The sequence below is a fragment of the Carettochelys insculpta genome, chromosome 21 (assembly GCF_033958435.1).
Source record: "Carettochelys insculpta isolate YL-2023 chromosome 21, ASM3395843v1, whole genome shotgun sequence".
NCBI lineage: Eukaryota > Metazoa > Chordata > Testudines > Carettochelyidae > Carettochelys > Carettochelys insculpta.
Genome location: NC_134157.1, coordinates 3959055 through 4239517, shown reverse-complemented (window position 1 = coordinate 4239517; position 280463 = coordinate 3959055). Strand labels below are relative to the sequence as shown.

Here is a 280463-nt window from a genome sequence, read left to right as displayed (position 1 = left end):
TTCGCTCAGCTTTATATGTTCCCCTGCAGCATTTGCAACCCAAAACATCTCAGCTTTGTGCTGCTGCACATATCAGAATGGGAAACTCACTAGGCGTCCATGTGAAATACAAGCAAAAGGCTTGACCCTGTTTTTGCTCTTGGAGGCTAGTGAAATGCAAAAAGTAAACAGCATTAGTGTTGAAGTGTTGTAACGCTCAGAAGTAATGTTAGCTGCATATTAGATAGATAATGTTTTAATTTACCATGGGTGTCCCCTAAATAAACTACCTATAGGTTCATTCTGAAACTATATCCCTTGCTTCTGCTAAGGGCCCTAGAGTGACAAGGGCTACATCTACACGCGAACCCTACATCAAAGTAGCCTATTTCGATGTGGCGACATCGAAATAGGCTATTTCAATGAATAACGTCTACACGTCCTCCAGGGCTGGCAACGTCGATGTTCAACATCGACGTTGCGCAGCACCACATCGAAATAGGCCCTGCAAGGGAATGTCTACACGCCAAAGTAGCACACATCGAAATAAGGGTGCCAGGAACAGCTGCAGACAGGGTCACAGGGCGGACTCTACAGCAAGTTGCTCCCTTAAAGGGCCCCTCCCAGACACACTTTCACTAAACAGCACAAGATACACAGAGCCGACAACTAGTTGCAGACCCTGTGCATGCAGCATGGATCCCCAGCTGCAGCAGCAGCAGCCAGAAGCCCTGGCCTACGGGCTGCTGCACACGGTGACCATAGAGCCCCGCGAGGGCTGGAGAGAGCGCGTCTCTCACCCCCCAGCTGATGGCCGCCATGGAGGACCCCGCTATTTCGATGTTGCGGGACGTGGATCGTCTACACGTTCCCTACTTCGACGATGAACGTCGAAGTAGGGCGCTATTCCCATCCCCTCATGGGGTTAGCGACTTTGACGTCTCGCCGCCTAACGTCGATTTCAACTTCGAAATAGCGCCCAACATGTGTAGCCGTGACGGGTGCTATTTTGAAGTTGGCGCTGCTACTTCGAAATAGTGTGCACGTGTAGACACGGCTAAGATGTCCCAATTTTATAGGGACAGTCCCAATGTTTAGGGACTTGTCTTACATATATGCCTATTACTCACTAGCCCCATCCCAATTTTTCACACTTGCTGTCTGGTCACTATAGCTATCCATGCTTGGCAAGAGTGGAACCCAGTAAACTAAAAATCCTGCTCAGATAGTACTCTCGGGTCTTGTCTACATTGTGGTTTGAGCAATTAGCTACACTACTATCACCACACTGCTGTAAAATGCCAGTGTTTACACTGCAGCCAGACTAAAAGACGTGCACCAGTGCAATCTAGAAGTTTTGAAATGAAGGAAGTCACTTTCTACATTAGCGCAGCATCTGCATGAGAAGTTTACACCAGTGCAGACACCTTGGTTTGGCTACACAGATGGCTAACCCCGCCCCCCCAAAATAAACAAGCCTGTAATGGATTCTCTCCCCTTGCAACCTGCCAAGGAGGAAAACTGCGCACAAAATGAATGCCTCCCCGCTTCACTAAGGCCTGATCTTGCAAAAGTTTCTGTTTCTTATTTGAGTTTACTCACATGAGTAGAATTGCTGCTGGGTGTAAGTGTTTGCAGGACCAGGTTTAATAAAGCCGAGACCATGCAGCACCCCTCTGCTGTGAGAACACTGCAGGGAGCTGAGCTGAGGCTTTTTAACACCAATATATTCATCCTCCTTTAGTAATTACCATGTCCCCTTAGCCCAGCCACACAGGGAATAAATACCATGTGGCATATTTCTTGCCAAAAAGCAGTGATTTTACTTTACAAGTCACCTGACTTGACTCATGGCAAATCATGCCACATCACGAGAGCTGTGAAAAATCCTTCCTCACTATAGAGCAGCCACTAATTTAGATGTGTGTCCATCAGGTCACTGCAAAGGCTTCAGAGAAGTGGGATTGTGCACAACCTGAGCTCTGTGTTCTGGGGATCACCATGGGGGAAGCTGGAGAAAAAAAAAACTTCCCTTTATGTGGCTGCAGAGCTGTTTGACAGCTTCAGAGCTGCAGTAGCATGTATGGTCTTGCCACTCTTGATTGCCCATTGGCAAAATAAAGTTAATCAGTTAATTAGCAAGACACCAGCATCTTTGCAGCTTTTCAGACAGCAGCACAAGTTCTGCCACTGGCCAGCTAAATACAGAGAGCAGAGCAGCAGCCAGCTATCCTCAGAATACTAACATAAACAAAAGCAGGAGGAAGGCCTGAGAGAGCGGCAAGTCCTTTGAAATATCTAAATAAACACGATCATCAGTTTGGTGTCCAGCAAAGCTCTCCCTGGAGCATTGTTTGCGTTTTGCTGCTGGAGTTGTGGGGGATGGCTTTTGAGGTCCCCATGTGCAGTGGTTTTCACTAGTGCAAAGTACCTAGTGACAATATTTGTGTGAAGCCACCCCTGCATGCAGACCCAGCTCAAACCTCCAGCTATTTGCTTGCTCAGGGATAAGCCAGTCACAAGTGCTTTCCTGAGCCCTCCCAGCTGCACAGATACGGCTGGCATTAGTGCTTGCCCTCCCTCCTATGTTCTTTCATGCACAGCTTGGGGTTGCATCCCAACAAGAGCAAACTATAGGAAAAGGCCCATATTTACCAAATCAATCAGAACATGGCTTAAGAAAGGGGCTGTCTTGGCCAAAATGGGACATATGGTCACTCTAAATCAGAATAGCAGCAATTTATACTCGCTTAGTACAGGTGTAAATGACAAGATGCAGCATAAAAGAGAGTCAGGCCAGGTGGATTTGCTAACTGAGAATGGCAGCATGTTCAAATCCTGACTGCTTGTGTAACCCACCCACCACCTTTCAGAAGAAGAATAACTGAATGCTATGCAGCTTGCTTAGGGGGAAATGGATGAATCCTGCGCTGCTCAGTGCCCATGTTAAAACTTCTCCTGACCCTTTCCACTCAAGCAGCGCATCAGCGAGAATTTCTCCTTCTTTGCTGCCTGCGTATCAGGAACTACTTTGTAACAAAGAGGTAGATTAATACTAGTTGTATTATATCCCGGGCATGCAGGCTCTGATCCTGCAAACATTTAAACAGGCATTTAAGCACATTGGGGTGAAAACTGACTGGAATTTCTTACACATTCTGTCATATTGTGACCCCCTCTGGGGGGCAGGACTCAGGGCAGAAGGTGTGCGGGTGAGGGGTGCCATACCATAGTAGCTGTAAGCTATTTATGTGTGGGGTGCAGTGCAGGGGGTTCTGGGCTGGCAGTTAGGATTGGGGGGAGCTGTAGGAAACAGGGCAGGAGGTTGGGGGCTCAGGAGTGGGAATGTACAGGGAATGCAGACATCAGGGCAGGGGGCTGGCAAGTTCATAGTAGGTGTCTGGGAGGTGTGAGAGGCTCTGCAGGAGGTACAGATGTGAGGAGATGTAGGAGTCAGGGCAGGGGGTTGGAAGGTGTGGAGGGGGCTCAGGGCAGGGAGTGAGGCCACCATGCTGCCCAGCTGCCAGATCCCTGGGACTGGCCTGGCCACTAGATCCCCAAGGCTGGCTGGGGTATGGCAACCACACTGCCTGACCACCCAAACACCAAGGCTGGATGGAGCATGGGTGCATTGTGGCCACTCCCAAGGGCTTGCTTGGGCCCTCCAGGGCTGCTGCCTCACCATCCTCCCCTGCCCATGTGGTGCTCAGGCAAGGGGCCACAGAGTGGGATGGTTTAGGCTCCTACCCCCTCCCAAACCATTACTCCCAAGCCCCTGATCTCTCTCTCTCTCTCTCTCTCTCTCTCTCACACACACACACACACACACGCACACACCCCTACCTCCCTCTCAGACTCCACACCCTCTCCTGTACCCCAGTCCCCTAGCCTGAGCTCCCTTCCACACCCAACCTCTGTTCCAGACTCTGCACCCCCTTCTACAAACCATTTGCCAAAACCTTGGCGTGTCCTCCTATCAAAATCCCTGCCCACCCGTGCTTTAGTCTCTCCATAAGTAGATTTGGTGCCACTGGATGGGACAGTACACCACACCCCGAAAGTGTGAGGATTACAAACTACTTTTGATATAAGAGATCTACTATACATGTAACGTACCGTAAAAAGGTGCATATCATTGCCCTCTCCTGGATAAGATCAAAACTGATCAGCTCTAGGTCACAGACGCTGTACCCCTAATCAGAGCGGAAGAGCAATTCCAGTTGCTGGCCTGCAGGATATAGTGAACATTTGCAATTTGATTTTGTTCTCAATAGAAATTCAAAGCCAATCTTTCAGAACTTTCCTGCAAAAGGAAAAATCTGAAAATGCTCAATTCACACCTGTTAAAAGGTTTCCTTTTGGTCTTGTTGACTTGCTCGGTTTCAATAAATGCAGAAACAAAATATAAGATAATATATATTTAGAGTAAAACCAGTAGGAACAGAAATAAGGTCAAAACTAACCATTTTTACCTTATCAAACCAAATGAGCAAGATTCATATAAACTTTTTCCTGCCTTAACTTCCACTGGAGTTGCCACATTCCTGCAAAACGTTTAGATATCAGTTAAATTGCACTTTCCATCAATGGTTCCATTGACAATTTTCCTGCCAGCTCTTCTGCTAACAGAGATACCGTTTAGCTGAGTTAGTTTTGCTGTCCCCATGGAGTTCAGAGTGGTTGCCATGAACCACATAGTGTTCCTTGGTGGCCTTCTCTTTGCTACAAGATCTATATAGTCCATGCTTTCCAGCTCTCCTGGTCTACTCGCTCTGTGGCTTCCTTCCAGTAAAGGATAACTTTGGAGGCTCCAGCGTTGCTGGTGGTGAAGCCAAACATTCTCCTGCAGAACAAGATTGACCAGCACTTCCTAGGCTCTCTTCCTAGGCTTCCCAAACTTCTCAAGGCATGGTGGGTGCTTTGGCTTCCAATCCTGCATGCTATGGTAACTACAGTAAATCTCAGTCCAGGGCTGCCCTCTTTCTGAGAAGTCAGATGTTAGTGATGTGCCAGCCATACCCACATCTCCCTTGTGAGGAGTGGGCACACTTCAGTGGCATCCCAATATCTTTCCGCACTGGTGTAGTCCAAGGATGCTGGAGAGGACATCTATGACCTCTCTGGTTCCTCACTTGTTCCCACCACCCTGGCTAGTCAACTGGACGGGTGCATGGAGAAGATCGTGTAGGTGATCAGCAATGGTTTCAGGGGTCAGCAACTTTCTGAGGTGGAGAGATGAAATTTGACCTTTTGACCTCTATGTATGGTCCGAGCTCTGGTGAAACTTTTCAAAGTCACTAATACTCCTTCTTACAACAGCTTCATTAATGAATAAACCAAGATGATGAGCTTTACGGTTTAGCTGTGGCTGGGGCAGGAGAGAGAGCCCTGACATGCAGAAGTGGCACTGGCATGTGTGGGGGGCAAGCGAGCTGAGGGGGAGGAACTGGGCAGCCCTGGGAAAGCAGGACCTCCAAACATCGTGCTGGAATTAACCACCTGCCCAAAGGAGATTGGCAGCAATTGGTGAGGTAGCCAGACAGGGCAGAAAAGGAAAGCAAGAGGGCTCAGCCCCCACCCCAGACTGTGGGCAGAGGCTGAGATGGACTAAAAGAAAATCCCTCCCCTGGGGCAGGTGGAAGGCATGAGCGGACAGGGGGACTCACTCCCTGTCCCAAGGGAGGTTCTTTAGATGGTACTAAGAGGACAGTGGGAGTCCTGGTTGAAGTCTGTTTCTACTACATGCCGTGCTTTGTCCTTTGGCTGCCCTTGGTTTGAAACGTACCCTGCTCAATCGCAGGAAACATTTCTGTCTGAAGAAGCGGCTGTGCAAAGGCAGGAAGAGTCCGGCAGACCTGGGGGACAGCTGATGGTGTATAGACTCCTCCACTGTTCCCACGAGGCTGGGTAATACCTTCCGCCTTTCCATGTTTTCTCTCCACTCTGACTTTCTCCTTCTAGGTGCCATCTCGCAGCTCAGCTTGGACTCTTTGAACATCTGTGGGGCTGTCAGAAAAGGATGTCACTCTTTGGAAGCCTCAGCTAAACCTGGGCCAGCATTGGATTTTTTTCAAGAGACACATTTGGCCCCAGATAGACAGAGGAGCTGGTTGAAGGAATGGGAAGAGGATGCTTTCTTGAGCACTGGGAAATAACTTGACTTTCCTGGGAATTGACACATTCCTGTGAAATGTTCATAACTCAGTTCAACTCCACTTCCCATCAACTCTTCCATTGACAATTTTGCAGCCAGCCTGCCTGCAAACAGAGATGGTATTTAATTCACCCAATGAAATTTATTTATAGGCAGTAGATTTAAAACAAATTTAATGCCAGCACTGGGGTAGCTGTTGTCTTTTCCCTGGCAGGTGGGGTCCAGCTTCTGTCTGCGGAGACTCTGCAGGCAAGGAAACCATTTAGGGTTAGCTGAAGAGGGATCAGTAACCCTCGCGAAGTCTGAAACCCTGGTTTATACTTGAGATCTGCTTAGAGTACATGCCCTAGTGCCAGAGAAAGCTTTTACCTGCAACAGAGTTTGTGCTGCTTCTAGCTTGGCCTTTGCAGCAGGGAGTTCGTTTATAAACAGAGGGAGGCAGGGTGATTAAGATGATAAAAGGTTTATCATGTAATTGAAGGATCATTAGATTAGAGTGGACTGCAAGGTAAACATGAGTCAACAGTGTGATGCTGTTGCAAAAACAGCAAACATGATTCTGGGATGCATTAACAGGAGTGTTGAGAACAAGGCATGAGAAGTCATTCCTCCATTCTACTCAAAACTGATTGGGCCTCGGAGTACTGTGTCCAGTTCTGGGCACCGAATTTCAAGAAAAATGGAGGAATTGGGAAAAAGTCCAAAAAAGAGCAACAAGAATGATTAAAGGTCTAGAGAACATGAGCTATGAGGGAAGACTGAAAGAACTGGGCTTGGTTAGTTTAGAAAAAAGACTTAGAGGGAACATGACAGTAGTTTTCAAGTACCTAAAAGAGTGCCACAAGGAGGAGGGAGAAAAATTGCTCTCCTTGGCCTCTGAGGATAAGACAAAGGAGCAATGAGCTTAAACTGCAGCAAGGGAGGTTTAGGTTGGGCATTAGGAAAAACTTCCTAACTGTCAGGGTGGTTAAACACCGGAATAAATTGCCTTGGGAGGTTGTAGAATCTCCATCACTGGAGATATTTAAGAGCAGGTTAGATAGACATGTATCCAGGATGGCCTAGACGGTGCTTGTTCACTTCCAGTTCTAGTGTTGTATGATTCTATCATCATGAAAACATTGCCTGGTACTCCACTTAGAAGAAAGGGAAAAAAGAGTAGGTATAAATATTCACAGAGAGGAAGCCGTGCTAGTCTGTATCTTCGCAAAACAGAAAGCAGTCCTGTAGCACTTTAACAAAATAATATATTAGGTGATGAGCTTTCTTCAGATCTGGAAAATTGTGATCAATGACATTATTTTATTAGTCTTTAAAGTGCTACTAGGCTGCTTTTTTGTTTTGTGTAGGTATAAATAGTATTGCACTGCAGGGATCTGCATTAGCTGTTAAACTTCTCATGAATGTTCTTGGCAAAGGGGTAAACAGGGAAGCAGCAAAAATTGCAAATGATACAAAATTACTCCAAGCAGTTGAGTCCAAAGCTGACTGCACAGAGTTATAAATGGATTTCACAAAACTGGGTGATTGGGCAACACAAAGACAGATGGAATTCAGTATTGATAAATGCAAAATATTGTGCATGGAAAAATATGATCCCAACTATACATACAAAAATGATGGAGTCTCAAATAGCTGTTACCACTCACGAAAGATCTTGGACTCATCATGGGTAGTTCGCCGAAAACATCTGCTCAATGTCCAGTGGCAGTCCAAAAAGCTAACCCAATAGTGGGAATCATTAGGAAGGGAACAGACAAGAGAAAATATAAAGTCATGGTATGCCTACACTTTGATTACTGCAAGAAGATATGGTCACCCCATCTATAAATGATATATTGGATTTGGAAAAGGTACAGAAGGGCAACAATGATTAGGGGTAAGGAACAGCTTCTATCTAAGGAGAGATTAGCAAGTCTGGGAGTTTTCTGGTTGGAAAAGGAAAGAAAGTGGAGAAATGGGGAGATATGTTAGAGGTCTAAAAAGACGAGTGGTATGGAAAGACAGAATAAGGAAAAGTTATTTATCCCTTCATTAACATAACACAAGAAACCCACCCAGTGACATTTACAGGCAGCAAATTTAAAAACAAACAAAAATTATTTCTTCACAATCAACCTGGAGGAACTCTTTGCCAGTGGAAGGTGGAAAGGCCCAAACTATAACAGGGTTCCCATAAGAACAAGATAAGTCCAGGAGGATAGGTCCATTAATGGCTGCTAGCCAGTATGGGAAGGGATAGTGTCACTAGCTTCTGTATGCCAGAAACTGGGAATGGGAGATAAGGGATCATCTGATGATTGCCTCTTCTGTTCTTACCTTTTGAATCATCTGCCACTGGTCACTGCTGAAAGACAGGACACTGGTCTGGATGGACCATTGGTCTGACCCAGTCTGATGTTCTTTCCTAGAGCCCAAATGTCTCAGCCCCCTGTTATAACCCACTAGACCCCGCTCCACTCCCAGAAATAGGATAAAGCCCAGGAGTCCTGACAGTTTCTCTCTCACTCTCTCTGCAGTTAGTAACAAAGTCAGAATATGTATTAAACTTGTGAGGCTAACCAGTGTCCCTCAAGTGACTCACCACAAGATGTCAGACAGTTAGTATTAGAGCTGAATGAGTTGAATATATAATTTTCTTTCCGTTATATAGGAATTAGACACAGTGCTCCTCTCAGCTATTTGCTAAAGTATCTACCCCAAACTCGAGTTGAAGTACCTTCGCAGTTCCTGGAAAGAGGTGGTGTGTGGGGGTTCTTCCCCCACCCCAATTTGTTGCTTGGCTTATACTGAGCATGCTCAGGAACACTGCCGAAGCCGCTACCCTCAGGCTACCCCCATGATCTCAGCCTTCCCCCTCATTACAGCCTGCACAGATCAAAACCTCCAATGCCACCTCTATCTGCAGGCCTGGCGCCTCAGGGTACAGACATACAATGGAGCTACTGTGTTTTCTACTGCTGCCACCACTATGTTGGGACAGAACCACATTGGCATTTTGCAGGCTCTTGCCCAAGTCCTGCTTTGGCCATGATCCCAACCGTACCATTAAAGATGTTTTGGACAGGATGTAGGAGGAGCAGAGACTGCTTCCTGCTGCCATGGAAAAGCCACGCTCAGAGGGCCAGGAGGCCACGGCGAGGCAGAGCGCAGCAGGCTGCCACTTGCGCCATCCATGTGGCGAGCGCAGGGGCCAGCCCAGGGGAGGTGACCTTCTGATGCTGCCCATCCCCTGCCAGCACGCCCTGCTCCAGAGAATCCTCCCCCCTCCCATCCATAGGATGGCTAGGGCAGCTGCTGCAGGGCCCCCCAAGGCTCAGGATGGGGGCAGCTGACCCACTTCATCCTATGGACGGGACACCTCCGTATGCAACTCTCCTGTGAATGGTACCCCCAGCGTACCACATGGGCCTTGCATCAGCCCTTTGGAACAGGGCATCTTGGACCTCCAGGGCAGCCCCCTTGTCTACAACTTTAACCTTTACCCCTTGTTCAATGGTATAGTCCAGGAAATATCATTGGGAACTTAGGGGGAGATTTGCAAAGGCAGAGAGGGGAAATCTGGACACCTGCCAGCCCACTTCACCCCAGAAACTCTCCTTCAGTTAACTTGTTCTGAACACCCCCCTAAATGTGCTGGGAAGGGCTCCTGTAACCTTCACTTGGGAGGACTGAATATTCTGGCAGCAATCTTGTTCAGCAGTTTCAGAATGTTGTTTTCCAGCAAGAAGCGTTCCTATGGCGCATGGCAACCTGCAGCATGGTTCCACTCTCTGGTCTCCCTGACACTTCCTGTAGACGACTGTGACCCTGGGTGAGGGTGTTCCTCTGGAGCAGTGGTTCTTCACCCTCCGGCAGATTGTGGCCCAATCAGCATGCAGCTGCGGCCCATGTAACAATCTGCATGGCCCGTAGGCTGCATGTGTAACTCGGGGTACTGAGACCACGGAGAAGGGAGCCTGAAGTCGACTTTACTGCCTTAGCTAAGAAGCTGGTGGCTTTTGACCCATGTGGTAGAGGCTCGAGGCCTGAACCCCTAAATCCTGGTGTCCAGTCCCACCTGCTGAGCCAGCTCCTTTGCTTTACATGGGCACATTCACGCCATACGTAAGCGGGGTGCATGTACAGCCTGCAACGGTGAACAGGTTGAGAACTACAGCCCTAGAGGATGCCATGCAAACTTTTCTCTCACAGTAACGTGCATGGGAGGGTGGGGGCTGCGTGGAGTGGTCCTGCACAGCATTTCTTTCCTACAGTTTAACATATGGATAATATTTCGCTTCTTTCCTCCCTTGCCTGGCTGAGTCCTGGCTATGATTTTTTTTTTTTTTTTTTTTTTGCAAGAGCCTTTCAGCAGCTAGGGACTGATTTTCTCCAGACCCTGCTTTATTCTAGTAGAAGACCCAGCACCCCCCAAGGCCTGTCTTTCGTCAGGCATCTCATACTGACAGGGTGATGGGGACAGAGGGGTTTGACATGCTGGTGCTGTTCCAGGGAAGATCACAGCCCTGCTGCAGATTGACTAGGTCTTTCATGAGTGATTTGTAATCTGAACACCTTGTGTTAACGGCCTCAGTGGACTTGAGGATGGTGATGTCTCACTGATCCAGGTGTAATGTGTGTGGGGGATGAGCGTGCCTTTATTTATTCCTTAGCAGGTCTATGGTGATGGCTAATAGTTAATAATTGTGCAGTGCTTTTCATTTGAAGACAGGTGGTTTATTATCACCTCTCACACAAAGATTCCCTCCCCCCCGAGCATTTGCACAAAGCGGCTCTTCGGTACACAGATTCGCTGTTTGTCAGACGCTCACTCACCCACAGACGTTTCTCTCATAACTCAGCCAGAGGCAAGCAGCCAGGTTTTCCTTCTAATTGTTCTTGGCTCCAGCCAAGAACTGAGCAGCCCCGGAACCTCACTTTGTTCGTTTCTATCTCCCAAACTGACAGACCCATCAGCTTCCCAAGTTCTGGGGGGCTTTCTTAAAGGGCCATCACACCCATGATGTTTCTGGCCCGAGCTCTCCCTTTTATATCCTAGCTCTTTGACATTTTTGTGCCCCTCCCTTCAGGCACTTTTCAGAAGCTGCACTGTCCCCTCTTAGCAATGAAGGATCCCCTTACAGTAACATTTCAAAACCCTGTGGGAAAAGGGCTCCCTTATTAGGCAGAAGCACCAAAACCAGCAGAGCCTCCTGGTTATTTGAAACTAAAACATGGAGGCAAGCTCTGGGAAGGAAGAAATCTTTGGGTTATTGGAGATCACAGCACTCCTAGGAGACATTATTCTCCCACCAAACCCCTTATGAATATATGCATGTTATTTTTTAACTTGGCCTTTGACAGGCATTTCTGTTGTAATGGGTTCCCCAGAGAGAATACAGCCCTACTGCCACCACACCAGCAGCAGCAGCAAGAATTCTCATTTAGCTCTTTGTCCCAAAGCACCATAGTTCTAATCCCTGCTCTGTGGGCATGGGAGAGAGAGATTAATTGTTCTCTTTGCACCCCAATACTTTGTTGCACTTTCACGTGTGAAAGAATTGCTAAATCAGAAGTAGATTCTGAGATCAAGATGATGTAAAATACAAATCCATTCAGATATGTTCAGATCCAGGGATATTCCATTATAAATATAGTCCAGCTAAATGCAGATATTGGATCCTCTTCTAGGGTCAAATTTCTAACACCCCAAAATGTTGGAGTCATGGATTGGGCCTATCAATGATTCCATGCAGCTTCCAAGGAAGTTGACAGTAAAAATTCCCATTAGTTAGCAGTAGCAGCTCTTAATATAGCATGATCCTGTTTCTGCCATCTCTCCTCTGCTGTGGTATGTATTGCTTTGATACTCTACCTAATATGAATTTTGTATAAACAGAAGATTTTTTGTGCATATTTTCTGATTACTCCCAGTGAAGAGAGAGGAAATGATTTTCAAGTTAAGAAAGGAGCGTGTTTTGTCTAAGTACAGCATCTCTTAGCTTCCTCCAGCATGACAGCCAACGAGATTTTGTAAAGAACTAGCATAAGTGCTTGGTTTGATTTTAAACAGGATCAGCACTGGGTCCTTGCAGTCCAGAACTGTTCTGTGTGAAGACTTTATATTGCATTTATAAAAAAAACTCCACACACTATCACTACAGTCAGGAAAAATAGACATGCTTGTGTGCACTAGCCAGCCAAAGAGGAATCTTTAGGGTGTGGAGGGGTCAGTCTCATTCCTAGGCCCCAGGTCCTCCTTTTAGTCCACTGGCCCCACCATATGAGCCCTGTTACCCTTGCTTGGGGCAGGGGGCAGTCTGAGGGGAACCCAGTTCCCACCCACTCATTCCAGGTTCCAGCCCAGGGACCCAGAATGGTTGCTACCAGCAAGGGCCACCTCCCTTCACCCTTGCCCCTGCAGCTCCTCTCCCTGGGCCACTTCCCCAGACAATTCCCCTAGTACCTCTTTCCACCAGTGGTAGCCATGGCAGCAAGACCCCTTAATTGTTTGGCTCCTTCAGCTGACCAGTTCCCTGCAGTCTCTGGCTGAGCTCCAGGCCCCTCTCCTTTTTTGTGGTTTCTCACATTCCCCCTTCACTCACCTTCCAAACTCTCCTTAATCACCCTCCCCTTACCCAGGGTGGAGAAGGGCTTATAAAGGGAGCCCTGAGTGGGATCAGCTGGCCCTGACTGAGTTAGGGCCCGCCTGCTCCTCAGCTGCTCCCACGTTGATTGTCAGCTCCATCTCTGCCCGTTTTCACTCCTGTCTTTTCCTCTCCTGGCCCCACCCTGCCACAGGTGGTATAATGAAAAGTAACTCGGAGATATTGGACACACTTAAGCATGTGTACCTTAAGACCAAATATTGGGGGAAAAAAGGCTATTGGCAAAAGCTATGAAACTATGGACCAGCCTTCCCAATGGTAGGAGCCACATTACGTGGGACATTTCAAACTCGCTTGGACAAAGCATGAATAATACCCTATAGGGCCCAGTCACGCAGTGACTAGGCAGAGCAGTCTGTTGCAAGCATCCCCACTGCAACATGCCAACCCTGATAACACAGGGCCATTTCCAGATCTCCCCTCCGGTTATACCTGCCAGCCCTGCCCGTCATTCCCCGAACCCTAAGAAGGAGCCGGCCTTTGCTTCCAGCGCTCAGGCCCGGCCGTTTCACGTGGGCGACCCAGCACAGCTGCTATAAAAAGCAGGCAGACGGCAAAGATCCATGTGGAGCTAGCTGCCCCCTGCAAAGGTGAGTCAGTGTGGGTTGGGGAGGAAAGGGGAGGGGGTGAAGGAGCCGGATGGGGTTAGTTGAGGGGCTGAGGGTGCTGGCTTGGGGGAAGGGATAGGGTGAGAGTGGGGGGCGGGTGGTGCCCAGCTTTGGGGAGGGAGGGAGGTTGGTTGGGTTTGCGGGTGGCTCGCGTGGCTCTGGCTGCTGGCTTGCGCAGCTCGTGGGGCTTGGGTGGCTGGCCCTGGTATCATGGGGCTTGGGAGGATCGGGCTGGCGGATGGGCGGCTGGCTCCAGCAGCGCAGGGCTTGCACGGCTGGTGGGCAGACAGCTGGCCCCGGCAGCGTGGGGCTCAGGCAGCTTGGGTGGGTGGGCGGCTGGCCCTGGCAGTGCAGGGGGCTCAGGCGAGCAGCTCAGGAAGCTGGCCCACAGCCAGGGTGGGTGTCTGGGATGGCTGGTGGGTGGGCAGCCGGCCCTGGCAGCGTGCGGCCCTGAAGCTGGCTGGCTAGTGGCTGGCCCCAGAAGCACGGGACCCAGATGGGCAGCTCTGGCAGCACAGGGTTCAGGCAGGTGGCTAGCGTGGGCAGCTCTGGCAGCTGGCATGGGGCCCAGGGAGCTGGCCAGCTGGGGCTACACCAGGCGCCTGCAAGGGGCCAAGAAAAATTATTTGTGCTTATTTTTAATTTGAAATAACATTTTTATATCACGTTTTTGTGTTTATTTTAAATTATGGCTTGAATTTTTTGTTAAAAGGGGGTTGGATGATGGTAAAGAAGAAGTGGTGGGGAGTGAGGGTTTCTTAAAAATCAAAAGCGGGGGGGCGTGACGCCAAAAAGTTTGGGAACCACTATACTAGATGGACTTCCATACCAGGCGGTATGGTCCTATGTCCTTCTAGGACCAACCACAGTTTGCGCTTACAGGAAAAATCAAGACCATTCCCAGGTCATTGGTCTGGTTCCTGAGCCATGAAGTTCTTAGTGTATCCTTCATAACCCTCATGAGCACATTTAGGCTAGGTCTAAACTGCAGGCTTCTGTTGGAGCCCAGAGGCCTGCCACTCTGGGCGCATTCTGCTGACAGCCTGGTCATCCTTGTTCCACGAGGAAGAAGGGATCTCTTAGCAGAGGGGCCTTCCTGACATTTGGCCCTGTGTGAATGGGCCAAACATTGTGACAGTCTCTCTTGACAGAACTGTCGGAAGGAGAGATGCAGATGCATTAAGTAATTTCCTCATCTTCTGCTGACAATTCTCGGCAATCTAGACATAGCCTTAGAATTAAAACCAGATTCGTACTTCATATGTGCAACTGTACCTACCAGAACAATACAGGCACAATAGGGTATACAAATGCAGCAGCTGTAACTTTAAAATCAATAAGTTCCGCAACCCACTTTGCATAACACATCTTTGAGTTACGCACATTCAGGCTGTGTCTACGTCACAGGGATTTCTCAGCAGGAGTTTGTGTTGGAAGACAGCTTGCAACAAAACTTCTGTCGATAGATCGTGGCCAGGCCACAGGGAGGACTGAAAGAGTGAGCTGCTCAGTTGACAGAGAGCAGCCAACTCGCACGGCCGCTCTGTTGGCAAGACAGCCAACTGGAAGCACAGCAGACAGGGCCATCCAGAGGCCTTTTTCAGTCAGCAGAAGGCTCCCTGCAACAGCCAGTCTGGCGTTTTGTCAACAGATCTCTGTCGACTGTGGCATTCTGCCTCGTGGCAAGCAGGATACGGCTCTGCACTGCATTCTGTTGGCTTGCTGCCAACAGAACGTGCTTCGCAATCTGGATGCTCTGTAGGTTTTGTCAGCAAAATGGCCCTTTTGTCGACAAACCCTTTAATCTTGACCTAGCCTAAGATCTCTCTCGAGTGGTAACAGCTGGTTTAGTTCCCATTATTTTATATGTGGTGTTGGGATAATGTTTTCCAGGGTGCATTACCTTGCATTTATAAACAGAGTGCCATCTGCCATTTTTTAGCACACTCTGACCCTTTCGAAGCGCTTCCCGCTCTGTTTCACATGAAACTATCTTGAGCTATTTTGTATTGTCTGCAAATTTTGCCACCTTCCTGTTTCTCCAGTTCATTTATGAATATGTTGAATAGGATTGGTCCCAGAATGTACCCTGCTGACGCAACTAGTCACCTCTCTCCACTCTGAAAAATGACCACTGCTTTCAAAACCCTTTGTGTCCTGTCTTTTAACCATGTATCAATCCAGGAGAGGCCCTTGCTGCTTATCCTGGGACAACTTACAAGCCTTTTGTGAGGGACCTTCTTACAGGCTTTCTGGAAATCTAAATACACTATATCCACTGGATCCCCCTTGTCCTCATGCTTATTGACTCCTCAAAGAATTCTAGTAGATTGGTGAGGCATGATTTCCCTTAACAGAAAACATGTTCACTCTCCCCCAATAAACTATGTTTACCTATGTATCTGCCAGTTCTGTGCTTTACCATAGTTTCAACCATTTTGTCAGGACTGAAGTTAGCCTGACCAGCCAGTAATTGTCAAGATTACCTGTGGATCTCCTTTTTTAAAATTAGTATCACATTAGCCATCTTTCCAACATTTGGTACGGAAATCAAGCACACCTACCACAGATATGGAGCTCTCACCTCACCCTGGCTATGTCTGCACTTAGAGGAAACTTTGAAATGGCCACGCTAATGGCCATTTCGAAGAATACTAATGAGGCACTGAAATGCATATTCAGCACCTCGTTAGCATGCCGTTGGCCACGGCACTGCAAAATTGCCACTTTTTGCTCCCATGCGGCTCGTCCAGATGGGGGCCCTTTTCAAAAGGGCCCTGACAACTTCAAAATCCCCTTATTCCTATCTGCTTGTGAGCAGGGAAGTAGCCCCGGTGTGCAAATTTCTCAGTTTGCGAAGTGCGGTGCTCAAGCTAGTTCTGTATTGGATTGCTGGGAAGGAATGGCTTGAACAGGGGTCAGCAACCCCTGCCACATGCGCCACCAGTGGCATACAAGCCACTTTTCAGGGGTATGGGCTCAGCCCCAGCTTTCCTCCTCCCATGAAGTGGGGAAGCAGAGATTGGGACAGGGAGCCCTGCCCATGAGCCATGAACCTGGGCAGTGCACCTGTGCCACCCCTGACTCCTGCCCTGCCCCTCCCTGTGGAGCTGTCTGGCTGTCCAGCCCAGGAAGGTGACCCACAGCCAGGTGGGCACAAAGGGACCCTGGGGGAGGGGCACATGCAGTTGCCACGGTTCTCTGGGCCCAGGACGATTAGTGACTTTAAAAAGTATCACTGGCATTTGGACCATAGACAGAGGTCAAAAAGTCAAATGCCAGCAATCTGCCTCGGAAAGGTTGCTGACCCCTGGTCTAGCTATGGAACCTGGCCCCAGCTGCTGCTGGCTCTGCCTGGCCGAAGGGTAACATGAGGAGGAGAGCGAGAGGCGACAGGGTGGTTTTATTTCTCCGGTTTACTTGAGAAGGGCTGTTCTACACAGAAGCACCAGGTGACAAAGCAAAAGCGGCTACATTGCTGCAGGGAGGTTCCGGGCTGGCGAATCAGTGTCTCACTTGCCAGCTGAACGAAACTTGCAACGGGGTCTTGCAGCCGCTGCCTGGGAGGGAAGAGGAAAGAAATGTTGCTTTAGACACTAGTGACTTCCCAGGGCTGTTGCCTCTCCCATCGGTGCTTTGCCCAGCCCAGGATAGGGGAGACCCAGGGAGGTGACACAGAAACAGAAAGACCCACAGGGTCTGTCAGTGGCCAGCAGCCCTGAGCCCCATTCTTTTCATTACATCCCAGCCTCATCTCTGCCACTAAGCACTCCACACCCCTTTCAACCAGGGGTCAGCTATAGATCTGGTGAGCCAGGGCAAGTGAAGGCCTCATAACACGCAATGAGATCCCTGATAAACATTCCCAGCTGTTCCATTTCACACTTCCTTCCCAGTCAGGGAGCAGGTTCTGCTCCTGCCGTGAAAGGAGTTAATTGGGTTCTCTGAACGCTGAGGTGGGTGATTTGTTACCTCACTGGGCACCAGCCCAGGCTGGGGAGCAGCTTGAGCTGAATGTGGTTTGTTTTGGTGTGAAGAGAGACAAACCCCGAGGGGGGGTGGAGCTGATGGGTCACGCCTTGAGCCAGCTGGACCTGGCATTTCCTCAGAGAACCACTCTTCAAATCACACTCTGTGTAAGCACTTCTGGTGCACACCCCACACTACAGCAGTGGAAGGGAAGTCACAACCCCCGGTCACGTAATACTCACCTACGCAGCCTCCGTCATGCATTTGTCTGTGGAGAGAAGTACATACAGGGATCAGCTGCCATGGACACCCACCTCTGGGGAGACCCACTGGTCAGAATCGGGGAGAGGGTGGACATGGCATGAGAGCCTCTGCTTGGTGCTTCCCAGGGCAGATCCGTAAGGTAGATGCAAAATAGCTCCCCCCTTCCTGCTTATTTGCTGATGGCTAATACAGATCCAGCCTTGCTGATTCACAGAACCATAATATCATAGAAAACTAGAACTGAAAGAGACCTTGAGAGGGCAGCGAGTCCAGTCTCCTGGATTCACAGAAAAACAAAGCACTGTCTAGACCATCGCTGAGAGATAACCTTCTCTTAAATATCTCCAGTGATGGAGATTCCACAATCTCCCAAGGCAATTTAGTCTGGTGTTTGACCACCCTGACAGTTAGGTACTTTTTCCCAATGTCCAACCTGAACATCCCTTGCTGCAGTTTAAGCCCATTGCCTCTTGTCCTATCCTCAGTGGCCAAGGAGAAAAAGTTTTCTGTCTCTTCCTTGTGACACTCTTTGACGTACTTGAAAACTGCTGTCACGTCTCCTCTAAGTCTTCTCTTTTGTAAACTAATCAAGCCCAGTTCTTTCTGCCTTCCCTCATAACTCATGTTCTCTAGACCTTTAATCATTCTTGTTGCTCTTCACAACTTTCTTGAAATGTGGTGCCCAGAACTGGATGCAATACTCCAGCTGAGGCCCAATCAGTACACACTAGAGCAGAAGAATGACTTCTCCTGTCTTGCTCACAACACCCCTGTTAATACATCCCAGAATCATGTTTGCTTTTTTGGCAACAGCATCACACTGTTGACTCATATTTAGCTCTTGTGATCCACTAAGACCCCTCGATCCCTTTCTGCAGTGCTCTTCTTAGAGAGTCGCTTCCCATTCTGTATGTGCAGAACAATCTTTGCATTTTTCTAGGATTCAGGAGTTGGGGTGGGGCCACCCAGCTTCCCACATACCTCAGGTGAGTCTATAGGGCAGAAAGCCTCCCTCTGTGCCTCCCTCACACAAGAAGGGCTGTGAAAGTGAACCCAACAGTGCTGGCTGATGCCAAGGACCAGCTGTCATTGACACCGGCACATGCAGCAAGCAGCTGGCACTTCATAGAATCATAGAACAATGGAGCTGGAAGAGACCTAAAAAAGCCATTGAGTCCAGCCCCCTGCTCTAAGCAGGACCAAACCCCTCAGATCAGCCCAGCCAGGGCTTTGTCGAGCCGAGACATAAACACCTCCAGGGACGGAGACTCCACTACTTCCCTGGGTAGACCATTCCAATGCTTCACCACCCGCCTAGTGAAAAAGTTTTTCCTAATGTTCAACCTGGACCTTTCCAACCGCAACTTGAGACCATTGCTCTGTGTTCTGCCATCCGCGACCACTGTGAACAGCCTCTCTCCAGCCTCTTTGCAACCTCCCTTCAGTAAGTTGAAGGCTGTTATCAAGTCCCCCCCTCAGTCTTCTCTTCTGCAGACTAAACAGTCCCAATTCCCTCAACCTTTCTTCATAAGTCATATGCTCCAGCCCCCTTATTATTTTGGTCGCCCTCAGCTGGACCCTCTCCAGTGTATCCACATCCTTCTTATAATTGGGGGCCCAGAACTGGACACAGTACTCCAGATGCGGCCTCACCAAAGCCGAATAAAGAGGAATAATCACTTCTTTGGATCTACTGGCGACGCTCCTCTTGATGCAACCTAATATGCCATTAGCCTTCTTGGCTACAACGGCACACTGTCGACTCACGTCCAGCTTCTCGTCCACTACAACTCCCAGATCCTTTTCTGCAAAACTACTACCGAGCCAGTCGGACCCCAGCCTGTAACAATGCTTGGGATTCTTCCGGCCCAAGTGCAGGACTCACATTTCTTGCAGCCCCGTCTTCCAATTTGTCTAAGTCAGTCTGGACCCTGTCCCTACCCTCCAGTGTATCTATCTCTCCCCCTCGCTTAGTGTCATCTGCAGACTTGCTGAGGGTGCAATCCAACCCCTCATCCAGGTCATTGATAAATATGTTGAACAGAACAGGACCCAGAACCGAACCTTGGGGCACTCCACTAGAAACCGACTGCCATCCCGACATCAAGCTGTTGATCACTACCCTCTGGGCCCGACCCTCTAGCCAGCTTTCTATCCATCTTACCGTCCATTTATCCAATCCACATTCCTTTAACTTGCCAACAAGAATATTGTTAGAGACCGTATCAAAAGCTTTGCTAAAGTCAAGATAAATCACATCCATTGATTTTCCCCTATCCACAGAGCCAGTTATCTCATCATAGAAACTAATCAGATTGGTCAGGCCTGACTTGCCCTTCATGAATCCATGCTGACTATTCCTGATCACTCTCCCCTCCTCCAAGTGCCTCAAAATGACTTCCTCGAGGAGCCCCTCCATGATCTTTCCAGGGACTGATGTAAGACTGACCGGCCTATCGTTCCCTGGATCATCCTTCTTCCCTTTTTTAAAGATAGGCCCTACATTTGCCTTTTTCCAATCACCCGGGATCTCTCCCGATCTCCACGACTTTTCAAATGTAACGGCCAAGGGCTCATCAACAACACACGCCAACTCCATCAGAACCCTCAGGTGAATTAGGTCCAGGCCCATCAATTTTATATACATTTAGCTTTTTTAGGTAGCTCCTAACCTGTTCTTTCCCCACCAAAGGCTGTCCACCTTCATCCCACAATGCATCACTTATCGCATTAGTCCGGGAGATGTCTTTGTCCGTGAAGACAGAGGCAAAGAAAGCATTAAGTACTTCAGGTTTCCGTACATCCTCTGTCACTGGGTTACCTCCCTCATCCCGTAGGGGCCCCCACGCCCTCTCTGATCACCTTCTTCTTGCTAACATGCCTGTAGAAACTTTTCTTGTTATCCTTCACATTCCTCGCAAGTCGAGACTCCACTTGCGCTTTTGCCTTCCTGATAACTGCCCTACATTCTCGAGCTGTACGTTTACACCCCTCCCTGGACATCTGTCCCAGTTCCTACTTTTTGTAAGCTCCCTTTTTGTGCCTAAGTTTTCCAAGGATTTCCCCATTAAGCCAGTCTGGTCTCCTACCATAGTCACTTCTCTTCCTGCGCATCAGGACAGCTTCTTTCTGCACCTTCAATAGGGCTTCCTTAAAATCCTGCCAGTTTTCCTGGACTCCTTTTCCCTTCATGGCAGCATCCCCAGGGGATTTGTTTTAAAGCGATGTTGTGGAGGAGCCTCTTCTGTTCCCATTAAAAAAGCACACGTGCGGTTTGAGGCACAATTAAATAATGGCCCTGCTCAGTGCAGGGTTGTCATAGCAGAGGGCTGCAGGTCATCAGTGAGGGGCATTGCCTGAGCTGTGCACGGGGGATGTCTCCACTCTTCTGATGCCCGTTCCTTTAGGAGATGCTGGGCTATGGCAGCTGGAGCCAGCAGTCCCCGCTTGGCAGAGTGGCTGATGAGCTTAGACCCGCACAGCGCCACAGAAAGGCCATGAGGAAAAGGCCTACGGAGCAGGTGTTGTGACTGGTCCACATGGGCTGTTTCCCAGGGCTGTGGGCTCTGGCCAGGGGCTGGCCCTGTGCTGAGCTCCAAGCCAGTGCAGCCAGGGGTCCCCCCTCTGTTTCCTCCCAGCCTCAGGCTCCTGACCTTTCCTCTCCCCAGGGCAGCTCTCGTGGCCCCTCTGTCCTTTGGGGCTCTGAGCCTGAATGGTGACAGGCTTTATTTCCATCCAGAGGCTTCCATTGGCTGGGCTCTTGCTTGCCATGGCTTTAACCCATAGCCCCAGCTTATGAGCTGCAGGTCTGAGACCCTGGAACAGAGGGTGGGCAGTGACCATCCACTCAGCTCAGGTTGTCAGGAGTGGGCCAGGAGCTAGCGTGCCAAGCCAAGCACTCACCCTGCAACACAGGAGCTAACTCGGTGGCCTCTCTCTGAGACCCTAGTGCTGGCCTCTGACTAGTTGCTCCCTGGAATCAAAGAACCACAGAATCCCAGGGCTGGAAGATCTCAGGAGGTCATCTAGTCCAGCCCCCCTGCTTCAAGCAGGATCAACCCCAACTAAGTCATCCCAGCCAGGACCTTGTCAAGCTGGGACTTAAAAACCTCTAGCGATGGAGAATCCACCACCTCTCTTCGTAACACATTCCAGTGCTTCACCACCCGCCTGGGGAAACAGTTTTTCCTCACATCCAGCCTAGACCTCCTGCACACTGTAACTTGAGACCATTGCTCCTTGTTTTGCCATCCACCACGACTGAAAACAGCCTCTCTCTCTCCTACTTAGAACCCCTCTTTGTGTAGTTGAAGGCTGCTGTCAAATCACCTTTCACTCTTCTCTTCTGCAAACTAAGTAAGCCCAGATCGCTGAGTCTCCCCTCACAACTCGTGTGCTCCTGCCCCCAATCACTTTTTTTGCTCTTTGCTGGACCCTTTCCCATGCATCCATATTGTTTCTATACGGGGTGGGGGGGGGTCCAGAACTGGACACAATACTCCAGATGCGGCCTCACCAGTGCCAAAGAAAGGGGAATAATAACTTGTCTAGAGCTGCTGGAAATGCTCCTCCAAATGCACCCCAATATGCCTTTAGCCTTCCTGGCTACAAGGGCACACTCTTGTCTCACAGCCAGCCCCTCATCCATTGCAATCCCCAGGTCCTTTTCTGCTGCACTGCTACCGAGCCAGTCGGCACCCAGCCTGTAACAATGCTTGGGATTCTTCCGTCCCAAGTGCAGGACTCTGCACTTCTCCTTGTAGAACCTCACCCTTGGCCCAATCCTCCAATTAATCTAGGCCACACTGGACCCTATCCCTACCCTCCAACGTACCTACCTGCCTCCATAGCTTAGTGTCTGGACTGCCCCAGAGCAATGGAAGTAAGCTGCTAGCAAGGCTTAGGAAGACTTTTTTGGCTGCTTTCATGAAGTGAGTGTAGGTGCCCACATGCTCTGGGCAAATCCTTTCCTCAGCCATCTCCTCTGCCTCCAACGCATGCAGTGAGCTGAGCTCCCATGGAACCAGCGCTCCGCCAGAGCTGCCAGCAGTGAGGAAACACCCTCACCGCTTTCAGCCCAGGTTCCCAGACATACAAGGGTTTGGAAAGAGCTGAACCCCACAGTCCCCTTGGATGCAAATCTATTTACTCTGCTGGATCGGCACCACTGTCACAATAGCAGCGGATGGTCCAAAGTGAGGTCCCCCCTGTGGTGGAGCTTTAGCAAGCACTGGGGGCTACATCACTTCACATTAAGTCCTAACCAGGCCCTAAATTTAGTCCTAGCACATAAACGAAGTGTTCCATTGCTCAGGCAAACTGGAGCATCTCCTGGCCTCTGGAGCCCCCTTTTGGCCTGAGTGTATGTGTCTGACTCACACTCCCAACTGTTAAGTATCAGAGAGGGAGCCGGGTTAGTCTGTATACTCGAGAACAACAAGGAGTCCTGTGGCACCTTATAGCCTAACAGATATTTTGGAGCATCAGCTTTCGTGTCGAAGCGGGTCTTTGCCCACAAAAGCTGATGCTCCAAAATATCTGTTAGTCTGTAAGGTGCCACAGGACTACTTCTTACTCCCAACTCATGGTGCATGGTGAGCAGGTTCCTCTCTGCTTGAGAACAATGGCGGCAGCACCCCCCAGGGCTAGAGAGAAGGGGTAATTAAGGGGCTGTGCACGGCACCAGTGAGTTCCAGGGGCACTGAGCACTCTCCGCTGCCAATCAAGTCAGTGGGGGCAATTTTAAGAGTCCCCCCCTTTGGACATGGCCAGATGGAGGCACCGAGGTAGGCTGAATGTGGGAACACAGTTGCGAGCTGTGTGCATTACAGGCAGGTTTGCTGATGCACCTAATTTCTCCCAGGCTTTGGCATGGTTTCCTGCGTGGTGCTCTTACCGGTTTTTGGCAGGAGGAGAACACTCTCCTCTGGGAGCCCCTGAGCGATGGAGAATCGGGAGAACTTCTCCAGCAGGTCAGAGCTCAGGTCCATGGTTCTGCCTGCAGCCAGTGAAGCAAAACACTCTGGGTGAGAGAGTGAGTCCCTGCTGCCCGCCCCAGGGCAGCCTGTGTGTCAACACGAGGCATGAGACCCAGGAGTCTGTGTCCGGCAGCCTCGCCAATGGCAAACCCCTTTCTGGACATCAGAAGCAACCTTGCCAGGCACGCACCAGCCCCTGGGGTGCCACTGCACTCGGGGCAGAGTCTTTTGTTATGCACAGGGATGAGCCCCTGACTTCCACAGGGCAGATCCTCCCGAAATTCAACCCAGGGCCGTGTGTAAGGCGAGTGTCTCTCGGAAGGGGAGACAGGGCTGCAGGGGAGCCCTGGGTGTCTACCAGCAGAGCTCCCCAGTGTGCAGGACAGCGGTGCCACCCCCAGGCCTCTGATCCAAGTGCCACGTACCGTACAGAGTCACCACGGTGAAGGTGTCGGTGCCCTTGAGCATCTTGGTATGCAGCAGGGCGTACTGGTCGTAGTCGGTCTCCACCACCCGCACCTCGTGCTGGCTCCCCGAGCCTGCAGGGGCGTGGGCAGAGGTGAGCGGGTGGAGATAGCTGCTCCCTCCGGGCCTGATCCCCACAGCTCCCCCACCCAAGCCTGCTGCCCCCCAGCTGATGCGAACGGGGGTGGACTCCAGCAGAGCAGAGCCGACGCACACCAGCTTACCAGCCAGGCCCCGATTCTGAGCCCGACAGGCCTCCCTCTGAGCAGCTTGGCCCCCACCTGGTACTGAGACAAAACTGCACGTGGCCTGTCCCACGCTGGCCCGGGGGCACCATTCGAGGCGCTGGGGGCACGGATGCAGCAGCGCAGTGGGCTCCCCGGAAGGTGCCCCCCACCCAAGCACTGGGGCTTTGCAGCAGCATTTGGCTCTAAAGACCCAATTTGGCCCTCTGAAGAGGGGAGTTTGGTGCCCTCTGCTCAGCCAGTCCAGTGCTCCTGTTCCTCGCCAGCTGCTCAGACCCAGGACAGGGGACTCCTCAGCGGTGACTTGTAGAGATCAGCCCAGTCATTTGGCAGGTCCAGGGCAGAAACTGCCAAGATCACAGAATCCCAGGGCTGGAAGGGACCCCAGGAGGTCATCTAGTCCAGCCCCCTGCTACAAGCAGGATCAACCCCCACTAAGTCGTCCCAGCCAGGACCTTGTCCAGCCAGGACTTAAAAACCTCGAGGGGTGGAGAACCCACCACCTCGCTGGAGCTCGGGGCTCTGATTAGCCCAGGTGCCCTGAACCCTGCATTGACTTCACAGTGCTCACCCAGCGAGTCAGAGTCTGGTACAGCAATCCAGCCTGGATTCACTCTGGAGACCTCCGCCCTGGCCCATTGCACACACGCTTTTCACAGTGACATTGACACACTTAGCACAAGAGCCCGACCAGGCTGAGATTTCAGCTGGCGGCTCCTCCATCTCTTTTTCTGCACAGTTAAGGGCTGGCAGCACTAAACCCTTGTCATTCCTCTCGGGCCTGAGTCTGGAGGGAGCCTCTAAGGAGAGAGCTGAGGGATTATTCATCTAGGACTCCCAGCAAAGAGGCAGGCTGTCCTGCTCGCAGCAGCCTGGCACTGCCCAGGAGGCTGCGTGCCAGGGCAGGGCTGGACCTTGCAATGGAGCCAGAGGTGCCTATGCCTGGACTCACGTGGGCTGGTGTAGCTGAATCGGCCTGGCTGGTCCGTCTTGGTGAAAAGGCTGGTCCTCTTCTCACAGCGATCAAACCTGGGGCAGCGCAGGGGACAGGCAGGTTACCAGGCTGCAGCAGGGCCCTGACACGCCCATCGCTCCCGCGTTTGGAGGAGTATCCAGCACCCAGCTGGTGGGTGATGCCTGATGCCGGGCGGCGCTTTCTTCCTCCTCCTTCCAGGCAGACCTGGTCTCATTTCACAGCCCTGGAGCACCTCTGGATTCCCCATGGGCACTGGGCCCATGGGCTTGGGGGAGACACACGTCTGCTGCCCTCTGGCACCTGAGCCTTCAGCTCCCACCAGCTTCAGTAGAAGGTCAGTGCCTCGGACAGACAAGTTTGGGTGGCCTGGCTGCTGGACCCCAGGACGCTGGTCACCGGCAGAGGGTGATCGGGAGCCACCCCCCAGACAGGCAGAGTCACATCAGCCCTTCCTGCCCCTGTTATCTGCTCCTACCGCACCATCAAGAGAGCAGGACAGCCCTGGTCTTCAGATTGCATGGCAGGGGCAGGAACTCAAGGAATCAGGACTCCTGGGCTCAGTTGCCAGCTCTGACACAGGCTCCCTGGGTGGCTTACGTGTCCCTGCTCCATTCTGTGCAAGGGGGTGACCCTGGCTGGCTTCATGGTCAGAGGAGCTAATTCTTGGCTTTGAGATCCTTGGGCAGGAGGGCAAAATGTTCTCTGGGCTCCTAATGTAGAGAGCTTCCCGGCTGACCCATCACACCCTACGTGGCAGCAGCCATTGAAACAACCTGCTGAGCGAAGCTGGGACCCATGACTAAGAGGAGCCCTTGTGGTGGGGACCCAGTGGGAATCCCAGAGCTGGGGCAAAACAGTATCTGAGGCAGGGGATTCCAGGGGAACCTACCTCCTGGCAGGGACAAGCACTTCCCACCCCAGGAAGGGGTGGCCACGCTCTGCAAGGGCTCCTGGCTGGGGCCTGGCAGGCTGGGGGTGACACCCCAAAGGTCTCGGGAGGGGCTGAGCCCCAGGCAGCCAGATCCCACCCAAGAGTCTGGGCAGCTCAGAGTGGCCTGGCTTCCCACGCATCAGGCTCTTTCGGAGCTGCTGCATATCCCAAGCTCAGGCCCAGGGCTGAGCTGCCAGTGCACCGGCAGGACACGGAGAAGGCAACTTGCACCCAGCTCCCTTGGCCCCCCACTGCAAACCAGCAGGTGAGAGGAATCAGACACCCACTGTTCATGTCGTCGTGAGGCCAGGAACTCAAGTCCACCTGGGGTCTCCCTGGGACTTGCACGGGCAGAGGCCAAGAGCACCCCCTGGATGAGGGGTCCCCCTGCAGCCAGCTGGGCCCTGGAACGGGCTGGGAGCTTGGGGTGGTGCTTCCCCCTCGGGGGGTACTGCGAGCAACAGGGGCTGCCTTACTTGGGGTAGGTGGAGGTCACCTCCAGGTCCCCATCTCCTGCAGGCGTGACGACCGTGGTGCACACCTTCAGGGCTTGCTTCTTCTCCTTGAACCACTTGGTGTTGGAGGCCAGGCCGATGCTGTACCACTTCCCTGTGAACTGCAGAGAGCCCCGGGTCAGCAGGGGCACTGCTAGAGCAGGACCAACCTGGGCCCTGAGATCCAGCTCCCCCCCCAGGGCAGACCTGGGCACACCGAGCCCTCGGCCCAGCCTGCTGCCAGACCTGGGAGCAGCGAGGCTTTGGGAACCAGGAACAGTGGCTTCAGAAGACGGCGTAAGACCCTTTCTACTGGCTGAGTATCTGGAATAGCCAGCCCCTGGCCAGGTCTCTGCCCTGTCAGCGGAAGGTTGGATTAGGCCTTGCAGTGAGAGGCGTCGGACCTCTGGCTAGAGCAGTGGTCCCCCAGCTGGCAGACACGTCTCCTTGTGGGATGCAGAGCAATATCTGTGGGGCAGAGCAGGCCCGAGCCACCCAGCCCTACTCTGCCCCAGTTCTAGCGCCAGCCACCAGCACACCGCAAGTCCCATTACCAGCAGGAACTGGCCTCTGCCACCAGAGGCAGGAAAAGCAGCTGCTGCTGCTGGAGCCTGGAAGCCCAGAGACCAGCCCCGCACGAGCTGTACAGGCCGCTCTATGGCTGCCCTGAGCTTGGCTCCCAGGCCCCCATCCTCCACCCGTCACCTCCCCAACGCACTGCAGTGCCCCATCCTGTCCCTGTCCCTGCCCCTCCCCCCACCCCAGCCCCATCACCTTTCCCAGCCCCACAGTTCAGCTCGGCATCCCCCCAGGGGCTGCACAGAGAGGTCAAAAAGTCGCCTTTGGGCGCTCTGCCTCGGAAGGGTTGCTGACCCCTGCTCCAGGGCAGGAGCCAAGAGCCACGAGGTCCTTAGCTAAAGCCGTAGCGCACTCACTGCTCTCCAGGCGCTCTCAAGGCCTCGGGCGGGGACGGAACACCGCGGCCAGGAGGCACCTGCGTTACGCAGACGCAAGGGAGGGGGTTCGGCAGCAAACATGCTGAGCCCGGTTGGTGGCACCGAGTTGGACACACAGCTCACTCAGGGCCTCCCGCTTCCCAGTGAGCCATCGTAGCAACCAGCCTTCTGGGAACCCTCCCGCCTGGGAGGACGGAGCTGGGTTGCTCCTGCTTTGGGCATAGGACTGGCCTTGCCCTGTGCAGCTGGGCCCAGAGGGCTGCACAGCGTGGGACACGGAGCCAGTCACAGCCGCCTTCCTGGGTACAGCTTTGACAGGGCTGGACTGGTGGCCGGCAGTGCCCCACTCACCTCCCGCCGCAGGACCCCACCGGGCTCTTGCGCTGTTCGCAAGGCTGCCCTGGCCCAGCCACTTTCCCTGGCCATGCAGTGTCCTGAGCAGGGAGATGAGGTTGGATCCCGCTCCAGCTGCCAGGCTCTGCCAGGAATAATGCCACTGGGGGGCCAGGTCCTGGGCCTGAGCCTGCACTGCCTCCCAGGGCCGTGCCCTAAAGAGAGAGGAGCTCACTCTTCCCAAGGCAGCCACTTCTATGGCCGGCAGCTGACTCTCGCCTGGCCCAGCTGCAGGGGGGAGATTTGCTTGAGTGCGCTGCGTCCCCTGCTGGGGACAAGAGGGGTCCTGGCTGTGCTGACACAGGATAAGCCCTGCAGCAATCTCCAGGCCAGGGGTTCCCGACCTCTCAGCCCGCCCCCTCCGGGCACACTTCAAAGAGAGACAATTCCACAGCACACCCGCTTTTCCCAGCGCAATCGATGGCTCAGAAATGTTGCCCCTCCCCGCCGGCATCTCAACCACCTCCCAGCGCCAGCAGGCTCCCACCCTCTCCCCTTGCCATAGCAGGGAGCAGGCATCCTTTACGCTTGAGCCCCAGCTGCTGCTGGGTTGTCAGTTTCCCCGGGGGTGGCTTGCGAAGAGCCCTGGGGAGGGGACACTGACGAAATTTCAGGGCACACTTGGAGAGTTCTCACCCGCACCGGCTGAAAGCCCCACACGTTGGAGGTTCAAAACCTGGGGTCTCCTATACTGAGCTGAACAGACCCTCAGACCGAACATGCTCTCCACTGGGGGAGGAGAGCTCGGCACCCACATCTAGCTGGATACCAGTGATCCCTGTATGCTGGGGGCTTGGGAGGCTGCCCAGGAGAGATTCAGCTGCCGCCCAGCTGATTAACAGAGCACCCCCAGCCGGCCGCCTGCGTTTCTATGGGTGGTGCACATACCTTGTACACAGAACAAAATTTATTCAGTTCATAGATGGAAAAAATTGGAGGGAACCTGTTTGGAACCACAGTTCTTGAGTGGGCCCCACCTGCCCCCATAAGGCCCTGGACCCCCACCCTGCTGCCCAGCTTTCTGCGCCAGTTGGAATCAGGATTAGGTTGCCAACTAAACCCTCTTGCTTAGCCCAGACCCTTCTCCAATGCTCCACCCAGCTACCAGCCCTTCCCCGTCCCCACCAGCTCGTTTACACTGGGCTTGGCAAGGTCCCTTTTCAGCGGGGCGTTCGGCTGAAACCCAGACCCCTGGCCGCCCTAATCACAATCCAGATGTGGTCCTCTCACTGGACATGGGCACACCCACTTACCTTCTCCAGCTGGAAATCAGGTTGCACCAGGACTTGCTCCTGCCCATGGAGAGCACCAAGCAGGGTCAGCCCCAAGAGGCTAAACAGACTGGCCTTCATGCTGCTGTCTCTCTCCTTCCTGGTGGCCTTTCAGCGCTGAGCTCCACAGAGCAGAGGGAGAGAGAGAAGCGGTGACTGAGTGAGCAGGCGCCCCAGCTGTGCCCCCTATTTATTGGCGGGAGGCTGATAACATAAGGCTAGCAAAGGCCAGCCCCCCTCTCACCCCTGCCGAGCTGGGTTATGCAAGAGGCTGTGAGCAGGCTCAGAATGCAAAGGGCAGGCTGGGGGCTGGGCACCCACAAACTGCTCCCTGCTGTTTCTCCCAGCACAAACTGTGGAGCTCAGCCAGTTTTGCAGCCATCCCACCCCTGCCCCCCGCCCCCAGGAGCAGCCGAGAGTTTGGCTTCAGCCGGCCAAGAACAAACAGATGTAACCAGCAATGGGCAAGGACATTCCCTATTCCAAAGGGAGGGAGGGAGAGGCAAGGACGCAGACCCAGGTTAAAGGTTTTGCCACACTTCCCCACATGCACAGAGCAACTTGTGCGGCTTTTGTCCTAGAGACAGAAAACCCCCAAAAGCAAGACAGCAGGAAAACCCGAGAGACAGAGCAGAGTCTGCACCTCTCCCCTGACATGCTGCGTGTCTCGGGAGCGCTTTAAAGCTGGCTTATTTGAGTCAATTTATGTCACAATCCGAGCCCCACAAAAGTCACCTTAATTCTGTGGGACAGTCTCCCGTCTCCGAGCCTCAGGGTTGTAACTAAATCTTCCTGGCTACCGCACCTCAAAGCTTTTGGAAAGCTGGTTCTGAGGCTGTTCAGCTGAGCCCTTCCCTTTGCCTTCTCTGACGCCCGGAAAAAACCATTCTTTCTGCAAAAATTCTCTTTTCTGTTTGCTTTCCACTGCCTCCCAGCAGGCAGCTGCTCTGGCAGGCTAACGAAGTCTGGCGCATTTCAATGTTCACTGCAGTCCCAGAGCAACACACTGCAAAAAGATCATGCAAGAAGCTAGTCTGGGTGTTCCCTCCCTGTGCTCCACAAGGGCTAGGCTGCCTGCTCGATCTGTGGCCGGGTGCATAGATGTGGTCTGTATTTGGCCCTAGTCGCAACTAACCTGGTAGGGCTTGCTGGCCCAGCAACGCAGGCTAGCACAAGCTTTTCTCTTGTGCCTTGACCCCGGGCACTGCCCTGCAGCACACAGTAAGGACAGAAGAAAATGTCTCCAGAACGCTTGGAGTAAAAACAGACACTTCAGAAGGTAACGCAAAGGGCTTGGGCCAAGAATGCATAGGGGGAAAGGGACAGAAAAGTGTGTGTAGGAACAGACAAGCTGAGTTGTAAGGGCACCTCCAGGATTCCTGGAAAGCAGAACACCCTGGGGCGCCACATCTGGAAGCACAAACAGCTTTTTTCTGTTGTAGGAGCTGTGATGACATGCAGGGGTGTGAGGATATTATCCACCTGGGGAGGCTTCATGCGTTTCCTGATGCCTGGATGTAGCAAGGGGTGGGTTCCTCCATCTCCCTGGGCACAGCCCCAGTGCATACTGCTGAGGGCAGTTTGGGTGTGATGATTTCTCACATGCAGACAGTGGGGCCTCCTGCTCTTTGTAACCCAGGCCACCAGGTGACCCCTTTCTTCCCTGGGACATGGGACACAGGAGGGCAGAGGGGCCTGGCTGGTTGGAATTGGAACTGGGCTGTTGGGTGGGACAGTCTCTTCTGGCTGGAGAGTGAGGAAGGAGGACCAGGGCCCCAGCTCAGGGACCCCTCTCCCCAAGATGGTTTGTACTGACGGCTTCTAGTTTCTGTGCTGACAGGTCTGTCCTACGCTGTGTCCCTGTTGCCTAATCCCCCTCCTGTTCTCCCTTCTGGCCGAGTCACATCAGCCTGCAGATGGGGTGCAGGGCCTGGGGACCCCCTCGCCCTGTGACAGTGCCACATGCTAATCCTGTCTGGGATTACGTTAGCTGGACGTCTGGAGACCTGAGACGAGACACCCAGGCCCAGACTCTCTTCCCACCCCTCCCGTTCTCAATGCATTCTGGCCACGGGGATACCAGCGGGGCTGGTTCAGTGGCCCTTTCCATGCCGGCAGCTGAGCTAGGAGGGGCACTGAAGGAAGACAGCCCTGACATGAGGTCTGAAAGGAAAGGGGCAGAAAGCCAGGATTGGGGGAGTGAGTGGAGGGCTCCCAAAGAGACACCCCCCGGGCCTCTCCCTGGAGGAGGGAGCCTGTCCAGTTGCTCTCTTCGTTGTGTAGCCCAGGTCCCGTGGGCATCAGGAGCCACCCTGGGAACTACAAGCTGTGGCACGTTGGGAGAACTTCCTGGTCCCTGGCTAGGAGCAGAGAGGGAGCTGCCGACCTGTCATCCCGAGTTCTTCACAGACTAGAGCCTGTTCCTGCTGGAACGTGGGAGCGGGTCTGCTCCGAGGGGCGCGCACAGACACACGACGCAGGGCGCACATGGGGGCCTGGGGCTGAGGTGGTGTACAACGCCCCAAGGCTTCCCCTCTGTGGACTAACCTCCTCCGGGGCCGGTGAGCAGCAGAGGTTACAGTGACAGAGCTCAAAAGGAAGGGGCCACCTGCTGCAGTGACCAGGGCTTCAGCCTGGCTCCTGCTCTGGGCATGGCTGGGTGATCCTAGGGTAGCCAAGCCACCATGCTGTGCCTGGCGTCCACAGGCATGTGCCTAACAGTGCTCCGGTCCTTTGGCCAGGGCACGAGGGGCCATGGAGCAGCCCTGCTCAGAGAGAGAGGCCTGAGGCTACCAGACCAGCTGGGGAGTTGGGGCTCCTGGAGTCTAAGCCTCGTTGCTGGCCTTCAGCCAGGCCTGTGCCTCAGTTTACCTGCCTGTAGCACACAGGTTCTGCCAGGGGAGGAGTGCAGGTGTAAGCTACAGCCCTAGTTGTGTTCACTGTCCCATCGCTTACACAGCGGCTTTGCTGCAGCCTGAGCTGAGGGGCGGCTGGGTTTTTCACTCAAACTAGCAACTCCAGCAGTAAGCTACAGCGGTCGCCAGGTCGAGTCCGCCTGTGGGCAGTTACACGTGCCCCCGGGTGTTAAGGCATTTGTATTTGAGAAGGGGGCTGGGAATGCACAATATTTGTTAACACTGAGACTCTACTCAGACCATCAGCGCCCCAGGAATGGGGATGCAAATGCAAAGGACAAAGAGCCTCTGCTAAAGTCCTGCCCTGGCTGGGGCTCCCCCACTGAGATGTTCCTTCAGGGCCAGGGGAGTTTTACATAAGGCTCCTGCTTTTGTAACAGTTCCTGGCTGCCCAAGGGCTCCCGGCTTACATTCCTCACATCCAGCCTCGGCCCGTTCTCATGCAGAAGGCGCTGCTGTGCAAGGGGGAGTTTTCCACTAGGAAAACACAGAAGGCAGGAAACTCCTGAAGCAGGGAGGCTGGGATCGCAGCCTCTCCCCATCCATTATCCCTCTGGACTGTAAACCACCCCAGGCCATAGCGACAGGGCCACAAGACAGCTGCACCTAATCCCAAGGGCTCCATCCTTGGGGTGTCTGGCAGCAGCCCTCCCCCCAACGCCATCCTCAAACCCCACGGGGGGAAAGGGTTATCCACATTGCACCCACTGCTGCTGTGCTGCCCAGAGGAAGAGGCGTAGGTTGGATATTAGGAAAAACTCTTTCCCCAGGCGGGTGGTGAAGCACTGGAATGCGTTACCGAGAGAGGTGGTGGAATCTCCAGCCCTAGAGGTTTTTAAGTCCCGGCTTGACAAAGTCCTGGCTGGGATGATTTAGTTGGGGTTGGTCCTGCGTCAGGCAGGGGGCTGGACTCGATGACCTGCTGAGGTCTCTTCCAGCCCTGGGATTCCGTGATTCTCACTGTAGCTCTTTTGGAAGTCAGATTTTTTTACATAGCGCCAAGTTACACCTCACTTTAAAGCTACTTCGTTACAACATGCAAAAATACCACAGAAGGTGAGCACTGAACCCTTGCTGACGCTCTACCATCTTATTATCAAAGAAATGAATTGGACTAGAAATATTGTACTCACCTTTCAGCAGAAGGCACAGGAAGCAGCAGAAGCAAGTCACCGTCTGCAGGAACTTTCAGACTGTAGCAGGCATTTTACGTAGCCTGTTGCAAAACTAGCAAATGTCTAGATGCGTTGATGGACCCCCTGGAAGATTTCCGTGTACCCCCCAGGGTACAGGTACCCCAGCTTGAGAAACACTAGACTAGAGGTGCAGAGAGGAGATGGGATTTGCCCCAGGTCAGCCCCAAGGTTTGGGGCAGACCCAGGACAGGCTCCCAGCCGTGCTGACCCTGAGGCTGGATCGTGTTTGGAAACTGACACACCTGCTCCATCCAGCCCTTGTGTGTCCGGTGGGATTTACCCCAGGAAGCCTCATTGAGTTCAGAGGGTGTGAAAACAGCAAGAGGTCTGAAACCTCTGTTCCACTGCAAGTGTAACCCACACACCTGGGTGTCCCCTAGACCACTGCCACACAGCAGGAACAAGTCTGATCCACAGCTTTAGCTGGGAAGGAGCTGGCTTCCAGCTCAGACTGTAGTGGTGTCTATGCTAAGCCCTCGAGGTGCCTGGCTTGAGTATGCCTGGGGGTGGTTACACGCGCATTGGTTTTGTGTGGAGGGATCATCCATGATGTTGTTTTTCACTGGCTGGGCTGACAGGACCTGAAACCGGTCCTGCTCATAAGAGGCTTCCCGTTAGCTTAAGCAGCAGGCTGCGTGGCAGAAAGGTAGCAATACTAAGGTTTTAGGCTGAGCTCCCCACATCACTGTCATTTACTACATGGGGATCCCACGTTGCATGGGCAGGGGTGAACCAAGGGCTGGGGGAAGCAGCCCCCAGCCGTACCCCTTCTGCCTGAGACCCTGCCTCTGCCACCCCAGCATCCCCCACCCCCAGGGGAACCAAGCCTTCCATTGTAGGGGCAGACCCACCCCAGAGCACAGGCGGCCTGCGACCCACGGCCTTGCCCCTCACTGCCCCTAGGACGGGCAGCCTGCAGCCCTCTCCTCTTGAGCACTTACAGCCCCTCAGCCCACACCTCCAGAACATGGCTGGCCCATGACCCTGACCCTTCCTGTGCATTGCCCTGCTCTGGGCGGCTGGGTGGGTGGGCAGACCCTGACCCAGCCTCCCTGGCCCCTGAGCAGTGCCTGGCTGAAGCTGTCCCAGGAATGGAGGGGAAGGGGGCTGGAGGTGGGGCCAGCCAGGCACTTGGGAAGACATTGCTCAGCGAACTCCTCAGAGCACTCAGCAGTTTTCAATCCACTTGTTGAAGACTCGTGGGTTTGGCATCCAGCGTGGACTATCCAGAATCTACGTGTGTGAACGAGGTCGTCACCTGGGAACTAGGGCCTGCTTTCATGTGGCTGGGGAAGGGGTTAAACAATAAGAGTAAAATTCATTTCTGTGGTATGTTTCATAACCAAGGAGCCCAGAGCACCTGCGTGAGGACTGCTGAATTGCAGCCACCTCTGGGGCGGAGCACGGCAGCTGTTTAAGAGGGCACAGAAACGTGATGCGCACTTTGGCAGAAAGCAAAGCAAGCCGCAGCTGGGACTGCAGAGAGTGGCACTCTTGGTCCAGGACATCCAGGCAAGCGCTTGGACTTTCCCTAGGGTGCCCCCAGAACTGGGGTGCTCTGTGCCCGGCAATGATCTGGACACTAGTCCCAGGCATTTCGCTCCACCAGGGCTGGAGCAGGGGGAGCTCAGGGTATGCTGCCAGCTGCCTGTGAGTGTATCACACGTGAGCAGCAGGAACAATGAGCAGAGAACGTGGTGGAAGGGTCACGTGGGGCTGCCTTACATAAGGTCTCTGGTAAACAACGTTAGGGATTTTGGCTGAGATTGCGAAAGCCCAGTGTTTGGGCAAAAGCACGCACCCTCCGGCTGCTCCCTTGCACTCTACAAAGCACAGGCCCATGCTCATGACAGGATCCTTTTGATCTCTGTGTCCACTCAGCAAAGCTGGGGCTCCTCTCTGTCCCTGCTAGTCCCCACTGTGCATGGCCTGGAAACAGCTCAGCCTGGGCATGGGGCAGGCTCCCCACGAGCACAGATCAAACATGGCAGATTTTAACCAAGCTGCTCACCCTCAAGCTCTCTGCCCTTGTCTGCCTTTCAGTCCCTCTTCTGAAGCCAGCTCCCCAGGGAATCACGGTAGGTGCTTCATCCCCTACCTCTGCAGACTGTCTGTAGATGGCAATCTCGTTGGAGTGGCCAGCCCTACACTGGTTGAGAAATCTCTTCTGCACAGGGCCACGCGTACAAACTAGTAAAGAACAATAGCCCAGGTAGAGAACATGGGTCCAACCTGCTTTGGTCCCATCTGCCTCCCAGGACTGGAACAGGTTTAAACATACTGTGGTGCAGCCACGGCATAGCTGGGACCTCTGATGTAGCCCCTGGGACCAACAGGTGGGATCAAGGGGTCAGAGCGGACCACGAGCTGAGTATGCGTCAACCGTGTGACGCTCTCACACAAAAAGCCAACGGGATTCTGGGCTGCAGGAACAGAGTGTTGAGAGCAAGATACGAGAAGTCATTCTTCCGTTCTACTCTGCGCTGGTTAGGCCTCGACCGGAGCATTGTGTCCAGTTCGGGGCACACCACAGCACGAGGCTCTGGAGAAAACCGGAGGAGGACCAGAGAAGAGCGACTAAAACAATGAAAGATCTAGAGAACGCGAGCTGTGAAAGAATTGGGTTTGCTTAGCTGGGGAACAGAGGGCCGAGAGGGGACATAACAGCAGCTTTCAAGGGCCTAGAAGGATGTTACAAGGAGGAGGGAAAAAACGATGCTCCTCGGCCTCTGAGGATAGAAGCAGCAGCAATGGGCTTAAAGTGCAGAAAGGGAGGTTTAGGTTGGACATTGGGAAAAATTTCCTGTCAGGGAGGTTAAGCACTGGAATAAGTTACCTAGGGGGGTTGTGGAATCTCCGTCACTGGGGATATTTAAGAGCAGGTTTGACAGACGCCTCTCAGGGATGGTCTAGACAGTACTTGGTCCTGCCATGAGGGCAGGGGACTGGACTCAATAACCTCTTGAGGTCCCTTCCCGTCCTAGCATTCTATGATTCTACATGGCCTTTGGTGGCAGAGCTAATGCATGCGTGGGGCCGTACCGCCAGCCCGACCCACCTCTCTGCATCGGCACCCAGCATTCCGGGCATGTGTCAGGGGGCGTTTCCCGGTGGCTAAGCCCTCTGCACTCTGGGCTTCGTCTTGTGGTGTATTGGAGGACACCTTTGCAAACCCACTGGAATTCTGGGTCTTGGGCCAAACCAGCCCAGTCGCATGATGCTGCTGCCTCTCGCTGACAGGGCTCCGCTCTCTGGGGAGGAGAAAAGGTTGAGCCAGCAGGGCACAGACGGCAGGTCTGTGGGCTGCCTATGTGGACTGGAATCCTGCCATGGGCGAGCTGTAACTCAGGGATGGCAACAAGGGATACAGGGCTGGTGCCTTATTGTGGGAGTAGGGCTGATGTCCCCACACGCAATGCTGGGTTCTTTCAGCTTGCCTTGCAGGTGGCTGGTGTCCCTTCGGAGGCCATGCTGCAGGGGGGCCCTGCCCCAGAGCAGCTGGTGCTGCATGTTTGCAGGAGATGCCCTATAGGACTGGCATTTCTGCGGTGCCGGTACCAGGGTAGAAGGGCTGCATAGGCTGGAGCTCTGGTGGGACGGTGGCCCTGGAGGGGGCTGCACCACAGTGGGACGTGCACATGGGGGAGGGGGCTGCATGTGGCCAGTGCCGTGGGGGATGGTCCTGCACATGGCTAGCACCCACGGGACCCGGGGCTGCATCCAGCTGTGGCTACAATGGAGGGAGCTGCCCACAGGGGTGAGCTGCCTGGGGCCAGCACTGCAGCTGAGGATACAGGCCACTGGTCACATGCCTGGAATCTCGGCAGCTGCTCTGGTGGAAGAGGCAGTGGGGGCCGGAGTTGTAGAGAGCTCTGAGCAGTGCACTGGATGGCTGGGCCGGGCCCTGATGTCATGGCGTTCCTCCTGGGGGACTGTGGCTCAGTGGATGTATGTCCCCAACTACCCACTGCTCCCCAGATCAGCTCGTCGAGGGGCTGCGGTGGAAACAGAGGAAGCCATGGGTCAGCCTGTCCAGGGACTGAGGGTGGGACCCACACAGCCAGTGGGACAAGGATCAGTGGAGGCATCCTCAGCAAACCAGGCTGTGGAAGGACTGCAGAATGGCTCCTGCCCCCAGCCCCACAGGCTGAACACCACTGAATGGCACCACGGGCCTGCTGGGGCAGCAGGAACCCCATTCATCGCTGTGGGGCCCAGGGGGGAATCCCTCCTGGCCCACTTCCCCTCTGCAAGGAGTACAGGAGCCTGCTCAGCCAGGCCAGTGTTTATTGCAGATCCCCGAGGAAGAGCGAGGGCATCTCCTCTGGGACAGGCTGCAATGAGCTCAGCCCAGTGGGCACAACCAGGCCCAGAGCCATGGAAAGGGGCCGTGCATGCAAGGTGAAAGCCAAAGGGTTGCACAGTCATTCTGCAGCAGGGCCAGGGGAGCCAGGCTTCGGCAGAGGAATGCACAGCCCCTATGGGCCGGGGCAGCAGGGGCAGAGCTGGGGGTGATTGGTCACTGGGCCAACAGGAAAAGGCATGTCTCTGGGGCTGCTCAGCTTGCCTGCCCGGAGGTGGGCGGAAGGTCCCATTCTCCAGCAGAAGCACAGCAGATGTGGAGAGATGGGACGGAAGGGGAAGGAGGTGCCCAAGGCCCCCCAAAACCCTAATCTGCTTCTGCCTGGGGGTGTCACAGGAAGGAGACACCAGCTGGGGAGCAAGGGAGGGTCAAGGCTGGGGTGAGCAAAGGTTACAGCTACAGAAGAGCCCCAGTTCCACTCCTTCGTCACTCCCTTGCCCCAGCCCTGGCTGATAGCTGGCTCCCAGAGATGACCGACGGCACCCACGGCCAGGCCCCTGTGCTCAGCCGGGCTCCAGAGGTGGCTGGTTGGCTCCTGGAAGCAGGCGTTTCCCGTGTCACTTAGATCTTTTCCTCTGAAAAGCAGATAGAGAGGGACTGCAGGGAGGTGCCCACCTGCCATGGGGCACAGGCCATGCACCCCACCCTTCAGACAGCTCCCCCCAGTGAACTCATGGCTGTCCTGCAGAGCCAATGGCTGGGAGCGGAGAGATGTTTTCTGATCCCAAAACACTGACAATAGGACGTGGGGCACCTGTCCTGCCTCAGCCTAGCACGGACCCCACTTCCCCCATCTGGCCTCATCCCCCACCCTGGAAAGCCCCTCCTATCTGGCTCCTCCCCCGAACCCAGGGGCTTCTCCCAGACACCACTGTGCAGTCCAGGGGAGAGTTACTGAGACTTTTCCAGTCCCTACTCCCCACCCCCACAGTCCCAGCTGCCCCAGGGGGCCTGGCAGGCTGCAAGGGGTATGAGACCTGTTGGCCAGGCAAGCAGAAGAGCAACATGCATTGGGGGCTGCAACTCACCATCGAGCACGTGAAATTGATCCACCGACTCGCAGAACCCTGCAACAAAGGCCATGCATCAGTGCGCACAAGCACAGCGCCGGCCCAGGACTCCCTCCCTCCACTGGTGTGAAGTGACAGGGACAGGCTGCGCCCATGTACCCCAGCCCGAGGGTGCAGAGGGCACTGGGCTTTCCTGCCAGGACACCTGGGCTCAGCTCCTGATAGACCACAGGGCAAAGCTGCCAGCGATTAGCCTCCGCCACGGCACCTGCCCCGTGCAACTAAGGCTCCTCTGACAGCTTCTCACCTGCTGCAGCTAACGAATCGCCAGGCCTCTCCCCGCAGCCTCAGCAAGTCCTAAAAGGGCCTGGTAGCTCTGGTCCAGGGGCTTCTGGGGGCTCTGCTTTGCCAGTGCTACAACCCGCATCCCAGCTCTCCTACCAGTGGCCGCGCCACCGCCTCCGTTTGCCTCGGTCTGGAAAGATGAGCCCTGGTCCCACCAGCAGCAACAGTCTCCCCGTCTGAGTGCCACACAGCACCCCCAAATCCTGCCCGGTTTTCGACTGGGAGCTCTGCCACACCTACACGTTAGCAACGCCTTTGGCCCAGTACCCCCCAGCACTCTTGCCAATAAGTTAAAGGACTCGGGCTTGGGCGAATGGACTGTGAGATAGCTAGAAAGCTGGCTAGTGTGTGGGGCTTAAAGAGCAGTGATCAACGGCTTGATGTCTAGCAGGCAACTGGCATCAAGTGAAGGGTCCCCAGGGGTCGGCCCGGAGGGTGGTTTTGTTGAACATCGTCATTAACGACCTGGATGAGGAGCTGGATTGCCGCCTCAGCAGGTTTGCAAGTGACAGTTGGCTGCAGGAAGAGGTAGATATTCTGGAGGGGAGGGATAGGGTCCAGCGTGACCAAGATAAATTGGAGGATTTATTGGAGGTAATTGGATAAATTGGAGGTCAAAAGAAATCCGAGGAGATTCAACAAGCACATGTGCAGAGTCCTACATTTAGGATATAAGAATCCCAAGCACTGCTACAGGCTGGGGACCGACTGGCTAAGCAGCAGTTCTGCAGAAAAGGACCTGGGGATTACAGTGGATGAGAAGCTGGATATGAGTCAACAGTGTGCTGCCAAGAAAGTTAATGGCATAGTAGTCTGCATTAATAGAAGCCTAGACCAAGGGAAGTGATTATTCCCCTCTACTCAGCACTGGCAAGGCCACATCTGGAGTATTGTGTCCAGTTTTGGGGCCCCCACTACAGAAAGGATGCGGCCACGTCGGAGAGAGTCCAGTGGGGAGCAACAGAAATAGTTAGGGAGCTGGGCCACATGGGTTATCAGGAGAGGCTGAGCAAACTGAGTGTATTTAGTCTGCAAAACAGAAAACTAATGGGGAATTTGATAGCAGCCTTCACGTACCTGAAGGGGGGTTCCAAAGAGGACAGAGCCAGGCTGTTCTCAGTGATGGCAGAACAAGAAGCAATGGTCTTATGTTTTAGTGGGGAGGTCTAGGTTAGACCCTAGGAAATCCCCTCTCACTAGGCAGGTGGTGAAGCGCTGGAAGGGGTTACCTAAGGAGGCAGTGGAACCTCCTTTCCTAGAGTTTTTTAAGGCCAGGCTTGACAAAGCCCTGGCTGGTAGGATTGACTTGGGGTTGTCCTGCTTGGAGAAGTAGATTGCACTAGATGACTCCCAGTGTCTCTCCTAACCCTAATCATCTATGATAATCCTCTGGCAACTTTCTATTTGCCCAGATCCCAACACTGTGGGCCTGGACCCTCACTGCATTTTTGGGGCACTACAGTGAATGATGATTTATTGGACGTTTCTGGGCTTTGAGGACTCCCAAGCTGGAGACAACCAATCTAAACTAAGCTGCTTTGGTAAGACAAGAGAAACGAGTGGTGGCTGAGCTGTGTCCCTAGCTAAGAGCACCCTGCAAGAGCATTGGTGCAAACACTGGACCCATGGCATTGTGAGAGCCATTCCCTGGTTGGGCACTATGCCAGGATGCAGCCATTCGAGCAGAATGTGGCACCAGGAGTTTCTGGGAAGGTGCCGAGTTCCTCAAGCCCAGTTTCACAGATTCCCCAACTGTAAAGCCAGAAGAGACCATCGTGATCTAGTCCAACTCACTGCTCATTCCAGGCCACAGAACCTCACCCCTCCCCTCACCCTATAAAAGGCCCAGAACTTCTGATTTCAACCAGCAAATGACCTGTGCCCCATGCTGCAGAAGACGACAAAAACACCATTCACCAAGCAGCTGGACAGCCAGCACTCACCATATGTTGGCAAGTAGTAAGTGAAGTCCTCACTCAGGTTCATCTCTGTGATGCGCTGCTCGAATTTCCCCACGATGACATCACTGACCCGGCTACTGCGTCCTGTGGGAGGAGCGAAATAAAGAGAATCCCATGGCAGGCCCTGTGGTTTGAGCCTAGGATAGTGGAGAACGGATCAGGAACTGTTCCTCGGAATGGTTCTTGTTCGAACATGCCAGTTTGGTGAAACCCAAATTTTCCCCAGGAAAGAGTCTGTTTTGACAAACATTTTCCCTTTGAGAAAAACATTCTGGAACTGCTGAAATGTTTCATTTTGATATTTTCCTCAACAGTTTTATTTTTTGTTGCAAAGTAACTTTGACTTGGCTTGACAAGGTCCTAGCTGGGACGACTGAGTTGGGGTTGATCCTGCTTTAGGCAGGGGGCTGGACTAGATGACCACCCGAGGTCCCTTCCAGTCGTAGGATTCTATGACTTTTGGGTGTGTCTACACAGCAAAGTTATTTCAGGACAACAACCTCCTGAGGTCTCTTCTAGCCCTAGGATTCTATGATTGACTGCGGGAGCTGTGCAATCGCTCCACCTTCAATCAAGGAGCTGCTACCGTTCAGTTGGCACGCCCTGCACATTCTAGACAAGTGAGTACAGTTAGCAAAACTGCCCACTCCCAGGAGACCATCTCAGTTACAACAATCTTGTGGCCCATCAAGATGGAGGCCCCTTGTGTGGCCCACTTGCTAGCCCAGGTTGCCCATCACTGTTTTAAAAGCAGGTTGAACATGTCTTGTCTGGCACCAGTCAGGTCCTGAAGGTGCTGGACTAGCAACTTGTCCCAACCACATGAGGTCAATATTGTCTAGAACATTACCAACGCTCCCGCTGCTCAGTGGGCTCTTAGAAGACACTTAGGGGTAAATTACAGCTAAATAACAGCCCAGAACACTGAGAGCCAGGACTGGTGGATGGAAACAAACTTAATGGGAACACGGGAAACTTGGCCACACCCATGATATGTGGTCGTCCAGCTAACTAAACTCATAGTGGATTACGGATGGAGACAGAGGAGATCGTTCCGGATTAGAGAGTTCCAACCTGTAGCCAAAACGTAAATGAAACATTTTGGTTGGCCAAGTCAATATTTTTTCTGACATTTAGTTGGTGAAAATGTTCGTGATTTTGACTTCTTTTCCTCGCTGTCCTGAGTGGGGCCATTTTTTAACACTTTAAATGTGTCTGAGTGTGGATAAGGAAAGCACGTCAAGCCCAGCTGCAGCCACTGTATGGCCATCTTCCGTCCAGTGGCTGGAGCCACCAGCTTCAATTCAACCCCCATGCGAGCAGCTGCGATTCCCAGCACGCGTCTGAGCCTGGCTTCACACCACGGCATCTGAAGCCTCCAGGAAGCGCTGGTGCCACATGAAATAGACTCAGCCAGACACAGCACTGGTGCTGAGCTGCCCAGCTGCAGAACTGAGCTGGGAGGAAGCAGCCTAGGATGATGAGCAATGGGATCAGCTCCGGCAAAGTCCCCCTCATCTAACCTTCAAGCAAACAAAACTTGCTGCAGATTGGCTGGGACCTGCTCCATCGGGATCCCTAGTGCCCCATGAAGCCACCCAAATACCTGGCAGCCTGCCCCTCTCTGCCCAAGTGCCGTGCCATGGGGAGGCAATTCTCCAGAGCAGCTAATGGCAAGGCCCCAAGCCTGCACCCACCGTAGAGCTTGATGGAGATTTTCCGGTGCTTCTGGAAGTACACGATGGCATAGCTGCTGTAGTCCGTCTCTCCCACCACCACATCCACACTGCTGCTACGGCCTAGGAGCCAGAGCCATGGGATAGACAATTAGGGAGCGCTCTCATTGTAGCATGTAGGACCCCAGGCAGGGGTCAGGGCCCCACTGGACTAGGCTCTGTATTAACTGCAGTGACACTATCTGGCCTGGGAGAAAAAGTGAGCTCAGTGGTTAGGACATGTGCATAGGAATCAAAGGATCTGGCACTAAACCCCTGTTCCACCCTGTGCTTTCTGGATGCCCTTGCACAATACAAGATGGGGTCTAAGAACTGAAAAACTCTGGCCCTTATCCTGTCCGTGCCTCAGTTCCCCACCTGCACAATGGGCTGATAGCCCTGCTCTCCCTCCCAGTGTGTGGGAGGAGACATACACGAAGGATTGTTGCAGAGTTGTAGCCACATTGGCTTCAGTAGGTAAGAGAGACAAGGGGGAGGTGGTGGAATCTCCATCCCTTGAGGTTTTTAAGTCCCAGCTTGACAAACGCTGTCTGGGAGGATTGAGCTGAGGTTGATCCTGTTTTAGGCAGGGGGCTGGACTTGAGGACCTCCTGAGCTTCCTTCCAACTCTAGAATTCTATGATTTATTGAACCAGCGTCTGGTGGTGGAAGGGGCAAACTACCTGAGCAGGGCTCTGTGGAGCTCGAAAGCTGATTTCAATCACCCGTCAGGTGGAGGATACAGCCACCGTGGTCAGGGATGCAATTCCATGCTCTGGCAGTCCCTAAGCCTCTGAGGGACAGAAGCTGGATGTGGACCACAGGGAGGGATTGCTCAATGACCTCTGATTCACCTGGCATCGTCCATGGTCAGCTGACAGGACACTGGGCTAACAGGACCTTTGCTCTGCCCTACCGAGGCCATTCTGACGTTCTAATCAAAACTATCACCTCCCTGTCTTGCCTTTTCCATGACAAATGGTGAGATAGTCACATCCTATGCTGATGGGGCCAGAGAGTTAACACAGGGAGGAGAATGACCTGGCTTCTGCCCACCAGCAGGAACAAACGTCACTAAAAGGACAAACAACAGCTGGCAAATCAGAACTGCCCCACGCTCACCAGTCTCCGTACTTCCTGCCATGCTAAAATGGGCAGATCTGGGAACTCGGTGCCTTGTCGCCAGGTTGCTTGTTTCAAGACCTGCTTAGGAACACACCAAAGACACCCAACTCCAACGGTTCCCAGCCCCAGCCCCTCACTCACCTTTCAAGAGGAATCGCCCCTTGGTCTTGGCGGAGTGGTACTGCTGCTTAATCTCCCAGCAGACCCCATCCCTGTGCAAGTGCAGGAAGAAAGACAAGAGGGGTGTTAAGATTTCACTGACCCACCACTTGGTGAGGACCCATCAGGAGCAGTGGTGCCAGGTGGGATGTATTTCACTTTCGCGGCTGAACCGTACTGCTGTCGTTACCCTGGTATACAGACTGCGTAGGTGCGGTGTTATTTCTGCACCCTTGGGAGGTGCTATGTGGGAGGTCTATTCAGGGCACAGGGCTGGGTTCTAATCTTGGCTGTGCTGCAAGAGCTTGGATAAATTATGCAGGGTCTGTGGCCCAGCCGACTGCTGAGTTCTTTGGAAAATGTGACTGTGAGCCATTCACACTGGTGACAGGGTGGCCTAGTGGCTAGGCCCCCTTGCTGGGGCCTGGGTCTTCAGCCCCACCCGAGAGTCTATGGGGTGGGTTTGGGCCATAGTCCGGAGAACCTAGTTCCCCCTCCAGCAGCAAAGGGTTCTCCCGCGCCCATGCCTGGGGGAAGCCCTGAGGCCATGCCCTCCGGCAGCCAACCGGGTGGCAGCTCTGGCTCAGGCCCTGATGCCTCAGAGCCAACTCCTGCCTCTTGGCTGGTCAGCGTCAAACTAGGCTGGTTTCTCTCCCTTTATACTCCCTCCAGGCCTGACACTGGCTGCAGGTGAACCAGAGTGGGGCTGATTGGGCCAACAGGCCCTGTTTAACCCCTGCCTTGCCTGGCCTTCCTCTCCCACTCTTACAGTGACTATGACACAGTGGGAGCAGCTGGGTGCTGAGCACTTGGACTCTCTGGCCCTGATCTGTGCTTAAAAGATGGTATCCTCCCTCCTTAGTGCCTCACGTTAGACGCTGGCATCGAATAACGTCAGACACCAAAGAGAGGATGTTCCTGCTCTTTAATCAGGGGCTGCTGAGCCTCCCCCACCTCAGGAGGAGGTGTTAATAGGAAGCAGTACGAAGTTCCGGCTTTCTAAGTGGGTAGAGAATTGAGCTGGGACTCAGGACGCCCAGGTTGCTGCTGACCTGTTACGTGACTGTGCAATTCACATCCCCGTGGGCCTCAGTTCTCCCACCTGTAGATGAGGATAATGGGATCGACCCTCTCTGAGGTCATGGATGACAAGTGCCAGAGAGCAGTGGGGTGATATTATCTACTGGTCAGTACTACCCACAACCTGTGGGCAGCCTTAGTTTAAACCATGGAATGGAAAGTTCCGAGAAATGTGTTTTTCCAGAGCAGCGGTCATCCTGACGCTCCTTCTGGGGTCAGGGAGGGCGACGGGCTCGGTGCTGGGTGACAGTTGAGAAAGGAAAAAATCTGTTTCAGGGCCTAGCAAGTTACACACTTGTTATTTTGTTCTAAACCACAGTTACACAGGATGAGTTCCAAGGTAAATTCCCACTGAGGTTATGGTCACCTGAGTGTGGTCTAGGGTGGGGGTCAGCAACCTTGCAGAGGCAGAGTGCCCAAATGTGACCTTTTGACCTCTAAGTGCGGTCCAAGTGCCAGGGATACTTTCTAAAGTGACTAATAGCCCCACTTACAACAGCTTCATTCATAATAAACTAAGATGTGGCCCTGGCTGGGGAGTCCCAGCAGCCAGGAGCACAGAGCTGCTCCGTGGAGCTGCACATGGGGAGGAAGGGTGGGGCTGTGCTCCTGCTGCTGTCTTCAGTTTGTTCCTCTTTTCCTCCAAAGAGAAGCTCCCTCCCAGAGAACTCTGAGGGCTGGCCAAACCCTTGACACTGGGCTGGGATATCTGCTGGGCAGAGCCAGACAAACTGTTTGCACGACAGCTGAGCGGCACCCACAGACTGGTGGTTTTCAACTGGTGTGCCGTGAGAACAGTCCAAATGGACCCTGAAATTTTGTCAATTTCCCCTCACAGTGACTCCAGCTGCCTGAGTCCCAGCTGATGTGGGGTTTGTCAGTTTCCCCTCACTGGTGGCTGGCACCAGGCTGGTCAGCAAACAGCCAGCACAGGAGGCCAGGGCTCTGACCCCGGCCCAAACCACGTGCCTCAACAGGCCACTCACAGTTTTCGGAAGGTGCTGACAGCCAGCGACGTCCCTTTGGAGGCGGAGACCACCATGGCTGTTGCTTCCAGCTGGTGATTGTGTTCCCTCAGGTAGTCACACTTGGAGGCCACACCAACCAGGAACCACTTCCCTGAAAACTACAAAGGTGTGGGATAGTGGGAGGGGCACAATGCAATCATTTCTCCCACAGCCAGGGCAAACCCCTGGGTTCCAAAGCAAGGACCCACGAGCCAAAGGCAGGAGCCACAGCGTTCCACTGGTGGACTCTTTCCCACAGCTGCTGGTGGCAGGACTCCCTGCTTTCCCCCTGCTGCTGCCCTGGCCTGGCCCTGAGCCAGACCCAGGCCCACGTATTTCCACTCCACAGGTCCCTGCTTCAGTTCTGAGATGTCAGCCAAGGTGGCAGCCATCATCCAAGCCCCTATCTAGGGCTGGGCAGCAGAACATCAGGGCAAACCCAGAGATCTGCTTGGCAAGTTTCTGAGAATGTCAGCAGCCTTGGGACCCCCTAGAGAGCTGTGACCAGCAGTCCCTTGGTCCCTCCCTCACCTGCCCGACGTCAAAGTTCTCCTGTGGCTTGATCTTCTCAAAGGGACTCTCTGGGACTGGCGGCTTCCTTTGTCTCTGCCCCTGAGCAAACCAAGCCAGGAGCACAAGCAGCAGGATGGGTGCAGTGGACGCCATGGTCTCTCTCCAGGACAGGCTAAGTTCTTTGCTGTGGTTGGTGGGGCCTGATGTAAGGAGAGGAGAGGGAGGGCTAAGCTGGTTGGTTATTAAGCCACCCTGCTGCTCTTACTGGAAATGACCAGAAGCAAATCTCTAGGCTGTTTACATAGTGAGGAGCGTGTCACCAAAGTGCCCCAAGCCCCAGGGAAACAGCTGCACAGTCCAGGGAGCCCATAATGCATCTCTCTGGGCACTGCAAAGGGAGAGCAGAAAGAAGAGCCTATGGTTGCACTGTGTGTGGAGTTGGGGGTTGTCCTACAAGCCACACACCCCTGCTGCACGCTGGGAAGCCAGGAACAACTGGCGTTGACCTTCTACAAATGACAAGTGAGCTGCAAAACACAGTCTGCTTGGGGAAAGGGGCTTACAACCAGCAAGCCATAAACTGGGCATAATTCCAGCAAAGCGTTTAAGCACGTGCTTAACTTCATGTTAACGGGACTCCTTTGCTGACTGGGATCCTTCCAGCCCTGACTTCAGCAAAACAAATCTCTCTCCACCTTCATAGATTTTCCCTGAATTACTCTACCTGGTATTTTCCTATTTTACTTCCAGGTGCCTTATCCCCTTTTTGCAAGGAAGCATGAGGACAGCTAACCCAGAGCCTTTTTATCCTAGTTGGCATCATGGTTATATTTTTTTCATATTATGATTCAAATCCTGCTGTTCAATACACCTGTGTAAATTTAGTAACAGAGAGGAAGCCGTGCTAGTCTATACACTATCAAAACAAAAAGCAGTCAAGTAGCACTTTAAAAAATAGCAAAATAGTTTATGAGGTGAGCTTTCGTGGGACAGACCCACTTCTTCAGACCATAGCCAGACCAGACCAGACCAGACTCAATATTTAAGACACAGAGAACCAAAAACAGCAAGCAAAGAGGACAAATCAGAAAAAGATAATCAAGGTGAGCAAATCAGAGAGTGGAGGGGTGGGGGGGAAGATCAAGAATTAGACTGAGCCAAGTATGCAGACGTCAAAGCACTCCAGATCCACAAACCAGTTAGTCAACATTTTAATGGAATGGGGCATTCTGTCAATGACCTCAAGGTATGTGTGTCACTGAAGAGACATTATCGCACCATTTTAGAGAAAGAATTGGACGAGCTGACTTTTATATTCAAATTCGGCTCATTAACACATGGTTTAAATCGTGATGGGAACTTTCTGACTCACTATAGGGGCTCGTCTGCATACTTGGCTCAATCTAATTCTTGATCTTCCCCCCCACCCCTCCACTCTCCGATTTGCTCACCTTGATTATCTTTTTCTGATTTGTCCTCCTTGCTTACTGTTTTTGGTTCTCTGTGTCTTAAATATTGAGTCTGTTCTGGTCTGGTCTGGCTATGGTCTGAAGAAGTGGGTCTGTCCCACGAAAGCTCACCTAATAAACTATTTTGCTAGTCTTTAAAGTGCTACTTGACTGCTTTTTGTTTTGACTGTGTAAATTTAGTGTAACTCCCTGGACTTCACTGCAGACACGAGAGGGAGTGAGCGTTTGTCCCTGTGCAGCTCAAACAGATCCTGCTGGAGTGAGTTCCACAAGTTAACAAAAAGGACGTAAAGGGGCTTGTGGACACAGGAAGTGAGAGACAGGGTAGGCTGAAGATTGACTCTATGTCAGTGGCTCCCAACCATTCCAGTAACACGGCACACTTCAGTGAGACAAACAATTCCACAATGCACCTGTTCTTTCAGCTGAACTGATTGTTCGAAAACGTCACTTACTTACATTTACTCCAGTTACTGTCTTACTAGAGAGGTTTAAAACACAGTAATATGCACAACAAGCGAAACAAAGATCAAATGCATTAATTTTTCAAATCCAGCACAAAATACACCATCTTGGACACATTTTCAAAACCTGCTCAAAGCCATGCTAGGGATGTTGAGTCAATGAGTAACCACTAAAAGCAGCTCCCCTCCCTACCAGCCTGTTAGAACCAGGATACGGCATTTAAACCAACAGGCTCCTGCCCTCCCTCCCTCTTGCCACACCCGGGAGTGAAGGAGGGCTCCCCATCAGCTCATTCGGGCCGGAAAGCACCATTCAGCTGCACCCCGGCACAAACAGGGTCCGGGGCGGGTTGGCATTTCCCCTCACGGTGGCTCTGCAAAGCACAAACCAGTTACAGTGACTTGCACGAGGTCACCCTGCAGCGCTGGCTACATAGGCAGAATCAGAGCCCAGCATGCCCGAGTCCCACCCGACTGCCCAGCGGACGAGAGCCCACTGCCTCGCTCAGGGAGGCCCTGGCACGGCTGGAAGGAGACACTCAACTGCTCATCTTCCCGCCCCGTTGGCCTAGTGTCAGCAAGGCCCCGGCCCCAGCAGTTCCAGCGCCCCTGGAGAACTGGCCCCCGCCCCAGCAGTGGTGTCAGGACGAAGAGAGCCCGGCAGCGCCTGTCCCACCGGAACCGGGGACCCTGGTGGGCAGGGCGGGGGGACCAGGGCGAAGGCAGCTTCGGCCCGCCCCGCGCAGCTCCGACAAGCAGCTGCCGGGTTCCCGGTCCCGGTCGGGCAGCAGGTGCGGAGCTTCGCCGGCCGCCCACGTGGCGGGGAGCCGCAGGGCGGGAAGGTCTTAGCGTGACCTGGGGCTCCAGCAGGCGCCGCGCGCTCGCGCCCCCGCCCCACGCCGGGCTGAGGGGAGCGAGTGGGGGCACAGGGCGGGCGGAACAGCGCGGCGGGGACACGGCGCACTCTCCCCCCCCCGCCCGCCGGGTCGCTCCGGGCTCGATTAGTCAGGCCTGGGCAGGCTCTGGGATGGACCAGCCCGGCCTGGGCGGGGGAGCATCGAGAGGCGGCTGGAGCTGCAGCCGGCGGGGCAGCGGAGCCGAAAGGTCGGGCTGCGGGGGCCCGCCGGGGGGCGGCGACGGCCAGGGCCAGGCCCGGGCCCCGACCCCTCGCGCTGCCCAGCGGGCAGGAGCGTCCCCCGCCCCCCGGAGCGGGCGGGGCCCGGCGGCGGGCGAGGGCGGCCCTGCTCGGTGGCGGGCGCAGTGCATGCTGGGAGCGGGTCGGCTGGGGAGCCCTCGAGCCGCTTGGCCACGTGCCGGGGGAGGGGGCCGCGCCGGGCTCCGGCCGCGGGGGGGGGGGCGTTTCCGGCCCTGGCTTCATGGGCGGGGCGGGGCCCAGGGGACAAACTCGCCCCGGCCTGAGGGCCCCACATCCGAGCGAGAGCCGCCCCCGCGGCCAGCGCCGAGCGGAGCGGCTCGCTCGGGGCCCCCGCAGCCGGGGGTGACGCCGCGCGGGGAGCCCGCCAGTGACGCGCCTCTGCAGCCTCCCGGGACTTCGCAAGCCCGAGGGAGACGGGAACCAGCCCCCCGCCGCTCCGCAGGGCGGGACACGGCTCCTGCCCGGGGCGGCAGTCGCGTTAACCCGAGACACCCGCGCGTGTCCGGCTCTGCACCGCCGAACAGAGACCGTCCCTGTATTGTTCTCGGGTGCTTGTGGCGCGGGGACCCCCCAGTGTTCCGCGGAACGTGGTTTGGGGGGAGGCTGATTTAGACAGTGGCAGAGAGAGTGTGCGGAGGACGCCAAACGGGGAGCGGCTGCAACTGCTTCGGAGGAGGGGGCCGTGTGAGCTGGGCCAACTGCAGAAATGGCCTCAAGAAAATAGGATGAAGTATAATGAGGGGAAATGCAAAGTCCTCCCCTGAGTGAGGAACAATCACTTTCCCAAATACACACTGGGAGGTGACTCCAGGAAGGAGAACTGCAGAAGGGGCTCTAGGCAGCATAATAGAGCACAAGCAGATATGAGTCAACAGTGTGACACTGCTGCAAAAAAGCAAACATGATTCTGGGATGTATTAACAGGAGTCCTGTGAGCAAGACATGAGAAATCGTTCTTCCTCTCTGCTCTGTACTGGTTAGGTCTCAGCCAGAGTATTGTGTCCGGTTGTGGGCACTGCATGTCAAGAAAAACGTGGAGAAATTGGAGAGGGTCCAGGGAGGAGAAACAAAAATAATTAAAGGTCTAGATAACATGATCTAGGAGGGAAGGCTGAAAGAATTGCATTTGTTTAGTTTGGAAAAGAGAAGACTGAGAAGGGACATAAAAGGGTGTTACAAGGAGGAGGAATCAAAAATGTCCCTGAGCTTTAATGACAGTACAAGAAGCAACGGGCCTCACTTGTAGTAAGGGAGGTTTAGGTTGGATATTAGGGAAAAACTTCCCAACTGTCAGGGTGGTTAAACACTGGAATAAATTGCCTAGGGAGGTTGTGGAATCTCCATCACTGGAGATAGTTAAGAGCATGTTTGATAGAGATCTCTCAGGGATGATCTAAACGGTGCCTGACCCTGCTGTGAGGTCAGGGGATTGTACTCAATGACTTCACAAGGCTCCTTCCAGTTCTAATATTCTGTGATTCTAACTAGCCCAGGACCAGTGTTGTCCAGTCTTCTCCTGGCTACGTGTACAGGGAAAGATGAGGTTTTGCTAAGAAATCCTCCAATTTCAAGCTGCTGAGAGTTTATTAAGTCTGAAACACAAATACATATCAGAGAGGTAGCCGAGTTAGTCTGTATCGTCAAAAACAACAAGAAGTCCTGTGGCACCTTGTAGACTAACAGATATTTAGGAGCATAAGCTTTCGTGGGCAAAGACCTGCTTCGATTGGTGTTGCTCCCAGTTACAAAGTTCTTAGCTGCTGTACATACCATTGTCCTTGAAATCCAACTCTGGTCTATCATGATGAAAGGGGAATAGTGTCAAGTGGCTATAACAAGAGAATAGTTTTGCTACTAATTTACTGTATTGCAGCCTAGTCTCTGTTGTGTACTTCAGTTTCCCCAGTTACAGTTTCCAGCTGTAAGATGAACATAATTCCTGTCTCTCAGTAGTGGGGTGAGAATGAATGAATGTTCACAAAGGTCTTTGAGCTCCCAAGAAAAAAGATGCTATAGGCTTGTACGTTGTTATTAAAGGGTAGTGTGGTGTTAATGCAGATAATTGAAAAACACTCTGGGCTGAGTCCTTTTCCCAGTCAATTCCATGAAAGCAGCATCAGACCCTAAATGTGAAGTAGTAGCAGCAAATTCTGGCTATGTGTGAATACCCCACTGAAGGCACTGGCCCCTCTGGACCATCAGCAGTGTTTCAACCTGGACCTTTCAACACCAAAGTTTAGACCTCCACCTCCAAAGCTAAAGGACTGGGTCAATTAATTGTCAGCAGTAGTAAGCTGTACCTCTTTTGTGGAACACTCCCAGAGCAAGACATACGCACCACTTTACAAATGTCTTATACCTTACCTCTCAGCAAGGTAAGCCTGTCAGAAGTGTCTGAGCTGTCCTAGAGCTTGGCTCTGTTTAGGTGCCAGATCTATAGTAGCCTCTGCCTTGGCTCAATAGCTAAGGTTGGAACCCAAAGTAAAGACCTTTCTCCTTCCTTGTGTAGGGAGGTGATGTAACAAGGTGGATCACTCTCATTTGACCGATACTCCCGGTGAGAGAGATGAGCTTTTGAGCCACATAGAACTGCTCTTCTGGTCTCTCTGCAACAGAAGTTGGTGAAGTAAAAGATCTTATCCACTTTCTCTTGCTAATAGCCTGGGACCAGCATGGCTATAACTACACAACTAGTTTGTAAAATATGCTGCATTACCACCCCTACTTGGGGAGGGCCCATGCACAGGTTAGCTGCCTCCAACTGCCCTCAGCTAATAGATGTTGTTCTTCAGTTGAAGTACTAGAAGTTGTGTTTTCTTGTTGAAAATTCCAGGATCAAATGCTGCTGACAGCCCGCATTTGGGGGTGGTCATGAATAAACCTGGGCCCATATGGGAACATTTGCAGGATTGGAGCCTGTTTGCACTGGCTGATCTCCCACATGAAAAATTTCATAGTAAATGTTAAGCGTCTGTTTTAGCAGGGGAAATGTAGCACTTTAAAGACTAACAAAATGATTTATTCGGTGATGAGCTTTCATGGGAGAGACCCACTTCATCAGATCAATTTAATTTCCAATACAGACTGACATATATAAGTACAGAGGACCAAAAAGAAAAAAAAATTGCAATAAAAACTGACAGATCAAATAGGATAGAAGGAGGGAGGTGAGAGGTGGACGGTTGGTTGTTAATTGTTCCGACTTTGGACACAGAGCACCCATAAAGAAACTCAGCGCACGTAAGCCTGTCAGTGAACACTTCAGCGGAGTGGGCCATTCTGTTAAAGACCTGAGAATTTGTGTCCTGCAACACAGAGAATTTAACAACAGATTAGAGCATGAGATTTCTGAGTTAGAGTACATATTCAAATTTGACACATTAACACATGGTATGAACAGAGAGATCAACTTCATCATGCATTACAAGGACTGCCTCTCTTTCTTTGATGCTTGTAATTACCTCAGTTCTGCTGCTTTGTTTTACTGGAGTACAGGATAACACAGCTACCTCTTACTGCTCAAGTGTCTGTCTTGGTACTCTGGAGCTTTAAAGAGTTGCTACGTTAAAAAAAATCTGAAAATTCTTTAAGAAGCAGATTCTGTTTGGGAACAAAAAGAAAATCAGTAAGGATCAAGTCAAAGGGAATTTTAAAAATAAAAACAGTGCACCACCAAATGTTGTCAGGGTACAAACGTTAGTGACTGACAATATGGATTTAAGAAATCTTTCATTTTCCTTATGTATGTGTTTACTGCTTCCTCTGTCTCTGAATAAGTTTGCTCAGACAGGATCACCTTGCTGGTCCGCATGCCTCCAAACTGGGATGTTTCTACCTTCTGTGATGAGCAGGTACCAACTTTCCCCGTGTTTGTTTTCAGAGCCCTTTGGTGACAGAATGACAGTATGGATGTTGGGGGTAGTTCCCTTCTCCCAGACAGCATCCTCTATGAGATTTTCCTGTACTTGGACCACGTAGATGTGGTCTCAGTGGGGCTGGTGTGTCGGCAATGGCAAGCTGTGGCCCGGGATGAGTTCCTGTGGAAGGAGCTGTTCTACAGATACTACAGGATCTCTCGGGAAGTGCCACGGCACCCAGGTTTGGCATTTAACTGAGTTTCATATGTTATTAATGTTGCATTATTGACAAGGGCTCGGTTAGCTGTTGATAGGGCACAGTCCACCCAGACCTGTAGGGGCTTTCTTCTCTGACTGGTGGTCTCTCTAAGGACCCATCCCTGAAGATCTAAATACAAACGTGTGAGGGACAGTCTCTTGGTCTCTAGGACAAGTCAGATGTGATGTGGGCACTGGTCCACATTCCACTGGAACTAGAGGGGAAAGAGTCTATTGCCCATAAGGCCCGGTTAAAGATTGTGGAATAGAATTTGCTGAAAATTCAGAGATTTTCTATCCCTCCTGCCCCTTCCTCCAGGTGTGTGAAAGATGTTTTTTAACTCTTCTGCAGACTGACAGTACCAAGATCAGTCTGCTGGGTGGTTATGGCCTTTAAGAAGGGCATAAGTAGGTAGAACAAATCTCCTGTTTATAGTGGTATTGTTACCCATTTTCAAACATGGGTCTGACTGGGCTTTGAACTGGAACCTCTTCAAACCCTGGTTGAGGACTGGGCCAAGGAGGACATAAGAACGTCCACACTGGGTCAGACCAAAGGTCCATCTAGGCCAGTGTCCCATCTCCTGACAGTGGCCAATGCCAGATGCCCCAGCTGGAATGAACAGAGCAAGCAATCCTTCTCTATCTTCCATTCCCAGTCCTTGTAGCATGCTGGGGACACCATCCCTGCCCATCATGGCTGATAGGCATTGATGTCCCCATGCCAGCGTGGACTCTTTGGAATGTCACCTGAGCTGAGATGCCACCAAGCAGCGACCCTTGTATGCGGAGTGTGGGGGTGGCCTCCCAGAAGAGATTCAAATGCTGCCTTCCCATTTAGCATAGCATCCACAGCTGGCAGCGTATTTCTGCTGGTGCTGTGCAGCTGCACAGGTGTCGGTGCACATAACAACATTTATTCCCCGCATGGATGGAAGAATTTGGAGGGAATGTTGCCACTGAGCCTGCCTTTTCTGCCATCCTGGTTGCCCTTAACCCTGTCGTGCTGAGCCAGGCTTTTAAGCCTCCTCCAGCATCCACGTAGGTAGGGCCGCACCCAACTGCAGAACGATACCTAGAATCATAGAACACTAGAACTGGAAGGAACCTCAAGCGGTCGTCATGTCGAGGCCCCTGCCATCATGGTGGGATCAAGCACTATCTATATCATCCCTGACACTGAAAGCTCACCTTAAGGACATGCCGGAACACTTAGTCGTACGTCCACATTCCTTGGAATGCAAGCCCAAAGTTGTATGGAAGTTGCCTCCTCCTTCAATGTGGAGGGAGGCATGCACAACTTCCTGGGCCCCCAGTTAGAAATTGCATAAACTGGGTTATAGTATAAACAAGAATTAAATTCATTAACAACAAAAAGTGTCAGCTGTTAGAGGCAGAAAACCAAACAGAGCAGATTACTAATCAAATACCAAGCATGCAATCTAAGCTACAAATAATAATTCCTTACCCTAGATACTGTTTTAGGTTCATTTCTTCACAGGCCGGAGAGATCTTTCTAGTCTGAGTCCAGTAGTTCTCCTCCCCTGTCTCATATGGGCTGTTCCAGTGCTTTACCGTCAAGGTGTTTTCAAGTATCTCTGGTTGGGGAGGCAGAGGAGAAGAAAACTGAAGACGTTGATCGTTTTCTTCCTCTGCCTCAAATAGGGTTTCCATAAGGTTAGAATCCTTTGTCTGATTCTTTCTCCTCGCAGTGGAACAGTTCAGCGGTGCAAGACGGAGGTTTTTTTTTTTCAGGTGACCAAGTCACCTGACTTTGTAGAATCAAAGTATCCATGCGTCAGCAACAGGATGGTGTCTTCTGGAAGGCCAAGCCTTTTCACAACCCTGCTGTCCTTGCTAATGGCCCATCAGCCCTGTCTGGTTTTTAACTTTTGGTGTACCTGAAGCATTAGAAAAGGACATCAACCAAAGTAGCATCATTGAAATACAGTAAATGGTCAATATTCTTAACTTCAGAAACAAAAATTGTACTGGCATACTGAATAAGATTATCCTATTTATAAACCATAACCTTTCCACTAATACTTTACATAAGTGATCTGGCATGAAGCATATCTCAGTTGTGCCATTTTCATAAAGAGTATGGAGTATGACGTCACAAACTATCCGCCATGAATTCATCTAGTTCTTCTTTGAACCCTTAAAGTCTTGTTCTTCGGAACATCTTCTGGTGAGGCATTCCATGGGTTGAGTGTGTGTTGCATTGAAGAAATACTTCCTTTTGTTTTAAACCTGCTGCCTGTTAATTTCATTTGGTGCCCTTAGTTCTAGTGTTATGGGAAGGGGTAAACAACTGTTTATTCCCTTTCTCTACATCAGTCATTATTTTATAGATCTCAGGCACATCCCACACCCTTCCTTAGTCATCTCTTTTCCAAGCTGTCTTATGCCAGTCTTAATAATCTCTCCTCATGAGGAAGTCACTAATGAATTTTGTTGCCCTTTTCTGAACCTTTTTCCAACTCTAATTTTTATTATTTTTATTTTTTTTTTGAGATGGGGCAATCACATCTGCACACGGTATGCAAAATATGGGTGTATGATAGGTTTACATAGACATTTTCTGTCTTCTGATATACCCTTTTCTTAATGATTCCCAACATTCTTTTTGCTTTTTTGACTGCCACTGCACATTGCATGGGTGTTTTCAGAGAACTATCCACAATGACTCCAAAATCTCTTTCTGGAGTGTAACATCTTAGGGATGTTGTAGAATCTCCATCACTGGAGATATTTAAGAGCAGGTTAGATAAATACCTATCAGGGATTCTGCATTCTGAAAATGGATCATTTCTACCTATTCTTTGTTTCCTAGCTTTTAACCAGTTATCAGTCCATGACAGGATCTTCCCGCTTATTCCATGATAGCTTTCTTTGCATAAGAGCCTTTGGCGAGGAGCCTTGTCAAAGGCTTTCTGGGAATCTGAGTACACTATATCCACTTGCTGCCTCTCAGAGAATTCTAGATGATTGGTGAGGCATGATTTCCCTTTAAAAAGCCATTTTAACTCTTCGACATCAAATTACATTCATCTATATGCCTGGCAACTTGTTTTTTTATCATTTTAACTGGTTTGCATGTACTGAAATCAGTCTTACAGGTCTGTAATTGCCAGGATCACCTCTGGAGCCCTTTCAAAACACTATCTCTGATTACCAGCCAGGGGAGCTTTGTCTATGCTAGGACACCTGCAATTGCTAATTCCAGAGAGAAATGTGAAGTCCCTGCTGTAAATAAGAAATGTGGCTTTGTGGCTTCCTCCTGCACTGAGCATTAACTCCTCCCTCCTACCCATGTGTGTTTCAGCTGCTGTTTCTTGGTACGAGGAGTTCCAGAGGCTCTATGACACGATACCCTGCATTGAAGTGCAGACCCTGACGGAGCACAATGACCAGGTCTTACACCTTAGCTTCTCCCACTCAGGCTACCTGTTTGCATCCTGCTCCAAGGACTGCACAGTTAAGGTAAAGGGGATGCAGCTGTACTGCGGAGGGGTTGATTCACTCACCTGGACTGGGTGTGTTCAGGCTCCAGCTGTGAATATCTTCAGTTGAGCTGATGCAAACCCCACTGAGTTAGTGCCAGCAGGCATTCCTGTCAGGAGCTGGGAGGAGAGATTCTGGGATGGAAGCTTATAGGTGTCCAGAAAGCAGATGGGCAGGTTGGGAGTATCTGAGTTTGTAGGGCTTTGGGCTGGTTGGAGTGCACAGGCTGGTTCTCCTCTGCATTGCTGGTTATCACCGCATCCTCTGGGGCTCCTGGACTAAACCTCTTTTGTTCCCTTGCAGGGGTTAGTGCGTTGTCTGTGCGGTGGCTGTGGCAGGCACATAAAAAAAAAAAAGGGGGACGGGAGGGGTGGGCGGTGGCCAGCGCTAAGGGTTGGCTGGGGAAGGAAGCAAAGCTGCAGGTGGCTTTTCAGCAAAAAATCTCTGGATGCGTAGGCCAGAAGGGACCATTGTGATCAGCTAATCTGACCCCTGCTCACAGACCCTTGCCTGCCCATTCCTGTAACAGACCCCCTAACCTAATTTCCTTGCCCAAGTGCTCTCTCACCGAGATCTCTGACCTAAGCCCCAAGTCAGCTGCTGACACCCCAGCATGGGCAATGGTTGGGCAGGGTCTGAGAGAGTAGGAAGGAGATCCAGGGAACAGTTTTGTGTGCCTAAGTGTCAGGGCTTCTGACTCTGCTACTGACCCACTGTTCACACCTTGTGCCTCTGCGCATCTCCTGGGCTCCCTTGGCCCCCACCAAGGAAAAAGCTGGCTGGGTCCATACCTACACACTAACTCGATTGCCAGGAGCCAAGGGAGTCCTGTCTGACTGCAGTACCATGTGCTGGCATAGCTTGAAGGGCCTGCGACCCAGCTCCAGTCCCACTAAAGTTGCACTGGGGCCCAGTGAAGTGAATATGGAGACAGGCTCCTCTGTCAGCTGGGACTGTCAAATGAATCAGGAGGCAGAAGTGGGCTCTCAGAGGGAAAAACAGCCTGAGGGAATCATAGAATCCTAGGGCTGGATGGGACCTCAGAAGGTCATCTAGTCCAGCCTCCTCTCTAAATCCGGATCAGCCCCAGCCAGGGCTTTGTCAAGCCGGGACTTAAAAATCTCTAGGGATGGAGAGTCTGCCACCTCTCTAGGTAACGCATTCCAGTGCTTCACCACCCTCCTGGTGAAGTAGGTTTTCCTAATAGCCAACCTAGACCTCCTGCACACTGTAACTTCAGACCATTGCTCCTTGTTCTGCCATCATTCAGTACTGAGAACAGCCTCTCTCCATCCCCTTTAGAGCCCCCTTCAGGAAGTTGAAGGCTGCTATCAAATCCCCCTTCACTTTTGTTTCGTTTCTGTAGATTAAATAAATCCAGATCCCTCAGCCTCTCCTCATAAGTCATGTGCTCCAGCCTGTAAGCATTTTTATCACCCTCTGCTGGACCCTTTCCAATGCATTTACATCCTTTCTGTACGGTAATGACCATCACAAGGGCAATGCACTGATTGGAGCCAAATTCATCCAACGTATTCATAGCAGTGACTCTGCCAGACCCCCTGGTTCCCTTCTGAAGGGCTTTCTGGGAAGGAGGCTGGGATTAGCAAGTCCCCATCCATTTGTTCCTTGACTGGCACTCTGCAAATCCTGGTCGTCTAGAGACACATGCTCTGAGCGCAACGGTCAGGCCGCTAACTGCCTGTCCTTTCCCCTTTGCTCTCAGATCTGGAACAATGAGCTGGCCATTTCCCTGCTCCACAGCTCCAACATGAGGCTGTACAACTGGAGCTACACCCAGTTCTCCCAGTTCAACTCGGATGACTCCCTCCTCCTGGTGTCAGGGGTCTTTGTGGGGCCTCGCAACTCCTCGTCAGGAGAGATTGCGGTCGTTAGCTTGGGTAATGCTCTTTCAGCTTGGCTGTGCTGTGGTGTGTGTGTGGGCTCGGCTGGCTAGCCACAGCTTCAGATAGTCCTGGGAAGGCTGCAGGTGGTGGGATGGATGGGCTGTGCCTGGGCCTGTGCTCAGGACCAGAACTGAATGGGGGGGTTGGGTCCTTTTTTAAAGGGATAGTTGGCAGGTGCTCATGCTGCTGCAGGGGAGGGCGGCAGTGGGTAAGCTTTCCCTCACCGCTCAGTCCTGCGGCCACCCGTCCCCCAGCTTTGTCAGGAGCCCTGACCCACAAGACCGTTAGCTGGTCTGTTCCTGGCATCAGAGGCAGCTTTGCTGATGCTCATCCTTCCTGGCCTGGAGTGTCCTCTGCAGCTACAGTCCTGGGAGCCTGTACTAATCTCGAGTCCCAGTATCTCCTACTATCTCTGCCCTGGGTTCCTTGTCCAAGGGGAGGCTTCTTCCAGGGGTGGATTGGCTCAAAATCTGTGGGCCCCTGTTTAAATCGACAGTGGCTCTTACTGTGCAGAGAAGAGAGGGGAATAGCTGGGCTGCTAGTTGTTATAGCAGCACTGAAAGGCAGTGAGCGATGGGAATCCACATGGATAGTAAATTGTAAGAGGAGCTTCCCATCTTCACTCTGCTGCTGGATTCACCTGGCCTCTGCCTTGAATCCATGTCCCATGGAGCCTGTCTTGATCCACACAGGTCCTTTCTATGGAGCTGTACAGCTCTTCCCTTTCTCCTTCCCTGCAGAGAACTTTACGCTCCTCTCCAGGGTGAGGAACAAGCCCTATGATGTGTTTGGCTGCTGGCTGAATGAAACCAACTTGATTTCTGGCAACCTGCATCGAATTGGGCACATCACCTCCTGCTCAGTGCTGTGGCTGAATAATGCCTTCCAGGTACGTCACAGGGCCAGGTCCTCCCAGTGCTGGCTCACGTAATAGCCTTGGCAGTTCCCATGAGCTGGGACAGGGGTGTGAGCTACTCCAGCATCACTGCTCAGGCTCCTCCCAGGGAGCCAGTGCCTGGGAGACCCAGGGGCACTGCGAACAAGGGTGAGGAACAGCACAGGCTCCCATGATCCTGCTTTTTGTGGTGGGAGTTTGGGTCGTGCCGGGAGCAATTACTGGGCCAGCGTGAACTTGGGAGAAGGGTAACCAGTGGCGAGCTGAGGCTCATGGTGACGGTGGCTGAAAGTGGCCCTCCATTGCCCACTGCCTCCCTGGCACAGCACCCCTCGCAGTGGACATGGTTCTGGGCTGTCTGCTTGGACCCCAGCCCGTGGTGTCATTCTGGAACAGACCAGGGGATGAACCACTGTGTGTAAAGAGTCGCTGGAGTCCCTGTTAGATCCTGAGAGAGCTCCGAGCCTAGAGCTGCTGGAGCACGTTAGGTGTTGCCCGCCTGCTCTGGCACAAGCATTCGCTTACCCTGTGCCCCAGTTTCCTCCAGGATGAAGTAGGGAGAACAGCTCCCCAAGCTCAGCCTGCGTGCTGAGCACATTGGGACCTGTTCTTCCCCTCTGAGCAGCTTCTCAGCTGGCACCAATCACGCTGAACCTGTGGTCAGGCTAGAAGCTTTGTTCCTGCCTGTACGTTAGTTAGGACAGGTGGTGTCAACTCCAGCTCTAAAGCCCAGAATTGTGGCATCTATTTCCAGGCCTGGCACTGGCTGGCTGTGTGACCCTGAGCATGGCCCCAGCTGCGCCTCAGTTTCCCACTTGTGAGATGGGAACCGCTTCACTGGCCCATCTCCAAAGGGCTCTGTTCACCCCCACTTGTAAAGTGTTTTGAGAGCCTCTGTTGAAAGGCCCTGTTGGGCTTGGTGCTGCTCAGAGGGGGCCCCTCTCCAGAGGCTTGCACACCTGTGCAGTCTGTTGTAGAAGGGATGCTGAGCAATTTCACGCTGCCTGGCTGTTTGGGCCCAAGCCGGAGGCACCTCTGTGAGCTGCTCGCACCCGCAAGCAAGCATTGCGCTCTCTGCCCTCTCCCAACAGGGCGTCGAGTCTGAGAACGTGAACGTGGTGAAGAGACTGTTCAAAATCCAGAACCTGAATGCCAGCACCATCCGGACGGTGATGGTTGCCGACTGCAGCCGCTACGACACCCCAGACCTGCTCCTGGACTACCAGGAGCAACTGGCTGCTGCTGCCCCCACCTACCAGCTCTTTGATCTTGGCAGCGAGAGCGAGGACGAGGAGGGGAAGCCCAAGCCACGAGCGATGCCGGAGCCAGTGGCGCAGGCCTCTGTGGAGGGAGGGGGTGGGACAGCAGAGGATGGGCTGCAGCAGTTCCTGGATGACCTCCTGGAAGGCCGCATGAAGCCTGTCATGAGCGAGAGAGAGCTGGAGACAAAGGTGGCTGAGCTGCTTGCCAGGAGCAGGACTAAGCCACCGGAGCTAGCCCAGCTCCCTGCAGAGGCCGGCAACAAGAAATACTTGATCTTCACCACAGGATGCCTCACTTACTCTCCACACCAGATAGGTATGGGGCAGAGCTCTGGCGCCCGCAGGTCTCGAGGGTCCCAGCAGAGGGTTTCTGTATGTGCCAGCTGTAGTTAAGATTGCAAAGCAGCTGCCATTACAGCCCGTTAGCAAAATGCTTCCCACCAGGCTGCAGGTTTTCAGGCTTTGTCTCTGGCCAAAGATGAAACTCTCAGGGAAGCTTGTGCAAACCCATCAGCTGTTTAGAGCAGGGGCAGGGGAACGACAGCCTGTGGGTTGGATCCAGCCCTCCACGGTCCTCTCTACCACCAGCATCCTGCAGTCCGGCGGGGCCTTGGGGCAGGCTCCCCACCTGCTGCATTTGGGCAGGGGGCCATGGTAATCAAACAACACGTCCGGGGCTGAAATCCAGCTGTGGAAGGGCTGCCAGCCACTGCTTCAGCTGCATGGGGCACGGACCCAACCCTGGCCGCTGCTTGAGCCCTGGGGCCACAGCTCCAGCTGTCAGCTCACCAGCCAGCTGCTCTGCTGCTCCCTGGCCCAGCTGCCACCGCGGAACAAGTCCTGAAGATGTTGGGAAGTCACAGAATCTGTGACCTCCGAGTTAATTTGCCCCCGGCAGCAGAGCAGGGTTCTGCTCTCAGAACTGCATAGGCGCTGGCAGTGCTGGTGAGCTGACAGCTGGAGCTGTGGAATTTGGCCTGTGAGGAACCAGCTCTTTCCAGTTACACTTAGTTCCAAGGAGATTCTGGCCGGTGAAAGGAGGCAGCATGGAATCATGGGGGCGAAGGACTAAACGCTCCAGCCCAGCTGCAGACGTCACGGGCAGGGCCCAAATGACATGCTGGGCTGGCGGCCTGGGAATAGCCAGCAGAGGAGTGCCTGGAGACTGGTGCCCTGTGCTGTGCCTTGACCCACAGTCGCCACCTGAGCCTTGTCAGAGGGAGTCAGTTCCCAGCCAGGGTCTCCCCGAGGCCTTCGATTGTAGTGAGGGTCGGAGGGACGCTCTGCACAGGAGCATCCTTCAGCCCTGGGCTAGTGCATGAAGCCGACAAGCCAGGCAGCATCTTGCAGCGTGTGCTAATTCTCCCTTCCTGCCTCCCTTTCCCTTGAAGGGATTAAGCAGATCTTGCCTCACCAGATGACGACCGCTGGACCAGTGCTTGGGGAGGAGAGACGTTCGGACGAGTTCTTTGATTCATTGGACCACGTCATTGACATCCATGGGCACATTATCGGGATGGGTCTCTCTCCTGACCACAGGTGGGTGTGCGGGATACAGGGGAGCAGAAGGCCAGCCGGCTGGCCTGCCTGCCAGGGGGATGGGGTTGCTGGCTGCTCACTTTTTAAGGAGGGAGCAGATCTCCAGCAGTTGGTGGTTCATTTATGAAGAGCATTGGGATGGACCTCTGCCTCCATTAATGCCTGTACACAGGCACGGAGTAGACAGGCCCCAGGTCTTCTGAGATCTCATCGCCCAGGCTCTGGCACACGGCAAAGTGAATGCAACCTGGCATCTCTGTCAGCAGGGTGATAAACCAGGCTGTCCCTGCAGGGGCCTGACCTGGGCTCTGCACACCACCAACTACAGCCCTAGGCAGAGAAACGCCTCTGGGACAGCAGGGGAGCGACCTTTCAGTCAGGCACAGCATGGGCAAGCCCCACACCCAGTGCCCTTCAGAACGGGTCATGGGCCCTGCAGCCAGCAGGTGGGTGGTTCTGCCCTTCCGGGGGAAGGAGACGGCCGTGAGTCTTAGCCGGAAGAGACAGGCGTTGGTTCTGAGTGGCAGAACTGAGTAGGGAGGGAGATGGTTTCACTGAAATCCTGAAAATAATTCACATAAAAGCAGGTGTTTCCAAAACCCCAGTCTGTAGCCCAGACACAAGGCTGGAGAGGCAGGCCCTGAAGCCAGCAGAATCCAGCCAGAGAGGTTTTCTAGCCTGGAAGGCAACACTGTCAGACATGACACAGTAGCTCCAATAGTGATCCAGCAACAGAACCTCTCCGCTCCTGTCCCCTAGGTACCTCTATGTGAACAGCCGGTCCTGGCCCCAGAACTGTGTGATTTCTGATCCCATGCAGCCACCCCCCATTGCAGAGGAGATTGATCTGCATGTGTTTGACCTGAAGACGATGAAGGAGGTGAAGAGAGCCCTGCGGGCCCATCGGGCCTACACCCCCAACGACGAATGCTTCTTCATCTTCCTTGACGTCAGCAGGGACTTCGTTGCCAGGTGCCGACTGGGCCCGTCTCTCAACCCCAAAGCTGGTGGGACGGGAGGGCAGATAAACCCCCTCCTTGTAACCCCTCTGAGCTACTGGGGCATTGTAGAGCTAAGCTGGGTCTGACCTGGGGGAGATGCTCAGAGGGTGGTTTACCTGAAAAGGGGGTGCCAGGTGGAAGACTGTCAGGTACACGGGTCAGTGTTCTGAGTGGAACCCCAGGCTTACGGGAGAGGCACCTGCTTCCTTAGTGCATTTGTGACGCTTCTGAGGGAGGTGGTTAGGCCCCCATCTCTCTGGCTGGGCTGGGCTCTTACTGGTCTCTCCTGTCCCCTGCAGTGGTGCAGAAGATCGCCACGGCTACATCTGGGACCGACACTACAACATCTGCCTAGCCAAGCTGCAGCACAACGATGTGGTGAACTCAGTGGCGTTCAGCCCCATTGAGCAGGAGCTGCTGCTGACAGCCAGTGATGACGCTACCATCAAAGTGTGGCGCTCCCCCCGCACTGTGCGCATCTGCCAGGCCAGGAGGCCCAAGCCCAGGAAGCTGCTCTTCTCCTGGCTTGGGAATCAGAAGATCTGAGCCACGGCACCGGCTTGTGCTGCGGGCCAGGGGGGATGTCACCGAAGAGGGGCTCAGGGTGCAAGAGAGAATCTTGCACGCCTAGCACCGACTCACCTCTGACAAGATGGCTACAGTTGACACCCGCCCACTGCACCCACATTTGCACTGTCACTGCAGCCTGTGAGCAGAGACCCGGCTGGGTTTTAGCCCCCAGACTCTCCACTGCTGCTAACCCATCATGCTATTTGCAGCCAAGTGTTGGTCGCTGGTCAGCGCAGACTGGGCAGTTGGTTGTTCATGAGCTAGGGGATTTTGCTTCCCTGAGAACTGCTAGCTGCAGAGCACAGCGCCTTGTCAGCACAGGACTGCTTTTAGTAGCTGTTTTCTTGATATCTCTTTGTCCCAGACCTTTGCAGGAGGCACTGACTGGCTGCCCTCCTGTCTCCTGCAGGGCCTGGGAGTGAGGGCCCAGGGCCTGAATGCAGACTGAGGAGTGAGGGGACTTGGAAAAGAAGCTCTGGCTCTGAAGTGCAAACATGTAGCTGGGGCTGGTTTGACAGCACTAGTTCTGCGGAGGGCAGCTGTCAAATCCAGGCCTACCAGAGCCGTGGGGGCTGCAGTCAGCTCCAGCCAAGCCTCTTATCGCAGTTTTCCATTTGCTGCCTCTGTTACTGGCTTCCACCCAAGGGTCTGTTGAGCTGGTGGCACACAGTGTGAGCCCCATGTCCTGCAAGAACTGCCCCATAGCATTGATGCTACAGCTGCCATTGCCTAATGTGGTGTATTCCTGGCACCCCGCTGCAGCAAGAGTTGACCATGAGCAGTTGGGTGGGGCTCATGCTGTGACCCTTGGGCCCTCCGGATGTTTGAGGCTGGAGTTGCTCCACTTGCCACTGGAGAATAAAGCACTATTCCACCATGGCTGGCCTCTTCCTGCAGTAGCAGGAGCCTCCCCAGCTGCTTGTAAGCGCTCATCTAACACACCAACTGCTGTTTCTGTGCTCAGTCTCACTTAAGGCCCCTGGAGCTGGCTGTAACGAGGTAGGCCCTGGAAAGGGCTTCTACTGCCTACAGCAGATGAAGGGAAAATATCTCCCTTCCTGAAGCCGATTCCTCCTCGTTAATTGGGCCTAGGTGTGGAAAGCTGGCAGGCTTATGGCAACTTAAGCTTGGCTGTCTTTGGAAATAGTGGTGCTGAGATTGGCCTCCAACTAGGATCCTAAACCTCCAGGCCTGCCCTAAGCTCCAGCCCTGAGGAGCTCTGCGACCAGCTGGCTGGAATTACTAGGCCCTTGAATTTGGAAAGTTATTGTAGTCTACGACCCGGGGGAGGTGCGGGGGGGGGGAGGCTGGGGCAGCAGAGAGGAAATCCTTGCAGCCCCCTGCTCTCCAGTTACAGGGGAGTTCTGTCCCACAGCTCTGTCACTTTCTGGGTAGCAGGAGGTTTGCCAGTGGATAGGGCCAGAGCCCTGGACGCTGCCCTTTGGGCTGTTTGACCAGTAACAAAATGAAATAACTTCTTCCTGCTACATTGGGATTTTCTGAACTAGCCTGGGGATCCTGAGCTTTTCCTGCGCGCTGTGGTTGGGCCAGCAGGGGCCAGCTGAGCAGCCATTCAGGGTCAGGACATGCACCTTAGCCTGTGACCCCCAAAAAGCTAACCCAGGAGCAGGGAGCACTAAACTGGCATCTCCATATCCCAGCCAAGCAGGGGCTGAAGGGTTAAAATGAACAGGGGCAGGTGCTGCTGTCCTGCAGCCCATTTGAACAGGCCCCCCAGGCAGCCATGCCCTTTGTGCCAGTTGGTGGCGTGCTGGGGGACCAAGGCAGCAGCGGGGCGCAGGCTCCAGGGTGGCAGTTTCAGGTGCTGAGTTTAAGTCTCTCCAGCAGGGGGAGCAGGGGGGCCACACGGAAGTGGCCAAGGGCCGTACTTCTCCATTCTATAGGGTCAGGGCTGGAGGCTGGGTGCAGAAGGGTGCTGGGAGTTGGGGGAAGAAGGGGGCATGACATGGTGCAATGTCTGGGAGGGGTGCACAAGTTTGGGTTGTAAGCTGGGGCAGAGGGTTTGGGGTGCCAGGTGGTGCTTACCTTGGTTCCCAGCCAGCAGACCCGTGCGACCCTCAGGCACGCTCCCAGCAGACGCTGCTCCACACATCCAGCTGTAAGGGCCATTACTTCCTGTGCCCCGCAAGCCCGTGGGGGTGGGTGTCATCAGCTGCCTGTTTGCAGAGACTCCCACTAGGGGCTCCCGCCACTGGCCTCGCTGAGGGGCATGCAGGGACACGGCTGGCTTTTACCCACCCCGGCTCTACAGCTGGGGGCTGTTTCCAGGATTGTGTGTGTCACAGGAACGAGAGCACAGCTGTGTCCCTGCCCCACACCATGCTGGTGGTTTGCCCTCTGTTCAGAGAAGGGAAAGGCTGCACTTCACATCTGGCATCAACACCTCCTGGGGCTGTGCCAGCCAGCTGTGGCCCAGCTGTGGGGGCGTATGAGGGCAGGGCTGAGCAGCTGGGGCCCAGCTGCAGGGGCATACGAGGGCAGGGCTGAGCGGCCCCAAGCTCCCATGCTGTTTCAACAGCTGCCAGCACCTCCCAGCCCCAGCCTGTGCTACTACAGCAAGGGGCAGGCGAGGCGAGATGAGAGGGTCGTTTGTCCTGCTCTTTAGCAAAGCCAATGAAACCAGAGCCAAGGTCCTCTCTGTGGCGCACACGGGCTCCCACTTTCAAAGCTTCCAATGCCGCAGTTTCTGGTTCCCGTTCTTTATGGTGCTGCCTCTGGTCCCAGCATGTGAGCCACGTCGTGGGATACAATACTTTATTCAGGGCCTTGCTCATACAACAGCACAGAGGACAATGCATTTCACACTTACACTTGCTCCGAGTCAGGGGCTGGACCCCCAGCAAAGCTTAGCTCCTCCTGCTGCTTCTAGAGGAGGGACTGCATATCCGCTAAGGTTCTGGCTAAACTATCGCACAGCAGTGTCAAGCAGGGCAGGCCCCAGAAGACTCACTGGCTACAGAAAACTCAGTGTATTTGCACAAGTGCCAAACAACCCTCGCCCTAAATTCAAAACAAATGTGGTTTCGCCTCCGCTGAGACCCTCTGCAGCAGCAAAACCGCACCTCTGGCTTAGCTACCGCTTGGGGGTAAGGAAAGGCTGCGCTAATGAACCCCGAGACTCGGTTTAAACAATGGAAGAGCCGTTCACCCCACTGCAGGCCAGGAGCTGTGCCAGCAATGGAGCACTAGTGCAGTCAAAGGAGAGGATCCAACCTTGCCCAGCCCCTCACACCAGACTCACTCAGCCTAAGGCCCCCGCCACTTCCCCTCAGCCACGTACTGGCTGCCTGCAGGCGGCCTGGCATCGGGGCATGGGGCTCCCCCTGAAGCAGCAAGAGCTCAGAGCTGGTGACTGAGCCCCTCATGGACCTGACCTGCACTACCATGCAGAGAACCATCAGTGGCATTCGCGTGCTGTTGAGTTCTGCTCCTGAGCCACCCATCACAGCACTATCCCCCACCCCAGGGCAGCTGTGCTGGCCTCCAGGTACTTCCCCTCACAGGTTGCGTGGAAAGAGGCTTGAATTTTACACGACTCCTCCCTTGCCCATCTTAGCCACAGGCTGAGGTAGGGTGGACACGGTGCCGACGCAGCAGCCTGCTAGCGCCTCTCCAGGCAGTGGTGTGACAGGGCCGGCTGGACCTGTAAGATGTGCCTCCCAGCCGCCTGGACTGGAGGGGCTCCTGGACCCTCACCCAGCAAAGCAGCAGGTACCCCGAGCTGGCTCAGTGAACGACACATCCAGCACCTGGCAAGCCATGCACAAACCAGCCCCGCCAGCCTCAACTTGTCTGCGCTGCTTTCCATGCACTGAACAGCAGCATGGGGGAAGGAACGGTGGCCCGCTCCCTGGCTCCCAGCCCCACCTTTTCACAAAGCAAGCACTGCACGGCACAGGTGGCAGATTTGGAGAAATGACCGTACCATCAGTTAGGCTGCAGGGAAGTCGTTTTTCCTGTGGAGGGAAAATGGGCCTGTCCTGTGCCCAAGCTGGGCTCGTCTGCATGACAATACAGCCTGGGTGGAATCTGCAGCCTGGGGCCAGAGGAAGCACAAGCCGGACCACAGTGTCTTGGGTCAATTTATACCATGAAGGGATGCGCAGCCATGAGCAAAAGCATCTCCCGGCACCTCACGTGCCACAGAGGGGGATCAGCATCCATGCCGGGGGTGGAATTATTTGCTGGAGCCACCCCACAGTCCACAAAATATGGTCCAACAAGAAGGAGCAGCCAGAGGTCACCTCACTGTGGAGCAGCCCATCTGCAGCCACAGCACAAAACAGCAGGTGAGTCCTCCTCCTGTTCCTCGTTGGGGCCCTCAATGACCGGCACGATGGGTAGCACCCAGGGAGCTACAGCAGGGCTGCTCCTGCAGTCCCAGGCCCCTGGGTGGGCTTGGAACCATGGCTTTTAAAAAAAGGAGTCCAGCATCTCTCCCCAAGGAGGAAGAGTCGGTATCTCCAGCATAGCACCTTGGTTTCTCCTGTCACAAACAGTACATGGAGCTGGTGTTGGGTTCCACCCCACTCACCAGCCAAACCTGGACAGACCCCGCAGCAGCTGCTAACATATCATACACCCCAGAGACGTCCTTCCAATTTCCAGGGGACCCTGCTAGGCCTTAGGCTTTTAGTAGGGGCCTTGGCTCCTCTTCCAGAAATCCCCATGTCTCCCTTTGCTGCCTGACCACTCAACTCACCAAAAGCAGCTGTGCTCTACGGCCCTGGAGCATGTCAAGCCCACCTGCGACACGGATGTCTCAAGATTCAGCCACGTTGCTGAAGACAAAGCTAATACCTCCCAAAGACAGGAAGAGCTCACCTCTTCCTGCTGCAGCAGTTTAAATCCGAGCACTGGTGGACGGTAGGACAAAGAATCAGGCTGACCCCAGCACAAAGCCAACGTATGGGAGAGCACAGATGGTCTCCAGCCTCTTCACTGGACACCTCTCTCCTCAGACCCCAGAGGGAACCCTCTCCCAGCCAGCACCCAGGGGCGCAGGAGTGTCACTGCAAGGAGGAGAGCAAGCAGAGATGCTGACAGCGAACACAACAGAACCCAGGCTCCTGGCCTCAAGGGGAACTGGCTGGAGAAACCACTGGTTCCCGAGGGGTTGGGCCCCGCCTGGACATAAGGTTCTGAAGCTCCTGCTGGGGAGTACTGTACAGACTGGGGACACGGGAAGGTGCAACGTCCCAGGCAGAGGAGAGGCTAAACCCCTCAGCTACTCCAGAGAGCCTCCTCTTCCTCGGGGTCAGTCTGAATGGATTTCACCCCCACTGGTGCTGCTGTTTAACATCCAGATGCTGGCAGCTGGAGAGCATGGATTTGGTCCCTCTTGGGATGGGGAGTTCTGCACACATATAATCCCTTCCAGGCCCCCATCCTCAGAGACCCAGCCACCATGCCTGGGCCAGAGAGATGGGTAAAAACCAGCCCCATATAGCTTCTCAGCTGGGGAGCAGTTGGAGAACCCTGCAGGCTTATCTCACCATGCACATGAGCCAATCTGCACCCTTGGTCCTGGAATCAGAAATCTTCTCCACTGACAGATTTCTGCCCCAGACGGTGTCGGGAAGGACAGGGAGGAGCCAGGGGCCAAGAAAACTGAAGCAGACTGTTGGCCATGCTCGAGTGATGCCCTATGATGAGACAGCCTGTCCCTAGTCCTTGCTGAAGGCAAGCATGTGCCCCAAATGGGGAACATGCCATTTCTCTCTGCAGAGGACAGCAGCAGCTATGGACCTTCCTCCATGGATAGGGCCACAGTTTCACAGCCCTGGATTCCCTTGCACTTGCTGACTGGTGTTTGGTCCAGACAGAATCCTGCCCCCACCTCCCCTCAGGCTGTGATCACTGATGCCAATTGGAACCAGAGCTGTTGCTGTCTGGGGGATCCAGCCAGCCCCAGGAAGCCCCTCTGACCCCAGCAGCCTGCCAGCCTCTCAGCCTGCCCTCCAGGCCAGAAGAGGAGGAGCTGGTCAGGGCGGGGTTCAACAAGCAGCTAGCAGGTTTCTTAGGCCAACAAAGAGCCTGGAGGTTTGTACTGACAGAAGAGAACAGGGCTCGCGGGGAGCCAATTCACAAAACCCCAAAGAGCAAGGCTCCAAAATGGTCCTGGAGTTACTGGTGACCACCACAGAGTAACTCCGAGAGGCCAGTTAGTCCCAAAGCTGACACAACGACTCCTCCACAGAGCAGAATGACAGAGGCAGCAAAGAGAGGCCAGACGCAGGGAGCCCAGAGAGATGATTGCACAGCTTCTAGCCAAAGGAGCAGCAGGCTGCCCGGCTGGAGAGAGGCTGGCCAGGCTGCTTGGGAGGCCATGACAGGTAAGGAAACCACCAGTCTGTGCCACTGACAAGCTACACACAAGCAGGGGAGTGCTGGGGAGACTGTTAGACACCTGACTTGTAGATAACTAGCCCCCTTTGACAGAGTAACCAGCCCGAGATCGCACAGTGGAGCTTAGCGGAGGGGGACCAAGCAAGGGAGCCGCAGCGAGATGCTAAGAGCCAGGCTGAGAGTGGCTGATGAGCTTCCCCCTCAGCTAATCCAGAGGACCTTGTTCCTGGGGTGCCAGCCAGCTCACGGGCAGGACCAAGGTTCTCCTGCCCTAAGCCCAGCTCCTGCTGTAAACCCTTAACAGGCAACAACCTGGGTTCCCAGGCATCTCCCTGACCAGGTCAGGACCCACCTCAGAGAGTTACTAGACTTATCTTTCAGGTGATTAAAAACAAGCTACGCCAAGGACAAAGGAATCGCCCCACAGTAGGTCTACAGGAGGCCTCCACTGAAAATACTCCTCAGGTGCTGTCCCTACCCGTCCCTTACTCCGGTTGCTCCCATCAGACATGAACACCGGGCACAGCTCCCTCTTGTCCTACTGACATATGGACCACGCCAAGCGCCTCCGCAGCTGTCTGCTGAACTCTGTGTCGTGCAAGCCCACAGACCTCCTCGGCCTGCTCCCAGCTCCCACTGTCCCTCCTGGCAAAGAGCGAACCAACCAGCAGCACAGCATTACGAAACCTTTAAGCGAAAACACCCGAGAGAACCCAGCTCCCTCTAACACAGAGCTCTGCGAGGAGACTGGCAGGGCCTGGCCAAAGGGCTGTTTGCTGTGGTGCTCTGGTGCATCCCAGAGCTGTGCATGGATCAAGTACATATGTTCTAGCTCGGAACAGTGCAGAGAGCCCTGGTGACCGGCTCCTGCAGGGGATCAGCCAGACCCCAAATGGGCACGGCTCAGATTCAAACTAACCTCAACACAAGCCTCTTCTCGAGGAAGACCTGCACTAGAGCAGTGGTGTGTTGACACCAAGGGAGGGTTCTCGTCAGACACTGCAGCTCCACTCAGAGGGGAGCGAGTCCCTTCGGGGACGGGGCCTGGGCTGGACTTCGCCCTGCTCCAGGGCACGCTGAGGGTGCAGGACAGGGAGGGCCAGCCCTTCGCAGGGCTGGCACCGGGCTCACTGCTCCTGGCGGGGAGGAGGCTTCAGAGGCCCGTGAGATCTACGATGGCTTTAATAAAGATGGCGTCGTCACGCACATAAGAGTTCTTGGCCTCCATCCTGGAGACTGGGCAGAAGAGCGGGCAGCCACTGGCAATGTTCATCTCGGTGATGGGTCGCTGGAAGGAGGAGGAGGCCACGTCGGGTCGGAAAGCATCAATAATGTGCTCCCGGTTATTCTGATCCAGCAGCATCAAGGTCACCTAGAGGTGAATATGCACAAGGAGGAGCATGAAGCAAGATGCCTACCAGGCAACCTCCAGTCATGGAGGACAACACCCCATCCCTGACTGGCAAAGCACACGCTGCAAGTTACTAGAAAAGTTCTGGGCATTCTCCGAACAGATTGTTGTCCCACTCCTGACTGTGTCTTTGTGCCTCTTCCCATCTCCTCAGAACCTCTTTTGTAATATCCTGGACTTTTATCATGCTAGGAGCCTGCACTCTATGGCTAGTGTGAACAACTGCTTTCTGTGCTTCATGCCAGCTCTCTGGTGTCTAGGAGATCAGGCATCTGGAAGACTCAAGTGGAGACAAAGATAAGGGAAAACACCTATCGGCCAGGCAGGCTCTGCACTCACTCCCGGGACCTACCTTCTGGTTGAAAGGCCATCGCAGAAGTGCATCATTGGGGCCTTTCATCACCACAAAGAACAGAGACAGGTGGGTCCCACGTCCAGTGCCATCCCCATTTAGGTACGCACGCAGGCACATCTTATAGCCATATCTGCTTGTGTAGAAGGCTGACAGAGGAACAGAAAGCCAAGAATAAACAGCCGTGCAGAACAAGGGCTAGACAGCAGGGGAGTCCAGGGGGTCCCAAACAGTTTCAACTGTCTACTGACTTTGGCTTTTGAAGCACAACCAGGGAGGGCTCCCTGAGCTGGGGTCCCACAGGAGCAACTCTGCTGGGTGCAGATCAGAGGGATGGACCTAGGGTCCTGCCAAATTCCTGGTCCATTCTGATTAATTTAACAGTTATAGGATTTTAAAAATTTATCTATTTCACCTATTCAGATCTGGAATTTCATGGTGGTGTAAGGGCCCTGACCTCAAAAGAAATGGAGAGGAAGAATTACAAGGTTTTCAAGGGGTGGGTTGGAGTACTGCTACCCTTACTTCTGTGCTGCTGCTAATGGTGGCACTTCTTTCAGAGCTGTGCAGCTAGAGAGCAGCAGCTGCAAGCCAGGAGCCCCGCTCTGAAGTAGGTAGAGCTGCTGCCAGCAGCAGAGAAGGAAGGATAACATGATATGGTATTGCCACTTGTCCTGCGCTGCTCCCTGCAGAGGTACTCCTGTTTGCTTCAGACTACATCTTACAAAGCCCCAGCTGCCTACCTTGGCTGCTGGGCTGCACTCAGAGCCTAGGTGGCAAACAAAAAGGCACTGACCGAGATCTCATATATTTGTCTTCCATCAGGTACACACAGGAAAATCATACTTGGAAACACCTCCCTGTCCTAAGTTTGCTGGTAATACACACTCTGATTGTAACGACAAATTTGCTATTGATGATAAATCCTGTAAGAGCATGCATGATTTTGGGAAGACACTTTTGTACGTGCTAGGAACAGTAACAAGGAAGTCCTATAAGCGTGTTACTTCTCAACTAGTACCTGAGGGCCTGGCACAGACAGGACAGGGTGAGACTGTGGGCAGGCTTGGTGGGACCCCAGCATATCAGGTGGCACGCTTGAGCATGAGGGGAGGTCACAATCATCACGTAGTGATCTAGAAACTCTCTCTAGAAGATCTAGAATGCTGCGTGGCTGTGGTGAACACGCAGCTGCCTGAGCCTCGCTGGAGATACAAGTGTCTTGATCCCTGTGTAGTGCTACAATTTAAATCTCCAGACACACACTCTATTGTCACTTTGTGCACTAGGTTCCTAGATTCCTTCCCTTGCTTACGATCTCCTCAGTGGCCCTATTTTGAGTTCTACTGTGTGAGGAGGACTATTATTGCAGGGCTACTTCTGGGCTCAGAAGGCTTATAATTTGCTTGAAAGGAAAAGTCTTCTGAATGCAGGGGAAAAGAGGTCTCGTGTAGCAATGCAGTTTCACTTATCTCGCTGTAAACGATCAATCTCTTTCACATTCTTGAGGGGCAAGGGAAACCATATGGAAGAAAAAATTTGTGAATAACCACTGCACGTCCTGTGCCAATTTTAATACTAGACTAATGACTGGGTACAGCTGCAACATGGAAAACCTTGCAATAGTTTGCCAATTTCTAGATAACCTGGAGAGAAGATGGCAGGACAGCGGCCGGCTATCGCCTCCTGACGTTTCCTGGCAAACTCTGTAATCTTCCAGATGAAAACGCCATCACAGGTAGAAGCTTCCATGTCTCGAATCTTTTGCTCCATGTCAGCCATAGCCAGATCTTTCAGTCCAATGCTCCTTTCCAGTTGCCGGACCTGAGCAGTGGAATACACAGTGCACCTTGGTCAGAAACAGAAGTTGCGAAAAGACACGAGTGGGGAGCTGACCTGGCTGGGGGACCACAACAAACACTGGAGAGTTCTTTCAGCATCCAGAAAGCTGTAATGCTCCTCCAAGGTACATCTCACATGACTATGCATCCAGACGACTTTTCCTCAGAATACCTCAAATATACAGGTTGAACTTCTCTTGTTTGGCACCCTCACGACCTGACTGGTACCAAATGACTTTGCCGGATCATGGGAGGTCAATATTGTCTAGCACATTACCCATACTTTCACTGTTTACTGGGCTCTTCAGAGACCTTTAGGGGTAATTTTGAGCTAAACAACAATGCAAAACACTCAGAGCCAGGACGAGTGGCTGTAAACAAACTTTATGGGATTGTGAGAAACTTGGCCACACCTATGATAAGTAACTAAAATCATGCTGAATTATGGATGCTGCTGGATGAGAGAGGTTCAACCCGTACTCCCAGCTTGGCTCCCGATAGCTGTGAGGTGAAATCAGAGACCCCTGCCCACATTACATCTGCACTAAAGCTAAGCGATTTAATTACCAGGATAAAAAAAGCAGTCCAGGAGCACTTTAAAGTCTAACAAAATAATTCATTAGGTGATGAGCTGTCGTGGGACAGACCCACTTCTTCAGACCAGAGCCAGACCAGAACAGACTCGCTATGGTCTGAAGAAGTGGGTCTGTCCCACGACAGCTCATCACCGGATCAATTATTTTGTTAGAGTGCTACTGGACTGCTTTTTTGTTTTGATAGAATATAGACTAACACGGCTCCCTCTCTGTTACTAATTACCGGGATGAATGATATGAAAGATCTTCCCAGAACACAAAGAATGAGAAGAAGCCCAAAGCCAGAAGTTACAGACCTTGTTACTGAGCATTTCAATTTTCTCCTGATCCAGCTGATGCTGCCGGCTATATGCCTCGGCTTGCAGAGACACCCTCTCTACTTCCCGATTCAGCACACACACAATGTTCTCGAACGTCATCGTCTTCCTCTCCAGGGCCTCGCACCTCCGCAGCAGATCCAAGCACTCCGGCCCCACCGCTTCAGAGCACAGCGAGCTGGGCGTTAACAGCACAGAGCTGTCTCGCATCGACGCGTGGGTGGGGCGGTGCTTGGAGTCTCCAGCCTCAGCCTTGAGGCTGAGCACAAAGCCCAGCAGCATATACAGATGCTCGTCCAGACATTTGCTCTCATGCTCCAGAAGCTTTTCATTTTCCACCTGCAGAAAGAGAAATCCTCATTTCTATTCACAGCAAGTTAGCGTCTCGCGACGGCCCTCGGATCCACAAGGCAGAGTCACCCGCGGGGGTTGTAAGTGTAACTGACAGAAGTACGGGGTAAGGCAAAGAAAACAGTTACAAACCATTCAACACAGGCAGAATTTCTGAAAGGAAAATTCTAATCTTACACAGCCACAGAGCAGCACTGGCGTTAACACACAGCTTTGCCCCCTTCTACAGCACCTTCAGTCCAAGGATCCCTGAGAAGTGTTTTCCAACCCACCGCAAATGAAGCCTCCCAAAGCCCTGCCTGTGTCCTGTTACTATTATCCCCCAGCTGCAAAGAGAGGATGTGATCTGCCAAAGTGAGCCTGGGATAACAGTGTGCTCCCAGCTGCGTGGGTCCAGAGTTACACAAAAGCCTTCTCAGACCCCGCCTTTGGGTATGTCCTCTCCATGGGAGATCGACCCCAGCAGTGTTCGGTTTTGCACGCTGAGTGGGGGCACACAAAAATCCAACTATTGGGGTTCACAGTTGACTCCTGAACTCCTCAGTCTCACAAGGAGTAAAGGGGGTTGAGAGGAGAGGCTCAGTGAGGACGGCCGGATAAGCTGATTGCAGTAAGTCAGTTCCAGCTACGCACTTGCTGAGCGGGAACTGCGTCTCTACGATCAACGTTAAGGTCTAGTGTAGACTTGGCCTTAGGCGTGTCCTCAACGGAGGCATTTACTACACCTCCCAATTCTCACTGTCTGAAGTGAGACTCCCCCCCTCTCCCCCGGCCAGCCTGGCTTACTGCTCAGGACTTACCAAGCCCCTGGGGCGCTTGCCTGCAGCAATCTGCTATGGCTCACTACTGCACAGCTGAAACAACCACTCAGCTCAGTTACTGCAGGCAGCTGCCAAAATCATTCCTCTGGGGTCCAGCTCCAGCACCAACCTTAGTACTGAACCAGAGAGTCTCCATTACAGCTCTCAAGCCTTCTTACAGCTTCTAAAGGCTGGGCTGCCTGGACCTGTATCCAGCTACAGACAGGCTGAAATTATCTGCAGTTTTGTAGGGTCAATTGGAGGGTTGTGGGCAAAGCGTTTGCAGGTTGGGGCCCAGAAGGAAAAATGTGCCCTACTCCCAGGGAGATAAGCCTGGCTGGACATAGACTGGTGGTCTGTAAAGGCCACCTGTCACCGAGGTTTGGCTTCCAGCAGCAGCAGCCTTGCAAGCACAGGGAGTTTGCTATCCACTACCCTGGAGAGCTGACTGAATAGCAACTCTTCCACCCCTTCAACGTTGGGATCCACAGTCGGGAGTGACTCTGGGCCTTCGGGGGCCAAGCTAAAGAAACCTGGACACACCTCCCCACAACACAGTCCATAAGGAAGGCCCCTGAACTGCATTCCCTGGGAAAACCAGACTCTGCCTTCTCCGCATATGAGCCTTCTGTTAGGAGGTGTTTTTCTGCACCGAGGAAACAATCCCTTCGCGTCGGTTCATTCTCTAGATACCTCCAGCTCTGGACACCGAGCAGAAACAATTTCAGACACAAGTTGCATTGCCACGGCTTAGCCAGAGCACCAGCAGCACTCAAACATCAACCCCCCACTTCTCACGCAGGCCGGCTGGCTTCATGACACTCCACCTAGAACTGCGTGTCTGGGGATGGGAGATGCGTCGGGGACAACACTCAAGGTGAGCAAAAGCCAACACTGCAGAGAAGACAAGTCCCTAGACAAGTACGAGGAAACTGGCCTTACCAGCTCTGTGCAGCCCACCACCTGAAATCTGCACGGCACTTTACATTTGCCACAACTCTTCACGTGGTCCTGAAACTAAGAAAAGCGACAAACGTTGTGCCAAATATCAGCCTCATTCTTCCATCTTACACATCCCAAGAAACTCCACGAGACCGGAAGGTGAAGGTGCTACAGGAGAACTGACCCTCCACGATCATGACACAGCTGTGATCCCGGAAGCTGACCCAAGAGTGTTAAGAGTTGATTCACCCAATGGTATTGGACTGGGCACTTCTTCTTTTAGGTGCCCAACGGCACAGGACACAGTGGGGGACAGGCAGGCAGAGCCATCCCATCCGCAGGACAAAGTGGGGTGACCACCCCCAGCTCCACACTTCTGGGGTCCCCAGGGCAGCCACCTCACATGCCCTGTGGACAGGAGGGTCTGTGGGACAACTGCAGGGCCTGATGCTATGACAGCAGGGGTTCCCCCTCATACACACCACGCAGGTGATGGAAGCTTGGCAGCCTGCTCTGCCAAGCCGTCCTCCCAGCCCCCTGCGCCAGTGGGAAGTGGAGCACCCCGGCACCAAGGCACTCTGCTTCCTGCTGCAGCAGAGAAGCTGGGCACAGCAGGCCAGGAGGGCAGCACCGTGGGGCAGAGTCTGCTCTGGCTCCTGCTGCCTGTGGGGGGAGGTGGGGGGAGGGCAGTGACCCCTGCTGCCACGGTACCAGGCCCCAATATCCCATGAGCAGCACTGCCTGAGGGATGGTGGAGTGGGGGTTGAGCAGGGGCAGGGATGGGGAAGGGATGGGGCCTGAGGCATGGCTGGAGGGTTGCTGTGGGGGCGACGGGGGAATTGCCCCAGGCCCTGCTCCCACCTCAGGGCTAGGGGAGCAGGCATGAGCCCTCCTGCAGACGCTCCGCAGAGAAGATACACCTGCCCACTGTCTGCTTACTGAGACCTGTCATCAGTAACTGTCCGAGGTGCTGCAGGCCAAGAACAACTGTGCAGAAAGCCCAACGGTTACGCTGAGGTAGCCAGCTCAGACGAGACGCCACCTACTGAATATAGGGGCCTCACTGCCGCTCTCGCCATAACTAAAACAGTCCTCTACTGGGGGGGGGAATCCTATTTCCCATTCACAGCCATGTGCCTCATTATATGGAAGTGAGAAGGGGCTTGATTCATTTGACAATTACCCCCACATCATGCCACTCACTTACTTAGGGCCTGTGCACATGATGCATTGGCCTGCACTTGAGGGATGTAACTTCTAGGGCATACTGGCACACTGGACACCAGCTGGGATGTGTGTGGTCCCTGCTGGTGCACACTAAAAGTTCTCCCACAGGTCATATTAACATAGTACTGTAACATGTAGGGGGCTGTTAGCATGCACTAAATCACTTTTGGTGTGTGCCATTAGGGTTCACACAGGCCTGTGTAGTGTGGAACACCAGTACAAATCCGGGTCAGCTGTGCGGGCTTCAGATTTCAGACTCAAGCGGATTAGTGTCCAATGATCACACTGCCAAAGCCACAGGAGTTGCATCCTCTGCTGCTATCTACTCTGAAGACTTTTTACCCAATTTTTCAGACTCCCTCCTGCTCCCAGTGAGAAGCCCATCCATTTCAGCCTCCCCCAGGGGAGGCTGACCAAGTACAACTCTACCAAGGTGACTCACAAAAAGTTGGAACTTCAGTGCTTAATTACTTGGCCCAAGTCAGTCTTCGGGCAATCAATGTGGAGTACAGTGCTGGGTCGGAAGGGCTGTAAGTCTTTCATTTAGTGGCATTCTTTCCCTAATAACTACAGCAGCTAATGTAACTGTACCACCTAGGATAAGCACTGCTGTGGCCATGTTGGTCCAAGGCTATTAGAAAGACAAGGTAAGTGAGCTAGTATCTTTTATTGGCCAATGTCCGTTGGTGAGAGAGAAGTTCTGAGCTCTGTATAAGCATGAAAGCTTGTTCCGCTCTCAAACTGAAGTTGGTCCACTAAAAGATTTATTTATAAGTTACTCACTATGCAAGGAGGAAAGTGTCTCTCTGGTCAGCACCCAAATATAGCATTAACCAGAATCTGATTTAAGAGGAGTTACTTACTACTCATGGAAAAAGACTGAGTAGTTGAAGTCCATCACAAACTGCAATAACATCAGTGTTAAGAGCTCCCTGGAACATGATCATGGGATGCAAATGGCAGCTGCTTCTCAAAATTAAATGTGTTTAATTGTTTTCCTGCACTCTGCAATGCAGATTGAACGTTCTCCTGGGTGAGCTCAAGGGTCCCTTTTCTGTCTCACAGAATTCATGTACCGTTTTGCTAGAACTGAAACCACAAGCAGCATGTGCTATGAAACAAGAATGTTCCAATACCTTCTCTCTTGCAATCTTCTTCTTCCCACAGCCCTCACAAGTCAGTGGAAATTTAGGGCAGACTGCATCGTGAGCCTGTAAAAGAAATGACAAGTGACCATTTGAACACCGAAAACAGCTTTGATCAGGCCACTGTGAAGACTGCAACTCAGGGGAACAAATACTTCATTGTGAACACATTTGTACTATCCAAGGGCCTTTCAGGTGACAGAATGTAAATTAAATCCTGGCCTAAGCTTGGCGTTTCTGCATGTCAAGTTGTGTTTCTACATTGCCGTTTCCAGGCTGGTAATTGCTTTTGGTGCCTTACTGAGTGCTCACTCTTGAGATAAGATTATCAGTTTCAGACTAGTAGGAAAAAAAAAATCAAATGATTTCTTGGATGGAGTGACATAATCAAAAGGAAACAACAATTGTGGCATTGCCTGGAAAATGCACGCTTAGGAGAAGTATGTGGAAAAATCCCACCCTCCTCATAAGCATTTTGCATGAGCTACCAGTTGTGACAGGCTCTGGTTGGCTGTATCAAAATCCCCAAACCACACTCGGCAGCTACAGATCAGGTGCTTTCCAGTGTTGCCTCTCATGTCCAAATCAGTTCACCAAGCTCCTGCTTCTCAACCAGGTATCAATTCTTTAAAAAAAAAAAATCACACCTACCATACTCGTTCTGCAGTAAAAAGCACAGTGGTTGGTTTAGGAAGGGACAGACAATACACAAGAATCTAATTGTGACCTCCTCTACAGATAAAGGAAACCAGCACAAATTAAAATGGGAATCTAACTCTCTTCCTCTCGCTGTAGTGCTTCTCCTACATTAGTTCTGTGACATGTAGGACTGAGTGATTAAACATTTTGCTTAAATTAAAATCTCCTACCCAGAAGTGAAATCTAGCCAATGTGTTTTACTACTCTTGTTATGTGCCAGGTTACGTCATTTCGATACTCTACTCAAGTTCTTACTGCTTACGTCAGATTAAAACAAATTGAATACATAGGACTGTCCACCCTGCACCAAAAACTCATTCATTTTAATGAAATTATTTTATAACTACACAATTCTTTCTGCTGCCTAAAATCAGAACTATTTGTCAACCTTGCCGGTCACACTCATGCTGTACAAACTCACACTCTTAAAGACTTGCTTTGTTTTTTAAACCACTAGCTACATCGGTACAACTACACCTGCACTCAAAAAGAAAAATCCATTTGCTAACTCAGATTCATGAGTCACTAGTTACGATCTACCTTCTGTACAGGAAAAGAACAGCATTTGAGCCATGAGAGCTGTTGCAGTGTTATTTAGACAAGCGAATGCTACAGTCTCTAGAGCAGCGGTTCCCAACCTGGTGCCTGGGGGTTCACGAGGGTATTGCAGGAGGTTCATAAAAACATTAAAAAATAAATAAAAATGATCACCGAAAATAAGTTAAGTAAATTGCAAAGTTACAATCACTTATTATTTTAAAATGAAGGATCTTCCAATAACATTATTAATGGTGGTCTGAAAAATCTACGTTGTGGTTTCCTTTTTCATGTAATGAAGTATACATAGCGCAATGACCTTTGATGGGAGTCTGTGAGCAGTTTTGGGGATGACTGGGGTCCACACTAGTGAAAAGGCTGGGAACCACTGCTCTAGATCCTTCACACAGGCTGGATGAACTGTGCATGTCGATTAGTGGACAAGGGTCAGAGGAATTCTGCATAAGCTGGGGGTGGGGGCGATTTCAATCCACTCACAGAGGCAGGAGTTGACCCCTCCCCATTCAGTGATTCCTCCTACTCTCAGGGGGCTCCCAACAATTTTTTCATTTCCTTCCTTGTCCTACAAAATCCTGGTAGCAGTACCACTTCACTTCCATAAAGGGCCCTGGTAACGGTACCACTTCACTTCCATAAAGGGCCCTGGTAACGGTACCACTTCACTTCCATAAAGGGAAGAAGGTTTGACTTGAAATGCAACTATATCAAAGGGAAAGCAAATCCAACAGAAGCTCAGCTGGGGCGGGTCCCTAAGCTTCCTCCTCGTCTGAGATTTACAAATAATCTCATTTCTATCTCCTCTCCCCTTCAGCCTCTCTCCCTTCCTAGTCCTCTCCGAGAATTCAGTCCCCAGCTCCCAACCACTCTAGGACAGTTGCACAGCATTAATCTTCCATGAAGGAGAGAACATTTATGTTCTAAGTGACATTAGCACAGAAACTACTGAATATGCACTGAGAGAGACACCGCTCCAGACAGTAGGACAGGAAGTAGTGACTTCATACGCATTGGCTTTTGGACTGCAAGTGAAATAGCTTAGTGGTGCGCAATATCTTGTTAAGACTTCTAGAAATATTTATTTGAATGGGCATGTTTCCAAAAACTTCCACACACGTATTTGAAAAACTTCTGGGATTCTCCACTGGATTTCCCCAGGCCTTATCCTGGCAGCACAGATACCATGACAAACTGCCCAAAGCCAAGTACTACTTCCTGTAAAAGAAATACACCCGTCCCTCGGTCCAAAGAGGCAGGGGGTTATCATTTAAGACTCATGCGTTATAACTGAACCCCAAAGAGATGGAGAAATCATGGCATTACAGCAGCCTCAAACCCTGCCAGATGGCGAACTGTGCTGCCACAACAATAGAGCTGTCTTTTTAACTTAAATGTTCAAACTTTCATGTTCATCACTTTTAGGCAGCTTGCCACTTCTCACGGAGTGAGCTGTATAAAAACAAAGTTTCCTTTCCCATGGCAGCATCATCCTGCAAGAACAACAGGAAACCCCAGGACAGGGGAGGAGAAAGGTTTTAGTTTTGTTTAAACGCTACAGCTGTGTCTACACATGCCCCCTCCTTTTGGAGAGGGAATGTTAATGAGGCAGTTCGGAAGATGCTAATGAAGTGCTGATGTAAACGTGCAGCACCTCATTAGCATAACAGCGGCTGCATGCAATTCAAAAGTGCCGCTTTTGGAAGAGACACGCCCTGTGTAGACCACCAGTCAGTAGCAAAACGGCAACACATTGTGGTTTCGTATCAGATCCTAAGAATGCAACTGAACGCAACAGAATGCAACAGAACAATGAGATGGAGAAAAGTTAGCATCTTCCAAAGCAACCCCCACTAAAGTAAACCTGAAGTATCAATTAGTTTGCAAATAACTTCATTTCCCTAAAAGCAACAGTGAATCAGTCTGGTGATTACACACTTTGGGGATCTCTAACGTAGATTTTGTGGTCTGCTTTTAGCTTAACTGATTGCCAAGTCACTCAAGATAACTAACACCCTTGAAAGCACCAACCTTGACATAATCTGAATATTTGTTCAGGACACAAATGACTGTGATTTACCCTACCAGCTAGATATAACAGGACCATAAATTTCAGACTAGACATAGAATCATAGGAGATCAGGGTCAGAAGAGACCTCAGAAGGTCATCTAAGTCCAACACCCTGCTCAAATCAGGGCCAACGCTGACTAAATCATCCCAAACAGGATTTTGTCAAGTTGTGCCTCAAATACCTCTAAGAATGGTGATTCCACCACCTCTTTAGGTAACCCATTGCAGTGCATCACCACACTCCTCATGAAATGACCCTACCCATACTTCATGAAAATTGGCTTATGAATATGAAAATGCATAACTCAAAGATGCTTTGTGCAAAACATGTAATGTACCGTATCATTCTAAAAGTTACTACCTGCTGAATCTGTACCTTCTATTTTGTGCACGTATCATTCTTGGATGAGACATTATCATTATGAAGTGTCAATCTGTTTTTAATTCTAAATGTGCTACCGAGTGACATTAGTGAAACTTAATGGCTCAGTACTTAAACCAATGACCCTTGAATGGTTTTGTTTCCTGTAAGTCAGCGGTTCTCTAGTTTTTTGGCCCAGGGCCCAGTCCACATACCTTTCAGTGGACCACCAGACATGATGACAAAATGCCTTTGTTTATCTCTGACTACATTAAATACTAAAATTATTCATATTGGGTTACTTGAACAAAAACATATGGAGGTGCAAATAAATTGGCAAGAAAAGAAATATTTAAAATCAAAATTAAAATAATTAAACAGATTAAGTGCTTTAAATAAATCATGTTAGATTACCATACTTTGTTTTAAATAAAATATTAATTTACATAATAAAAAATAAGTTTCAACATTGTCTTTATTTATGGCAGGGGTAGGGAAGCTTTTTTGGATCAGTTGGGTTGGCACACAAGTAAGAGGCAACACTCCCACCCCTCCCTAAAAACACCCACAACACCCAACTTTCACTGATGTGATTCTCAAGATACTGCACCCCCCTGGCACTCCAGCCCCATGGTGGGGTGGGGGGGGGGGCGGATGGGGGGAAGAGGAGGCAGGGAGGACCACTTACTTGCGGGGTGGGGAGATGGGTCCAGAGCTCAGGCTCCCCACCTTCCAGCCAGCCTGCTAAAGCCAGGATGCGGCATTTAACCTGCATCTCAGCTCCAACAGGCTCTCACTCTCCCCACTTGCCACAGTAGGGAGGGGGAGCGGGCTCCCTGCCAGCTCATTTGGCTGGGAAGCAGCATTTCAGCTGCCTCCTCCTGCAAACGGGTGACCGTGGGCTCAGCATTTCCCCTCACCGCAGCTCTGCAAAGAGCCACCGCGGGGTTGGTCAATTTCCCCCTCCCCCCCCCCCCATTGCTCTGCAAACAGCCGCAGAGAAAGGAAACTGATGAAATTTCACAGCACACTTGCACCCCAGTTCTCATGGCACACGGGCTAAAAACCACTGCTCTAGGTGGGTCTTGCTGTAAGGATATCTGAAGTGGTCTTATGCTGACTCTCATACCTTAATGTCAGGGAAGTAGAAAAGCAATTTGCAGTATTTGCAGTTGAGGCTTCTCTCGGGGCATTCCCGCTCGGAATGGCGCTCCTTGTCATTCAGTTTGATCATTTCCTTACATGCTGGGCACTCAATCAGCATGAACAGGCAGTTCCCTTCATGGCAGCTCTGTGACAACAAGAGCAGCACATTACAATACCATGATACAAAAGAACAGCCCCCCTCCTCCCACAGACACACAAGGGGGCGGAGGCCATTGTGTCAAATGCAGAGGGCATGACAAATAAACCACCCTCAGAACAAACTGCTGCCAAAAGGAATGGGAGATTAATTTTACACTGTGTTTTCAACTCGGAGCTTTGGCCATGTGTGGTCAGGGTTGAAAATGGGACTCTGCCTGTCACTGTGGGATCTGAATGCCTTTCACAGAACATCCACAGCAAGAGAGAAGTCCATAATGAATTTCACGAACTCTCAGGTTCTCCCTTTTCCATATACACACTGATTGGAGTTTTAACTTTCTCAATTTTGTTTCTTTTTCTTTTGGCACAGGGGGCTTTTAGTTGGCTCAGGTTTACAGGGCACAAAGGCAAAAAGCCTTCGCGGTGAGGATGGGTTCTGTAGGATTTCCTACAGCCAGTCAGATGCCAGATTTACTTAATCTCCACTGGACGTTCCTTGCAAACAAGGATCACCTCACCAGAGAATGCTCTGTCTCCAGCTTTCCTGCCCTCTTCCTGTGTTTATGATCTTCATTGCTCTGGAGGAAGGCAACTATTGCAGCCATTCATGTAGCAAAACATGGTCTTAAACAAGCTGAAGTCTGATCCATGAATTGCTTTAAAGTTAGGACCAAAGCCTTAAACTGAAGCTAACTAGAAGCCATTAGAGAGATTTGAGCGTAAGGCTAATATACACCCGACAGCCAAAGTGGAGAAAGCTGGCAGACACATTCCTTATTGACAGGAGCCTACGCACTGTCTCTGCATTCAGCTTCAGATACAGCCAGTTTCATCTCATGATAAATGATTAAATGAATCTCGCTAGGAAACTGTGAATCACAGCTGCAGATTATACAAAGCCTTGGTGGAATCTCCATCCTCAGAGTTTGAAGTCCTGTCTTGACAAAGCCCTGACTGGGATGATTTAGTTTGGGTTGGTCCTATTCTGAACAGGCCGTTGCACTACGTGACCTCCTTGTGGTCTCTTACACCCTAATCTTCTGTGATTTCATACACAGGACACTAGAAAATGTACCTGGCATTGTTCGGGTCCCTAAGTCAATAATGATATCAGAGAAGGGTTGGAAAATAAAAAGAAAATCTATGTGCTATATTTAAATGATTGCCTTTTTCAAACCTGCCCCCTACACATATCCTCAGCCCCCTGCCCTGAGCCTCTCCTCACTCCCATCAACCCCCATCCTGAGTCCGTCCTCACCCTCCAACCCTGACTCCTGCACTCCCCCCACATACCAATGCCCTGCCTTGAGCCCCCTCACCCACAAACTATGACTCCTGCACTCCCCAATCCTCTGCCTTGAGCGCCCCATGCACCCAGCCTCCTGCCTTGATGCCTGCTCCCTCCAGGCCATGTGCAGAAGCATGAGCCAAGCGCACTGCTCACCTGCCCCCTGGCCCTTCTCAGAAAGAGCAAGGAATGCAACAAACTCTGTACTTTTCCCTTGCTCCCTGGTAGCAAGGAAGGGGAACAGCAAGCAAAGAATTTGGGGGCAGCACAACCAAACCCTGACCATGCTTTAGGTTACAACCAGAGGAAGCTGTATACCGAACTTGGTGGTCCTGGCTCTTACTGCTTAGGAGTTCCTGAACAGGCAAGAGACTCGCAGACAAACTCTATGAAATATACAGTAGATAGAGACCACCCATCCATCACCTGGAGGAGCTCCAACTCAAGATACTGGGGACTAGTGGTCTAAAGGTAGCTGCTCTGCAGCTCATCACTTTGGTTACATTTAACAGTTGGAGACCACCATCTCAGGCGCTCCTTTGTCGATAATGACGACATTTCAGTCCCAAGATTCTTCCAACAGCACCAAGATCTCTCACGCTGCCACTGTCTGGTTTTAGCGCAGCACTCAACGGTTACGCCCATCGGCCAAAGGGTACAACTTAAAAGCAGCCGAATGCTGCAACTCCAAGGGCCACATGGTCAATTTGCTGAGAGCCCAACAGCCCTGTCTGTTTTGCAGAAAGGCGCATCCCTCCTCTTTTAAACACGGAGAATACTCCAAGTTCCAGCACGCAACACTACGTCTTGACTGAAGCAGCTCTGACACTTGAATCGCGCTGGAGTATTCCAAGCGAGACCATTTCGTTTTTATTGGTCTTATGTCCTTAAGAAAGATGAGGTCACCAACAGACTGCAAGTTACAACTCTGTAAACCCCATCAGGACAGCCTTGACCTCACACCTCCCTTCTGGATTTCAGGGAAGGATGTGGACAAAGAGTATCAACCAAATCTGTCTCTCAAAAGTACAGGAGCTGGGCATTAAATGTTAATTTTAGTCTGATTTTAGTCTGAGGGAGGAGGGGGTTTTCAGGAAAGGAAATGTATGAGGGAAGAAAATGCAAATGTAGCCATGACTGGTGCGCTTGAGAGGCTGAAAAAAGATCACACCAACCCAGGTTTCCCCCTAACACAATTTACGTTAGATCTTGATCTTTTGACTTTCTCACACATGACCCAAAAGCACCAATTTAATTCCATCAATTTACACAAAAGTCAATGATAACAGCCCTGGCCCTTCTCTGAAATTAAGAGTCCAAAAACTTGAATTCTCAATGGCTGTTAAATGTTGCCTGAAACAGTACTACACTCAAATTAAGGTTGCAAGGAGGTTATCATCAAAGCTTTATAAGGGACTTGGGACTGAGCTGAACTTCCAAGATACTGAATTACAGCTTTACATTTTCAGAGAGCCAGCTACTAAAAGTATTAATTAGCAAAGCCACCATCATATCACTGAGCCGTTTTGAGAATTAAAGATAGACTTAGACCCTTTCAGCTGGGGCTTTCCGATCCCCTCCCACATACACATTTTCCGGCACTCCCTGTAGACTGCTTCCCACACAACAGGTTGGACAGAAAACAATCTATATCTATGCAATCAGCTATGCAATCTTTACCCCCTAAGAACTTAAGGAAGGCCAGTTTTCCAGTATCTGGATTTCAACCCCAGCTCAAGAGTAGAGGAATCAAACCACTAGACCTTCCCCAAAACAGGACGGTCCTCTGGCCTTCTCAAACTACACGCACAGGGTATTGCAACAAAACATTTCCATTCAGGGGACCAGGATCTAATTCCTGTGCATATAATTCTGATCACCACTGTCAGTCTATGAACTGGCTGAACCTGTGGAAGAGAATTAAAAAATGGTGCCGCGATAAAGGTTGAACTTTTCTAATCTAGCACTCTATAGTCTGACAACATCCGCTGTCCAGCATGGTTTTAGTTAGCCGAATGTCCACTTATCGTGGGTGTGGCCGAGTTTCCAGTTGTCCCATGAAGTTTGTTTACAGCCACCGGTCCTGGCTCTCAGTGTTTTGTACTGTTTAGGTTTAATTTGCCCCTAAGTATCTTCTGAAAGCCCAGTAAGCAGTGGAAGTCTTGATAATTCTACTAGACCAGTGGTTCCCAACCTTTTCACTAGCGTAGACCCCCAATCACTCACCCCAAACCATTCGCAGACTACCAAAGCCAATTCTACCCACTACGCACGCTTCGTTGAATGAAAACAGGAAACCACAACATTGATTTTCAGACAGCCACTAATAACATTATTGGAAAATATTTAATATTAAAATAATAACAGTGTAACTTTGCAATTTATTTAAAACTTATCTTCTATGACCATTTTTATTTATCTGTTATTTTTTTCATGGACCTCCTGCAATACCCTCACAGACGCCAGGCTGGGAACCACTGAACTGACTAGACAAAACTGACCTCCCATGGTCAGGCAAATTCTCTCATTCAGTACCAGGTCCCAGGGGAGCCAGCCTAGAAACGTTCAACCTCTATTATAATCCTACTTCCCACCAATGCTTCCAACAGAAGTTTCTCCCTAATTTCAATTAAATAACCCTGAGCACGCCCACCACAAAGCTCTGAATGCAATATCTTACTATAACAAACGCAGCATTGCAGAACTTTTGATATTAAATACCAAGAAAGGAAAACAACTCCCAAAGGCCAGCAGGACTGTACTACATTCCAAGTGAAGACAATTAAACTGAGGGTATGTCTATATTTACAGGGTGTGGGGTGGTGACACGCCACGATTGATCTTCCAAGGATTGATTGTGCTGTGTGTGTAAAGATGCAGCAAAATTGATCTCCCTGAGCTCGGCCATCGACCCTGGTACTCCATGTTGCCACGTATGTCGGTGTGAGTCTGAAGAGGCCTAATCTACCCCAGAAAACAAAGTTGATCCTGATACACCGATTCTAGCTATGCTACTGGCATGGCTAGAATTGTGTATCTGGGATTGACTTTCATCCCTAGTGTAGACCAGACCTAAGACTCCATCAAGAACACTGAAATACCTCTAGCAGCAGGATCAGCTGTAAGTAATCCCAAAGCCTGAATGCTGTAAGTAGGGATGGGGTGTTAGCCTCCCCTCTTCTGAGAGAATTAAATTCTGGAGGGAGTCTTTGCTGCCCATATACATACTCAACCGGATTTTTTTGAATTGTTTTCCACTGGTTCAGCTAAGCATGGACAAAAGGCTCCAAGACTGAAAAACTGTTAGTGATGCAAAGTCCATGGTATTAATAAACAGTTTCAGTCTGGACCAAGACAGGTTATATGACCAAAAGTCAGGAAAGCTCATCTATATTTATTAGTAGAACTCATCGAAGAATAAAGATTGATTCTCTTTAGCTACTTCTACACTGGACCCTCCCTTTCGAAAGGTGCATGCAAACTCGCCAGGCTGAAAATGCAAATGAGGGGCTGATATGACTATTCAGCACCTCATTTGCATAATAGCAGCCACTTGCCGTGCCAAAAGTGTTGCTTTCGAAATGTAAAATAGCCGTGCAGATAGGTCTCCTTTGAAAGGAAGCTCCATTTTAGAAAGCACCCTTCTTCCTAATTTGTTTTGGGGAGAAGGGTGCTTTTGAAAATGGGTCTTCTTTTTCAAGGAGCCCCATCCACATGGCTACTTTACATTTCAAAAGCAGTACTTTGGTGAATGGTTACTGTTAGGCAAATGAGGCACTGAATATTCATCAGAGCCTCATTTGCATTTCCAGTCTGTTTGCATTCCCCTTTCAAAACGGAGGGGCCAGTGTAAATGTAGCTTTTTAAACCAATTTACTGACTTCTCCCTCTTGGCCACTATTTTATCTGAAAACAGACCAGCCTGCCATAGAACTACCTGGCAGAATAATTTACCTTCTCATTTATTCTACTCCAATATTGCTATCAGGATTAGAACAGCAGACCTTGACGGACCATTCAATAACCCTGTGTTCCCCAAGAAGGCAGAGCCTGAATTAAAGAAAACCCTTATGACCCTGTTCACTTACTTTAAAATCCTGTCGATGATTAACAGAGACTCTCTGGCCATGTCTACACCATAAAAATAACTTCAAAGTTGCTGACTTCGAAGTTGAGCACCTACACACACCCTGTTTCAAAGCATGGCACTACTCCATTCCCGGGAATGGAGTAAGGACTTTGAAGTTGGGCTCCCTTAACTAACTTCGTAGTAAAGGAAAGCGTGTAGACTCTCTGCAGGCTACTTCGAAGCAGCGCCTAACTTCAAAGTTAGTTCCTAGTGTAGATGCACCCTCTGAGTAGCTGAAAGGCATTCGCTCCTCTCACCACTCTGACTGCAATCTGGAAAAAAAAGTGACATTTCATGTACTTTTAAAGTGCGGGTTTATTGCTCTGTGAAGAACTGGGGACTCGTATGATCTGCAGGAGTCAGTCTGTTTCTCTTCTAGGTATATATCTGGCTCCCATTACCATCACGTTCAAGCAGCTAACAGTCATGAGGATGTTTTCTTGGTCATTTTTTTTGTACCCAATGCCAAACTTCACAGTCTTTACCTCTCTCATCTGTGATTCCCCCCACCCCCTTTCTTTAAAGCATCTATTTTTAAAAATTCTTTCCCATAGCATATTTTCTACATACTCAGTGAACTTTCCTGTGAAACAGCTTCTAGCGCACAGATGAAAAAAATCTCTAGGGCACAATGCCCACATGTTCCAAGCACATATTAGCATATTCAAAAGAGTAAGAAGAAAATTGTATTTAAAAATTTAAATCTCTTCTGATGGTGCTGAATATTTTAATCTTTTGCACAGTAAGAACATTGGAAAGAGATGGTGCGAACTTTGCCCTGGCACTCAGTTTTAAAATACGCTGCAGTTGAGATGTGACCTTTGGTAGCTTAAATGAAAAACAAAACTTTGAGAGAGGAGGAAGACCTTTAAAGGCAAAGGGCTGAAACTTTCAGGTACAGTAGTGACCTCTTTCACTTCTAGTATTGTAAATTTACTAAAATGCCAGTGACACAAACTCCTAGTTTATAATCAGAGGGCAACCAAATGCGTTTCTCTCGAGAGGAGAGCTGCGAGCTTTTGAACTGAATGAGCAGTGACTTATGTTTTAGGTACTTTCCAAAGTCTGTCTGAAATAGCACAGCAAGGGGCTTTCCATGCCGGGAGTGTTGCTGCTGCTGAAGGAAATAACACACATTGCTGCTTTCAGATGACACAGCACAGCCTTAAGCACACAGTACAGAAAAGCTGTGACACCACAGCACCTTTCTGCAACCCTGCTTACCTAATGGTTGTGCCTGTACTAGCAATTTACAAAGGCTAGACCTGGCTTGACATATTTATTAAGCTTGTCCCCTAACTAAACAGCTCTTCACAAAGCCCACAATGATTAAGTTTGATTAGGATATTGGGCATAACAGCCCTCCAACACTCACTACAGGCTGCACCTCCAAAAACCGGCCCTCTCTTGTCCGGCAACATCCCTCATCTGGGGAGAATGAGGGTTGTTCCTGGACCAGAGACAGGGCAGGAAGGCAACCAGCTGGCAGCCCTGCAGGGGGGCAGTGAGGCTGCGCTGGAGGTGACATCTCTCGCCAACCCCCCGTAGGGCTGGAGAGCTGTGGCTGGGGGCCGGCTGCAGTAGCGAGCCGCCTCCGGAAAGCTGGGGAGCCGTGGCCAGAGGGCCAATGGGGGGAGAGAGACAGAGGCATTAACGCCCCCCCCCCCCGCCCCCGGTTCAGCAAAACCTCTTGCTCAGGACCAGACGTCCCTAGGGTGCCAGACAAGGGAGGTACAACCTGTAACATACAATCCTAACCTTGCTACAATGGGAAAGAGATGTGAGGTATCAGAGAAATCAACTACTACAGCTGCCAGACCCCCTCTCCGCTTCCTTGGGACACAACAGCCACTGCGAATGCCCAAACCTTACTTCACTCCAGGGGAAACTCTGCGCTCTGCAGAAAACGTGTCTGCCCGCAGATTTCTTTGCTTCCCTGCAGAGTGACAAGGAAGCTGATGGAAGATGAGTAGGGGTGTGAGGGGCTGGGGGTGCCCATGGGTGTATTTTGGGGGGCACTGTTCCCCAAACAGAGGTGAGATGAGGCACAGGGGGTCATAGGCTGCTCCTCCCGCCACGGTTCTGTGAGCGCAAAGCTGCCCAGCTGAGAGAGCCACTAGGCTCTGCCCACTCTGCAGCTGGATGCTGCCCCCTGAGCCCTAGTGCTGGCTGTGCTGCCTTCTGTGTGCTGAGAGCCACCCCGTCTCCGGTACAACAGGGTGCCCAAGATGGGCCAGGGCAGAGGGGGGCTGGGGGAAAGAGACAGTAGGGAAGGAAGGAGGGTTAGACGGGGAGGCAGTGGGGTGGGATGGGGAAGAGAACGGGGCGGGGAAGCAGGCTCCATCATGCACAGCTGCTGCTGCTGGGGCTCCCCTCTTAAGCAAGCCCCTCGAATCCCCACCCCACAACTCCCGCATCTCCTAAATCTGGGCTACCCCACTGAGCCCCAACCAACTTCTGGCAAACCCCAGCCCTAGCAAGGCCCTCATCCCATGCACCTGGCCCCCCTCGCTCAACCCCAACCACCTTCACCTTGATCTACCTGCAGAATCCCACGGCCCCTGAACCGGGACACCCACCCCCACCAGCCTCTCTGAATTCAGATCCCCAACTGCGCTGCCCACCCCCAGACTACCCCACAGAGACCCCTCCTTTCCCACGCTTGGATCCTTCACATTAATCCCTTCCCTACACTGAGAACCTGGCAGGCTCAGCCAGCCTGCCAGCCTGCCGACACCTGCTGCTGAGGGGCAGGCCCAGATGGTTTCTGAGGCCGGCTTGACCTTTGCACTGTCTGGATCAAGTGCAGGCTCAGTGCCAGGTCCCTATCTGGGGTGGGGGAAATTTGCTGGAGGTGGAAGATCAACCTGCGTGCAACCAGTGACCTGTGCTCCCTACTGCCAAGCTGGAGCCTCCACATTTAGTAACAAATAAAGTGTTCACAATTTTAAAATATTGTGTGCACAATTGTTCTCTGTTTGGTGCAGAATTCCCTCCAAAGCATTGCTTGTCTCTCCGACTAGCGTTCCGAGCTCTGAGCTGCCCAGCATGGTAGCCTTAGATGTTTCCACTGGACTGCCTTGGATGGACTTTATTTTATTTTAGCAAAATAATCTTGAATGTTTTCTGACTGTTAAAAGGAGAGTCAGAAAAGGTTAGTGCTTATCAGCTCCCTCTCAAATGCACACAGCCCATTCCACTCAGAGGGGGCCTCTACACCAAGTTATTTTGAAATAACTAACAGTTTCAAAATAACTTTGTGAGCAGCTACACAACTGTTGTTTCCAAATAATTCTGAAATAGCGGACACCTTATTTCTGATTTGGTAACCCCAGTCCATGAGGAATGGATATTCCGGAATAAGGGATGTGTAGACAGGGAGTAGGAGCTATTTCGAAACAAACTTTTCCCAAATAGCTTATTCCAAAATAATTGGAATTTAACTAGAACACCAAGGCTAATGCCCCTAAGTATGCAAGAATCCTATAAGGTTTTCTGAATTGCTACCCAAGATCATGCTCCTCAAGTTAATATTTTCCCCAAAAGGGAGATTTACTTCTGACAGCAAATGCCCCAGATCATGCTAGGCTTTGGTGAAGTGCTGACTGCCAAGGAAAACTGCTATCTTATGAATTACCACCAACACAGCCTGTGACTCTTTTCCTTGGAGATCTGTTGTCAAAGCAGTGACCAAGCCCAGCCTTGTCGCCTGTGAAATCTTACAGGACCACACTTAATTTGTCCCTGAAGGAACTACCCTCATGCCCTTGATTGAAAAGCCAATGGAATTAAAGTTCTAACCGCCTCTCAAACATACTTCCAAACTAGTCAATAGCTGATTAAAGTGAAGAGCCTGAACACATTACTTCCAGGCACAGCTCTAATTTACCTTAATTGAGCTGGGTTCACTTATCCAACATGTGAATTTGGCCCCACCTATTAAAATGGGACTCAAAAGTTCATGCTAAGACCTGCCAGTCATACAGAACAGACTAAGGAACCCAGCAACCTGTAGATTTCAAAAACACTAATATGAATCCTCAGCAACCACACTGGTATCATAAGAACGACCACACTGGATCAGACCAAAGGTCCATTTCACGCAGTTTTCTGTCTTCTGCCAGTGCCTAAGGTCAGGTGCCTCAGATGGAAAGGACAGAACAGGTAATCATCAAGTGAACCATCCCATCATGTGTTCTCAGCTTCTGACAAACAGAGGCTAAGGACACCATTCCTGCCCATCCTGACTAACAGCCACTGATGGACCTAACCTCCACAAACTTATCTAGTGCTTTTTTGAACCCTGTTAGTGTCTTGGTGTTCACATCATCCTTCTGGCAGGGAGTTCCACCAGCTGACTGTGCTTTGTGTGGAAAAGTATTTCCTTTCTTTTAAACCTCATCATCAACCATGGGCTCAGCATCCATTGGTGTCCAATGCCTCCCTCACTATTTCCTTCCACCTTTCATTGTCCAGTGTGGAGTGACTTAGTTTCTTTAGACTAGCTATGCACCAATCTACTATATCATCTACCCATTCTCTGTGGGGTCTGCCTCTCCTATTCGAACCGTCCATTATGCCGAATACCAGGGTCTTGACTTTTCGTTCATCGTTCATTCTGCAGATATGCCTGAATAGCTGTAGCTTCCATTGTATAACCATCGGCAGTAGGTGCTCTTTCAGCTGTATCTTGCTGTAATTCCTTGTTGGTGATTTTCTGCATCCATCCTATTCTCAAGATCTTTCTAGAACAACTTCTCTCGAACGCCAATATCCTTCTCTTTGAATCATTTGTATTACCCATATCTCACACCCGCACAACATGCTACTGCATTCATGTTTTGAAGACACTCAGCTTTGTTCCTAAGCTAATCACTTTGCTTTTAAACATGCATTTGGTGACCTCCTAGTTCTTGTGCTGTAGAAAGAAGCAAATGTTCTTCTTTATTCATTCTCTCCACACCAATCATGACTTTATAGACATCTATCACATCTCTCCTTATTTGTCTGTTTTTCAAGCTGAAAAGTTACAGCCTCATTAACCCCTTCTCATATTGCAGCTGTTTCATATCCCTAATCATTTTTGTTGCCCTTTTCTAAACCTTTTCCAATTCCAAGATACCTTTTCTGAGATGGAGGGACCATATTCGCATGCCCTATTCAAGATTTGGGCATACCATGGATTTATAGAGGCAATACACCATTTTCTGTCCTATTATTGATCCCTTTCTTAATTATTCCCAACATTCTCTTTGCCCTTTTGACTGCTGCTTTACCATGCATGACTGTTTTCAGAGAACTACCCACAATGACTGCGAGATCTCTTTCTTGAGTGGCAACAACTAAGTTAGATGTCATCGTTTTGCATGTAATAAGTGGGATTATGTTTTCAAATACGCATTAGTTCACATTTATCAGCGCTAAATTTCATCTGCCATTGTGTTGCCCAGTCACCTAGTTTTGTGAGATTTTTCTAAGCTCTTCACAGTCTGCTGTGGACTTAACTATCTTGAGCAGTTTTGTATCATTTGCAAATTTTGCCATACTCCTGTTTACCCCTTACTCCAGATAATTAATAAATTTGTTGGATAGACTGATCCCAGTACGGATCCCGTGGGACACTACTAGTTACCTCTAAAACTGACCACTTATTCCTACCCTATCTTTTAATCAGATATTAATCCAAGAGAGTAATTTCCCTCTTATGCCATCACAGCTTACTTTGCTTAGCAGCATTTGCTAAAGGACTTTGTCAAAGGCTTTCTGGAAACCTAAGTATATTAATGGCCACTGGATCCACCTTGTCCACATGCTTGTTGACCATCTTGAAGAATTCTAGTAGATTGGTGAATCACAATTTCCATTTACAAAACCCATGTTGACCTTCCCCCCCAACAAATTATGTTCGTCTATGTGTCTTGCAATTCTGTTCTTTACTATAGTTCCAACAATTTACCCAGTACTAAAGGAAGACTTATTAGCCTGTAATTGCCAGGATCACTTCTAGAGCCCTTTTTAAAAATTGGCATCACATTCGCTATTTTCCAGTCATGTGGTACAGAAGACCTTTTAAAGGATAGGTTACAAACCACAGTTAGTAGTTCCTGCAATGTTGAGAGCCTTCAGAATTTTCTTGGGTGAATGCCATCTGGTCCTCATGATTTATTGGTTTAGTTTATTAATTTGTTCCAAAACCTCCTCTAATGACACTTTATTATCAGACAGTTCCTCAGATAACTCACCTAAAAAGAATGGCTCAGGTTTGGGAATCTCCATTACCTCCTCAGGCTGATGCAAAAAATTAATTTAGTTTCTTTGCAATTACATCATCATCCTTGAGTACTAGTTTAGCATCTCAACCATCCAGTGGCCCTCTGCCTGTTTAGCAGGCCTTCTGCTTCTGATGTTCTTAAAAAATTCGGGGGCTTTACTTTTTGAGTTTTTCAAATTCCTAGCTCTTCAAATTCCTTTTTGGCCTTCCTAATTATATATATTACAATTCATTTGCCCGGAAGGAATCTCACTTTTGGCATTGTACCTTTTAATTTCTGTAACTCATTGCCTCATTTTTGTGCAGTTCCCCCCTTTCCGAAATTAAGTGCCACGGTGTTGGCTGCTGTGGTGTTTTTTCCTACCATGGGGCTGTTAAATTTAATTATATTATGGTCACTGTTTCCAAGCAGTCCAGCTATATTCACCTCTTGAAACAGATCTTGTGCTCCACTTAGGACTCTATCAAGAAGTGCTTCTCCTTTTGTGGATTCCAGAACCAGCTTCTCCAAAAAAGCAGTCATTTAAGTTGTCAAGAAACTTCATCTCTGCATCTGCATGGGAATATTTCCACGGGAATGTATGGCACATTTAAATTAAGATCTGGCAATAAGCTTCCAAGAAATTATGGAATTCCCATCATTGTTAGTTTTTAAGAACAGGCAGGACAAACGCCAGGTCAGGCTGGTCCTGGCTTATAAACCTTAGTCAGCCACCTGTGCTTGACTAGATGGCCACTGGCCCTTCCTGCCCAATATTTTTATGATTATAGTTGTTGAGAAGCTTTTTGGGTTGATACAGTAAAAAGTCTGGGATATGGTGTATTGGAAAAAAGCGTGAATCTTGGTCATCACTGAAGAAAATGTAGTTGGTCTGCAGGACCATACAAAGAATTTGAAAACTTCTCCAGTCAGAGACACAATCACCTAAATTAGACTTGGAAATCTCCAAAAACTCCAGAAGAGCAGAGCTTATCCAGGTTTGAGTTATTGCAGCTGAATGCTCAGTTGCCAATGGCTAATGCCAGCAGGAACTTGTTCAAGTGCCTTGCCCATCACCACTCATGCACAAGGAAGGAGAAAGCCCAATGAAGAGATATATGGAAGATTCACTCTTGTATTTACCTCATATTCTTTAATAGTCCCTTTCCACGTACAGCCATCATTAATACAGACAGACGGCAGACTTTCCACCTCCCGACGAGCTGCATTATCTGGGAAAGCCTCAAATGGGAAAAGCAAAGAGAAGTTATTCTGGGATTGCAGCTTTGATCTAGTCTCCTGATTCTTCATGCACCATTGTTACAAAAAATCTTCCCAAATGTGTTGTTCCACAATACCCTTAAAGATGTATCTGTGCCTCTGGTAGCTCCTACAGCCTTGGCCAGAGCTAGTTTAACCAAGAGCTAAAAACAGCTCACCTGTATGTTAATATAGCTCAAAACAGGTATTCATAATGTTAGAATGTATTTAGACTCTTGGAAATCCTTGAAAATTGCTGCATATACTAATCTCACATGTCATGTTTGTATTCCATGCTATTTGGAAATATGAAACTTCTGCTTCATGGTTCTGAAAATGTTTGCTCTGAACTTGTGAACACAGGCACAGGAATCACACACCCCACCCATTAATGAGGCCTATCAAGATTAAATGAACCACTAAGGAACATCATGATGTGTAGGATTTGTGAATAGACCTATCACGCCTTGGAAATGTGCATGAAAGGGAGCGGTGTTGCTGTAAGATCATTTGTGCAGCTGCCCTATCCTGGTAAGAGGGAGCTCTCCCATATAGCAATAGCTACGTCCACAGGGGAAATTTTCTCACAGATATAACCTATGCACACTGCCACTATTCAGAGAAACTTATGTTGCTCAGGCAGGTGGTTTCCCCCCCATCCCATGAGTTACACAGGTTTTGCTGACAAAACTGATAATGAAGATATTGCTGCAGTGTAAAAGATAAAGCAGGGCCACAGTTCATTTCTTTGCTGTTTGAACTACAGAGCTTGCACTGGGCCAGCTGCACCACTGCTAATGCAGATGCTCTAAGGGGAGTGAAAGCCTATCAACCTTATTACTCCAGCCCCTGTGAGCAGCCATAGCTATCTCACACCAACACAGTGCTGTCCACCCCAGTGGTCAGGTCACTGTTCCTTGGGAAAGGAAGGGGGTGACTTATTCACACCCTTGAGCAACATAACTGATACTGAGCTAAGCTTTAATGGGTATATAGCCTTAGGCAGACAGCCCCTTGGACTGTCCAGAATGACATTATGAACTGACAAATTACTACATCTCTGGGAACCCTAGATGATAAGTCATGTATCTCTGCTTGCTTGATTTAACCTGTAAATAACTTTGTTATTTCTCTTTCCTAATTAATAAGCCTGAAAGCTGAGGATGCGGCTCTTACACATGAAAGCTCATTACCTAATCATTTTTTTAGTCTTTATGGTGCTACAGGACTGCTTGTTATTAAGAGACCTTTAGTTAGTTAACTACAGGACCGGCCTGAGGTAGTGTCTTTGGTGTGAGAACTAAAATACAAACTGATCTGGGCTATGGCAGAATTTGAGCATTTGGGTTTTCTAAAGTAAGTAACCTTTTATCACTAAGCCCAACTTGTCTGGGTGTCCAGATAGACTAGAGTGCCTAAGAGGTCTGTGACTCTGTGGGTAAGACCGTTACAGTGACCTAGGAGTTGACATCTGTTGCTGGATTGGTGAAATCTAATTACAACATACATCACCAGTACGGGTTAAGTACCCTGTTGTTCACAATCTGTTCTGAGTTAGGCAATCATGCTTGTGAGCCACTCTAGACTGCATGACAGCATCTATGACAAGTCTATATTGCAGAGTTTAAACAGATAATCTGTTTGGGAATTTTAGAAGTTGGGAAATCAACTGCAGCACTAATCATTACACTCAGGGTACAGAACTCAGACCTACTAAGACAATGGAGTCCATCTTTCTTAGGTACCAGTCTCTGATCTCATGCTCTAAATACAAATAGGAAATGTTTATAAACGTGTTCTCTGTCTTGGAGAGGTCTTACTTACCGAATTTGTTTCTAAAACAGAAACTCCTTCTTCATATAGTCCTTCCCGAATACAGGCTGCACACTTCTGAGGCCCAAAGCTAATGACGAAAAAAAATCAGCCGCAAAGTAAAAAGATTCAAGCTGAATTTGTGATTCAGTGCCAACAGAGGCTTCTCAAGAGATCCTTCAAGGTCAATGAAGGTTTATTTACATAAGCATATTCTGAAAACACCAAATGGAACTCTTTACTACCATACTTCTTGCATTTCTTGATTGACCCTATACATTTCTGTTCTATTTTAGATATTTTGTTCTTGTACTATTATTTATTCTGGTTTTCTTTCTCTCATGGTTAGCTGTTCTTATATTTAACTTTCCGCCATGCTCTTAAAAGTAAAGACTGAGAAATTAAAAAAGTCAGTTGAAACTTCTTTTGCAAGCATAAAATGTATGTTTACATTTCACACTGTGGCCTTATTACCAAGCAGGGATCTCCAAGGAGCAAATTCTTTACACGGCCCTGACAGTCACTTACAATAGCGCTTAATAAAGGTGGATCAGCCTCTGCGGACCACCTGGTCTTTGTCACACCCAATTATTCTCCTGGGTTTTGGCCTAATCATACCACCTAAAGAATACAACAAATTCAGGAAATTCTGGGTATGTCTACACAGAATTTTGGATCCAATGGGAAGGAACTTCCCAGCCCAGACTGACAGACATGGATTGTGCTAGTTCTCTAAAAATAGCTGTGTAGACAGTGCTCTGAAGTTACAGCAGGTACTGAAGCTCAAGCTCTGAAGCTTGGGGAGAGAGCTGGGCTTCAGAGCACAAGCTTCCAGCCTGAGCTGCAACTTAAAAAGCTGTCTACACGCTGATTTAAAGCATTAGAACAATCCCTACTAGCCCAAATTGGTCGACCCAGGCTGGGAGGCTCTTTTCTACTGACTGCAAAATGCTGTGTAGACATGCTCTCTAGGGCATGAAGAGGACCAGCTGCTGAAATTAAGAGACAGAATAAACTATAGCCCTCACTCACAACACACTGAAAATAAGGCTCTGTTTTCTGTTTTGCTTTCCTTTGCTTCCATTCATTGTGTGCAGACCAGAGAGGGATAAATTACCTTATAAGTTTCTTCAGGCAGTTAGAACAGTAACGGTGTCCACACTGAGCTTGAAATGGCCTCCTCAGAATATTCTTACACTCAGAACAAAGGTATTTGCCCTCCAACGTAGTCCCAAGTATCTCTTTTGGAAATCCAAGCAGGTTTAACTCCAAAGAACCAGGTGGAGTCAGGTTTGCTGCTGCCATGTGAACCAAAAAACCCCAGTTGTGGTTCAAGAGCCTGAAAAGGGAAGAATGTTTTGTCTCATTTGATTACTCTGTTCTCAGCTGGGCAAGGTTCATCCTTCACTACCTTAACTGCATTTATGAGAGCATGTTATACTAGGCACCTGAGAGGCACCATTAAGCTTGTTATTCCAAAGCACAGGTCTACAGTGTATTATATACACTGAAACAGCCACCTGGGCAGATTTCTTCTTCTGGCAACTCTAACATTAAATCTGAAACTAAAAAAGGAGGTGGTGTGTCCTTGCATAGTTCCTTAGTTATGGGAAAAGAAACAGGACAAATTGCTGTCCCCAGTCCAAAACAAGAGAGACCCCAAGATGGGAACAATGACCTAATGTCAAACTGATAATAGTAATAAAAAATAAAGACCCACCCAAACTTCTGAAAAGATTGGTGTGGAGCTAGTCTACAGAAACTAAGCCACTCTGCACTGGACAGGGAAAGCCGGAAGGAAATAGCGAGAGAGGCATCATACACCAACGATCGCTGAGCCCACGGTTATTGATGATGATGATGAGCCTTCTGAAAACTTCCTACAGATCAAGTGACACAGCCATGATCCAGCATCACATACTTTCATCTCTGTCAGCTGTCAAAATACACTGTCATTCTTTATAAGGCCAGGGGCTCACTTGAGTCACAAAGAGAACCTGTACGAACAACCAAGACCTGACTTATGGACCAGATATAGCCAGGTTCAGGTCCCTTCAAAGCTACTAGATTTCTTTGACTATGTAGCCTAAGGAGAGGAATGAGATACTGGAATAAAACGCAGTTTAGTTATTTGTTTTACCACATGTGCCACACAGAAAACCTCCCTCCCATTGCTGCCATACGTGGGCTAAACCAGAAGATGCATAGCCTCCGCCTATGCCAAAGTTTGACCGAGTTCCAAGCAACTAGAATTTAAATCTGGTGTACTCTGAGGCCACATCTACATCACCACCATAACATCAGCACAGATGTGGTGCTGCAGTGGTAGGACTGTAGAATAGATAAGCATGGCCAATCTGCGGCTCTTTGACCAATGAAATACAGCTCCAGCTCTAAGCCAAATGCTAGGACTGCTCACCACCGCTCTATGCACATACCCCAGCACCTGGAGGGAAAAGTAGGTGGCAGTGCTTCCACTGAGTCCCAGACATAATGGGCATTGGGTTAGAGTAGAGGGCTGGGGGTGCCTGGCTCTGGGGTAGGGGTGGAGGATTGGGTTAGAGCACGTGCGGGGGGGGGTTGTACTGGAAGTGCAGTGAGCCACATATTATATATTTATTTTTCTACATCTATAGCTATATACACAGCTATTATATATGTATCAATACAGATATCTATGTAGATATAGAAAAATAAATACATAATACACAGCTCTCTGCAGTCTATCCACAGCTATTTCGGCTCTTAGTCTACAACTGGTTGGCCACTCCTGCGATAAGCTCTCATTAATAAGAGTGTAACACTATTACACCAACAGACTCACGTGCATATAGTGGTTGAACAATAGTAATTTGAGAATATGAACTCTAAAATCCACCATAAGCAGGCTGTGTAACTGTTTGCTTCTCTGTATAATTTTCAGCTGAATGTCATACTTGAAAGCTCTGCTGACTCAATAGCCCAGGGAGTCAACAGGACAGCAGGTCCCACCATTGTGTTTAACTACTGACACAACTTAACACTTAACTAATCAATGGAAAATGCCAACAAGGTGTCAGGTAACGTTTTCCCAAAGGGCTTTCGCAACGCCAGCTGGGCAGTCACCTGTTGGGAACTAGACTGAGGTTCACCTGCTAAGTTTAGAAAGCCCTCAGTGAACATCATCAAGGGCTATGTGTATGACAAGTTTGGTCACAGAGACTGTGACTTGGTATCCTGAAATACCACTGAGCCAACCTTCCTGGGCACCCCTCAACTTGGTGCTGCTGAGCCAGGTTGGCTAGCTCTCTCCAACACCAACACAGAGATGGGGTCACAGCCCAATGGGAAGTAATACAGACAGGGAGATCAGCTGAGGTCTGGGAAGTTTCAATGAATGGGATTTGCCTCAGCATGCAAATGCAAAGTTTCATTGAGTCCTGAACTGCAGATAAACCCAGCTTACTCTGTGTAAAGCAAAGATGGGCAATATTTTTATGGGGGCTACACTAAGATTTTGGCAAGGAGTCAAAGGACACGTTTTTCTAAAGAGGGGGAGTGGGATCTGGGATGGAGGTGGGCTGCAGAAGGGGGCTCAGGGTAAGGGACTGGGGTTCAGGACAGGCTCTGGGGTCTGAGAGGAAGTTTGGATGAATGAGGGGGTTGTAGCCTAGTGCAGTGTTTTGGGGGGCGGGGGCAGGGAGGAAGTATGGGTGCAAATGATCCTGCACTGGGGGAGGGGCATAGGAGTGGGTGCAGCGCCTGGGAGGGAGTCGGTGTTATGTCAGAGCAGCCGCTGGCCAAGAGATGTTTACCTGAGCAGCCTCCCTGCCTCCCTCACGGGGCTCTCTGTGCTGGGGGGGGGCGGGGGGAGCTTCACGCCCTCACCTCCTTTAGCTCCCATTGGCGCGTTTCATACGCCGCCCCCATCCCCAGCAAAGGCTGGAAACTGGCCAAGGGGAGCACAGAAATTTTGCTGGGTGGGGGGCGCAGCAAGAAGCGGGGGCCGGGGCCCGCCCGCCCCGTACGGAGCCTCACGCAGGGTCGGCGCCCAAGTGCTGCCCCCCGCTCGCGCGGCTCACACGCGTGCCCCCGCTCGCGCGCATGCGCAACTCCACGGCGCACATGGCAGCCCGGGACAGCGGCTCCGGCGCATCTGGGCCGTTACGTGCGTGTGCCCGGCGTGAACCCCGCGGCTGCGCACAGCGCGCCGGGCCGGGCCCGGGAGCCACGGAGCGGGCGGCCTGGGGCAGCGGCTCGGCACCTCCCGGCCGTAGAGACGGCGCTGAGCCCGCGGGGGAGCGGATCTGGAGCCCGGACGCGGGCGGCCCCGGAATTCCCCCACCCCGCGGCACACGGCCGAGCCTCGGCCCCCAGCCCCTCTTACCGGCAGCCGCGCTTCCTTCCCCGCCACACCGGAAGCGCCCCTCGAGCCACGCCCACTGCACACGCCCAGACGACGCCCCGCCCCTGCGGTTAGGCTCCGCCTCCCCGGGCCCACTGGGCGGTGGACGGGCAGGCGACGTGCGCGGCCCCGCCTCAGCGGCAAGCTCTGGGCACCTGCCCCGCTCCGCCTCTCCCCCAGTGCGGAGCCGCCACACACCCCGCGCCCTTCCTCTCACCCGCAGTCCGGAGCCCCTGTCTCCCCCCGCCTCTCTCCTGCCCTCCCCGAGCTTTCATCACCTGCTCTCCCCTTCCCCGGCTCTGCACCTTTATCACCGCTGGCCCAGAGCCTCCGTCACGCCTCTCCCCATGCCCACAGCCCCTGCCCCTCCTCAGGCCCATCCAGCCCATCCCCCCGCTCTGTGCCGCTCTCCCCCACACAGCTCCTATCCCCACCCCAGCCTGTACCCGTGACACCGCCCGACAGCACCCTGCTCTCCTCCCCAGCCCCGGGCTGTCCCTCGCTACGCAGCACCTTGCACCCGTCGCCCTGGCCCTGAGCCCATCACTCCCTGTGTGCCTGGGTCATCACCTGACCCCTTCCCTCATGCCCACAGCCCCTGCCTCCCCCAGGCCCTTGTCTGCATCCGTATTAGGAGAGCAGCGGCCATGAGCGCTAAAAGACAAGACATCACATCCTCATGTTCCATCTAAATTACATCAAAGCAATATCACAGCAGGCTGTTAAGAAGCAATCCTACCCTAATCATACCCATCATCACCAGATAAAGAAACTCCCTCTGACCGTGGTACCCTGCCTCCGCCAGGTCCACAACACAAGACAGCTCCCTGTACTTCATGCTTCTCCCCCTCTGTGTTAAAACTCACTTGGATACTGATCATTGTGCTGTACCCCTCCTTCCTCAGAACAACCGGGAGGTTCATCAGAGCATGATCTAAATCCCCCTCCCGGCTGCTGCCTCCCATTCAGATCTCACCTCATAGAGGGCCCTCTGTGCTGCTACCTGCCATGAGCTAAATTTCACTGGGTGAAATTTAATGGCTGGTGTTACACAGGAGGTCAGACTATAATCCATTCTGACCTTAAAGCTTTCTGAATCTAAAGACGGGAGAGGTGGGAGCTGTGTGCAGAATTCAACACTTCCCACACATCCAGAGATGACCCCTCCCCCCTTATATACAGTCCGTAAGCTCCTCAGGACAGGCTCCTGTCACTTTACTGAGCTTAAAATGCCAGGCACATCTGTTGTGCCGCAGAAGTAGCACTAATGAAGCTTTTCAAAAGCCCCCGTCGGCTGTAGCTTCCTCCCCACCTTAATTCAAGTTAATGAAGAATCACAGAAATTCCACTTCCCACACTTTTTGTAATCAGATGCCTCTTGCAAAACACCCCTTCACCTGATATGAGGCAGCTGAAGCAGCCACACCAGTTCCCAGCAGCATTCAAAAGAGAAACCCCTTGCTAGGAAGACTGAAAGTGAGCGCTGAAGTCTCTTTCACTTCTCAGTTCCCTTGCGGATGGTAGTTTGGGGAATGACGTGCTTTTGTTATCAGAAACAGCTGGACTCAAAAGAACAAACTGGGAACTTCCATCCATCCCACTCTCATCACTGGGATCCCAGCACCTCACCACGGTATAGAAATGAATGTGTTTCCCCACAGCTTGCTAGTGCTATTTACTCCTAGCTCTCCACGAGGTGCCCGATAGCATGGAGTCTGGCACCCTGGGGAGACCAGCACTGAATGAGAGAAGTTGCTGGATAATATTGTCTAGCATTTTACCAACATTTTCACTGCCTAGATGGCTCTTAGAAGACATTTAGGGGTAAATTACACCTAAATAACAGCCCAGAACACTGAGAGCCAGGACTGGTGGCTGGAAACACTTTATGGGATCATGAGCAACTTGGCCACACCCATGGTAAGTGTTCATCCAACTAACTAAAATCATGCCAGATTACGGATGGTGCCAGTTGAGAGTGTTCTGGATTAGAGAGGTTCAACCGGTATAATTTACATCTCTTATCCCACAGTCCAGTGCCATAATCACTGCACATATTACCTTCACTCTTCAGAAGCATACAGCTTATACTCTGTGCTTGAGAACAGCTTGGTACTTAGTGAAAGCCCATGAAAGTCAATTGAGTCTTACATAGCCTTTGGATCAGGCTGGTCCTATAATCCCTCAGGGTGAAATTCTGACCCCATTGACTTCAGTGGAGTGAGGCTGTCACCCTTATAATACAAATATGTAACCTTTCAAAAACAGACTTTTCAAATACATTCAAACTGTCCGAACACCTTAGCCTAAACCTTCCAGCTAAGGATCCCAGGTCAAATCCAGCCCAGTGTGGCAGTGGCTCAAAATCTGTCTCCTGTGAAATGAAGTGCTGATCTTGGTCTAGCTCTTAGTAGACAGGTAGACACCACACAACCCACCACCATCAACTGGCTCCATTGGCAGCCTCAGCAGAGGGGCAATGGAATGCATGGACACTGGAGAATACTCGCCCTGCTCTTCTAAGATCCAGCTGACTAGCAGAGCAGTTCAGCTTCTATCCACTCTATCTGCCTATACATCTACAGTCTATGCATTGATTATTGGTAATGCGGCTGCCAGCGCTGTGCGTGCTGGCTGGTATGTGGTGAATTTCACTCCACATAACACAATGTCTCTTTCCCCTGCTACAGATTTCCCCCTAAAAACACTAGGCAATACACCTCCCCTTACATGTAGTCCACCCAGGAGTATGAGCTGCACCCCAGTATGAAAACTGGCCTCCAAAGCCTCTTTAACACACTTGATAGCCTTAACCAAAACAGCAGCGCTCACTTACCTTTGGGAGGAGTGACGTTGCTCTCTTCAACTGGGCGAATGAACTCGACCGGGTGGTGGTTGCTGAAAACAAACAGAAAGTAGAAGTGAGATATGCCTCAGGAAGAGTCAGCAGGGGGCTGGCTTCATTTTCTTGAGAACTGAAGAGAGGGGAAGTGGAAAACAGAGCCATGTCAAAGTTCCAGGACAGCAATAGCCACACAGAGGTACTTTCACAGGGGGACTTGGCTTTGCTAAAGGTCAAACCAAAAAAGCTGTGACTTTTACAACGCTGAGTGTACATTTCAAAGCAGATCATTCTATTCTGCCTCCTTAACCACCTCATGGAGATCAATTGATAGGACTTAGCAAATGCAAGTCCTTTTGGGGGCAATGCGAGGGTCTCTGGGATCTCCTTATTATGCCCGTACCCTAGAAAAGTCCATGTCTCGGTGGGCTCCCTGTCATGTTCTCTCTAACCTTTTCTGCCCATGGGCATAATACATTTTGTTATGTGAACCAAGGCATGTATGGATGTCCACCACAAGGAGAAACACACGCTACCCACTATGCGTGACTGGATGTGTTCTGCTAATCACCTGGGCGGCACCTGAATCTCTCCTGGGTGGCTGCCCAAGTGCTCATCTTACTGGGAACACTACTCTCTGCACTGTTAGGCTGTAGCATAGCCAGATTGCCCTCTTCCCAGGGAGTTCAGTTCACCTGAAGCAAGGAAAGTCCCCTTCTGGCACAGACCTGGCACCACTGCCCACCAGGGCAGGCGGAGCTATGCCACAGCTACTCCCAGATGTTAGATTGCTGCGAGCGAGAGGAGAGGACATTGCAGATAAAGTGCTAATTGTGGCAGTCCTTGTGGCAGCTGTAACCTACACATTAAGAACAAGGGTTTCAGTGGCACTCTAAACACTACATTTTGTTACGGCATAAATTTTCAAGAAAGCACCAAGAAGTCCTGTGGCACCTTACAGACTAACAGATTTTTTGGAAGTGGGTCTTTGCCCACGAAAGCTTATGCTCCAAAAAAATCTGTTCATTTATAAGGTGCCACTGGACTTCTTGTTGTTTTTGCAGATACAGACTAACTTGACTACCCCCTGATAAGTTTTCAAGAGTTACTTCATCAGTTTCATGAATCTGAATAAGTGAGTTGCAACTCACAAAAGCTTATGCCATAATAAAAGTGTCTCAGAGGGGTATATAAACCCTGGCTTCTAATTGTCTACTCCAATAATCTGAAGAAGTGGGTCTTACCCATGACAGCTCATGACGTAATACATTTGTTGGTCTTTAAGGTGCTACAGGACTGCTTGTTATTTATAATAAAATTGTTAGTCTTCAAATTGCCTCTAGAATTCCTGTTGTTTTTGCTGAAAGGGACCAACATGACTACCTCTGAAACCTACACACGAGTGACTGAACTGGCCCCTAGCAAGTTCTGGTACTGGGAAAGGGCTGCTGGTCCCCATACTGCAACACTAGAGTGGGAACGACATACATGCACTCCAGCTCCTTCTGCATCCAAGAATACGTCTAGAACACATTAGCAACCTAAACCAGGCAATAAGCAAAAGAATACACATCACCGAGGAGAGTCTTGGTCTGGAAATCTGTAAAAGTGTCTGAAATCAGAGGAACATAATGCCAGCGTTGCCTTCATCCCATCATAGGATTACGCTGAAAGCCACACCGGCTCCCTCTATTGACAGCTAGCACCCAGGACAGCTGGGAAGTGGGCACTACCTTAGCTAGCAGTTGATGATTCTAGTGCAGCCTTGGCTGCTAGAGCTTCATCTTTTAGCTCATGCAGTTGGGTCTTATATGCATTGTCCCAATAATTCCAGGTTTGATCCTGACTTGGCGTTAACAATAGCACAAGAAGACATATGCTGTTTTCACAACACTGATATTGTCAGTTCCTGGCACTCATTCACGCTACTTCCATACATTGAGGGCTGGTTCCCAGCTGGCATAAAGTGTCAGAGTACCTTTGAGGTCAATGGCTCTTGGACAGTTTACACCAACTGAGGATCTGCTGCTTTGGGATGCTCTACGCTAGAAAACCAATCTTTTAAATTCTCCAGGATAGGTCCAATGGCGTGACAGCTCCATGCCAGCATAGTCTCATATACCAGTTTGCCACGTAATCGTTCTTAACACTGATACAACAGTGCTTCGCACTGGTGTTAGGATGGCTTGCAGAAGTACTCTGATGCTCTACAGGCGTGCCAGGGTGGCTTGCACTAGTGCTCCGGTGCTCTACACGGGTGCCGGGGAGGCTTGCACTAGTACTCTGGTGCTCTACCGGCATGCCAGGGTGGCTTGCACTAGTGCTCTGGTGCTCTACAGGCGTACCGGGGTGGCTTGCACTAGTGCTCTGGTGCTCTACAGGCGTACCGGGGTGGCTTGCACTAGTGCTCTGGTGCTCTATAGGCGTGCCGGGGTGGCTTGCACTAGTGCTCTGGTGCTCTACACGAGTGCTGGGGAGGCTTGCACGAGCACTGTGGTGCTCTACAGACGTGCCGGGGTGGCTTGCACTAGTGCTCTGGTGCTCTACAGGCATACCGGGGTGGCTTGCACTAGTGCTCTGGTGCTCTATAGGCGTGCCGGGGTGGCTTGCACTAGTGCTCTGGTGCTCTACACGAGTGCTGGGGAGGCTTGCACGAGCACTGTGGTGCTCTACAGGCGTGCCGGGGTGGCTTGCACTAGCGCTCTGGGGCTCTACAGGTGTGCCGGGGAGGCTTGCACACTACGACAGTACTTTACACAGCACAGGTCCCGGCGCGCCCCAGGCCTCGGGCTGTTCGCGGGCAGCGCCCAGCGCGCTCCGCCTGACGTGTTTATCCCCACGACCGGCGAGACCAGGCGCCCCGAAGTCCCACCCTCCTAATGGCCTCATTCTAACCCAGTAAGGCAACTTGTTTGAAGAGTGGCGTGTAGTTCAACCAATCATCACGCAGATGTAGGCCCAGCCGTTCCGGGTTCCCACTCTGAGCCAATCATTGTAAGCACACCGGCGGAGTGGCAGGCACCCGTGCCCTATGAGCGGCGGGGCGGGCGCGAGGTGGTGGAGTCTGCGCTGTGGGCGGAGCAGGTCGGTGCCATGGCGGAGAGCGACTGGGACACGGTTACGGTGCTGCGCAAGAAGGGGCCGAGTGCTGCCCAGGCCAAGTCCAAGCAGGTCAGCAGGGCCCGGAGCCGGGGCGTGCAAGCGGCCCCGCCCCGCCCCGCCCCGCCCCTCCCCGCGGCGGCCCCGGCCCCACCCCCACCCCCCGCTGACGGCTGTCCGGTCCCGCCCCGCCCCGCCGGCGGCTCCCCAGACCTTGCCCTCCCGCCCCCTCCCCCCGGCGGTTCCCCCTGCCCCGCCCCCGCGGCTCCCCGGTCCCCTCCCCCCCCCCCCGGGCTGCCACGTGTCCGGCGGCTCCTGGCTGAGCCCCGCTGCGGGGTGTGCGGCGAGGCTGCGGCACTTATCGCGCTGCCCCCGGGGAAGGCCCGGCCCGGCGGGCAGACTTGCCGCTGGCGCGTTCCCGAGGCGGGGTCTCGCGGCGCCCTGGGGCGGCTGGTGCGGGCCGCAGCGCAGGAGGAGGGCGGCTGGGAAGGGGCTCTGCTCGCCGGGCTGCGAGGGGCCCGGGCACGAGCCTCCTCCCTGCTGCCGAGGTTTGTTCGCGGGCCTGTCCGGACGGGCAGTGACTTCCAAGGGCTTCGCCGGGGGGACAGGCTGTCCCCGCGCGCTAGCCGGGCTGGCTGATGCAACGTAACGAGGAGGGGCCGAAACAAGTCTAAACTCCCCGAGCCTTTGGCACAGCTGGGGTGCGGCACGTCTGTCCCCTGCTTCCCGGGGAAGGGTTTTGTGAGTGGCCAGCAGCTTCGGGGTAGAGAAGCTGTCAACGGGCCAGGTTCACATTGTGTATTGCCTGAGAACAAACCAGGTAGCCCTTGGGTGCAACCACTTGAAGGTGGCAGTAAACATGAGCACAGACTTTCTAACTGAAATTGGAGCTCCAGTTGCACAAAAGCTCTGTGTGATAACCGTCTGTGGACTTCATTTTTATTTGTTGGTGATCTTCTGTCTTGCTGGTTGTGCCTTTTGTGGAACAGCAACAGAACACCAATTTCTGACAGCTTTGATTAGCCTTTCCTTGCTCTTATGTAGCTCTAAAAGCTTCAGAATTCACATCTAATTTTGGTATCGATCGAAGGAGTACTTGTCGGACGCTAACTTGTGCTTTTTGAAGCCTGTAGTAATGCTAACCATTAGTGCTGGCATTTTATTTATTCTGTACTTCAAAGATAACCAGCTGTAGTCTAATTATTTTAGCAGCACAAATTGATAAGTAGGTAAATAGGGAAGCAATTTTTTTTATCTAACTATGGGAAGTCATAAAAGTGTTTCTGCATGGCTGGAAACAATTTTTTCCAGCAAAATTATAGACACTTAAAGTGATACAGTCAGTGTTATCCTTCAGGAATACCAATACAAGCTTAATTTACCTAAGTGCCAGTTTAAAAAAATAACTAAATGCCTAACTTTAGACAGTTGGGCAGATGAAGATAACTTACTTTCAAATAGTAACAGACAGGTAGCTGTGTTAGTCTGTACTCCAACAAAACAAAGCAGCAAAAATGTAACAGTTTAAAGACTAACAGAATGATTTATTGGGTGATGAGCTTTTGTGGGACAGATGAAGTGGGTCTGTCTGACGAAAGCTCTTAAGTGAATAAATCATTTTGTTAGTCTTAAAGTGTTACGTTTCTGCTGCTCTATTTTATTTTCAAATAGTGTTTTTAGTTATATCTGTAAAATAGCTTAATGTTTGCATGAAAATAAATGGGGTTCTATGTTTGACACTAACAGTACTATTTTTAGTGAGCTAAAGATAGCTTGTAAAGTATCAAACTACTCTTTCTGATATGTATACGGCTCCAAACTTGATACCACGAAACTTGGGAATGTGAATATCTTGTTTTGTCTCCTGATAGTTCTAAATTTACATATACACTTAAAATTTGGCTTTAATTGAGCTTTGTTTTTTCTTTAATCAGGAATTAGATACAGTACTGAGCTGTCTACAAAACCCTACAGTTGTGTCTCATCATTCAGGGAGGTATTAGCTGCCCTCCCACCTCCCTACCCTGTAAAATTGAAATGGTGCCCCTACCCCGTGTCTGCATGACTTGTGTAGATTTGCTTGAGTCTGAACCTTTGGCTTAAATTGCAAAATAGACATATCTAGACATTTATCGTACCCCGTTTTACATTGCTTTCTCAATAATAGCCATAGAACAATGCTTTTTTTTTTTCTCAGACTGGGTTAGAAAAGGTTAAAATCCACTTAATTTTTCCCATCTTGAATATCTAGAGATTTGTTATACTGGCGGGTTCTTTCCATGTACTTCTGAGAACTAATAAATCTGTTCTCCCACTGCCAAGCAGGCTGCTACTTCCCCTCTGCTTTGGTAACAGAATTATTGCGGGTTGCCTGGATACATGCTCATGGAGGATTTTTTGCTAGCAGCTTGGCTGTTTTTGTGGATGATAAATCATTCTTTATTAAAGTGGTCCAGTAGCAGTCTGTACCTCGTATTAACGGAACGAATCTTGATTAAAAATTTTTTGTTTTAGGCAATCTTGGCAGCACAGAGAAGAGGAGAAGATGTAGAGACTTCCAAGAAATGTAGGTGTTTGTGTGTGTGGTGGAAGAGGGAATTCCAGTTTCATATTTACCATTTACTGCATAATACTGGAGCATCTATGGCTTTTATGCTGCGTGCATTGTGTAAAGTGGGTCCTTGCAGTGTGCGTTATCATCATTCACCCCTAAATAGAGGCTATGAACTGTGCACTCAATTGTCTAGAAAGGACTTGGTGTAAATGAGTCTGGATCTCCATCTTTTGAAAAAACAGACTTGTTTCTCATGTGGATTTGTGTTGGTGTTGTCTGGTTGTTTTGCATTTACAAAACTCTAAAACCAGGAAAAGCCTCTTGTGAGAAACTGGAACAAAGTTTCATTGGGGCTAAGAGTCTTCAGTCCAAAAAGCTAAGGCCCTACAGGGTATGTGATATGTAGAAAGATATGTGATATGTAGAAAGAGCTATTAGAGCCTTTAACCTTACCAAAAATGTTCATGCAGTGGAGCTAAAATAATACGTATTTCCATAAACTCACTTTTTCAAAAACCAAAGGAGTTTGAAATTATTATTTAAATTGTTCTTTGAGTGCTTGCTCATGTCAGTTCCAAATAGATGCGTGCATGAGGCAAGAATAAGACACTCCAATGACTGTTGGTGACGGTAAGAAAGAATTGAGTGAGGGCTGGTTCAGCTGTGTCTATATTCGCTAACATGTCAGTGCCACTCTGGGGGTCTCCACAACTGACCTACAGATGCTGCTGGGGGAAAAATCTTCGACAGATACCTACACAAATTCACATGAGAAGCAAGTCTGTTTTTTAAAAAGATGGAGATCCAGAGACTCATTTACACCCAGTCCTTTCTTTGACAGTGGTGGAATGGTTTGTGGGATGCAACTAGAGACAGGAGCTCCTGGAAGCACGCTTCACAGCTTGCCTGATCCACCAGTCCCAGAAAGTATCCACCCTCCTGATGCCCTCCCCAGAGTGCTTCCAAGTGCTCTAAGTCCGTGACCTGCTTTTTCAAAATAGCTCTGCCTTATTTTGGTGTTTCCCTGTAGTGTGGACAAGCTATTTTGAAATTTCGGGAGTTTAACTTCATTTTTGATATTCCAAAATAGTTTCCTAATATAGATGTCGCCCCGGCTGCTATTATCCTTTCACTGGATCTGGGCAACTGCTATGCCACCCTTGATTTGGAGGATGCATATTTGTACGTATCTGTAACCCTGTAACACAGGAGATTCCTCTGGTTCATACTAGTTCACCATACTTCCGTGAACACTGTCAGCGGCACCCAAGTGTTCACAAAATGCATGGCAGCAGTAGCCACTTTCCTATGTTGCAAAGGCATCCAAGTTTATCCTTACTTGGACAATTGACTACTAAAGGGCCCTTAGAGTTGGTAACAGAGCAGGTAGCTCTTAGGGCTGGTACTCAAGATAGAGAAGTCCACCCTTATGCCATCTCAAAGAATAGAATTCATAGGGACCCACCTGGACGCCACTGCAGTCAGAGCATCTCTTCTCTGCAAGAGGTTCCTCAGCATGACCAGCCTCAGCCAGAACCTGCTGTATTCCCTGACCACCACAGCGAGCTCGTAATCTCTGGCTCCTATGGCACCTGTCAGACTGCACCTCTGTGCTACAATTTGCCAGACTTCGCTTGAGGCTCCTGCAGACTTCGTTAGCTCCGGTGTACAGATTGGGCCGTCACCATCTGGACAGGGTGGTCACCTGGCATCTTTCAGTGGCTGTCGAACTGAGACCTGTGTGTGTGTGGGGGGGGGGGCGGGATTCCTTTCCAAATGCCCTGCCCATTGCTGATGCTAGTCATGGATGCTTTGGATGTGGGCCAGGGAGCCCTGGGCGATCTCAGGACACGGCTTTTGGTCCACACTGGACCTCCAGCTCCATATCCGTGTCAAGGAGCTGTTGGTGGTCCATTTGACCTGCCAGACTTTCCAGGATCAGATTGCTGGCAAATGTATTTTGATCCAGACAGACACCACCACAGCAGTGTTTTATATAAACGGTGGTGATCATCTTATGCAGGTAGAGCTTTCCCTGGGTGGACCAAGACTGTCATTAGGTTTCAAAGTTGAGCCAGTTAACTCCTGTCTCGGGCTTTTTTTTTTTTTCCAGGCAGTTTCTAGGCAATGTCACCTCAGTTACACTGGAGTTTTGTTTGAAAGGTGTTCTTTGCAATCGTCAGCTGAAGTTTGTGAATGAGACGCTTATGGTCTGAAGAGTGTAGGTGAAATTATCCTAGAACCAGAGTTGTACAGGGACCACTGAGTTAAATTTAATTGCTTGAATGGGTAGAGTAAGGAATATTAAAAGCTACAAAGGTTGGGAGTAGGCTCTTTGTCGTGCTTGTTTGTATTAGCACAAGTCTGACCTATGCCTCCTGGATTTTGTTTTGACTGCTAGGGGCAGCAGGCCAGAACAAGCAGCATTCCATCACTAAGAACACCGCTAAGCTGGATCGGGAGACAGAGGAGCTGCACCATGACAGAGTTCCCCTTGAGGTGGGCAAAGTGATCCAGCAGGGCCGACAGAGCAAGGGTCTGACACAGAAGGATTTGGCCACGGTGAGTGTTTGGTGTCATTTCATCTCCGCTCATGCTTTTCCTCAGCTAGGTTGTATGTAGGAGAGGGGGCTTGGCTGGAAAGGAGGCCACGTTAGCCTCCTTTCTGGGAGAAGAGAGGATGGTAACAGTAAGGGTTAATAAAAAGGCCTCTAGAGTTTCCACTCTACTGGTTAGTTAGCAGCTCTGGTGTTGGACCAAGGACCGCTGTCTGGAACCTCTGAATGGTCTCTTTAAGGCTTGGCCTACAGTAGACAGGGAAGTCGATTGTAGATACACAATTCTATCTAGGGCACCTGCTTACCTAGAATTGATTTATCCTCAGTCGACTTTACCTGGCTGTCCTCCCCAAGGAAGGTCAACGGGAAAGTTTCTCCAGTCAACCTCTCAAGTACAGGGGTCAGCTGCTGACCCCGATAGGTCGATGTTGCATATTTACTAGGTGCACAAAATCAAACCCTGGAAGATTGACCCTGCATGGCCTGAGAACTGTGAGAGAGGTTGTAGGTCAGGTTCAAATGACTTCCTCTCTCTAACTGGCTTAGCCCATGCATAGTAACCACTGAAGTAGGGTTTTCAATACCTTGTCTGTATCTGAGCTTTCAGAGAGATGTATGTGCTGGACTGCTGTAGCTTATGGATGCGCTGTTATCGTTTTTGTCTGATTTCTGGAGAGAGGCAGACATTTATACAGTACACCTGTTGTCAGCAGGGTAGCATTGTAGCCAGAGAAAACAAATTCAGTGTTGTAAGCCTTACATGCGTTTGAGAAGATGCAGCTGCTAGTTTAATATGGGATGTATTGGGTTTATGTTTCTGAATGTTTACTGTTTGTTTGAACTGATGTGTTTAAAGCACATCTTCTTTTTAGAAAATCAATGAAAAACCACAAGTAATTGCAGACTACGAATGCGGACGGGCAATCCCCAACAACCAAGTTCTGGGCAAGATCGAAAGAGCCATTGGTGAGTGTCAGATGCACAGTAACTGTCTAAACTCACGTCACTGGGGGAGAGACGGATTCTGCTGCTCTCTGTTACACCCTCCATCCTCTGAGGAAAACTGCATGTGTTGCTTTGCTATAGTGTACTTGAGGGGTTGATCTCAGTGCTGTTCCAATATGACACTTGCATGTTAAGACTGTTTGTTTGTTTCTGCTGATTCAGAAGCAGGAACTCAAATTTTCAGACTCCTTTAGAGATTGAAAACTCATATTGGTTCTGTGTCTGGGATTTGTTCTGGGCTATTTTTAAAAAAAAAAAAAAAAAAAAGTGGACACCTGACGGCCTTGCGTAAATCCAGTTCAGGGTAACCCATGTCTTCTTGCAAAACACATTGTGCCCTTAGGAGTGGGAGGGGGACCCAGCTTTCTAGTTGTACAAAGCCTTTACTTCTAGGGCTGTGTCTAAACTGCAGGCTTCTATAAGGAGCCCCGGCGGTCTCCCAGCAGAAGTCTGCCACTCTGGAAGCATTCTCCTGACATCCTGGTCATCCTTCTTCCGCAAGGAAGATGGGATGTCTCAGCAGAAGGTGCCAAATGTCAGGAAAACCCCCATGTGGACAGGCTAAGTGTCAGGGAAGACTCTCCTGGCAGACTGGTCGGCAGGAGACACACACGTGTGTTGTGCAATTTGTGTATCTTTTGCCGTCCGTTCTCAGCAGTCTAGCCATAGCCTACGTGGCGTAGCATATCTGCTGCCAATACCATCTGAAATGGCTGTTGCAGTGATGATTATTCAGCAGAGTGATGCTTCTAGGGCTGCTGCCCCACTCTTGCACCCAGCATTATTCTTAGGACAGTGACACAGCCCATGGCCTGTAAGTTACTGGGCAGGGATTAATATTTCCAATTTCTTTTTTCAGTTCTGTATAAAGCCTGACTCTTAAACCAATCTTCCTCCTCCTTCCCTCTGAGGTGCTTGTTCTGTCATTAGTGGGTGCCTTTGCCTCTCCCTGTGTCCCTCACGCCAACCACCTTAGTTAATTTATTGTGCTGTGTGAGGTTCAGGGTGACAGGTGTGTAGGGAGGACTTGGAGCCGAAGCAAGTTGTCTCCCTTGTGTCATTCCAGGCCTTAAGCTGCGTGGAAAAGATATTGGAAAACCACTTGAGACGGGCCCAAAAGGGAAATGAAAACAAAGCCTCGAAATCAGTTTGTTCCAACTGATCTCATCTGGCTGGTGCTGTTTCACCACCAGAATCTCTCTTCATATTGCCAAGCAGAACAAGAGGGGAGGGAGACCTGCAGAATTTCTACCTGCTGTAAAAAGACAAAACTTAAGTGGTTTTTTTTTCCTGTGTTTTGGGGGTGGTTTTCCCCCTCCCCTGTCTCCTTTCTGGGGTTTGAGGAACTAAACCCAATAAATATTGCATCTAATTTTGCCAGAAAAATGTGTCTGGATGTTCAGAACTAGCAAATGAGTCATTTGGGGTGATCTGAAGTAGGATGGCTTAAAGTGGAAGAATTTTAGAGGAGGGAGGGTGGGGGTTGGTCAGAGTCTGTATTTAAAAGGGTTGATTTGGGGCCCTATGTTGGAATGACTTTTGTTGGTTCTTTCCAGCCTGTTTGAAAGAGATGTATAATAAAGTTTGTTACCCTTCTGCTGGCTGCTGTGGTCATTTCTGGGGTCTGTCCATGGGTGATGGCTTGCCATCCCAGCACCTGTTTAGCACCCAGTGGGAAATAGAGAGAGCACTGAGGACATCGCTGAAGCTCTAAAGCCCGTGGGCACAGGAAGAGTTGGGTGTTGCCAGAAGTACTGAAATGAGATAGAATCATCAGACACTAGAATTGGAAGGGACCTGAAGAGCTCATCAAGACCAGTTCCCTTCCTTCACGGCAGGACCAAGGGTCATCTGTATCATGCTTGTTAATATTCTCTGTGGGCTAGGAGAGCAGCCTTGGGCCAGCTGAAACAAGTCAGGGTGTTGAATGGCTTTGTCTAGAGCAGTGGGTGTGACAAAGGGGGAGGTGTGAGGATTCTATTCCCTTGGTTAGGTTGCATGTGTTTCCTACTGTCCTGTAGTAACATGAGGTGGGTGCCTGTTTCCTGAGGCACAGCATCAGTGTAAGAGAAACTTTCCCAGTGACCTTCAGTGAGGACAGCCAGGGAACCCAAAGGAGTGTTTCAAAAGAAGTTTCAGGTAATGGATAAACAAAGCTTGTGAAAGCAGGTTTTATCTGCTCTGTGCCTCTTCAGTTCCTGAAAGCAAGAGAACTCTTCAAAAACAGCCAGCTTGATGCCTGGGCCCTATCTGGAGGACAGAGAGGTGGGTGGGTATCGCAGCCAGGTGCTGATGTCTTTCTACCCCTTCCTGTTGCCTACTTCCTCTGCATTCATATGGTCTTAGCAGCCATTTCCTGACTGTAGTGACTTAGGCTAGGTTTATACTAGACCTTAAAGTTGATTGTAAATCCAGAATTGCTGTATCTAGAATTGACTTATCTACTATCAACCTACCTGGCCGTCCTCACTGAAGTTTCTCCCACTGACCTGTCGTCTTACTCCTCAATTTTGTGAGGAGTACAGGGGTTGACTCTTCACCCCAGATAATAGGGATATGCAAAATCCAGCTAGGCATGTGAAGTTGAGCCCTGACTAGGTTGCTCTTCCTGGTGGTGAAGACAAACCATGAGCCAAGCAGACCTAAAGGGATCAGGAGAAGAGGACTAAGTACAAACAATTTTTCATGAGTTACTTGAAGGTAATGACAGTTACAAAGAAGTCATTGATGCAGTTTTGCTCAAGCGTTGTGAGGGCTACTTAGGAAAGTTCTTACTCTGTTCTTTGAGCGTTTCTTTACCAGCTTGTGCTGTCTGGCTGAAGAAACGTCATATTTCACGCTGAACTCCTGTATCACTACAACGATCAGTTGAGTTATGGGTTACAATAGTGAAGGGAGAGATTCAAGCCTCTGTGAGGAAACAGTAAGATTCCTTACCTTCTGCGCAGCCTGAGTGGAGGTGGAAGCTGAAGGGCTTTTCCCGGAGAGTGGGGAGGTTGGCGAACAGATTTTTGAGAGGACCGCTGTGGAAGAACACGGACAGAGCCACTCTAATCCAGACAATGCCATGAGCTACCTTAACTACCCCAGATCACTTGTTCAGTAGCTAGGTAACCTAGTCCTAGGTACTAAAAACCAAGATGACAAAGAGCTGTGTCATAGTTGGAGTCAGGTCTGCAATTAAAATCTGCAACTAGAGTTGGTGGACTGACAAACAGCCAAAGCGAAGTAAGAGAATCAAGTCCAAAGTTGTTGGAATTCTGATTTTATAGAATTCCTTTTATTTTTGATAACATCAAGAGAACAGCTCTGCAGGTGGGAAGGGTAATACTAGAGGGCAGGGGTCAGCAACCCCTGGCACCTGGGCCAGGAGTGGCACCGAACTGACTCTCATGGGCCTGCAAGGCAGAATTCAGTCCCTCCCCCACCTTCCCCCCTGCAGCTGGGGGCGTGCTCAAAGGCAGGCTGCCTGCAGATTAACACAAGACCAGCTAAAGCTGCCAGCCACCATCTACAGGGTAGTGCTCTGCGTCTTTATTTATGAATGAAGCTGCTGTAGGTAGGTCTGTTAGTGACTTTAAAAGGTATCACCATCACTCAGACCATACAAAGAGGGCAAAAGGCCAAATTTCAGCACTTCTCCCTTGGAAGGTTTCCTGCCTGAGGGGGGAACTGGACGATGCTGTTCCAGGAAATGGTTATACTGGCTCTCATCATGCTCTTGTCAAGTTCAGAAATGGGCTTGTGTTCCTCTTTCCAGCTGATCATGTCTTGGCTAAAGCTTCCAGTTTCTTGAAGCTGCTTCATCTTTTCACTAGGGTCCTTTGGAAATAAAAGTGGAGTCCACCGTGGTCTGAGGATGTTCCATTCTGCATGGGCAGGTACCTACTGGGGGAGGCTGACAGCTGGGTCTGCATCTCCATCCCCAGGCAGTGGGGTTATAGTGATTGTGTCCTGGAAGGAAAAGTGAACAGGAATTGATTGGAATTAGCATAGGCCCAATATAACACAGTGTACAGCTGTTCCCTGCCCACCAGCTCCAGAAGAGCAAGGAAACCTACCAGGCAGATGCCCTCCTGTTACTGTGTGAAGAACATTAAGCAGCACAGATAGGCGCAGGATCCACCACCTCTTTCTGCTCTACTCTAAATGGCGGGGATGAGGCATTCAAAGCTGCTAAGGGCATTTGGGAACCTGTATGGCCACCTAAGGACCAAGCTGATCAGCCCCCCACCTCATAAGGCTGGTGAACTTGTACCACCAGCAGTTCTGCGTCCTGCAGACATGGACAAGGTGAAGTAAATGGAAGGTGTAAGATTAGCTGCACGTGTGAGGGTGGTCAAAATAGGTGAGTTGGTATTTTCAGAGTAGGGGGGAAGGGATATAGACTGGCCATGGTCAGTCAGTCAGTTCTCTCTATGTGGTCATTTTGGATTCTGATGCTCAAGCTCCTGCATCAGCAGCTGGACAAATAAACCCAGCCCCCAGCGGCCCCCTCCCCTCCCACCCGAGCAGGGAGAGTTGTGACTTTACGTCTCTAAAAACGACGTTGTCAAAGCCTTGGCTGGTATCTCTCTCCTCCAGCTTCCTTCCCGCTGCTCCCCTGCGCTGCAGCCAGTAGCACGTGCTTGCAGCTAGCAGCAGCAGGAACACAAGGGCCAGGACCACACCAATCACCAGTGCTGCTGCTGGGCCTTTGGGAGGGTTCCCATCTGCAAAGAGAAACAAGTGCTGAACAGAGTGGATGATGGGCACCAGACAGGGCAAGGAGAGGCCCAGCAGCTGGCTTCAAGGGATCCACCTGCAACAGGTGGTCCGTACTGTCAACCCAGGCAAACACCCAAGTGGCCTACGTGCCCCATCACTGCATGCATTACACTCCCCTTCTCCCACACAAGCCCCAGCCTGGCACCAGCACTGCCGCCTGGCTCCCCACCAGCATTGGCAGAGCAGGCCCAGAACTTCAGCCTCTCTCCCACCCCCTGCCATGGAACTGCCCCCGCCACATGACTTTCCCCAGAGCTGGCAGGGCACAGCAGGAGAGCAGCCACCCACCGCGTGCCAGGACTGAGCCAGGAGCCCAGCGGAAGGGGATAGGAACGTTCTCATGCTGAAGGCAAAGGACAGGGAGTGGCGATTCCTGGCTCTGAGGCCCAGCTGCTCCTCCCACTCCCAGTACAGAGGGCGGTGACGCCCAGCCCCACCCTGCACAAGGGAGCTGCGATGAGGAAGGGTGCGGGGGGGGCCTGCCGTGGTGCATGGCTGAAGGCACAGCTGCTGGGACCTCCGGCTGGGCATGAACTGGCCTCACCTGTCACCTGGCCCAGCCCATCTGCGTAACAGTCCTCTCCAGCTCGGTATGTGATATCATCCAGGGCGACGGTCCCCCCAGCCGGCCCTGCGCCGTTTGTCACTTCAAAGAGGATCTGCAGGAGGTGCAGGAATCCCGCCTGAGGCCGGGGGCAGCCATGCTCGGGCCCACAGGGGTGAGCCGGCAGCCCAGCCCGCAAGGAGGCACTAGCTGCAGCACTGGGGGCTCTGGAGAAGGGACACTGGGGCAGCCCCCAGTCTGGGGGGGGGTGTGGGGAAAGAGCCCACTGCTGCCAGGTGCCGGGGGGGGGGGGGCAACTTGTCTACTTACATAAACCCAAACACCCTCAGCCCCCGCCCCCCCCACCCCCGGCTTTCCCCCACCTCCCTTTCACTGGGCCGGTGCAGGGGCTGGGGAGTAGGAGCAGGCTCGGACCAGCCATGATGCACAACAGGCCATTTCCAGTCAGCAGCACCATGGGGCTGAGGCAGGTTGCCTGCCTGCCCTGGCTTTGTCCTGCTCCCGGGAGCGGCAGCCGTGGCTCGCCCACGGCCGAGTCACCACGGGTGTTGGCCAATGGGAAGTGCAGAGTCGGTAGGGGCAAGGCCAGCATATGGAACTTCCCTGATTGCCTCGGGGCGGGGGCGGGGGGGGGCACAGACACGCCAGCCACTTCTGGGAGCTGCGCAAAGTCAGCACAGGCCAGAGCCTGCCCTAGCCCTGCTCGGCCACCAACCAGAGCTGTAGCGACCCATCAGCGGCGCTGACCAGGGTCCCTCGTCAACAGGGCTTCCCAACCAAAAGCCGCCCACCCAGTAGCAACCCCCTGGCAGCGTGCGGCTGGGGGGGGGCACCGGCAATTGGCCTCGGCAAGGACCGGACACCCCCAGTCCACTCCTATGATACAGGACTATCTTGGGCCTGGGCTTTTCCATACACTGTACTGGGAGGACTTGACATCAGCAGTGGGCCTCACTCAGTCTGGAGAGCAAAGGCGGGACCTGGGGTGGAGGGCCTGGTCCAGGAGGAAGGAGCCCTGCCTGTGTATGGACACCTGGGGGGACTGGATGCACCATCAGGGCGAGAGACGGGTTAAGCCAAGGCCAGCCCAGCGTGGGGCTCTGAGACTGGGATTTCCTTGCATTGGTACACAGCTTTGCTCTGACCACCAGCACTTCTCTGCACTGCTCCTGGCTTGCTCTGGGGCTGGTTTTATATTGCACCTAACCCCACGCTGGTTCGAGTGCCTGGCAGTGTCCGTTAGTAAGCCCCGCCCCCCCGCCTTCTCCACCTTGGAGTTGGGGGGTGAGGGGCTCACGGGGTAATAAATTCACCTCGGGGAAGTCTGACCAGGGCAGGGCAGTTCTGGGGGCCCAGGCTGAGGAAGGAGCCACTCTGGTCCTGCTTCATGCGTGGCTAAGAGAAACCCTCGCGTGACGAGCTGGTGTGTCCCTGGCTGTGCAGGGAGAGGGTTTCAGTCACAGTGGGAGGGGAACCCAGTTCTGTGTTGCACCCCAGGAGAGCGATACTTGCTTTGACTCCCCTGGGGGGTTGGCTGGGCCTGGCCTCATGGGGCACAACTCCCATTTCAGAGGGGGGAAGCCAGGGTGGGCCACCCCCATGCACAGTGCCTGTGTGGGGCGCCAGCTGCTGGGCTCCTCCATCATCCAGCTGCCTCCCACTGGCTCCCACGTGAGCAGTACCAGGCCACACCAAGGCTCCAGGCAGCTCCCGGCCGTTACCTGGAACTCCGCAGTGCTGTGCACGGGGACAGTCCCGCTCTGCCAGCCGTGGCCCTGGCGCCCTGGGGTGCGCCACACCAGGAGCTGCCCCGCCGTGCTGGAGAGCTGCACCCTCAGCTCACTGCCATCTGCTCCAGAGAGCGGAGGGTGAGGGGGGGAACCGAGGTCAGTGCAGCCAGCCAGGGACAGCAGCTTTCACCTGGGCGGATGCCCCAGAGGGGTGGGATTGAACCTTGGTAGCCCCAGCAGGGAAGGAACCAGGCCTAGGGAGGTCAGTGACGTGGCAGGGTCACACAGTCGGGGCTATCAACAGAACCCAGGAGTCCTGGCTTCTAGCTCCAGCCCTGCCCCTGACTTGTGCAGCAGCTGCCCCCTCTGCTGCCGTTCTCATCTGCATCAGCACGTCTGGCTGGGCCCAGTGAAACCCCTGCCTGTGCCCCCAGCCAAGACGGTGCACCGGGGGGGGGGGGGGGGGGGGGGAATCAGGGCCCCCCCCCAGCCAGGCTGGCACACCGGGGGGGGGGGGGGGGGGGAGATCAGGGCCCCCCCAGCCAGGCCAGCGCACGGGGCGGGGGGGTGGAAATCAGGGCACCCCCAGCTGGGGCAGGACAGGCCCCCTCTGCCCTTGTGCAGCTGCTCTTACCAGCCCGCCGGTCAGTGCCCCAGAGGCTTGTCCAGGCTGTAGCTCGGCCTCTGGAGCCAGTGAGACCATTCCCTTGGGATTCAGCCCCAGGCTGGGATATCCCAAGCCCTGTTCTGCGTCTCCCTGGCCCAGCTGCAGCCCCTGCCCCAGCCTTCGCCCAGCCCTGCCAGTGCAGCCGTCACTCACAGGAGCTCTCCGGGAAGTCCGTGTGGTACCAGAAGCGAAGGCAGGCTCCCGCGGTGGCTGGCAGGTGCTCGCTCAGCAGCCAGGCCGGCTGCCCCCGGGGCGCCAGACCGCCTGTCTCAATGTAAACGTAGCGGCCTGCAGGGGAGACGCAGCAGGAGTGGCAGTGCCAGCCTCGTCTTGCAGGTCAGGTGGCTTTGCCTGGCCCATCTCCCTGGGGCCCTCTGCCAGCTGTGGCCCAGGGCTCCTGCACCAACCACCCCCCCCGTTCAACCCCTCCATCGGCTGCTGGTCAGTACAATGCTCCGCTGGCCGGGTCGGGGGGACTCCCAGGCCACCTTCCACCCCAGCGAGCAGCCACGGGGCTCCCTCCCTGCCACGCATTGCACGTGCAAGGTGGATGGGGCCAGGAGAGGGCACTGCTGCATCCTGAACTTCCTGACACTGGGCACAAACCGGCCCTCAGATCCCTGGGCTGCCCGTATCCCAGGCTACAACCGCACACATGCAAAGGGCACTGGCTAGCCAGAGCCTGGCCACACCCAGACGGGGCCCATCTGCCCAGGCACCGGGTGGGGGCGGGGGTGTCTCACTCCATGAGCTGTCCCTAGCATGGGGCCCAGCACCCCCCAGCTAGGAACATGGGGACAGAATCTACAGTAGGGCTTGATCAACCCCCACCAGCTGGGCCAGAGCCCCATGGGATCAGGGCCCCCCAGCCTGGGCCAGAGCCTTCGTCCTCTCTGGCCCTCCTCTCTCTGCTCCCCCTGGGCAGAGGGCTGTTACCCCCCCTTTCCCTCTGCAGTTGAGCCCCACTCGCTCTGACCCAGCTGGGCGAGGCAGGTGGCTGGGCACCGCCCGGAAGCGAGCCCCGAGCTGGGGCTGCTGCATGTTGGGTGTTACTCCTCGCAGGTGGTTCATTGCGCCATTGCTCCCAGTGACACCAGCCCCGGTGACCCTCCCACGCAGGGAGAGCACCAGGCTGCCATCAGCACCTCAGAGAGGCCCTGGCTGGGCCCCAGCCTCCTCGGCCCATGGCCCCGTGTGGCGCTGCAGCTGTTTCGCACCAGCAGGAGCCGCTGGGTATTGTGCTGAGCTGCAAGCCAGGCTGGCCAAAGCTACAGCAGCCCCGGAGCCAATCAGCCTCTCGCCCAGCCAGCCCCAGGGACAAGGGACTGAACCGGATTAGGAAGGAGGAGCCAGTCCGCCTCACTCCCACGCCCCAGGAACGAGCTTTTCCAGAGGCTCGGGCACTGTGCTCTGGGCTCTCCTGGGCATTACCTCCCGGTGCCCCTCTGCCACCTGCCCACCCCCTCCCAGGGAGCCACCACAGGAGGACACCTGCTCAGCTCCCCGCCCTGCACACCAGGAGACTTCTGCTCAGCCGCCTCCCTCTGAGACGTGCCTCTCACCTGCTGGCGTGCCAAGCGTGTGGTCCACCTCGGGGCCCGGGCTGGCTGCACTCGTCCAGCCCCAGGCGTAGCTGCCCAGGGTGGGATCTGAGGGGCTGGTCCAGCCACAAGTGTCTGACTCAAAGTCACAGGAACCTGCCAGGAGAGACCCCTGCCCCATTACACAGCAGCAAGGGCTAGCGGTGCCGCCATTGCATCCTCTGGGCCCACCCTGCTCCTGAGTGAGGAAGAAGCGGCGAGGCCTCTCTGGGTAGCCTGCTCCCCATGTGCCGTGGGGGTGGCTGCAATAACAGCAGCAGGTCGCTAACCAGGGTACAGACATTCCCTGCCACCCTGCGAATCTGCTGGGACACTGGCACTGCCAGGTGACCACAGGGTGGGTGCACAACTGGCCAGATAACTGCTCTTAGAACGTGGGCATGGCGAGGCCACGCTCTCAGAAAATCATCATCCAGCTTAGTCCACCAAGCTCTCGCATGGAACCCACAAGGAACCCGCAAAAGAGGAAGATCTCAGACAACGTGGAGATCTACTGAGACTGAAGGACAACAACTGGGGAACTCCTGGGGTCAGCTAGAAGTTTTGCCCCAAAATGGAGTGAAGAGGAGACTTGTAGATGACCTGTGCTCCACAGGAAGTACAAGGGGCTAAGTCCAGTAAGTCCGGTCATGCTAGAAGGGCACAAAAATTGGGGTTCTACAGGGGTCAGTTTTGGGACTGGTTCTATTCAATATCATCATCAACAATTTAGATCATGGCATAGAGAGTTTGCTGGTAAAGCCTGCAGGTGATGTCAAGCTGGGAGGGGTTGCAACTGCTTTGGAGGTTAGGGTCATAATTCAAAAAGATCTGGACAAACTAGAGGAAAAGGCTGAGGTGAACAGGCTGACGTTTAATAAGGAGAAATGCAAAGTGCTCCACTTGGGAAGGAACGATCCAATTCACGCAGACAGACTGGGAAGTGACTGCCTAGGAAGGAGCACTGCAGAAAGGGATCGAGGGGTCATAGCTGAATTGAGTCAACAGTGTGACGCTGTTGCAAAATAAGCAAACCTGGTACTGGGGTCGCACTAACACGAAGGTTGTAAGAAAGACAGGGAAGTCGTTCTGCCGCTCAGCTCTGCGCTGATTAGGCCTCCATTGGAGTGTTGTGCCCAGTTTTGGGCACCACATTGCAAGAAAGACGTGGAGAAATTGGAGAAGGTCCAGAGAAGACCAACAAGAATAGTTAAAGGTCTAAAGAACATGAGCTACCAGGGAAGGCTGAAAGAACTGGGCTTGGTTAGTTTGGAGAAGATGGAGGGAGGACTTCGTAGCAGAGGTGGGGAAGTTGTGTGGTTGGGGGGCAATGACCCAAAGAAAGCAGTCGGGGGGGTCACATAAAAATGGGAAGCAAAAAAGCCCCACAGACCCCTCACTCATGTGGCCCCTGCTGGAGACACCTCACTCCCCTCATGTGCCAGCCCCAGGCAGGGAGGTGGAGAAGCGGGACTGAGGTTCAGGGCTTCCCCCAAGGCTGATTAACTCTTCTGGGAGCCTAGGATGGAACCAAAATGGGCGGGGTTCAAGGTTCAGTGTCTGGGTGGGGGCTGTCAGGGAGCAGGGGTGGGGTCTGCCAGGCAGTGCCCCCCACTTGCTGGTGGGTGAAGCCTCTTCTGGCTGCACTGAACCCACAGGGAAAGTAAGTGGGTGCGACCCTGTGCAGCTCGCTGGGGCCGGGCTCTGGACGCTGCTGGCATCTGGTGATGCAGCCACAGCACACCCCAGCCCTCGAGCAGCTCGGCGGCTGCACTCCCACCGCTGAGTCCCTCCTGCCCTGTGCACAGCCTCCTGCCCCGAGCCCCCAGCCTCCTGCCCCCCCACCTCCCACCCTGAGCCCCCAGCCCCGCCTCCTGCACCCCCACTTCCCGCTCTGAGCCCCCAGCCTCCTGTCCCGACTCCTGCACCCCCACCTCTGGCCCTCAGCCCCCACTCTCCTGTCCCAATTCCTGCACCTCCCACCTGCTGCCCTGAGCCCCACCTTGAGCCCTGCACAACCTTTTGTCTCCTGCTGGGAGGCCCTGGCCCAGGGGCAGCCAGCACACCCCTCAGTGCCCCCGCCCAGCCCCCCGCCACCCAGTCCAGCCTGGCAGAGCTGGGTCTGCACTGGGCCCGTACCTGGGTTGGGGCAGCTGCTGGCCGTCAGGTGCACATCGTCGAGGGCGATGTAGGAAAGCTCCCCGCCGGCCCCCACTGCCTCGAACACAACCTGCCGCAGAGAGCAGGCCCAGGGTCAGGCTGTGGGCCCAGCCCAGCCACCCAGACACCACCGGGCTGGGGCTGCTCTGTGGGAGCCTGGAAGGGAAGGCCAGGCACACCCCGGGGCACGACGCTGCTCCCTTCTTGGGCAGGCCGAGCCAGAGCCTGATGGACTCCCTGCTCCCCACTGCCAGCACGGCCCCCAGCTCTGCTCCAGGGCCAGCGCCCGCCGAGGACCCAGGCTGGACAACAGCCTGCCCTGCCTGGGCCCAGCCAGCCCAGCCTTCTGCCGGGGCGGCTGCCTGTGGAGGAGCCGGTGCTCAGTTCACCCCAAGGGACGTCCCTCCGCTTGGAGAGGGGCCCAGGGTGAGGTCCAGGCGCTCCGGAGCTCCTCCCTGCCACAGGCTGGGATCCGGGGCCCTGGATCACTCCGACATGCAGGCAGTGCCAGGACCAAGCCCCATGGTTGTCTCACCTTCCACGCCCCAGTGGCTGGGACGGTCACTCTCCCCTGGCGCCAGGCGTCCCCCTGCACTGAGCTCACGCTGAACAGCCGCCGCTGCAGCCCATTCTCCTCCACGTGCAGCGTCAGGGACCCTGGCGAATGCCGGGAGATGGGGGGAGCAGTGGTGACACCGAGCCCCGGCTCCGGCGGCGTTACCGGGAGCTTCCTCGCCACCTTCCTCCAACGCCCCAGGGAGGCAGCGTGCGGGGCAGTGGAGCCCTGGGCTCCAGCCTGGGCTCGTTGTGGGGGACCATGGCTCATCACAGGGCCAGTTCCACGCCGGGGCTGCCGTGGCATGGAGAGACCCCCGCCAGCCCCATCACTAGCTGTGCCACCGCACCGGGCTGGTCCAGCGGCCTCCAGCCGCCCAGGGACGCCCCTCAGCCAGGCCCAAGGAGGAAAGGGTGGGGTTTGCTCCGGGGTGCTGGCTGCCTGCTCACACGCCAGGCCAGGCTACAGCGGGAGATACGGACGCCCACTTCCACCTGAGGGAGCTGGGCAACACTACGGCTCACCCGGCGAGTGCGTCAGAGCCCAGGAACCCTGACTCCCAGGCACGGCTGTGAGCACCGACCTGCTGTCCCCCATGGCCTCGGGGGCCTCCCTCCAGTGCTCGGCGTTGCTGCCCCCGCCTGCCCGAGTGGACAAGGGCGGGGGGCTGCCGGGCTCACCTGGCTCACCAGGGCCGAGCTGGTACCAGAAGGACAGGCACTGCGGAGCAGTGAGGGGCCTGTACTGCCCAGAGCTCAGGGTGGCAGCTTGCCCAGGGGGCAGGGAGTCCCTGCTGGTGTCGACGATCATGTAATAGCCTGGAGGACACAAAAGCAACAGCTCGGCAGACAGGGTCACTTAATCCAGCCCCAGGGACGCCAGCACCAGCCCTGGGCAGACCCCTGGGCACAGGCACAGCCACAGACCCCCATCACCAGCCCTGGGCAGACCCCTGGGCACACGACACAGCCATGGACCCCCAGCCCCAGCAGATCCCTTGGAGTGGCCAGGACGTGGAATGTCTCCACCCTCTGGCTGTGACACAGCGCCCTCCCCCCCATTTCAGCCCGACCGTGCAGTCCACAATGCAGCATCCCAGCCCCGAGGAGCAGCCTTCCCCCGAGCTCCATGTTCAGCCCCTTCTGCGATCGGGACCTGAGAGGACAGCACCTCCTCCCCGGCTGGGGCTGCGCTGCTGGTGGGAGGCAAGGCCCTTTGCACCCTCCCCACGCCCCTCGCAGGAGCACAGGGCTTCTGTACCTTGGGCCGTCCCCACCGTGTGGTCGGCAGCCGGGCCAGCGGCAGCTGTGTTGGTGGCATTGCTCTTCCGGGCCCACGCATACTGCCAGCTGGAGGACAAGCCACAGGCGTTGGCCTCAAAGGAGCAGGACTCCTGGGGCCCACAGGCATCAGCTCGCAGGGTGACATCGTCCAGGGCCACGCGCCCCAAGAACCCGTGGCGGAGCGCCTCGAAGATCAGCTGCAAGGAGGCAGCACTGAGCACCAACCCAGCGACACTGCCTCTGCTCAGCACCAGAGGTGCCGGGTCAACCCCACAGCCCTGTGGGACGGGACAAAGGGACTGAGGAGCCCCACAGCCCTGGAAACACGGGTCTGTGCTCACCCCCCAGCCCCCAGGCAGCTGCTGCTAAGTGCCCTGTGCTGGGTGAGGCGCACGAGGCCTTCGGGAGCTCGCCCGGCAGGCGCGACGCCTGGCACCGTCTTGCTGTAATTGCCCCGAGTGCCAGCAATGTACAGACAGGGGTGCAGTCTAGGAGGGGCTGGCAGGGCACTGGGCCAGCCAGACCAGGGGTTCCCCACGTGCCAGGGCACTGGGGAGGAAGTGGTGTCGCAGGGCCTTACCTGGTACCTCTGCAGGGCCTGGGGCCGGAGTGTGGCAAAGCCCAGGTGCCACATGCTGCCGTGAGCACCCGTTCGGGTCCACAGCACCGTCTCTGGCTCCCCGTCATGCTGGATCTTTAGGTTCAGCGTGCCTGGGGTGGAACTGAAGGTCAGGCGGCTCGTGAGCCAGGCCAGGCGAGCAGCAGGTGGGGCAGGCACAGAGCGTCCCTAGAGCACTGGTCCCCACCGACCTGCAGCCGGCTCGGGGGCATGGGGAAAGTGCTGGCAGGCAGGGGCAGCCCCTTGGCTGGAAAGTGACCAGGGAGCTGCAGCGGCAGCGCAGCCAGAGCCAGGGTTTTACTTTCCAAAAGAAACGGGCCCGACGCTCAGTTCAGCGCCCCGGGCTGGGCTGGAACCTGTGGGTCTTGGAAACCCAGGCTGGCCACGTGCCGCCAATGCCCTGTGAAAGAGCCACACCCCAGGCCAGCCAGCGGGGGCATGCGAGGAGTCTTGGCAGGGCAGAGGGGGCACTAGGAAAGGGAGGGGCTTGCTGGAGAGACGTGCCTGGTGCTGGGCACACTCTCCCCGCGCCTGCACCAGGGTGACCCAGGCAGCAGGGACGTGTCCTTCTCTACCGTGCGGTGCCAGCCCAGGGCTCCCGCCTTCACCTCTCCCCAGGGCTCCTGGCAGGCAGCGTGACCACGTGCTGTGGGAGGGGTTTAGTCCCCAGCTGGGCTGAATGTGTTTCCCACTGTCCTGCAGTAACAGCAGGTGGCTGCTCAGTGTCCCCAGGCACAGCTGGGGATGGGCCTTTAGACGGGATGACTTCTCCCATGTACACAATGGCCCTCCAGGCTCTTTGGAACCCAGGCCACCACCTGACCCCTTTCTCCCCTGACGAACAGGACACAGGAGGGCGGAGGGGCCTGGCTGGTTGGAACGGGAATGGGGCTGTTGGGTGGGGCAGTCTGGTCTGGCTGGGGAGGGAGGACGGAGGGACAAGGCCCAGCTCAGGGACCCCTCTGGGCCCCTCTCCCCAAGCCGGATGGTACTGGCGGCTGCTGTTTCTGTGCTGCTCTGTTCTACGCTGTGTCGCTGTCGCCTAACAAACCTGCTGTTCTCCCTGCTGGGCGAGAGTCCCGTCCGCCTGTGGGTGGGGGGCAGGCCCTGGGGACCCCCCACTCCGTGCCAGCTGGGCACTCGTGGCCACCCAGGAGAGACCCAGCTGATTAGCAGAGCGCCCACAAGCCAGGCGTTGGCTCTACTGGGGAAGCTCATTTGCACAGGGATGGAGGAGACCCCAGGGCACGTTGGTGAGCACCAGGACAGCCCGCACCCGCCCAGGGTTCACACCCCTGTGGCACCTCACCCTGGCCCCAGGCGCTGCCAGGGGTGTCCCTGGCCAAGGCTCCCTGTGCTGAATGCACAAGGCCAGGCGTGCTGACTGGCACCTTCCTGGGGGAGATGGGGAAGGACTGGTCTCCCCTGCCCCCAGCCAGGCCTGCCAACGAGCGGGGAGCAAGTGCCACAGGGCCCGGCAGTCCAGAAGGGGCTGGAGCACCAGGCTGCTGCTGCAGTCGGAGATCCCCACCCAGCCTTTAAATCCCCACCAAAGCATTGCCTGGTGCACTGAGGGCACAGCAAACCGCATCCAGGTGGCACAGATGGCTAGCTGCCCCCAGCCCCTCACCTTCTGCCCACGGCTCTGCCCCTTCCGTGGCACAGAGCAGACCCTGAACCCCGGTGAGGCTTTGCTTCCCTTCCCCCGGAGCAGGGCCCAGCCCGTGGAGCACATGTGCGCCTTACCACTCTGCGGGCCATCCAGGCGGTACCAGAAGGAAAGGCACTGCTCCGTGCGGGGCGGGTCCTGGGGGTAGGTGAGGAGACGGGCGCTCAGCCCCGGGGTGCTTTGGCCAGCAAGATCCACGGACAGGAAAAAGCCTTTGGAAGCAAACGCAACCTGTGGTGAGCACCGGGGAGGCAGGAAGACACACAGCCACCAGCCTGGCCCTCCCTCCAACAGCTGCCAGCTCCGTGGGGGCACCCAGCCTCCCTGAGCTTGCAGCCAGTCCCTTAGCCCAGCCCCGGTGCATCTGCAAGTGTGAGCTCCTAGTGGGACTCCGCCTGCTCCCTACCGGAGCTTTTACCTTGCCCCATGGCGAGCCTGCAACCCAGGCCCGGGCTGGGCCCCGCACTCAGCAGCTAGGGGCCCAACTTGCCAGCTCTCCTTCTCCAGGCCAAATTTGTAACGGATCCCTCGGCCAGCGGCTCTGAGAGCACCTCTCTGGGGCACACCCAGAGGAGGGCCCAGGCCTGCTGCTTTAAGTCCCAGCTGGACAAGGTCCTGGCTGGGATGACCTAGTGAGGGTTGATCCTGCTTGAAGCAGGGGGCTGGACTAGATGACCTCCTGGGGTCTCTTCCAGTCCTGGGATTCTGTGATTCACCTGTCCTGGGTGCCCCGGAGTCAAGCAGCCCCCGGAGGTGGGGCTGGCCCTCTGGCTCCTGGGCAGGACCCACCTGTGCCTGTGGTGTGGTCAGAGTCCAGCACCGGCCCTGGCCCCGTGCTGCGCACCCACTCAAAGTCATCGCTCTGATCCTGGTACCAGCCGCAGAGCCCCCTCTCAAAGTTGCAGGACAGTTCTGTGCGGAGAGAGGACACGGGGAGCTGTGAACCAAGTCACAAACTGGGGCAGAGACTGGGGGTGACCGGCCTCCAACCACACACCCCACTCCTGGCTCAGCCCCAGGGGAAGCCACCTTACAGCTGCTGCATATGACCGCCCCCCCCCACTGCCTGCCATTAACGACACAGAGTTCTTAGGTCTAGCGGCCAGAGCACAGCCAGGACTTCTGCGCTCTAACACGGGCTCAGGGCCCGGCAATCAGCACAAGGGAGCAGGAAACTGGATCCAGGCTCTGTACTCTGCTCTGACAGGGCATGAAGTTGAGTGGTCAGAGCAAGCAAACAGGGAGGCAGAACTCTGGGTTCTATCCAGGTTCTCCTATTGCTTCACTGTGTGAGGCTGAGTACATCCTTAGTGGGCCCGTGCCTCAGTTTCCCCATCTAGCGCTGGGGGACTCCTTGGCGCCTGTGAAGCACTCTGAGCTCTGCAGGTGGAAGGAGGTGGAGCCCTGGTGGGTTCCATGCCCTGCTCTCTGCCCAGGACAAAGAAGAGCAGGCACCAGGGCTCGCTGGATCTGGGTGCCCTCGAGTGGGAGTGTCAAGCAGGCCTGGGGAATCCGCTTCACCGGCGGAGGGTGGGGAGCAGCCCAGGAGCCTGACGGCTGCAGGAAGGAAGGCCACTGAGCAGTGGCTGTAAGCAGCCAGGGCTCCCAGTCCTTCTGCTGCTGCGTTGGTGCTGTGGACACTAGCAGAGCAAACCTCACAGGGTGAGATTCTGGTGCTGGCACTTGACTCTTGGGCCTTGGCACCTAACTCCCATTGACACCCCTGGTCCCCAACCCACTGCAAGGACAGCTCTGCTGGCCAGCCCCCCACTGCCCCGGGCTGGCCCCAATCTCTGTAAGCAAGAGGCAGCGCGAATGCTGGAGACGAGGGAGGCTGCAGGGGGCAGAGAGCACCACCCAGGGATGCGAATGCGGATGACCCGAGGCCTCCATCACCCAGCGCACATTGGTGCCCAACACAGGCAGCGTATGGGGGTGGGGTCCCTGTGCACAGTTTAATACCAAGTCAGTTTAGGGCATCTCCAGCCTCAGCCTGTCGCTAAGCTGCTGTCCCCAGAGGTAGGAATTAACCCATGGGAAAAACAAGCAGCCCTGTGGCACCTGAGATTAGGCCACCAATCAGTAAGTCATGAGTTTCACGGGTAACACCCACTTCCTCGGAGGAATGGCATGGGAAAAGCCAGGATCCAGGGTTGATATAGTGGTGGGGTGGGGAGGGGACCAGTTAATGAAGCAAATTAAGTCGGTTGCGTCTCCTTCCTGAGGATATCAAAGTGGGGGAAATTGCCCTTGTGATGCATAAACCAGGTCCAATCTCTCCGCAGGTGTTAAACTTGTGCACGAATTCCAATTCAGATGTCGCTCTCTGTACTCAGCAAGATCCCAGGGGTAAAATTCTCGATTAAAGCCCTGGGGTTCTGGTTTTCCACGCCCTCTCCACCTGAAGAAGCGTCTGATTCCCCTTTCCTGGAGTTCGCTGCAGTCCCCAGGAGAGTTGTACCTGAGGCATCGGGAGGGGTAAAGCTGGGGTCGCAGTTCACAAAGACAATGTCATCCACAGCCACGCTCTGCTCCATGAGGCCTCGCAGGTTCACCAGGGCCGTAAGCTCAAGCTGAAGGGGAGAAGTGCCCCTGTGAGCCCCATAGCTGGACACGTGCCCCATCCTGGCCCGTCTCCTCCTCACTCAGTGCCCCCGATCTCTCAAAAGCGAGAGGTGCCATGGCAGCCTGGCAGTGAATGTGCCCCTGCCAGAGACAGGGCAGTGCCCCCACCCCCTGCCTGCCACCACCCTGCTACGTGCCCCTCGCCAGCTGCAGGGTCCTCCCCGGGAGCAAGGCAGGAGCTCTGTCGCTGGGGATAGCTCAGCTGTGGCAGCTCATGGCAAGAAGCCAGCTGCCGCCAATGTCTTCTCAGGACAGGGCGAGAACATTGCCCTAGGGCAAACGCAGGACACCTCCCTCGCGGGACGGGGGCTGCTGTCCAGGCCAGGGCTCCCTGGCAATGGGGGCAGATGCCCCAAGTGAGGCACCAGGGATGGGAGCTCTGCAGCCCTACCCTGAGGGGGAGCAGAGGATGGGGTCATCACTACCTCCTGGCAGGTGGGGGAGAGGGAGGTGATCAGGGAATGCGGCAGCTGCCACGCAACAAGGCTCCCTGGCAGTGAGGGCTGCTGTGCCGGGTACCGGGGCAGGGGCCCCACGGAGGAGCGCCCTGGCAGCGAGGGCTGCTGGGCCGGGTACCGGGGCAGGGGCCCCACGGAGGAGCGCCCTGGCAGCGAGGGCTGCTGTGCCGGGTGCCGGGGCAGGGGCCCCACGGAGGAGCGCCCTGGCAGCGAGGGCTGCTGGGCCGGGTACCGGGGCAGGGGCCCCACGGAGGAGCGCCCTGGCAGCGAGGGCTGCTGGGCCGGGTACCGGGGCAGGGGCCCCACGGAGGAGCGCCCTGGCAGCGAGGGCTGCTGTGCCGGGTGCCGGGGCAGGGGCCCCACGGAGGAGCGCCCTGGCAGCGAGGGCTGCTGGGCCGGGTACCGGGGCAGGGGCCCCACGGAGGAGCGCCCTGGCAGCGAGGGCTGCCACCTCATGACTCTGGGAGCTGGGGAACAGGAGCCGCAAGAAATATGGGACAATTTGCCCATTTTCTTAAAAACCTCGGGCTGCTTGTGAGCTTTAGTAAGGGACTGTCCTGGGGATGGACGGTCACCCTAAGCCAGGAAGGCCTGAGATAACCTGTTCCCGCTGGCCCGACTAGCCCGTTCTCTTGCCCTGTTAACCTCCTGGCTTCACTGCCCTGCTCATGGGCCCCTCAAGCTGCTGGCCAGTGCTGGCGCTGCCCCGGGAGTGCCCATGAGGCCTGGGTGGGGGTCGCCGGGCTGCGTGGCCCACCTGGAAGGGTCTGGCTCTCGCCCCCAGAGGAACGGTGACTTGTCTCCACTCTGCGCTGTCGTTGCCCTGCATGTGCCAGGCCACCCTGGAGGTGCCCAGGCTGGGATCCACGATGCGGAGAGCCAGGAACCCTGGGCAAGGGAGAAAGGAGTGGGGCAGCCTCCGGCCTGGAGACACCGGCCCACTGCCGGCAGGGGGAGCCAAGCAAGCAGTGACCCCCCGGCTGGGGTAGGGCGTGTCCAGCAGACAGGCTGGGTCAGGGAGGGGGATGACGGAACAAGTCTCCTCCGGGCTCTGGCTGAGGCTCAAGAATCCCCTGGCCTGGCACAAACTGCCCCCCCTGCTGCAGCAATGGGAGGGGCCCGTTGGCCCAGGCCGCGCCTGGGGGCCCTCGGGGAGGGCTGCATCTCAGGCATCTGGTGGGGGTGAGCCATAGAGCCCAGTGCAGCGGGGCGGCGGGGGCATACCTTGGGGGTCACTCTGAAGCCAGTAGTGCAACTCCAGGGAGCAGGCGAGACCCGAGGGGCCCAGGGGCGGGGTGCGAGCCCTCGCCGCAGTCACCACCTGGCCCGGGGCCACCTCCACACCAAGGTAGCTCCCTAGGGGTGAAACACAGACTGCAGCCGGGGGATGCCGCTGGCCCTCCCCTCCCCCACTGCCCCCCAGAGACCTTCGCCAGCCCTCCCCTCCCCTCCCCCACTGCCCGCCAAGAGACTGCTGCCGGCGCTCCCCTCCCCCACTGCCCCCCCAAGACCTCCACTGGCCCTGCCCTCCCCTCCCCCACTGCCCCAGAGACCTCCGCTGGCCCTCCCCTCCCACCCCACTGCCTCCCCCAGAGACCTCCGCCGTCCCTCCCCTCCCCCACACCCATCACCCCCCGGGGAGACCTACCTGCCCCCGACCCACCCTTCAGGGGACCCCCCGACCCTCCACAGGGAGACTATCCCCATCCCACACTCCCGCCCGCCGCTGCACGGGTGAGAAGTGGGGTGGGGCGGGGCGGGGGCAGTTTTCCAGCGAGTGCCACGGATGCCCAGAGCACTAACCCCGCAGGGAGCACACGTGGGCAGCCGGGCGACAGCCCCGGGCCAGCCAGCAGGGGCGGGGCCACGGCCAGAAGGGGAGGAGCTTAGGGCAGAGCACGGCACCGGGCTGCCCCCTCGGAACCGCGCAGTGCGGCACTGCCACAGCTGTTCCAATGGGCGGGCACCCCATGCAACCGCCCCCGGGCGATCCCCCAGCAGGCCACCGCCCACGGACTGCCCCATGGCTGGGCAGGACTAGAAACAAGCATAGGGCACAGCAGGGGGCTGGGGCTGGGTTGAGAGAGGCGTGGGGTGGAGATGGGGCTGGGACGGGGTGAGAGGCGTGGGGTGGAGGTAGGGGCTGGGGCTGGGGCTGGGTTGAGAGAGGCGTGGGGTGGAGATGGGGCTGGGGCTGGGGCTGGGTTGAGAGAGGCGTGGGGTGGAGATGGGGCTGGGATGGGGTGAGAGGCATGGGGTGGAGATGGGGCTGGGACGGGGTGAGAGGCGTGGGGTGGAGGTAGGGGCTGGGGCTGGGGCTGGGTTGAGAGAGGCGTGGGGTGGAGATGGGGCTGGGGCTGGGGCGGGGTGAGAGCGGCGTGGGGTGGAGATGGGGCTGGGGCTGGGGCGGGGTGAGAGCGGCGTGGGGTGGAGATGGGGCTGGGGGTGGAGGTAGGGGCTGGGGCGGGGTGAGAGCGGCGTGGGGTGGAGATGGGGCTGGGGTGGGGTGAGAGCGGCGTGGGGTGGAAGTAGGGGCTGGGGGTGAGAGAGGCGTGGGGTGGAGGTAGGGGCTGGGGGTGGGTTGAGAGGCGTGGGGTGGAGATGGGGCTGGGGCGGGGTGAGAGAGGCGTGGGGTGGAGATGGGGCTGGGGCTGGGTTGAGAGAGGCGTGGGGTGGAGATGGGGCTGGGACGGGGTGAGAGGCGTGGGGTGGAGGTAGGGGCTGGGGCTGGGGCTGGGTTGAGAGAGGCGTGGGGTGGAGGTAGGGGCTGGGGCTGGGTTGAGAGAGGCGTGGGGTGGAGGTAGGGGCTGGGGCTGGGGCTGGGGCTGGGGCTGGGTTGAGAGAGGCGTGGGGTGGAGATGGGGCTGGGACGGGGTGAGAGGCGTGGGGTGGAGGTAGGGGCTGGGGCTGGGGCTGGGTTGAGAGAGGCGTGGGGTGGAGATGGGGCTGGGACGGGGTGAGAGGCGTGGGGTGGAGGTAGGGGCTGGGGCTGGGGCTGGGTTGAGAGAGGCGTGGGGTGGAGATGGGGCTGGGGCGGGGTGAGAGAGGCGTGGGGTGGAGATGGGGCTGGGGCTGGGGCTGGGGCGGGGTGAGAGCGGCGTGGGGTGGAGATGGGGCTGGGGCGGGGTGAGAGCGGCGTGGGGTGGAAGTAGGGGCTGGGGGGTGGGTTGAGAGGCGTGGGGTGGAGGTAGGGGCTGGGGGTGGGTTGAGAGGCGTGGGGTGGAGGTAGGGGCTGGGGGTGGGTTGAGAGCGGCGTGGGGTGGAGATGGGGCTGGGGCGGGGTGAGAGCGGCGTGGGGTGGAGATGGGGCTGGGGCGGGGTGAGAGCGGCGTGGGGTGGAAGTAGGGGCTGGGGGTGAGAGGCGTGGGGTGGAGATGGGGCTGGGGCGGGGTGAGAGCGGCGTGGGGTGGAGATGGGGCTGGGGCTGGGTGAGAGCGGCGTGGGGTGGAAGTAGGGGCTGGGGGTGGGTTGAGAGGCGTGGGGCGGGGTGAGAGCGGCGTGGGGTGGAGATGGGGCTGGGGCTGGGGCGGGGTGAGAGCGGCGTGGGGTGGAAGTAGGGGCTGGGGGTGAGAGAGGCGTGGGGTGGAGGTAGGGGCTGGGGGTGGGTTGAGAGGCGTGGGGTGGAGATGGGGCTGGGGTGGGGTGAGAGCGGCGTGGGGTGGAAGTAGGGGCTGGGGGTGAGAGCGGCGTGGGGTGGAGGTAGGGGCTGGGGGTGGGTTGAGAGGCGTGGGGTGGAGATGGGGCTGGGGCGGGGTGAGAGAGGCGTGGGGTGGAGATGGGGCTGGGGTGGGGTGAGAGCGGCGTGGGGTGGAGGTAGGGGCTGGGGGTGGGTTGAGAGGCGTGGGGTGGAGATGGGGCTGGGGTGGGGTGAGAGCGGCGTGGGGTGGAAGTAGGGGCTGGGGGTGAGAGCGGCGTGGGGTGGAGGTAGGGGCTGGGGGTGAGAGAGGCGTGGGGTGGAGGTAGGGGCTGGGGGTGGGTTGAGAGGCGTGGGGTGGAGGTAGGGGCTGGGGGTGGGTTGAGAGGCGTGGGGTGGAGATGGGGCTGGGGATGGGGCGGGGTGAGAGCGGCGTGGGGTGGAAGTAGGGGCTGGGGGTGAGAGCGGCGTGGGGTGGAAGTAGGGGCTGGGGGTGAGAGAGGCGTGGGGTGGAGGTAGGGGCTGGGGGTGGGTTGAGAGGCGTGGGGTGGAGGTAGGGGCTGGGGGTGGGTTGAGAGGCGTGGGGTGGAGATGGGGCTGGGGATGGGGCGGGGTGAGAGCGGCGTGGGGTGGAAGTAGGGGCTGGGGGTGAGAGCGGCGTGGGGTGGAGGTAGGGGCTGGGGGTGGGTTGAGAGGCGTGGGGTGGAGATGGGGCTGGGGTGGGGTGAGAGCGGCGTGGGGTGGAAGTAGGGGCTGGGGGTGAGAGAGGCGTGGGGTGGAGATGGGGCTGGGGCTGGGGTGGGGTGAGAGCGGCGTGGGGTGGAAGTAGGGGCTGGGGGTGAGAGCGGCGTGGGGTGGAGGTAGGGGCTGGGGGTGGGTTGAGAGGCGTGGGGTGGAGATGGGGCTGGGGCGGGGTGAGAGAGGCGTGGGGTGGAGATGGGGCTGGGGCGGGGTGAGAGAGGCGTGGGGTGGAGATGGGGCTGGGGTGGGGTGAGAGCGGCGTGGGGTGGAGATGGGGCTGGGGTGGGGTGAGAGCGGCGTGGGGTGGAGGTAGGGGCTGGGGGTGGGTTGAGAGGCGTGGGGTGGAGATGGGGCTGGGGTGGGGTGAGAGCGGCGTGGGGTGGAAGTAGGGGCTGGGGGTGAGAGAGGCGTGGGGTGGAGATGGGGCTGGGGATGGGGCGGGGTGAGAGCGGCGTGGGGTGGAAGTAGGGGCTGGGGGTGAGAGCGGCGTGGGGTGGAGGTAGGGGCTGGGGGTGGGTTGAGAGGCGTGGGGTGGAGATGGGGCTGGGGCGGGGTGAGAGAGGCGTGGGGTGGAGGTAGGGGCTGGGGCGGGGCCCAAGGCACAGGGCCAGGAGGTCCCCCCTGGGGAAGAGCTCACCTGAGGTGTTGGTGGTGTGGTCTGCCCCAGGCAGGGAGGCTGCGCTGGCTGTCTTCCTCACCCACTGCAGCTGGCCTACGCTCACGTCCTGCCAGTCCCCGGCCCCCGCCTCGAAGGTCGATGCTCCTGGAACACACCCGCTCTCACTAGCCCAGGCAGGGCCCCCACAGCCGCTGCTGCTCCTGGCTGGAAGGTGTCTGCCACTTCCCCAGACAGACCCTGCAAACATCAGCCCTGGCGGGCGAGCAGCTGGGAGACGCGGCTAGCCAAGGCCAGGCTGAAGGCCACGCATTGCTCTGAGCCCTGTGGAGCTGGGCCGCCTGGGAAGCTGTGGGTGCCCTGGGCCTGCCCGAGTCCCTCGGGCCGAGAGTTCCTCCCCGCAGCCCACCCGAGCTGCAGCTTCGCTCCCTTACCCAGGGCTAGGTCCCCTGGCAGGTGCAAAAGGCATCCATAGGGCTGCCTTGGAGGTCCAGGCGACTGCCCAGAGGGCAGCTCTTGGGGCTGGAAAAAGTTTCTCTCTGCGACTGCAAAGAATCGAGCCCAGTGGGGCCCTGATCCTGAGCAGGCCTCTGGGCCCTTCTGTTGCTGCCATGTAAGACAGCATCTGGCAGGGCCGGCCAGCTGGGCAAGGAGCCAGGGTTTAGACTGAGAGCCTGTGTTCTGAGCCGGGGCCGTCCCTGCGCTGTGCCAGTCAGCCAAGTGGGCTCTGCAGAGGGCTACAGAGCAGAGTCCATGGGGCAAAAGCCCTGCAGGGCCCAGATATCCAAGCAGGGAGTTAGCCAAGGCTGGGAGGTGGGGTAGCAGCCGGGCAGCAGCCCTGCATCCCTGGAAGCCAGGTGTCCTCTGTTTGCTGCAGGGCAGTGCGGTCACCCTCGGGCTCTGGGGCATTGGCTGAGTTGTGGTGCACGGATCCCAGGCAGGGCTCCCGCTAATTTTTTTTCCCATCTATGTGGAGAATAAATTTTATGTGCACCAAGGCACAAGGGATGTGCACCACCATTCGAAAGCACACGCTGGGTTCCCAGGTGCTCTGCTGGCCAGCTGGCCAGTCCCTGAATCTCTCCTGGGCAGCTGCCCAAGCGCTCAGCTTACAGGGAGTGCTGAGAGGTCTTGGCTGACTGCTCTGCCTAGGAATCCCAGGGCTGCTGCACCCAGGGCTGCTGCGGTGGCCCCTGCCCAATCTGCCTGGGCTAGCTGATGCTCTGTCCCAGCCAGCCCAGCCGCCGGGAGATCCATTACCACAGTGCAGCTCCTCGGAGCCGTCCGCACAGTTCGCTGTAAAGTCACAGACCAGCTGCGGGCTGATGCACGATCCACCGTCGCAGGCGAACTCCTCTGGGGCACAGGGAGAGGCGGGCTCCGGGGAGGGAGGCCTGGGGATGATGGCTGGGTTGCCTGGAGGTACGAGCATAAGAGCAGGCCAGGCAAGGTGACTGTCTGTCCTGTTTGTACAGGCACAGCCCCCTTTTTCGGGGGCTGAGAAGGCGTCCTGGTTTATTTGAAAAAAGCCCCATATCTGGGGAAGCCGGGAGCGCACCTGCCTGGATGCTGCCAGCCTGGGGGAGCTGGGACCTGGACAGTGCAGCTGCCTCCTAGTTCCCTGCGCCCTCAGGGGAGCTGAGAGCCAGACCGGCTCGGCTGCTGCCTCCTTCCCAGCTTCCTGAGGCGTGGGGCAGCCGGGGCGGTCTCCTGAAGTGGCAGCCCTTGGCAGCTGCAGCTAGGGCGCTGCCCCTGGCCCATATTCAGGCTAGGAGAACATGGTCACCCAAGGTCTGAACCTACAGCTGGGGCTGCACTGGGCCGTCTGTCGGAAGGGCCCTGCGCCTGCAAACGCAGCCCCAGCTGGGGCACAGCTGCGCCTCTGGCCCTTTTCCTGAGCACAAGCTACAATGGTACCGTCACAAGAGCAGGGACCACGGGGAGAGGCCTGGTCTCATCCCAGCTGGCTCCCCAAGCCCAGCCACACCTCCTGTCCCAGCGCTGGCAGCTGAGGGATTAACGTGCTGGACTTGCAACCCTGTAGGGCGTCTGGGCAGGTTCAAACCCTGCTGAGAGCAAAGCCTGTGTTTAGGGTGCTGGTTAGTCCATGGCGCTAGCAGTGGCCAGGTGGGGGTGTCAAGCCCCCTACCGGTGGCTTTAGAGTGTCAGCTCGGTGCGTGTGTCTTCCTTCTGGGCCTCTGAGGACAGGACAAGGAGCAAAGGGCTTAAACGGCAGCAAGAGGGGGTTAGGCTGGACACGAGGAAAAGCTTCCTAACTGTCAGGGTGGTTAAACGCTGGAATAAATCGCCTGGGGAGGTTTTGGAATCTCCATCACTGGGGATACGTAAGAGCAGGTTAGATGGACAACTCTCAGGGATGCTCTAGAAGGTGCTTGGTCCTGCCATGAGGACAGGGGACTGGACTCGATGACCCCTTGAGGTCCCTTCCGGTCCTAGTGGTCTGTGATTCGAGGGGCCAGCCAGGGCGTGCACCAGGCCCTGCTAGCAGCGGAAGAGCCAGTAACCAGCCAGGCTAGTTCAGACCACAGGCGGACATGGGCCTGAGTCCCATGTTTCAGCACAGCCCTCAGCTGCTCCCTCAAAGTGCAGCCCCCAGCCCTGGTGCCCTCAGTGCCTGCCACCCTCTGGCTCTGCCCAGCCTGCTTTGCCTGCCGCACCGTGGGCAAGCTGCACCTGTAATGCAGGCTGTGTTTGGGGAGGGTTGCCTGGCGTCTGGGTGTGACCGTGGGCCCTGGCCTGGTTTGTAACGAAGCTGGCTGAGAGCAGAAATGTGCCGGGGCCCGGAGTGGACCAGGGCCAGTGGTGGATTAGCCGGTGGGCTGATGGAGCCCCCATAGAGAGTCGGGTGAAGCTCGGCATCTCGGCCGCTGGGCAAGCGGGGCAGGGGAAGCCCCATGCCCTGATCCACGTCCACCCCAGCAACACTGGACAAGGGTGTTCTGACCCCGCTCACCAGAGGCAATGCCCAGCATGTGCTCGGTCAGGGGAATCCCCCCAGAGGCCCAACCCTGTCCCCAGCAGCAAGCTCCACTGCCCCATCCCTGGTCCCATACAGTCAGCTGTGGGGGGACAGGGGAAGCCCTGACAGCTGGTTCCCTGGGGCTGGAGGAGTTCTCACCCTGCTGTGCTCCCAGGCCAGGGCAGAGGTTCTCTGGGCTGGGCCCACAGAGGGTGGGGCAGAAAGAAGGAAAAGAGGTTGTAGGGCTGCGGGGAGGGTGTGGAATGATGGGCCCTGGGTGGAACAGGTCAGACCCGAGGGATGCGGCGCACTGGGTGAGACTGTGGGAATGGGCCCTGGCAGAAGGGGTAGGGAAGGGCCCCCCTTTACTCTGGGCCAGGGCTCCAGGAACCCTTTGTCTGCCTCTGCCCTGGGCTCTGGCTAGGGCCTGCGTCTGGCCATACAGCCCCCGGCAGAGAGACAGAGCTAGGGAGCCGTGCTGTGCTTCACGGCAGCCCAGGGTGAGGAGTGCATCAGGCAGCTCTGAGGCTGACCTGAGGAGCTGCCAGCAGTGACAGAATTAACCTGGCCCTGCCCAGGAGTCACGCGGAGGGGCAGTTACATTTCGGGGAGAAGGCAGAAGCAAAGTGGCCAGTAGCTCACCGGCAGCCTGGAGACAGCCTGGAGACAGGACCAGGTCATCCAGGGCCAGGCTGCCTTTGAATCCTGCTCCCGTCACAGCCGTGAAGACGATCTACAGGGACAGAAGGAGCTCAGATAACAAGAGGTGGGGGCGAGTGCAGAACCGCCCTGAACTCGCGCCATCGGGGGCAGCCCCACAGAGCCCTGGCCGGGGGGCAGCCCAGGCTGCAGGAGAGCATGGAGGGGCCATCGCTGAACAGGCAAAGGACAGCAAAATGCTGTACTAGGGCACAAGATCACCCCTGGCAGGTGGGGAGCAGGACCCGGGGTGTGAGGCGGTTCTGTACACTGAATGGACGTGCGCTCCTAGGTCGGTGTAGAGCATACAGAGGAAGGTCTGTGACAGGGCAAATGCAGCGAGTCAGCAGGACGGGTGGGTGCTGGGGCAGTGGATAGTACGGGTAGAGTGTCTGTAGGGCAGCTGCAGTGTGTCAGAGTGCAGGGCGTTTATAAGGTGGCTACGGGGGACCAGCAGGTAAGGCTGGTATAGGACAGGGGTCGGCCATCTGCGGCTCTGGACCCGTTTCTTTGGGATTGGTTCTAGTCAACGTCTTCATCAATGACGCAGCGACTGGCATAGAGAGCCCAGGGGCACAGCCACAGAGGGACTTCAGAGCTCGGTGGGGAATGAGGCCAGGTGGGAGCGGGGCTGAACAGGCCTCCTTGGAGCCAGAAGGTGCCCGCGGCCCCTGGAAACGTGCTGAGTGGGCAGGGAGGTGCCCCCTGCTGGCCACCCCTCCCTGGGAAGGGGACGTAGGACTCACGCCCCTTCTCCCCTGTGCCCCTTCTGGGGGGCGTTGCTCTGCGCCACGGTGATGTGTTTGCAGGGCCTTGGTCTAAAACCCACCTTGCCTTGGCCCCCCTGGCAAGAGGTGGGCCTGGCACCCCAAGCTGATCCCCACTCCACCCCACCCGGCACAGGAAGGAAGCTGCCCACCTGGAAGCTCTCCGACACGTTGAAATCCACTTTGTCCCTGAACCAGTAGTCGCCCCGATCTGCAGCCCTGGTGTGCACCAGCTGTGTGGTGGAGTTGGTTTGGTAGGAGATGCTGAGGCTGCTGGTGGCTGAGCCATCAAGGTGGGAGTAGAAGATGAGCTGGAGCCATAACGAGCATATAATGAGCACGGCACTCTGCCAGCCCCCGCCATGCATTCCCACCAGCCATCCCAAGAGCAGTGGGCCCCCACCTGGCCTGCCACCGCCACCCAGCCCGCAAGCAGAAGCAGCATGCGGAGGGCTGGGTAGCTGAGCTGGCTGGAGTGTGCCTCGTAGCTCTGCCCAGCACTGGGCTGGCTCCCCTCACCCAAAGATCCCATCCCAGGAGGTGCTGCTCAGCCGACCCTCACTGGCCCAGAAGCGGCCAATCTTCCCCAGGGTGGTGGCACTGGAGAGCCCTGGCTGGCTGGAGGGGTGCTCAGGTCCCACCTGCCCCATGGGGTGGTGCCTGGGACCCTCTGACTCAATCAAATCCAGAGCTGAGGACCTTTAAGCTTCATGATCTGCTGAGGCGTCCACACAATACCACAGCTTGGAGTGCCAGGAACTGAGCTTCATTCAGCTCTACAGCAAACCCCAAGCTGCCTGGGGAAACCCAGAGCCCAGAGGCTGCCAGCAGCAGCCCCCAGAGGGTGAGGCATGGGGTGAAGAGGGCCCTGCCTGCAGCGCCTAGGCATGGCGCAGAAGCTGCTCCAAGAGGTCAGCGGTCTTTGCAGAGGGTCTGGCCGCAGCTCAGCTGGGGTGACTTACAGAGCAGGGGCGAGCTGTGGTTGCCTGGAAAGTCGGACTGGTCAGTCTGGCTGTGTGGGTGCTCTGGTTCAGCAGGGCGGTGCTGACGTAGAGGAAAAAGCCTACGGAGACCAGCAGCATGTGCTCAGTGGTGCCCCTAGAGCCCCACAGGAAGCCTTCAGAGCCAGGCCCTTGTGTTCCTGGGCAGGCACCAGGCCCTACTGACCCTGGGGGAGAGGTGGCATGGCCTAGCCACCAAAGTACTGCCCTGGAAGGTGGGCTCTGGGGGGCCCTGCCCCCCCCACTATAGAATGGGGATAACTGCAGCCCCAACTCCACCCCAGGTGAGCCAGGCATTGCTAGACCTGCCCAGTAACTCCACCCCTCAAAACAGCCCCAGCAAGGAGGAGGAAGGGAAGCAAACGCTAGAGAGAAACCCACCCTCTGGAGCAAGGCTTGTCCAGCGCCCTACCTCACAAAGCAGCCCTGTGATGGGGTCCACCTGCTTGTGAGCGCCCTTGTGGCAGAGGGGTGCCACAAAAGGTCCTTGCCTGGTTATCTGGTACCTTCCTTGCTCCCAGGCCACTTCCCCAGATGCTGCCATGTCTGGTTGGCTCCTAGGTTCTGAGCTAGGCTCCGAACAGCCCTGCCCAGGGTGCCGTGTGTTCCTGTATTAGGGTAGACCTACACCCACATGACGATTGACCCCAGGAAGACGTCGACACAAGACTTCCGAGCCCCCAGCCACACGAGGAAAGAAAGTTCTGGTACGTCGATTCTAGCTAGGCTAAATGCGTAGCTGAAATCGAGTTTCTTCCCCAGGGTAGAGCTACCCGGAGGCTTGTGGCCTTACCCAGGTCTAACTCCTGTTCACGTTCACAGCCGTCCCTAGTACTGCTCGTTGAACTGCCTGGCCCTAGCCCAGCAGCTCACACTGTAGCCACTCCAGAAGGCCCAGGTTCATGTCCTCCTGTGGGTGTTTTTAAGCCAGCTGGCTCTCAGCTAAGACTCATTCCTTCTCGATGTAAGTGGTCTTGGTGCCACTGCCTGGCACGGTGATCCACACCCCCGGGTGTGTGGGTCACACTGGCTTCATCTGGCTACCCCAGGTGACCGGTGACGCCTTGGGGGAATGCCCTTGGCCGGGGCAGCAAAGGCAGGCCTGCCTCTCACACAGGCGGGACTGCATGAGCCCTAAGCATCAGCCCAGCTGGTCTGGGACTCTGCAGTGACCCGGCCGCACCAGGCCAGGGAGCATTCCCAGGAAGCCCAACCCCTACCCCTGTGTGGAGCCCTGGCCGCAGGAGAGAGGCCGAGGTGCGCTCCGTTCTCCCTCCCTGTCAGCATGCCTTGCCCCACCCCGCACTGCTGGGGGCAGGATCAGGGCGGGACTCTGGCATCTGCTTGGCCCCAGGCACGCAGCAGAGGGGATCCAGCCCCGGCTCCATCCCAGACTCTGCTTCCCTGCCGTGCCAGGGCCCTGCCATCCAAGGTACCTGTCCTGCTGTTGGTGGTGTGGTCACGGCTGGGCTGGTGGGCCCCGGGCGCGAGGTGCAGGCTGGAGTTCCTCAGCCAGAAGGGGCTATCAGGCGCAGAGCTCCAGCCGCACCAGCCTGCCTCAAATGAACAGGCGGTGAAGGAGCCTGGCAGGAGAAAGGAAGCAGTGCTGGGGGTGGCGGGAAGGCTCTGCAGGGCACCCCATGCTGCAGCCTCCCCTCCACGGAGGATTTCTCTCCACTGAGTGCCCGGGGGCAGAACAGCAGGTGCTCCGTGGCATGGGGGCTGTGCGGAGGTTCAGCCCTGCTAGCCCCGGCAGCCAAGAGAGAAGGGCAGACTCCCCCCTCTGCCCACACTTGGGCCCAGGGCTCTTGCTGGGCTGCCCAGCAGACAGTGGGGAGCTCTCCAGAGCAGCCTGCAAAGGGAGCAGACCCCCTGGGGCGAGGCGGGTGTTGATCCAGGCCAGAGAAGTGGCTGGCTGCACCTGGGTGCACGCGTGTGCCGATATCGGGTGTGGCGTCCTCGGCCTATGGCCCAGGGACCAGCTCTGCACTTGAGGGGGTGGGCCCAGCCAGGCAACCCCAGTCTTGGGCACAGGGCCAGGCTCAGCTTGTCCCAGAGTGACACTCTCGGAGCTCCGCTGAGCCGCTCAGGCCCACAGCTGTGAGGCTAGTCCAGCCAGCTGGGTCCCAGCCACCTCTGAGTCACAAGGTGCGCTCTGGCCTCCCTGGCGGGAGTGAACAGCATCACTCCTCTCGCCCACCCATGGCCAGCGTTAGCCCCCCCCTGCTCCCCAGGGCCCAGCGCTCACCCCCCCATCCCCCACCCCCAGGGACCAGTGCTCACCCCTCCATCCCCCAGCGCTCATCCCCCCATCCCCCATCCCCCAGCGCTCACCCCCACATCCCCCACCCCCAGGGCCCAGTGCTCATCCCCCCAGGGCCCAGCACTCACCCCCCCATCCCCCGCCCCCAGGACCCAGCGCTCACCCCCCCCCCCCGGTGGCCAGCATTCACCCCCCTCTCTGGGCCCCCTGGAGGCCAACACTCCCAGCTCTCCAGCCAGGGAACACTTTGCGCCCTGAAGCCCTGGCGGCTGGTGCTCCCCGGCCCACGAACACTCACTGCAGTTCGCGCTGGACTCGTCAGAGCCATCCCCGCAGTCGTCCGTGCCGTCACACAGCTGCTCCAGCTGCACACAGGATCCCCGGCTGCAGCGCCCCTCCCCTGGGCTGCACGGGGAGCTCAGGAGCACTGCGTGCAGGCAGGAAAGGGTTAACTCTCGGGGGCTCCTAAGGAGGTGAGTGGGGAGGGGGCTGGGCCCCGGCTGGCCGAGGAGGGGCTGGGGGTGCAGGCAGCCTGGGCTGTGTCCAAGCCCAGCGCTGTGCCTAGCCATGCAGGGGTGCTGAGCGCCCTGGCTGGCTGAGGGGAGGTGGGGGGGGCTTTGCCCTGGCTGGACTCAGCGCCCCAGCAGGCAGAGTGGGTGCTGCGGGGATGGGGAGCCGCTGCCTTACATGGTCGCCCACAGCTCCTGAACTCCACGTCGTCCAGCTGCCAGGAGCTCTGCCGCGAGGAGAGGGTGACCTGCCAACGAAGGGGAATCCCAAGTGGGCCCCGGCCCAGCGTGGGCACGGCCGGCCTGGCCTGAGCACAGGGGGACAGACCTCTGCCAGCTCTTCGCCCGCGCGTGGGCCAAGCAGCCCCTGCAAGGTGGTTCCCCGGCATTTGCTGGGCACGCCCTGACCTGGCCAGAGCCTTCCCCACAGCAAGCACCAGCCTGCCACACGTGAACTGTCTGGCGCCCCCAGAACTGCTGGCCTGGGTCGAGGCGAATGCAGGGGGCCAGTGTAGACCCTGTGCTCTTGTGTCCAGAGCTGGCTGGTTCCCGTGACCCATTCCTGGCCACCACATGTGGCAGCTGCAATCTGAAGCCAGCCCTTTTCCTGCCTCTGCAGCGGGGGTGGGGCTGCGCGTGCTTAGGCTGGGGGGTCAGCCCCTCACCTGGAACTCCCCGGGCACCCGGCCGGTGTATGCGACCAGCTCCCGCCAGGCGGAGCTGCTGCTCTCGGGGCTCTGCCACAGCGTTACGGTCTCATTGGCGCCTGTCAGCTCCAGCCACAGAGCGGGCTGCACCGACTCATTAAGCCCTGTGAGGAAACCAGGACCCACGATCATGTGGTCTCTCCTTCAGCCGCGGGTGCCCCCCAAGCAGCCTAGCACACCCTGCCAGTCACCAGCAGCACCAGCCAGCAACCTCCTCTCCTCCCAGCCAGGGCACCCCCTCTCCAGCTGGCTTGGGCTTGACAATGTCTAGGCAGCTGGGGACCAGGACCCCGGGGTTCTGCCTCAGCCCCACCAGCAGGATCCAGGTCTGGTGGACTAGCAGCGGGAAGGGTCTCTCTGCTCCCAATGGCCCGCTCAGAAAGACCTAGGCAGAGCGCAATAGATTCTGCCGCTGACTGGCTGGGTGACACTGAGCAAATCCCCCTCCTCCAAGCCTCAGTTTCCCCCACCGTAGCACGGCAATTGTATTACTCCCCACACCACAGGCAACCTGAGGGCTCAGAAATATCTGTCAAAGGCTCCGTGTCACAGAGCTGGAAGGGACCTCAGGAGGTCATCGGCTCCAGTCCCCTGCCCTCACCGCAGGGCCTAGCCCTAGCCCTGGCCCTGGCCCTGGCCCTGGCCGAGGTTTTGTTTTTAAATCTAACCTGCCTCAGACCCTCGAAAGGCCCTCCCCAGGATTGGGCTCACAACCCCGGGTTTGCAGCCACTGCGCTAGCCCTCCTTACAGGCCCTTGGAAGACACAGGTGATGGTGTCCAGTGCTCAGTACCTGCTAAACTAGTCACGATTCAGTCAACTCAGGGAGCAGAAGAACTGCCAGACCAGATCAGAGCAGGGCCCCATCAGCCCAGAGCCTGCACCAGCTGCTTTGGACAGGTGGGCACCTCTTCGTGTACCAGACAACAGCTCAGCCACCAGCCGCTGCCGGCTAATCCCAGCTTCCGCCTGCTGCCTCCTCCAGTGCCTCCTCAGACCCTGTCCCTGTTCTCGTGCCAGGCCAGGAGAGGCTGGGAACACCCTCCGGCCATGCTGCCCAGGCGCAAGCCCCTTTACCTGGTCCCCACAGGCGATACCAGGCTCGGATCTCACAGGTGGCTGCTGCTTGCCGCATCACAGGGGACCTTAACCTAGCAATAGCAAACGTGTTTCTGCGCATCTCTGTGGCCATGTACCAGCCTGGGGAGAGCAGACAGGGGAGGGGTCACTCACACCGTGGGGAGAGGCGAGACACATTCCTACGCCTGTGGGACACAGACCCACCGCAATTACCACCTTGCTGCACACGTGTTCTGAGCTGGAGCCTGTGAAAGGGGGCTCCCATTCTTCACCCCACCACTGACCAACAACAGGAATATCCCCCCACCCGGGGAATATCTCAGATAACGGCCGTGTGCCGTTCGGTGCGTGCCTGGGCGTATGTCAGTGCCTGATACCAGAGACAGCCGAGAGCTGAGCCACTGTTAGCTGTGCAAGACCCTTATCCCCTACAGCTAACGCACCTGCAGCCGCCCTCCTCCACTCCGTCTGCTCTGCAGCTCTACCTGCGCCAGCTCTGTGCACTGGCTGCCTCAGCTGGCTTCCTCCAGGGTGCCTCGGCCTTTTCTTAGGCCTGGTGCACACCTGCAACGTGCCACTCAGGAGCGCGGATGGGGAGAGGACTCCACACCAGCCCCGATGGCTACGCTGCAATTTTACAGCCCCACAAGCTCAACTCAGCGGACATGGGCTCCCAAATGCCTTTGGAAGGTCCAAGGCTTCTTTCCGCAGTAAGTGTCAGCAGCAGCCAGGTGCGGTGAGGCGGAGTCAAGGGCTCACAGTCCCTAAATCACATCAGCCCAATGTCCTGCCCGGCTGGGAGGAAGGCTCCTGCCCTCCCATCACCCACTGACTCAGACAGAGAAACAGCAAGGGGTGTACCAAAAACTGACCGCGTTTCTCTGCTGTTTACGCTGTAGGGGCTCTGGCTGGTTTCTTAATTGTTCTGTCTGCTGGATGACTAATTCTGTTCAACAATTTCACTAATGACTTGGTGGACGGGGCGGACTGCAGCCTCAGCAAGTTCGTGGATGGCATGAGTCTGGGGGGAGAGGCAGGTACGTTGGAGGGCAGGGATAGGCCCCAGGGTGGCAGACACATTGGAGGATTGGGCCAAAAGAAATCTGATGAGGTTCAACTAGAAGTGCAGAGTCCTGCACTTGGGATGGAAGAATCCCAAGCGTTGTTCCAGGCTGGGGACTGACTGGCTAAGTGCTGGTTGTGCAGAAAAGGACCTGAGGATTACAGTGGATGAGAAGCTGGACAGGAGCTGACAGTTGTGCCCTTGGAGCCAAGAAGGCCAACGGTGTAGTGGGGGCACTAGGAGAATTGCCAGCAGAGCAGGGGAAGTGATCATTCCCCTCCATTTGGCAGTGATGAGGCCATGTCTGGAGGGTTGTGTTCATTTCTTGGCTCCCCACTATTGAAAAGATGTGGATGAACTGGAGAGAGTCCAGTGGCTCGGGGGCTGGCCATGACTTAGGAAAGGCTGAGGGAACTGGGCTTATTTAGGACACAGAAGAGAAGAATGGATGGGATTTGATAGCCGCTTTCAGCCCCCTGAGAGAGGCTGTTCTCAGTGGTGACAGATGGCCGAACAAGGAGCAATGGTCTGAAGTTACGGGGGTGGGGGGGTGTAGGTTGGATATTAGAAGAACTACTTTACTAGGAGGGGGGTGAAGCCCTGGAATGCGTTACTGAGGGAGGTGGTGGAATCTCCATCCCCAGAGACTTTTAAAGCCAGGCTTGACAAAGCCCTGGCTGGGATGATTTAATGTGGGGTTGGTCCCGCTTTGAAGAGAGGACTGGACGAGATGAACCCTGAGGTCTCTTCCAACCCTCATCTTCTCTGAACCTATGACTAAGATTTAAAACAGCACTGGTGGTGGGTCCAGACCTGGTTCACAGTGGGTCAGGACTGGTGAAGAATACAGTCTTGCAGTGATTCAGGTTAAAATGATTGACTCAGGTACAGCTAAGCAGGACACAAGGTTCACTACGTGAACTCAGCCACAGATGGCGTGCATACCCAGATTGGTGCCCCGGGTGTGATCGGTGCTGGGCCCTGTCCCCCAGGGAGAGCTGCTGGCTCGGTCTATGACCCATTGGTAGGCAGAGGTGCTCACGTCCTTCCAGCCACAGGTGCCCTCTTCAAAGTCACAGGCGAAGGGTGCTCCCAGGATGGCAGATTCTTTATGATAACCTGCGGGGAAGCAGAGAGCGGTCAGTGCTCTGGGGCATTGGGCAGGGCCCTTTGCTGGGACAAGCAGATCCAGGGGGTGTCTGTGAGCCATTGGGGGATTCCTGTTTACAACGGGTGTCAGTGCAGGAGTGGGTAGAACCAGAGAGGAGAATGGGTATGTACAGGTGGGTAAGTAGTACATGGCTAACTTGAGGAGGCTGTCCTGGGGCCCATGTGCCAGGCAGAGCCAGCGTGTGGCTAGCCCTGCAGCGCATTCGGCCCATTCGTCTGTGGCAGTGGGGCTCTGAGCTCTGAGCCCTTCCCTTGGAGCAGGTTGAGGAGCCAGAGCCCCTGCGGAACTACCCCAGCCCCAAGGCTCTGCAGCCGCAGATTGCTAATCCCAGGGGAAGGCAGCCGCAGAGCAGGAGTCCGAGGCTGCTGGGACTCACCACACTGGTTCTCATCCGAGCAGTCCCTGCAGTCGCACACAAAGTCGCATACCTTCGGGGCAGCGCAGCCGCACCTGTTGATGAAGACAGACTGGACGCCGGAGTGTGGCGAAGCTAGCAGAGAGACCGCAAAATCCAGCATCAGACGGGCCAGTGCCAGGCAGCACAGAGGCCTCTCCCTGGCCACTGGCTCTCATCCAGGACACCAGGTTGCGAAGTGCATGGCCTGCAAGCCTGCGAGGCAGGAAGCCGCTGCTCTGAGTTCTCCGACACTCTGAAGACCCTAATCTCAGCACCTGGTGCCAAGGGAATGCTCCTAATCAATACCAGGGCAAGAAGACAATCTATTACATGAAACCTGTTTGTCGGTGACAGCAGAAATAACCGTCGTCAGCAATCTTCTGATGAGATCACTCTCGTCCTGCCAGACATTTGATTCATTCAAGTTAGCATTTCCTGCTGCATCAAGAAAGCTTCACCCAGCCTCAACTTTGCATTGCAGAGTGCAGGTCAGGCTCCTGTTGTGCTAGGAGCTGTACAAACCCAGCATGAGAAACCAGACCCTGTGCGGAAGAGCTCAGTCTAAGGGGGAAACTGAAGCACAGAGAGATGCAGTGACTTGCCCAAGGTCATGCAGGGAATCAGTGGCAAAGAGGGGAACAGACAGTAGGTTGGCTGCGTGCCGGTTGCATGTTCTCTCTGATAGAAAACACTCCCTCCTTTAGTGTGGAGCCATCCAAGGCTCAAAGTACCTTCTGCTCCACAGCAGCTCTGTCCAAGCACAGCCTCTGGCTCAACATGGGACATGATCAAAGCCAGTCCAGCTGTAGCTTATTGTTTCAGGGCAAAACACCTCCTTAAAGCCCTGCCCTGGCCGGAAGCTACATGACCCCAGAATGGGACGCAAGGAAGTTATATGTGGAGATTGAATCTCAACTAGCAAGTGGTGGCTTGTCCCTCTCCCCCCAGCAATGGGAAGTGCTCCCCTGTCCTGCCAAGAAAACTTACCACAGAGAACCAGAGCCAAGGGAAACAGCCATCCCGGCATCTCCTGTGCCTGGGCCCTGGCCCGGCGCGCAGCGGGGAGCTGACACAGCCACCGCAGGGGCTGTGCTGCAGACAAAGCGCTGGAGTCAGCTCCCAAGGAGTCGGCAGACTCTGGACTTCGGCCCCAGCTGTTCCCAGCACCGCAGAGCTCTTGAGTCCAGTGCAATCAGTCTGCGAAACAGGTGTTATCAGCTGCGCATTCCCCAGGGGAGCTGACACTGCAGCTGGGGCTATGCAGAGGTGGAGTGGACTTACAGCGGTTTGGTTGCACCTGGGGAGCACAGCCATAGGCCCAGCTCACTGCCAGGAACAAGGGTCTCTCCCGGGGTACCTGACAGAGAACTCCTGCATAGCAGGGTCCCTCACTTTACCCCTCCCCAGCTCTTGAGTGGGAGATTCCCATGCTACTCCCCTCTTCCTGGGTGGGGGACTCGGGCTGGTGGCATTGAGCTGCCAGGAGTCAGTGTCCGAGTCACACTGGGCACCTGTGGCATGCACTGGCTGGCCTCCCAGTCTATGCACCCCCTGCAGCCTAGTAACTCCAGTAGCCCCAGAGGCCAGCAGACGGACTCCCAGCCAAAGAAACTGTGGCATTCAAGTAGAGACACAGACGAACCGATTCGTGATTTGCATCCCCTGCTAGCTACGGGCTGCGAAGTCAGGGGCAGGCTCTCACAAACACTGTCTGCAAAGTCCCTTCAGGGCTGTGGCCCACGTGAGAAGCTTTGAACAATCGGTTTGCAGTCCTTGCACAGGGGCAGAAAGCCTTTTAATGGCTACATGCATGGGGAGCTTTCCAGCCAGGAACACTGGGGCATGGCTGGGGCCTGCATGGACAGCCAGCGGCCTGGGGAAGCGTTGCTGTTAAAAGCTCTTGTGGATCCGGCACTGACCCCATTTGTAAGCTCAACACTTCTAGCAAACAGCTGACGAGGAACCACAGCAGCGACACACAAAGCTGTCCCCAGGGGGGTGGGGGGCCTGAGGCAATCCATCCCAGTGCCCCAAGCACAGAGCCTGAGTAACCACCCCCCAATGCCTGCCCCACCCTTGCTCTGCCACCACCCCACTCCAGCCATTCCCACGTCCATTGCACCTTTCTCCCAATGCCTGAACAACACAACTGGTGGGAGGATGACCAGGGGCCCTGGTGTGGAGCAGCAATGGGGACTGGCCCCCCCGATGTGCACCGGGGCTGAGTTGCTCTGGCTCCTGCTGCCATGGTGAAGTGGAGAACAATGAGCTGGGAAAGGGGGCACAGCAGAGCAGACCAGGGCAGGCTGCTGGGTCTCCCCAGATCCCACCTCTGCAGAGTGCTGGGGAGGTCTGACCACAGCTGCTGCCCTGTGCCAAGCTCCCTTGGTGATCCCCCTGGCTGCCCTGGGCCCCAAGGGCCCCATACATAGGTAGGGTTACCATACCAGACCCTTCAAGAAAGAGGACACGCCTGAGAGGGAGTGCATTAATGTACTCCATATACTGCAATGCATTAATACAGTGTGAGTTGGTAGATACGGATACACTCCTCCTCAGGGCTGTCCTCTTTTTCATATGGTAACCCTACCTATGCATGGGACCCTCAGGGCCCAAGGCAGCCAGGGGGATCACCAGGGGAGCTTGGCACAGGTAACCCTATCCATAGGATGGCTCAGGCAGCCACCACAGTCCCCTGCAAAGCACAGGGCCTGGGGCTGCTATCCCAAACTGCCCTAGGGACAGGATGGCTCTGGCTTGGGGGACCAATTTTTCCTCCTAAGGGAAATAATAAATATTGGCTGACTACATGGGCCACAACAGGTAGTGCTGGGAAGCAGTGCTACCTAGCGGGCAGAGCACTAGCTCGTTACTTGCCTTCTAGACTTGCCTGTGTCACAGGCCAGCTTGGTAACTTTAGGCAAGTTGCTTTCCCTCTCTGTCGCTCCGTACCTGCACCAGTCAAAGGGGATAATGCTACCGAAGCCCTCTGTGAAGTGTGAGGAGAGCAGCAGAGGAAAAGGGCTAGAAAAGCTCTAGAGAGAAAATTATTACCCCCAGCATGGACTGCAACTGACTAGGCTTGTATGTGGAAGGGTCTCTTGGCTGAAGGGCTTTGCATAACTGTGACAGGAGAGGGAAGAATACAAAATGACCCCTAGAAGCAAGATTCACTCCAGGTGAATGGCTCCCAGCCCACAGAGGCTTATGAACCCAGAGTATTGCATCCAGTCCTGGGTCCCCCAGTACAAAGGAGACATGGATGCATTGGAGCAAGTCCAGCAAAGGGCAATGAAAATGATTAGAGGACTGGAGCACATGACCTAGGAGGCTGAGGGACTTGGGCTTACCCAGTTTGCAGAAGAGAAGAGCGAGGGGTGATTTGTTAGCAGACTTCAGCTTCCTGAAGGGGGCTCTAAAGAGAATGGAGAGAGACTGTTTTCAGTAGTGGGGGATGGCAGAACAAGGAGCAACGGTCTCAAGTTACAGCTGGGGGAGGTCTAGGTTGGATATCGGGAAAATCTATTTCACTAGGAGGATAGCAAAGCCCTGGAACGTGTTACCTAGAGAGGTGGTGGAATCTCCAGCCCTAGAGGTTTTTAAATCCCAGCTTGACAAAGCCCTGGCAGGGATGATTGGCTGGTCCTGGTTTGGGCAGGGGGCTTGACTGGATCTCCTGAGGTCTCTTCTGACCCTAGGATTCTATGAATCTATTGCAGGCTAAGAGACCCATTGCTGGCCCTCAGCCAAGGGCAACTTACTAGTACCCCAAAACCTGGGCTCCAGACATGGGCACGTTGTGACTCTGAGACACTTCCAGCAACTGGTCTGTTGTGAATTCACCACAGGGGTACCAGTTCCTGTCTTGCTTCCTAGAAGCGGTGACTCATAGGTGCCAACTGCTAATGAAGAATAATGACTCCCAGCCCACCAGGATGGATCCTGACCACATGGCTGAGAAGGGGCTTATGTGACAGCTCAACATTGCTCCCAGCTGTACCACCCAAGGGCTAGGATTCCCATGGCCACCAGGGCACAGTGACTCATATCCAGCTTCTCCTCCACTATCACCCCAGGCCCTTTTCTGTAGCTCTGCTGCCTACCTACCCAGGCAGCCCCCAGCCTGTAGCAGTGCATGGCTCCCCCCTTTACCACCCTGCTGAGTTCTGTGACTCAAGTCCTCATGCACAGAGCAACATGAACCTTCTGCCTCCTAGGAAGTGTCCTTGAACACTAGACCAGGCTTAGCCTGGTGCAATTAAGTCATAAACCAAAGGTTTGACTCTGCTCTTACCTGTGCTGGTGTAAGTCAGGAGGCTCAGTGACATCAACAGGAGCTGCAGACAGGACAGCAAAATCTAACCTGCAGGGGCAAGTCTCCTGCCTACAGCAGCAGAACACACTGGCTTTTGCCCTCCTCACAGCTGTAGCAGTTACTGCACTGCCTGACCACTGTTCATGCCTCTCCCCAGCTGACTGCCTGTTCTGGAGCTCCATGTTCTATGCACACTCCAGAAGAGACTGAATGCGACTGGCCCAGAGCGAGAAATGAGCATACACACCTCTCTTCAGTAGCAGTTTGCACTACCTGACCTGCTTGCCCTACTGAAGAGGGATTGGTCTTATTTATACCGTTTGCTTAGTCTGCTCTCAGCAGGGGTAGGACCCTGAACATTCTCAACAGACACGTGTACAACAGTAAAGTCAATGGTTTGTTTATATATCAAAAAGTCTTCGGTTGGAGGTAAACAGGAGTGCTTGTAACAGGATGTGTACATCAGTGGCTGTTCATGGGTAGGGGAGTTGCTGCAGTCAGGGGGTGCGTCTACACAGACAGGTTACTTCAGAACAGGTGCTATTTCAAAATAACTTTATAAGCTTCTACACAGCCAAAGCGCTATTTCAAAATAGCGGATGGCTTCTTTTAAATTCTGTAGACCTCATGCTACCAGGAATAGTGCCAACTCTGAAATAATTCTGAAGAGGGGCTGTATAGACAGGGAAGAGGGGTTATTCCAGAAGAGCTTATTCTGAAATAACACTGCTGTGGAGATAGCATCCATACACAACAGAGCCTGTTTTGGTTTAAAAGGCCTGAGAGCTCTAACCCAAAATAGGTTCTAGCGTACGGACACCCTATTTCAGAATACATTTTGCTTATTTTGGGACTTCCCTGTAGCATGGGCTCGTTATTCCAAAATATCATATTTTGGAATAACTCTGTAGTGTAGACCTGCCTCTGCAGGTAACTTGCATAGACATGGCTTGCCTCTTTACTGACCAGCCTGATCTTTGAAGGCAGGAAATCACAGGGTGGTGTGAACGCACAGCATTTCGGCAGTGTCTCCACAGTCCACTAGGGAGCATGCCAGATGGACCAGGACTCTTCTAGCACTCCTGCCCCCAGAGGGATTTGCTCTCACCTCCATGCAACTGGTGGCAGGCATGCTCTTGCTGCCAAATGCAAAGTGTTAGTCTCCCAGGCTGGCAGAGTGGGTGCCCTCCACAAGCCCTGATACCCTAGATCAGGCAAGAGGCATAGTCCAATCATCCAGGAGGCCTTCAACATGTGCTCCACTGCACACACATTCAGCAGCTTTTGCTAATGGCTGCCCAGCAGGTCACCGTGAACAGCAAAAGGATCCTGCAGTTTGACAGCCAAATGTGCCCTGTCGAGGTCCTTTCCGGCTTTGAGTCTAGTCCCCTGCATTCACAACAGGGTCCAGCACCCTCTAGCCCAGGGATGGGGAACCTTGGGCCAGCCAGTGGCTTACAAGGCTCAGTGTTTCATCCCAGCGGGCATGCAGGCTCCTCTGCTAGGTCTCAATCCTGAGGTACCTCTCCTGGTTCCCTGCTGGCTCTAGCTCACCCCACTTCCAGAAGGCATCCAGGAAACAGTCTTTCCTCAAGCTGTCCAGTACCATTTCAGCCCTCCGCACCTGTCTTAGCAACTGCTGCCACCCTGACTCCTGGTGGTGACTCAGCCTATCACACAAGGCATAAACACCCTTTGTGGTGGTTCCTCAAATGATCCTAGACTGATCCCTTATGCGAACAGCTTGCCTTGTTCACAAGTCCAGCTCCCAAGGACCATCCCTAGGGGGGCATGGGGCAACACCCCCCACCTTGTCCCACCCCTGCTCTGCCTCCTTCCCTGAGCTATGCAACCTTGGGGACTACCAGGGGCGGGGGGGGCCTGGCACAGGGCAGCAGTAGGGGTCAGGCCTCCCACACTCATTGAAGTGGGGGGATCCAGAGCACCCCAGCCCTAGTGTGCATCCCCAAGTCCTGCATCATGCAGGAGAGTGCTGTGGGCTGGGGCCATGGCTGGGTCACTCGGCTTGCCATTGCTGTGGTGAAGCAGAGCTGGGAAAGGGAGGTTGAGCAGAGCCGGCAGCTCCACTCCCAGTACTGCAGTGGTGCACCAGGCCCTGCAGGTCATCACCCAGTCACCCTAGACCCTGTGGTTCCTGTCCACAGACTGTGGAGGTGGCCACTATGGCATCCTCCAAAGCACAGGACCTGGGATGTCCCTGTATCTTCCTCCTCTGCCCTTCTACATGCCTCAAGTTTAGGGCCCGAAGTTCCCTGCGTCACTACTCCCTGCCTCCTTTGGGGAATGTCTGGCTCTTATCTGGAAGAAACAGTATTCTCAGCCTCTGCAGCTTGCAGGGCAAATGTTGGGGATGGAGCCTCAGATAGCAACCTCTATGCACAGCCTTCGGATGGGGGATCTGATGCTCAAGCTGTAGCTGGGCCCAATCAGGCTCCAAGAGGCAGCCTGGTGGGAACAGCTGGCTGGGCTGGAAAGCCATGAGGTCAGGCACATGCAGAACAAACAGGCACAGACATTCTCTCCACTGGGTTTAATTCACAATGTAAACATGCAAGGAAGAGTCCTAGATCTACTGTAATCAACGGCACCAACACCAGTCCCCAACTGCCCCAAAGTTTTCCTGGGGCCAGGATTTCCAGCCCTGGCTTTGATGCACCTTTGCCAGATGCAGCTCAAGCCTACACAGCTGAGAATTCCTGGATCTGAAGGGCAGAGAGGATGGTGAATTCCCCATGCACTAGGTTCAGTCCTCTCCTGCCAGAATCTTCACATCTCAATGAACCTCCTCATTCCACGAAGCACCGGACAAGCAAACAGTGCAGCCCAGACAGGTCCAGAGCATTGGCCAGTACAGGCTCCGCTCCCACAAGCCCAGCCAACCGCCTGAGCTACGCAGTCCGAGGAGATGGCATGCTGGCCGGTGCTGCTGGCCCAGAGCCAGGTTAGTAGCCTTCGTCGGCCCAGGTGATCTCGTAGTCTGGATACTTATCTTTCAGTATTTTGGTGGACACAGAGTGTTTGGCTCGACCAAAGCCCTGAAAGAGGAAAAACAGCACTGTGAACTGTACAGGGCTCTGGGCGAGTCCCAGGGACAGAGCCCTGAGCAAAAGCAGGATGATCTGGTGATGGAAGAGGCCACCAATACGTTGCTTAAAACTCCCAAGTGACCCCAGCTACACCAGGCAACAATCCACACAGGCCACTGCAGCCTGGTGGAAGTGGAGCATCAGGGCCAGGTGATCCTGTCCCAGTGATTCTCCCACATGAGATCAGGGTTGAGAGTGACAACCTCCTTGGGCCACACAAGATACCGCTCTCTTCCTGGGACAGGTCTGGGAAGCTGGTGCATTTTTGGCACAGGCAGTAAGGGAAAAAGGTGAAGGATGCTGCAGAAGGGGGACTCAAATGGTTTCCCAGAACTGAACAGGACTCACATGGTTCTCTCTGGTCCCAGAATGAGCAGTGCCATGGGGCTACTAGCAGTCCTTCAAACTGTTCTTTGGAAACACCCGATGCTCTGCGCCCAATGTAAGCAGGAGTGGTCCACAAACTTATTTTAAACTCTGCTTCTTTCTTTGCCCATTTGGCTTTTGCCCTCACATGGAAAGCAGCCACTGGCACAAGCCTTAAAAAGGCAAAGCAGCACAGTCCCCAGGGGAAACAGACCTACAGCAGCACAGAAGTGCTGGCACTGGGTAGCTATTCCCATTGGAATGATGAATAAATGATACAAGTATAAGGCACCTTTACACAGACATATCTGCATTCATACCAGGGCAATTGCTCTAACTATATTACTACAGTTAATGAAGTACTATTGAGGTTATACAAGCACAACTAGGTCAGTAAGGAAGTCAGACCCCTAATTGTGAAAAACTGTGTTTATACTGGCTGAAAAAACTGTTTATACCAAGCATTAGACTACAGCAGATGAGCATGTTTAAACACAAAAACCACACACAAGTACTGCTTCACATAAGGCACAATCACCCTTTGTGGTTGTTACTCAAACACCAGCCTGGACTGATCCTTCATGTGAGGAAGACAAGCTGTTCGCACACCCAGCTTGGGCATCCATACGGCAACTCCTCCACCCCAGCTCTGCTCCCTCCCCTGAGCTATATGAGCCTGGGAATTACTTGTGTGTCATGAAGGCCAGAAGCATAACTGGCTTCTAAAATGAAGGAGATCAATTCCTGGAGCACCAGTCCATTAATGGTCCTTGGGCACAGTAGTCAGAGATGCAATTCTCTGCTTTGCCTGTCCCTAAACATCTAACTACCAGAAACACCAGGCACGGCTAGAGGTCAGGCTACTAGCAGGCCAGCCAGACCACTGATCCAACCAAGTATGACTGCGCCTTCGGTCTGACAGGCCCAGCCTTCAGGAAGCAGTATTGGTTTTCGCACTGCCTTGCAATACCTTGGCAACTTCACTAATTCATACCCCATGAGATGACAGTAGATACCAGTTTCCACCTCAAAACTGCAGGGAGCATGGGGGGCAGTTCCAGGCTGTTGCTGTTGCTCAGACAGCAGCATACAGAGCCCTCTCCACCCTTGCATGACTGGCTACAAGGGTCTCAAAAGAGACCAAGAGCCCCCTCCCACAGCCCTTATTTACCACAGAATAGCCATAAACGTGGATCTTCTTCTCCTTGCTCTGGTGTGAGATCCTGCCCCCGCCCAGGCACTCACAGCTGTAGCCTTGCTTCTCCAGCTCTGCCGCAGTCTTGTCATAAATGTCAGCTGGGGTGGGAAACATCAGAGGAGACATGTAAGAAAGTGTGCGGAGCTCCTTCCCAGGGACCTTCTTGGACTGTGTGTAGGATATGGAACACAGCCTGCACGCGCGCGCGCGCACCCCGCCCCCCCCACAGCCCCCGGCTAGGTCAGGCAGCGCGCGCACGCACGCGCACCCCCCCCCCCAGCTGGGTCAGGCAGCGCGCGCGCGCGCGCACTTGCTGCAAGGGGGGGGGGCAGGAAGCGCAGTCCCGGAGGGGGCCGGTTCGGGGCCCATTCCGCACTCGCCCCTCCAGAGCCAATGACCGCGGGCCCCGATCTGGGCAGCGGGGCGGGCGGGCGGCGGGGCAATCGCGGGGCAAGTCCGGCCCGGCCCGGCCGTGACCCGCCAGCACCACTCGCCGCTCCGCGGAGGGCAGCCCCGGGGGCGGGGGCGCAATACCGTTACCCAGGAACCCCTGACAGCTGCGCCCGCAGCCCCCGGGGGTGGGGGCACCGCGAAGGAAGGGGACGGGAAGAGCGGGGCCTGGGCACGTGCCCGCTAGGGCGGGGAGGGGCAGACGCCCCCGGACAGCCCCCCCACAGCTGCCGAGACCACTGCCAGGCGCGAGCCGGTGCGCGCGGCCGGTTCTTGGCGGTACGCGCACAGGAGGCCGCACCGAGTCCCGCGCCTCGTGCCCCTCCCCCCCGCCGCGCGGCCCCGCCCTCACCGTGATACTCGGCCCAGGCGTAGCCCCGCACGATGTCCCTGGCGGGCTCGCGGGCCCCCGCCGGCCGCACGCGGACCAGCACGTACTTAAAGACGCCGTCGGGGTCGACGTCCACGCCAGGGATGCGGCTCAGCTCCGACGCCGCCATCTTGCCGGGCCCTGTCAGGGAGCGCGCCCGGCCTCCGTCCAATAATAGCAAGGGGGCGGGGATTATGTCTCGTTCGGCCAATCAGACTGCCGAGACCCAGACAGCTCGGCCAATGAGAGCGAAGAGCTGCTAAAGGAGTCACGAACACTGCAGAAGTTAAAGGGGAGTGCGGGGGGTGATGGGGGTCACTTTGCCGACAGGAAATCCCGGCGATTGGCCGCGTAGGAAGGGGAGGGGCCGGGACATCCACACGGCCCCCCATGCACCCCCAGCCTGGAACGTACCCGGCCCCCAGCCCGGCCTGACCCCCCCACCCACCCCCCGGCACTCGCCCCGCCCCCAGCCAGGCCTGACCCCCACCCACCCCGGTGCTCCCCGCCCACCCCCAGTCCGGCACACCTGGTCCTGTGCTCGGACGGGCAGAGAAGTAGAACCGGCCCCGCTGGTGCGTCTGCGGCGGAGCGGGATCAGTGGCGGCCCCGGTGCAGGGGGGAGCGGAGTCAGGGCTGGGCGAGTCGGCGGCGGTTTTCATCCCTGCACGGGAATCAGCGGGGGGAGCCGGGACGGTACGTGCGGGGGAAGGTGCTGGAAGGAAACGTCACCCCGCCCTGGTCCGGCCTGACCCCCCCCGCCCTGGACCCCCCCCCGCCCTGGTCCGGCCTGACCTCCCCCCGCCCGCCCTGGGCCCCTCCCGCGCCCTGGTCCGGCCTGACCCCATCCGCCCTGTACCCCCCTGCCCTGCTCCGGCCTGACCCCCCCCCGCCCTGTGCCCCTCCCCCGCCCTGGTCTGGCCTGACCGCTGCCCCCCCGCCCTGTGCCCAGCGCGATCTCGGCTCTGTGCCCGGCCTGACCCCTGCTCTTGAGCCAGACTGAAATCCAGCCGTGTGCCCTGCCTTACACCCAGGACCTGCTGGTGCTCTGCCGCCAGCCCAGCACGGGAAAGGCAGGTCTGTGCCCCAGGGCAGAAAGAGGCCCCTGTGCACTTGGCCCCAGAGAATTTCCATTTCTTCTCCAAAGTGCCACCGTCTCCTGCTCTTGGCATGCGGCTAACATGGACTCCTAACTGGGGCCCTGGATGTTTTGCAGCCTGCTTCGCATGGGGGCCTCCCAGGAGCCGCAGTCCCAGGATGAGACCCGGGGGCACTTTGCTTGCCAGGCTTTGCCTTCCCCCTTCCATGCCAGCCCCCGGGAACTTAATCATTCCTGCCTCCAGTGGCCCGGCGCTGGAGAAGTTCTGTGCCCCACCAGCCCTTGGGAGTCCCCTTCCCCTGGGTGTCCCTCCCTCCACACATTCAGCAGTTGGGTGCAGTGTGCAGGTGCTGAGTGGGGCTGGGTGGGCAAAGGGGTGGACCCAGCAACAGCCTCAGAGCCGAGGGGCTGCGTCTCAGAGTAACACAACCCTGTTCCCTCACAAGGACAAACATCTCTCCTCCGTTGGCTTTGTGCTTCCCACTAGCACCAGCCCTCCATGCCGGCCATTACTCAGGCAAGGCTGCGGTGCTCTACTGGCGGGGCTGTTGGAGTCGGTGTGGGGCTCCCTGCTAGTGGCTGGCTCCCCTCCTGTGTGCTATTGAAACTGCCACTCAAGCCAGTAGCAGAGACTTGTCTATACGGCTTTTTTTTTTTTTTTTTTTTGCATCCACACTGCACAACTTGTTGTTGCGGAATGACGGGGCATTGAACTCGAAATAGTGACTCCACTGAAACCAACCCCTTTCGCCCACCTCCCCGCTTCAGTTTCGAAATTGACTCAGCACGCATGAGGCAGCGGTGGTTACAACTGAATTGGCCTCCAGGGCGGCATCCCATCATTGCTCTTATTTCAAAATTGGGCTCGCTAGGGTCAGGGTTCAGTTTCTAACTGCTCTCACAGTGTGGATGCTCTTTTCAGAATAACTTACTTTGAAGTCACAATGTTGAAATAAGTTTTTTCTGAAAAACTCTGTCTGGGAGACACAGCCTTAGATGTCTGGGGTGGATGGAACAGGGTTCTGGCCTCAGCTCTCCAGCTATGTGTCTCTTAGGTCTGTAGCACATGACTCTGTTACACCTACAAATGCTAACTCCCCCATCGCTCTGCCAAGCTGCGTCTACATGTGCACGCTACTTCGAAGTAGCGGCACCAACTTCGAAATAGCGCCTGTCGCGTCTACACGCGTCGGGCGCTATTTCGAAGTTAACTTCGACGTTAGGCGGCGAGACGTCAAAGTCGCTAACCTCATGAGGAGATAGGAATAGCGCCCTACTTCGACGTTCAACGTCGAAGTAGGGACCGTGTAGACGATCCGCGTCCCGCAACGTCGAAATTGCTGGGTCCTCCATGGCGGCCATCAGCTGGGGGGTTGAGAGATGCTCTCTCTCCAGCCCCTGCGGGGCTCTATGGTCACCATGGGCAGCAGCCCTTAGCCCAGGGCTTCTGGCTGCTTCTGCGGCAGCTGGGGATCTATGCTGCAGGCACAGGGTCTGCAACCAGTTCTCAGCTCTGTGTATCTTGTGTTGTTTAGTGCAAGTGTGTCTGGGAGGGGCCCTTTAAGGGAGCGGCTGGCTGTTGAATCCTCCCTGTGACCCTGTCTGCAGCTGTGCCTGGCATCCCTATTTGGATGTGTGCTACTTTGATGTGTAGACGTTCCCTCGCTGCGCCTATTTCGATGTTGGGCTGAGCAACGTCGAAGTTGAACATCGACGTTGCCGGCCCTGGAGGACGTGTAGACGTTATTCATCGAAATAGACTATTTCGATGTTGGCTGCACGTGTAGACGTAGCCCCAGTGTCCCAGAGGTTTGAACAGTTCCTTTGCTTTGAGTCTCACTCCAGTTAAGTATTTTGTCCCCCTAGGGGACTCTGTCTTCATCTTAGCTGGAAAGGCTTCCCCGGTGTCCCCCCAAGAGCCGCACCTTCCCCATGAAACTTGTGGCCCAGCTGAGACAGGAAAGGCAGACAACAGTGCTGTACATTCGAGTTATTCTTTATGGATAGTGAAAGGAAAGAGCGCTCTCGTAATCAGATTACCTCTGAGACATGGCTGTGGGACACCAGCAGGACCGATACAATGAAACGTGAGAAAATACAGACCTAGCTCTGCATGAGGAGATGTGGGATCTGACTCTTCGGCATGATGCATCGTTTAAAAAAAAGGAAGGAAACAGATCATGCATTGATCATAGAATTCTGTCCCAGTTCAGCAAAACCCTCCACGGAGCCCAGCCGAGAAGATGCAGATTCAGTCATTTTATTTATAGTTTGTTAGCTTAGGAGGCTGCAAGTCTCAGGAGCCGTCGTTACCTCGGAGCTGTGTGGTTGGAAGAGCTGCTTGGATCTTGGCCGTGAACCACGGTTAAAGCATGGCTGGGCTCCCAAACGGAGCAAAGGAATGCAAAATCAGGAGAAAGCTGCTCCTTGCTGCCCCACGAGGAGGAAGTCACAGCTGTGCAGGTGAGCAGGGATGGGAACTTACAGTGAGTGGATTGGGGTAGAGGAGCGAAGCCCACCTGGCCTTTCCATGGAAGGCAGGAAGTCCCACTGCACGGCCGCAGCGCTGCTGGAGGGGCAGTAATCCCCAGCCATTGCACTTTTAGAGGTGCTAATGGGCCTGATCCTGGATGAGCTGCAGCAGGGCAGGCCTGCCCATGACAGCAGTGTTGGTCTGGGTGCTGCCTCCCACAGGTGGCATGGATGTCCCCCTGCCCAGCCACCTCAGGCACTAACGTATTCCATCCTGGTGCTAGCTAATAACTTAAGCTGGGTTTGACTCTATCCCTGGGTGCTGGGCAGGCCCCGAATCACTGCTCTGGTGCATGCACATTAGTGCCTGGTCCCTAGGGCCGACAGGCAAACCCCTAGGCTGATGTGTTCTGAGTCGGGCCCGGAGGAAACTAGGGATGAGCATGCAGAGCCAGGTGTCTCTGCAACGAGCTTAACCTGAGCACCTGCTCTCTGGGGAGCCTCCCCCTTCAGAGCAGGAGCTTGAGCTGCCTGTTCCAGGATATTGACTCTGTCTGCTTTTTCTGCAGCCAGTCACAGCAGGACAGCAGCAGCCAGCAGCTGCAAGGCCGAGTCACAGGCTCACAGTCCCTAAATCACATCAACACAACGTCCTGCCCGGCTGGGAAGAAGGCTCCTGCCCTCCCAGCGCCCACCGCTACAGGTAGAGAAACAGCCGAGGGGGAGCACAGAAAACTGACCACATTCTGCCTGCCCAGGAGCTGCTTCGCTGTAGGTGTCAGTGTGAAGTCTCTATGGCCATTGTTGCAGCCCCCATTTCTCTGCTCTTTAACCTGTATGGGCTCTGGCTGATTCTTTAATCACTTCTGTCTGGCGCATAAATAATTTTACAAGATGTAGATCAGCTCTGGTGGTGGGATATGCCTGAATAAAGACCTGTCTTGTAGTGAGTCAGGACTGGTTAAAAATACTGTCTCGCAGTGGTTCAGTTTGCAATGATTGGCTAAGGTACAGCTAAGCAGGACTCAGGTTTCACCATACAGGTTGAACTTCTCTAATCCGGCACCTTTGGGACCTGACTGGTGCCGGACGAGAGAATTTGGCAGACCGCGGGAGGTCAGTGTTGTTGAACAGCATTACCAACGCTCCCACTGCTCACTGGGCCCCAAGAAGACATGGAGGAGTAAATTAGAGCTAAATAACAGCACAGAGCATGGAGAGCCAGGACTCATGGCTGGAAACAAGCTTTATGGGCCTGCAGAGAATTTGACCACACCTGTGATATGTGGTCATGCAGCTACCTAACACCAGGCCGGATTATGTGTTGCCGAGGAGAGAGTTCCAGACTAGAGAGGTTCAACCTGTATAAGCTGGGCCCAAAAGGGAAGTGTTCAGCACCTAACTCCAGGACAATCCCAGGCCAGGACTCCAGACCCCAACACCCACCAATTGTACTGTGCAGTAGCTGGCACCACAAACAATCAGATCCGGTCTGGCCGCCTGCCTTATTGGGAGCAAGGAGTGTCGGCAACAAAGTGCATGTGCTCGGCTGTGCTAGCTGTGCTCAGGGTATCACTGCAGAAGGCTCTGTCACGGCTAAAAGGCTCTGCAAACCCTCAGAGGATTGCAGTCTGAACCTAGGAGCTGTGGGTGGCTGGGGTTGCCTAAAGTAACCAAGCTCCAGGTGCTGTGTGTACAGGCAGCAGACATGTCTGGGAGCGCTGAGCTCCCAAGCTCCCTCTTACATGGTCATGTCTCCATCCATCCCCCTGTTCAGCCCCAGGGGGCTCCAGGCACAGGCCTCAGGCCACCTATGGCTCCAAGTTTTGGGGCTCAAACCCTGAGAGCCCCAGAGAGAAGCCCAGGCCCTCAGTCTAGTGACCCGGAGGCATCACTCAGCTGGGTCAAACTCGGCAGGGCTGGTAAGGAGTGAACCTTGACAAGGCAGCAGGACCCAGGGCAGTCCAAGGAGCAACGGCAGAACAGAATGGTCTGGGAAAGCCAGACCACCTCCTTGGCAACTGAATGCAGGAGCCCTTGCTCCGGCATGGCAGCTGACCAGCGGGCCCCAGGGAAGCAAGCTGCCTGGAGGGTGGGCTCAGGGGGTCCCTGGGCCCTGGGGGAGCCAGCCTCACTTGCTGGCCATTGACCTGACTGGAGCCCTGCTGGTGACGGGCAGCTGAGGGCGCGCGCTGGGAGTTCTGCCAAAATGACTGCAGGATGTCCATACCAAGCCGTGTCCCTTGTTTGGCAGCCAGGCCCCCGGCTGCTCTCACCCCACGCTTGCACTGCGCACGGGGCAGAACTAGTGACCTCTGCCTGGCTCAGATCTCGACCTCTCGGGATAAGAAGAATATTGCTAATATGTATCCCCAAGCAAACACAAGGCAACCCGCCGCAGCCTTCCCCACCCCTCAGAAGGGACCTTTACCCCCCGCTTTGGGGGCGAAACCGAGGCACAAAGTGGTTAAGTGATTTGTCCGAGGTCCCGAGAGCATCAGTTCCAGCTCAGGACGTGGACTCCTGAGTCTCACGCCTGCACTGATCTTACAAGCCTAGTGCGCAGCTTGATGGGCGCAGACTTGGGATCGACTCGCAGGTCCTGCCCGTGAGCAGCAGAGGCAGACGGCAGCGCCCGGCAGCGGTTCCATCGCACTGCAACCTGCCCTGCTCCTCTCTTGCGCCATCGCCCAGCACCTTAGGCTGATTCACCCCCAGCACAAGCGAGCCCAGTGTCATGGACGGCCACAGAGCTGTACTGGCGGTGGGGGGGCTGCATGTGGCTGCTACCCAAGTACATAGTTGTCACCTGGCAGTACTATAGCTGCATAATGGGTCCCCTGTGCCTGGCTTTGCAGGCCAAGCTTGGGCACCCACCAGGGGCCCATCCTCATGCTCTCCCACCAGGGGCATGCCAGGAGCTGTTCCAGTCACAGCATGCGCTATGCCTGGGTACCAGGGGCTCAGTGGATCTGCCTGGGGGTCTGTCAGCTGCTCCTCAGGAAGCGCCAGCGCCAGCCTGCACCCAGAGGGGAGAGGGCTCTGCAGAGAGTCACTAGAACAATCCCAGGTCTGGGAAGCCTGCTGCCCATGTGCTTTCTCTGGCTTTGCACCAGGCTGGCTAGTGTGCCCCCAGAGGCTGGGCATTTCCTTTGAGAGCATAAGAACAGCCGGACTGGCTCCCTCTAGCCCAATGTCCTGTCTTCCAACAGTGGCCAATGCCAGAGGCCTGAGAGGGGTAGTCACCGAGCGATCCCTCTCCTGTCATCCATTTCCAGCCTCTGAGAAACAGGCAAAGAACACGGCTCCTGCTCACCTGGTTCGTCAGTACTGGTGGGCCTACTCTCCATGAATGTGTCTAGGTCTTTTTGGAACCCTGATAAAGTCCTGGTCTTCACAACATCCTCTGGCCAGGAGATCCACAGGTTGGCTTTGTACTGTGTGAAGAAAAACTTCCTTTTGTTAGTTTTGATCCTGCTGCCTGTTAATTGCATTGGGTGACCCCTAGTTCTTATGTTATGGGAATAAGTAGATCACTTTGCCTTGTACACTTTCTCCCTACCCGTTGCAATTTTATAGCCCTCTAGCATATCCCCCAGTCTCCTCTTTTCTGAGCTGAAAAGGCCCAGTCTTTTTAATCTCACTTCTTACAGCACCTGCTCCAAACCGGCAGTCACTTTTGCTGCCCTTTTTGCAATGCCAAGTTATCGTTTTGTGATGAAGTGACCATATCTGCACGCAGCTGCCAGGATGTGGGCGTCCCATGGCTTTACAGAGAGGCAAAACATATTCTCCAGGGCAGCTAGGGGCTGTGTGCACTCAGGCCGTAGCTCAGGGTGAGGTCGGTGGTGGCTCAGGGCTGTGTGCAGGCTGGGGGTAGCGGCCAGGAGGATTCCCCACTGGTCCCTGTTCCCCAAAGGCTCTGCCAGCCATGGAGCTGCGCCCCCAATGCAGGTGGCTCTCTCCAGCTGCGGGAGTAAAGGGGCAGCTTCAACCACAGGACCCAGCAGGGACAAGGGAAAGACGCAGATACCTGCTGCACGGCCAGGCTGCCTGTTTCTGGCTTCCTACATGGCCAGGGCAGGAAGAGGAGATGTGGGGGGAGCATTTGTGCTTCATTTGGGGCGGGGGCAACACCCCAGTGCCCCCCCCCATCTCTGCCCATGGTTTGATGGCTTCAACCCCTGGGGGGTGCTGGAGATTGAGGCTTCAGCCCTGGGATTGGCCCTGGGGTTACCTGTGGGCCCTGTAGCCTGCCTGAGAGGGCTCAGGGAAGCCTGTTGAGAGCTGCTGGGCTGCACAGCTCAGAATACCCCCGGGGAAAGCTGGGGTGACCAGGAAAGCTGGTGCGTGGTGCAGTGTAATGGTGCCACGCCCGCTCTGGGGGCTCCCCTTCCTGACCGATCCCCTAGAGGGTAACACCTGCCTGCTGCTCCTGGTAATGGACTTACTCCTTCAGGTCAGCTGGTTTGAATGGCAGGGCCCTGGGCTGGCCCCTGGTGCCAGCCTCGGAATGGTCATTACAAGAGACGACTGGGCTAAGGCTGTCTGGCCAGGGCCTGGGCTGGCTGCCCTTGGCTGGGCTATTAAGCAGCACCACGGCCCAGCCTTTCAGCTGGGCACAGTGCGTGGGGTCATTGCAGGCCAGGACTGGCAATGGTGCTGTTAGGGGCTGGGGATGTGGGCCCTGCCTCTCAGCCGGGGCCCAGGAGCCAGGGGACCCTGTCGCAGGGGCAGAGTGCCGAGCCAAGGCCTGCAGCTCACTGGAACCCGAGGGGCCGACGCCAACAAGAAGCCGACCCAGTGGGGAGGTCTGGGTCCCAGAACTGAGCTGCTGGACGGACAGAGGCCTCCTTGGCCTGAGCTGGGGCAGGGCAGGGCAGGGGAGTGGAGCCAGCAGGCATGGGGCAATGCAGCACCCCGGGACCAACAGCCCTGGCAGCTGCACCCCACTGTGAACGTGGGCGCGGTTCCCCAGGAACCCCGGGGGGCGGGATCCAGCCAACCGTCTCACACTGTGCCAGCAGGGGGCACTCGGCATCTTGGATTGAAGCCCAGTGGATGGTACCCAGTACTCAAGCTCTGGACGTGGCACCACACAGCATGGAGAGACCGGCCTCCCCGCCCATGCCTAGAGAAGCCATGGGAGAGGTGAGAGCAGCGGGCACAGGCCTGGGCGAGTGCGTAGCTGAGCAGGTTGGAGTCTGTGCCCTAGAGAGGCGCCGCAGCAGGGGCTTTGCTAAGGCACCTTGTCCTGGCTGGCGTCTCCCTGCAGTCCAGAGGGCCGAGGCCCCTAAGTCATTCCCTTGTGGAATGGGCTCACTGCCTGCTCCCAATCCCCGGGGGGGAGCTGCGCCTGCCCATGGCTCTGGCGTGGGGGCGTCACAAGCCCAGCTCATGGGTGTGGGCAGCCTGGGGGCAGGGTCCCACCAAAGGCAGGGCAGGGAAGGCGCTCGGGTGCATCCTGCTGGTGCAGCGGCTCAGAGACAGCAAACCCAGCACGTCTCTTGGCCCAGGAGCAGGCGGCTGTCCCTGCAGGACGGGGAGGGCATGAGCAGAGATGGGCACTCACTGCGGTCAGGCTGCGTGGTGCCGAGGCAGCAGTGGGGTGATGGCACTGCTCCACTAAGCCACGGCGCTGGAGCTGCTCAGCTGGTTCTTTGGGCTTGGAGCAGGGGGGCAGCTGGCCCAGGAGGGCTGGGAAGGCTGCTTCGGTTCACGCCCAGCCAACGGTACACGGGGCTCATGCTCTTGACTTGGCAGCACAGCTGTTACTGGAATCACGGGACCCCCACCCCAATGGCCCCACGCGCCTGGAGAAGCCGAGGGGGGAGGGATCCCAGTGGGCACGGCCGTGGGGCTTGGCTGAGGGGACGGGGCTTGTTCGGGCTGCAGAAGACTGAGGGGCAATTCGATAGCAGCCTTCAGCTTCTTGAAGGGGGCTCTACAGGGCATGGGGAGAGGCTGTTCTCAGTGGGGACACGTGGCAGAACAAGGAGCAATGGTCTCACATCAGCGAGGTCCAGGTTGGCTATTAGGAAAACCTGTTGCCCCAGGTGGGAGGTGAAGCACTGGAATGTGTCACAGAGAGGAGCTGGAATCTCCATCCCGAGAGGTGTTTAAGTCCCAGCTTGATGTAGTCCTGGCTGGGACGACTTAGGTGGGGTTGATCCTGCTTTGCACAGGGGTTGGATGAGGGGAATTGCTGAGGTCTCTTCCCAGTCTGAAGGGTGGGAGCCCCCCCCCCGGGCCCGACTGGCTGCTTGGCAGGGGAGTGCTGTGCCTCAGGGTGCTGGAACACTTTGTGGGGGAGGTGCTGAAAGCCACTGAACCCGCTGTGGTGTACCACGGAGACTGCGCCAAGCCAGGGTGCTGCAGGACCCCAGTCCCAGCTGGTCTTATGGGGCTTCCAAACTTCTCCTTGCCCAGGCCCAATAGAGCTGGGCAGGTCCACCCCCTCCTGCTGCCAGGCCCTGGCTCTGGGGCTAGGATGGGTTAGGGTTACAGGAGGCCATGAGGAGCTCCACCCAGGGGACTGGTTTTGTTGTCTTGGGGGCAGTGCTGTAGGCCCAAGAGAAGCAGCTGGGCTGAGCAGAAGCTCCCTGGGCTCCAAAGACTCTCTTGGGCCTCCCAACCCCCCAGTCTTGGCTGATCTCTGAGCCCACAGACCGCCGCAGCGCAGGGCCCTTCCCTGGGACCCCGAGCCTGGTCCCAGGGGCCTGCTGTCACACGAGGGTCCCAGCAGGTAATCCCATGCCCAGGCCCTGGCCTGGACAGGCTGAGGAGGCTCGGTAGCACCTGCTGCTGCTGCAGCGGAGAGGCAGGAGGGGAGCTGAGCTGGCAGAGCAGCTCGGCCGGAGCTGACATGTTCTTTGCAGGGGAGGGGCAGCACAGCCCACGCATCCGGCTGCACACAGCAGCTGGCCAGGTGCTAGTGTAACAGGGCACCTGGTTGGGCCACAAGGAATTCATTAGTCCCGAGGCTGGCAAGGGACCAATCCTGAGAGACCCACCCTGGCCTCTCTGCCTCCCTCCCTGTCCCACTGCATTAGAGCAGGGAGCGAGCCGAGGAGCGAGCCCAGGTGTGCTCGCTCTGGCCCCAGCAGCGAGGGCACTGGGACGCCAGGGGGGCAGGAGGCGCTCCCAGCAGGATTCAGCAGCAAGCTGAAGCTTCAGCCTCCAGCTCTGTGCGCAAACCCAGCAGCCTGGCCAGAGCCAGGGCTTCCTGAACCCAGACTCTGCCCTATGGGCCGCGCCAGAGGGTGGCCCCCTGGGAACCTCCCTCAGCCACTCTACCTGAAACCACAGGCTGCCCCCAGCGCCTACAGCCTGGTGCTCCCTGGCAGGGCTGTGCCTGGCCCCTCTGTGCACAGGAACAAAGACCCCTCCCATGAGCACATGTAATCCACGTCCACCCAGTGGCTGCACCTTGCACCAGACCGTCCCTGTGAACTCACCAGTGCTCGTGTAACCAGAGATGACCTGCCCCCCAGACAGACACCCCTCTTCCCAACACAATGCTAACCTTGGAGATTGGGGGGGCTCTGCAGAGCCCTGTGTGGCCTCCCACTGGCCCCGCTCCTTGGCACGCTCAGGGATGAGAACAAACAGGACAAGCAGCACAGTGGCTACCTGATGGGGGGGGAGGGGGGATCAACGCAGGGAGAGAAAGAAGAATGTGGCATGGAGGAAGTTCATTTAACCCTGAGTTTGCTGGACTATTTGCAGCCCTAGAATAGCCCAGTCCAGCACTCTGAGCTGCCCCTGGGGTTGCTTCTTCGTGATCCCCTAGGTTTGGGGCTCTGGCTTAGGGCAGGATCTCCCTGGCAAAGATCTCGGCCTCCCTTAGCTGGGCAGGGGGCCACCGGCTCTGCCCCCACACCAGAGCAAGCAGGGAGCAGGCTGGGGCAATCACTCCTCTCCGCCACCTCGAGTGGGGCCTGTGAACGCAGGCTTCTGCCTCCACATGGGGGTTTCCCAGCCCTGCTGGGGGGTTGGAGGGATGCAGCTTGCAGGTCAGCCCAAGCATAACCACCCACAGGCAGGCGCAAACCCGGGACCTCTGGAGCGCAGGGCAGACACCACTACTGCTGGAGCTAAAGCCAGCTGGCACTCAGCTAAGGCAGCAAAGGACACTGACTCCTCTCTGAAAGTGGCCCTGGTGCCACTGTGTGGGGCAGGACGAGCTCCCTGCTGCCTGGTGTCCAGGCCCCAACCCTTGGCCACTGTCATAGGGATCAAGTGCAGCCACGAGCGCCCACAAGCAAGCCACAGCTTGGCGCTGCCCTGGGGTCTGGGAGCCAGGTGCCATCCTGGGGTGTGGTCAGCAGGCTGGGCTCCCTACGGGGCAGCCTCCCCTGGGAAAGCCAGGCCCATGCCCACCTGCCCTCAGGGTGCTCCAGTCCCAGGGTTGGGGCTCAGTCCTTGCTTGGGCCATCGGAGGGTGGAACTATCGGGGTTTTCAAAGCTCTTCCCCCAGGCCTGGCCTCGGCCACCGGGAAGGAGGCGGAATGGCTGCGGAGGCCTGCACTACGGCCAGGCCAGTCAATACCTCCAGTGACGTCAGGAGCAGGAAGCAGCAGCGTGGCTGAGACGTGGGCAAAACCATGGCCGTGCCTGAGCCCCCTGGAAGGCCCAGCCGGTAGCCTGGCGAGGAGGGTGCAGTGGAGACCCTGCAAGAAACAGGTCCCGCTTGTGCAGCTCTCCCGTGGCCTGGGGTCCCAGGGAGGCATAACTGAAGGCAGCCCCGGGGGCAGGAGCTCTCCTGGAACTGGCCCGGGAGTTTTATTCCCTGAGAAAACCAGAGATCAGCTTCCCTCCTGCTCCCACTGCCCCACGGGGCTGGCCTGGGAGTGTGGCCAAGCTGGGTCCCAAGCTCCCCCGTCACTTAACGCTGGGCGGGGGGGGGGGGGGGGGGGGGGGGGGGGGGGGAAGTCCTGCTGCAGTGGAGAGGCGGGAGGTGGCCTGGGCTGTACGCTGAGGCCCTGCACTGCTAGCTTTGCCCTGCAGTCATTGCCGGTTACAGATAAAGTGCATCAGGTGCCTTGTGCCCTAAGCCAAGCACTGCCCGAGGTCCCTGCCCCAGCGCCGCGGAGGGGTGGGGCACCCACTGGCTCTCACGAGGCAGGGAGGGCTCAGTGTGCGAGGGTGAGGCTGCGGGACTTTGGGAAGTCCCAGCCGTGGGTGGGGCTGGTGGCAGGGCCAGAGCTGTGCACAGGCCTGAGGGGAGGGAATACCCCGGCACAGAGACCACACACAGCCTCCAACTGCAGGGAGCCCTACGGGGACCCTGGCGAGCCTCCCGGCATCCGGCACAGGCAGTGGAGCCCTCACTGGGGAGAGCCTCAGAGCCCAGAGGGGCCTGCGGGAGAGAACCTCTAACGAATGCACGGGGCCAAACTCTCCTGCCAGTAACACAAATGTTACTAAGCCAGGCCCCACGCTCCCTGCAGGGCCCCAAACCTCCGGGCGGACTCCAAGCTGGGACCTCTGCAGGAGCCGCCCCGGCGGGAGCTAAAACTGGCTGGCTCGCCGGTCAGGCTGCAGCGGAGGCTCATTCAGTCGCTGGGGAAGTGGGCCAGGTGCCGCCGCGTGGGACGGCGAACCACGCCCAGGTGTGGGGGGTACGCGCCCAAGCCCCCTCTGCACCCGGGCCTGGCTTGACGCCCCCTTCCACGTCGGGCCTGCGTGCAGGGGCCAGGTGGAAAACACGCCCCTACGGGCTGTCTCCAGAGGCGCGGCAGGGCGGAGGGGGCACGGCGGGGAGCTCTGGCCACGCTTGCAGAGAGGTAGCCATGTTGTCTAGTGGTCCGATTTAGGAAGTAGGATGCAGCCGAGCTGGTGGCTCTGTGCCTCGGCCCGGCCCCGCTGGGAATGGGGGTGACCGAAGAGAAGGCAGTAAAGGGAGCTCACGGTGAGACGCAGCCGTGGCACTGGAGTTACCCTCCCTGCAGCAGCGCTGTCCTGCCAAAACTCAGGCCACTGGGCCACCCTGCCCCTGCCCCCTCAGCCAATGCAACCAAGATCCGGAGCTGAGCAGCTCCTGTCCTGACCATGGTGGCCTGAGCCTCACCCACAGAGTCCCTGGGCCCGCCCCTGTGCAGTGGGGACAGCAGCTTCCCCAGGCACCAGCAACGAGTGGGACGTCCTGACCGGCCAGTCGAGCGCAGCGGTGAGGAAATACCTGTCTGCCCAGGGCGAGGACCGGAAGGCCTGCGTGGCGCGGTGGCGGTGTGCGGGTCACATGATGTCATCCAGGAGGTTGGGGCTGGCGACCCAGTCCAGGGTGCGTGGCTCCGAGGCGGCCATGATCATGCAGAGGAACTGCTTGCCGGTCCGCTTGTCAATGGGGTAGATGGTGGTGGGCGTGAACCTCTTGTTGCTCTCCACGAAGTCGCAGAGCTGGGCGTAGATCTTGGGGAACTCGTGGCGCAGGAAGACGCCTCGAGTCCGCAGCTCCCGCTGGATGTTGATGAAACAGACCTCCCGGGCCTTGCGCCCCTCCTCGCCCTCCTGATCCAGATCGGCCGTGCCAGGTGGGGGCGTGAGGATCAAAGTCTCCATGTCCCGCTCCTTCTTCAGAACCTGCTTCTCAGGGCTGGAGGAGGCTAAGGCCACCTTGGCGTATTTCCTGACTGTTGGCACCTGCGCCTTGGGTGATGGCCTGAGGGGCACCTTGTGTCCCACAGCCACGGTTACATTCAAGAGGAAACATTCCTCCGGGTCGTACTGGCTGCCGGCCCCTGCCAGCTCCCGGGCGTAGTCCCCGAGGCTCTCCGCGTAGCCCTCCAGCTCCCGCAGGGACAGGTAGGTGGGGGACATTAGCAGGCTCTCCAGGCCGAACTGGAGGAAGTTTTCGGCCGAGCCTGAGCTGGGGAAGCCCAGGAAGAGCACCCCTCGCCCCCGGGACAGGTACCCCACCTTGGCGATGCGGGAGAAGGCCTTGTGCACTTCGGCGTTCTCCCGGCAGAACTGCAGCACGTGCCGGCAGATGCTCCCGATGCGCCCATAGACACAGCTCTCCTTGTGGGTGTCCCAGTCCTCCCGGCGGCAGGTCCGGGAGCAGTAGTACGTGTAGCAGCTGTGGCAGGACTTGAAGTAGAGGCAGGCGTTGAACATGGTCTCTGTGCGCCGGCACTTGGCATTGGAGCACATCATCAGGTCGTCCTCGTCCGCGCTCAGCTCCGGCGAGCAGTCGTCCAGCTGCCTCTCAAAGCTGCTGCTGGACAGGGACATGGCGAGCGAGCGGCCGCCCTGCTCCCGGCGCAGGTCTCGGTGGAAGGAGCTCGGGCCTGGCTGCTCCTTAGTGGGCTTGGGCTCCCCGACCAGGAACGGCAGCGGCCTCTTGGCTTCCAGCTTCCTGCTGGGCATGGCTGCGCCGTTCTCAATCAGCCTCTTGAGTTGGTCGGCCAGATTGTGCCCATTGCTGGGCCGGTGGCTGGGTGGAGGCTTGGAGTCGATGACCAGGTCTGTGATGAGCTCATCCAGCTGGTCCAGGCTGTGCTGGTGGGTGGACCCGCTCTGGGTGCTTTCTTGGACCGGGGGAGCTGGGCGGTAGGGCATGGCCCGGGGGCGATGCCCTTCCCGCCCAGAATCCAGCGCATCCCAGCTGGCGGAGCGCCTCTCGCCCTGGCTCAGCCCATTGGCTTTGATGTCATTGTCAGTGATGGTGATTTCGGGGGTGACAAACCAGGAGCGGCCCAGCGGGCCCCGCCCGCTGTCCGCATGCACCTTCTCCAGGATGGAGCTCTCCGAGAGCGAGAGCGCCGCGTAGCGCTTGGGGGAGCTGGACAGGTTGATCACCACGGGCTGCCGCCGGCTGTCTGGGGATAAGGCACGGTGCTGCTCCCGCGTGAGCAGGTTCTCATGGCTGCGCCCACGGAACATGGGGTCCTCCCTGCGGACGCTGGATGTCAGGATGTTGTCCCAGGATTTGGAGTAGTGCCGCGTGTCTGTGCCGAGGCGGGGCGGGGGGTTGCTGGAGCTGGCGTGCCAGGAAGACAGCAAGGCCTCCTGCCCGGCGGGGTGAGGCGCGAAGCGGGACGTCTGCAAGGTCTGGTAGGGCAGCGCACTGCGGTCTGGGCAGTACCAGTCGCTGAACTGCAGAGGCTGGGTGCTACGGGCGTGAGGGTACGTCCGCCAAACAGCTTCCCTCTCGTGGGATTTGCCGTAATCGTCGGCGTAGAACAACCTGGGGGAGGCGTTCAGAGCGGGGTACGGCCTGGGCTCCTCCGAATAGAGGGGTTTGGAGTGGATGCCTCTGGTGGCGTAGGCTCGAGGGTCTTCTCCGTAGAAGGGGTGGCCAGGGGCTTCCTGGATGGGGTAGGACCGGGCTTCTTCCACGTAGAGCGCCCGGGGTGGCATGGTGTGGATAATACCTTTGGCTGGCTCCTCTGTGTAGAAGGGCTGTGGAGGGAGGTGGCACCCTGGGTATGGGCGAGGGCAGCCCTCGTAGCCCGAGCTTGTCAGCGGGATGCTGGGGCCCAGGCAGCTGGCTGGCTCCTCTGTGTAGAAGAACTTGGTGGGCACACTGGGGGCAGAGAAGGTCATGCAGCCCCGCTCGGGATAGTCCCGGGGGGAGGGCCTGGCCTGATACGCCCAGCCCCGGGGCTCACCGTCGCAGTACTCGCTGGGGTAGGGATGTAGCCTGTGCTCCCCACTGTAGGAGTCGCTGGGCGTGGGCGTGCGGGAGATGGACACCTGTCTGCTGCTGGGGATGGTCAGGCTCCGGACAGCGCCCGGTGCTCTTGTCCAGCACGGCCCCTCCATCCTGCTCTGGGCCTTCAGGCTGCGTGCCTGCATCAGCACCGCCTCGTCCGGTTTCATGTCCACCCGGCACTTGACGTGCAGGCCCCCGGCCGGCCTCCCGCCCGGGGCCTCCTCGGGACAGTTGCTGCTCACGCACAGCGGGGAGATGCGGCTGGTGCTGCTGCGCTGGGGCTGCAGCTTGATGGGGTGCACCTCGTTCACCAGAGCCTTCATGGGCGTGTACCCGCTCTCCCGGCGTGGGGACGCTTCCGGCCTCGAGGGCTCCCTGGCCAGGCGCACGGCCTCCCGGCCCCGCCTGGCTGGTGGGGTGGGCGATGAGGACAACATCGGGATGGGAACAGGGGTGAAGGTGGATTTCGCCCGGGGGGCGCTCTTGGACCTCGTTCGCCTCTTTGGCTCCGCCCGAGCCAGCGGCTCCTTGGGGCCTTCCCTGCCGTGAGGGTGAGGCCTGGGGTTCTGAACGTCCGACCTGGGAGGAGCCTTCCTGCTTCCAGCCCCTGAGGAAGGCTGGGAGGGGCCCGGGGGCCGGCAGGGCCGCTCCATAGCGGGAGCCGGGGCCGGCTGGTCGTCCAGCGACTCAAGGAAGTCAAAGCTCCTGCAGTGACGCTTGTTGAAGGGCCGCAGGTTGCGCGGCAGAGACGCAGACATGAAGGCGTCACATTGTGGCATCAGTGGCTGGCAGACGATGGATTCCCTGGACGCTGGGCACTTCACCTCTAGGTCTTGATATACCGTAGACACCAGTATATCAGGCGGGTCGGTTCGTGTCATCTTAAACGAACGGCCTTCTCCAGCTCTGCTCAGATCATCTCAGGGGGAGCCAGCCAGCCCTGCAACACAAGAGAAGGGGTCTTGAGTCTCCGGGCGTCCTGGAGAGGCCTGCTCAAGACTGGGTCTCAGTTTAAGAGGGCAGTTTCTGGCCCTTTGGGTTCAGGAATACAGCTGGAACTTGTGACCCTGGACATGAGCCCAGCCCAGCTTAGTTTTGAAAGCCCCTGATTCTTAGCCGCTCATGTCATTCATGATCCTGCAATGCTTGGAGCTGGTGAGCACATGTGGGGTAAGGACTGGAGCTGGCTGGCTGGAGCCGAGGGGCAGATGGGGCATTCCCAATGGCCACATCCTGGTTCAGAACTAGTGAGCTGAGGCTTATTTGCAACAATGTTTGGGGGGTGGTTGTTCCTCTGGGAGCACCCAGTCTGCTCGTGACCCAGGGCATGAAGTGCTTGCATCTGACCATGCTAGAGGCCAGGGCCACGCACGGCCTAAGATTTAGAGAGAGGGTCAACATCTGAATTTCCATGCTCACAGGCTATGGCTACACGCACCACAGATGCTATCTTGGGATATCAGTGTATCCCGAAACAGCTACTCCACGGCTAAACCCTGTGCTTGCAACAGCAGCGCCCTTTTGAGCATGGTACTCTGGTTCCAGAACCCCTGGTCATACACAGGGTGGCGGAAACTTAAAAATAGCCCCTTATTTTGAACTCCGGAGCTGTGTGGACAGCACCAAGTGTGAAATAAGTTAACTCGAAACGAGCTACAGCTCCAGTGGAGCCCCAGCCTAGGGGTATGTCTACACTACAGAGTTATTCCAGAAGAGTTTATTCTGGAGTTCTCATTCCAAAACAAGCTGTTCCAGAATAACGCATCCACGCTACAGGGATGGCCTAAGATAAGCAGACTAGTGCGTCCACACACAATGGAGATGATTTCGGATTAGAGCCCCTGGAAACACTATCTCTACAGAGCACTGTTACTGATCAACCTCAGGCCGGTTGATGTATTCTTCCCCTGTAACTCAGAGGCCAGCGACCCCTGACATGGGTACCAAGTGTGGCCCTGCTCTCCCATCCTGCCTGTGGTTCAACAACAACCAGTGAGGCTGCCAGCCCTCACCTGAATGGTAATGCTCTGCATCTCCATTGATTCATTAACGAAGCTGTTGTAAGTAGGAGTCACAGGGACTTTAAAAAGTATCACCAACTCTCGGACTGTCCCTAGAGGTTAGGAGGTCAAATTTCATCCCTCCACCTCGGAAAGGTAACTTCTGAACTGAATCACAGAGAAATAATTCTCTGGGCTCTGCAATGGATGTTTTCAGTTGTTTCTGTAACATCTAGCAACCAAGTGTGCTGTATGACCCTGGTATATTCTATCTTTTGTTTCGTTAATAAATTACCTTTTTAAAGGCCAGGATTTGATTCCCGTGTCCCACAGAAGTGTCTGTGTCTGTGCCTGCCTGAGACTCAGAGGTCAGCCATCAGATGGCAGCTTAATTTCTCTTTGTTTCCAAGCCCTCTCCTAAGGGAGGGCTTCGAGCTTGGGGGTACCCCACAGGGAGACATCCCAAGTGTGTCTGCCTGGGTTTTAAAGGCAGGTTCTCCCCTGGTAGCTGTCCCCCCCCGAGCCAGGGAATCTGTGACCTCAGGGAGTGTTTTTAGGAGGAGTCACTAGAAGCAAGGTCTCTTGCTGGCCCCACCTCCTGTCCTCACAGTGTCAGAGTGGGGAACAGCCCTGAGCAGTGCCAGAGACTGCAGCAGGCAAGCTGGGGCTGTGCTGCACCTGCCCTCCTGGCGCTGGGACCACTCTGGCCATGCAGGGCTGGGGTTGGTGGCTTGCCTGCGGGGCAGGTGTGGGTGATGGAGTCCCTGCCTCCCTGGGCCGCACTGGCCGGCTCTCCCTAGCTTCAGGGCTGGGACGGACGGCTGCTGCATCTCCCACTGGAGCTCCAGGCAGGCTGCAGCTCTGCTGTCCCAGGCCTGGGGGGGCTATGCTGGGGCAGAAGCATCGGCAGGCAGCTACTCTGCTGGGCAGGGGCTGGCAGTGGCTACGGTGGGCGGCTGGGCTCTGGTGGCACAGAAGGAGCGGGGCTGGGCTCCCTGACCACAGGGTCGCCCACTGCCCAAGGCCCTGAGCAAAGAGAATCATGGAGAGGGAGAGGCTGTGCCCTGGTTACGCTGCCGGGCTTTGAGACCAGTGTGGTGGAGCGGCCTGGAGCACGGCGGAATTACTCCTGATTTATACCCAGCCAAGTCTCAGTCACACCAGCCTTGCCCTGACTGACTGGGCCCGCGGCTTGGAGGCCGGAGCACCAAGCTTGGCCCAAGCCCACGGGGTACAAGCACGGCAATTCCTTATTCTCCCTTTGGCAAGGCTTGGTCACCCAATCAGGAAGCAGAGGCAGCACCATGTGACTTAGGCCACTGGCGGTATATCACAGACAGACAAGGGTGAGGACACTTAGCCGAGCAGCTCAGCTGTTCAGCCCAGCACGTCACTGCAACCGGTACCCTGAGCAGCTCTACATGGACCCACCCCGGCACGTGCAAACTAGCTCCTGCCAGTGGGGGATAAGACCCCCATGGGAGCGGGAGCACAGCCTGGCTAATTACCTGCTTGGCAGATGCTCATGCAAACCCAGGCGCCTTCAATGAGGCAGGGTTGGCAGCTGGGCTCTGGGGCCACAGGTCAGAGCCCCACAAGGGTGAAGCTTGTCCAAGCAGTGCTGTGCTGCCTTGGGCACAAGGCGGGCACTGCAGCCAGAGCTCCCTCCTGCCCGGTCTGGGCGTAGAGGAGTCTAGCCAGCCTGGGTTGTGTTCACCTGGAAAGCCCCAGGACTGCTGTGTTCAGCACCCTCCATCAAGAATCATCTATGTGGTCCTTGCAGCCCTGTCCTGTTGCTCCCCCAGGGCTGACAAGATGGCCCCAGCAGAGCTCAGCAGGTCAGTTGGACACAGCACGGGTGAGGGAAGCCCCAGACCAGAGGCTCTCAACCTTGCCATGCTACTGTCCTTCCCACGAGTCTGACTGGTCTGGCGTACCCTGAACTACACCTCACTCAAAACTGACTGGCTTACAAAATCAGGCATAAGAAGGGCTCACGGCCACACTACAGGTTGACCCTCTCTAGTCCAGCACCCTCGGGACCTGACCAGCGCTGGACGAGAAAGTTAGCCAGACCACAGGAGGTCATATTGTTTAGCAGCATTACCAACACTTCCACTGCTCCCTGGGCTCTGAGAAGACATTTAGGGGTAAATTACAGCTAAACAACAGCCCAGAACACTGAGAGCCAGGACTGGTGGCTGGAAACAGACTTTGTGGGACCGTGGGAAACTTGGCCACACCCAGGATAAGTGGTTGTCCGGCTAACTAAAATCCTGCTGAATTACGGATGTTGCTGGATTAGGGAGTTCCGGATTAGAGAGGTTCAACCTGTACTGCTGAAAAACTGCGGTCTCATTTTAACCATACAATTATAAAAACCCCGCTGGAACATAACTGTACTTATGTTTCAGTGTACCACATGGAGACCAGCAAAAACAAGTTATGAAATGTCAGTTGGTACCGACTTCACTGCTGCTTTTCATGTAGCCTGCTGTCAGGGCAGGAGAGAACTTGCCAGACGCTCACAGGGGCTCATTTCTGCACTGAGGTTTCTAGCCAGGACACCGCCAGGCACAGACGCCCTCCAGGCCAGAGTTCTCCCCTGCCCTAGGGACCTTTCTCCACACATCCCTGGGGCAGACTCAGGTGCTTGAATGGGGAATGCGTACATGACCACGTGTGCAAACCAGAGGCACGGCAGTGCAGCGTACCTGGCTGGCACATGCAGAGCATGCCTGCATTTGTGCAGTTTGCAGGAATGGCAGCATTTCTGCACCTGCAGATGCAGCCTGTGCGCCCCCCGGTACCAGGGTAACAGAGGCACTTTGCACACCAAGCATGGACACCAGTGTCTTTATAAAATCTTGTACCTGAGGATGCAGTGAGGCTTCTGGGAAATTAGCAGGGGTCTCAATGCAGCAAGGGGCTCTGGAGAGCACGGCCAAATGCTGCACATGCTGATCTGCCTGGCCCTAGTGACTGGCCCCAGCAATGAGTACCCACACCCTGCTCTGCGCCGCTTGTTCTCACTGAGCTCCTGGGTCAGAGGCTTGTGTTTCGGATGCGGAAGAGCGCAGCTTTGAGCTCACTGCAGATGGCAGAGCTGTGGGCAGATGGCTGTGGGCTGTAAGAGACCAGTGGGAGGGCAGGGGCAGGAAGCCAGTTTACGTGAGAATCCAGAGAACATATCTCAGCTGACGCCATGGGAAAGGTTTGGCTCCTATGTTCAGTCCTTCCCCCCTCATTCTTCCTGTGTCGGGGGACAGGAGGCCTGGGACCAGAGGGCTAAAGCAAACCAGGAAGCGAGGAGGGACAGCTGCTGTGTTCCTACCTGGTCTGGCGGCAGTGGTGTGTCTTTGGATGGGCCAAGTTTGCAGAAGCTGCTGTGTCAGCACCAGGCACGGCTCCATTCTGGGGCTGCAAAATAAAACACATCACACGAATCCAGGAGGTTTCTGCTCAGCCTCCTGAGCTCAGGAGCTGGGTCTCGCATGTGGTGTCTTCCTGAGCCCAGCACTAGCCCTGGGGCCCTCCTCTGTGTGGGTCCCACCCCATCTCTCTAGGGAGATGCACACAGCCCCTGCAGTACTTCGCACCAAACAGCAGAGTGAGAACTAAGCAGCTCAAAATGACGTGCCACGCTCAGAGCGTCTGCTCCAGAGTCCTGGGTAAGTGCTGAGAGCATCTCTCCCTCTCCAGGCCAGAGCCAGCGGAGGGTAACACAGCCACTACTGGGTCACAGTGGGTACGTCTACACTACAGTTACTCCAGAATAGCTTATGCCAGAGTTCTTATTCCAGAATAAGGCTATTCTGAAATAACGCAGCTACACTACAGGGAAGCCCCAAAATAAGCAACACATATTCCGACACAGTGTGTCCACGCACAACAGAGCCTATTTTGGCTTAGAGCCCCTAGAGACGAAGAAAAGATAGGTGCTTGCAGCCCATGTTCTACGTCTACACAGCAGCCTTCTTCTGGAACAGCTTTCTGGTGGCTGGTCCTGGACCGCATGGAAGAGCCTCTGCCTGAGGAGAATGTCACTGACAGAACCGCCCGGCCCGGCTCCCCGCCATCCCAGCCCCAGGGCAGAGCAGTCAGAGGGCTCCCACACACACACAGGCTGCACCCAGGCAGACCTGGCCACCTGACATTTGGATAGTTCTGGTTGGTGCCCAGCATTCTCTTCTGGCATGACTGGGGCTGCCCCACGCCAGTGTGATACATACAGCCCAGGGTGCGGGTCCTCGGCCCAGGCAGGGGCACCCAGAGCACTTACACAGAACGAAGGTGGCTCTGGTCAGCCCGTGCTGAGCACCAACCAGCCTTTAGCTCAAAACAGAGCACCGCCTGCACTCAGCTGCAGAGGGCCCAGGTTCGAGTCCCCCTGTGGGCAATTACATCTGCCCAGTAGGGTTGCCAGCTGCCTAATCACACAAACCCAGACACCTCAACCTGCCTTTTCCCCCCTTTTCACCAGGCTGGGCCCGAGGTCAGGGTGTGGGAAAGGATCAGCCCGTCCCTCAGGTACCTCCTGAAAGCAACTGATACATCCTCTGGCAGCAGCTCTTAGGCAGGGAGGCCGGGCGTTTCCATGCGCCACGGCTGCAGCTCCCACCGACTGCAGTTCCCCGCTAATGGCAGCTGCGGGGGCAGTGCTTAGGGCGGGGGCAGCATGTGGGGGCCCTGCCCCCTGCCCCGCCCCCACGGGCTGCAGGGACAGGGCCCAAGGCCTCCAGGAGCGGGGGGAGGGGTGTTTGTGATTGCAGCAGCAGCGGGGGCTGGGGGCCTCTGACCAGGCCTGTCCCTAGAGCTTTTGATGCCTGACCCAGCCCCTCAGGGGCGAGCTCTCCATGGGGGGCAGGGGATGGGCACTGGGCCCCAGGGTTGCGGGGCTCGGAGGGGATGCCCTGGGCTCTGCGCCCCCAGGGATGGCCCTGCGGGGTTCAGTCTGTGGGTGGGGGGGCAGCTTGGCAATGGGGCTGCACGTTGGAAAGGGCAGCCTGGCCCCTTGGCTCTTTTAACCTGCCCAGGCCCCTGCACCTGCTCTTCCTGGCAGTATCCAGCCGAGCTGTGATGCCAGGGCCTCAGGCAGAGCCTAGCAGCACAGCAGGGGGGGCAGCGGGGTCCGAGCATGTGGCTCTGCCCCCTGAGCGCCCGAGGCCAGCGAGTACCCCCCCACAGCCCCTGCAAGTCCCCTGCTTGCACAGAGTTAAGGACTCATGGTGCCGGCCTCCCCGCAGAGCTGAGAGTTGCCATGGTTTCGCCGCGCGGAGGAGCCGTATGTGCGGGGGAGGCGCGGGAGGGGGGCCGGGGCACCGCACGGAGAGGTTAGTCACCGGGAAGGGGCGGGGGGAGGGGGGAGACTGTTCCCCGAGCAATGGGGGCAGCGTGGCCGGTGCCACAAGCCGGCCCGCACCCGAGCAGCAGGGCAGGGACCCTGGCCATGGGTGGGGGCTTAGCTCGGGGCACCAGGCCCCTTGCCAGGCTTTGCCCAGGCAGTGGCTTTGAAGCCCTGCCCGAGCCTGCCGGGCCCAGGGAACGACGGATAACTCCACTGACAAAGGAGTCGCTCAGGCCCAGAGGCCCTGGAGCCTGCGTAGGAGAAGAGGCCACATCCCTGGGAGCGTCGGGGTTTACAACAGCCCGAGCACGCGGAGGTGCTTCCACAAGCTGGCCTGGCCTGGCCTGGCCAGTGACAGCCACAGGCACGGCCACAGCTCAATGCTGCCTGAGTTGAGCAGCCACAGGGACACAGGTGCCAGTTCGGGTGCTGGGAACCGGCTTCCCTGCAGCTGCCCGCAGAGGGGCTGGCATGACAGCAGGCCCACATACAGGCAAGGCTGTGCTCATCGCTGCCTATAACGAGACACAGACACCTGGGTCGGAGCCTCCTGCAGCAGCTCAGGGATCTCCCCTGGCTTCAGCAACCCAAAGGGCTTCTCCACTCCCGGCCCAGCCAGACAGGACCTGAAACACTCACTCGCCCCCGCGCTGCGGTACCACGCAGCTGGAAGCAGGGCGGCCCCAGCTTGGAAGGGACAGGAGACCAGGGCAGGGCGGCAGGGCTTCCCCGGGCAGGACCCGGCCTCCGGAGAAGGAACCAGCCAGCATGACCACCAGCAGAGCTGGGAGGAACAGAGGCCGTGGGATGGTGAGGGAGGGAAAGAGGGAATGGATACAGGGGACCACATGGCATGGAAGAGGGGCAGGACTGGTATCACCGGCCTGGATCACAGCCCGGCATCACGCCTGGCCTGCCTGTGACCTGCCAACCCCCTGGCGCCACACCCAGACTGCCTGTGACCTGCCAAAACCCCCGGCCCACGCCCGGCCTGTCTGTGACCTGCCAAAACCCCCGGCACCACGCCCGGCCTGCCTGTGACCTGCAACCCCCCCAGCACCACGCCCGGCCTGCCTGTGACCTGCAACCCCCCCAGCACCACGCCCGGCCTGTCTGTGACCTGCCGACACCCCTGCACCTCCAGCGTAACCCCCAACCTGCCTCCCAATCCCCCAGCACAACTCCCAGTTTGCCAGTCCCAGAGCCCTTCAACACAAGCCCCAAACTGCTCCTCCCAGCCCCCACCTGCATCCCCCCAGCCTGTCTGGACCTACCAACCCCCAGCACAACCCAGGACCACCTCTGTTGTGCCAGCCCCAGCCCCCACACGCATCCCCCCAACCTGCTAATCCCCCAGCACAACCCCAGCCTGCCTGAGACCTGCCAGCCTCCTAGCATCCCCCAGCTGCCCCTGCCCTGCCAGCCACGGCAATGGCCAACACAAGTGCAGCCTCCTGACCTGCCAATCACTGCTCCCTGTAAGCTGGGCACTTGGGCAACCAGCCAGGGGAGAGTCGTATGCATCTGGGTGAGCAGTGGAGCACCACCAGTGCCCCAAGCTGCATTTCTACTGGGGATGCACATAACAAAATTGATTCCACACGTGGACGGAAACCTGGTGTCTCCCCACGCCACACAGGCCTAGTGCCAGGGGCAGCGATGTGGCACCCAGCTCTGCATGCTCAGCTCCATGAACTTACCCTCCCCCCGTCTCTGGCCTCTGCGCTCACCCCACCCCCTCGCACTGAGCACCTGGCTCACATTTCCTACACACCCCAGGCCCTCACCCCCCCAGCGACCCCCCCAGACACGCCCAAGCCCTCACCCCCCCAGGCTGTCACGCTCCCAGCCCAGTTCTCACACACGCCCGCCCTAAGGGGGGACACACCCACCCTGTGCATCCCTCCCACAAGTACTTGTGCACATCTGTGGAGCCGCTCACCCCTGGACCCCCCCCACCCACTCACAGGCTGGCATACTACACATGCCCAGCCCTTCCTTCCCCCCAAGCCCAGCCCAGCCCAGGAGCCATGCTCACAGCCAGGCCGGGTGAATTTCATTCTGTTCAGCTCATAAAGCCCCACGACTCAGTTTCCCTGCTTGCCCTGCTCCTCCAGCTTCAATGCTGGCTTGGAGGAGGTTGCACAGCTGGGCAGGGGCACAAGTACATTGATCAGCACTCTGAGGGGTCTCCCCTGAGTTAATTTCTGGCACTTTCCTGCTTCAGGAAGGCGAGACAGCTCCAGGAGCCAGCTGAGGGTGTGGGGCGGGAGGGGGCTGGAGGCCAGGGTGCCTCAGGGGACAGCACTACGCAGAGGCCCACTCTGGGCCAGAGGAACATAGCCCCTGGTGCCGACAGGCCGTCTGCAGGGGGAGTGGGTCTGCCTCCCTCAGCCTGGTGGCTTGGGGTCTGATGAGTGGGGGGTGACCTGGGTTAACCCCGAGGAGCATGTGGCAGGTGTGGGGAGGTCATTAGAGAGCTGACTCCTCCCAGGAGGGGTGGCTGGACAAAGCCAAGCAATGGGAGGCAAACAGCTCTGTCCAGGCCCGGGGGAGGGGGCCTCCGCCCAGAGGCAGAGGAAGGGGTGAAAGCCCATCCGCCGGGGGTGGAGGTGATGAGACAACCCTCCAGGCAGTGCAACCCGTCCATTGCCCAATCCCTCCCCAGACAGCTCAGCCGCTGCAGAGCCTGGCCTGGCACCGGGGCTGCGAGCCACCCCCCAGCCCAGAACTCTGGCTGGCCCCTGCCCTGCACTCTGCTCCAGGCCTGCCTGTCTCTCCGCCCAGCCGGACTCAAAGGCCCCAGGCCCCCAGAGAAGCAGCAGCACAGGCGGCTGGGAGCGAGGAGCATCCAGCCCCTTCGCACAGCAAACAGCCATCCCTGCAGCTCCAAGGCTCCAGCCTGCCGCAGCTCCTCACGTGGGCTGGAGGGGAATCCAGGGTAGCACGAAAGGCTCCAGACCCTCCCTTCGCTCCTGCCTCCCCAGCCACCTGCTGAGCCACATCTCAGGGACACAGCACCACGTCCTCGGCCAGAAAGGCGGCCCCCATCAGTGCAGCTGGACCCTTGGCCCCCCTCCCTGGCAGGCCCCACATGGCTGGGCTGACCAAATGCCCAGCCCCAGCCTTATCTGGGGCCCACAAAGGCGGGGGGCCAAGGGTCCAGCTGTGCAGATCCCGCTGCAGGATCAGGCTGCAGGGACCGGCCGTGCCTTGGCCTGGGATTTAGCTGACATGTGGCAGGCCACGAAATAAATCCTCCTCCCTGCAAATGGCCAGGGAGTGGGGCAGGCTGCTCTGGGCTGGGCTGGGCTGGGCCACCTGGGGAGAGAAGTCCCATCCACTGGGACACAGCCCCCAGCTGTCCCCCAGGGCAGAGGCTCAGCACTCAGGGGACAGGTGCAACCCACCTCTCTCTTGCACACACATTTGCCAGTCTCCCCTGGCTGCCAGCGTCATGGCCCGTCCTGCCAAGCCCCGCCTGGCTGCCTGGCAATGACACAAACATGACCCGGCTGCCTGGAGCGAGGGAGGCAGGGCGGGGAACTCCCCAGGGGACAGGGGCGGGGAACTGGTTTTCAAGTCATGCCCACCTCCACCCAGGCAGCAGGCCCACCTCCGTGCTGAGCAATGTCCCTGGCTCCAGCAGCCCTCCCGACCCCCATGTCCCTGCAGCCCCCCCAGACCCCCATGTCCCTGCAGCCCCCAGCCCAGAACCCCCCATCCCTGCAACCCCCCCCGACCCCCCATGTCCCTGCAGCCCCCAGCCCAGAACCCCCCATCCCTGCAACCCCCCCAGACCCCCCATGTCCCTGCAGCCCCCAGCCCCGATCCCAGCTCCGGGCCACCTGCCCGGAGCTCCCCCTCGCAGACGCACCCGGCTCAGCGAGGACCAGGGCGCCCCGTACCTCCGTCTCCTGTCGCTGCGCCGCGTCGCTGCCGCCGGCTCCATCCCGCGCCAGCCCGGCCAGGATCGGGCCCGGCCCCCCGCCTACCTGTCAGGCTGCGCCGGCTCCTCTGCCGCGCCGGCTCCGTATCGCCCCCAGCGGGCAGGAGCCGCCTTAAAGGGGCCGAGTCCGCAGCTCCCACCCGGCGCGGCGCGGGGTAGCTCCCCACACCGGGGCCCTACCCCGCCGCATTGTGCCCAGCTCCGCCCCCCGCCCTTCCCAGGAGCCTGCAGTGCTGGGGCGGGGGGAAGCCCGGGGCCTCTGTACATTGCCATAGACTCACGTGTCCGAATCCCCCTAGACCAGCGGCTGCCAACCTTTTCCCTAAGTCAGACCCCCCCAGGCGCCCGCAAGCCACTCATGGACCCCTTATAGCCCCCTCAAATCATCTGCAACACCACAAACCACCCCCAAACCACTCACAGACCCCCCAATCACCCCAAACCACTCACAGACCCCCCAATAGCCCCCAAACCGCTCACAGACCCCCAACTACCCCCAAAGTGTGTGTGGACCCCTTTTAGCCCTCCCAGACCACCTGAAAAACCACAAACCACCACCAAACCGTTTATGGGCCCCCTACTGCACCCCAAACCATTCACAGATCCCCAATCACCCCCAAACTGCTCACGGAGCCCTTCTGCATCCCAAACCACGCATGAACCCCCAATCACCCCCAAACCATTCAGACCCCCCCAATCACCCCCAAACCACTCACAGACCCCCCAACCATCCCCAAACTGTTCAGACCCCCTACTGCATCCCAAACCATCTGCAGACCACCAACTAACTCCCAAAGCATTCACAGGCCCCCGACTACCTCCCAAAGTGTTTGCAGCCCCCTTAGAGCCCCCAAACCAGCTGCTGACCCCCCACCTGCCCCCAAACCATTCACAGAGCCCCCATTGCCCCCAAACTGTTCATGGATCCCCCCATCAATGCCACTGCTTGCAGCTCTGTACACTTCATGCGATGAAAAAGATAATCACAATCTAGATTTCCGGAGAGCCCTCGACACCATTATTGCAGCTACTGAATTTACAAACAAGCATTGACTGTAACTTTGCAATTTATTTAAACCTTTTTTTCTTTCATCACTTTTATTTATCTTTTCTTTTTTTCCATGGACCCCCTGCCATGTCCTCACTGACCCCCAGGGCTCCCCCCATCCCTGGTTAGGAACCACAGGCCTAGAATGCTTTGAAAGCGGGCTGTGACCCTGGCCCCCTCGTCTTCCTTTGTGCTTGTCAGGGAGTGTGAGGTGTCATTGGATAAGTTGTGATTTACTGAATACAATTCTCCCATGTGCGGGCAGGAATCATTTCTATATCTGAAGTTACGAATATTGACTCTGTATCTGCACATCACGTTACCACCCGTAGGCAAGCTGGTGCCTGCCTAGTTGGTTATGAAGGCCCCATTCTGGGTTATGAGCCATCAGGGAAATAACAGGCCTTTGGAAAAAAAATACTCTTCATGGGACAAGTGTGGTGGCCAGCCTCAAAGGCAGGGTAGGGGCCAGGCCCAGGGCTAGTACGTTTTGTGCCCCCCCCCGCCCCAGGCTCTGTGATGGGGCCAAAAACGAGGGGTTCTATAGGGGAGAGGGACTGCTAGAAAGTGGGCTTGAGTGGGGGTCTGCGTGAGAGGGGAATGCAGGAGTGGCCGAGGGTGTGGGGGCTGGGTGGGAGGGGGTTCAGGATGGTTTGGGGTCTGCAATGAAAGGAGCAGGGTGGGGATGAGGTCTGAGCAGGAGGAAGGGTGCAGGAGCAGTCTGGGGGTGTAGGTGACAGGGAGCCCCTCTTGGCTCTGCAGCTCCCTAATGATGCACTTAGCTCTGTGCCTTTCTCTTCACTCCCAGGCACCACCACTCCTGTTCTGACTGGCCAAAATTCCAGCTTACCAGAGTGGTGGGAGGAGAAGCCCTTCCAAGCAGCCCTACACTACCACTTGCTGCTGCTGCTGCTGCTGCACAGCACCCACAGCCACTTCCTGTCCTCCCCCTCCCACGAGTTTGAACCCATGGCCTGGATCTGACTCCGCCTTGCCTGACTCCAGCCTACGAGTCTCGGGGTTCCACCCTTCCCCAACAGCACCACGCGGCTGCAGGCCTGTGACTGGGGAGAGGAGCCCTGAGGTTCCAGGCCCAGATTTTTTTGAGTACGTAATGACATTCAAAACCAAAACAATATGAAACGCGAGTGCCTACAAGTCCACTCAGTCTGACTTCTTCAGCCACCTGCTCAGATGCCTTTGGATATGTTGGCAGGAGCTAATGCTGTCTGCTTATGATGGGGCAGTTCCCCACCCTGGCATCAAAGGGGTAAAATTAACCTGTGGGAAAGGGCTGTCCCAGGAGTCAATGGCAAGAGGGCTTGTGGCAGCCAAACAGACTGGGGAGGGGGGCGGGGGGGAGAGGTTATAAAAGAGAAATCTGGCCAGGTTGAAGACACCCTTGGTGCAGCTCTGGGGAGGGAGTGGGACCTCGCTGCCTGCTGGACTGCGGTAGCAAGGACAGAGCAGCGCTTGGGGGAAGGCAGGGTGAGTCGGGGTGCTGCAGATTGAGTAACCCCAGTTTGAGAGACAAGGGCATGAGGGGCATTAAGGCTGTAAGGAGGCAGCCAGGGCAGGTAAAAGCATCAGGTCCACATTCCCTTGCCAATGATGAGTGGCCATTTCAGACTGCAGTTTGCCGCTGAGATAAGGTGACTTCCAGAAGGTCACTGAGGCCTCCCATTAGTTGCTGGGCTTGTGATCATAGTCACATGGACTGAGCATGCTCAGTACCACTGCTGAAGCTTGCACTTGCTGAACCTCATCAGATTACTTTCGGCCCAATCCTCCAATTTACCTAGGTCACTCCAGACCCTATCCCTACCCTCCAAAAGTATGCACCTGTCCCCCTATCTTAGTGTCAGCAGCAGATTTGCAGAGGGTGCAATCCATCCCTCATCCAGGTCATTACATAAAAGGTGTTGAACAATATCAGCCCTGGGGCACTCCACTTGAAACCAACTGCCAAGCAGACACCGATCCACAGATCACTAGCCCTTGCGCACATCTGTCAAGGCAGCTTTCTATAGCCCTTACAGTCCATGTATCCAATCCATATCTCCTTAACTTATGGGCAAGAATGTTGTGGGAGACTATCAAAAGCCTTGCTAAAGTCAAGGGATATCACATCCACTGACTTCCCCATGTTCACAGACCCAGTTACCTCACCATAGAAGCTAACCAGATTGGTCAGGCTCAACTTACCTTTGGTGACTCCATGTTGTCTACTCTTCATCACTCTTCCCTCTTCCAAGTGCTTCAGAATGCATTCCTTGAGGAGCCCCTCCATGATCTTTCCAGGGACTGAGGTAAGGCTGACTGGTCTACAGTTCCCTGGATTGTCCTCCTTTCCTTTGAAGATGGGCACTACATTTGGCATTTTCTAATCTGCTGGGACCTCTCCTGATCTCCACAAGATTTTAAAGATAATAGCCCAAGGCTCTGCAATGGTATTTGCCAATCCCATCAGTACCCTTGGATGCATTAAATTCAGACTCATGGATTTGCGTATACCTAGCTTTTCTAAATAGCTGTTAACCTGATCTTTCCCCACCCAGTCTGGGAGCTGACCTTGTCCATAAAGGCACAGGTAAAAAAGGATTAAGTACTTCAGCTTTTCCCACATCTGTCACCAAGTCACCTCTGCCATGCAGTAACAGCCCCCCACCCTCTCTGATAACCCTCTTCTTGTTCACATGCCTGTAAAAAACCTTCTTGTTGCCCTTCACATCCCTTGCCAGCTGCAATTCCAATTATGCTTTCGCCTTCCTGATTACTCCCCAGCAGTCTCCAGCAATAGATTCATACTCCTCCTTCATCATCTGTCCAAGTTTCCACTTCTCATGCACATCTTTTTTGAGTTTGAGTTCACCAAGAATTTCCCTGGTAAGGCAAGCTGGTTGCCTACCACATTTGCTTTTCTTACTGCACATGGGGATGGTCTGTTCCTGTGCCTTCAATGAGATATCTTTAAAACACTGCCAGTTCTCCCGAACTTTCCCCTTCATACTAGCTTCCCAGGGGATCCTGCCCATCATTTTTCTGAGACAGTCTAAGTCTGCTCTTCTGAAATTAAGGGGCTGTTTTTTTACTATTCACCTTCCTTTTATCAGGATCCTGAAATCCACTGTCTGATGATTACTGCAGCCCAGGTTGTCACAAACTTGTATTTCTCCTACTAGTTCTTTCCTGTTTGTAAGCAGCAGGTCAAGCTGTGCATGGCTCCTGACTGGTTCCTTCAGCACTTGTACTAAGTTATCCCCAACATTCTCCAAAAAACTTCTTGGATTATCTGTGCGCTGCTGTATTGGTCTCCTAACAAATGTCTGGGTGATTAAAGTCACCTATGAGAACCTGGGCCTGTGATTCAGAAGCTTCTCTTAGTTGTTTGAAGAAATGCTCTTCTAACTTATCTACCTGATCTGGTGGTCTATAGCAGACACCATCACCTCTGTTGCTTCCCTCTAAGTTTCACTGAAGACTCTCAACTGTCTTCTCTTCCTCTACATACTGGAGCTCTGAGCAGTCATACTGCTGGCTCACATACATGACAACTCCTTTTCTCCCCTGCCTGTCCTTCCTGAACAGTTTATACCCCTCCATGACCATGCTCCAGTTATGCTAGTCGTCCCCCCAAGTCTTCGTTGTTCCAATCACCTCATACTCCTTTGACAGTGCCAGGGCCTCTAATTGCTCCTGTTTGTACAATGCCAGAAGCCTGGGAAACAAACACAGTAGACGACTGATTGGCTACTTTCCCCTTTTGAACAAGAGGATCTAATTTGTTGTACCTTCCTCCTTTCCCACTTACATCAGGGCTTGTCTCACCAGCCCCTGACAAACCTGGTGTAAAGCTCTCCTCACTAGCTTTGCAAGCCTGCCTGCAAAGATGCTCTTTCCTCTTTCCGTTAGGTGGATGTCACCTCTTCCCAGCAATCCTTGTTCCCAAAACAGAGGGCCACAGTTGAAGAAACAAAATCCCTCTCTCCAACAGCACCTGTGTGACCACACATTTACCTCCACGTTGCGACACCTCCACTACTCCTGGAACCCTGCATCGGTGCCTGGGTCACTGGGATTTGTGCTTACACAGAAGTGGGCTTAGACTTGGACTTGAGTTTGCAGCCTGGGTTTCCACTGCAATGTGAACATACCCATGTGTTTGCCCATTTCCTGATGTGGACAGACACCCAGCAGGGATTGGGAAGAGATCCTTAAACTTGTAGCCTAGAGAAATATTCAGGGCCCTAGCAGAGAAACAGGCAGGCACTGGGCCTACCTTGCCGGCTGGTGACCTGCAGGATAAGCCAGCACCAGGAAGGAAGCTCTGCTGACAGTGATTTTTCTTTGCACAAGATACACAAATCAGCTTATTTTCCACAGAGGTTTTCCCAGCTGCACAGGGCCCATGTTCCTGCCCCGTCTCACAAGCTGAGGCCCTTTGTGCAAACCGTACTGTGGGTGCTATTCAGAAAGCCATGGGGCCTTCGTCCAGACTCCCGGCTCTCATTTGCTTTCCCCTTCGAAGCACTGGTCCCACTGCCAGCAAGGTCACACCTGCTGCTCCACCTTCTCACTGCTTCCTGTGCCTGTAGCCCAAGCTGCTCTGATCCATCTGTCCGGCCTGCTGCTGCTCCCAAGATCTGACTGCCAAGGGCAATGGGCCAAGCTCTTGCTGGGAGCAGGCTATGCTGGTCCACTGCTTAGGCCCTGCTGGAGCCCTTGAAAGAAGGGCCCTGTGTATGCGAATGGAAATTTGCACAGGAGTCAGCTAAAAGCCAGCCTCACGTGCCAGGCTGCCTTACATGCCTTTGGAGCATGGCAGACAGATCCTGTTGTGGCTCGCAGGCTGCAGCGGAAAGCAGCAGTGAAGGGGTTGACACCGGTTCTGGACTGTTTCGCAAGTTCCTACGAGAATTGTGACAGCAAGAGGCTCTGACCAGGAAAAGGGCTGGGCAGAGGTGCTGCTCCACCTTGCATGGGGCTGATGGGCTTTTGGGATCTTAAATACAAATCAGGAAAAAGTAACGGAGTGGGAGCCCTTGCAAGAGCCAGGAGAAAATTCCCTGCCCCAGTCCCAGGCCACGTCTTCGCTGTGATTTCGGCAACCACCCACAAAGCCGTGGAGGGGAGTAGAGCACAGTGAGCTTCTGCCACCAACACTCTCCAGCTCTGCAGGCAAAGTAAAGCCACCTTGCTGCCAGGCGTACTTAGATCTTGTGCCAAAGGCCCTTCTCCTTGCCAGTCTCTGCCCCTCCCCCTCTCGTGGGATGCACCTTGGGTAAAGCAACCAGTCTGCTGCGTTCAGGCCGTCAGCCTTTCCCAGAGTGGAGGTTTATGCTCATTGCCTTCCCTTGGGGTTGGGAGCTCAGCCTCTGCTCCTGAAGCTACTCACTCCCCTGCTGTTTCTAGTGTAGCAGCTGCTCAGGTACGTGTAGGCCTCTCTCTTCCCCTCCTCCAAAGAGGAATCTGAGGGTTGGAAGAAACCTCAGGATGGCATCAACCCCAACCCCAACCCCAACTAAATCATCCCAGCCAGGGCTTTGTCAAGGCGGGACTTAAAAACCTCCAGGGATGGAGATTCCACCACCGCTGTAGGCAACGCCTTCCATTCCTCTCTCCATCCTCTTAAGAGCCTCCCCTTCAGGAAGCTGAAGGCTGTTATCAAATCTCCCCTCACTCTCCTCTTCTGCAACCTAAATAAGACCAAGTCCCTCAGCCACTCCAGGTCATGCGCTCCAGCCCCTGAATCATTTTTGTTGCCCTCTGCTGAACCCTCCTGCAAGGCATCCGCACCCTTTCTATACTGCGGGGCCCAGAACTGGATGCAATACTCGAGATGTGGCCTCACCGGTGTTGAGTAGAGGGAAATAACTTCTCTAGATCTGCTGGAAATGCTTCTTCTAATGCACCCCCATATGCCATTGGCCTTCTTGACTACAAGGGCACACTGTAGACTCACATCCAGCCTCTCATCCACTGTAATTCCCGGGTCCTTTCCTATTTATGGAACAATGACTTACCCCATGCAGAAGGAAAGAGCTCAGCAGTACAAGAGACCCATTTGTGGGGACAGGTCTGGGAGTGGTAATTTGCCTGTCTCGCTAGACAATCAGAAGAAGTGGGCTGGTGCTGCATACTGGTGAGAACTGGCTGCTGGTATCACCCTGTTCATGGCTGATACACTGGCCCCTTTTGCTTCCCTCCTTCCTTCACACGCATTGGCAGCCTGCAGCCACCAAACGGGGGAGAGAAACATGTAGGAAGCAAAGGGACAGCTGCCTCAGCACTGGCTGGGAGATGTGGGTCTCACTGTACCCCATAGGCCGGGCCAGGCCAGCCCCACACCAAGCACTGTGCAGCTCTGTAAAAAGCAATGCAATCACGCTGCTTTCCCAGGTAAGCCAATATCCCAGAAGCTTACCTGGGAGAGTGCTTCAGCTTCTAGTTTATCCAGTAGAAAACGCAGCTTTGGTCATCGTGAAACTTCCCTAATCAGGCACAAGTAATTTTGGCCCTTCACAAACCAGGGGGAGATGGAGAAGGGAGCGTTTCCCCTTTCACAGCTTCAGCCCAGGGTTATGGCTCTCCCGTGGCACAGCCGCTCTTCTGGCCCTGCTCCTTCACAGACTCAAAAGGGATTTTTACAACTGACAGACTATTCCTCCACGCCTCCACCGGGTCTCCCAGTTGCAAGATGAATCACTGTGGGAAATGGCAGCCGAGCACATTTGACCTTTCCTGTCACTTGACATCAGCCAGGATCAGTGGTTCTTGGCCCATGGGCCACTTACAGCCCAACCTGCACACAACAGTGGCCATGCGATAGCCTTAGGGCAAAGGAGGTAGTACAGCATCGATGTGCCTCACATAACAGCTGCACAATGGTAAGCAGGTTGCTCGGACTGTTTAAAGGAATTAGCATTTCGACTGTAAGAAGGGATTATTCCTCTTTGATCAAAAGCCTACAATAAGCATCGACTAGGTCATCTATTTAGGGCCCTTATTTTCCATTTTTATTTAGCTTTTCCCAGGAATTTATCCATGTTTATCATCACAACAACAGGTGAAAATTAATGCAAAAAACAATTTTTCTGGGTAAAATATCGGGGTTATTTTGGTGGCGGGAACAGCAGGGGAAAGTATTCAGTAGCTTAATGCTTCGAATTCTGTTAGACAATTAAGTTTGTTGTGGAACTAAAAAAAATCTCGGTAATCCCCAAATAAAAGCTGTTACCTGAGTGAACAGCTCAGGTTTAGAACTACAAGCCTGTAAATATTTACATTTAATATCTAGGCATTGCCCTCCGCAGCGCATACTCATCTTCATCCCTTTCTCCTGTTTCTGTTCTCTTAAATTTTCAAATACCTCCTTGTGTTTTTAACAATCTGATCCAAATTTGCATTTTCTTCCCCTTTAGGTGTGTTAAATCTTTAAATGATTACCAGCTATTGGCTTGAAATGGGTTCATGAGGGGCGAAATTCAGCAGCAGGTTCAGATGAACATGTACCGCAGAGTTTGCAGGCAGGCCTGTTTGCTTAATGTAGGGTTGGGGAACTCCCAACCTGCAGTCCAGAGACCAGATCTAGATATGTTTTGTCTGGATCCAGACACTGAGGTTCAGGGCTCCCATGCCCAGCGTCCTACTCTGGCGGGGTGAGAGAGAGGGAGCCCTGAGTCTCGCGGGTTGGATCAGGCAAGTCAGGGACAGATCCAGATGGCGGGCTCTGCCAGGGCCTGGCCAGAAGCAGCTCGAGACCACTGCTGCTTGTTGCTGTCCCCCCGGTAGGGAGAAGGAAGGGGAAGCAGCAGCAGTCTGCCAGGAGGCTTTCTTCTGCTGCTCCAGATGGCCGAAATTCTGGCTAATCAGAGCAGCAGAGAGCAGTGCCTGGGGGGGAGGGAGCAAAGCCTTGTGCGCCCAGGGGAGACCAGGTAAGCTGTCCCCATCCCCCAGATCCTGTGTCCCTTGGTCCTCTCCTGCACCACCTCCCACTCAGACTTCCCTGCTGTACCCTGCTCCTGTTCCCTCCCTCCCAGACCTTCCACCACCCGTCTTCCCACCCAGCCCCAGCCTGCCCCTGCAACCCTGTGCAGCCCGGACCTCTCACCCCCAGCCTGTTCCGATACCCCACTCCAACCCAGCCCACCCAACCCCCAGCCCACACAGCCTGCTTCTGCCCTCACGCAGCTGGGGACCTTTTTTGCTAATCTCATGTGGCCCCTGACTGATTTGTCTATGGATCAGTGTTCCTGACCCAAGAAGGTTCCCCACTCCTGGTTTAGCGTCTCTCTTCTAGAGTAGCCCAAGCCCAGATCCTGACAGCTTTGCATCCCCCCCACAGAATAACTTATTGTCCTACATCACTCGTGCAGGTGCTGTGTAAGTTCCCTCCCAGTGGTGCAGCCGTAGTGATGCTCAAGGCTGCAGTAGGTAGAGATGCATCACCTCCAGCCCTGACCTGGACCAGAACTGCTGTGAGCAGAGAAGAGGCGCCATGCTGCTAGCACCAACCCAACCCAACCCAGCTTGGAGCTGCCATGTGGAGAGGCACCGACACCAACCCAGGTGCTGTTGAGCAGCCTGCACCCCAAGCCCCTCATCGCTAGCCCCATCCCAGAGCCAGAAACCCGCAGCACTGAAACCCTCTGTCCCACCGCAGAGGGGGCCCCTCACTCCAAACCCCTTAGTCCCACTCAGTGAGAAACAGGGTGGGGACAGGATGGCCGACATGGAATTGGGCGTTCACCTCCTGGATGCGGAGTCAGCACCCAAGAGGGGAAAGTAAACCCAAGTCTCTCACCGCCCTGGAGAGATGTCACTGCAGCTAAAATTGGCCCCCAAAAACCAAGGAACCCTGAGGGCACACGGGGGGTGGCGAAAGGTGAGAGTAGAGACAGAATGAGGCAAAGGGTTTGGCACCTGTTGAGCCTAACTCAGGAACGGTGCTCTCCCTGAGACTGAGAAACACCAGTGAGCTCGGGCTAGGAGCGCAGAAAGCCTCTGTGAAATCAGCAGAGATCAAGGGTTTAATTTCTTCTCCGAGGTATATGCAAAAATTTTATCAACATCAAGTCAGAAGTCAGGCATTGAAACTCGGGTTCCCATGGAAACCTTGGCTCCCACAAGCCGGACAGATGGCGTACTCTGATTGAGTAGTTCTGCAGAGAAATTCACACCTTGACCTGCATTGAGACAATACTTGCTCTCTGGCCCCACTACTCCAGCTTGAGGTAAGTGGGCAGAACTGAGTCCTATGCATAATGCAGGCAAGAGCTCAGTCTTGGGAGAACAAGTCTGGCATTTCTCAGCTTGGGGTGTTACAACTTCAGTGATTCGGGAAGCCCAGGCTCTCTGCAGGAGTCAGCCAGCTCAGGTGGAAAGGGTACTAGGTACAGGAAAACGGGTATTCTTGGTAAACACAGAACATTAAAGCAAATCACTCAAAAAGGTTTTCCTAACACCCTCCCCTTTCCCTTAAACTCAAAGGGCTGCATCTACTCCTATAACTTTAACCATAGCCCCTGGGCTGAAGACTCATTGGCGTCTCTCTCCACTTCTGACCTGTCTCCCTCCAGGCAGACCTGTGTCTTGGCCTGTCTCTCCGATACGCCATGTTGGTACCTCGCCATCAACATCAAACGACATGATCCAAACCGAGCTCCTCTTCAGAGCAGGGATTATCTTGGCCAGTGTGTTCATAAAGCTAGAAGAAAAAAGAATGGCCCCTCAATCCCAAATGAGGGTTAATGTAATACAACAACATACATCACATCATTCGGAGACCTCATGAAAACAACTCAAAGATCAAACCATATCACAAAGCTAGGAAATTGAGAATCCCAATGTTACAGCCCAATCTTCATCTGCTGATAGAATTTCATGTCTGTGCCACAGGGATCACTTCCCCTCCCACAGCCATGCAGCAATCTTTTCGGAAGCAGCTCATATAGCCAAAAGAACAAATGCTTCTGGTGGATCTTGACCTGTTTTTTGATCAGGAAGATCTGGGAGGTGGAAACAAAGCGCCTCAGCTCACGTTTTTGCAGGACTTTACTTTCAGAGGCCCTACCAGTGATTCTGTTCAACCTGATGGTGCACCCCTGCATTAACTCCAGTTTCTCAGTGGAGACCGAAGTCTGATCTTCAGGTTGTGTCTCAAACCCCCACAATTTCTGAATTAAGTGGTGACGTGGAGGACAGGGGAAGTGTTGAGTGAGGTTTTTATGATGTGTGAACCAAAAATGTCTGTTGTTGTTCTGTTTGGAACCCTTGCCTTTTAAAATCACACTACAAATACATAGGGCTACCGCTGAGTTTAACAAATGGATCTGCAGCAATTTACAAAAATCAAATGCATCCTGGGGCGGCTTTGGCTTTAAGAAATTACTGCTTCTACCAGCCAGGAGTTGGCTGATTGTGTTTGCCAGCCATCCAAAAATCAAGTTGCTTGACACCTCCTGCAATGTTGAAACAGAGCAAGAGTCACATGTGCTCCTGTAGAAGCTCCTGCACACACACACACAGCCACCCCATGCCTGGTTTACTCAAAGGCCACATACTATAAGGCACTAGCTATAAACCTGCAGAAATGAATTTTCAAAGGAAAAGTCAAATCCCGAGATTAAATGCTTCTGACCAGCACAATCCTGAGGTTCACATTCACTAAGATGAGGCCGCACTTCCTAGGCGCACACACAAAGAACTGGGGCTTGGGATTTAAGGCAGTCACGGGCTAGTGAGCATCTTCTGGATCAACATGGGCCACTGTACCTTGTTAGAGAGCAACAATCCTGTCACCAACACAGCTTCAGTGTGAGGCTTCTCCAGGGGCCTCCCAAGGCAAGTGCCTGGCACACTCTATTTCAGAGGAGCAGGGCTATGTTCAGGCTACATTCACCACAGTCATGAATACATAGAAGGTGGCCAGCACCGATCCTCCCCATGAGACAGAATGAGCATCCTCACATTATAGGGGGAGAACGGAGACTCAGATTAATGTACTAGAGACAAGAAATGAACCCCACTCAAATCCTGCTCCAGTTTATTAACCCCAGGGCCAGCTTTCCTCGAAGCTGCTTCAAAGGGGGCATGCAGATGACAGCAGGAGTGCATGTGTGGCTATGGAGAGGGGAAAGAGTCCCACAGGCCCCTTTTCTTTGGGGAGGACTGTTTAGGAAAGCAATGACTCCCATTACTGTTCTTGGTTCCAGCCATTCCAGTGCTGACTATTTTGGGCTGAGAAATCCAGGCCATCAAGAATATACAAGTGACCATGTCAGTAAAGACTGGCATTGGGAAAATCCCCGGAATTCTCCTTTCTACCACCCCCTCACCCCAACTGATATGGTGCAGTAGAAATCTGTTGAGATTTACAGAGATGCTGCAGGCTAGCTGAGAAAGTGAGCCCATTTAGGAAGGGACTATAAACAGGAACAAAAGCAAAGATTCTATTGTCACTGGCCACATAAATATCAGACGTGGACAAGCCCTAGAAAGGGGGAAGGAATTTAGATTTAACTTTTCAATTTTAATGATGTTCTTCCAGTATTACCTAGACACAAGGAACTTTTTAACCTATGGATTGTCCCAGACAGGGTCCCGTTATGAAACGGCTGCTAAGTCATCGGAAAGGACTGAGAACACTGGCACTTTGTGCACTGTCCGAGAAGGTCAGGCTATCTCCTATGTTCAATGCAAATGCTAGTGGTTAAGCCGTGTGCATAATGAACAGTACAGAGGCAGTTGTGTACAATAGAGAGCTTTATATAGTCAGAATGGAGTGCACTAGGTTTTCCAATGAAAAATGGAACATGATCCAAAATTTTTACAGAGCAGAAGCACTTTCAAAATCACCTGGCCAGCTGTAGCACAAATGTTGTTTCCTTTTTGGAGCAGGGGACGCACACTGGTCTGGATTCTGATATTCTTCCCTAGTATGTGAAGTTCGAAGTGTCCCATGAAAATTCTCCCAAGCGTCACATGAAACAACACACTTTGAACCAGGAAACTGCTAATGGAAAACGTACCTGAAATGTACTCTGCTCATGCAGCAAGACCCCAGTTCGTTGTATATAGAAAGTTACAAGTGCATTTCTTGGGGGGGGGGGGATGGATGGAAAATGGAGCAATTATCTGTAGTTCAAGGCAACTCTGAAGTGGAGGATGGATCCAATACAGTTTCCCAATGAATGGGCAAATGGAAGGAAGTCCCAGTTTGGAGCTCATCTAGTTCTTTCAGACAGGCCACCTTTTACAATTGAAAGGATAAAAAACAAACCACGCACAAAGGGACTAATGGGAAGGGGTGTCCCTGGTCTGAGCTTTGGAGGGAATACAACACAAGGTACAGGGTATTAACAGGCTCCTTAAAACCAGAGTGGGTGGGGCACTCAAGACAGTGGGAGGCATGAATGGCAGGCAACGGTGTCTATAGCCATCCATGACCTAACCTGCTGAACCTGCACTGGTACATGGTTGAGATCAGAGCCAAAGCTCATGTGACAAGAGGAGGTTCAGCACTCTACTCTGGGCAAGAAAGGGCCTTGCACAAACTGCAAGGTGGCCCAGCAAACCTGGTTTTCGGTGCCTGCAGAACTTGAAGGACGCTCTGCTCAGCTCAGCTCGGGTGGTTTCCTCATTGGGTGCAGAGGCAGCTATTATCTTATGGCGTGCCCTAAGCAGTGAACGCCTTACCATGCTTACGCATGGCTGTGAACTCTTGAAATTCCATCTCCACTTCCATTCAGCAGCCACGTTCCTGAGAGGTGCTGGAGGGTGTAGTGGCTAGAGTTTGCCGACGCAAGGCCTGGCTGGGAAATTAGTGTCAGTTTCTCTTTTCTACAACAGAGCCCAGCATTGTCCTCCCAAGCACACAGCAGTGCTCACTTGTAACGTCAAACACGGTGCCATGGGGCTTCATGGATTGCAAAAGGAGCACCAGTGATTTAATTTTGCTGCCTTGCAGAAAGATCCCAAAATTATACTCTTATTTCCAGCCCTGCAGCTGCTTCATTAAGAGCTGTACAAGAAGATATTTTGCTAATTTAAAGCTTGTTGATTGCCTGATGGGGCAAAGGCCAAGAACACTTCTCATTAAAAAAATAGAAAGGATAAAAAGTTAGACTTGGTTATTCACAAGGTGACAGCCTGGTGCATTCCGATGGCATGTTCTGCTGCATTCCTTTATTTATTATTACAGGAATTTCCAGGATGCAGCAATGGAACCTGGTGGGACTGGAGCAGGTCCACTCGCTTTTCCCTCCCTGCCCTGGCCAGCTACCAGACTAGATTTCTCTGAAGAACGGAAAGAGGGCTAGACACCGGTAGGGGGAATGAACCATTGCCACCACAACACACCGTGACCGTTTCCCCTTCCTCAAGTCTCCTGCGGCTGTGTTTTCTTTACACACAATGACTGCACCACAACAGCACAGACAGATGTAAAGCTTGTTTGCTCCACCATCTGTTTGGGCAGCGCCTACGGCAGACAGCCAAAGTTTTACACATCTGCACCCCTCCTGGCGTGGCTTGTGTGGAGAGCTGGTGGCCGCCACCAATGAGTCCGCTGATTAAACACACTGCAGGCCTACAGCTCCTCGTAGTCCCCACCCCCTGGCTGCTTACTGGTGCTGGCTCCTCCTCCCAGAAAGGCTTCCAGCTCATCTATCTCACTGCTCTTCTCCTTGCTTTTTTTCTTCTTTTTCTTCTTCTCCTCTTTGCTCTCCTCCCTCTCCTTGCACTTCTTGTGCTTGCTTTTCTTCTTCACAGACTTCTCTTCTTCCTGCAAGAGACAGAGGTATCTCAGAATGCTTCTTTCCAGTGGTGTTAATAAACCCTCATGAAAATGTGACCCAAGGGAGGAAGCCCCTCTCTTGTGGAAGCTATACAGAAGGACTCAAGTCCAACATCTGGGAGCGGTGCGGCTAGCGATGTCAGACCCATCTGCTGTCACAGGCGGGGTGAGTGTGAAGCACTCCCAAGCACTGCCACAGGCTGGGGAGCTAACTGGCTAAGCAGCAGTTCTGCAGAAAAGGACCTGGGGATTACAGTGGATGAGGAGCTGGATGTGAGTCAACAGTGAGCCCTTGTAGCCAAGAAGGCTAGTGGCATATTGGGGTGCATTAGTAGGAACACTGCCAGCAGATCCAGGGAGGCCATTATTCCCCTTTACTCAGCGCTGATGAGGCCACAGCTGGAGTACGGACCCCATTTCTGCACTTCCCATTTCAGAAAGGATGTGGATGCACAGCAGTGTCCAGTGGAGGGCGACAAAAACAATTAGGGGGCCTGGAACACATGATTTCTGAGGAGATGCTGAGGGATTTGGGCTTATCTAGTCTATGGAAGAGAAGAATGAGATGGGATTTGATAGCAGCCTTCAACTTCCTGAAGGGGGATTACAAAGAGGACAGAGACAGGCTCTTCTCAGTGGCAACATAACAGGACAAAGAGCAATGGTCTCAAGTTGTGGTGGGGAGGTCTACGTTGGACATTAGGAAAAACACATTTCACTTGGAGGGTGGTGAAGCTCTGGAATGGTTTTCCTAGGGAGATGGTAGAAATCTTTCCCTAGAGGTCTTTAAATCCCATCTTGACAAAGCCTTGGCTGGGATAATTTAGTTGGGACACTTCCTATTCTCAGTTGGGCGGGGAAGTTGGTTGGATTCGATGACCTCCAGAGGTCCCTTCCAACCCTATGATGGTGGATTAGCCCTTAAGATTTAATCTTTCTTGGACACTGCTGAACTGAGAATTCTGTTAGATAGCACATACGCTACCTGTTCTATATGTAGGCTCTGTAAAATCTAATTCTGTGCTAGTATCTGAGAGCCTAACTTTTAAAAGTTTCCTTTTAAGTTGCAAAGTGGCTAACAGTCTGGGGGATTGCACATTCCCTGGCCTCACCTGGTTTGGAAACCAGTCACTAAGAGACCCAGCCCCAGTTCCCTGTGGCATGCCAGCCCCCTTCTGCCAGAAACATGCTTATGGAGGTGACACCAGGAAATGAACCCATACCTCTTTGCTCTTCTTTTTTTTCTTCTTCTTCTCCTTAGAAGGATGTTTTTCTTTATCTGTTCAAACAAAAAACCCACAAAATTTAATTGCCAACAATGCACTTCCCACTAAAAAGTCCTGTTCTCTAGCTGCTAAGGGAGACCCTGTATCTGGTACATCACAGCTGAATGGAAGAGAGATCCTGATGCACAACATCAAACTGAATGGTACTGAGAAACCAGCTCCTTGCTCAGAAGTGTTAGTATGCTGTTAACTGCAAAGGTGGGGTTGCTCTTTACAGTTATGAAACTATGCCCACTGCCGAGCCTCTGGGCACATGCTTTCATGAATGACTGATGAAAATGAAACGTTTGTTTGTAAAAATATGTGGATTTATAAAAGCCCACCAAACTGGGAGGAGTTGCAATGGAGGACAGTAGTAGAAGACAGCTAACCATGAGATCTGTAACTATGGAGCTTACGCGCATAGATGGAAATCAGATATTGAAGATAAGTGGACCCTAATGGAAGATACTGAAAGACCAATTTTGTTTAAGGAGAAATAAGCAATCCAAAATGGCCAATATTCAGTGTAGGGTCAACCCCCTGCTGTGTCAAAATGTTTCAATCTCTTCCATTTGGGGAGATAAGAGGCACTTGTGCGTGGCTTTGTACAGTTTAGCAGGACTTGCTTAACCTGGTCAGAGCAAGCAAGTTGAGAGAGCGAGGGACTCGAGGGCAGGGGACCGGACTTGATGACCTCCTGAAGCCCCTTCTAGGTCTAATGTTCTATGATTCTAAACTTGGGACAGTATAGGTGACCATGGCCCTGTGTAAGAGAGGTTCAGGACTAGAGGAAGCAGAATCGCAGTCTCTACTGACAGGTCCAGCAGAGAAGTACACCAATGCTGGTGGGCCCATGCTGGGACTATGAGAATGACTCAGGCCCCGTCTGTCCTGATCTTGATAAGTACTTTGCATACAAGTGGGATAGGGAGGACACATACAAGAGGGAGTGCCCCAGTGAAGGATGAATGCATCAGCAGTGGAGCCCTGACTCTGGTTCTGAAACGAGCTTCACGTTGTAACGTGTTGCAAAGAGATCCACCAAGGGACGGTTTGTTTAGTTTGGAAAAGAGAAGGCTGGTAGGACATGATAGCTTTCAAGTACCTAACAGGGAGGCAGGAGAAGAATTATTCCCATTAGCTTCTAACAGGACAAGAAACAATGGACTTAAATTGAAGCCAGGGAGGTTTCGATTGGACACTAGGAAAAGTTTCCTGTCAGGGTGGTTAAACCCTGGAATAAATAGGCTGGGATGGTTGTAGACTCTCCACCACTGGAGATATTTATCCAGCCTCTTCTAACAGGGATGACCTAGATGGTGCTTGGTCCTGCCTTAAGGGCAGGGGACTGAACATGATGACCTCTCCAGGTCCCTTCCAGCTCTAGTATTCTATGGCCCCACTTGCAGAAATCAAAGTCACAACATCTGGGCAGAGTCACTACTCGTGAGTGTTGAAGACCAGTTGAGAGGATCTACCCAGCTGTTCTGCATCCCTGGCAGGTACAGGGCCCACAGGTGTTTGAGGAAGTTATTCACACCTTGTGCAGTATCAATGATTCCTCAAGATGTATCCCCCTGTGTGCGCCCCTTTGTCTCTAATCAGAGACTTTTGGGAGGCGACTCCCAAGCAATACTCAACACTGGAGGCTGGGACTTCAGTGGGGAGTCAGTTACTACACAGGCTACTGTGGAGCTGCAGATGGCATTGGGGGCAAATCTTCACTGATTGATTGGATGATTGACTCTTGAGTCTACTGCTAATGGTAGGTGGTCTGGGTGAGAGGGAGAGTGCAGAAGTGGGCTGGGGTTGGGGGATCTCGGTGGGAGGTAAGGTGCTTAAGTCTGGCTGTTACAGGCACCACTTGCAGGGAGCCTCTCAGAGTGGAGTAGCTCCAGCAAGAGGAATGCAGAAGAGAGGTTTTCTTCTCTTTCTTTACCCCAAAAAAACTAGTCTTCTAAATGCAAGGGGAGGGGGCAGAGGATGCCCCCAGACAGGAAACAAAGTTCTTTCTTTCACTTAAAAAAATTTTTAAGAGTTTCTTTAAAAAAGGAACCACTATTAGGGAGAACAAAAACCAAAACCAGCTACCCTGTGTGCTAATGATGTAGATAAGGGCAACTGTTCCGTGGGAGACCAACCAGCTGAGAAGGAAGTGAGGGGCTAGATAGCCTGGAGACAGACCCCCAGGAAGGGAGAGCACATGTGAGAGCTCACTGGACAATGCAACCAAAAATCTCCAGGTAGAAGCCCACTGGAGGTATATGTGCATCCCTGAAGTACCCATAGGGACAGTATTGGAAGAAGAACGAAGGTTCTATACTGAAGTCCCATAGCATGAGGGCTTCTGGGCACCAGGGAGAGGAGCACGCATCCCATTTGCTGATGTAGAACATTGCCACTGTATTGTCTGTGCTGATGGAGACCCGGTGTCCTGTCAGGCAGGAAAAGAAGGCATGGCAGGCCAGACAGAATGGAGCTCCACACCCCCAGGGCCTACCCTCACTATCTGGGGTGCCACTTCAGAGGCGAGAACAGTCAATGAAGTGCAATTCAGACCACTTGTGTCACTGCCAACTCATGGTAAGCACTGAAGGTCACTGACACCTGGTCTCTGTTATCAGTAATTTCTCAGACCCAAACACAACAGGACAGCAGCAGCTCAGGGAAAAGTCAAAGGGTTAAAGGCATTAAATTAAATGTGAGTTACTGACAGAGGTCTCTGGAGTGAGCCCCATCCCGCTGGGCTGTGCTGGTACAGGTGACAGGCAGCTCAAGCTTGGACAGGCTTTGACATCTTAATTTTAGAACAGCTAATCAAGGCCAAATACCTTCTACACCTCCTACAGCTCCCTCCTCATCCCCGCAGGGTCTTTAATGTCCCATCATTCAATTACTTTCCAGGCAGGCAGACAGACAGGCAGCAGCAGCGCCACAGAAACCTCGCGGCATAAGCTCTGGTTAGCACTCAGGATAGGGAGGACCCACAGGAATACTCAGAACATACCAGTCGTTCTGCTCCACGTATACCCTTCTCAAAAAGTGATGGTTAGCGGTGGCTCAAGCGCTCAGATATGGTGCAGCAAATGCACAGCTCCAACGCCTACATGCGCCAGTACCGTAGTGTTGGGCACAGATTTTCAAGCACGCAAAGTTGGGCAGGAAATCCCAAGAAAAGGCTCCCAAGAAGTGCCCCTGCTTCCAGAAGGGCAGGAAAAAGCACAATAGTCTCTCCCAAGGCAACAGCAGGGGCCTCTCCAGCTGAGTTTAATCAGGACAGGGGTTAGGAGAAAATGAAAGTTAATTAAGCATTGTCAAAGCTCGTTAAACGCTCACGCAGGGTGATGGGTCAAGTTGAGAGTGTTTTATTTAATGCAAAAAACTGATTTGCTTAACTTTGGACCTATGCAGGATAAGGAAAAACCCAGCAGCATGACCACCATAACCAGGAGTGGCCCAGACATAAGATCTCCTCATTTTACCTTCATCACTGCCCTCTTTGGGACCCGGTTCTTCCAAACCCAAGCCAAAGAGATCAGAGTCATTTTTCAGCTTGAAGGAGTGAACTGTAGGCTTCATGGGCTGCGGAGGCTTTGTCAAAGAGGTGTCCTCATCGGAGATGTCAGAGGGGTCTTCTCGGATGGGGAACTCATTCTAGAGGATTAAAGTAGCCACATCATGAACCCAAACTTCACGATCAAACTTCACTAAACTGAGCATTCAGGCAAAAGTCCATTTCCCGTAGGATACTTTTCTGCTCTCTAAAGGGGACTCCGGGGGTGGCAGAGCTGAGCTATTTTTGAGATGCTGTCACAGCTGTATCCAATACGCAGCTCTAACAATTTCATGTCATGATGGAATTCCCTAGACGGCCCTGGAATTGCAGGTGGCTGGTGTGAAATACCCTGCGGCATATAACGCCTGTACTCAGGAGACCACACTCCCAGTGCTGTGGGATTACACATTATCCTCAGCTGCCTTGAGTTTACCATCTGCACTAAGGAGCACCACCACCTTGGAAAACCTTCCAACTATTGCAGACTCAGACTTGTACTGCGCCCTGGCAGAGTTACAGAGGGGAATCCCTGCCATACTGGGCTCAAAAGACAGACAGCATGCACCGAGGGGACACATTTCACGGGGCTGGAGCAAACCCTTCTGTTCAAGGAAAGAGGTGGTTTTATCTCCCATGTAAAGCCACTGAAGGCTCCTCTCACCCTGCAAGAGGGGAAAAGGAGGAAGTTGTGCCCCAATCCTGGAGCACAGACCTCTCACCACATTTCCCACTGGACACTTAGGAGTTAAATGCCTTTCCTTTACAATATCCTTAGCCCAAGGCCAAACACGAACTGCCTCTTTTGGCGAGCTGCCTTTCCAGCCCTGCATGCTGCCCTCTCCCTGTTAGGAGACTATGCCCTGCAGAAGAGATTTTCTGTGGAGGGATATCTCCATGAGGCTGCTACAATGCAGCGCTTCCCAGCAAATCCTGCTGTCTAAGCCAGTACAAGGAGTCATAACCTTGCTGAGAAAGCCGCTGTTCTTACAGTGAAATGCTTGGAACTGCAAGCACTGGCCACAATAAGCGAATGGAGTATTATTGAATGAGGCCAGCATGATACATCACCAAGGTCATGCACAGACTAGAACACTGATGCTCCCCACACAACCACCGGGCACAGTGAACACATCAGAACAGTTCTGCAGGAGCCTAGCTCACTATTCTGTTCAAGTTTGACCTCCCTGGTTTGGCACCCTCTGGATCTCAGTTGTCCCCGATCAGGGATTTTGCTAGGAGGTCAGTGCTTCCCTGCTGGCTTGCTGCCCCCACGCCCAGGCTCTGCTATTGACTGTCCCTCATGGCTTCCCAATGCCCCACTCCATGACTAAGCCCGCTCGTGGTGCTCCAGACCACCTGCTGCCAGCTGCCCTGACCCACTGGCTTCCTGGTCCAGCCACTGCCCCAGGCCCTCTGCCACTGGCCTGCTTCCCCCCACCGCAGCCACTGTGGCCCTCTGGTCCTGCCAGATCAATGATGCTGCTGAACAAGAGTGTCCCAGGTTTCAGAGTTACAACCTGCACTTGTCTAGAATCAGAGGGCTTCTTCCTGCACACAGTCACGGCTAGTTGTTTCTGTACAAATGGGCCTAATGGTTCCAACTGTGGAGTATCTAAGGCAGCGACAACCAGAACTTGCTCAAGTAAAGGCCGCAATAGCAAACTGCGGGGATCTCAAAGAATTCACTGACTTCCCTCATGTTTAAAATGGAGGAAGGCTCAAAGAGATGCGAAGTCGCCAGGTTGCATCTATATTAAAGTTGAGCAGCGGAAGCCTACCTTGTGAATGCCACAAACATGCTGTGGCTATCCCAGATCCAGCTGTCTATCGGACTGCCCATCTCTAAAGGGGCTTTGCCAAAGCCAGGAAGGATTCAGCACTGAACTTGCTCAGAGTTTACATGCAGCGACTGAGAATCATCTGTTTACTTTGCACTGTAACTGAGAGCCACGCTACCATTCAGCTTCAACCACGAGACGTTTATCAGTGGCCTGTGTTTGAACAATAATGCTCTCCCAATCATTTAGCGCTTATCCTGCAGCTGCCGCTTTTGAGACACTGGGAGATCAGACAAGCACTCTCATCACTCTACTGTTGCTTCTAGGCTGAGCTAGGAAGCAGAGACACATGAAAGTTATTTACCACTTTCTTCCTTTGGCTGTCAGACTCCTCACTTTCAAAGTCTGGGTCATCCATCACAAACGAGAGCATCTGTGTGGCTATTGGTCCCTCCTGATCACTGTCCGACGACTCATCAGGGTTTTCTTCCTTGCTCCCCTTTGGTTTGGAAGATGAGCTCTTGGTCTGCGAACTGGTCCTTTGTGCCTGGACTGATGCTGCAGCTGTGAGAGCAGTGGCTCCAGCAGCAGCTCCAGCAGCTGGCAGATCTGGGGGGAGCTTTGAGCTGCCGTGTTTCTGAGATCCAGAGTGCAGAGGTAAGCTGATGGGTGGCTTCTGGTCAGGTGCTTTGGTGGAAGCTGCTTCCTTTTGTGGTTTCACTGAATTTTTGGATGACCTTTAAAAAAATGAAACAAGTTGTCAGCTACAGCTCTAACAATCACAAAAGGATGGGCTCATCCCAGTTGCAAAGGGATTGCAAGACTAAGCAGAGAGGCATGGTACATCTGCCATGTATATTTGCCAAACCACGCAGTCTCTGCACCAAAGGATAAATGGACACAAACCAAGAATGGTAACATACATAAACAAGGAGGACACTGTAGCCTCCCTGGACACTCAGTAATGGATTTCAAAGCATCTATCCTTCTACCAAAAAAAAAAAAACCCTTCAAAACCAAACTAGAAAGAGAAAACAGCAGAGCTGCAACCTATTTGCAAATTTAACTATTAAATTAGGCCTGCTTACGGATTTAGAATGGCTTGGTCACTACAAAGGCAATTTTCCTTTGACAGAAAGGGATCTAGGGGTTATAGTGGACCACAAGCTAAATGAGTCAACAGTGCAATGCTGTTGCAAAAAAAGCCAACAATTCTGCGATGCATTAACAGGTGTGTTGTGAGCAAGACATGAGAAGTCATTCTTCTGCACTACTCTGCCCTGGTTAGGCCTTTGTTGGAGTATTGTGTCCAGTTCTGGGCACTGCACTTCAAGAAAGATGTAGAGAAATTGGAGAGGGTCCAGAAAAGAGCAACAAGAGTGATCAAAGGTCTACAGAACATGAGCTATGAAGAAAGGCTGAAAGAATTGGGCTTGTTTAGTTTGGAAAAAAGAAGATTAAGGGGGGACATGATAGCAGTTTTCAGGTATCTAAAAGGGTGTCATAAGCAGGAGGGAGAAAACTTGTTCTTCTTGGCCTCTGAGGATAGACGCAGCAGCAATGGGCTTAAACTGCAGCAAAGGAGCTTAGGTCGGACATTAGGAAAAAGTTCTCAACTGTCAGGGTGGTCAAACACTGGAATAAATTGCCTGGGGAGGTTGTGGAATCTCCATCTCTGGAGATATTTAGAACAGGTTAGATAAATGTCTATAAGGGATGGTCTAGACAGTACTTGGTCCTGCCATAAGGGCAGGGGGCTGGACTCGATGACCTCTCAAGGTCCCTTCCAGTCCTAGTATTCTATGATTCTGTGATTCCCCTCTCTTGGTATTCACACTGTCCCATCAGGGGCTGGGAGGGAGCCACACCAACCCCGACTAAATTGGCCTTAACACCGGTCCAACACTTGATAAGCATCTCCCTTCTTTTGATATACTAGTACATGGGTATATAGCCCTGCCTCTACTTTCCACTCCAGTGCCTCTGACAAAGAGTGTTTTACGCGTGAAAGCTTATGCCCAAATACATGTTTACGATGCTACAGGACTCCTTGTTGTTTTATGCAGATAGAGACTAACACAGCCACCTCTGGGGGGACTTCTGACAATCAAGTTAGCTCTTCGGTGGCATGCGTTACAGTTTCATCCACATTGAACGCTCTGGATGGCGATTAGTAATACTACTCTGCACTTCCACAGCACCCTCCTTCAGAGGATCTGCAGTTTGTGAGCCATTGCCAAGCTGGCCACCCCGTAGGAGCAGAGATGGCCCCATTTACAGCTAAGGACAGAAGCTGTGAGATTAAGTGAACTGCTTATTGTCAAAGGGAGTCAAGGATAGGACTGAAAAGAGCTGTGCCCCTCCCAACCCCCTAGCTCCACACTAGCCACTAGATCAAAGTCCATACCATTGTCCTTCATGGTCAATGTCTTCATCAGCTGCAATGGCAACCGCCGCATCCTCCATTTCTAACTCTTCCTCACTTGACAAAGTAATGTTTTTGCTTGGTACAAGTTCGGCTGCCAAGGAGGGTTTGCTGGGCACTCTGTCATCTGGATCCGGATCATCTTGGAAACCAGCTACCATAGGATTCCCTCCAAGAGCTTCCCCGTCACTGTCACATACAAAAAAGCATTAGAACCTCAGAGCACACGGAGACGTAATACTGCTACTTCCAGACTGCAAAGGCAGCACTGATGTCCCCGACTAATGCAACCAGAGTTCTAGGATCTCTCCTGAGAGCCTCCGTGGTGAGTCTGGGTCAGCTGAAGTCGCCAGTGTCCTATTCGACTGTGTACTCCCTGACCCGCCTCGGAGTTCAGGCACTGCTTGATCACCAGAGCCAGGCGGCTGGCACAGCGCACCAGACGGTAACATGGGAGATGGGAGACAGTGGGCAGCAAGTGGTGGTTAGTACAACCAAGGACTTAGGTGAGGCTTCACAGCTTTCTACCTCAGTGAGAACTTCATGGGAGTATTTCCAGTACTCTGTCCAGGGCAGGGGTGGCTAACTGTTCACATCAGGGGACACACAGACATTTTTTACATGTACCAGGGCCCAAACACAAAATAGCCCCAACTCCCGCCCCCGCGACCATCTCCAGGCTTAACCCCTCTCAGCCCCAAACCCACCCCTCCATCCCCAGGATTAACTCGCCTCACACGACGAGCTCCGCACACTGACCTTCCTCCTCCGTGCCTCACTCCCACCTTCTCAGTGCAGCTGTGGGGCTCCAGCAGGGGCAGACTGCCCCTCCCCTCAGCTCACTTCCCCACCTCCAGTGTGGGCAGCTCCCTGCCCTGCCGGGCTGCAATAGCAGAACTCAAAGTGGTTTAATGGCCAGATCCGTCCTGCCGGCTGTTAAACCAATTAAAATTGGTTCCATTATTTCAGCGGCGGCACAGCAGAGAGCTGCAAGTGGCTCCTCAAAGAGGCACATACAGCTCCAAAGCTGCAGGTCGCTGACCCCGGTCCCAGCCTGACTACACTGCGCCCCACGCTCACGTTGGCCGGCTTGGGTAGAAAGGCACCGCTGCCACAGGAAAGGCTTCATGGGCCGGATGCTGGCCTGCAGGCCATGTTGGCCAACCCGACCCAGGGTAATAGTTAAAAAGAATAGGAATTGCATGCCTTAGTCCTCATCCCCTGTGATTCAAAAGTATCTCTCATTGTCAGTGGCAGAAAGTTACCTCTACCGTTTGGCTCCTCTGCATTACCGCTGTAGTGCTTCCTGAAGGAGGCAGCTACCTAGATGCCACAACCCTGCGTAACGTTTCCCCGATGAAAATTATCCTCAGGACACATTTTCGAATGCCAGAGCTCGAGGCTCCCCAAAGTGAACAGGATGATCCTCCTGAGACATCCTGACAGGGAGTATCAATGCAGACTTATAACATGGGAATTCTTGGCTTGCTTTCTGCAGGACCTGCTGTTTCAGTGCTTTCCTCGAGACATGTTCCAGTGAAAATAGTCGGGATCAGGGCTTCTCTTCCAGCCAGAATGCCACGGAACAGCGATCTGGCACCTTCTTCCCCAGTTCCGCTATTTTTAAAAGGCAGCTGAGCAGCTCCAAGCTGCACATGGTCTTTGAAGAGTCATTTGTGACTCCCACTGCTGCTGCTCTCTTCTGGCTCCCAGCGCCCTGCTGTGTGAAAGAAGACTCAATTTAATTGGTTTAAACCAATAAAATTGAGTCTACTTCAGTACGGCAGGGCACTGGGAGCTGCCCCTGCTGGAGGGAGCCATGCAGCTGTGGTGAAGAGGAGACAGCCCAGCAAAACAGCAGCATGCAGAGCTCTGAGTCCAGGATAAGGTGAGTGAATCCTGGCTTTGGGGGAGGAGGGGGTAGTGTGGGGCTGCAGGGTGTGGGGTTAAACCACCTGGGAGCAGGAGGAGGGTGGCTTGGGGCTCCTGGGGGTGGGGTTAAGTTGTCTGGGCGTGGGGGGCAGTTTGGGGCTTGAGTTCCAGCACCTTTTCTTCCTAGGAAAAAAAGCGCTGAGCTGCATTGTCAGTTCAGACTCTGGAAGCATTATACAACCATCCCTTACCCTGCCTACTTTCTCTAGTAAGTACTTTTTATTCAGAGACTCATTTGCTTCTTGATAGAGCAACATATGCTGCTGTCCAACCCACACAGAGCATTCACCTTCCTTTGAATAAGTCACTATGGGTTACACAAACTCACTCACTTCCAAATGCAAAAAATGGCACATCCTGATTAGTGTGTCAGAGGGATAAAAGGAAGGAGCTGGGACTGACTAACGGTCCCTCAGGCTTCAGAGCTTATTTTCTAGCAGGTGTCTGTTTATTCTGTAACAGCAACGAAGGGTCCTGTGGCACCTTATAGACTAACAGAAAAGTTTTGAGCGTGAGCTTTCGTGAGCACAGACTCACTGCATCAGATGCTGGTCTTGGAAATCCCATTTCAAAGACCAGCAGCTGATGCAGTGAGTCTGTGCTCACGAAAGCTCACGCTCAAAACTTTTCTGTTAGTCTAAGGTGCCACAGGACCCTTCGTTGCTGTTACAGATCCAGACTAACACGGCTACCCCTCCGATATGTTTATTCTGACCTCTGGCCAATGCCCAGCATGACACTGACCAGCTGTGGATGGTGGAAGCTGCCACATGTGGTGGTTAATGGGACAGGACGTTAGCTCAATCCAAGTAGATTCATCCGTTTTTCCCATCCATTTTTAACAGGCTCTCTTTCCCCAGTGCTTTTTATACAGAACTGCTACCTTTACCAACAGATTACTCTCTGGCTGTGCATGATGGAGAGAGCTCATTTCAAACCTGACACAGCAGTAAGATTTCAACTAAATGTTTGCCTTGGCCAGGTCTACCCGAGAAGGAAAAAAATGCATTTAAGATGCGCATCTCCAGCTCTGAGAACTGCGTAGCTGGAATCAACATTTCTTAAATTGATTTTTGCCACCATCCCCACACTGGGAGGTCGACGGAAGAAACTCTCCTGTCAATTTCCCTTACTCTGAGTTGCGAGGAGTCCCGGGGTCCGTGGCGGTGCCCTGATCGTTCAGTTTAGCGTGGGCCCCACCAGGGGTATTAAACCAAACCCCTGTATCACAATACCATTTTCAGGTTTTACGTGCAAAGCTGTTGGGGATTTTTCTCCATCCCTTCTGGAGTCCTAACAAGATCTCTGTTTTCTAACACCATACAGTAGCCATCAATGCTCCGGCTGAGGCACACTGCCCAGGATTCCCAGTGCTGCTCCTGCCACTATGAACCCTCAAAGTGCTGGCTGCTGACAGAGACATGCTACCCCCCAGCTGAGTAGGTTGCCACTGCATCTCACAGTCCACAGGCTCACAAAAGAGAGGCTGTAACTGGCTCCTGAATGCTGATCTCCCATATAACAGGGCACAGCTCCAACCCAGGATAGCCACACAGACACATGGCAGAGGTTTTGGAGAGGGTGGGGCTTTTTCAAAGAGATGCTTCCAGGGATTAACAAGCACAGGAGTGGATTTCCTCTTGCAATGCATTGAAAAGAAAATGGAAGTGTCCTAGAAATGATGCCACAGGGTGGCCTTAGTTTCAAGTGCTACTAGAAACTTCACTCTGCAGAGGACTGTCTTGAATATACAGCAGTGGCTTAAAAATTAATGCAATGATAACTGTCACCTGCTGTTAGTGCCATTATCCTGTTACCAATCAGCATGCAGAACTTAGGCACAGATCTTAAAAATGTTCTCAGTCTGGATAAAAAGAACATGTACACACACAGATGAACAAAGTGGGTCATCTCCATATGCAGCGCGTACGTAGAGAGACTGCAACCATAGCTAGCTTCTACACAAATCACCTAGCTACAGCTTAACAGCAACCATTTGGAAAATGTGTCAGGAAATCACTGGTGCAATACTGACAATATTTGACAACGCAAATTAGCATTAGCTCACGTGGCACTGTCATGCCAGCTAGCAGGAACCCCCAAAACATGCAAAAATAAGCAAGCTGCACCAGCCTCAGCTGCCCTGGCAACCTGCCCCACATGCATTAATCCTGAGCTAATATGCAACCCTGTATGGGTGCCCTGCACCAAGCCATGGTTACTCTTGGACAAGTAAGGCATTTACCTGGCTGACAACATTAAGACAAAGAACATGCTTGGTGCCGTAGTGCCTCTAACTGTGGCCAGTGTGCTCCACACAGATGCTGGGCGCTGTCCCCTGCTGGCCTAGAGCTGGCTGGGGACGGAGAGCTGCCACCATGAGCCATTTCCTTATTAGCTCTAGTGCAGAATCCTCAGTAGACCCTGCAACGACCTGTTTGACATGCTTCCCCAGGCACTTCACACAGGAGCCATAGGGCCATTCTTCGGCACAGGCTTGTTGCAGATCCTGCAGGGTTTTACCCCTTGGGATCAAGGCATATCAAGCCCCAAGAGGGGAATGAACTGGGGTTGAAGGGACCTCAACAAACGCCCACTAGCAACTAAGTAACGACAACTAATACTAACAGGCTGAAGATACAGAAATCGAAAGGGGAAACACTTGCCAAGGCCAGAGAAACACACGGCTCCAAAGACCATCCCCGGTGTTAAGAAGGAACCAGAGAGGTGCCAGGTCAGCAGGCTCCATATGCAGTGCCTTGACGGTGTGACCCCAGGGGAACTTCTGACAACTGTACATGGAGCGTGCGCACCCACTTGTAATCAGCACAAGCAAACACTCCAAGAACTTGTTGCTCGGAGGGTGAAAAAAACACACCCTTGTGACTGAAGTAAGTTACACCAACATAAGTGCTGATGCGGAGAGCTGCCCGTTGGGGGGTGGTACGATTACATTGATGGGAAAGCTCTCTTTGGCACAGAGCAGCTACACAACAGATCTTATAGCAACGCAACACCACCTACACAGCTGTGTGGCTGCACAGTCTCCAACACAGACATAGCCTTCCCCTTTTTGCAAAGGAAATCACACTCTATACTAGCACACAGCTGCGTGAATGAGGTAGGGCAATGTCGCTTGCTCCTGGGGAAATCTAGCCATTTTGTTCATTCTAGTTGGGCTAGTTACAGAGGCAGATGTGTTTTCAACACAGACAGTATCTTGCTGTATCAGCAAACATGGCTGTGCTTATGCATGGTTGTAATACAAATGCAGCAGAGATGCCTGCGCATAATGTAAATGTAACAGACATTGTAATACACCTGGTCAAGAACCCCAGCCTTGGGTCTCTCTATCAGGCTCCCAGTTTGTCTGTTGCATGTTTGGTAATAAGGGAAGCAGCTTCCAAGTTCTTTGCTTTAAAGACAGGTCCCCAAAGAGGGAATGGCTGGGTGCAGAGAGCAGCATTCTGCAGAACTGCATTTGCTCTGCTGGGTCTCAGCTACCTCATTCTACTGGCTGCAACAGATACTGCTGGTTGTTAGAGGCTGCTTCTCTGGAGCCCCTTATAAGCACCTGCTGTCAAAGAGGGGCACGGCCTACAGCTTCATAAGTGGCATGCAGGATGAACTGAAAAGCGTGGGCTGTGGATAGGAGCGGCAGGTATCACATCTCTGGATTCAGGTTAGTTAAATCTGCTGCAGTGGCCATTTCACGGTCACTAGTGGTGCAAACTTCAACTAGCCAGGCCAGCAGGGAAGGAAAAGAAAATCAGCAGACAAGGCAGGACTGAAATTTGGGCCATGGTGGCAGGAAAAGTGGTAAGGATCAGAGGCTGTAAAAACTGCAACAAAGGCTACAGCTACATTATGAGATAAATTCGACTTTATTAATATTGATTTTGTAATTTGGGAATTAAGATAGAATCTGACCAGCCTCACCTCCCACATGAGCCTCACAAAGTCGACTCATTGCTGCCACACTCAAATTGGCAAACACTGACTGTTGCAGTAGTGCATTGTGGGAACCTATCCTACAGTTCCCTCATCCCCATAGCATTCTGGGTATGCTCGCTGGTCTTTGACATCTTCCCACATTGCATTGTCCTCATTCCCTTCCCATGCTAAGCAAACGTCAATCTGTCCCACTGAAAGGAAGGAGAAGTAGGGCATCCATACAGACGGCAAAAAAGCTTATAGAAATGTCTGTCTTCTGAAGCTGAATTCTCAAATGGCCATCCACTCAGTGTCCCCCCTCCCGTGACTGCATCCGGTCCCTGAAAAAAATACAGGGACTCCAACTGTATTCTCAAAGTTAGAAGAAAGAGGACAGAAAAGTCTAGGAAAAAAACTTTTGACTTTCCCCTTCACTACACAGACACTGCCAACACGGGCGATGGCAGGGAAATATCATACACTGAACTTGTAATGCAAACAGGAATCTCAAGTCACACCCCCCACCACCCATTTCTGAGGGGGTTAAAGCACGAAGACAGATAGGATATGTTAGCAAAAAGATTTTATAACCAAGACATCAAACCAGCAGGTGGCTGCAATGGACAGCAAGCTCCTGAGAATATCTGTGTGGGGCCGGGGGGAGGGGCCACGGGTGCTGTTCTGTGCAGGTGCAGAGCCGTTTGGAATGCTGTAGCCTCCTGACGACCTTAGCCACTGGGGCAGAATTTACCCCGGTGACTGAAAGCCCCAGCGATCCCATGCTATGGGGGTTGGGAGGGGGCTTCAGCGTGGGGCCAGTGGAGGTGGTCCTCCCTGAGTATCTTAGCCACCAGGAAGATTTCCCCCAGCAGCTGCAAGCTCCCAAATATCCTTCCCACCCTTGGAGACCAGGACATGGTGCTGCCTGGCAGCATGGTGAGCACCAAACAGCAGGCACGTCTTTTTGTTGGGTTGGGGGCTACCCACGTGATGTGGCTGAGCGAGGGAAAAACCCAGACTGTGTGGCGCCTGTGGAGGAGGGGACGGGGTTTCACGCACAAATCTAAACCACCGAGAAGAAGTTTCTCGGCATCTCATGCAAGCACAACCCCCACAACAGCCTTGTTGCCATGAGGTGCAGTGGAACAGTGCCGGGCACCAGGCACCACGGAAATAAGTATAGAGCCAGAACCACAAACTCCCTGCAGGGGCCATTTGTAATGGGTAGATGCACTCACAGCCCTAATAGCAAAGAAAGAAAAAGACACTTCTCGGACTCTCATACAAACATGAGCCCACAGCCATGGGCTTGCTGCTCCCGCTTGGAAATTCATGGTCTACTACCTAATTAACTGGAGAGAAGAGGCCAGAGCAGAGCTGAGAGGGGCGTTGTGGGTTACATATGGGACACCTCTGGAGGCTAATAAATTCTAAGACGTGGCGCTTCCGCACTGGCCTTTAATTGAACTTCTGAAATTGAGCTTGATGCTACACCTGTCAGGTAACTGTCATACTGGAACCTCAATGTTAATGCTCCCTAAATCAAGCCAATGGTATTTATAGTAAAAGACAATCATGTGGCAGTAGCGATCTAACTGCCTTAAATTTGAATTTATCTCATAGTGGAGATGTAGCCAAAGGGCTTCCTACAGGGAGATGCTACAGTCATGAAACCAAACTTGGTCATCCCTAAATTTAAAGGAATAAAATTCAATGAGCTCGTGCCATGCAGCCAGATGGGTTTTCGCACACACTTTTTTCAGCTTGGTCCCATCTAAACTTTAGGTGGTTGTCAGCCCTGGAAGGTCATCATGACTAGGGACGCCAACAGTGAAGAGACTTAGGGTTGATCAAGAGAGAGGAGCAGTGATTAGACTGTTCAACACTTTGGATTTTATACATTTTAATGCCTATTTAATTCCAGTGAGTAACGTTTTGGAGAAAGGAAATATTTGTTAAAGATTCAACATCCTTTTAATTAAACAGGCAAGATTTCCAAATAACTCTGAGGCCACCTCAGAAGACCTCCAGAAAACCCCCCGAAGGCCAGACTTGGCATCTTGATGTTTTGAGGATAAGAATATGGAGGAAAGTAACAGTTTTAGACCATAAAACATTGAAACAGAGCACCAGGCAGATCACTATTGACTATGTTAAGATCAGAAGAGCGGACTATGATCTAGTCTGACATCTCCTGCACGGCACAAGCCAGATACTAACCCCAGCAATTACGGCACAGTTTTAATAATCTGCAGTTGAGCTACAGAGTGTCTTTTAGCCACAGCCATTGGCAAACTCCTCCAATGCCTTCCTGCTCTTCCAGTTCACTGGGGGTACGGCTGCACCCAATGAGCAGCCTGATTATGGATCTGCAACCTACACTTCAACTGGATTGCTGAAGAGAGTTGACTCTGACACAGCAATGTAACACGCTTTCCAGCAAGAATCTCAAAGTCATGCAGGGATGGAGCCTCTCAGTTTTGGAAGCACGATCAAAGCCAGAAAAAAATTAGGCTTCGCTGTTGGCATCTCAGCTTTCTGGTATTCAAAGCACGTCAGAAACAACAATGCTTTGGCCATGACAGACTCATCCCGCTAATGTGCTAACTGGCACTCTGACAGCATCTGCTACTAGGGCAATTTACAGAAGAGCAACAGCCATTCGGGGGGGGGTTTCCAAGGTAGTGGTTGTAAGTGGTTTTGGGACCTGGCGAGCAGAACAGAGACCCCACCCTCCCGCCTGTGAATAATACTTAATTACGGCCAGCAGAAGAGCTCAAGTTGGCAGCCTCTTCAGTTTAACAGGGATAAGTGTTGCTAGCTGGCATTCTTGACATACTCACTCCCCTCAACCGCCACTGTCTTCCAGCCGTGCCACAGAGCCATTTGATTTCTTGGGCATTGAGGATCTGAGGCGAAGCCACCAGTACATACACACCGTTTGTGGGGTTGCAGGCTGTGTACGTAAGGGACTAGAGCCACAGGGAAATGCTGATGTGTCCCACACGCTCCTGCAGTCACCCAGACTGCACTTCCAAGTGCTATTTCTATCCTGCTTCTCCCCAACGCCCCCACTTCCTCTACTCCTCACCTGTCGCTTTCATTGTGGTCCTTCGTCCTCGCTACCCCCTTGTCTTTCTGAGGGGTTGGATCTTCCAGAAAGCTGCGATCCAGGCTGTCATCAGGAACAAAGTCCTCCACACTCTGCACTTTTAAAGGGACTTCGTTGGGGGGAACAGTAGCAGCATCTGTAGATGGGACACTGATCAGGTAAGGCATCACAGAAAAGCTGGGGGTAAATGATGCCCTGCTGGTGTGGTAGAGAATTCATCCCCCATGCATCTCAAACAAAATGCTTCTCCAGCATGCAGAGCATCACTACTGTGCGCAGACAGGCACAGGAGTTGGACATTCTGTGTGGCTGCCCCCGTATTTCCTACGGCTCCTTCCAGAAAATGACAAGGAAGCAAAGGGAAGCTGCAAGGCAGGGGGAGAGGAGCAGGGAGATGATCTGAGCAGTGGGAGGCCCTGCCCCCCCCCCCCCCAACAGAGTTGAGGCATGGGGGTGGGCACATGGGGCTACGTCCCACTGCCCCCTATTTCTGCACACGCAGAGGTGCCCATCTTAAGGAAGCAAAATCTCCACTGACTCTGCAGCTGAACACAGCTTCCTGGAGCCTAGTAACGCTTGGGCTCTCCTGCTGGGTGCTGGGCAACAATGTGTGGGGCTGGTAAGGGAGAAATTAAAAGAGGGAGGGAGAGGAGGCAGGGAAGGAGAGGAGGCGAGATAGAAAAGAGGGGGTAAGGGATTCGGGGGGGAACAGGAGCCTGCATATGGCATCCCCTCAGCAGCAGCTGCCCCGCTCATTACGCAGGGCCATCGTCCCCTCACCCAGACAAGCCCTACCCTTACCCGGACACCTCCAATGAGCACCCACATCCCCATGCCAATGATCCCCGCCAGCTGCACCTGGATTCCCACCCCATCAAGCCTCACTCCCCCATCACCTGAACCCCCTACCAAGCCCCCACTCAGTCCTCCTGCCAAGCCCCATCTCTTTACATCCAGGTCCCCTTGAGGGCCAACCACAATCACGTGGGTCCCATTGCCCTGCACCCAGATCTCCCACTGGGCTACCTGCATCCAGATTGCTCCACAAACAAACCTGCTGGGCTGAGCCCACACCCCCACACCTGGTGCTCCTAGCAAAGAGGGGTAGGGTCCCACAGTGTTTCTGGGGCAAGGCCAGGTCTCAAGCTGCGGGTCAAGTGATGCCACGCTGCCGAGTTCCAAAACTACAGATGATCTGCTACCTCAAGGCAGCCAGCAGCCTCCACTCCCCACTACCATGCTGGGCTCACATTTATTTATGGACAAAATATTTGCAGGCTCCTAAAATACTGTGCACAGAACTTTTAAGTCTTTGGTCCCTAATTCCCTCAGCAGGGCTGCTGTGTAGCAGAAGAAAAGCACCAGGCCACTCAAACCACTGCTTCACAGACAGGTGAAATTCTAAAACGAGCTTCATTTTAGCTACTGCTGGTTTGGCATGTACCAAAAACGCCACAACTTCTCCTCCTTAAAGCTCACCTACACCACTATAAGTTAGAGTGCTGCCTGTGGCTACCAGGGAACGTGCTGTGATTGTAGATAGGACTAGTTTTTCACACCCATGAACTGTGCACATAGCTAAATTACCTTAAGAGACCCTGTTAGTCTTTTCTTGTCTTTCACCCAGCTGGTTTCGCACAGGAGCTTACTATTTAAATTGTAAGCTTCACAGCAAAGACTGTCACTTATTCTGTCTTTGTAAGGTACCTAGCAAGAGACCTCCAAAAGGTCAGTGCCTCAAGGTATTATGTAAGTAAGTGTTGCTTTCATAGGTCTTACGTGTTGACCAGTCTTTGCTCCTCTCCTAGATTAATCTTCATCCTAGATTCTTAACACCCAGAAAAGCAGACACAGAAGTGCAACAACCACCACTTCTGTTTATAGAATCCTTTAAGATGAACAATCGACTATCCCCTGATTGCCCTAATGCAAGTTTTCTAATAGACCAGAGCTAATTGTGGCTTTTTTGTTTGCTTCCTTGCTTGAAAAACAGCACCATCATAGGAACTAACTCTTTTACAAAAGTAACCATGGCAGAACTTTTATTTGAGGCTCAAATTTTCTTTGGCCAATCTGACACACTATGGCTTTCTGAATGTTATTCTGTGATGAAGCAATGGATAGAAAGATTACGGCACTGAGGCTGGACTGTATCCATTCTTTTAAGTGAATCCATTGCCTGTTTGCATTCAGTTCCATGTTTTCACTTCCAGTGTAAATTGTGAAGCAGATTGGCCACACCTTGCAGCCAATTTGCATATTTTTTGATTGTTTAGGGGTTTTGGTTTGTTTTTTGTTTGCACAGCATAAAAAGATCTGCAGGTCATTAATGTCCAGCTTTCCTTCCTTCTTCCTATTTCCTGCTTCCAGACAACTGGCACATGTAAGAAAACTTATAAAACTGAAACTGGTGGATTTTGTCACAAATGATCCAGGACACCATGTGCAGAATTAAAACTGAAGTGTTTTACAGTTTAAACTTGAGCATGCATTTTGAGCACCTCCCCCTTTCTGTGGGTGCCTTGATAGCTTTACAAACTCCTTTGAATAACACTTTGGAGGAGATATTTAGCAAAAGATGACTCAAAATCATGTCACACTAATGATCGCTAGGTAGTGACAGCTCCAGTCAGTTTAGTGAGCAAAGCGAATGCGATCGGTAAATTAAAATCTTGATCAGTAGAAATGAAAGCAATGCACAGCCTTGGATGCCTCCGCACTGGAATTCTGCCTGGCTGATACTAGTTCTCCATGACCTTTGCGTTACTTTGCCCTGCTGTTTACTGGGCTACTCTCTTCCATGTACCAACTGTGCAGGTGTGTATGTCCCTAGGGTGAATCTGCGACAGAGCCAGCACAGTTCTGATTTCTGGCTAAAGGATCATGTTCCTTGAATACAAGCTTTAGACTATTTTGTTATGCTTGCTTTGTAGCTGCCACACTTATATGCAATCTGTGCCAGCATGGATTTCTATTACCACTTGGATTTTTATGCGAGTACAACAGGCCCAGCGGTGGGGAAGGGCACATTTCTGCTCAGAAGCTGACAGTTCATTACTTTCCCCAGGAGTTCTCTACATCTAACCTTGCCAACCCTGAAGTTCATCATTCTGCTGCTGGAAGGAACACAAGCCCTGCTGGAGGAACAAGGCAAATCAAGCAAGGCAGTGGGAAGAAAAGAAAGAATAAAGCCACCACACTACTCTCTTTAGATTTATATTGAGCAAATATAAGCTTTGTGCTGCTAAGACACAAGGGCTGCCTGTTCTGCCTCTGACAGGGGACTGAAGTAGTAAAGCAAAGAAATAGGGCAATACTGTAAGCATGTCCATGCACTTGCTACCAGACAGCAAAATCCAGAGACTCTCTGCAGCAGCACCTACCTGGCTGGGGTGGATGTGTCTCTGGTGCTGGAGAAGTTCCAAAGAGGCGGGAGATAATGCTGCGTTTTTGCAGTGGGACTGCAACAGGCACTGCTGGGGAGGCTGTGGATGGCTGAACCTCTAGGGGAGGCACCGGTGACAAGGATGAGGGAGGCTCAGGAGATGCTGCTGTATTGGCAGGAGGCTGCTGAGGTGGTGGTGGCTGGGGGGTACCAGGACTAGAACTGTCTGTTGACGTGCAGCTGGGAGGTACTACGGGCGACTGGGAGCCAGAAGAAGGGCTCTGTCCATCAGCTGCCATTGGGGATGCGTGTCCACGACTTCGGGATTCCATCATTTCAAGGAAGCTGCAGGAAAGAGAAGTTACTCACCTGTAGTAACGATGGTTCTTCGAGATGTGTCCCCATGGGTGCTCCACAATAGGTGTTGGGCTCGCCCGGCGCCGCAGATCGGAATTCTTCTAGCAGTTTCTATTGGATTGCGCATGCGCCGACATGCACCGCTCCCTTGCAGGCCCCCGGCCATGTGCGCGATCCGGTCCCTGCCAGTTCCTTGACCAACCGCCTCGGATGCTCCTGAAAAACACCAAATAGAGATTCGAAGCAGGGAGGATAGGCGGGTGGTGGAGCACCCATGGGGACACATCTTGAAGAACCATCGTTACTACAGGTGAGTAACTTCTCTTTCTTAGAGTGGTCCCCGTGGGTGCTCCACAAATAGGTGACTACCCAGCAGTAACCCAAGTAAGGAGGTGGGTAATCGATTCATGTGCAGCTTGCCCCCGAGAGGACTGCTGTCGACAGACGGGTATCCTCCTTGAATACCCAACATAGGGCATAATGCTTGGCGAAGGTGTCGTAGGATGACCAGGTCGCCGCTCTACAGCTGTCTTTTAACGCGATGCCCTTGAAGGCTGTTGACGCCGCCACCGCCCTGGTGGAGTGAGCCCTAGGCGGGGCCAGCAAAGGGGTCTTTCGAAGCTCGTAGCATATTTTTATACAGGACACAATGTGCTTTGAAATTCTCTGTGAAGAGAGGCCTTCCCCTTTTGACCTGGGAGCGACACACACTAGGAGCCTGCCCGTTTTCTGGAAGGACTTAGTTCTGTCTTTGTAAAAGGCCAACGCCCTTCTCACATCTAGGAGATGTAGGCGCACCTCCTTGCTGGAGCTGTGAGGCTTTGGGTAAAACGAGGGTAAAACTATTGGTTCGTTAAGATGGAATTCTGAGGAAACTTTTGGAACGAAGGCTGGGTGTAACCGTAAGGTCACCGTCTCCTTTGAGAATACTGTGCAGGGTGGCGTTGCCATCACTGCTGCGAGCTCGCTCACTCTGCGGGCTGACGTAATCGCAAGGAGGAAGGTTGTTTTCATCGTAAGGAGTCGGAGGGGTACCATGGCTAGTGGTTCAAAGGGTGGCCCCGATAGCGTGCTGAGCACCAAGTCCAAATTCCACGACAGTGGAAGCGGTTTTCGAGGGGGCTGAAGGTTTACCAGCCCCTTCAAGAACCTTGTGACGATAAGGTGGGCGAATACAGTGGGCCCTTCCTCTGTATGCCGAAAAGCTGACATAGCAGCGAGGTGGACCTTTAGCGAGGACAGAGAAAGCCCGTCTCGTTTGAGGTCCAATAGGTATTCCAGTATTACGGTTATAGGAGCGTCAAGGGGAGCTAACTGCTTGGCGGAACACCAGGCTGTAAATCGAGTCCATTTCTGTTCATAAGTCCTCCTGGTGGAGGTCCTTCGGCTACACTCCAGGACTTGTTGTACTCCCTCCGTACACGTGCTCTAAGACGCTGAGCCATGGATTAACCATACTTGTAGGCGCAGACCCTGAGGGTACGGGTGCACCATGGACCCCTGAGCCTGCATGAGTAAGTCCGGCGCCACCGGTAGGGGAAGTGCTGGACGATCCGACATGCGCAGAAGCAGGGGAAACCATTGTTGCCAGTCCCAAGTTGGGACTATAAGTATCATGTGAGCTCTCTCCTTTCTGGCTTTCTGCAGAACCTTGTGGATAAGTGTTGTGGGGGGGAAATGCGTAGAGTAGAGGGCCCTTCCATGAAATCATGAATGCGTCCCCCAGGGACTCCTGCCCTATTCCTGCTCAGGAGCAGTACTGGGGACACTTCTTGTTGTACTGGGTGGCAAACAAATCGACTTGGGGAAACCCCCATGTACGAAAAATGCGCCGTAGCAGGTCAGAGGGGATCTGCCATTCGTGCGTGAGTGCGAAGCGCCTGCTCAGCTGATCTGCCTTCACGTTGTGAGCACCCGGCAAGTACGAGGCTTTCAACGTTATGTTGTTGGCGATGCACCAGTTCCACAATTGGACTGCTTCCGCACATAACGCACGGGATCGTGCCCCTCCTTGTCGATTGATGTAGAACATAGTGGAGGTATTGTCGGTATTGATCCTGACTACTTTGCCATGCAGGTAACCTCGAAAATGTCTGCACGCGTTGAACACTGCTCTGAGCTCCAGTATGTTTATGTGCAGTGTCTGTTCCGCAGGGGACCACAGCCCTTGCTTCACCTTGCTGCCAATGTGCGCTCCCCATCTTATGTGGGAGGCGTCGGTAGTAAGAAAGATAGAAATTTGTGGTTGGTGAAAAAGGCACCCCCACTAGCAGATTCTTGGGATTTTCCCACCACACTAGGGATCTACGCACCTCCGTTGTGGGCAACACTACCCTGTGGACAGTGTGGGATGCCGGTTTGTAAACACTCGCCAGCCAATGCTGCAGGCTTTGCATGTGTAACCTGGCATTCTGTAACACAAACGTCGCTGCCGCCATGTGCCCCAACAACTGCAGGCACGTTAGGACCGGCACCGTGGGGCTGTATGTCATGACTTGCACCAGGGAGTTGATGGTGCGGAAGCGGGCAGGTATACTCTTGCTGTGATAGAGTTTATGCGCGCCCCTATGAACTCTACATCTTGTGTGGGTTTGCTCTTTGACTTTGTGAGGTTGGTAACTGGGCCCAGTGAAGTAAACATGTTCGCGGTGACGCGTATCATGCGTAAGACCTCTGCCTTTGAGGCCCCTTTCAGCAGACAGTCATCCAGATATAGGAAAATAAACACCCCCTGTCTGTGCAGCTAGGCTGATACCACTGCCAGGGTTTTGGTAAAGACTCTGGGTGCTGAGGATAGGCCGAACGGAAGAACCCTGTACTGGAAATGTTCCCTGCCGACCGTGAAGCGGAGGAAGCGTCTGTGTGCTGGGTGGATTGTTATATGAAAGTAAGCATCTTGTAAGTTGAGGGCTGCAAACCAGTCTCCATCGTCCAGTGCCGTAAGTATGGAGGCAACTGTGATCATCCAAAAGCACTGCTTGCGCAAGTAACGGTTGAGGCCCCATAGATTCAAGATCGGTCTCCAGCCTCCTGTTTTCTTCTCTGTTAGGAAGTAGTGTGAATAAAAGCCTTTCCCTTGGAATTGTTCCGGCACTCTTTCCACCGCCCCTATGAACATGAGGTGATCTACCTCCTGTTTGAGCCTCGCCTCGTGGGCAGCGTCCCTGAGATGAGGCCTGGCGGGAGGCTTCATCAGTGGAAGTGACTGGAAAGGGATCGTGTAACCCGTGGCTATAATTTCTAGCACCCATTTGTCTGTGGTGATCTTTTGCCATTGGGAGTGGAACGGTTTGAGGCGATGATGGAACATGAGATGAGAGTGGCATTGAGCGATGGTGTTGAAAGTGCAGCCCCCGACATACCCGTCAAACTTGCTGTCTCTGGGCCTGCCCCGAGGGTGTACGGCTTTGTTGAGAACATCGCCTGGGAGTCCTGTATTGCTGCTGTTGATGGCGCCCTTGGTCGTAGCCTCGCTGATATTGAGCATGCTGTGGTTGGTAAGCGTAGCGTCTTTGCTGAGGATAAATTTCTTCTTCTTGTATGGGGGAGTATAAATACCCAAGGTCCTAAGTGTGGCCCTCGAGTCTTTGCTGGAGTGGAGGACCGAGTCGGTTGAGACCGCAAACAGCTTTTGCTTATCAAAGGGAAGATCCACGATCTTCGCCTGCAGGTCCCTGGGCATACCAGACGTCTGGAGCCAGGATTCCCTATGCATTACCACTGCTGCAGCTGTTGAACGTGCCGCTGTGTCTGCCACGTCCAGGGCAATCTGGACTCCCGTCCGCGACGCCGCATAGCCCTCTTGGACAATCGCCTTTAACACCGGCTTCTTGTCCTCCGGGAGTGAATCCATGAGGGAAGTGAGTCTAGAGTAATTCTCAAAGTTGTGGTTTGATAGATGTGCCGCGTAATTTGCCACTCTCAATAATAGGGTAGAGGAGGAATAGACCTTCCTGCCAAACAGCTCTAGCTTCTTAGCATCTTTATCCGATCCCCCCGACTTGTACTGAGACGTCTTCGACCTCTGCTGGGACGATTCGATCACCAAAGAATTGGGCTGAGGGTGACTAAAGAGGAACTCCATGCCCTTGGCTGGGACGAAGTACTTCTTATCCGCTCTCTTGTTTGTAGGCAGAATAGAGGCCGGGGTCTGCCATATGTTAGTGGCTGACTCCATAATGGCTTCGTCCAGCGGGATAGCGATTTCAGATGAAGCCGGGGATCTCAAATTTTTCAGGAGTTTATGATGCTTCTCCTGCACCTCTGCTGTTTGAATGTCCTGTGTGAAAGCTTCTCTTTTGAACAGCTCCTGGAATTGTTTAAGGTTATCTGGGGGGGGAGACATCCCCGGGGGCCATGGCCTCATCTGGGGAGGATGAGGAGGAACCACTGGGGTACACCTCTCTCAAATCCTCTGGCTCGAGGTCGATAATATACTTGTTCCCTGGAGGATTGTGAAGGGAAGTCTCGGGATTCTGGACCTAATTCCCCCATGAGACAACTGTGTTCCTGTCCAAGAGCGAGAGTGTACACGGGGGTATTGATGAGAAGCAGGGGAGGACCTGCCCCTGGATCTAGACCTGCGGTGTCTGTGTTCAGCATGATGAGGACGACCATAGCAGCACAGGCAAGGGCCCGGTGATGGAGAGCTGGACCACAATCGGGGAGTGTACCCATGATGTCTGGGAGAGCAGGACCTCCGTGACGACATAGATAGTGGTGAAGCTGGTTTGTGATAGTACTCAAGGGGATCCATGCCCAGAAATGGTGACGGTGGCCCAAGCCATGGTGAAATTGGTTGGAGGAACGGAGAGGGAGGCCCTAAATAAGCTGGTGGAGTTACAGCCTGTCGGTGCGGTGTGTGTATCTCGGGGGGCTAGGAGATAAGGGCAGCGCGGCCCTGCCTGGAGATGGACTGAGGTGCCGAGCTTTTGTTTTTGCCTTGCCCCTCTCCTGCGGGGTGGGCGCCGCCCCTTCCCATGCCGGGGATCTCAGCCCTGTTGTTGGCACCATGCTCGGCACAGTCAGCGGCGGTGCCACGCGGGTAGCTTCCTCCAGCACCAATAGGCTCCGTGCCGGGTGCCCCTGAGCTGTCGGTGCCGCAGAAGCCGGTGCTGCCGATTCCGGCGCTGGCCTCGCTGGCGCTCGTGGTGCCTTCTGTGTCACCTGTTGTGTAATTGGAGGCTCAGCCTCTGCCACATGCGCTGCTGCGCTGCCGCTTTCATGAGCTTGCGGCTGGGGGCTCTGCGTTCCACTTGTCCTGCCCGCTGGGCCTGCCGGCAAGGATCGAGCCGGGGAGAGTTTCCTCCTCTTCTGCACCAAGGGGGTCAAAGAGGCTGCCTTCCTTTTATGCAACCCAGAGGGCCCTTCTGTGTGAGGCTTCTCTGGTGGTTCCGGCTGGAGAGCCTTAACAAGATCATTTTGAGCCTCATCTCTCTGTCTTTCCTGGCCCTGGCTGTAAGCTTAGCGCAGTGGGAACACTTCTGGGTAACGTGTGACTCTCCCAGGCAGTGAATGCATTCACTATACCCATCGGAGGCCGGCATAGCCTCGCGGCATGACTCACACTTCTTAAACCCCGAGGCAGCCATCGCGGTGAGTCTTTACTGTTAATAAGGTACTTAGCCACTAATCAGTGCTTTCTAACCCAAAATAACAATCACCGGCCTGTGGGGCAGCGGATGGCTTAACTAGCCTTCTTGTCCGCCCCTCTCTCCTTCATTCCTCTTCTTTCTACTGTCTAATATTCTCTCTTTTTTTTTAGTGACAAAAAACAAACAAACTACACATAAAAACAACTCTCTTATCTGTCTCTGGCTTTAGCCGGAGCGGATTCCGTCTGCAGCCGATGGCGGTTGAGAAGGAACTGGCGGGGACTGGATCGCACACATGGCCGGGGGTGCGCAAGGGAGCGGCGCGCGTCGGCGCACGCGCGATCCAATAGAAACTGCTAGACGAATTCCGATCTGCAGCGCCGGGCGAGCCCGACACCTATTGTGGAGCACCCACGGGGACCACTCAAAGAAGGAAGAATGGATTGCAGACATAACTGGAACAGCACACTTCATAGGGCCTCGCATTAACAGCCTTGTGCTTCTCTGGCCATAGCCCAGAGCTAGGAGCCAGGAGAGCAAGGTGCCACGCCCAGTGCTTCCAATAATTTCCTGGGCAACCCTAGACAAGCCCACTTCATGTCTCTGTGCTTAACGCACCCCATCCACAAACCTAGCACATAATGGGAGCTGAAGGTTAATCAGTGTTTGAAAAAGTGCAGTGACCTCCTCAGATGGAAGGCAGCTTCACACAACATTAGTACCTATAGGTCATCATTCCATGTTTGTACATTAAGTTCACTGGCATGAGTGTCCAGGCGGTTTTTAAGGCCAGAAAGACCAACCCTTGGCTAGGACGACTGAGTTCGGGTTAGGTCTGCTTTGTGCAGGGGGTTGGACTAGATGACTAGCAAACTGTCTGGTTTGCAAGTCAGTTCCTGAGGGTGCTGGACTAGAGAGGCATATGACTCACTAGTGCTTTGCCACTTCACCTTATTCAGCTCCACCTCAATTTCTCTTCCCTCCCAAAGCTCATGTGTCATGAATGAGGGCAGGGAAGGTGTTAATCTCTCCTGCCATACTTCAATCCCAGGTGAGCCAATGGGAGTGAAGTAGCTTTGTTTAAACCGAGAACTGCAGCTTTCAGAGCCTTCTCTTCCGCGGAGCAGCAGGGAAGCAGCCTGGGGGAGATGTCTCCCAGCCATTCAGAAATATGCAGAGTGTCGCAAAATCACCCAAAACAAAGTAAGTAAAAGGGAAATGTATGGTTAGATGCAATCAGATTATGCTTATTTTGAATAAGTTTGGGCTGGCTGCTCTGTCCTCTCTCTTTTGTGTTGTTTGACTTGATCTTTTTCCCCTGGAACTTTTAAGATAAATCCAAGGGAAATATTTTTCTCTGCCTGCAACCCATGATTTATTCTCTCGTTTTGTAAATAAATCACTTTTTCAAAGCAAGCAATCTGATGCCTGTGCCTGAGAAGGGTCTGTGTACGCACCTTTCAGCCACACAGCTATCAGGTTACAGCTTGGTTTGGTTTTCAAGTCCCAGTGGAAGGATGAAGAAGGATGGAATTTTCCCCACAGGGGGCATCCCCCAGTGTGCCTGCCTGGGAAAAAGGGTTCTACAAGAACTGGAGCGATGGCAGCTACCTTCCAGGGTCTAGGGGATCTGTGCCCCTGAGAAGTTTTAAAGTAAAGCCTGTGGATAGGCATGATGTTTTTTAAGTCTCTGCAGGGCCCCACTTTCTGCACTCACAGTGTGGAGTGGGGAGGGATCCCTGACATCATGTCTGAAGGCAAAGAGCCAGAGCTGGAATTTAAAGAGCAAGCTTTGCATTGGAGACTCTCCTAATTTATATGAGACTAAGTGAAATACCCAAACAAATACTAATAGTATCCCTGGGACCTTCCATGACTCATGTAAAGTATCGTTACCCAACAGACAGAAACAACATAGACTGAAGCAAAAAGGTTAGAAAGGAGGGCTCAGGAACATACATTTCATAGTTCTGGTCTTCTGTCTCTTGCTGCACTGAGAGCTCTTCCAATGTTGCATCAATATCTAGCTGATTTGTCTCCAGCTGGCGGAGCAATGTCTCCCTCTGCAGAAAACAAAACAAAGAGCTGAACAGGAAAAGTCACTGTACCAGATACCTGGGAGCTTGCAAGTTCTTGCATTAGCACTCATGTCACCACTTTATTCATATCTCTCTCTCTCTCTAATCTCTCTCTCTAATCATCCAGACATTTGTTAGGAGACCAATACAGCAGCACACAGACAATCCAATAAGTTTTGTTGGGGATAACGTCTTGGTACAAGTGCTGAAGGAACCGACCAGAGGCTGTGCACAACTTGACCTGCTACTCAGTGGGTGGCAACCTGGGCTGCAGTGATCATGAGGTGGTATATTTCAGGATCCTGACAAAAGGAGGGTGAGCAGTAACATACAGACCATTGATTTCAGAAGAGCAGACTGACTCCCTAAGAGAACTGACTGGCAGGATCCCTTGGGAAAGGAAGATGAAGGGGAAAAGAGTTCAGGAGAACTGGGAGTATTTTAAAGAAGTCTCACTGAAGGCACAGGAACAAGTCATCCCACTGCATAGTAAGAAATGCAAACCAGCTTGGCTTAAGAGGGAAATCCTTATTCAGCTCAAACTCAGAAAGGATGCAGATAAGAAATGGAAACGTGGACAGCTGACTAAGGACAAATATAAATATATGGCTGGAGAATGCTGGGCAGTGACCAGGAAAGCAAAAGCACAACTGGAACTGCAGCTAACAACGGATGTTAAGGGTAACAAGTAGGGTTTCTACAGGCATATTACCAACAAGGTGGTGATCAGGGAAGGTGTGGGGCCATTATTGGATAAGAGGTAACCTAGTGACAGATGATGTAAGAAAAGCTGAAGTACTCAATGCTTTTTTTGGCTCAGCCTTCATGGACAAGGACAGCTCCCACGCTACAGTGCTAGACAATGCAGTGTGGGAAGGTGGAGAGCAGCCCTCAGTGGGGAAGGAACAAGTTAAGAGCTACTTAGAAAAACTAGATATACACAAATCCACATGTCTGCATCTAATGCACCCAAGGATACTGAGGAAATTGGCAGACGTCAGTGCCAAGCCTTTGGTCATTATCTTTGAAGACTCTTAGAGATCAGGAGAGATCCCAGATGATTGGAAAAAGGTAAATGTAGTGCCCATCTTTAAAAAAGGAAGGAGGACAATCCAAGGAAATATAGATCAGCCAGCTTTACCTCAGTCCCTGGGAAAATAATGGAGGGGGATCCTCAAAGAATCCATTTTGGAGCACTTGGAAGAGAAGGACTGATCAAAGGTAGTCAACATGGATTCACCAAGGGCAAGTTGTGCCTGACACATCTGATTAGCTTCTACGATGAGCTAACAGGCTCTGTAGCATGGGGAAGTCAGCGCATACGATACACACCTTGACTTACCAAAGTTTTTGACAGTCTCCCACAACATTCTTGCCCGTATACGAAGGAAGTATGGATTGGATACATGGACTATAAAGTGGATAGAAAGCTGGCTTGACGGTCAGGCCCAAAAGGTAGTGATCAATGGCTCAATATCCGGATGGCGGTTGGTTTCAAGTGGAGTGCTGGAAGGCTTGGTTCTGGGGCTGGTGTTGTTCAACATCTTTATTAATAACATGGATGAGAACTGGATTGCACCCTCAGAAAGTTTGCGCATGACACTAAGCTAGGGGGAGAGGTTGCTACACTGGGAGGGTAGAGATAAGATCCAGTGTGACCTGGATAAACTGGAGGATTGGGCCAAAAGAAATCTGATGTGATTCAACAACGTGAAGTGTGAAGTCCTACACTTGGGACGGAAGAATCCCAAGCATTGTATAGGCTGGCAATGGACTGGCTAAGCAGCAGTACAGCTGAAAATGGATGTAGGGATTATGGTAAGAACATAAGAACATAAGAATGGCCATACTGGGTCAGACCAAAGGTCCATCGAGCCCAGCATCCCATCTGCCGACGGTGGCCAATGCCAGGTGCCCCAGAGAAGGAGAACAGAAGACAACGATCAAGTGATCCATCTCCTGCCCTTGTTCTGAAGGCTAGGGCACCATACTTTATCCCTGGCTAATAGCCATTTATGGACCTAACCTGCAAAAATTTATCAAGCTCTTTTTTAAACCCTAATAGAGTCCTGGCCTTCACAGCCTCCTCGGGCAAGGAGTTCCACAGGTTGACTGTGCGCTGTGTGAAGAAAAATGTCCTTTTATTAGTTTTGAACCTACTACCCATCAATTTCATTTGGTGTCCCCTAGTTCTTGTATTATGGGAAAAGGTAAATAATTTTTCTATATTCACTTTCTCCACACCATTCATGATTTTATATACCTCTATCATATTGCCCCTCAATCGCCTCTTTTCCAAACTGAAAAGTCCCAGTCTCTCTAGCCTCTCCCCATATGGGACCCTTTCCAAGCCCCTAATCATCTTAGTCGCCCTTTTCTGAACCTTTTCTAATGCCAAGATATCTTTTTTGAGGTGAGGAGACCACATCTGCACGCAGTACTCAAGATGTGGGCGTACCATAGTTTTATATAGGGGAAGTATGATATCTTTTGTCTTATTATCGATCCCTTTTTTAATAATTCCTAACATCCTATTTGCCTTACTAACTGCCGCTGCACACTGCGTGGATGTCTTCAGAGAACTATGCACTATAACTCCAAGATCCCTTTCCTGATCTGTCGTAGCTAAATTTGACCCCATCATGTAGTACGTGTAATTTGGGTTATTTTTTCCAACATGCATTACCTTACACTTACCCCCATTAAATTTCATTTGCCATTTTGCTGCCCAATCACTCAGTTTGCTGAGATCTTTTTGTAGTTCTTCACAATCCCTTTTGCTTTTGACTGTCCTGAACAACTTGGTGTCATCTGCAAACTTTGCCACCTCACTGCTTACCTCATTTTCTAGATCATTGATGAACAAGTTGAACAGGATCGGTCCCAGGACTGACCCCTGGGGAACACCACTAGTTACCCTCCTCCATTGTGAAAATTTACCATTTATTCCCACCCTTTGTTTTCTGTCTTTTAACCAATTCCCGATCCATGAAAGGACCTTTCCTCCTATCCCATGACCACCTAATTTACATAAAAGCCTTTGGTGTGGGACCGTGTCAAAGGCTTTCTGGAAATCTAGGTATATTATGTCCACTGGGTGCCCCTTGTCCGCATGTTTATTAACCCCTTCAAAGAATTCTAATAGATTAGTTAGACACGACTTCCCTGTGCAGAAACCATGCTGACTTTTGCCCAACAATTCATGCTCTTCTATGTGCCTTGCAATTTTACTCTTTACTAGTGTTTCTACTAATTTGCCTGGTACTGATGTTAAACTTATCGGTCTATAATTGCCAGGATCTCCTCTAGAGCCTTTTTTAAATATTGGTGTTATATTGGCCGTCTTCCAGTCATTTGGTACCAAAGTGGATTTAAAGGATAGGTTACAAACCACTGTTAATAACTCCGCAATTTCACATTTGAGTTCTTTCAGAACCCTTGGGTGAATGCCGTCTGGTCCTGGTGGATGAAAGCCTGGATATGAGTAAACAGTGTGCCCTTGTAGCCAAAGAGGCTAATTGCATACTGACATGCATTAGGAGGAGCATTTTGAGCCAATCTAGAGAAGCAGTTATTCCCCTATATTTGGCACTGGTGAGGCTACATCTGGAATAGTGCATCCAGTTCTGGGCTCCCCAGTATAGAGAGGATGTGGGTGCATTAGAGCAGGTCCAGCGGAGGGCAACAAAAACGATTAAGGGGCTGGAGCACATGATCTGTGAAGAGAGGCTGAGGGATTTGGGCTTATCTAATTTGCAGAAGAGAAGACTGAGGGAGGATTCAATAGCAGCCTCCAGCTTCCTGAAAGGCAGCACTAAAGAGGATGGAGAACAACTTTTTTCAGTGGTGACAGACAGCAAAACAAGGAGCAATGGTCTGAAGTTAGAGGTAGAGGAGTAGGTTGGATATTAGGAAAAACTACTTCACCAAGAAGGTGGTGAAGCACTGGAGTGCGTTGCCTAGAGAGGTGGTGGAATCTCCATCCCTAGAGGCTTGACAACGTCCTGGCTGGGATGATTTAGTTGGGGTTGATCCTGCTTGAAGAAAGGGCCTGGACTCGATGACCTCTTGAGGTCCATTCCAGCCATATGATTCTATGATATACATATTTTAGAGCATGTCTGCCTGTTGGTGCTACATTTGCTCAGAAACTCCTCGTACACCATAAGAGCTACAACCACAAAATCTGGTATGCAGCTTCTTCTTACCCAACTTAAACCAAGGTCAGGGTGTTTTGCCTGCAAAGTGGTAAATGCTGGAAATCTCAGGACTTCCCAGAACATGGAAGGGGGGGGTGGGGCAGACGGAGGAAGAGGAAAAAGCAAGAGGCAGATGGGGGATGCAATACTAAGAATGGCCATGGGGACAGTGAAGCACCAAGAGAGGCCAGCTGGGCTGGGGCTCTGCCATCTTGCCTGCCACCAGACAGGGAAAGTAGCTCTCCTGCCTCAAACCCAGAGCCTGCCCCCGCATCCCTGAGGAGAGGCTGCAGGCCGCAGTGGACTGCTGTATGGGAGGCCAGACCCCAGATAGCCTGGCAGGCCACGTGAGGCAGCAGGAGGCTGGCCAGCCCCAAAAGCCTGCCCCAGCCACACATCCGCGCCAGAGCTGCTCGTTCTGTTGGCTGTGCTGCAGCAACCATAGCAGGCTTTGCTTTGCCTTGTGCCCTCGGGCCACCTGCATACCGGATGGGGCCAGGGCCTCAAGGTCTGCGGTGAACAGTGCCATTGGTACTGCTCTAGATCAGCGCTCAGCAACCTTTACCACCTCGCGGCACACGTCAGCACTTGTTATAATTTCACAGCACTCCCAACGTACATAACCCAATCCTCTCTCCTCTCCAGGGCTATGTCTACACGATCCCAAAACTTCGAAATGGCCATGCAAATGACTTTGAAGTTTACTAATGAAGCGCTGAAATACATATTCAGCGCCTCATTAGAATGCCGGCAACCAAGGCACTTCGAAATTGCTGTGGCTTGTCCAGACAGGGGTCCTTTCGAAAGGACCCCGGCAACTTTGAAATCCCCTTTTTCCTATGTATTTCAGCGCTTCATTAGCAAACATTTTGAAGTTTTGGGATAGTGTAGACACGGCCCTCCAGAGCCAGGCACCCCCAGCTCGAACCCAATCCCTCTCCCCCCTCCTGCAGAGCCAGGCACCCCCGGCTCAAACCCAATCCCTCTCCCCCATCCTCCAGAGCCAGGCACCCCCAGACTCTTCCCCCTGCCCTAACTCAATGCCAGCACCTCAGAGCCACCCTCACCACTGCCTGAGCTGTCGCCACCACCACACCGCTCCCCCACCAAGCGGTGGGGCGCATACACAGAGTGGGGGGTGACACTCCCAGCATACAGCTCTGAGGCACACCAAGCAACTGCTTCATAGCGCACCGGCTGCGGCGCGCTGCTGTAGATCAGGCTTTGGCTGAATGCCACCTTCAGTGCTCCAGTGGGAAAGGCAATCAGAGGAATTAGGTACCGGACAGTCTGTACACTGCACTGGCCCATCAGGAAGGCCTGGGTGTGAACTGCTTTCTGGAGTTAATCCAGCCCAGACCACAGCAGGCCGCTGATAAACCAGCGAGGAGAGTGACTGCTGGAGGGGTCCTACTTTATAGCCTGAGTATGAGTTTCACTCTCCACTTTCCTGATGCAAGATTCATGAGTAAGATGAAGACAGGGAAGTGTAATTTAAAACTGACCCACACTGGAGTGGAAAGAGAACACTGGGAGAGTGAGCAGCCTGTGATCTCAGACATAATTACAGTAGGGTCTCAACATTCGCCAGGGTGCCACCTTGAGAACCCTTGTGAATGCTGAATTTCACGAATATGGTTCTCACGTGAAGCCTGGCTGCCCTTGCTCCCGCCCAGGGCCCCGGGTGAAGCGGCTGCTCGTTAATTGAATTTGCAAACATTAAGTTGGCGAATCTGGAGACTCTACTGTAGTCAACTATTCCCCCTCAACATTAACAGCTGTGGGCTGCTGTGTCGGGGGCTAAAGTCGCTCTCTGGAAGAATGGCTGACCAAACTGTACATGCCTTTTGCAGCACAGAGATTTTTCTCTCCTTTACCCCTACTCTGCATGGCAGAGAAAGGCAGTTTATCTTGGGGACTGAGACAAGGAAGCTGAGGAGCCTGAGGGATTTGCTTGTGTAACTTCTTGCTGGCGGGGAAGGAAGCAGAGGTGCTCTGTGTGACTGGTTTGGTTTGCCTTATAGTGGAGGAAACTCAGTCTGGGCTGTAAGTAGCCTTGCTCTAAGCAATTTGCCCAGGTTTGGCTCTCTCAGTAGTGCCTGAAAAACCCTCCATATATTATAGCTTGTAAATGTTGAGGTTACCTCTGGAGCTTCCCCTGACACAGGAGGAAGGGATAGCCTAGAACACAGACTTTATGGTCTGCAGACCAGGGCCCCAGCTAGGCCCTTAGCCCAGGGTTTCAGTCCTTAAAGCCCCTTTCATAATCCTACTGCTGCAGCCAGAGGGATGTAACACAGCAGGGAGTTGCCATGGCTGGAGGAGAAGGACCTCTCACCCAGCTGTGGCAGCTCTGTGTGTGGTACCCCTAAGCCCCTTCTCAGGGCTTATTAGGCAGCTGTGCAGGTACACAGCAGAGGGAACCATGCCATGCCGGTGTCCTACAGCTACCTAAAGAGACATGGGAGACCGCTTAAGAGTGTGCCTCCGGCAGAAGAGTGGAAACAGGTTATTCTGTGCGGTTTTCTACAGGGTGCTACTTTACTGTAGAAACTGAGGATGCAAATCTCAAATACTGGGAGCACCAGACTGTAGCTTTTGGGATTTGGACATTCTCTATTGAAAGAGATGAGTGCAAGTGCTATATTTATACAGCATCTGCTTGGAGAACTTACTGGCTAGCTGGATTTCACTGTCTCTCTTTGCTGTGTTTGTTTTAGGGACTGCTGAATTGATGACAGGCATTAACTAGCACAGGAGCCATGTTTGTTCTGCTAGATACACACGTGCACACAAATGGTTCTCTTCAATGTGAATTTATTGCTGATGAAAAATACTAGAGTGCAGTCAGAGCGTCTGAGCACCACACCACACCCTTTCCCTCGCTATGACAGCAGCAGCACAGTACCTTAGGGTACAAGGTATTTCACCCACTAGTGCCTATTTGGTTCTTGACTCTCTGATCAGGCTGCCAAGAAGGGGAAAGCAGAGGGGCAGATTTTTGAGATGCGCGTACCTACGCAAAGGAACCAGATAGACAAGATCTTTGGGACAAGATCTGTGGCTGCCACCAAAATGGTCTTAATTTCACTTGATAACCAGGCCACAAAAAAACTCTTCATCCAACCCATAAGCCTTTTGCTCCACTGCGTATTTTCTTAATTGATTTTTAATTAAGTGGTCAATTTAAGAAAAGTTAATCTAACAACAACGAGTATCTGTGTAACAGTTTAGATTTCTTCTTGACTTGTTGGCCTACCAACAATGCAGTTTACAAATGTATACCTGCACATCCTGTTCATTGCACAGTACTGACCCTTGAACCCTTCTCCCTTGATATGGGTGTGTTTAGGTAGATAAGGTAGAGCACTGACTTCAGCAGCAAAATGCCCACTCAACTCTCTCCTGAAAGCAAATCTGTCCAGGCTCTTTGAACAATGGAAAAGCAGAGCGTCAGAGGAAAGAGGATCCCCACAGGAGTTCTCGGGGAAAGGACAGTTTCCCCCACCCTCTGAGCACCACGTACAATCCTGAATCTTACCTGCAGCTGCAAAAATGGGATATTGAAGAATTTGTGCAGGTACTTCAGGCCAAAGCTATTCTTCATGGAAGATTCAGCATAGCGAAAGTAAGACGAGCCAGGAGGTCTGTTCCAGATCAGATGTGGGGAGAGAGAGAATTACAGAGACTCACTACACACACACAGACAGGCATGTTCTACCCCACGAACAGCACTCATCTCTCAGGCAAATCTTCTACCTCAGGACAAGCAGACAGCTTATCCTGCTAGTGCAGAAAGGCTGGAGTGCAGCTGTTGTGCTATGGTGTTAGGCAACACATATAACCGGACCAACTATTTCTCAGCATTTCTTACCCAGCAACTTTAATACTATTAAATGTATCAAAATAAAGCTATTAAAAATTCAGCAGTGGGGATTGAAGTCACATCAGTTCACACTGGATAATGGTGTGTGTAACATGAACGAACACGGCTGTAAAAGAACCAGTACAAAGCCCTTCTTTGTGACTGATCCTATTTCCACCCCTCTGAGGAAGGCATGAGTGAGTCAGACTTTAAGGAAAAGCTGTTACACAAAAAAACTTCAGGAGAAATGCAGGGAGTGGTGGCTCAATCAATTCCTGCCCAACAAGGAATATACCCATAACTAAAGAGCACACACCTAATGGCCAGGTTCAAAGAAATGCCAAAATAGAAGCTTAGCAGGCAGTGAGGAGAATACGGCTTAGACATGAACAGGACCTGGAGTGTGGCAGTGGGCCGCTCCATCTCTAGGGTGCGGGGGAGGGAGAAAAACACTCGTGGCACTCTGCTCGCATTCTGGCACGCAGGTGCCCATGGAATAGTTGTGTTAGGGGAAGTAAGATACAAAATCTTTCAGTGAGGAAGAAAAAGACAGCCCTTCCATTTGGACAGAGCAGTTCTGAAAGGCCTGCACCATGGGAACACACACTGCTATTCACTGGCTCTGGGAACTGAGAACCCCCACCCCCAGAGCAGGCTTTTAGGTTCAGTGGGAACACCACTGCATGAGTAGAAAGTGCCGCACAGAGAAAATACACAGGGACATCAAGCCCAACCAGCTGAGAAGGGTTTAGATGACCAGGGAAAGGAGCAATTGAATGTGCCTGGAAGACAATAGCACTGCAGTTAACTGGGGCTAGAATGCACAGAAGAAGGGGAGGAATGCAGCTTGCCCAGAAGGGCTGTGTGGTGCCAGTCCTGTTTACCTGTTCAGATTAGCAATGAACTCCCGCACGTCATCCGGCAGGATCACCCGGTGCTCTCCCATATCACGGTAATTCCCAAGCACACACACTGGAACATGGGTGGGCACTTTTGGAAGCTCCCTCAATATGTAGTTAAATGTCCTGTACCAAATCAGAGGCAAAAAACCAGTAATTACAGGCTGAGCACACTTGATGGGTTAGTTGTACCCTAAGCAACATTACTACAGGTATGGCTTCCAGGCACACAGCACAAACTACTACACAGCCACAGAAGTTACAAAGCAAACAGAAAAATCCAAACTATGAATCCCACAAGCGTGCTGCCCTGAGGCCCACCTACAGACGATGCTGAGACACATTCTGGGGTAACATTTTAGTTCAGAGACTGTCATTCAAAAGCAAACCGCCCAGCTGCCTCAGAGCTGCACCCCGAGGTGGGAGACACAAAACAGTCTAGGAGAGGAGGATGCTTTATGCTGTTGTGTGAGGATAGGAAGAATATTCCCCTCACCCCATCTGACGACTGGGATTATGTCCTTATATTCGTCAAAGCTTGCACAAGTTACTCCTGGGGGAATTCTGCACCATTGCATGCAGGAAGAGTACCCCACCTGACCCCAATTCCTTGGCTTCCCTGCAGAAAGTGACAGAACACTAAGGGAAGTGACACTAGGCTAGGGAGGGGGCTGGGAATGCACATGGGCGTAGCCTGAAGGGCACTGACCGTGGAGGCACGGCATGGGGTACACAGGGTATCATGTGCCACAGGCTCCTCCCCCACCCTCCCAAGCTTCTCTGACTTGGCAGCTGGTTGCTGCCCCATGAACCCCACCATCAGCTGTTCTCCCCTCCTGTGTGCTGGGAACCAGCCAGTTTCCTGTACAAGAGTGGATGCCCCTGGTGCGGCAGGCGAAAGGGCTGGGAGAACGCAGCAGTAGGGAAGGAAGTGGGTAAGATGGGAGACTGTGGTGGAGGGAGACAGGAGGGGGAAGAGGAGGAGGGATGGCAGTTGGGGAGAAGGCCGGTCGTAGAGCCCAAGCACATGGCATCCCCTTGGCAGTGGCAGCAGTTGGGGTTCTCACACTAAAGCAGGCCCACTGAACCCCTACTGAATGCACCCTGCCTCCCTTACACCTGCACCCCCGATGAGCTCTCCAGACACCCATCCCACTGTGCCCCAAGTAGCAGTACCTGGTCCCCAAAACCAATACGCCTCACCTCCCTTGCACCCACCCACATACCCCTCTGATGCCAAACCTTCTTCAACTGGCTTGCCTTGCAGAGCCTCATTGCCCTAGCACCTGTAACCCCTTCCCCCCACAACACTGCATCCCCTACACAGCCACCCCCACTGAGCGCCTCAACACCTGGATCTTGCTGTGCTGAGCCTACCCGCCCGCCCACCCACCAAGGGTTGGTGCACCTAATTCAGAGGGGCAGTGCCCTGGGGTTTTTCTGGGGCAGGCCCAGCCCAGGCACTGTGGGGTGCATGGTGGGGAGCAGCCTCATAGCCGAGTCCCAGTCCAGAGCTTTGGGGGGGCGGGGGGCAGGATCATCTCCCACCTCACTGCAAGTCCGTGCTCCCCCGCCAGCTATGCTGGAGAGTCCATTTATTTACTGACATTGGCAGAATTTTAAAATATTATGCTCAGAAGTTATATATTTTTGGAGCAGAATTTTTACTTTTGGCACAGAACTCCCTCAGAAATCAGAAATGTAATTCTTGTACAGAAACTCACGAGATTGCTCAGCTATTTGCCTTGACAATTCTCTATGGTAGTGAGTTCCACAGGTTACATGCTACATATAGAATTATTTTCTTTGATCCAGTTCAGGCTTATGTTCTTCACTGAGGGCCCTCCCTGCTTGCCCTACTAAGGAAATGGTGTTTAAGTTTCCCTGCCTTGCAAATATAAAAGGCAGTACATGCTGTACCAATACAGAGAGTGGCTGAAGTTGCACATCTATATTCCCGTGTCTAGATTGGATGATCTATTATACTGCTGAGTAAGACAGTGCTAGTGCCTGTCCATTTATTTTGAAGTGCGGTAGTGCAGAACTCTGCCAAGAGCTTTAATGAAATTAAAGAGCATGCCAAACACCACTGCATCTGGAAGTGAAGCCTACAGAAGAGAATTCCAGCAATGGGTAACGCCTTCTCCCCCTGCAGCTGCATGGACTGCTGCTTATAAAGGACCCTGGGACTCATCTACCTTTGGAGGTGCTTGGCACATTAGAAAGTGCCTCTTGCACAAGTTAATTGTTTCCCTTCAGGCTGCTGCAGTGGGAATTACAGATCAGTAGACAAGGAGGGAGACAGCTTGTTTAGAATAGATCTAACCTATGTTTAATAGGGAACAATTAAGAGCAGGTCAGAAAAATCACACAATTATTTTGGGTGCCAGGAACCCATTTTAGCTCATTGACTGTTGTGTGTGTAGAAATCACAGGCTTTAAAGATTGTTTTGATCAAACAAAGGAGACTCAACCTGCACCTCACTGCCCCTCTCTTACCACTGCTTGGTGATATCGAACATCATCACTACTCCATTGCAGTTTTTATACACATCAAGAAACTCCGCATCCAGAGCCAGCTCTGACTCTGCCTGGGAACAGAAGGGCACAAACGGTCAATACTTCTGCTCCTACAGCTTCAGACTTGTAAGAGAAAAATCAGTAGAATGAAAAGTTACAATGTTTCCAATAGAAGCATTTCCACACAAAAGAGCACCACTGGGTTCATAAACCTGAACAAGGTTTTACAAATAATTCACCGTATATGCTGCAGGAGCGAGCAGGATCTGAGAGCTGCCAGAGTTCTGTGAAAAACCAAGTAATTGGATTAAAGAGAGCACATGTACTTCAGCACTTGCAGCCTTGTTCTCCTCTTCGGCCCATCTGTCCAGGTCCCCTCCTGACAAGCAGAATCCATAGACAGCTACAGGGTACCACCGAGAATAGGCAAGACTCATCTAGAGTAAAGCCACTCCCTTTCAATCCTGAATGCTTGCCGTGCTATGCACTGCTCATCTGCGTAACCAAGGAGCTTCTTCTGTTGCACCTCCCACCAGATAGTGATGCTGGCACTGTCTAGCAGCAATACTGTTTTTTTATCAATACAGGTTGAACCTCTCTACTCCAGAACTCTCTTTCCTGGTAACATCCATAATCCATTGTGATTTTAGTTAGCCAGGCAACTACTTGCCAAGTTTCCAGTGGTCCCATGAAGTTTGTTTAGAGCCACCGGTCTGGGCTCTCAAGTGTTCTGTGCTGTTATTTAGCTGTAATTTACTCCCTAAATGTCTTCCAGGAGCCCAATAAGCAGTGAACAAGTGGGCAATGTGCTAGACAATATTGACAATATTGTAATCCGGCAACTGTCTTGTTTGGCACTGGTCAGGTCCCAAGGGTGCCTGATGAGAGAGGTTCAACCTGTAGTACACTTTGCCACATTAGACTGTTTGCAAAATTCAGCATTTGCAGACCACCTCAGTCTGAAAATTCTTAACCGTGAATCTGCAGGATCCCATTACCATCTCATACCTGCAGCACTGCTATACTGGAATGTGGAAAAAATTGTAAAGCTGAATGATCTGTTTTCACATATAGCCTCACAGTGGGAAAGTGGGATCAGAACTTATCAGTGGGAATTTCATGGGAGAAGACCCTGAATCTGAGGGAGTCTCTTTACCTATGCAGGGAAGTCACTAGAATGGGAAAGAATTAACCCTCCCTGTACATCAAACACATTGGTCCACTAATAGCAACAGAATGGTTAGACAACAAAGGAGGAGACTGTTCATTCACTGGGCCCTGCAGGGCACCATCATATAACCAAAAGCAATGAAGCACTTAAAGAATTACAAGAAGGTAAGTAAGCAAAAGACTCAAAGGGAACAGAATGGGGTTTTGTGAAAGGATCGCTGTAAATGCATCTGAGGTCAAAATGCTATCTGGGGAGGGAAGCATCACATGTTGTGTCTTTATTCCACAGCAGAAGCTTCAAGTGCGTACCCATCTTGCGCACAACAGAAAGGGGCTGTTAAGATAGCGTATGATCCCATTGGAACATCTGCCAGTAGTTCTCCCCGTTTCGCCTGCAGATTCAAAATGCTTTAAACAGGCTAGTGAATATTATCCCCATTGAACAGATGGTCAGCTAAGGCATTACAGGAAGCGATTTGCCTCACATCACACAGGGAGTCAACTATGAACCCTGGAAAGGAAACTTGGTTTCCCTGGTTTGGTTCTACTTCCCTTTTGTCATCATAACTCACCAGATACAATGCCACACAGCGAACAAAAGGAGGAATTTCACTCCGTATGGGAGGGCAGAAATTGTGCTAGAATGGCTACAGTGGGTCACTCTCAGTGCAGAGAAGTGGGAGAAAAAAATATTTGTGGCGGACACCTCATCTGGATCACCTTGAATGTGTACATGAATGCAAACGACAGCAGAACTTTTACACAAGAGATTGGCAGCTGACAATATGCAATCACTTAATAGGAAGACAGATTTGCATCTCAAATGGGACTCACCTCCTGAGGGTCATTCTCCAGTTTCAAAGCATCACCACGTTTTTTGCATTTTCCTTAGAGAGGAGAGAGTTATAGAAGAAAACATTAACTTTAGCTCGAGTACTCTCCAATTGACACTTGAACTTGATGTCACCCAGAGGGCCCCCCATATATTTGTGGATTTGCACACAGCTGGGAACTGAACTCCGCGATGGGGGGGTATAATGCTATTGACCCTAATCACTTCGGCTGATGCAGTTGTCCTCAAGAGTTAGATCAACCTACCCAGCTCCGAGGTGTGAAGTGATGTAGTTAAGCTAAACTAACGCTCAGTGTAGGCAGCAGAGTACAGGGGAGAATTAGTCTGTTAACATAGCTACTGCCTCTTGGGGGGGGGGGGGGGGTTGGACTTTTGATATTGACAGAAAATCCCTTCTTATTGCTACAGGGTCTAACCTAAGGTGCCAGAGCTGTGCAGCTGCAGCATTTCTAGAGATAACACAATCTCCATAGACTAGGCTAGTTTGATGGCGATTTCCCAGTGACAGTTTTGTCCTGGGACAGGCAAGGGACACTGTTTTGCATCTACATTTAAAGAAGACCCACTTCTTTCTATAAGCTTGGGTGTGGGAAGTCAGCAGGTCTTGAGGGGAAATACTATCAAGTATGTTTAACAAGGTCAATGGAAAGAAAGCCTACTGCAACTCTTCTGGGCAAAGAGCCAGCAATGAGTGAAAGAACAAAGCCTGAGGCCTACTCTCTGTAAAGAAAGAAGAGAAGCTCTGAATGTTCTTTCTGTTCCTGTGCAACAATACCTGAAAACAGAATTGCACAAGAGAGCCACCTGCAAAAAGGCAATTATTTCAGCAGGCAACCTTCCCGGGATAGGCTAGGAAAACTGAATGCTGTTATATAAATCTGAAGCAAACTGCATTATGAATGCTTTAAATGTCATTTCACTGGTGCGCTAGTTTGAGCTGCTATCAGAAAATTCAGCAATCAAAATGATTAGGGGCAAATGGAACAAACGTTTCAGGAAAGACAAAAGCTAAAACCATGCAACTTGCCTAAAGAATGACAGCGGTAGGAGCAGAGGGAAGAAGAACTAGCTCACAAGCACGTGAAGGTTGGCAGGGAAGAGAATATTTGCACAAAGGAAAAATTATGGCAATTTCTAAAATGCACCAGTCCAAAGATTTGAACAAATGACCACGCTCTAGCAGCACACAGTAAACGTAAGCTAAGGAGCATGAAAATACAACAATACTTCCAAGTCTGCACACCAGTTCAGTCAAAACACAGACAGTGCTCCCTCCCACTGCCCCATTTAAGGTGGTGAAGTCCCTCTTAGTGAGGACTAGTAAAACTAACGTATAAAAAAAGAGGACACCCCTGAGAGGAAATGTATGTGTACACCAGTATGTATCTACTCACATTGTATTAATATGGTATAGTATATCTAGCACATTAATATTATGTGAGTGGATAGATACTGATCCACTCCCTTCAGGAGCATCCCACTTCTTTGAAAGCTCAAACATGGTAACCCTAGGACTAGGAACGTTAACAATTAAACAGTTAACCAGTAAGCCTCATCCTAAATAGCCAGACCCCACACCCGTGCCCCAGCAGCTCCCTTCTGCACACTGAACCCTACATTTCTGGTTCCACCCTATTCCCCCTCCCAGAAGAGTTAATCCAGCCTGAGGGGAAGCCCGGAACCTCAGCCCCCTCCGTACCCGCCCCCACCACGCTCATGGTGCTGGAACGTGAGGGGAGTGGGGTTTTTCAGTCAGGTGCCACATCAGCAAGGTTTTGTGCAGTTTTTTTTTCTTATTTGGCACTTCTCACTTTTACATGTCACCTGACTGACTTTTCTGTGGGTCAGTGGACCCCCAGTCCAAAATGTCCTCATCTCTGCCACAGGCAACAGAGTGGTGGTCAACCATCCTTCCCAGCCGGTAGGTAGCAAAACATTAATATTAGCTTTAAAGAGAGTTTGGTGCACTTTCTGAACAACGGAGTGTGTCACTGTTGAGGAGGTAACACCATGTATCAGACTTCAGCCATGCAGAGGTCACATGGAGCTGCAGCTACCTCCAAGCCCAACTCTTGAGCAGGGTGTGGGCAGACGTTATTTCAACTCTATTTCATGAAGCGTCCCCCATTATCCTCCAAGATACTCATGTCCCCAGGTCTTTTTCTGTTTCGTTTTCTCAATCCTCCTCTCCCCCCCAACTTAAAAATGTCAGGAGTTCCGTTCTCCACCCAGCTTTGCTGGAGGTCCTCTCACATGACTAAGGTGTGGCTCAGGAGTTTTCACAACGTGACTGAAGCTGTGAAGGCACCCCCCCCCCCCATTCACCACCACTCACTTAAGTACATGTTAAAGATCACTACTTTAGACAGTGAAGTGAGCCAATAAATTCTCAATCAAGTTTCCTTTGCAAAATTTCACCACTGTCATAATCCTACCACTTGCCCACTCTGTTTTTTTCCTGGCAGACCATGTAGAGAAGATGTAAACCTCTAATATTAGAGTATAAAACCAAGGAAGTTTACCCATTTCCATTCTCACTCTTGACAGCCAGTCCACAGCTTTAACTTGACTATGTTTTGTCTTGACTTTACTATGGCCATAGAATCCTAGAACACTAGAAAGAAAGGTTACTCACCGTAGTAACGGTGGTTCTTCGAGATGTGTCCCCGTGGGTGCTCCACATTAGGTGTCGGGCTCGCCCGGCGCCGCAGATCGGATCTTCCAAGCAGTTTCTGCCGGACCGCGCATGCGCCGGTGCGCGCCGCTCCCCCGCGCGCTCCCGGCCATGTGCGCGATCCGGTCCCCGCCAGTTCCTTGACCAACCGCCTCGGATGCTCCTGCAAAACACTAAACAGAGATCCGGAGCGGGGAGGATGGGCGGGTAGTGGAGCACCCACGGGGACACATCTCGAAGAACCACCGTTACTACGGTGAGTAACCTTTCTTTCTTCTTCGAGTGTCCCCGTGGGTGCTCCACATTAGGTGACTACCCAGCAGTAACCCAAGATAGGAGGTGGGTAATCGGATTATGTGCAGCTTGTCCCCGAGAGGACCGCTGCCAAGAGACGGGTATCCTCTTGGAATACCCTGTGAAGGGCGTAATGTTTGGCGAAGGTGTCACAGGATGACCAGGTCGCCACTCTGCAAATGTCTTTTAGCGCAACGCCCTTGAAAAAAGGCTGTTGATGCTGCCACCGCCCTAGTGGAATGAGCCCTGGGCGTGGCCAGTAAAGGAGTCTTTTTGAGTTTGTAGCACATTTTTATGCAAGATACGATGTGCTTAGAGATTCTCTGCGAAGAGAGACATTCTCCTTTTGATTTGGGAGCGATAGAGACTAGGAGCCTGTCCGTTCTCCGGAAGGACTTGGTCCTGTCCATATAGAAAACTAGCGCCTGCTCACGTCCAGGAGGTGTAGGCGCACCTCTTTGTTAGAGTTATGAGGCTTTGGATAAACAAGGGTAAACAATAGGTTCGTTAGTATGAAACTCAGAAAGAAACTTTAGGAACAAAGGCTGGATGCAGCCGTATGGTTACCGCCTCCTTGGAAAAACAGCGCAGGGCAGCGTTGCCATAACTGCCTCAAGCTCGCTCACCCTGCGAGCTGACGTGATTGCGAGAAGAAAGGTCGTCTTCATCATAAGGAGGCGGAGGGAAACCGTGGCCAAAGGCTCAAACGGTGGTCCCCTTTTCGCATTAAGCACCAGGTCGGAGTTCCACAGAGGTGGAAGAGGTTTCTGAGGGGGGGGTATAGGCTTACCAGCCCTTTGAAGAACCTGGTAACCATGGGATGGGCGAACACCATGTGCCCTTCCTCTTCGTGTCTGAACACCAAAATGGCGGCCAGGTGGACCTGAAACGAGGATAGCGAGAGTCCTCCTCTCTTGAGGTCCAGTAAATACTCTAATATCACAGCCATAGGCACCGAAAGGGGGCTAGCTGTTTGGTAGAACACCATGCAGTAAAGCGAGTCCATTTCTGCTTGAAGGTCTTCCTGGTGGAAGTCCTCCTGCTACTTTCTAGGACTTGCTGCACTTCCTCCGTACATGTGCTCTCTAGGGAGCTGAGCCATGGATTAACCACGTTTGTAGTCGCAGGCTTTGGGGGTGCGGATGCACTATGGACCCCTGGGCTTGCGTGAGCAGATCCCGCGCCACCGGAGGGGACATCGGTGGCCGGTCCAACATGCGCAGGAATAGGGGGAACCATTGCTGTCGATCCCACGTTGGGACTATCGGGATCATTCAGGTTCCTTCCCTCCTGGCTTTCTGCAACACTTTGTGGATGAGCACTGTGGGAGGGAAAGCGTAAAGCAGGGGGCCCCTCCATGAGATCGCGAAGGCATCCCTCAGGGACCCCCGTCCCAGTCCTGCCCTGGAGCAGAATCGTGGGCACTTCTTGTTGTGCTGAGTAGCAAACAGGGTCTATCTGGGGAAAAACCCCATGCGTGGAAAAATCGGTTGCAGCAGATCGGGACGGATCTGCCACTCGTGCGAAACGCCTGCTCAGCTGGTCTGCCTTCACATTGCGAGCGCCTGGTAAGTACGAGGCTTTCAAGGTTACATTGTTGGCGATGCAGCAGTTCCCCAACCGGACTGCTTCTACACATAAGGCACGGGACCGAGCTCCTCCTTGCCGATTTATATAAAACATGGTGGAGGTATCGTCTGTACTGATCCCGACTACCTTGCCTTTCAGTTGGTCTCAAAAGTGTCTGCAGGCGTTGAACACTGCTTTGAGCTCCGGTATATTTGTGTGCAGTGACTGCTCCATAGAGGACCACAGCCCTTGCGTCACCTCTTCGCCCATGTGTGCTCCCCACCCTATGAGGGGGGCATCTGTAGTAAGAAAAACCAATACGTGTGGTTGGTGGAAGGGTACCCTTGTTAGCAGGTTCTCGGGGTTTACCCACCATTGCAGGGATTTGCGCACCTCCGTTGTGGGCGACGCCATCCTGTGAACAGTGTGTGCTGCCGGTTTGTATACGCTCGCCAGCCAATGCTGCATGCTGCGCATGTGTAACCTGGCGTTCTGTTCTACGAAACGTTGCTGCTGCCATGTGGCCCAGCGGCTGTAAGCACGTCAGAACCGGCACCATAGGGCTGAAGGTGAAGCCTTGCGCGAGGGAGCCGATGGCCCGAAAGCGAGTCTCTGGTAGATACGCCCTCGCTGTAATAGAATTTATGCATGCCCCTACGAACTCTATGTCCTGTGTGGGGTCTGTCTTTGATTTTGTCAGATTGATAAGCAGGCCGAGCGAAGAGAACGTGCCTGCTGTGACACATATTATGCGTAGTACCTCCTCCTTTGAGGCCCCTTTGAGTAGGCAGTCATTCAGATACTGGAATATAAATACCCCCTGTCTGTGCAGGTAGGCTGACACCACTGCCAAGGTCTTGGTGAAGACTCTGGGGGCTGAGGAGAGCCCAAACGGTAGGACCTTGTAAGTCGAGGGCTGCGAACCAATCTCCATCGTCTAGTGCCGTAAGGATGGAGGCGTTTGTGATCATCCGAAAACGTTGCTTGCGCAGGTACCGGTGAGGCCTCGAAAATCTAAGATGGACCTCCCCGTGAGGAAGTACCTCGAGTAGAACCCTCTCCCTTGCAGTTGCTCCAGCACTCTTTCCACTGCCCCTACGAGCATGAGATGGTCTACCTCCTGCTTGAGCCTCGCTACATGGGAGGTCTCCTGGAGGTGGGGCCCCGGGTGGAGGTCATGGCGGTGGGAGCAACTGGGAGGGGATGGCGTACCCCGTGGCTATGATCTCCAGCACCCATGTGTCTGTGGTGATCCTTTGCCACTGGTTATAAAATGGTCGGATGATGGCCTTGAGCACTGGTTTCGTGCCCTCTGGAAGCGAGTCCATGAGGGAGGTCAACCTAATGTGGTTGTTGAAATTATGGTTCGCTAGATGCGCTGCGTAATTTGCCATTGGCAACAGTAGCGTGGAGGAGGAGTAGACCTTTCTGCCCAACAGCTCTAGCTTTTTGGCATGTTTGTTTATTCCCCCACGTTGCGACGACTCCACCACCAAAGAATTTGGTTGTGGGTGGCTGAACAGGAACTCCATGCCCTTCGTGGGCACGAAGTTTTTTTTTTTTTTTTTTTGCTCTTTTGTGGACAGGCGGAATAGTCGCAGGAGTCTGCCATATCATAGTGGCAGACTCCAAGATTGCGTCATCAGCGGTATTGCTATTTTGGAGGAGGCCGGAGGTCTCAGATTTTTGAGGAGCTTATGGTGTTGCTCTTGCACCTTTGCTGTCTGGAAGCCTTGCGTGAAGGCCACCCTCGTAAAACAGCTCTTGGAACTGTTTGAGATCGTCCAGAGGATGGACGCCCCCCGGGGCCGTAGCCTCATCCGGGGAGGAAAGCGAGGAACCGCTGGGGTACGTCTTTCTGGACCCTTCCGGTTCCTGCTGATGATGGTACACCCTCTCACTAGAGGTGTACGAGGAAAAATCCCGGGGTTCCATAACCAGTCCCCCCTGAGATGCTTAAGTCTCTGTCCCCGGTCACAATTGCCCTCGGGGGTACGAGATCGTTTGTAGGGATCTTTCCCTAGTAGATTGCCGATGGTGTCTATGCCCTGTGTGGTAGGGGCGACCACGGCAGTATAAGCACTGGTCTTGGGAAGGTGACCTAGACCACTCCCTTGGTGCATACCCTTTGCGTCTGGGGGAGGGAGACCGTCGAGACCCCGGAGAGAGCGACTTTGCCTAATAGTCCAGCGGTTCAAATCCCAGGAAGGGTGGAGGTGGTCCCAGCCAGGGTGAGGCTGGTTGCAGAAATGGAGAAGGGGGCTCCGGGTAGGCCAAGGAGGGGGGGGACCCCTGCCTTCTAGTTGGAGTCTGCAACATAGCGGAGGGCTGTGAGAAAGCAACTACACAGCCCTGTGCGGAGAGGGGCTGCAATGCCTCCTCTTGTGTGCCGTCTTCCCCCTCCCTTGAGGAGGTAACTCCGCCCCTGACATACAGGGGATCCCGGCCCCGTCCGCACCGAGCTCGGCACACTCGAAGTCGGTGCCGCATGTGCGGTGTCCTTCGGTGCCGGCAGGCTGCGTGCCTGCGCGCTCTGCACCGCCGGTTTTCCGGGGGTCGGTGGTACCGGCGCTTGTTTAGCCGCCGCCCTGCCCGCGGTGCGGGGCGGCTGGCTGATTATCGAAGGGTGAGCCGCTTGCACGTCGCTCTCCGTGCCGCCGCCGATCAGCTGTTGCTGCGGCTGGGGGCTGCTCGCTCCTCCCGTCCCGCTCGTTGTTGCTGCCGGCAGGGATCGGGCTGGGGGGCATACAGGGCATTCCGGGCGTCCGCACCGAGCTCGGCACGCTCAAGGGCGGTGCCGCACGTGCGGTGTCCTCCAGTGCCGGCAGGCTACGTGCCTGCGCGCTCTGCACCGCCGGTTCCCCAGGGGTCGGTGCCGCTGCCCGCAGTGCCGCTGGTACCAGCGCTTGTTTAGCCGCCGCCCTGCCTGTGGTGCGGGGCGGCTGGCTGATTATCGGAGGCTGAGCTGCTTCCACGTGGCTCTCCGTGCCGCCGCCGATCAGCTGTTGCTGCGGCTGGGGGCTGCTCGCTCCTCCCGTCCCGCTCGCTGTTGCTGCCGGCAGGGATCGGGCTGGGGAGCATACAGGGGATTCCGGCCCCGTCTGCACCGAGCTCGGCACGCTCGAGGGCGATGCCGCATGTGCGGTGTCCTCCGGTGCCGGCAGGCTGCGTGCCTGCGCGCTCTGCACCGCCGGTTCCCCGGGGGTCGGTGCCGCTGCCTGCGGTGCCGCCGGTACCGGCGTTTGCTTAGCCGCCGCCCTGCCTGCGGTACGGGGCGGCTGGCTGAGTATTGGAGGCTGAGCCGTTTCCACGTGGCTCTCCGTGCCGCCGCCCATCAGCTGTTGCTGCGGCTGGGGGCTGCTTGCTCCTCCCGTCCCGCTCGCTGTTGCTGCCGGCAGGGATCGGGCTGGAGATACTTTCCTCCGTTTCTGCGCTGATGGAGTGAGGGAGGCAGCTTTCCTTTTAAGGGCCCCGGAGGGTCCCTCCTGCTGCGGCCGCTCCGGCGCTTCTGGCTGGAGGGCCTTGTCAAGAAGCAGCATTTTTTTTTTTTTTTAAAAGCCTGAAGAGGACATTGTTGGTGAGTCTTTGAGTTTTTAAGTGGGTACTTAGCACCTTCTTTGTGCCGTTTTCCCCGTCCGATGGCCTGCCTTAGCAGGAGGGCTGATAGCCCTAGCTCCTGGCCTCCGGCGCTTGTTACTGGGACTGGCTGAGCTGTCCCTCTCCTAGCTTGTTCGTTGTTGGTTTTTTTTTTGTTTTGTTTTTTTTTTACAAAATAACAACCGGCTAGCTTATAGTAGCCCAAGTGCCTGAAAAAAAACTTTAAGAAAAAACAGATAAAGTCGTTGAACACACTACTTGGCCTTAGCCTAGTTGGATTCCGTCTGCAGCCGACAGCGGTTAAGAGGAACTGGCGGGGACCGGATTGCGCACATGGCCGGGAGCGCGCGGGGGAGCGGCGCGCACCGGCGCATGCGCGGTCCGGCAGAAACTGCTTGGAAGATCCGATCTGCGGCGCTGGGCGAGCCCGACACCTAATGTGGAGCACCCACGGGGACACTCGAAGAAGAACTTGAAGGTACCTCAGGAGGTCATTGAGTCCAGTATCCTGCCCTTGTGGCAGGAGCAAGCACTATCTAGACCATCCCCGATAGGTGTCTGTCTAACCTGCTCTTACATAGCTCCAGTGATGCAGATTCCACAATCTCCCTAGGCAATTTATTCCAGTGTTTAACCACACTGACAGTTAGGAAGTTTTCACTAATGTCCAACCAAAACCTCCATTGCTGCAGTTTAAGCCCATTGCTTTTTGTCCCATCCTCAGAGGCGAAGGAGAACAATTTTTCCTCCCTCCTCCTTTTAACACTCTTAAGTACTTGAAACCAAACTACCATGTCCCCTCTAAGTCTTCTCTTTTCTAAACTAAAGAAGCCCACTTCTTTCAATCTTCCCTCATAGCTCATGTTCTCTAGACTTTTAATCATTCTGGTTACTCTTCTCTGGACCTTCTCCAATTTTGCCACATCTTTTTTGAAAAGTGGTGCCCAGAACGGGACACAATACTCGAACTGAGGCCTAACCAGCGCATAGTAGAGCACCACACTCCTGCTTAAACATCCCAGAATCATATTTGCTTCTGGAATCTCTCCCAACTTCCATGACTAGTGAGACAGAGGAGCTGTAACTGTCTGTCACAGAGAGGGTGATGAAAAAGTTTCAAGTCCCCAGAGAAGCGATCAGACAGCAGAGTGCCATACAAGCTGTTTGTTGAGAGCACGTATAGTAAAATACGGCATATTGTGAGGCGTTGACTGAAGCTATTGTAGAGTGGTACACACGGGAACAGAAATGACCACTTGGCTGACCCCAAAGAGATGGGAAGACTATCATAAAAAAAGTGTGGCTGCAGGACCAATCAAGGGGAAGAATGCGCTGTGACATTTTTTATTTTATGTCTGATTTTGTAAGCAAGTACTTTTTAAGTAAGGTAACTTGGGGACACATGATATAGACAGACTCCTGAAATGGCTATAGGAGTCTGGAAAGGTTGAGCCCCACTAGTTTAAATTACTCAGGAATGCACAAGTTAATACAAATTGCAACCTGACCCTACCATTATCATAAAGGAGATGACTTAGGAACTAGTACTGAAAGGCAGGAGTTACAAAATAGCTGACTAGCTCCTTAAGCATCTGGACACAAGGATCTGCCTTGAACTCATGTTCTGTAAAAGCGGTCTGGCTTTCATCAGTTATACAACTCAGCCCAAAATTGATATGAGTCAGGACTGCATGGGTAAAACTGATATAGCAGAAAGCAAAACAGTGCTTAATGAAATGAAGCTGCGTCAAGTTCTCAAAACTACCAGAAATTTCTACTCTTTTAACCTCAGTGAAATAAAGTGCCATTTCTTGGGATGCAGCTTAGGAAAAGTTTCAGGATATATATATGCGCATGTACCCTGGCAGCACAACATACCACCTAAAGATATCAAGCTGCTCTATAACATTAAATTTGAACAGTGTACCGATTTGTGCATCTTTTTGTAGATTTGATTAAGTCACCTACAATTTACCTTGAAATGCTCCATGTTTATGAATTGGACCAGATTTGTTAATTTCCCTTTGAAAGCAGACAGACTTTCAGGGCTAAGCGTGCAATTTGTTACTTTAGGTGTGAATCTACATACAACTTTGAAATGCCACATTCAGAGCAAAAAAACAGGTGGCATTGACAAACGCAGCCTTGTAAAACTGCACACTGCTAATTATGCATGTTACATAGGCTCTTCTAGGAAAGGGTAAAGCAAGGATCAAAGCCTATTAACACTCAACTGCAACAGCACTGGAGGCTTCGCTAATAAATGGCTAAGGTCTAGACTAGCGTTTGTCTCACCCAAAGCACCATGGAGGACAAATTTTTGGCCTGAGTACACAAAAAGAAAAATTAAACGAGATAATGTTAAAAAGGATGGAACAGGGAAATATGAACTATTCCTTAATGATTAGTCTCCCCCCGCCCCGCCCTTGAGGTATTTATCACAGAATCACACTGTCAGAAGCTGGATTGCATTACTTTGCAGTAACTAGGCCCATTAACCTGCAACTCCAAGAAAAACTTGAGTTTATTCCATAAACAGGAATTCTAGCAGAAAGACATTTTTGCCTCTGGGAAATGGGTGGAAGAGAACAAGTCCATCTAAACTTCAGGCACACTCCACCCCTGGAAGTCAATGTGATGGAACTGGTTTTAACTTCTGCAAATACCAGTTTGTCTTTTCCTGGTTTGCCACCAGAATGACAAAACTTTGGTCTTTAAAGTGCAGCTCTGCTCTGAAAATTAAAAATAAAACTTGTTCATGTCAATTACTTTATATCAGATTTGCCTTGTCTATCAGTAAGTAAAAAGATGGACCTCCTGGATGCCAGCCCTACATGCTGAGGGCAAATTTTGAAGGTCAAGCTGGAGTCTGGCTTGCACTTCACCGGTAAGCCTAACCCAAACGAGCTCTAATAAAGATGAAATTAAAGTGCATGAGTGGCACATCTCCACATGCTCTGAAATACAGTGCTCCTGGAACTTAGTTCAGAGTTCTGTGGAGGTTAATGAAGCCAAAACAGATTCCAGCTGAGTCTCCCAAAACTAAAAGGGCTCTGCAGAAAGGAAAACGGGAGTAAAATGATAAAAATGTAAATGTTCATCACTAGTCAGCAGATCTGACTCAGGTCACCTTACGTGAAGGGCAGATCTACAGATCAAGGAGATGCTATATTTACAAAGCCACTTTCTAAGCATAACGGCACTTTTAAAAAGGATATGCAGCTAAGCCATTTTCTCAAATCAATCATAACTGCAGTTCATGCAAAAGAATATGCTGCTAACAGCTGCATAGGAATTCCATTCATTTCTGCCAACAGCTTCCAACTGTGTTTGGGGTAGGATTTGGCTTCCTAAGAATCAGAAACACAATTCTTTAGAGCTAGGCTAGCATGGTTTAAAATTATATTTTGTCCTCAGATGAAATACACCTCTGCCAAAGACTTTGTTCAGAACGGTATATACTTTTAAACACCTGCTGACTGTTTTCTCAGTAGCATGTTAAAACAAGGTTTTAGGCTTTGCCTACGTAGGTAAGTTTTGTAGAGGAAAAATACCTTTTCTTGACAAAACTGCATGAATGTTTGCACAGCAATGTGACTTGTCAGGGAAAAACTGATTTTCAACAAAAACTTTCAGATACAAGAGGGACGTTTTTCTTTTCCCCTCTCCTGTTGTCACAGACAGGCACTGTAGATGTCTCAAGGGCCCTGTCTACACTAGCCAAGAACTTCAAAATGGCCATGCAAATGGCCATTTCGAAGTTTACTAATGAAGTGCTGAAATACATATTCAGCGCCTCATTAGCATGCGGGTGGCCGCAGCACTTCGAAATTGACACGGCTCGCCACCGCACGGCTTGTCCAGACGGGGCTCCTTTTCGAAAGGACCCCAGCAACTTCAAAGTCCCCTTATTCCTATGAGCAGATGGGAATAAGGGGACTTCGAAATTGCCGCGGCTCGTCCAGACAGGGCTCCTTTTCGAAAGGACCCCGGCTACTTCGAAGTGCCACAGCTGCCCGCATGCTAATGAGGTGCTGAATATGTATTTCAGTGCTTCATTAGTAAACTTTGAAATGGCCATTTGCATGGCCATTTCGAAGTTTTTGGCTAGTGTAGACGTAGCCAAGGTGTTGTTTCTCTGATTCTAGCCTCCAGGAAGTGGCCCTCAATTCCCAGTCACCACTCTGGTCAGAAGTTGGAACTCCACTGCCCTGAGGCTGGGTGACCAGCTTTCCCCCCACCTCACTTTGCAAGCCCCATGAAATTTAAACCCAATTTCCTGCTGGCTGTGAGTTCGCTGGAGAGGAAGGTGCCTGGTTTTATCCACATGCTTGTTGAGGAATCTGATATAATGCATGAGGTTTACCACACAGGGCTGACATTACAAGTATCATGATGCCCTACACAGCTCGAGCACCTGAATCCCCAGACTGCAGGCTGGCTCAGCAAACAGTAGCTCAGGTGTCCAAGCCAGCATCGAATCAAACGCTCCCCTGCTTGGACCTTCACGGAGCTTTTGATTCTGATCAGTACATGGGGAGAGAAGTCTGTTCAATCCCAAATGAGTGTGACCCACTGAAACTGGGATACTTATGGGCACATTTCTTGATCCTTGTGTGAAAAGGGGCATAAGCAGGAAATGTTGCAGCACACAGCAAAGATTAAAGGATATAACCAAGCCTACCATAAGCCCTATGAAGTGAACCTACTCTCTGGTTCTTCACAAAAGACCTGCCATTTCTACAAGCCGCTGGATGCTCTCCTAGGCAGTAACCCCACCTCCAACACTAAGAGTCCTTGGATGCTTTGAAGAGTATGGAGGTGGTACACAGAGTGCCCATCAGAGGATCAAAGAGCAGATGAAAAGGTTGAAGCAGATGAGGACTTGGCTCCCCCAGTGTCAACAGGTGCATTTGGCAGTCAGGGACTTTTTTCCACAGGTGACAAACATTACTAGTCTGAGCACCACTTTCCTGGGATCAGTAAGCAGGGCATGAGATGCAAGGTAAGCGGCTGTGGACTGTGCAGGGTGGTGAGGGCATGGAAAAGTGGGAGGTTGACTGTTTCTCTGAGGCACACCTATCACTGTGTAGCTAACTGATACAGCCAAGCAAGATGAAGCTGCTTCCTGTGACCTCAGGGAAGAGGGGGAAGTATGCTCTCGGTGCCGTACTCCGGCAAGTATGCGGAACAATAAATCACTTTCTGCTATGGAGGACAGTGACTCTGGGAAATGCGCATAACATAGGCTATGTCTACACTACGAGATATATTCAAATCTAAGGCAGTTAGCTCGATATCACCACTGACTGGTCTTCACTGTAAATACCGTTAGCTCGATTTAGGGAGCACTAATATCGATAACATCATCACAAGCAGCTGGGTGTAGCATCAAGTTTATAAGATCCAGTAAAGGCCAGTGCGGAAGTGCCATATCTCGAAATCGAATTTATTAGCCTCTAGAGGTGTCCTGTAACCCACAATGCCCCCCACTGCTCTGTTCTGGACGCAGCTCTCCAGTAACAGGAAGATAGTGAATTTCAAAGCAGAAGCAGCAAGCCCATGGCTGTGGGCTCATGTCTGTATGAGAGCCTAAGAAATCTCAATCTTTCTTTGCTATTAGCGCTGTGATGCACCTACCCATTCAAATAGCCCCAACATGGAGTCTGTAGTTCTGTTGCTACACTCCCACTCCCACCCCCTCCACGCTGCCTGGCGTCAGCCACTGCCCCGCTGCACCATGCAGCAAGGCTGTTGTGAGGGTTGTACTTGCATAAGAGGCTAAGATGCTTCTTCTCCGGGGGTTTATATTTGAGCACGCTGCCCCTTGCTTCCCCACAGGCGCCCCGCAGTCAGGCTCTTTCCCGCACTCAACCACATCACATGGGTAACCCCAACCCAATAAAAGGACAGGCCTGCCATTCAGCACTGACCATGCAGCCAGGCAGCACCATGTCCTGGCTTGCGCATGGTTAGGGCTCCAATGGTGGGAAAGAATTTCAGAGGCTTCTAGCCGCTGGTTGGGGGGAGTCTCCCCCGATGGCTAAGATTGTCAGAGCGTTGCTGCCATCCCCCATGTTGGCAATTTCTGTGTAGTGAGGAGGAAAAACAAACGTTTTTTCCTGGCCTTTTCTGTCCTCCTAACTTTGCACCCCTTCACCCAGGGAAGAGTGGGTGCAGGACAAGTTGAGAACACAGACTGTGCACAGAAGCTGTATAATGAACTGGGAAAGCAAATTCCCTTCTGTCAGCAACTCTCTTTTTCCAAATCTTTACTATCTGCTCTTTCTTCCAGCTTTTCATTGTCCCTGTGTTATTTTCAGAGATCAGATGCAATCAAGAAAGGGGGGTAACAGTGAGTGAACGGCCAGTTGAGAAGACGCGCACTTGCTGATTTTTATCAATCCCTTGACAATTCAGCTATAGAAGAGAGATGTTGATGACCTACTTTTCCTCCCTTCCGACTGGAAAAGTGGATGTTTGCTTACCAAGGAAAGGGAATGAGGTAGTGCAATGTGGGAAGATGGATGTCAAATACCAGCAAACATACCCAGATGCTACGGGGAGGAGGGAACTGTGGGACAGGTTCCCACAACGCACTGCTGCAACAGTCGATATTTGCCATCTGAGTGTGGCAGTGATAAGTCAACTTTGTGAGGAGCACATGGAGAGGTGAGGATAGACAAAAATTGAATTCATAAAACCCAGTGTTACAAAATCAATATTAATAAATTCAAATTTATCTCAGTGTAGACGTAGCCAGAGTTGCTGGCTTTTTGGACACAGGGTTCCCAAGGTGGCGGGGAGGAGGGGCAATAGGGGACATTCCAATTTTAGCCCCAGCCTGCCTTGCCACGAACTAGTAGCAATCAGGAACCACCAGCTTCCACATACTAACTGCCACACACTTCTCAACCAAGAGGGAAGCTCTTATTCTCATGTCCTTGAACTACAAGTTGGAGGCCAACATAGCACACAGCTCTAGGAAGGTTGCATTACCCATCCTTGAAGTCCTGTAGCTCGGGGTTTGCAGAACTGTTTGGTGCGATTGACTCATCATGCAGGTGTGGGATGGTTTCCCTAGTCTCAAAACACCCCTCCTTCCCTACACAGCTGCTGTACTGTCAAATGCAATGACAGGCAGCCGTCATCCATACCATGCACACTGTCAAGCTCCTCCAAGTCTTCTTCTGTCAGTAATTTCAAGGTGATCTCTGCTGCCATGCATGAGGCCCTCACAACAGTTAACACAACATGCAAGAGAAGCCCCTTAACAAAGCAGTTCCTAACCAGAAGTTTTGCATGGGCCCAAGACGCCCTGCACTTTGCAATGCGATCCCACAATGCCTAGCAACAGATGGTGTTGCCAGGCACTGTGGGATACACTGCCACCGTACATCGCTCCCAGTGTTGATGGGGGAGCTCCCAATGTGAACACAAACTGATGACAAAAAGGGAAAGTGTGAACACACATTAGTGACTTTGCCGTTGTCAATTCACGTGTGTGCGTGAACATTAGTTTCCTTGACAAAAACTGGGCATATTATATATTAGCGCACAGAAAATGCAAAAATTTAAGTGATTCTAAGAATTTTTCTTAAAAGAACCGTTATTTTGCACAATGGAACTATCACTGTGAAAAGATTATTCCTTCAAAAAGACAGTTCAATGGGTATTACAGTATTATAAATAGAATGCACTAGTGGCCTGCCAAAAGGACAGAAAATGAAATTTCCTGAACACGTTAGGAACCAAATCATTTGGTCCACCATTGAATGAAGAAAACTTGGGGAGAAATTCAGGCTTCCTGCAACTCCACCTAAATTCTTTATTCACTCTGGAGTTAAGATGGCAAATCTGAAGGCTGGTAATGAGGGAGAATCTCCAGCCCTGGTACCTTACTCCAGAATATTAACACAAAACATTTCTATCAAAGCAAGAAAAGCAAATAGATTCCATGTTTACACAAATTCTTCTAAACTAAGTTTTAAAAAAAGGAAGTAAGTAGCATTAGAAAGTAAACAAAGTCTTTACCTTTGTCGACTACGTCCCAGACTTCAACCTTTACGATATCGTCAGTGGCTAGAAATGGAATAAGGACACAATACTTTAGAAACGAGGATTTTTTTTGCAGGGAAGGGGGGAGAAAAAAAAATGATAACCCAAAACAATTGTAACAAAGCCAAAAAAAGATCGAAGTGCAAATAAAAAAATCCTTAAAAACCCACAGCATTCCCCCTCTGCTCTGCTTCAAATGCTGCTCTTTTAGGGGCCCTTTGAAAAACCTGGCAATAGAAGGAATGATTTCTGGACAATGCTATAAGAAACTTGAACTGTTCTTCATAAGTTCTCCAAGCCCCATTTGGATTATTTTTTGTATTATACAGAGATCTGCCACATTCTTTTTTAAGACAACTTAAATACTGAGACCAAAGACTGGTTTGTAACAGAAAACTCCAGGGCTGTGGCCACAAAATGGTATGGTGGCACTTTGGAATATGCTAATGAGACTGCTATGAATATGCAGCACCTCATTAGCATAATGGTGGCCCCATGACCTTCAAAACTGCTGGCTCCAAAACACATGCTGCCCATGTAGCCAGGGGCTTTGGCAGTCATTATGCTAATGAGGTGCTACATATTCACAGAAGCACCTCATTGGCATATTCCAAAGTGCCACATTACCACAGCACCTCTGAAAGGAGGGGCTAGTGTGGCCACAGTCCAGGAGAGGTATTCTAAGGATGATCAACTTTGCTAACATTTTTCCAACCCTCACATAAATGCATCAAAGAGGAAGTGAAACGTACGAACAAATCAAACAAGATCTGTTCCTGTGCAAACTCCAAGTCATATTAAATACTTACCCTTCTTATAAAAATAAGATTTACACTCCTGAAAGCCCTGCAGAGCAAGCAGCTATAGGAGAGTCAGACTGATTATCTAAGTTGCAACTGTGCAACTCTTTGCTAGAGGACATTGTGAAGAACAGGACTTTAAGAGGTTCAAAAAAGAAAAGAATGCCACTAGCCTCAGTTCACCAGAAGCTGGGAATGGGCAATGGGGGACATATCACTTGGTGATTGCCTGTTCTGTTCATTCTCTCTGGCGCGTCTGTCACTGGCCACTGTTGGGGTACAAGATGCTAGGCTAGATGGACCTTTGGTCTGACCCATTATGGCCACTCTCATGTAGAAACTGATCACTCACCACGCATTAGCCAGAAACAGCTCAGCTTCATAATGCAGGGTAAGCAGCTGCAGTTAGAAAGCTGTGTTTTACTCAAGCTGAGTAAGTGATCCAATACCATATGTAACACAGACACCCACAATATGCTTTTGTTACAGAGCTGCTTTCCAGAGTAGTGCCACACAAGTGTTTGAAACAACAATTTGTACTGGCAACACCGATAAGCACACAGCAACTGAGCACAATACCAAGTAAAAAATTCGCCTATCACGCTGATTGAATTTCCACCTCTCTCATCTCCATTGGCAACAATAACCTAACTTTAGCATGAAGACGACAGTGCTGCAGTTAAACTCAAAGGAGGATCTACAAACAGCCCTTAATTGTTTCTCTGAAGCATGCAAAAGCCTAGGGCTATCTCTGAACTTCAGTACAAGTTCTCCACAGCCAGTCTCCAGACAATCATCAGCCCCAGCAAGGGAGATCTAAGCCGACAAAGAATATCTGGAAAACGCAGAAACCTTTACTTATCTTGGCAGCCAGGGCCATTCATGGGGGGGACCTGGGGCAGCACTCTTGCCCCACGCCCTGCCTTCTGCCCTACCTCTTTCTGTCCCCACCTACCATTCCACCCCTCCCTGCCCCAGGTCCCAGTCCTACTCCACCCCCCCCCCCCCAACCCCCACTTCACCACTTTCACAAAGCCCTCTCCCGCAAGATACCAGCCAAAGGGACTACCAGGGGCTGACGCAGGGCAGCAGCAAGGCTTGACCCCCACTCCTCCCCACAGATCAGACTCTTCAGGAACCTATGGACTCATGAAAAATAAAACCCATGAAAGAAAATCCTTGACCTGGAGGGCTCACCAATGACTGAATTTAACCAACTCTAATGAAGGATATGATTTAGTCTCCAGTTTTTATTGCAGAAGTCATGGACAGGTCACAGGCAAGAAACAAAAATTCACAGCCCATGACCAGTCCACAATATTTACTAAAAATTCCTTCGATTAAATCAAGGGTGAGGGAACAAGGGAGACTGGGGCAGTATGCTGGGGGAGCGGACGGGACACAGACCAGCTAAGCAGCTGCTGAGGGTGTGGACACCCAGGGCCAACAGCAGCAGATGCTGGGGCCCCAGAGATCACAGCCATGCTGGGGACCAGGAACCAAACCTGCTTCAGCTGCCAGCCTTGGGACTACTATTGTGATCTGCAGCTGCTCCTGCCACCAGGGGCCACCAAAGCAGCAAGCCCCAAAAGCCAGCTTCTTGGTGAGCCCCAGGGGTCAACCACACTGGCCTCTACAGAAGTTACACAGGTCACAGAAAGGCATGGTCTTTGATGCCCACCCCGCCCCTGACTTCCGTGACAGATAAAGAACCCTAAGTACTTCAGTCCAGGAAAACATGCATTGTTTTAGCCAACGATTGTGAAAATCCTGTAAAAAGAACTTAAAAAATTATTTGTACTGATTATCTGCTTCCCTAAAATGACATCTCTGAACTCACGGAGGGCAGCCAGAGGTCAGATGCAAAGTCCAGCTTTGCAAAGCAATTCCTGCTCTGCATCCAGTTTTACAGCTTGACTGATTGAGGCTCAAGATGATCAAGTGACTTGTCCAAAGACAAAGTGCCACAGGCCTCACTGAACTGACAACCAAAATCTGAGCGCTGGGCCTTTTGTTTCAGCCAGCGGCACAATCCTTTGTCTCTCTCACAATACAGTTCTGAAGTCATCCATTCATAAAGCCAGCTTCTGCCACCCTTACTCACACTGACTAGTATCTTACTTCACAAGTAGTACCACTAAAATCAACAGGGCTACTTGCAGAGTACTATTTACTGTGGCTACTTTTAGACTATACACCTCTTTTGGCTGGTGTAAGGTATTCAGCTCCATGCCATCATGAAAAACAAGCTAAAGTCAGACTGCAGCGTGAAGCTACACGTGTCAATGAAAGGCTCTGAAAAGGGGGAGGCAGTGGAGAAAGTCTTGCCCTGTCCATGGTTAGCTTTCCTCCTGGTCTACTGCGCCAGAGCCTTCCCTTATCGCTGGAGTCCTCATTTGCAAGTGGGAAAGGCGACAGCAGAAGAAAAACTGGCAGAAGCTCTCTCTGCAGATGAAGCCTTCCCAGTGGAGAGGCAAAGAGACACTGCACAGCTAAAAGCAGCAGTGTAGACAGGGAGGCTGGCTTGGCTCTCTAGGGTATGTACTCAGGAAAGTACCCATGAGTCACACAAACATGTACTCTATTTACCTATGTCTCAGTGTACATCGCTATTTAAATCTGTACTGTAGACTTATCCAAGTACAAACCCTACATCTAAGTCCTCTCCCACACCAGATCCAGCCCACTAAGCCTTAAGTCGCTAAGCTTCCGCCCTTACAGCTGCAGAGGGTGGAGAGCTTCACATGCTATCCCCACCCCCTGCAAAATCTCTCAGCTCCTGCTGGCTGAGAAACAGCCAATGGAAGCCAAGAGATTTGCTGGGGTGGAGGCAGCACAGCACAATTTCTCTGCTCCCATTGGCTTGTTTCCAGCCAGAAGGAGAGCAGATACATCTGACCCTACCCCCAGCAGTGTAAGGCTCTCCCCCCAGCAAAGAGAGCTCCATGGAACAGCTTAGGGCTAGGGTTGCTGGCCGGCCGGCAGGCAGGCAAGCCTGCCTGAATGTGCTGCTGGCTGGGAGCTGCTTAGCTAAGCACCTCCCAACTAGAGTCTGCCTTTGGCACCACACCAAATCCCTCCCAGACCCTGCTCCCTGCCCTCCATTCCTCTCCCGGGCCAGAATCCTCTCTTGCACCCATACCCCCCCTCCACTCTGACTCCTTGCCCCAGATCACAACCCAAACCCACTGCACCCTCCCTCATGCCAGTCCCAGCTCACAGCTCCCTTTCAGCTCCTGCACCTACATCCCTCCCTGGGTCACAAACCTCTCTTGCACCCATTCTTTCCTCTGAGACCCTGCACTCCAACCCCCTACCCCAGGTCACAACTTTCCCCTTCAAACAAACTCCACCTCAGATCCCCAATCCTCTCCTGAACCCCCAGTCCCCTAACCAGAGCTCCCTTCTCTACCCAAACTCCATCCCAGACCCCACCACCCCTTCCACTGGAAAGTGCAGCCCTTGGCCACTTACCAAAACCTTGGAGAGGTCCCCCCCCCGCATCAAAAATTATTGCCCATCCCCACCCTACACAGACCCCCGAAATCATGCATTGTAGGCAGAGCCTGCGAGCAAAGCAAAGAAATGGACGTTTCACAGGTGTAATGAGGGCTAACTTGTAGACCCTCTTAATTTGAGACACTCAATGAAAAGAGCCCAACTTGATTAAAAAGACAGGGTGACTTTACAAAATTGACATGTAAGTAAACCCATGTACAAACAGACCTAAAAGCAGTCACTTTAACCTTTCTGGATATTCAATAATGGATTTAAAAGTAGTAGTCATACTTCTACAAAAATTTTACCCTGAGATTACAAAGAGACATCTGAATTGGAATACATTTACCAATTTAACATCTTTAACTTTGGCTTAATTGTTTTATGCATCATAAGGGCAATTTCCCCACCTCTGATATTCGCAAGAATGAGACATATCCAACTTTACATGCTTCATTAACTGGTCCTACTAGTAACATGAACCTTCTTCTATCCCCCCACCCTGTTCCCTGACATATAAACCCTGGATTCTATTTTTCCACTGTTTCCAGCTGACAAAGTGGTTTTTACCCATGAAAGCTCATGACCTAATCAATCTGTTGGTCTCTAGGTTGCCACAGGACTGCTTGTCATCAGTGAAGGTACAGACTAACACGGCTCCCCCTCAGATATTTCAATTCAGGTTCATGTTTTCTTAAAATATTCCTGTGATTTTTAACTACTGAGTACATCTGTTTAAATATTTGGTACTGAAAGGATTACAAACCAGGATTGTTTGAACAATCAAATAAGTGTAATAAGTATCCATTTTAAATCCAACCTGGACGCAGCTGCAAGACACAGACGAGCACTCCCACCTCCCAGGCGCAGATAGTTTCTTCCCTCAGGTACCCTCCATTCCCTCTCCAGTCTTACTTTTATAGTTCCAGTGGATGCTGGTGACTTGGATCTCTTGAGTAGGAATATATTCCTCAACAAACTTCTTCCCTTGGAGTCGGTGCCAGAGTGTGGTTTTTCCTGTGTTTCTATCTCCTCGAATTACAATTTTCACTGGGGGAAGAAGAGCACACACAAAAATACAACTAATTAAAGCAAACCTTGGGAATGCTGGGAGAAGTGTTAACACTTTGAAAATGGGATTCTGATGTAATTAGCTCTCCCATTGCACATGCACAGTACTTCATTACAAGTTATGAGCAACAGTCATTCAAATACCTGCTTACTCAGCTGCATGATTTAGTTCAGTAGGAGAAACCAACTTCAAGATTAAGGTAACTAGAAATCTACTCATGAAGATTCAGAAGAGTTCTTACAGTCAATCAAATCAACTTGCCCACACTCTCCATTATTTCCTGAGTGCATGATCCACGGTTTAAGTTAAATGTTTCATTACATGGGCAAATTATAAAGCTGGACTTTCAGAATTCATTCAATAAATACTGCAGGTTGAAGCTGTCTAATTCAACATCTTCAGGACCAGACTGGTACCAAAACAAGCATATGCAAGACCACAGGAGGTCAATATTGTCTACCAACATTTCCACTGCTTAATTGGCTCTTAGAAGACAATTGGGGGTAAATTACAGCTAAACAACAGCTCAGAACACAGACAGCCAAGACTGGTGTCTGGAAACAAACTTCATGGGACGACAGGAAATTTGGCCAAATGCATGATAAGTGGTCGTCCAGCTAACTAAAATCATGCTGGATTACGGATGTTACCGGATGACAGCATTCCAGATCGGAGAGGTTCAACTTGTAGAAGTGCCCTGCTGACTGCAGTTACTGTGCTATAATGCAAAATTATATTGAATGGAGGTATTCATTACTGTCTAAGCACCTTTGATACACAATTCCCACTGAAGATTAGTAGGATTTGACTTTGTCTAATGTTAGTAAAGTGGTTTAAGATGCAATGTACTGCAATATTATGATTTTACGAAAGCTAATCAAAAGCTATAATTATGTTGGGTCACAAGCATCAACTATTTTCTTCAATTGGATTGTAAGAAAAAAGTTTGAAAAGCCAAGAGTCTACACTATACAGCTTTTGGCATCATGGCCATGTTGCTAAAAATCAGGCAGCGTTACTGGTTTTGTTGGCATTTTTACCAACAAAATAATTCCACCTCCCCGCCCCCAGTGGCATTTGCCCTGTTGACAGGAAAGCACTCCTGCCAACAACAAGCTGCTCACAAGGACACCTGTTGAGGCAGAAAACTCTTCTCTCTTTGGTGCGTGGAAGGGACAGATTAGCACCTCTGAATGCTACTTCCAGCTGCTGGCCCCACAATGTTCCCTAGTCCAGCAATGCTATGGCCCCAGCTCAACAGTCTTTCCCCATAAGTGCTGCAACCCTCTAGTACCCACAGGTTGGTTGACAATGCTGGATGAGCAAAATCTGGATTAGAAATTCAACCTGTATACTCAAATGCATTTGTAATGTCTGGTAACCAACTGCCCAGGCCACCAGGTTACTCTAGTGCAGATCAAGAGAGACTATATATAGATACATACGCATGCTATATGGAAAAATCACTCAATCAAGGAACCTAATTGTGAAGATAAAAACACGTACTCTGTGAAGATAAGAAGCGTCTAAAACATCATGCTGAAAAGTTTATACACATGACCTTAACAACTCAAAGATAAGTCATTTAGGCTGCAATGAATTCTGAGTTATTGAGAGAAGCCTACTCTCACCTTCAGCATCAGGGTCTTGTCCTTTTAGACACTGGCCAAATTTTCTAAATTTGATCATCTTGTCAGATATCAGAAATTAGGTCAAATCCTGTCAATGGGAGTTTTGCAACCAACTTTATGTGGGCCAGGATTTCACTCCTCATATTTGAGATGCAATATATTCCTCCTAATGAAATAGACTGCTTTTAAATGATTTGTCATCCCATGAAAATGGAACAAGGAATTAGCTTCAAATTCTGCATCACTTTGCCAAAGTAGCCCACTAACAAAAGGTAGCCTGAACTCAGATGTTCATAGTTATCTATAACAAAGAAATACAAGACAACCAGCTGTTGCTTAGTTTCCAGATGCTTGCACTTCACAATTTGCAGTAACGTGAAATGAGTTATAAATATGTAATAATTATAATATACAAGTTAAAAATTTGTTACAATTATAATAGTTGATTTTGTTTTTGTACTATATGCTGAGTGGTGCAGGCTGAACCCCTCTAATCTGGAACACTTATCCAGCAACATATGTAATGTGGCATGATTTTAGTTAACTGTGTGACCACTTATGGCTGTGGGCAAGTTTCCTGTAGTCCTTTAAAGTTTTTTTACAGCTAATAGTCCTGGCTCTCTGTGGTCTGTGCTGTTATTTATCCTATATGCCTTCTAAGAGCCCAGTAAACTGTGGACACATTAGTAATCTACTAGACAATATTGATCTCCTGTGGTCTGGAAAATTCTCTCGCCCGGCAATGGTCAGGTCCCAAGGGTGCCGAATTAGAGAGGTTCAACCTATATTAATATTCATATAACAAATCACATTAAAAGACCAAAATTAAGGCTGAAACATGTAGTAATTACTGTTTTTACCCACAGACACGATGGAATCCTTAACATAATTCCCATTTTTAGATGGAAAAATACATAGAGAGCTGAAAGACTTCTTTTAAAAATTGAACAATTTTCCTCAAGTTATACAGCAAGTCAGAACCAGGGCTGGAACAAGAGCCAAGATCTCATGCCCAAGAGTTCAGCTCTATCTAAGTATCTGTGTCCCTTACTAAATTACAGTTTGGGTTGTTAAAAGGAAAAGACTTTTGTAAGTTAGATGTGTCTTTCACCATTTATGGTGTTCACCCATCTCTGTTTCAAAAAGCTCATTACATTGTTCAGTTTACCTTTTGCTAAAAAGCAATGTCAGCTTCTGCTTCTCCTGAACTATACTACTACGTTTGGATTAACTTTTCAGAAGCACATAAAAACCAGAAAAAAGCCTTTGGAACTACACTCTTAGAAGTCAGGTTTTCTGAACCATTTTCAACAAAACACAAAAACCTATGTCTGAAACCTCCACTAAGTTGAGGAAGACATCTTTATGTTAACCAGCAAATGCAAGATGTTTTCAGGTAAGGGTAACTACTCCCTTCTTTTCTTGTAGCACCTACTGCTTTTAACAGTAGGGGTGGATTACTGAAAAACTGCCTTGTTCCGTTTATTCTATCTGAAGCATCTGGCCTTGGCTACTGTCAGAAGACAGGATACTGAGCTAGACAGACTATTGGTCTGATCCAGTATGGCCTCTCTTATACCATGCAACTTATGATAAAACTTCCAAAATGTCCAGTCATGTAATTTAACAAGGCTTTTGCTTATTTTTTAATTACAGTTGCGCCCCCTTATTATAGGGTATTTTTTTAAAATTTAATATGCCATGATTGTGCTATTAATTATCTTATACCAAAAACACTTGTCACAGCTGCATGGAATTTCCATTAAGTCCTGGGGGCGGGGGGGGATGGATGGATCACTGAAAAAAATGACACAGCTTCACCCAGTAACACCCTGGCCAGCAGTTCTTTGGATGTTCCTAAATTTGAAATGAAGAGCATAAATGAGGTACATAAAAGGTATTACTACCTATGGTAGTAGTTGTGAGGCTTTACTTTGGTAGTAAATGCAGAATTAGTTTAAATTAAAGCAGCACCCACAGATTTGTAACAAACATCAGAAGTTATTTGTGGGGGACGGAAAAATGTGAGGAAAGAAATTAACAAGTCATTTAGCGCACAGTTTTTTCATCCACATTATTAACATGTTCTACAAAAGGTAGATGATGAGTGGAATCCATTATTGCAGATAAAGAAAACTGAGGAAGGGGCAAAGGCCTAACAACAGAGATGTAGTTTAGCCAGAGAATCAAATTAGACATCAGGAGCTCCTGATTCCCTACTCTAGTCTTGTTCCTTAGAAGAGTTAAAATCAGGTGTGTTCCTAGTTGCTACAATTATACAAATAAAGAAAATCAGGTTTTGACACTTCGTAAAAGGATACAGAGACCATTTTTCTATTTTCAAGGGGAGAAAAGCAGAAAGCAGGTAGACCCTTCGATTTCCCAGAACCACTGCTCTTAATATTTCCTACTAGAAGTGGGTAGTTTTTAGGTTGTGTCCACACAGCACGTGTTTGTCAGCTTTGGTCATGACTCAGTGTAATACTATCTGAAAAGCACACAAAGACTTCTTGGCAAACAGTCTGAGGCAGGTAGTGCCAAGGGTATCTACCATCTCCCAGCAAGAAGCAGATCTTTCAAACAGCCCAGCATCTTTTGCTCTAATCAGTTAATATTAATGGGATGCTTCAAGGGAACCCTCAGACATAAGCCCAGAAAGTCCTTCAGCCACAATCATTCATTTCTTCCCCTCCCATCCTATTACCACCTTCTGTAAACTTACAGTTTATAGCATGACTGGGCTTATAGCTTATTCTCCAATGAATATCAGTGGGAGCTATTAAGGCTGCTATTAAGTCTCGCTTTCTTCCAAAATCATGCCCTATGAATGTGCTGTTTGAAAAGTTTATATTACAGTAAACTCTTTCATATCCAGCAGCCCCAGCACTGGGAGACTGCTGGATATTCAAATGTTCTGGATAAGAGAGAGGTATAGCTAGTAATGTGTAACACTAAAGAAAACCAAGATTATATATTAAGAAACAAGAATGTATGCAGCATACTTGACTTACCAACAGTACAGTAATATTGTAGACTGTAAACTTATACTGTATTTGCTATATTTGTGTTTACTTTCACTATACTGTACTTACGGAAAACATAACTATGCCGATTATTTGAGCATTCCAGATGCTAGAATGCCGGCTATGAAAGAGTTTACTGTATTTGGCCTTAGAGGTAAAGAGTTTTCCCCAACACCACATTTCTCCTGTAACTTCAGTTAAAAAAAAAAACAAAAACTCGAGGGTTACATTCCCCTTCTTTTCTTAAACTTTCTACTGAGAAAAGGAAGCTGGCACAAAGAGGAGAAACGATTCACCCAAAACCACACAAATTAGCAAGAGGGCAAGACTTTGAACATGGTTTCCTAAACTGGGGGGCCAGACCCCCAGGGGAGTGAAGAAACATGGGGTGGCATGCAAGGCCACCCAGCCCTCCCGCCCCAGTCATTCCCTCCACTCTGAGGAAGAGCCGGCCTTTGCTTCCAGCTCTCAGCCCCTGCCGTTTACATGGGTGACCCAGCACAGCTGCTATAAGAAAGCAAGCAGCCAGAGAAGACCCACATGGAGCTAGTTGCCTCCTGCAAAGGAGTGTGGCTGGGGGCAGGGGAGGGAGGAGGATGAGATTAGATGCAGGGGCTGGAGGAGCCTGGCTTGGAGGAAAGGGAAGGGGAGGGAGATAGGGTAAAAGCAGGGAGGCTGGGGATGCCTGCCTTTGGGGGAGGGGAGGAGCTTGGGTGGGTGGCTCAGGGGGCCCAGGCAGTTGGCCCAGGCAGCTTGGGCTGGCAACTGGCTCCGGCAGCTGGCCCTGGTGTTTGGCTGGCTGGCAGGCGGCTCTGGCAGGCCAGAACTCAGACAGGTGGGCAGCTGGCCTGGGACAGCTCTGGCAGCGGGCCAGCTAGGGCTGCACCAGGTACCTGCAAGTGGGGTCTTTGCCATTAGCCTGGCCGATCCATAGTTGGCCTCCAGGATGGGACGGGCCTAGCACAGTGTCTGGCACACTGGAGGAGAGGGCTGCAGCTGGTCTCTGCAGGGCCTGGGCAGCACCTGCAGCTCTGGTGCCATGCCAGCAGCCCATTCAGGGCAGAGCTAGTACTCATGGGGCCAGGGCCATGTCCAGCATGGGGCTGGAGCCAGCCTTCGCATCCTGTGGTTGGGCTGGTGTTGGTCCAGCAAAGGTCAAAGTCCAGCAGGAGTTAAGTGGGCCCCGGGGCTTGGGGGGCACTAAGGCTCCAGCAGTTGGTGCATGGCTTAGGGCAGGGTGCAAGGCTCTATTGAGTCTGCTATCCGCTGTTTTCTAGACAGCTTTTCTGGCAACCCCATTCATAAATTAGTAAGCAATCCATTCAACATGGATGTTGATACACTGCCAGAAGTACTGCAAGAACAAGCACACAAAAATGAGATTCAAGTGCAAAAACTCAAGGTTGGATGAATTTTGGATAAACTATTTCCCCATGCACTTGGAAAGTGGAGAAGAAGTGCTACGTGGGAAAAACCTTTTCAAGTTTAGTCACATTAAAAAGGAAACAAAGAAATCGACTGGATGTCAAAAACTATTTGCATTTCGCACTTTCATCTTTCAAACCTAGGATTTCCCAACTTGAAGAAAATGCAGTGTCATCTTCCACACTAAATTCATTTTGTTTCTGCTGTTTCTGATCTTAGGTTTTCGTGGTCCAAAAATGTAATGAAAAATTATTTGTGCTTATTTTTAATTTTAAATAACTTTTTATATCAATTTGTGTTTATTTTAAATTACAAATTGATTTTTTTAAAAGGGGGGTTGGATGATGGTAAAGAGGCGGCAGGGGGTGAGGGTCTCAAAAATCACAAGCGTGGCATGATGCTAAAGAGTCTGGAAACCACAGATGTAGAACACAGGAATTCCTGCTTGCCAGTTCACAAGTATTTTTTTTTAAATGAAACATCCTTCAACAAGTCAGTGCATGACCTAAATAAATGTGTGGTAAGGAAACAAGTTTCAGTTTCATGTTTTATATGGATCATCAGAAAAGCGTGATACCCTTTCATTTCAAAGGAGCATTGGTAAAATAAAGTTAAGAGCTACAACCTTGTAGTCCCCACTGTGACCCCATTTCTCTGACTTCACTTATATCCAATTCATGTTAGAACTCCTCATGCCAAGACTCAGCCGACCCATAAGGAGCACACACACAGCATTCAAATATACAAACCCCATGCCTGTCTTAGTGGACCACCTCCCAATCCCTTTCACAAGCTGGCCCATATTGCCTGTAAATATTATATAACAGCCACACAGAGAGAAGAGTTGCTATGGAGATTGGAAAGCTTTCCCCAAGAGAGTGACAGAATGTTTCACTTCTATTAATATAAAAAAATGTAATTTAACCCAAGTACTGTCAAGTCAAGGCACTAAGTAAAAGCCTTCCACACGCTGTTAGCAATGTGATAAAGTTAAAATGGAAGTACTAGCTAAGGAATCAATAGGACTATGCTTGATAGATTTAGTGTTTGTGGTTTTGACCTAGCTATATTAATCTTTAAAATGGCTATAGCTCCAAGCAATTGCAACTCATGCTAAGTTACACATTACATGGTCCTCTTAGTACACCAAAGAAATGTGAACCAAATACTTAGTTTGGTTTTACACAGAAACACACACACCAGCTCCAAAGCAGTGCTAGCCACAGTCTACATTTAATGCCAGCCTCTCCCTTCCTCTCAAGTACAGACCCAGTTAAGATGTGATATGGGTTCTGCTCCATCTCATATCTCCCCAAATGCATATACATGCACAGAAAACCATTCAAATCCAATATTACAAATCAGACCTATTATTCCACACTGCCGACCTCCTCTCAAGCTTTCTATACTATCTACCCAAAATGGAGGATGTACTTATCACCTGTTATCAAGGTGTCCCAAAGCGGGTTTAAGTGTGTTGCAGGCCTGATGGGGAGAGAGGAGGGCTGAAGAGAGAGCCTGATGGCACTCATCTCACAGTGCTGGCTCCTGCCCCACAGGGCTGGGACCAGCTCCCTACTTTGGGAATTGTGACCTGATGCAGGGCACTGCAGAACATTAGGTTTGGCTCAGCCATGCCTCAGCAGTGGGGCCAAACTAAGGAGTGCTGCTACCCATGAAAAAAAAAAAAAAAATCACAATATCTGGAGCACAGGGCCAGGGCCAGTTGCATAGGATGGGCACTGTTGCTGTGCAAGTGAGGCACGCTCAGTCTCCACAGTCCCTGCAGGGACTCTCCTTTGCACAGGAATTAGGACTGCAGTGCCAGGGCAGAGGGTCCTGCTCTGGGTGGTTACTGCCGCAGCCTCAAGAGAGTAAGGAGAAGGCAACAGCAGCAGAAGATGCTGCCAACTTATGGTTTGCAGCCACTCGGTGTGTCACGAAGAGAGAGAAAACAGCTGGTGGTTTGCTTAAATTTTGGAAACACTGCTTTGTCAGGATTATTACTTATGCACGTATTTCACCCACTTATGGTTGCTCGCTGGGTCTCAAGAAATATTCTCTTATTATGAATGAAAGAGGCTGCAATTGCTAACTAAAAAACATTCATTCAAATGCCTACTGAAAAAGAAGTCTTAAAAAAAAAAAAACACAACTCATACCTGCATAAACATATATCCAATGTGAGACTAAACTAGCATAATAAAACCAAGCATGGTACTTTCCTCACTAATGTTCAGCATGGCAGAATTCAACAATATTCATAACAAACAAGAATGAACACCTAATAGGAAAATTCTGTTTTCCCTAGAACATACCCACGACAATCCAAATACTGGAGGTGTGGGGAATGGAGTTAAAAAAAACCAACATACACACACGCACGCACACTCCTAGCATTTTAATAAGCCGATCTTGAGAAATGATGTACTCTCGTAACTCCCCAAAAAGCTGGCGGATGTGCGTGTGTGGGGTGCAGATACTCTGAAGCGCCCAGCCTCGAAAACGCAAAAAGCTCCTGAAACAAGCATTCAAGTCTGAGTTCTACACCACCTTCCAACTAGAAGTCTCTCTCCCGCTCCTACCGCCCCAGCCCCTGGAGATAGTGGAACTGTCTCAGACCGCAGACGGCCGGGGACGGCTTGCCAGAGCGACAGCGTACAAAACACGGGGCTAGTCTGACCCCCGCCCCCCCGCCCACAGCAGCTGGAATATCACCGCCCTCGAGGCAGGGGCGTTTGCCCCCCGCGAGATTTCGCCCCAGCCCCCTTCTCCGCACCCCCAAACCATCAAGTTCCTACTCACTGTTGTACTGGACGCCCTTGGCAAACCTCCTCTGCAGAGCCTGGTTCATGGACTGCAGCCCGGCGGGGATGTTCTTGTCGCGGCCGGGAGCCTGGTCCGAGCCCACCAGTTTTTTCAGGGCCGAGAACATCTTCCTCGTCCCCCGCCTGCCCAGGGCGCAGCCCTCCGCAGCGCGTCGGGAAGCGCCCGGGGAGCCCGGGCCGCGCGCAGGGCTCGGGGCGGGTTACGTGGCCATACGGCTGCTGAAGCGCCTCAGCAAGAGCCGAGCCGGGGCCGCGCTGCGCCGGCTGCCGAGGTGGGAGGCGGGCGGGAGGTCCCCGCGCTGTGTCCGGCGGGCGGGCGCGGGGGTTAACGCGGCATCGCCCGGTCCCGAGCAGAGAGCGCGGCGTGTCTGAGTCTCGAGGCAGGCGAGGGCTCCTCTGGGCCGGGCTCAGGCCCCCGCGGGTGCCGCCGGTCGCGGAGATAAGAGGGGCCATTCAGCGCCCAACGTGGCCGCCATCTTGGTCCCTTCGCTTTAAGGAAGGAGGGAGACGCGGACGCAAGAGCGTAGCTACGGATCCTCCCGCGGGACAAGAGAGTGAAACAACCGCTCCCGCGCGCCCTGCCCAATCCCGCCCACTCAGCACCCTGCCCCGCCCCCTTGGCCGTAGCACGGCCACGCGAGCCCACGTGTACCCGGTAGTCAGGGCGCCCCAGGGCTGAGCCAGCGCAGAGCCGGGGGGCTCGCACAGGACAGAGGGCGCTCAGCGCTGGGCCCACCTGGCCACCATCTCATTGGCCTGGGGCCTCTATGGCTTCATAGAATCCTAGGGCTGGAAGGGACCTCAGGGGGTCATCTAGTCCATCCCCCTGCCCAAAGCAGGACCAGCCCCACCTGAATCGTCCCAGCCAGGACCTGGTCAAGCCGGGACTTAAAAACCTCTAGGGATGGAGATTCCACCATCCGAACATAAGACCAGCAATACTGGGTCAGACCATGGGCCCATCAAGCCCAGCGTCCTGTCTTCCGACAATGGCCAATGCCAGGTGCCCCAGAGGGAATGAACAGAACCGGTCATCACCAAGTGATCGGTTCCCTGTGGCCCATTTCCCGCCTCTGGCAAACGGACGCTAGAGACACCATCCAGGCCCATCCTGGCTAATAGACATGGATGGACCTAACCCCCATGAATTTATCTAGTTCTTTTTTAAACTTTACCGTAGTCTAGGACTTCACGACATTCTCCGGCAAGGAGTTCCACAGCTTAACTGTGCATTTGTGTGAAAAAATATTTCCTATTGTTTGTTTTAAACCTGACGCTTATTAATATCATCTGGTGACTCCTAGTTCTTGTGTTGTGAGAAGGAGTAAATAACAATTCCTTATCTATTTTCTCCACACCAGTCATGATTTTATAGACCTCTATCATATCCCCCCTTAATGGTCTTTTCTCCAAACTAAAAAGTCCCAGTCTCTTTAATCTCTCCTCTCACCACCTCTATATGCAACACATTCCAGTGCTTCACCACACTCCTGGTGAAATAGTTTTGCCTAATATCCAACCTAGACCTTCCTCAACTGTAACTTCAGACCATTGCTCCTTGTTCTGCCATTTGTCACCACTGAGAACAGCCTCTCTCCATCGTCTTTAGAGCCCCCTTCAGGAAGTTGAAGGCTACTATCAAATCTCTCCTCAGTCTTCTCTTCTGCAAACTAAATAAGCCCAGTTCCCTCAGCCTCTTCTCGTAGGTCACGTGCTCCAGCCCCTTAACCATTTTGTTTGCCCTCCACTAGATTCTCTCTAATGCATCCACAGCCTTTCTATACTGGGGGGCCCAGAACTAGATGCAATAATCCAGTTGAGGCCTCACTAGTGACAAATAGAGGAAAATAATCACTCCTCTAGATCTGCTGGAAATGCTCTTCCTAATACACCCCAATATGTCATTGGCCTTCTTGGCTACAAGGGCACACTGCTGACTCACACCCAGCTTCTCATCCACCAGAATCCCCAGGTCCTTATCTGCTGCACTGCTACTTAGCCACTCGATCCTCAGCCTGTAGCAGTGCTTGGGATTCTTCCATCCCAAATGCTGTCTGCCCCCCAACCCGCGAGTGTAACCCACACACCTAAGTGTGGTTCACTGTCCCATGTGCTCCTAGACCATTTACAGAGAGGAAGAATGAGTTTCCTCTACAGCCTTAGCTGAGAGCCTGCTGGCTTTTAGGTCAAATTGTAGAGGTGCCCGCATTAAGCTCTAGAGCTGCGTCTACATGTGCACGCTACTTCGAAGTAGCGGCACCAACTTCGAAATAGCGCCCGTCACGTCTACACGCGTCGGGCGCTATTTCGAAGTTAACTTCGACGTTAGGCGGCGAGACGTCGAAGTCGCTAACCTCATGAGGAGATAGGAATAGCGCCCTACTTCGACATTCAACGTCGAAGTAGGGACAGTGTAGACGATCCGCGTCCCGCAACGTCGAAATTGACGGGTCCTCCATGGC

General features: G+C 53.1%; 9 protein-coding genes across 27 annotated transcripts; 2 read left to right on the top strand and 7 right to left on the bottom strand.

The window, feature by feature from the left end:
- Positions 1–16781: 16781 nt before the first annotated feature.
- Positions 16782–33498, bottom strand: PTGDS (prostaglandin D2 synthase). 2 transcript variants are annotated; one of them, XM_075015310.1, is made up of 9 exons: positions 33382–33498; positions 30069–30339; positions 29316–29450; positions 26696–26835; positions 25265–25341; positions 24028–24141; positions 23521–23622; positions 17603–17628; positions 16782–16951 (listed from the first exon to the last, which is right to left on the bottom strand). In XM_075015310.1, the coding sequence occupies exons 3-8, from the start codon at positions 29412–29414 to the stop codon at positions 17603–17605; spliced, it is 558 nt and encodes a 185-aa protein (XP_074871411.1). In that variant the 5' UTR covers positions 29415–29450; positions 30069–30339; positions 33382–33498; the 3' UTR covers positions 16782–16951. The 2 variants fall into 2 exon arrangements, with proteins under 2 accessions (XP_074871411.1, XP_074871410.1); XM_075015309.1 differs by lacking the exon at positions 33382–33498 and having other exon boundaries at positions 30069–30347.
- A 4219-nt stretch (positions 33499–37717) lies between these two features.
- Positions 37718–49335, bottom strand: C8G (complement C8 gamma chain). Of its 2 annotated transcripts, none has more exons than XM_075015740.1 (8): positions 49200–49335; positions 46741–46922; positions 46189–46328; positions 44105–44175; positions 42821–42922; positions 41106–41207; positions 38836–38874; positions 37718–38382 (listed from the first exon to the last, which is right to left on the bottom strand). In XM_075015740.1, exons 1-8 carry the CDS (start codon positions 49204–49206, stop codon positions 38369–38371), a joined length of 657 nt encoding a protein of 218 aa, XP_074871841.1. In that variant the 5' UTR covers positions 49207–49335; the 3' UTR covers positions 37718–38368. The 2 variants fall into 2 exon arrangements, with proteins under 2 accessions (XP_074871841.1, XP_074871840.1); XM_075015739.1 differs by lacking the exon at positions 49200–49335 and adding an exon at positions 47024–47234.
- A 348-nt stretch (positions 49336–49683) lies between these two features.
- On the top strand, positions 49684–64801 carry FBXW5 (F-box and WD repeat domain containing 5). Of its 2 annotated transcripts, XM_075015732.1 has the most exons (9): positions 49684–49759; positions 53692–53909; positions 57255–57412; positions 59160–59334; positions 60081–60229; positions 61327–61813; positions 62889–63036; positions 63796–64008; positions 64337–64801. In XM_075015732.1, the coding sequence occupies exons 2-9, from the start codon at positions 53717–53719 to the stop codon at positions 64581–64583; spliced, it is 1770 nt and encodes a 589-aa protein (XP_074871833.1). In that variant the 5' UTR covers positions 49684–49759; positions 53692–53716; the 3' UTR covers positions 64584–64801. The 2 variants fall into 2 exon arrangements, with proteins under 2 accessions (XP_074871833.1, XP_074871834.1); XM_075015733.1 differs by lacking the exon at positions 49684–49759 and having other exon boundaries at positions 53411–53909.
- Positions 53273–109697, bottom strand: TRAF2 (TNF receptor associated factor 2). Of its 6 annotated transcripts, XR_012648387.1 has the most exons (14): positions 104053–104085; positions 100804–101025; positions 99699–99777; positions 97758–97856; positions 84771–84932; positions 79950–80024; positions 77587–77661; positions 75473–75832; positions 74386–74563; positions 72740–72888; positions 71896–72348; positions 57457–57552; positions 55395–55827; positions 53273–53411 (listed from the first exon to the last, which is right to left on the bottom strand). XR_012648387.1 is itself a non-coding variant. In XM_075015736.1 (12 exons), the coding sequence occupies exons 3-12, from the start codon at positions 100989–100991 to the stop codon at positions 72130–72132; spliced, it is 1584 nt and encodes a 527-aa protein (XP_074871837.1). In that variant the 5' UTR covers positions 100992–101025; positions 106907–106968; positions 109664–109697; the 3' UTR covers positions 71650–72129. The 6 variants fall into 6 exon arrangements, 5 of the variants coding, with proteins under 5 accessions (XP_074871837.1, XP_074871836.1, XP_074871835.1 ...); XM_075015736.1 differs by lacking the exons at positions 53273–53411; positions 55395–55827; positions 57457–57552; positions 104053–104085 and adding exons at positions 106907–106968; positions 109664–109697 and having other exon boundaries at positions 71650–72348; XM_075015735.1 differs by lacking the exons at positions 53273–53411; positions 55395–55827; positions 57457–57552; positions 104053–104085 and adding exons at positions 106907–106968; positions 107608–107719 and having other exon boundaries at positions 71650–72348.
- A 281-nt stretch (positions 109698–109978) lies between these two features.
- On the top strand, positions 109979–117648 carry EDF1 (endothelial differentiation related factor 1). The gene is made up of 5 exons (XM_075015577.1): positions 109979–110083; positions 112526–112577; positions 114967–115127; positions 115996–116089; positions 117195–117648. Exons 1-5 carry the CDS (start codon positions 110006–110008, stop codon positions 117254–117256), a joined length of 447 nt encoding a protein of 148 aa, XP_074871678.1. The 5' UTR covers positions 109979–110005; the 3' UTR covers positions 117257–117648.
- A 1765-nt stretch (positions 117649–119413) lies between these two features.
- Positions 119414–159131, bottom strand: MAMDC4 (MAM domain containing 4). 8 transcript variants are annotated; one of them, XM_075015504.1, is made up of 31 exons: positions 156729–159131; positions 155785–155849; positions 153422–153631; positions 152414–152527; positions 151812–151985; positions 149801–149923; positions 148683–148828; positions 148196–148265; positions 147807–147935; positions 146682–146828; positions 145207–145307; positions 144397–144555; positions 143421–143511; positions 141059–141214; positions 139820–139945; positions 136032–136163; positions 135565–135695; positions 134186–134297; positions 132514–132636; positions 131802–131936; positions 130017–130147; positions 129414–129633; positions 128834–128971; positions 128133–128254; positions 127577–127667; positions 125420–125554; positions 124011–124145; positions 123182–123309; positions 121440–121554; positions 120662–120840; positions 119414–120082 (listed from the first exon to the last, which is right to left on the bottom strand). In XM_075015504.1, the coding sequence occupies exons 3-31, from the start codon at positions 153459–153461 to the stop codon at positions 120014–120016; spliced, it is 3672 nt and encodes a 1223-aa protein (XP_074871605.1). In that variant the 5' UTR covers positions 153462–153631; positions 155785–155849; positions 156729–159131; the 3' UTR covers positions 119414–120013. The 8 variants fall into 8 exon arrangements, with proteins under 8 accessions (XP_074871605.1, XP_074871606.1, XP_074871604.1 ...); XM_075015505.1 differs by having other exon boundaries at positions 152414–152729; positions 155785–159131; XM_075015503.1 differs by having other exon boundaries at positions 155785–159131.
- Positions 159132–159283: 152 nt separating this feature from the next.
- PHPT1 (phosphohistidine phosphatase 1) lies at positions 159284–162927 on the bottom strand. The gene is made up of 4 exons (XM_075015515.1): positions 162770–162927; positions 162223–162517; positions 161394–161518; positions 159284–159805 (listed from the first exon to the last, which is right to left on the bottom strand). The coding sequence occupies exons 2-4, from the start codon at positions 162368–162370 to the stop codon at positions 159713–159715; spliced, it is 366 nt and encodes a 121-aa protein (XP_074871616.1). The 5' UTR covers positions 162371–162517; positions 162770–162927; the 3' UTR covers positions 159284–159712.
- Positions 162928–169122: 6195 nt separating this feature from the next.
- Positions 169123–200490, bottom strand: AJM1 (apical junction component 1 homolog). Of its 3 annotated transcripts, none has more exons than XR_012648348.1 (4): positions 200378–200490; positions 183804–183889; positions 175995–179409; positions 169123–169248 (listed from the first exon to the last, which is right to left on the bottom strand). XR_012648348.1 is itself a non-coding variant. In XM_075015512.1 (3 exons), the coding sequence occupies exon 3, from the start codon at positions 179348–179350 to the stop codon at positions 176051–176053; it is 3300 nt and encodes a 1099-aa protein (XP_074871613.1). In that variant the 5' UTR covers positions 179351–179409; positions 183804–183889; positions 200378–200490; the 3' UTR covers positions 175445–176050. The 3 variants fall into 3 exon arrangements, 1 of the variants encoding a protein (XP_074871613.1); XR_012648349.1 differs by lacking the exon at positions 200378–200490 and adding an exon at positions 189812–190063; XM_075015512.1 differs by lacking the exon at positions 169123–169248 and having other exon boundaries at positions 175445–179409.
- RABL6 (RAB, member RAS oncogene family like 6) lies at positions 198989–278507 on the bottom strand. 2 transcript variants are annotated; one of them, XM_075015514.1, is made up of 16 exons: positions 277979–278507; positions 268938–269072; positions 263701–263748; positions 247514–247566; positions 245489–245580; positions 242975–243115; positions 241767–241872; positions 233908–234011; positions 225996–226342; positions 222592–222748; positions 213618–213824; positions 211575–211947; positions 209359–209530; positions 205832–205887; positions 204440–204596; positions 198989–200519 (listed from the first exon to the last, which is right to left on the bottom strand). In XM_075015514.1, the coding sequence occupies exons 1-16, from the start codon at positions 278106–278108 to the stop codon at positions 200512–200514; spliced, it is 2286 nt and encodes a 761-aa protein (XP_074871615.1). In that variant the 5' UTR covers positions 278109–278507; the 3' UTR covers positions 198989–200511. The 2 variants fall into 2 exon arrangements, with proteins under 2 accessions (XP_074871615.1, XP_074871614.1); XM_075015513.1 differs by lacking the exon at positions 198989–200519 and having other exon boundaries at positions 202559–204596.
- Positions 278508–280463: the final 1956 nt, after the last annotated feature.

Bases quoted from the DNA above. Each gene is read 5' to 3' on its own strand.
- PTGDS (XM_075015310.1), bottom strand. From the start codon at position 29,414: ATGAAGGCCAGTCTGTTTAGCCTCTTGGGGCTGACCCTGCTTGGTGCT. The intron at 26,836-29,315 runs GTAAGTGGGTGT...GGCTCTCTGCAG, and splicing joins CTGATTTCCAGCTGGAGAAG to TTCACAGGGAAGTGGTACAG. The intron at 24,142-25,264 runs GTGAGTCCAGGC...ACGCCCCTGCAG, and splicing joins ATTCAGCTACACCAGCCCAC to GCTCGGGGAGCCAGCACGAG.
- MAMDC4 (XM_075015503.1), bottom strand. From the start codon at position 153,461: ATGCCGGGATGGCTGTTTCCCTTGGCTCTGGTTCTCTGTG. The intron at 148,266-148,682 runs GTGAGGGGCTGA...CTTCGTTGGCAG, and splicing joins GGGTGCCCGGGGAGTTCCAG to GTCACCCTCTCCTCGCGGCA. The intron at 128,255-128,833 runs GTGAGCCCGGCA...GGCATTCGCCAG, and splicing joins GCTCGGCCCTGGTGAGCCAG to GGTCCCTGACGCTGCACGTG.
- RABL6 (XM_075015513.1), bottom strand. From the start codon at position 278,108: ATGTTCTCGGCCCTGAAAAAACTGGTGGGCTCGGACCAGGCTCCCGGC. The intron at 234,012-241,766 runs GTAAGATTCAGG...TGTTTTCTGCAG, and splicing joins TCCCATTTTTGCAGCTGCAG to AGGGAGACATTGCTCCGCCA. The intron at 226,343-233,907 runs GTATGTTCCTGA...TCTTTCCTGCAG, and splicing joins GAAGACCAGAACTATGAAAT to CTTCCTTGAAATGATGGAAT.
- FBXW5 (XM_075015732.1), top strand. From the start codon at position 53,717: ATGGATGTTGGGGGTAGTTCCCTTCTCCCAGACAGCATCCTCTATGAG. The intron at 60,230-61,326 runs GTACGTCACAGG...CTCTCCCAACAG, and splicing joins GGCTGAATAATGCCTTCCAG to GGCGTCGAGTCTGAGAACGT. The intron at 64,009-64,336 runs GTGCCGACTGGG...TGTCCCCTGCAG, and splicing joins AGCAGGGACTTCGTTGCCAG to TGGTGCAGAAGATCGCCACG.
- PHPT1 (XM_075015515.1), bottom strand. From the start codon at position 162,370: ATGGCGGCGTCGGAGCTGAGCCGCATCCCTGGCGTGGACGTCGACCCC. The intron at 161,519-162,222 runs GTGAGGGCGGGG...TTCCCACCCCAG, and splicing joins CGCCTGGGCCGAGTATCACG to CTGACATTTATGACAAGACT. The intron at 159,806-161,393 runs GTAAATAAGGGC...TTCCTCTTTCAG, and splicing joins ACGTTTATGGCTATTCTGTG to GGCTTTGGTCGAGCCAAACA.
- C8G (XM_075015739.1), bottom strand. From the start codon at position 47,099: ATGCATTATGGGCTCCCTGGACTGTGCAGCTGTTTCCCTGGGGCTTGG. The intron at 46,923-47,023 runs GTAAACAGCCTA...TCCTTACATCAG, and splicing joins GGTGACACGCTCCTCACTAT to GCCCCACCAACCACAGCAAA. The intron at 46,329-46,740 runs GTGAGGGAGGGA...ACACCTTTGTAG, and splicing joins AGAACTTTGACGTCGGGCAG to TTTTCAGGGAAGTGGTTCCT.
- EDF1 (XM_075015577.1), top strand. From the start codon at position 110,006: ATGGCGGAGAGCGACTGGGACACGGTTACGGTGCTGCGCAAGAAGGGG. The intron at 112,578-114,966 runs GTAGGTGTTTGT...TTTGACTGCTAG, and splicing joins TGTAGAGACTTCCAAGAAAT to GGGCAGCAGGCCAGAACAAG. The intron at 115,128-115,995 runs GTGAGTGTTTGG...TCTTCTTTTTAG, and splicing joins CACAGAAGGATTTGGCCACG to AAAATCAATGAAAAACCACA.
- TRAF2 (XM_075015736.1), bottom strand. From the start codon at position 100,991: ATGGCAGCAGCAAACCTGACTCCACCTGGTTCTTTGGAGTTAAACCTG. The intron at 97,857-99,698 runs GTAAGTAAGACC...TTCCCATTTGAG, and splicing joins CTGTTTTAGAAACAAATTCG to GCTTTCCCAGATAATGCAGC. The intron at 77,662-79,949 runs GTATTGGAACAT...CGCTTTTCTTAG, and splicing joins AGAAGATTGCAAGAGAGAAG to TTTCAGGACCACGTGAAGAG.
- AJM1 (XM_075015512.1), bottom strand. From the start codon at position 179,350: ATGACACGAACCGACCCGCCTGATATACTGGTGTCTACGGTATATCAA.